The following is a 288,358-nucleotide window of genomic DNA, read 5'->3' as shown; positions in this document are numbered from 1 at the left end:
TTCATCAGCAGCGTGAAAACGGACTAATACACCATGTTAAGAGGAACTAACTCAATACATACTTTGCTGGGATGAAAGAAGACATGCTTTGCAGGAGGGGATGAGGATGCAAGGAAGAGCAGCAGTAAAGGAGAACAGCCGTCAGATTGCTGAGGAAATTATACCAGATTTTATCTCTTTGGTGCTCACTGCCTGCCTCTCTGCAAGAATTCTCGTCATGATACATTTCAGTCTTAACTTTTTTTTTTTTTTTTTTTTTGGTGACAGTGTGAGACTGAGAGTGCTCAGGTAATGGGGTTTTTGGAGAGTCACACTCCTAGTTCGGCCAACATAAAACTAAGAAATAGAGCTCGTATAAGGGTCCTCCTCCCACCCACTTTTAGAACTGCCTCTTCCTATGAATCCAGCTGCCCCCAGTCTTCCAGGAACCTCAGTTTGGGACATTATCTGGTCTTGATCTCTGAGAATTAATGCCTTCCTTGATATGTGCCTCATTCATCTAGGCTGTTTCTTGTTGAAGAACAAGCAATATAGATTAATTGATTTGTGCTACTGAGACAATGAGTTACACCTCCCAAAGTTTTTGCCATTTTGACACTTGGACTTTCAAGACCTTAATTTTTTGCTTCTTGTCTTTCATGCTTCTTACCTGCTTGCCTTTCTTTCTTAATATAGTTTTTGAGCACTTCAGTTGGTGTTATGCATTTAATAGACTCTGAGACACAGACTGCACCTCTCCCCGCACAAATAACGTGGACTATATGCCGCCACATTTGTTTTAAAAATAAATAATTTTGTAAAAATAGGGAAGCATAACATATTTCATTTCTGAGTCCAATCAATCGTCCTCTTACTCATTTGTCAGGAAAGATAAAATCTATTCATCATGTTTGCCTCAATTTAGTATTCTAATAGTGGAATATGTACTTGCTGTAGAGTTGGAGAAATATTTTGATTAGAATAGTTTAGGTGCCCCTCATATTACGTTACTTGACCTACACTTCGGGTTAGTCTATACGTATTTGTCTTCCAGGCATGAGTAAATAAATTTTCCCTGCCCTGTTATCCCCACTTCTGGTAACCTAGAGTAACTCATTTAGTCTATATTCAGATTGATTGCAAACATTCAAAACATGTCTCCTCCCCACCCCTGACCGCCCATCTTAAATGCTATACCAGTAAGTTCTGACGCCTGCATTCAGGTTAGAATGTCCTAACATGCCCATCAGGGCATCATAGCCAAAAGGCTGTTGTTTACTTTTCTCATGTTAATTCTCTGGTTTTATGAAGAACTAGTTCCCCATAGATACATATCTCTGTATAAAGTCATGTTTAAAAAAAATCCCCAGTAAGTTATTCTCCCAGTAGAAATTTTGTGGTTTTAATCTCAGTCAGTTTTCCTTTATTTCATATGTATTATTTTATCCTTATCTTCTAAAGGGAGCATCAAACAAAATAGACCTGTAAGTCACATCAGTATATGACTCATTTCTCCAAAGTTGTCATACTAATTTGATAATACATACTTTCCCACATTAGTATTTGGCTTTCTTTCCTTTATGAAAAGGGAGCTACCTTTATTGTTAACACCTTAAACAGGACTAACTGGTATCTGTTCTCTCTGTTCCCTGGGATTGATGTTGACTCATCAACATAAGCAAAACATAAAATTATAATGCAGAAATGAAGCTAATTCAAACCAAATAAAATAGCAAGTTTATAGTTAATAAAAAGGGTTGGTCAATAATCATATTTAGTAAAATATATTTGCTTAAAATGAATTATATTGATTATTGTTCTACCATATTTCTATCAAGTTCATACCTATATCTCCTGCCCAATAAAACTGAATAATTTTTTTATAAAGAATGTAAAGTTCAACAGTTAACTGTTTACTGTATAGGATTTTCTTTTTTAAAATAATGTATTTGGCTTATTTTTTTCTTTTAAGGTTTTCTTAAGGTTTAAAGGAACAATTAATATTTTATCTCTTTTTTTGTTAACTTCAGTACAAAAATGCAGTTGATGACTTGACAAAAGGGCTGTATCTATGGCTTGAATGTGCAGCCCTTTCATCAAGTCATCAACTATATTTTTGTACTGTTGAATTTCTCCAACAGTGACAAAGGAGAGCATGCTTCCAGCTGGAGCTGAGTCCAAGCACACAGCCATTCCTGCACACACATGCGTGCAAACAGGGAAGCCCAAGTAGGAGAAGAGGAAAGAGGTTGTAGGGATTTGGGAAGAACCTTGATTATTCCCTGGAGGAAAAGACAAATCTACTTCCCTGAAATCACCCTGAAATCTACTTCCACCCTCAGAACTTAAAATGAACTGCATCCTTTTTTTCATCTTCTTTTCTTCTCCAGTGAATATGATCTCCAAACCCTTATTTTTTCTTTGAACTGTAAATTTTCCACTCGTGGACGATGCAACCAACAGATGCAATCTCTGAGAAGATGAAAATTGGGGCCTCTTATTATGAAATTGACCTAGCTGGACTCAGGAAAGCAGGGAAGAAGTCAATGCAGGCATTTAAAATGTAAAGCTTCTGCTGGTTAAATCTATTTATTTTTCTTGTAGGTTGAGTATTTCTTCCCAGTTTTTCCGCTCTGGTGTTTAACAAGCAGGTCAAAATTTCCCATCTTTCCTCCTGGTACTAGTTGAATCCTACATTGCATACTTCATGCATAGTGAAAAGGCATCTAGCAGAAATACACACCCCAACACCACACCACCATTTCATTAAGTGCCCAACAAATTCTGTATTTAGCTTATTTTTTATTGTTATTTTTGCTTTTTCTTAACCCACTGTATATGACTGCAAACGAATTAATAAATTATCCCTCTGGAACTTTTTGGTCTTTTTAAAAATGTTTTCACTATAAAAGGTAAGCTGAAACATTGAGAAATCATTCAAATCAGCATACTTTATAATTCACAGCCACAACTTGGTCAATATTTGTGCTGTAAGTAAGCACTGAAATAATGAAGTATGATGAGAGGCAGTAGTTTTTAATGCAAAGATGCAACGTTATAAATTTAAATGTTCAGAGGGGCCAGGGAGGTGACATAAGAATTGTTGCCACTTTTTCAAGAAAAGTCAAATTTTGCTTTTATAAAAATTTTTAATAAAAATTCCCCTGATTTTTAAATCTCTTAAAATTAATTTTCCAAAGAACACTGCATTCTGCATTGCGTGGGGTAAACAATTCTGTGCAATCTCTGGGTGACCTTTTGTGATTTCTTATGTAATAATTGAGAATGTAGTTTTTGTAGTTAGGCAGCCTGGGGTTCAGGTCATGCAGACTCCTGTGGATCATTGAACAAGTGACTCAACCATAGTGCACTTCATATTCTCACCTGTCACATGGGATAATAATTGCGATTCTCTCACAGGATTTATGAGGGTTAAATGAGGTAATGTGTATATACAGCTTAGCACAGGATGGACACATAGTAAGTATCCAAGTACATTTGGTGATGCTGGTGGAAGTGCATTAGGCAAAAGCTCAATTGATGGGGTTTAAATTTGAAACAGGCAAGGAAATACTGAAATGTCTGAGTATAATTGGAATGAACTAGGTTAGGTTTTCCTGGAGGTTACAAATATACACTATATTTTTATAGTTTTGCATTCGTGATTTAGGGAATTATATCTAGAAATATATCTGTTTTCTACTCCTTTTTCTAAATAGACTCACCATGCTGATTTTCCATGTGATGCCAGCCTCTGGTGGCTGGCTAGCTTGAGGCCCACTGCAACCTGACAGTTGCCTTCTGAAAATTTAGATGTGACCACAGAGCATCAAGAGAGGAGGTGGAAGGGAGAATTTTTCTGTTACTTGTTATGCGTCCTACTTGTTCCAGAAGTTAGTAATTAAAATAACGGCAATGTTCTATTATTTAAGAAGATGAAAAGAGTGGTGTCTTGGTCATTAATATGTCTCAGCATCTAGAACAGTGCTTGCACATAGCAGAATCTCAATAAATATATGTAGAGCGAATAATTGGAAAGTATCTCTTTAATGATGTCACATAAGATTATTAGGTTCTATCCATATTAAACAACTTTAAGTTTTGCAATGGTGAAGGAATAAAAGAAAATATTTGAGATAAGCCCTGTCCACAGTTCAACAATCACACTTTTTTACATGTCTATATATAATATACCCAAAGGTTGTGTCTCCATTGTTTAACCCCTTCGTCACCTCTCAGGAATGGGCACAGAGAAGTTTAGCCTAACTCACTGACAATGAAGGCTCTTCAGATCTACATGAAGTTTGAAATGTTTGTCTAGAACTTTATGATATGGTATCTTTATGCATGTAGGTTTTGGAGTAAATAAAACTTAATGTAACCTATCTTGAAATTTGACATTCTGATTTTAATTATTTAAATGTTTAAATCATTTAACAACAACTTCAATTTGGAAATATAATATTCACTTTTATTGGCACTTCCTGACTACCTCATTCTAACTACAATAATGTCCCCCACACGCTATTACATTTTCTTCCTCAAAATTCACTTGCCATTTTTGTTGCTCATGGATGTAAGTGATTTCGTTGGTTGACTGTTCACATGATCTTAAACATTTAACTGTAATGCACATGTTGTAAGCTATAGAGTGGGCTGGTTATCAAACCCCACTTTGTAAATGGAATGGCTTTTTATATTTGTAACTGGTAGTTTTGCTGTTGTTTTGGGTGTTGATCATCACTGATACTAACGCAGTCTATAGGCATGGTGGCTTTCTACATTGCTGCTTGAATGAATTCAATGTCTGGATGTGCTTTTAAATTCTGAGTAAAGATTTAGCACAGTTCACTCCTTTCCATGCATTTTCCCTGTCACATATTTCTGCTTAATTTGATTGTATTTTGATATGTTTTAATATTTTTGTATACAGTTAGTACACTTCCTCTGTGTAATTTTATTTAGAAGTTTTTTGAGCATTAAACCATTAAGCTAGGATAGATGTCATTTGTTCACACTTTCTTGAGATTTTATTTTCAGCAGAACTTTTCTTAAGACACTTATTACTTCTTTGTTTCTCAGACTATAAATGAAAGGATTTAGTAAGGGAACTACTATTGTAAATAAAATAGCAGCTGGTATATCATTACCTCCTCCTTCAAGCAAATTCGGTCTAATGTATATGAAAAAAATAGATCCATAGAATAATGAAACTGATGAAAAGTGGGATGCACAAGTAGAAAAGGCTTTGGCCCTTCCCTCTTTGGATTTCATTCTGAAAATAGTAAGAAGAATATAGAGATAAGATATTAAGACACTACCTATGGTAAAGACTTGAATTGAACCTGAGAAGATGAGTTGAACCAGCTCATTGATGAAGGGGTCAGCACGGGAGAGTCTATACAAGGGAAGAACATCACAGTAAAAGTGGTTGATGTGATTCGATCCACAGAAAACTAACCTAAATACAAGCCCCACACGAATCATGGAATGCAGGTTTCCAGCTATGAAGGCCCCTGTGGTCATCTGAATGCAGAGTTTCTTGGACATCATGGTGTGGTACTGCAGTGGGTTGCATATGGCCACATAGCGGTCATAGGCCATTGCTGCCAGTAGAAAGCAGTCTGCAGTTTCCACGGTGCAAAGAAAATAAAACTGTACTGCACATTCATAGAGGGAAATCCTTTTGTCCTCAGAAAAGAAGTTCTCTAACATTTTGGGGGTAATGGCACAGGCACAGCAAGAATCCACAAGAGCCAGGTTTCCCAGAAAGAGGTACATTGGTATGTGAAGCCGACGGTGTATAAATATCAGTGCCACCAAACCAATATTCCCCACCACGGTGATCAGATAGATGGCAAAGAACACCACAAACAGAAGAGTCTTCAGCTCAGGGTGATCTGTAAATCCTGTAAGGATAAACTCATTTTTCATGGTATGATTTTCTTCAGCCATTCCTGACTTGTCTGAAAAAAAAACTGTGGGGAAAGAAGGCACTAATTTATAATATGCCGCAGTTATTGAGGCCTCTTTGGCTTAAAGGAAGGAGAACATCTTCTGCAATGTTTCCTCATGTTGCCTGGACTTTGGTGCATGCCCCATTCATGGGGAGAAAGAATTTCCATAAAGGAATTACCTCTTTGGCTAGTGATGAAATATATTTTCAGCACCTTTTAAAATCACTTTAAAACCATTTTAATAGTACCTAATAGTAGTTTTTCAGTCTCTCTGTCCTTCCACCCTCCACTGTCAAGTAGGCCCCAGTGTCTGTCGTTCCATTCTTTCTGTTCATGTGTACTCAGTGTTTAGCTCTTGCTTATAAGTGAGAACATGCAATACCTGGTTTTCTGTTCCTCCATTAGTTTGCTTAAGATAATGGCCTCCAGCTCTGTCCATGTTGCTACAAAGGACATGATCTTGTTCTTTCTTATGGCTGCATAGTATTCCACGCTGTGTATGTACCACATTTTCTTTATCCAGTCAATTGTTGATGGGCATTTAGGTTGATTCCATGTCTCTGCTATTGTGAATATTTCCAGCACATTTTGAGGAAGAAAGACATCAGATTATCCTCACAAAGATGGCTTTTGAGGTCTTGACAGAAAGATCCAGAGAACAACACTTCTCTACATGGGTTAAGTAAAGCTGATCCATAATTTAAATGTCAGCAATTAGTATCAACATTCCCAAAAATTTCAATGAATATATATGTACTGATTAACAATGTTGTTTAAAAGAGTATTTTTATATGCCAATGTTAATAGCAGCATTATTCATAATAGTCAAAAGGTGGAAACAACCCAAATGTCCAAGGATGATGAATAAATAAATGGTGGTATATACATATAATGGAACATTATTCAACCCTAAAAAGGGAAGAAATTCTGACATGTTACAACGTGGATCAACCTTGGAGACATAATGCTAATTGAAGTAAGCCAGTCAAAAAAGGACAAAGATTCTATTATTCCATTTACAGGTACCTAGAGTAGTCAAATTTATAAAGACAGAATATAGAGTGGTGGTTATCAGTGGGAGGTGGGAACAGGGAGCTATTTCTTAATGGTTACAGAGTTTCAGTTTGGGAAGATAAAGTTCTGGATGAGTAGTGGTGATGGCTGTATTAATACAACATTGCAAATGTACTTAATTCTATTGAACTACACTCTTAAATATGGCTAAGATGACAAATTTTATGTATCACAATAAAAAATTTAAATGCCTATTTTCAGTTGTATATTCTTAGTAATTAACTATCTCAAATACGACTGGAGTGTACACTTAAACATAACATGCTTTGGAAGCAGGCTATTTTTAAGGTATTTGTACCCCTCTGGGGTGGGGAGGAAAAGGGATGTGGATGAAGTGGGGAGGAGACAGAGAGATTAGGGGAAATGAGAAAAAATGCCTATAATGGAAACCATCCAGGTTATTTATAATACAATTTATGCATACAATTTAAAATTATTCATGTGTGCATGAAATTTAAATGCCATCAAAAATTAAAGAAAAAGGTTAAAAGTTGACAAATTTATTTATATATGTAAAAAATCATGAATAAAAATTAAGCATCAAACAGAAACTGGGAGACTGGAATAAATAGGATATTGTTTCTCTAGTTGTATTTTAGGAAGGAATCAGTACAAATAATCACTAGAAAATAGGTCAATGGCAGGAACAGAAAAATCTGAAGGAAATGCAATTTTTTACAAATTAAAAATTTTTAACTTCATTACTAATCAGAGAAACATAATTTGAAATAGCTATGAGGCTATATTTATTTTGCCTATTAAAGTGGCAAAATATTTTTAAAAAGAAATGATAATATATAGTGTTATCTAAAATTGGTGCAACTATTGGAAAATAATTTGTAATAAATTAAAGAAACTCTTAAACATTCACATCCTTTGGCCAATAATAATGAATTGACCAGAAAGAAATAATTAGACTCTCCCACAAAGATTGACATAAAATGATGTCCATTGTAATTTCATTCATAATCACAAAAAATTCAAAACACCTAAAAGTGGTGGTATAACCATTTAGTCAGTTATGATGAAATAAATGTGAATCATTCACATGATGGCATATTGTACAATCATTAAAAATGCTGTTTACCTTGAAGATTATTGTAATGATAAAATAGAAATACGTTATGTAAAAAACAAAATAGAAAGTTTTATAAACAAAATAATTGCAATTTCCAAATAAAGGCTTACATATGAAAGTTAAAAAAGTAGCATGACAATACATAAAAATATGACTAGATTTTTCTATGCAATAAAAATTAGAGGTCAATTATTTTTCTGCTTTATATTTTCCTCCATTTCAAATTGTCTGCAATGGCTATTGCTTCAATAATCAGGAAAGAAATTTTTTATTAAGTAAATAAAATGGCATGCTCTTAGGTCTGCAGTGTTTTATAACTTGATTAAGTGCACAATAATCATGGGAATTTAACTAATATTTCCTGCACTTTACAATTCTACTGTGAATAATGTTACAATGGATTCATTAAGCAACGGCCTACTCCACTTTTATGATAATGGCATCACCAGTTATAAATAATAGTAATTTGCTGGCAATCCTGCATCTCAAACTATTCAGGCATAGGTTCACATCATGTGGTAATGCAATCCTAAGGTCACCTCCTCTATGGAAGCAATATCTCTTTGGTGTCAACTTTTACTCTTTCAAATGTCATGTGTTTTCATTGTATTCCTAGATTCTAGGGTGTTCACATTTATTAAAATTTTGGGATATTTTAAAAACTTTCATTATCTACTCATTATATGTACTTATAGACAAAGAGTTCTTACCTATTGGGGAGCATTTTGTTTCAATCTACCTTATTTATCTTTGTTACTTTGGGAATCACGTATTAATTGAGCTGATGGTCATTGGATGCCTGCTTTATGCTACCTACTTGCTTTGAAAGGTTAACTGACCTTCCTAGATATTTCTAGATAGACAGTTTTCTGGATATTCATTGACCACAACTATACTCCAAAGTTTGGGAACAGAGGAAAACCATTTTGGAAAGATATAAAAAGATCTCTTCTTTTTGGTTTCTGTAAGTATTACTAACTTTAAAATCTCAGATTACTTGAAGATGGTGTATATATATATTTTTTAAAAGTTTATTTTTTGAAACAGGGTCTTACTGTGTTGCCCAGGCTGGAGTGCAGAGATACAATCTTGGCTCACTGCAACCTCCCAGGTTCAAGTGATTCTCCTGCCTCTGCCTCCCAAGTATGAAATTACAGGCAAGCGCCACCCTCTTGGCTATTTATTTTTTGTATTTTTAGTAGAGGCAGAGTTTCACCATGTTGGCTAGGCTGGTCTCAAACTCCTGACCTCAAGTGATCCTCCTGCCTCAGCCTACCAAAGTGCTGAGATTACAGGCATGAGCCACTGCACCCGGCTGATGTACCTTTAAGATCAATATTTTTAAAATAACATTTGAAACTTATGTAATTTGAGTAACTTTTTCATTAACTGCCTTGCCCTTGCCAGCTTGAAGTTATATAATATAAAATTTCCTTCAGTTCACCCAGTTGTCCACTGGTCAGATAGAAATAAATTTTGCATTGATATTTTATTTCTCTAAGAATCAAAAAGAAACTAGAACATTCCCCAAAGTTATATCGGGATTTGAAAGTCTGGTTTGAAATTATAGTCCTTACTTATGTAATTTGTTTAATACACAGGAATGCCCAATACAAAAATTTTAAACGCTATTTCATTGTAGAGGTTAATAATTCATTTCATCAAGTTTATAAGAAATAGGACAAACTACATTATTCAAATAAGTTTCAAAGTCTTCATTAACATATTCTGTTATTACTATAAGAGTGTGCTTTTATCTCTTGGTGTAAATTTAGGCTTCTGTTGAATTCAGAAGTGATACAAATGAATGATAGTCATTTGTCTAAAGTTTACACAATAGACTTTGGATTTAAAAAATAATTTAAAGACTTTAAAACATTGAAAAATTAGAGTTTTAAGAAAAAACCTTAAAAACTTAGAGAAAGAAATGTTTCATGTGATTAATATTTCTAGCAAAAATAAGTTTTAAATTCTTTCTCACCTGAATTTTCCCTAGTAAGAGTTTTAAAGGGGCCAGTTGGTTGCCTGATAACAGTTTTTAAAGTAGATCCCACAGTTAAGCTCTATCTTCTTGATCATTTAGAAGAATAGTTTTACAAAGAGGTTGATGCCAATATTTATGTCACCGGTAGAGAATGGTTCAGATATTCGAAATAATTCTAAAGGGATTTAGTTGGCATTGACTTCAGAGCACAGCCTGAGAGACCTAATCCTTTGAACATCAGAGACCTACTAAATTGGAAGAGCACAGTCTGAGAGACGTAATCCTCTGAACATCACAGACCTTACTCCTTTGAGACCTAAAGAGTAAGGCAAATTCCAATTTCTAAACAAATTTTAAGAGCCATGTTTTGGGCACACATTTACCTATGTAACAAACCTGCACGTCCTACATATTTCCTGGAACTTAAAATAAAATTTAAAGAAAACAGAAATGTTTTAATTTTTATTCATTTGAGTTTATACCATTTATCCTTACCACCAATCTGAACATAAGATCCTTAGTGGGAAGAAAAAATTCCCACTGCTGTGGTCAGCCAAGGCTTCATGGAGAACGTAGGAACTGAGCTAGGATTGAGGGCCTGAGAGAGGAGATTGCTTGCTGTGATAAGATGAAAGCGGCACCTTTCCCACCTCTTTTTAATGGCAATATTTAATTTGTAGAATCTCCTTTGACATTTTATTCATAATGTCGCTAACTTTATACCTTAGTTACTAAAATAAACTTTAGAAAATTTCTTCCAAATCCAGAAGCAGCTGCATGAAAGCCTTCTTTCCTCATAATGCCATCCCTCTTTCAGGACTCTCCTATCATTTTGATGTGTTTTTTTGTTTGTATGTTTGTTTCTTTGTCTTTTTTTGACGGAGTTTTGCTCTTGTTGCCCAGGCTAGAGTGCAATGGCGTGATCTCAGCTCACTGCGACATCTGCCTCCCAGGTTCAGGTGATTCTCCTGCCTCAGCTTCCTGAGTAGCTGGGATTACAGGCATGCACCACCACGCCTGGCTAATTTTGTATTTTTAGTAGAGACGGGGTTTCTCCATGTTGGTCAGGCTGGTCTCGAACTCCTGACCTCAGGTGATCTGCCTGCCTCGGCCTCCCAAAGTGCTGGGATTACAGGCATGAGCCACCACGTCTGGCCCATTTATGGTGCTATGACTTCTACTGATTAATTGATTGCCCACCAATTTCAAGTGTCCATTCGTTTAGGAGAGCTCATCAGGATTGACTGGGGGAAAACCTCCACCAAAGGAACAATGGAAGAATGATGAATATAGCTCCTGCCCAGGAAACTATGTAGGGTCAGTGGAAAGATTCCTAGGAGTCAGTGAAAAGAATCATGTAACTCATTTCTTGTTACTCTGATTTTCCTACAAATTTATGAAAATTTTTATGCTTTCTTTGAAATTATGTAAAGTCCTCATATTCAGAACTACAAATCAGCTTACACTTATTGTATCATTTATTCATGCATTCATGCAGTAAATACTACACGGTGCCTACTTGTTACCATCATAATTATAGATTCTGTTCTCATGGAACTTACATTCTAATTGAGGGGAGCAGGCAAGTATATATAAATAAATATATAAAGAATAAAAAAGCAGAAATTACTAAGTGATATGCTGGAGGTAAGATAGGGTGGATGTGATAAAGAATGCCTAGGAGTTACTTTAGATACAATGATTAGAAAACATGTATAGGAAAAGGTGAGCAGTCAAGATGAGACATGAGTAGGAAGAAGTCAGCCATGGCAGATGAACATGGTAGGTTATGGAGGACAGGAAGTCAAAATTCCTCAAGGCAGAAATCACCTATGCAGGGTGGTGGAGCCAAGATGGCCGAATAGGAACAGCTCTGGTCTACAGCTCCCAGAGTGAGTGACGCAGAAGATGGGTGATTTCTGCGTTTCCATCTGAGGTACCAGGTTCATCTCACTAGGAAGTGCCAAACAGTGGGTGCAGGACAGTCGGTGCAGCGCACTGTGCGTGAGCTGAAGCAGGGCAAGGCATTCCCTCACTCAGGAAGCGCAAGGGGTCGGAGTTCCTTTTCCTAGTCAAAGAAAGGGGTAACAGACAGCACCTGGAAAATCGGGTCACTCCCACCCTAATACTGCAATTTTCCAACGGGCTTGGAAAACGGCACACCAGGAGATTGTGTCCCACACCTGGCTGGGAGGGTCCTATGCCCACAGAGTCTCAATGATTGCTAGCACATCAGTCTGAGATCAAACTGCAAGGCAGCAGTGAGGCTGGGGGAGGGGCGCCAGCCATTGCCCAGGCTTGCTTAGGTAAACAAAGCAGCCAGGAAGCTCGAACTGGGTGGAGCCCACCACAGCTCAAGGAGGCCTGCCTGCCTCTGTAGGCTCCACCTCTGGGGGCAGGACACAGACAAACAAAAAGTCAGCAGTAACCTCTGCAGACTTAAATGTCCCTGTCTGACAGCTTTGAAGAGAGTAGTGGTTCTCCCAGCACACAGCTGGAGATCTGAGAATGGGCAGACTGCCTCCTAAAGTGGGACCCTGACCCCCAAGCAGCCTAACTGGGAGGCATGCCGCAGTAGGGACAGACTGACACCTCACTTGGCCGGGTACTCCTCTGAGACAAAACTTCCAAAGGAACGATCAGCCAGCTGAATTTGCGGTTCACGAAAATTCGCTGTTCTGCAGCCACCGCTGCTGACACCCAGTCAAACAGCGTCTGGAGTGGACCTCTAGCAAACTCCGACAGATCTGCAGCTGAGGGTCCTGTCTGGTAGAAGGAAAATTAACAAACAGAAAGGACACCCACACCAAAAACCCATCTGTACATCAACACCATCAAAGACCAAAAGTAGAAAGAACTACAAAGATGGGGAGAAAACAGAGCAGAAAAACTGGAAACTCTAAAAAGCAGCACGCCTCTCCTCCTCCAAAGGAATGCAGTTCCTCACTAGCAATGGAACAAAGCTGGATGGAGAATGACTTTGACTAGTTGAGAGAAGAAGACTTCAGATGATCAAAGTACTCTGAGCTACAGGAGGAAATTCAAACCAATGGCAAAGAAGTTAAAAACTTTGAAAAAAAATTAGACGAATGTTTAACTAAAATAACAAATGCAGAGAAATGCTTAAAGGAGCTGAAGGAGCTGGAAGCCAAGTTTCGAGAACTACATGAAGACTGCAGAAGCCTCAGTAGCTGATGCGATCAACTGGAAGAAAGAGTATCAGTGATGGAAGATGAAATGAATGAAATGAAGCAAGAAGGAAAGTTTAGAGGAAAAAAGAATAAAAAGAAATGAACAAAGCCTACAAGAAATATGGGACTCTGTGAAAAGACCAAACCTACATCTGATTAGTGTACCTGAAAATGACGGGGAGAATGGAACCAAGTTGGAAAACACTCTGCAAGATATTATCCAGGAGAACTTCCCCAATCTAGCAAGGCAGGCCAACATTCAGATTCAGGAAATACAGAGAACGCCACAAAGATACTCCTCGAGAAGGGCAACTCCAAGACACATAATTGTCAGATTCACCAAAGTTGAAATGAAGGAAAAAATGTTAAGGGCAGCCAGAGAGAAAGGTCGGGTTACCCAAAAAGGGAAGCCCATCAGACTAACAGCTGATCTCTTGGCAGAAACTCTACAAGCCAGAAGAGAGTGGGGGTCAATATTCAACATTTTTTTTTTTTTTTTTTTTTTTTGTTATACTGTAGGGTTTTAGGGTACATGTGCACAATGTGCAGGTTTGTTACATATGTATCCATGTGCCATGTTGATTTCCTGCACCCATTAACTCGTCATTTAGCATTAGGTGTATCTCCTAATGCTGTCCCTCCCCCCTCCCCCCACCCCACAACAGTCCCCGGAGCGTGATGTTCCCCTTCCTGTGTCCATGAGTTCTCATTGTTCAATTCCCACCTATGAGTGAGAACATGCGGTGTTTGGTTTTTTGTCCTTGTGATAGTTTACTGAGAATGATGGTTTCCAGTTTCATCCATGTCCCTACAAAGGACACGAACTCATCATTTTTTATGGCTGCATAGTATTCCATGGTGTATATGTGCCACATTTTCTTAATCCAGTCTATCGTTGTTGGACATTTGGGTTGGTTCCAACTCTTTGCTATTGTGAATAGTGCCGCAATAAACATACGTGTGCATGTGTCTTTATAGCAGCATGATTTATAGTCCTTTGGGTATATACCCAGTAATGGGATGGCTGGGTCAAATGGTATTTCTAGTTCGAGATCCCTGAGGAATCACCACACTGACTTCCACAATGGTTGAACTAGTTTACAGTCCCACCAACAGTGTAAAAGTGTTCCTATTTCTCCACATCCTCTCCAGCACCTGTTGTTTCCTGATTTTTTAATGATGGCCATTCTAACTGGTGTGAGATGGTATCTCACTGTGGTTTTGATTTGCATTTCTCTGATGGCCAGTGATGATGAGCATTTCTTCATGTGTTTTTTGGCTGCATAAATGTCTTCTTTTGAGAAGTGTCTGTTCATGTCCTCTGCCCACTTTTTGATGGGGTTGTTTGTTTTTTTCTTGTAAATTTGTTTGAGTTCATTGTAGATTCTGGATATTAGCCCTTTGTCAGCTGAGTAGGTTGCAAAAATTTTCTCCCATTGTGTAGGTTGCCTGTTCACTCTGGTGATAGTTTCTTTTGCTGTGCAGAAGCTCTTTAGTTTAATGAGATCCCATTTGTCGATTTTGGCTTTTGTTGCCATTGCTTTTGGTGTTTTAGACATGAAGTCCTTGCCCACACCTATGTCCTGAATGGTATTGCCTAGGTTTTCTTGTAGGATTTTAATGGTTTTAGGTCTAACATATAAGTCTTTAATCCATCTTGAATTAATTTTTGTATAAGGTGTAAGGAAGGGATCCAGTTGCAGCTTTCTACATATGGCTAGCCAGTTTTCCCAGCACCATTTATTAAATAGGGAATCCTTTCCCCATTTCTTGTTTTTGTCAGGTTTGTCAAAGATCAGATAGTTGTAGCTATGCGGCATCATTTCTGAGGGCTCTGTTCTGTTCCATTGATCTATGTCTCTGTTGTGGTACCAGTACCATGCTGTTTTGGTTACTGTAGCCTTGTAGTATAGTTTAAAGTCAGGTAGCGTGATGCCTCCAGCTTTGTTCTTTTGGCTTAGGATTGACTTGGTGATGCGGGCTCTTTTTTGGTTCCATATGAACTTTAAAGTAGTTTTTTCCAATTCTGTGAAGAAAGTCATTGGTAGCTTGATGGGGATGGCATTGAATCTATAAATTACCTTGGGCAGTATGGTCATTTTCACGATATTGATTCTTCCAACCCATGAGCATGGAATGTTCTTCCATTTGTTTGTATCTTCTTTTATTTCATTGAGCAGTGGTTTGTAGTTCTCCTTGAAGAGGTCTTTCACATCCCTTGTAAGTTGGATTCCTAGGTATTTTATTCTCTTTGAAGCAATTGTGAATGGGAGTTCACTCATGATTTGGCTCTCTGTTTGTCTGTTATTGGTGTACAAGAATGCTTGTGATTTTTGTACATTAATTTTGTATCCTGAGACTTTGCTGAAGTTGCAAATCAGCTTAAGGAGATTTTGGGCTGAGACAATGGGGTTTTCTAGATATACAATCATGTCATCTGCAAACAGGGACAATTTGACTTCCTCTTTTCCTAATTGAATACCCTTTATTTCCTTCTCCTGCCTGATTGCTCTGGCCAGAACTTCCAGCACTATGTTGAATAGGAGCGGTGAGAGAGGGCATCCCTGTCTTGTGCCAGTTTTCAGAGGGAATGCTTCCAGTTTTTGCCCATTCAGTATGATATTGACTGTGGGTTTGTTGTAGATAGCTCTTATTATTTTGAGATACGTCCCATCAATACCTAATTTATTGAGAGTTTTTAGCATGAAGGGTTGTTGAATTTTGTCAAAGGCCTTTTCTGCATCTATTGAGATAATCATGTGGTTTTTGTCTTTGGTTCTGTTTATATGCTGGATTACATTTATTGATTTGCGTATGTTGAACCAGCCTTGCATCCCAGGGATGAAGCCCACTTGATCATGGTGGATAAGCTTTTTGATGTGCTGCTGGATTCGGTTTGCCAGTATTTTATTGAGGATTTTTGCATCAATGTTCATCAAGGATATTGGTCTGAAATTCTCTTTTTTGGTTATGTCTCTGCCAGGTTTTGGTATCAGGACGATGCTGGCTTCGTAAAATGTGTTAGGGAGGATTCCCTCTTTTTCTATCGATTGGAATAGTTTCAGAAGGAACGGTACCAGTTCCTCCTTGTACCTCTGGTAGAATTCAGCTGTGAATCCATCAGGTCCTGGACTCTTTTTGGTTGGTAAGCTATTGATTATTGCCACAAATTCAGAGCCTGTTATTGGTCTATTCAGAGATTCAACTTCTTCCTGGTTTAGTCTTGGGAGGGTGTATTTGTCGAGGAATTTATCCATTTCTTCTAGATTTTCTAGTTTATTTGCATAGAGGTGTTTGTAGTATTCTCTGATGGTAGATTGTATTTCTGTGGGATCGGTGGTGATATCCCCTTTTTCGTTTTTTATTGCATCTATTTGATTCTTCTCTCTTTTCTTCTTTATTAGTTTTGCTAGCGGTCCATCAATTTTGTTGATCTTTTCAAAAAACCAGCTCCTGGATTCATTAATTTTTTGAAGGGTTTTTTGTGTCTCTATTTCCTTCAGTTCTGCTCTGATTTTAGTTATTTCTAGCCTTCTGCTAGCTTTTGAATGTGTTTGCTCTTGCTTTTCTAGTTCTTTTAATTGTGATGTTAGGGTGTCAATTTTGGATCTTTCCTGCTTTCTCTTGTGGGCATTTAGTGCTATAAATTTCCCTCTACACACTGCTTTGAACGTGTCCCAGAGATTCTGGTATGTTGTGTCTTTGTTCTCGTTGGTTTCAAAGAACATCTTTATTTCTGCCTTCATTTCATTATGTACCCAATAGTCATTCAGGAGCAGGTTGTTCAGTTTCCATGTAGTTGAGCGGTTTTGACTGAGTTTCTTAATCCTGAGTTCTAGTTTGATTGCACTGTGGTCTGAGAGACAGTTTGTTATAATCTCTGTTCTTTTACATTTGCTGAGAAGAGCTTTACTTCCAACAATGTGGTCAATTTTGAAATAGGTGTGGTGTGGTGCTGAAAAAAATGTATATTCTGTTGATTTGGGGTGGAGAGTTCTGTAGATGTCTATTAGGTCCACTTTATGTAGAGCCGAGTTCAATTCCTGGATATCCTTGTTAACTTTCTGTCTCGTTGATCTGTCTAATGCTGACAGTGGGGTGTTAAAATCTCCCACCATTATTGTGTGGGAGTTTAAGTCCCCCTGTAGGTCACTGAGGACTTGCTTTATGAATCTGGGTGCTCCTGTGTTGGGTGCATATATATTTAGGATAGTTAGCTCTTCTTGTTGAATTGATCCCTTTACCATTATGTAATGGCCTTCTTTGTCTCTTTTGATCTTTGTTGGTTTAAAGTCTATTTTATCAGAGACTAGGATTGCAACCCCTGCCTTTTTTTGTTTTCCAGTTGCTTGATAGATCTTCCTCCATCCCTTTATTTTGAGTCTATGTGTGTCTCTGCACGTGAGATGGGTTTCCTGAATACAGCACACTGATGGGTCCTGACTCCTTATCCAGTTTGCCAGTCTGTGTCTTTTGATTGGAGCATTTAGCCCATTTACATTTAACGTGAATATTGTTATGTGTGAATCTGATCCTGTCATTATGATGTTAGTTGGTTATTTTGCTCGTTAGTTGCTATAGTTTCTTCCTATCCTCGATGGTCTTTACAGTTTGGCATGTTTTTGCAGGGGCTGGTACCGGTTGTTCCTTTCCATGTTTAGTGCTTCCTTCAGGAGCTCTTTTAGGGCAGGCCTGGTGGTGACAAAATCACTCAGCGTTTGCTTGTCTGTAAAGTATTTTATTTCTCCTTCACTTATGAAGCTTAGTTTGGCGGGATAGGAAATTCTGGGTTGAAAATTCTTTTCTTTAAGAATGTTGAATATCGGCCCCCACTCTCTTCTGGCTTGTAGAGTTTCTGCTGAGAGATCAGCTGTTAGTCTGATGGGCTTCCCTTTGTGGGTAACCCGACCTTTCTCTCTGGCTGCCCTTAACATTTTTTCCTTCATTTCAACTTTGGTGAATCTGACAATTATGTGTCTTGGAGTTGCCCTTCTCGAGGAGTATCTTTGTGGCGTTCTCTGTATTTCCTGAATCTGAATGCTGGCCTGCCTTGCTAGATTGGGGAAGTTCTCCTGGATAATATCTTGCAGAGTGTTTTCCAACTTGGTTCCATTCTCCCCATCATTTTCAGGTACACCAATCAGACGTAGGTTTGGTCTTTTCACATAGTCCCAAATTTCTTGGAGGCTTTGTTCATTTCTTTTTATTTTTTTTTCTCTAAACTTCCCTTCTCTCTTCATTTCATTCATTTCATCTTCTATCAGCAATACCCTTTCTTCCAGTTGATCGCATCTGCTACTGAGGCTTCTGCATTCTTCGCGTAGTTCTCGAAACTTGGCTTTCAGCTCCATCATCTCCTTTAAGCCCTTCTCTCCATTGGTTATTCTAGTTATCCATTCTTCTAATATTTTTTCAAAGTTTTTAACTTCTTTGCTATTGTTTTGAATTTCCTCTCGTAGCTCAGAGTAGTTTGATCGTCTGAAGCCTTCTTCTCTCAACTCATCAAAGTCATCCTCCATCCAGCTTTGTTCCGTTGCTGGTGAGGAACTGCGTTCCTTTGGAGGAGGTGAGGTGCTGTGTTTTTTAGAGTTTCCAGTTTTTTTGGTCTGTTTTTTCCCCATCTTTGTGGTTTTGTCTACTTTTTGTCTTTGATGATGGTGATGTACAGATGGGTTTTTGGTGTGGATGTCCTTTCTGTTTGTTAATTTTCCTTCTACCAGACAAGACCCTCAGCTGCAAGTCTGTTGGAGTTTACTAGAGGTCCACTCCAGACCCTGTTTGGCTGGGTGTCAGCACCGGTGGCTGCAGAACAGCGGATTATCGTGAGACCACAAATTCAGCTGTCTGATAGTTCCTCTGAAAGTTTTGTCTCAGAGGAGTACCCAGTTGAATGAGGTGTCAGTCTGTCCCTACTGGGGGGGTGCCTCCCAGTTAGGCTGCTCAGGGGTGAGGGACCCACTTTAGGAGGCAGTCTGTCCGTTCTCAGATCTCCAGCTGCGTGCTGGGAGAACCACTACTCTCTTCAAAGCTGTCAATCAGACAGGGACATTTAAGGCTGTAGAGGTTCTTGCTGAGTTTTTGGTTGTCTGTGCCCTGCCCCCAGAGGTGGAGCCTACAGAGGCAGGCAGGCCTCCTTGAGCTGTGGTGGGCTCCACCCAGTTCGAGCTTCCTGGCTGCTTTGTTTACCTAAGCAAGCCTGGGCAATGGCGGGCGCCCCTCCCCCTGCCTCGCTGCCGCCTTGCAGCGTGATCTCAGACTGCTGTGCTAGCAATCAGCAAGACTCTGTGGGCATAGGACCCTCCGAGCCAGGTGCGGGACACAATCTCCTAGTGTGCCGTTTTCCAGGCCCGTTGGAAAAGCGCAGTATTAGGGCGGGACTGACCCGATATTCCAGGTGCCGTCTGTTTCCCCTTTCTTTGACTAGGAAAGGGAACTCCCTGACCCCTTGCGCTTCCCGCGTGAGGCAATGCCTCGCCCTGCTTCGGCTCGCGCACAGTGCGCTTCACCGACTGTCCTGCACCCACTGTTAGGCACTCCCTAGTGAGGTGAAACCGGTACCTCAAGCAGAAATGCAGAAATCACCCGTCTTCTGTGTCGCTGGGGCTGGGAGCTGGAGACCGGAGCTGTTCCTATTCGGCCATCTTGGCTCTAGATCCCTAAATTGTTTTATTCATTCACTTAATAACATATTGTGTGCCTACTATGTGTAAAACACAAAACAGTTACTACGATTTATTTTAACAGAGAGGAAATGGAAAGAATTAGGAAAGTGTTCTCCAAAAATATTTCTTTATGATTGTTCTCAGTGTACCTAAAACTTCTTTGTTTTTCATACTGTAAATAAAGAAGTTTGCAGAGGAATTATAATCGTGTAGAACGGAAAATACATTTTATTCCACTGTTAATCTAGGCCAGACCCGGGGCACCCATGCATGAAGAAGACAGTGCTATAGAACAAAGAGACAAAGAGCAGGTGCACATGAGGAAGCTTTTGCTTCTGCCCTTCTCAGAATTCTTTTTCAGTAAGACAAAGAGGACTTGGGTATAGGAAACCATGATGATCATAAAAGCAAAAGCTTGCATAAAAGCAGTGAAAACCACAAAATCACTAATGAGTTAATAAATGGATCAATGTAAGAAATTGTATATTGTATGCTGAAAAAATGGTAAGATTTTTAAAAAATATATATTATTTCTTGAGGGTTATAGAGGAGATTCTAGACAAAAACTAACTAGTCCCGTAGCCTGCCACTCATAAGTATCTTAACATTGAATGTATTACCAATGAAGTGCTTTGAGAGCAAAAGGTACACGGTATATTTTATTCCAAATCTTAGAAAATGAGACTTTGTTTTGGGTTCAAAGTATGTTTTCACTCTTTCAGGAATTTTTTTATCTTTCTATAACAAAACATGATCTGATCTTCTTGGTATTACAAATGGGACTATCACAGTGAAGGTGGAATAAAACATTACAAAAACATCATAGTAGAAAGAATGGCCAGTGTTTTGAATATCTGGATTCAATTTAAATGATAAGCTAAATAGTAAATTTTAAATTTTATTTAAATAGCAAATTAAATGGGGAGAAAGGATTAACCAAATTAATAGGCAATGACTAACTTAAACATAGGTAAGGCAGTGCAGAAAAAGCCTCAAGCTAAAAGTGTATCCATGAGTTTTATAAGCCTGGAAAGTAAATGAAAAGGAAACTAACGAGATCCTGTGGAAACACAGGGTGAAAAAATATGTCTGCCTCATCAATGCATGTCTTTAATGACAAACTTTGCATAATTCCGGACATAAAATATGTTTTACGTATTCAAATCCCTGCCTTGTTGATGTAAAGCAGGAACTACCTACTTATAAAACAGTATGCCTAAGTATACAACCATTCAAGGGAATATTTACAAGTATTAGATTTACAACTCTTAAGGTTTAATGACAAGGCCAGCCAGTAGGTGTTACAACTTGACATATTTTTATTTCTGTTAACTAGTCACCTATTCTGTATAACTGTAGCAAAAGTCTTCACTTCCCAAGTCTGTGCAGGCCTGAAACTCATTTTCTCAAAGCTTCTGCTTTGTTAACTCAAAATTAAGGCACTATAATGGAAAATTTAAAGAAAAGTTTTAGAGTTGGTGAAAAACAACAGTAAAAATACATAGAATGATTGGAATTTTTAATTTTTAAATTTTTTTGTTTCCAAAGGTTTTGAGGAACAGTTGGTGTTTGGTTACATGAATAAGTTATTTAGTGGTGATTTCTGAGATTTTGGTGCACCCATCACACAAGCAGTGTAACCTGTAACCTGTACCCAGTGGGTAGTCTTTTATCCCTCGCCACTACCAACACTTTCCCCCGAGTCCCCAAAGTCCAATGTATCCTTCTTATGCCTTTGTGTCCTTATAGCTTAGCTCCCTCATATGAGTGAGAATATACAATGTTTGGTTTTCCATTCCTGAGTTACTTCACCTAAAATAATAGTTGCAATTCCATCCAGGTTGCTGCAAATGCCATTCTTTCATTCTTTCTTATGGCTGAGTAGTATTTCGTTATATCTATCTATCTATCTCACATTTTCTTTATCCACTTGTTGATTGATGGGCATTTGGGCCGGTTCTACATTTTTGCAACTGCAAATTGTGCTACTATAAACATGCGTGTGCAAGTATCTTTTTCATATAATGGCTTCTTTTCCTCTGGGTAGATACCTAGTAATGGGATTGCTGGATCAAATGGTAGATCTACTTTTAATTAATTTATTTATTTATTTTTTTTGAGATGGAGTCTTGCTCTGTCGCCCAGGCTGGAGTGCCGAGTAGCTGGGACTACAGGCACCCACTACCACACCCGGCTAATTTTTTGTATTTTTAGTAGAGACAGGGTTTCACCATGTTGGCCAGGATGGTCTCGATCTCTTGACCTTGTGATCCACCCTGCTTGACCTCCAAAAGTGCTGAGATTACAGGCATGAGCCACTGCGCCCGGCCTGCTTTTAATTTTTTAAGGAACTTCCACGCTGTTGTCCATAGTGGTTGCATTAGTTTGCATTCCCATCAACAGTGTAAAAGTGTTCTCTTTTCACCACATCCACGCCAACATTAATTTTTTTTTATTTTTTATTTTTTTTATACTTGCAGGAGTGAGGTGGTATCGCATTGTGGTTTTGATTTGCGTTTCCCCGATAATTAATGATGTTGAGCATTTTCTCATATGTATAAAATTCCATCATTTTGGCTGAATAGGAAAGCTCAATCTATTAAAACTTAACTTTCACAAATAAACATAAATTTCATATAATTTTATACAAAATCATAGGGAGGTAATTTGTCTAGAAAATTCTAATTTATCTGGAAAAGCGAATGTGTAAAAGAAAAAAGCCAACATAATTTTTTTTTTTTTTAAAAAAAAAGGATGTTCATGTTCCATGCCAGATATTACAATTTATCAGAAAGTTACTTTAACAATTGAAACCATGTTTAACATCATCAAGGTTCACTGTGGGTATATTCACTAAAATTGGAGTGTCTGTTTATAGACATGGGGAAGGAAAAATAGCAAAGCTGATTAAGAGCACAGACTTTGGAAAAGGCAGTCTTGGTGGCTTTGCTTCTGAGACTTTGGTCAAATAATTTAAAATGTCTAAACCTTGGTTTCCTCACTTGTGAAATAAAGTTAATAATGTGCACTTACGAAGTTGTTGCAAGAATCAAATGAGAGGATGAATGTCAAGCCCTCACCTCTGTACTTGATAGATAGGTAAGGAATCATTAAATGGTGGTGACTTTAATTATTTCTTGGAGTCTCGCTCTGTCTCCCAGGCTGGAGTACAGTGGCGTAATCTCAGCTCACTGCAACCTCGGCTTACTCGGTTCAAGCAATTCCCCTGCCTCAGCCTCCTGAGTAGCTAGGACCACAGGTGTGAGCCACCACTCAAGGCTAATTTTTGTACTTTTAGTAGAGATAGAGTTTCATCATGTTGGCCAGGCTGCTCTCGAACTCCTGACCTCTGGTGATCCACCTGTCTCGGCCTCCCAAAGTGCTGGGACTAGAGGCATGAGCCACTGTGCCCAGCCAGTTATTTCTGTTATTTATTTTAATTATTCACAAGGAAAGCAGCAATGCTCTTTTGTAAGAGAACATATTCTGAGTGAGAAAATCGAGATATGTGCTGTTGATTTGCCAAGTTCTTGACAATAACAACTTAACTCTGTACACAAAATAACTTTTACAACCAACTCAAGCCATCTGCAAATTGTCATGGAGACCAGAAAATAGTGATTTAGGTTAAGCAAATGAGGCACATCTTCTAGAAGGACAAAAACTATAGGTATAGCATGTTTTAAAGAGAAACATTTAACATTTTAATAAAAATAACAGACATCGTGACATTTCACAACTAAACACTCCAGGCTGCATCTTTTCAAAAATGACATTTTCCTTCCTAACCACAGTACCATATTGACATCTGACAAAATTAACAGTATTCTCTCAACACTGTCTTATAACTAGTATATATTCAGATTTCTCCATTTGTTTCTTATCTTTTACAGCATCACATTGCATTTGTTGTCTCTATCAAGACTCTTTTGACCCAGAACAGTCTCATTTCTTTCCTATTCCTTTCCTTTTTTTTATTTTTAATGAAAATGACATTTTGGAGAGATGGGCCAATTGTAAAATTGTCTGGTGAAATGTTTCCCATTCTGGATTAATATGCATTCTTTAACTTGTTTTCCTAATTCCTGTATTTTTCTTTTCCCAGTGAAAGTTATATCCAAAGGCTTGATGAAACATTTTTTAACAATATACTACATAGAAGATGCCATTCCTTCACAGTGCATCGCATCAGGAAGGACATAATGTCTGTCTGTCTCACTAACAATGAGGCTAAATCCCATCCCTGGGTTAGTGCGGTAACAGCTAGATCTTCCTACTGTAATGTTATGGTTTGTCCCTTACATATAGCAAGTAGTTAATTACATTATACTTTGGCACTTTGAGAATATCCAGGTCCCCATCATTTTTTTCTCTCTCTCTGTCTTCCCTCTCACACTCTTCTCTCCTCCCAGTCTCCCTGTTGTTGTAGGTTTATACTTTTTTGGTGTTGTTATCTTGAGAGAACAGACAAAATGTGTGAATATGTGTTCAACTAGACATCTTTAATGCAAAGCTCAAGAACCTTCTCTTTTTTTTTAATTGTACTTTAAGTTCTGGAATACATGTGTAGAACATGCAGGTTTGTTACATAGGTATACGTGTGCCAGGGTGGTGGGAGTGTAAACTAGTTCAACCATTGTGGAAGACAGTGTGGCGATTCCTCAAGGATCTAGAATCAGAAATACCGTTTGACCCATCAATTTTTTAGCTAAGATTTTTAGCATCATTTGATGATCCTTGCCAGAATCAATTATGGCATTGCAGAGTTTAAATGGTAACTTTAAAATTCTATAATGTCTTTTACATTTTTTAGCTGGCATGCCTTAACACAACAAAAAGAGAAAAAATATGGCAAAATGTTTTAAAATTTATCATAAAAAGGAGAAATAGAAATTTAAAACAAATGTCTAAATATTGTTTAGACTTCCTTGACCTTGCCAGAAGTTCACAGCTGCTTCTCCAAGTCCCCCAAAGCTCAACTTCCTTCTTATATGTCATCAAAATGTTAACATAGTATTAAGGAAAGATTATTTGGAATCGCTTAATCCTTCAGCCAACGAATATTTCTTCATGTGTATTATATAGTAGACTGCGGTCTGGAGTCTTCTTTGAAAGAGATGAAGCAATTAAGTTGCAAATTGCTTCAAATTTTATCTGATTTATGATTCCTGTTTCTCATACTTTGTAGAAATTTATTTTTTCATCCTTAACGGTCAAATTATTCCTTACCATAAAAACATTGATTTCAGGCAATGCTACTTTTTGAAGCCTTTCTCCTACAGAAGAATTTTACAGATAAATGTTTTTTACATCTCCTGAGGCTATTTTTAAAAACATATATATATTTCTTTATTAAAAATTATTATAATCTATTTATTGCACTTTTACATTTAACTTTCAACAACATTTATGCATGTAAAATATCTTAGTTTCTCAATAGTATTGGAACTCCTGACGTTTCTCACATTATGATGATATAATGAAAATAATTCTAAAGTGGTCATATTGGCTGAGTGTGACAATGCAGTTTATGACGATGATTCTCCCATTGGCTTGAACATTTGTTGGTTATGTAACTTGGGGAAACTCAGATCTTAACTTGCTCATAAACATAAAAACTTGTGTTTATACATTGATTTGAAAGTACACTCTGTAATGAATTAATACTTTCACATATATTGAATCACATGATTAGCTCAACATACAGATGAGTGCATATTATTATCCCCATTTTACACAGAAGAAATTAAAGCAGTCCCCAGTTAAATTAGAATCAAACACTCACTTTTTTTTGTCTTTTAGCGCTAGCAGTTTTACTGGAGTCTATTGTGGTCTCTTTTAGTTTCAATTGAGATTTAGGTAAAATAACAAGCCTTCAGGTTTGAAATCTTATGTTTTTCTACTTCTCTAGGCTGCCTCTCTTGTAAAGGAAGGAAACATTACCTCTCTTCCATCTTCCCAAAGCTGTTGAAAGGATAAAATCATTCAGATGAACTCCACTTAAAAACCTTGAAATAATATTTAAATATGAGTGAGACTTTCTTATTAAGAAGAAAGAATAATTCAAAATCTAAAGATTAGTACCTACCCCACCTGGTTTATGTTAACTTAAATGAGATAATATTTTAACGTGATACAAATATTGCCAGATAGTTCTCCAGGTGGCTTTGAAACAACCTAGTTCTCTCCCTTTCCTTGCTTGTAGGTCTCATAAATAACTGTAGAAGCGCTGGGTATGCCTCATCCTGAAATAAGGAGGAACCTGCTGGAACAACCTGGGTTCTGTTCCAGTCCCTCCTAGAAACAGGACATCCTTCAAGGATTTGTCCCAGCAATTCATATAATCTCCCAGGATATAAAACCAGGGCGGGCTTCTTTCTAGGGCCTCTCAGCTGTGGTGCAAGCAGGGCATGCACAGACAATACTCCACTCAGTCTGGGAAGCTTTCCTGAGCCTTGGGAGACTGGCTCATCATGAATCCGAGCCTTCTGTGGTCCCTTTATAACTATCTGCAAGTAATAAATTAGCTTCATGGAATTTATAGTATATTTAGGTGTTCTGTCTCACCAGAGTGACAAATTGGTACTCAGTGCACAGGGTAACTCTTCACAAGTGCCTGACATTTATTTATGTGCCTGGAAAATAAATAAATTCTCCACCCATTCTAAGGTTATGATATGCATCAATCTTACATCAATGCATTTAAAACAACTAACACTATGTGTTTCATTTATCAACCATGTATTTATTTAAGCATCTGCCATATGCCAGGCCCTGTCCTAGGCTCTGTGGTTTCATACCTATTCAACTCACTATCACTGGTAATTACTAGGAAGAGTAATAGCCTTGTTAAACTGTCATAAAGTAATTCACTGGGTCTTCATTTTTAAAAATAGTAGGCATGAGAGATTTTATTTTCCAAGATATGGCTGCAACAATATGTTCTATCTTACATGCTCCTTAGCAATGTGGCCTTCTCACTCCCCCATTAAAAGGGGAAGTTTAAATCCCCTCCCCTTAAATTTAGTCTGAGCTTAATGACTTGCTTTACCAATGGAATGCAGCCAAAGTTATTTGGTGGGACTTCCACAGTTAGGTCTTCCACTTCTGCTTCAGTCTCTTGATGCTAACACTTAGATTCAAATTTGCATACTTTGAGAAACTCAGAATACATGAAGAGGTAACATACAGGCACTCTAGTCTAAGCCCAAGTTGAGCTACTGGATAATAGCTACTACCAGCCATATGAGTAAGCCATCTTGACCTCTAGCCCAGGAGCCGCCTAAGATGACTGTAGCTCCAGGAAAAGCCTGACTTCAACAGCACGCTACACAGCTATGTCAACCCAAAGAAATATGAGATACAAAAGTAAATTGTCTTTTAAGCTCTAAATGTTGGTGTATCTTGCTACATAGTAAGACGTAGCTGGAACAATGTATCAAGTTGTTCTTTTCAATGAAACATTATAATCAATATATGGGAGGAAAGGAGAAGGAAAGGAAAGGAAGGTATCATTTTATGAGGTCAACTGAATTATTTTAGGCCTTTTTGTTGGATTTGCTAATAAAATTGGCAAATATATAATTCTTAGTAATAAGAAAAAATAAAATATATCAATTACCAGAAAATGGTTATTCATGTCCTGAATAAATAAAAGTCAGTCTTCATTTCAGGTTTTAATCAGTCTTCTAGAATTTGAAGTCTCTGGGGGACACAGAGGACGTGGACGTGAAGTCCTAGGCATCAGAAGAGTCTGAAAAAAGATACTTTCAGATAATTTTAGAGTTGTGCAAAGTATAGCATGCCTTTCTGGAATGCCTTGAAGAAGATAAACACGAATGTGAGGATGAAAAAAAAAACTTGAATAATACAAGAACAGAGCAATGCCCATCTGAATGGTCAAAAAGTCCTGAAATATAAAAGATTAATATTTGAGAAATTAAGGAGGAAGGAGGGGAGGAAGAGAATAGAAGAAGCAAGAGAGGAGGAAGGTAGAAGTTTGTGTAAATGCAAACTATCATGGACGGAAGAATGGGTAGGTTAAGAGCAAAATTTATATGGGATGGTCATAAGAATATTTTAAGGAATATGTCTTGGGGGCATAGGGGTGGATCAGGCTGCTCTATAAGAGGAATCATGTAGCCATTCATCTACTCAGAGGTCAATGGAAACCAGATTCATTCTTTGGCTTTTTTATTTTTAGCAATATCTGGAAGAAAAAAATGCTATAAGCTGAATATATTCATGAGAGGATAAGGTCGACCAAGAGTAAATCAAGCTATTTTATAGAAAATCATTTGTAAATGTAGATTTTTTTGTCATAGTAGTGTTGCCTGTTTTTGTAAATGAAACTTTATAGTAGGTGTTTGTGGCTGGCTTATTAGACTCTGTATAATGTTTTTGAGATTTATCCATGTCATTGTGTACCATTAGTTTAATGAATTTACTATCATGCTGTAGTCCATTTTGTGAAAACACCACAGTTTGTCCACACTCCTGATGATGGGCATTTGGGTTGTTTCCAGTATTTGGTTATTTTGAATAATATAAGTATGAATTTGTCTTTCAGTGGACATATGCCCTCATTTCCCTGGGTTTTTTACCTAAGAGAGAGCAATTGCTATTTCACGGGATAAACAGAGTCAGTAGCATAACTAGCTTATTTGACAGATGTAGTTGATGATTTGCTAACAACTCCTCTATATCACAAAAATATCCTCAGTAATAATCACAAAATAAAATAAAACAAATAATGATCAGGAAAAGAGTGCAAACAATGAAAATTTTCATTTATTGGACTTCATATTATGCTACTAAATTTTTTTAATTACAGTATAAACACGAAAAAAGCAACAGATTAATTCCTTTACTTACATTTTTTACAGAAAACTAATACATTTACATTTTGATCTGTCACAGTGATAATTAATATTAATTTCTGTTTTCATGTCTCACTTTTGCCAATTTGTCAGTGATTTTCCCAAAACGTATCTTCTTTATGTATTGATACACAATAGATGCCATAACGAGGTTCAATAGTTTAACTTATAGTTGATTGAAGAACTAAAATATACACTTTCCAAACAAAAACATTACACCTTGCAATTTGCATTCTAGTTTGCAGTTGTAAATTTTAAATGCAAATAACATTTCAAGTTATCCTATACAATGACAATATCAAAGTAACTCGAATTCTATTTACCTCTATAATCAATGTGCTACCATTATTTTTACTTCAACACCTAAATGTAGGAATATGTAATACCAATGGTTTTGGAGACACAGAAATGCAACCAAAATAATTCCAAACTGTTATGGATTCACTCTTAAAAGGAGTTCATATAGCTGAATTCATATGGGACTAGAGCAAACGTAAAGCTGGGAGTTCTCTGAATAAACTTCTAAATAGAATGTAATGTTTACTATGTTTATGCAATAAAACATTCAAAATTGAAAAACATATGAGTAATACTCAATAGGAAGTGTAGCAATGTTTTACAACTTAAACTAACAAAACACTTTTTTAGGGAAGGGTATTTTATTACTGACATTTTTTAATTGCTGGAAATTGATGATTATAAAAATCAGGACTACTTTCGATCAATTTTATTATTCTTTTAAAATTTCCCATGAATAATGACTCCTCCTTATTGCTACCACATAAGAGAGATCAATTCCACAATCCAGCCTTTAGTATATCACTGCACGAAGTTTAACTTTAGACAATACTAAAGAAATTTATTTTTCTGTCATAAAAGATGATAACATCTGTTACCTTTAGCCACTGGGCCCCAAATGAAGATGCACATCAAATAATAAAACTCCCAGTTTTCTTGCCACAGGAAAGAAAAGAGGGCTCCAGGAAATTGGGAAATTAGAGGGAGATCTCAGAGAGGGAGGAGATTGGGAAAGCAACCCCATTAAGTTGTTTATGAATTCCTGGCTCACCTCCAATCTTTGTGTGCATGGATCGGATCTTAAACCTTCAGAACTGAATTAAGAGACAAACTATCACCCAGATGCCACAATGGCCACTGGGTAGCCATTCTAATAGGTATGAGGTAATATCTCACTGCAGTTTTAATTTGCATTTTCCTGATGATTATGATGTTGAGCATTGTTTTATATACCTGTTGGCTATTTGTATGGCTTCTTTTGAGGAATATCTATTCAAATCCTTGGCCCATTTTTTTTATTGGGTTAACTGGGTTGGCAGGGGAGTTCCCAATTTGAATTAGGATAATTGACTGTTGACTGGGTTATTTGTTCTGTTGTTACTGAGTTGTGTGAGTTTCCTACATATTTTGGACATTAACCTCCAACCTTATCATATATATGGTTTGAAAATATTTCCTCCCATTCAGTAAGTTGCCTTTTTACTCTGTTGATTGTTCACTGTACAGAGGTTTTTAGTTTGATGCAATCCCACCTGTCCACTTTTGCTTTTGTTGCCTTTGCCTTTGGGGTCATATTCAAAAATCCTTGCCAAGACCAATGTAAAGATTTTCTCCTATGTTTTCTTCTAAGAGCTTTATGATTTTGGGTCTCATGTTTAAATATGTAATCCATTTTGAGTTTATTTTGTGTATGATGTGTGATAAAGGTCTAATTTCATTCTTCTGTTTGTGGATATCCAGTTTTTCCAATCCTACTCATTGAACAGACCATTCTTTCCCCATTATGTGTTTGTGTCGCCCTGTGGAAGATCAGTTAATCATATATGTATGGATCTATTTCTAGCTCTCTGTTCTGTTCCGTTGGTGTATATGTCTGTTTTATGTCAGTAATATACTGTCTTAATTACTATAGCTTTGTAGTATATTTTGAAATCAGGAAGTGTGATGCCTCCAGCTTTGTTCTTGCTCAGGATAGCTTTGGGGCCTTTGGTAGATTCATATGAATTTTAAAATGCTTTTCTATTTCTGTAAAGAATGCCACTGAGATTTTGATAGGGATTGCACTGAATGTGTAGAATCCTTTGGAAAATATGGACATTTTCACAATATAAATTCTTCCCATCCAAGGTCATAGGATGTCTCTTCATTTATCTGTTTCTTCTTTAATTTCCTTCATCAGTGCTTTATAATTTTCAGATTTAGTCTTCATTGGTTTTATGTATGTGTTTTCATTTTAATTAAGAATGCTCATTAGTATTTCTTATATGGCAGGTCTAATGGTGATAAATTCTCTCATTTTTTTCTCAAAGATTTTATCTCTCCTTCATTTTTACACAATAATTTTTCTGGGAATGGTATTTTTGGTTACCAGTATGTTTTTTTTTTCTTTCAGTACTACAAATATGTCATCTCACTCTCTCCAGGACTGCAAGGTTTCTGCTGAGAAATCCGCTAGTGTTATCACAGGGTTTTTTTATATAGGATGAGTTGCTTCCCTTAAAAGTCTCTTTGTCCTTAACTTTTGACAATTTTATTACAGGGTATTTCAGTATGTTCTCTTTTAAGTTGAACCTATTTGGAAACATTTGGGATTCTTGAATCTGGATTCACAATTTCCAAATCTTCCCCAAATTAGGAAGGTTTTAGTCATTATTTTTTAAATTAGCTTTCTTCTCCCTTTTTCTCTCTGTTTTCCTTAAAATTCCATAATGCATTTATTGGTTTCCTTGATGGTATTCCATAAATCCCATAGGCTTTTTTCGCCCTTTTTCATTATTTTTCTGTTTTCTTCTCTGAGTGGATAATTTTAAATGATCTCTCTTTGAATTTGCAGATTCTTTTGCTTAACTGTCTGTTGTTGAAACTCTCTTTTGCATTTTTCTTTCCACTCATTGTATTCTTTAGCTCCAGAACTGCTCTTTGGTTCTTTTTAATGATTTTCTTCTCTTTGTTCAACTTCTCATTTTTTTCATATATTATTTTCCTGATTTCACTAAGTTACCAATCTGTTATTTTGTAGCTTGCTGAGCTTGTTTAAAACTATTATTTTTAATTCTTTATCAGGAAATTTGTAGATCTTCATTTCTTAGGGATTCATTAGTGGATTTTTTTGTATTCCTTTAATGTTACCATGTTTTCTTGATTTTTCCAGTTCTTTTTGTAGCCTTGCTTTGATGTCTGTGTATTTGAAGGAGGAGTTACCTCTTCCAGACCTTACAGATAGGCCTCAGTTGGGAAAGATCTTCACCACAGGTAGGTACAAGGGTGCTGGTCAGATGGGGTGCAGCAGCTTCTACTCTAAGGTGGCACATGGTGCGTTGGTATGGACTTCTGGCAGCTGCATCAGCTGAGGTCAGTGTCAGCAAATACTATGGGGGCACTTGATGGCAAAATTTGTGGGTGTCCATGGCAGCAGCAATAGTTGCTTAGGCCCTTCTGCTCTCCATTTCTCCCACAGATGGAGTCTCATCTGAGACTGGGCATCCAGGGGATGGGCATATTTCTCAATGCTGCCAGGGGCCAGAAAGTAGGTGCATGCATAGCAGTGGCAGCACTGGAGCCCAGGGAGATGTAATATTAGAGACAAAAAGGTCTAGTGGCAATGGAAATACAAAGAGCAGGAAAATTCAAAAGAAGATCTGAAGCAAAAAACAAAGAAAAGATTTTGAAAAGGAGTAATTAGAGATGACTCAAAATTTTAATCTTGGAAAACAGGGACCTTATTGGCAATCTTAATGAAACTCATAACATTGGAAGATTATACTACATTAATAAAGATGAATGAGATTGACAGCTGACATTAATTTTGTCAATTATGGTATTTTCAATGTACCAGACATTGTGCTAAACATACAGTCTCATAAATTCTGACTTTAATCTTAAAAGATAGGTCCTAGTATTATTCCTCTTAACTATATATAAAGTAACTGACTCAATGAAAAATCTTAGGTCATTTTCAATGTTCAAACAACTGGTAAATGGAAGAATAGATGTTTGTACCCACAAAATCTGACACCAAATATCCCAATAAAGATGATCACTATTGTCTCTTCTTAACCACTGTTTTATTTCTTCCTCAGGGATCTCAAAAGTCACCTACATACATGTGCTTAATGAATACAGAAGAGGAAATTGAAGTCCAGGAAGTTTAAGAAGCTTTTTAAAAATCACACAGTAAGTACCATATCCAGTCCCAGAGCCATGTGCCCTAGTGCTTTATTTAGTGCCCTTTAGAAACTTTACTCATAACAGGTAGTTCATTCTAATAGAAAGCTTATTTTTCTACAATATTCACCCCTGTCTCTTAGCGTTCCCACAAATAAAATGCTGTTCTTAGGTGTAGGTAAAAAGTGAAATCTTAAAAATAAATTAGTGTTCAATCAGAGAAATCAATAAACCTCATTAGTCAATTATTCAAGGTAAATAATTGCATTTTCCTTGATAACGGGGTGTGTGGGTTTTTTGTCTGAATCATTTGGTATTATATCATTAATCTTTTCAGTTCATTCTGCCAGTATTGGTAAGTGAAAATTATTCATTACAAGAGCTGAATAGTATTTACCAATACTACACAAGAAGGTTTTCCTCTCATAAGGAGGCAAATTGGAGACAATAGCTTAATTTGGATGAGAATGTGTATCCTATGCTTCCATCTAGTGGTGGTCTTGAGCTATTACACGATGATGAAGACCGCTTTGCTTTAGTATCATCCAGCCTGTAAAACAGAGCAAGATTCTTCAGTGTCCTCACTCCTATCACAGCTGATTCTGTATGCCAGGAAGGATGTGATACGAGAATGAAACAAGGGTCGTGGGAGGAACGATGGTCTACTGGGTATGAAAAAGCGACGATCTACTGGTTATCTGTTAATTCTGGGAACCGTAGAGGAAACAGGATTTCTGAGAGCAAGGTTTTTTGGAAGGATAGCAAATGCCCCCTACTGGCTGCTCTAGGCATGCCCAGTTATATTTCCAATGCATCAAAGCAAAAGTTATGCGCAATTTGATGATGGGGACAAACTCAGAGAAATGCGTTGTTAGGTGATTTCCTCATTGTGCAAACATTGTAGAGTATACTTACACAGACCTCTATGGTCTAGCCTGCTGCACACCTATGCTATGTGATACTATTCCTAGGCTACAAACCTGTGCAGCACGTTATTATGCCAAATACTACAGGCAATTGTAACACAAGGGTACGTATTTGTGTATCTAAACATATATAAACATAGACAAAATAGAAAAGGTTCAGTTAAAATGAAGTATAAAAGATGAACTGTATAGGGCACTTACCATGAATGGAGTTAACAGGACTGAAAGTTGTTCTGGGTGAGTCAGTGAGTTGTTCTGGGTGAGTGAATGTGAAAGTCCGAGACATGACTGTACATACTGTCAACTGTACACTTAGGCTATACTAAATTTATACAGAATATTTTTCTTTCTTCAATAATAAATTAACCTTAGCTTATTGGATAACTACAGTCATACATGTGGTCCATCACTGACCAAAACGTCGTTGTGCAACACGTGACTGTAAATATGAAAACCAAATCAGTTGATCACTTAACCGTTCTAGTCCTAGCTTCCTCAGCATAAAAGAGAGCAGGAGAGACATTCAATGTAGTCTAAATGATTTGTTCCAAAAGTCTTTCCCTATCAAGATTTTATGACTCTACAATTTGCAACTCAAGATATTTTGCCTAGATGACATCCTGCAGACACATTGGGAAATTTCTAGAAGCTTGGAATTTGTTGTTGTTGTTGTTGTTGTTGTCAGCTCCAGTCTAAATAAGACCTTAGCTTTTCTTTTGTTTTCCCTTTGTAGGCAAAATAATGGCTACATATCCCAAGATTGGCGACACAGCCATCCTTTCCAAATTTTCTCTTTATGTCCCTGCCAAAGGAATAAAAACTGGCTGACTGACATCATCAGAGTGGAAGAAGAGTAAACAGGAGGCAATTTATGCAACGGAGAGCTGAAACTATTATGAAATTCTCCAGTGACCCTGTGATTCATTTTGTTTCCTGGTAGTCACCACTTTCTAGTTTTGACAGATGTGCTTTTCTGCTTTTTTTTTTTCTTTTTTCTTAAGAAGCTTACTGAGCTTGCAAAGGAAAGCTCTAAAGGAACAAGGTTAAGGAGCTAACTCAGCATCAACAAAGACAGATGCCTTCTTGTAATTGAACTAAAACCCTTAGACTTTCTGTAAGTCAGCTCTCTCTAGTGTAAGCCATTACCTTATTTTTATTTTTATGCCGACCATTTCCCACTTAAAATTCATCATCAAAAAACGAAATTCGTTTATTTCTTCCTTAATGTTTATAGCGATATAGATAGTCTATCAAACATTATTCACTAAAGAGGTCAGACAGATTCTCATCATGATTCATCCCTGCAATGCAGAAGGAGACACCAGGGCATCCTAACATAATTTAAGTGACAGTGAGGAGGCATATGATCTGACAGATATTTCTGAAAAATAAGTGCCCCAAATAGCTCCACTGAGTCCTGTAAAGAGGACATCTTCTATTCTAGTGCTTCATTCCTTCAGATCAAAGACTACTTCATGAAGTACCCTCTTCAATCTTGCTTATTCTTTGTCAGCTACCAATATTTCATTGCGCACGTAAAAGTTTAGCCATCATCAAAGGTTGTCTCAAGATGATAGGACACAGAATTTTGGTAAGGAGAATGTGCAAAGCACCGATTTACCTATAAATGAGAATCTCACCGATTTACCTGTGAATGAGAACTGGCTGTCATGGAGGAGTACTATTTTGGGAGAATGTAAGTATCGTGGTTTTGTTTTGTTTCGTTTTGTTTTGTTTTAAAATGGGATCTGAGATCAAATAAGTTTGAGAGACACAGAATTCAGCAGAACAAAGCAGGCTTTTTTTTTTTTTCAACTGAAGCCTTGAATGTGTTAATATTCATTCATTACTTAAGAAATATGTACTAATACCAACTATACTTCAAAGATAGTTATAAGTGTTTGGGATGCCTCAGGGAACAAAACAAAGAGCACTTCCTTGCAGAGCTTACATTCTAGCCAGATTAGACAGATTATGAACAATAAACATAACGTAAATTATATAAGACATGCTAAGCAGGATGAAAGGTAGATTGGTAACACAGGTTGTAAGAGGAAAGAAAGAATACAGTATTTTTAAAAAGAGTAGTCAGGGTATACTTCATTCAATAGATGACATTTTAGCAAACATTTGAATTTGTTAAGTGAGTTAGCCATATAGATATCCAGATGAACAATATGTCAGGCAAGGGTGACAACCAGTGCAAAGGCCCTGGGGTAAGACTGTGACCCCTAACAGAGTAATAAAATGTATAATGTTTCCCAAACTCATTTAGTACATAACAGTTTTTCACAAAACATCTTCAGTGTAACCAAGAAGTACTTTGGGAAATGTTAGTGTAGATATTGCTTACTAAGTGAAGAGGGGACCAGGTAATAGAGAGTGCTAGGGCCGAGGGGTTGGTGCCCTGGATCTCACAAGAGCACTGAGATGGAACACACTGAAACAAACTTTGACCACAGTGCAGTCTTCCAACAACCAAAGTGACAGTAGCTTAAGATGAGCAATTTTTCTTACGTTTCTTCCACTGGCTCTTCAGAGAAGGCTTACTGGCTCAGAAATACCTGAAGAAAATGCTTCATTGTTTCTAAACATTACAGAAATTAAAATTACAATACCGATTGAATCACATAACATTTAAAAGTCTGATAATACCAATGTTAAAAAATATTTTAAGAAATAAGAACTCTCATTCACTGCTAGTGGGGAAGCAAATTGGTACAAGCACTTTGATGAGCAATCTGACTGTGCTCAGTAAATTTGAAGGTGTGAAAATTATTCGGCCTAGCCATTTTACTTCTAGGTATTACCCTAAAGAAACATTTACACATGTGTACAAGAAAATATTTATAAAAATTTATTGCAGGATTGTTTATAATAGAAAAATAAGAAACAATGCCCATTAACAAAAATACAAATAAATGCGATGTTATGTATCCATACTGAAGTACCATATAGCAGTTAAAATGAATTAACTAGAGGCACATTTATCAACATAATAAATCCCTAAGCATAATGTTGAAAGAAAAAGTAGCTTTTAGTAGTAAAAGTAGAATATGACACCATTTATATAAAGTTTTAAAGCATGCAAAAGTTTGCACATTATTTATAGATACATACATATACAATAATAATATAACTGCATATGATTATAAACAGTAAATCGAGCCTAAGAAGAGAAGCAAGGATTTATTACATCACTGTATATTTGTAATATTTTATATTAAAAATATATTTTAAAGAGGAAAGACAGGCTTAAGAAACATAGGAGAAGGTTTTAATGCATGGGCTAAAAGAAGACATAACCCAAACTAAAAGAAATAAGTATGATTAGGCAATTACACAGAATAGTAGGTGTCAAGGACACAAATCGATCTGAGGACATTTAAGAATTTCTCTCACAACACTGTATTCTAGTCCTAGTAAAAAGGTCAACTGTTGCTGTGTTGCTCACCTTGTGCTATTCCAGTTGAAGATTAATTTCAATGACATGACCATTTATTTGTGCTTTGCATATGTGAAGTAGAAATATTTTCTTAAATATTTTCTCTAAGTATGCAAAGCACCTTTAGGAGAGTGTGTGACCATAATTTAACAGTGACAGTGTGTGCTTTGCACACCGACCAGGATTAAGTTCATTTTTATTAACTGGGCTGCTTGCTATTAAATAAACCTTAAATTAAACCGCTTTTGTTATCAATGAAATAAACCATCACCTGAAAATATGATTATTTACCTTAAAAAATATAATTTTATTTTGTGTTTGTGCTAAGGCAGTCTGTATGCATTTGGGGAGGAAAAGATTCTTTCTGGATTAAAAGGAACCATAAGATAATGGAAAAGGTCTTCAAATGTGTAATTAAGATTAAATTAATCATCTTTTTTTCTCAATAAGCATATTATTTTGCTGAGTCACTAAGTACATTTAAATGACATTGCATTGGATTAAGAGGATTAATGCTTAACCTTGCTTCTTTGTTTGCCTAGGACTGCAGCCGAGGGTTTATTGAGTATGGATTGAGCATCACACTAAAAACCTTCCCCAGAAAAAGGGACCAAAGGATGTAAACTGAAAATTTTAAAAATCTGCTTTGTTTTCCTCAAATTGCTGAAGATCCAGATAGATATTTGCCTGTAAGTGATGTGAATCAATTTAATCTGCTAAAACAAAGTGCAGCATTGAAGACAATGTCTTTCTTTTTCCCCTAATGCATTTTCCCTGGCATGCTGTTTATTTTTTAAAAGACACATGAAGAAGAAATCGTGATCACAGTATTGGTTGCGTCCACCTGCATCCTTTTTGTTTTTTTTTGGAAGAGATGGTCCTGGCTTTCCAGTTAGTCTCCTTCACCTACGTCTGGATCATATTGATACCAAATGTTTGTGCTGCTTCTAACATCAAGATGACACACCAGCGGTGCTCCTCTTCAATGAAACAAACCTGGTAAGCTGCCCGTAGTGCAGTCCATGGACTTACTGCCCATTCTCTCAACAGTTGCCTCAGACCTACAGGAAACCGAGAAACATATCTTTAATGGTAGCGCATCTTTGTAACCATGTCTGTCTCTAGAGATGGCATTCATGCATCATCATAAATCACCTCTGTTTGACATCTGAAAGAGCAATATCTTGGAATTTGCCGACATTTGTAAATTTATTTATGCTTATTTTGGAGAAAACAGTCAAAGGTTCATGTAAGGATCCTCTTTCAGAGAATGTATTTCTTCAACTAGTAATACATTTATTACTAATATATTAAATACTTGTTTAATGTTTCTTCAGATTTATTTTGAGTAGAAATTAGTCTAAGCACCAACTTCATTTAATGTTAAGTATTTGTAGGGTATATAGTTTCATGGATTGATGAAATAGTATCAAAAGGCATTAAAGCCATTTGTCTTTCAAGAATAATTTTCATACGTTTGACAAATCCTGAATATCAACACATCATCATTATTATCTTCCCATCAATAATCAGGAGCATGTTTGGATGTGCTGGTAAGGGAGATAACTATCTGTGAGAGTGACCTGTTTATACACCAATTTGCCTAGGGCTTTATAGGTTTTAGTACTAAAAATGCCAGGAATCCCTTCAGCCCCAGGCATAGTGGAATGATTTGTCACCCTACTACCCACATACCTTTAATAATCAAATAATGTCTTTGAGAAAGAGTTCTCCTTTCACCAAGCACCATATTTCCAAAAAGACCCAAAAGGAGAAATTGAGGAATGAAGATAAGAGTATCATTTGGTCAACACTGGCAGCCAATGGGGTGACAGATGTTTAAGCTAGATTGCTCTCACATCCTGAATATGTATTATGCATTCACTGTAAGATCAGGAAAGAGAACATAAAATTTTGATAAATATCTTCTGAAGTCTTAGGTTTAATGACCAAAACCAAAAGAGGTGTGTTACTAGATTACTGATTCCTGCTGTACGATTAAAAATCAGGGACTACCTCTCACACTTTCCTTCCACGCTTCTGCTCCCAGACCCAGACCTGAGATGATATGAAGTTCCATTTAACCACTTTCCCAGTCTTCGTCATAGCAACTAGCTAAGGAAATATTTGGGAAATGTAAGAGTGTACCACCAGACTCTATTTTTGTTTCAGATAGCTTATTACGTTTTATAGTATGTTTTACCTAATTTAAAAAATCAATGGACACTGCTTAAAATATTACCTGTCATCCAAAGAGTAGACTTGTACAGTCTGGTGGATGTTTAGATGAGGAGAAAAGAGATGATTATAGTAGCTAATTCATCACACCAACCCACTATCAGTGGCAGAGTTGCTACAGAAAAAATCTACCATGTATATTTTTTAGGTGACATTTAAAGAAAAAGAGAAGAACACTGGTTCTTTGTGGTGAGGTAGAAATTTTTTCTGATGTTAAATGCCTCATTTTTAGATCCTGTGTAAAGGAAAAGAAGAATTTTAGAGCCTACGCGAAAGCAGACTTCCCCCACAGGAAACGCCAGGACTTCGGCCATGTGGGGCCCATCATATTTGTTGTCACTTCTATATTCCTAAATGAAGTGCTCCTTTGAGTCACAAGCCAGAATGGGATTCATTAAAATTTATATCTGCTTCTTTTGTTCTTCAAAGGAAAACCCTTCAGGGCACTGGAGATTGCATAAACCATCACACTGGTCCAGAAGTAGCCACTTAGAATGAAACCCAGGCATTTTCCCTGAGTGAGCAGAGTAGTACAGCCAGCCAATTTCTGAGCTGTCACTCAAGCACTCTGTCATGCAGATTTTAGGGCATTTCACCAAAATACAGTAATTACTGTAATAGAGTCATTTTTAGAGTAAGAGGCCCAGGAGTCTTCCTACCTTAGTATGTGAATAGATACTGTGAGGTTCTTTGCCCAACACCCAACCTGATTATCAGCCAATAATTAAGTAGTGAATTAATTAATTAATAATCCACTCTTCTATAATGCAAAAGAATGAATACAGTGAACATGAAAGGAAGACATGACCTTTGAAAATTATAAGGGGGATTTATATATGCATTGTTTGGGGCCAGTTTTTATACAATAAGGCTCTTAAATGTTTTGCTTTTAGTTGTTTTCATTCAGAATATAACCTCACTTTTTAATCCAGAGACTCCCTTCTTTCAAAATCTAAAGACTTTAAAAAAATATTTATTCAAAGATACCTTTTGTTTCCTAAAAACAAAGTAGGGAGAGGTGTGAATAAAGTAAGTTATGGCAGGTGGGAAATGTTCACCTTTTACCTAGAGAAGACATTTTGCTCCAGGATGATGCAAAGAGGATTAAGCAAATAGACTCACTGAATATATATTCATTCTTTCAACAATTATATTGAGTGGTATTTACATGCAAGTGCTGAGTTGGGGCCAAAAATACTATAAGAGCAATGTATTGACTCTGGCCTTGAAAAGCAGAGTGCTGGAGTCTGCTCAGACTGGCTTGCAACAGCCAATCATTTTCAGGAAATTTATCAGCTGGCTGTTAAAAGGTATTAAAAATTAAATTATTAAAATTAAATTTTATTGATTTAATTTTTAAATTAATTTAATAAATTATTATTAAAATTAAATTATATAAGCCTGCAATTAAATTAAATACTTTCTAAAATGAAGGTAGCAAATACTTAAAACTCACCACTTCCTAATGATTTCTCCACATTTTATTATCATCTGTTGCTCTTGAGGTTATTTAGGTCTATTATAACTGTATGGTAGAAATACTACAATATGCTATGCTATGCTATGCTATGCTATACTATACTATACTATACTATACATGTGCTAGACACATCTCTGCCATGCATGTTGTTGGTAGCCTGAAATCAGCCATGGTGGAAGTATTTACACCGTGGAAATAAAACACTACTATAAACTGGGGCTTTTTTTCCTAAAGAGTCACTTGTTAAATATTACCCTGAACCTAATGTAAAAGCCAGTAGGTTCTCAGGCATGGCACAGCCAATGCTACTGCAAACAAGACAGAAGAGAGTGGCAGAGACTACAACTACAAGATATACGCTCCTCTGAGGGAAAATGGCTGGTCAGGTTCAGCCTTCACTTGTTTTTGTTTGTTTTTTAATTTTTAACTTTTTTTTTCGGAAACAAGGTCTTGTTCTGTTGCCCAGGCTGGAGTGTGGTGGTGCAATCATAGTTCACTATAACCTCAAACACCTGTGCTCAAGTGGTCCTCCCACCTCAACCTCCCGAGTAGCTGGGACAACAGGCATGTGCCAGTACACCTGGCTAATTTTTATTTTTTTTGTTTTTGGTAGAGATTGGGTCTCTCTATGTTGCCCAGGCTGGACTCAAACTCCTGGCCTCAAATGATCCTCCAGCCTTGGCCTCCCAAAGTGCCGGGATTATAGGCATGAGCCACCGTGCCCACAGCCTTCTCTTGTTGTAAGAGAACCTCAGCCTTGTGTGGCCAGATTTTCTGATTTTTTTCAAAAGAAGCAAAAAATCCAGGCTTTTCTCTGAATTTTTCCAAGTTAATGTACCATGTGAACTATTTTTTAAAAATGTCTGCAGACTAGCTGCTAATCTGGTCTAATTTCCTCATTTCACAGATGAGGAAACTGAGGCCTCCTCACTGAGCTTGTGATCTGACAGAGACCCAAGTGTGATGTGGGAACTGTTGTGTTTCAAGTGGAGCATTCTCTCTGGCTGGCTTTTCCACAGAAATGTTCATCTGTCTAGATTTTTTCCTTTACAAGAGACAGGCTGTTGATAAAGTCAGGTATGTATTTCCAGAGTTCAGAAGTTAGGAGTTCAATCAGAGCCATAAGATTCACTACATCTAATGTACCACTTTTTCTCTAAGACATTTCAAAAACATCCGGGGCCTGGAAATAAACATTGGATCAAGATTTATGAAGGTTTTCTTCGTGATGAAATATTGGACCAATTGATTTTCCCACTATTTTACCTTATTCCTTGGATTTGCATCTGTGTATGTAGCCTAATAGAACATTTTTGCTTCATTTTGTATTTTTCTAAAGAAAAATAATAAGCCTACAAAAAGTTTTTAAAATTTCACCTACATTATTTGGAACAGTTAGCTGAGCTTCAGTGTGCACTGGTTCACAGTAAAGCTTGACTGAGAAAAACGTCCATGTTATCAAGAGGCCGTGCTTCTAGAATGACAAGGAGAATGGAGTGATAAGGTGGAGAGCTTTAACCAGATTCTTATTTAGAAAGGATTCTAAATGGCAAGTCCAATTTTTTCTAGATAATTTATGATACAAATAACAATAGCAATAATGGATTTTTATGTGGGAAAAGATACCTAGAATCCAGTTATGCTTTGTTTTTCCAAGTTCACGTCTAATCCTTATTCATGAAACTACATAATTTTTCCATGTTTAAAATCATACCGTAGAAACCATTTTGTATTTTCTTCACTTAAGCATTTCTCACATTGCTTCATAGACACCATAATGGTATTTTTAATCACTCCATATTATTAAATTGAATTAAAGGACAAGAACTACCTCCTTTGTTTCTGAACATTTATTTTCAAGTTTGCACTATTATAAGTAACAGCAATAAATGTTTTCACACATTTCATTTTTTCCTTTACCAAGAAAATTATAGTTTTTCTGGAATTGAATAATTGAGTAAAGCACATGAAATATTTTTATAGTTCTTGAGATGAATTTCTAGGGGAGTTTACCAATATTTATACTCCCACCTGCAAAATGAAAAAGGATTTCATCATATCGTTTTTTTTTTTTTTTTTCCCAAGACGGGGTCTCACTCTGTCATCCAGGCTGGAGTGCAGTGGCATGATCTTGGCTCACTGCCACCTCTGCCTCCCAGGTTCAAGTGATTCTCCTGCCTCGGCCTCCTGAGTAGATGAAATTACAGGCTCCCACCACCACACCTGGCTAATTTTTGTATTTTTAGTAGAGATGGGGTTTTACCATGTTGGCCAGTCTGGTCTCGAACTCCTGACCTCAAGTGATCCACCCACCTTTGCCTCCCAAAGTGCTGGGATTACAGGTGTGAGCCATCACACCTGGCCTCATCATATCCTTCACAGCATAGGGCACTAACATTATTTTTTGTCTTTTGCTAATTTAATAGATATAAAATGACAGTTATGGCTTCAATTGGTATCACACTCTTGACCCCCTCAATTAAATACTTTTAAATTTACTTATTAATTATGTCCTCCCTTGGGTAAATAGTCTCTTCATGTCAGACCTAGTTCTTTTCAAGTTCTGATTCTAGTTAACTCATCAAATATATAGGCCTCCAGGCTCTAGGGAAAGCAGTTTTATAAGGCAGCCAACCGAGTGTGTGTGACTCAAGTCAGATGATTTTTTATCATTCCACTTATAAAACTCCAATGCCGCAGAATGAGTTAGGTGCATTTCCTTTTCCTCAATCGGTTCTAGTTTTTAATCCTTTGACTACTATGTCCTCCTCAAAGACCCTCTTAGTCCCCCTGAGACTACTCAGAATCTAGGCTTTCCCTCCTCCCAGACCTCTACTTTCTTTGTCACACAATTACAGTAGAGTTTCTGACACTGAGAAGAGGGAGCATAGAAATATGTTTTCTTTGTGTGACCCAGGAAGGAAAAGGCCCTAATTCAAAGAGAAAAACCACACCTATTACCAAGACTCACGCCTACTGTTTCTCAGTCTTCATAATACTTTGTGGGAAAGGACAAAGATTAGGAATGCCAGTGAGAGACTCTCCCATGAACTGAGATTTCTTTGCCTGATCCCGTCAGGACTCAGACTCCTAGAAGATCCTCTCCTCAGACAGAAGAAATCCAAAACTTCTTCTCAGTAGCTGCTAAACTGAAATAATTTTTTTCTAGAATGGGGGAGGGGGAGAAGACACAAAGGGATTTAAAGTGATCTGTGTATAGAATGAGACTAGAACACTCTGAGCTAAATCTGATGCTCCATTATATAGTGATCCTTTATTAAGCAAATTTCCTTGTGTCTCCTTGGTTTTATTTCATCCTTAATTTTATTAACCTTCCTATGTATGCATCAGAGGCCTTCAAACCAGGGTGCCTATCCCCCTGGGGTACAATGTATTATACCTCTAAGGGTAGATGCGAGGTATCTGAGGGGCATGTAGACATGAGTAGTTTTAAAACCGTTTTTGGATCTTTAACTTCCCTCTGACCTATTTCTTAAAACGGATCAACTCACCACCTGCAGTATCCTTTATTACCTCCTTTTAATGATTACTCTGTCCCACCTGGCAATATACAGGCATCCCTCTCCCTCTTCTTGAATCCTACAAGTATTGCCCCAGCGTGTAAAAAGTTCCTGGGTACAAAGAGATCATTACAAATATTGTTGTTGAGATAGTGGATGACGCTACAGAAGACATCCTTTTCTTAATGGCAATTCTCTATTTTTTGCTTTTAACAAAATTGAAGGAAGAACCTAATTAGTTAGGTTATGAATCATTAAAATAATTGTTGAAGATAAATTCTACAGTGTGAGTTTTGAAAAACAAGTAAGGAGTTTAAATAATTAAGTTACATTGTTAAAAGAATACTGAAACAAAATTTCTTCAAATTCCATGTACTTCCACATATATGAACAAACTTTCTCAATATTTCCATCTATAAAGATTAAAAAATAAGAACAGAATTAATGCAAAAACAGAGTTTTATTCCAGCAATGAGTAATACCCATTTGCTGATACATAGAATAATTGGGGAAAGTGAATCATCAGTTCATTAATAAATACACTTTTAATAAAATTTTATTCTTAATTTTAATAAGTATCAATATTTATACAAATTATGTTTTATTCCACTTGTAATTGTCATAGAAAATAAAAAAGTTAATTTCTATGTTTACACATTTTTCTTACAAAGATACATGATGGAGTGATAAAATTATATGAAGTAAATAAAATGGAGATAGAAGTTTTTTTAAAAAAAGATATAAAATTTCTGATTTTTAAAAAGCTTGCTCAGGTATATTTAAATGCATAATGTGTATATTTAGATTTATTGGATACACTTAAAGGAACAATATGTTTTATTTGAAATCATCAATATTTGAGTAATTTCAAAATTTATGATGAAGAAATGTAAATGTCTATTTAAATATGTGTGAGGGGAATATATACATTTTCAAAATTCTTTAAAATGGTATTTAAGCAACAGATCCTTTTTGGGAAATAGAAGGTACAAAAAATACAAAAAAAGGCAAAAGTAGATAAATATGGAACATCTCATCGTGCACCTGAAGAGCCCTCAAGTTAGAACAGGTGCACGTGCTTTCACACGCTGCCAAGAGAGCATTTCACAGTGGGCTCTGTCTTTAGCATTCGTGGGATTCTTAATTAAGATTTATCCTTTTCAATCTCATGGAGAGGTATGCTTCTGAGCAGACACATTAGTGACATGCCATTTAGCTGTATTAAAAGATTATTACCAAAGGGGTTTACAAATTTTCATGAGTTTTCACTCACAGTTACATTTCCATTTTTCTTAAAATAGTAACAGGTAGTTAGCTTTTATTAAATGTCTACTATTTTCTAGGCCAGTAGATCTCTTGAGAAATTGTTATACATGCAAATTCTCATACCCCAAACCTATTGAATCAGAAGCTCTGAGCATAGAGCCCAAATACAGCATAATTTGGATGTATGCCAATGAAGATAATGTTTACTTTGGCTTGGTGACTTGAACATAGTAGGCATTTAATAAAAGCTAGCTGCTATTTTTTTAATAAATAGTTCATTCTAGCTCCTTGAAAGAACTTTTCTAGTTGATTCTAGCTCCTTGGAAAAACTAGTTGTATGTGTTCAATTATTCATAGGACATAATGGCTTAACATGTTTAAAATAAAACTCATTGCCTTCTACCAAAAACAGATTTATTTTCCCAACTTCTGCATTTCTATCAATAATAAACTATACATCTGTAAACCTCCGATGGTTTCAGCCAGAAACTTCCCTATTGAAAGACCACACTGGGTGATCTCAGGTGCCCGTAAGATGTATTCCTTTTAGCAGCTGCTCCAGATTCTGAAATTCTCCCCATCAAAGTCACTTTATTGTGTAAGAAAGTTCACCTACCTGTCTTATATTAAAGTTCACATTGGTTTCCGATGTGAATTAATATTTTGTATTAATACAAAAGCGTATCAGCTATTCAGAATGACTAGGATCCACTTAGTAGAGCCCTCAGGGTCTTGCGTTATTACTCCTGCTGCCCACGATGATGACGATGATGATGATGATGATGCTGATGATGATGATGCTGACGATGATGATGATGATGATGATGATGCTGCTGCTGCTGCTGATGATGATGATGATGCTGATGATGCTGATGATGATGCTGATGATGATGATGATGATGCTGATGCTGATGATGATGATGATGATGATGATGCTGATGATGCTGATGATGATGCTGATGATGATGATGCTGATGATGATGATGATGCTGATGATGCTGATGATGATGATGCTGATGATGATGCTGATGATGCTGATGATGATGATGATGCTGATGATGATGATGATGATGACGATGCTGATGCTGATGATGATGATGATGCTGATGATGATGCTGATGATGATGATGATGCTGATGATGATGATGATGATGATGCTGATGATGATGATGATGATGATGATGCTGATGATGATGATGATGCTGATGATGATGATGCTGATGATGATGATGATGATGATGATGCTGCTGATGATGATGATGATGATGCTGATGATGCTGATGATGATGATGATGATGCTGATGATGATGATGCTGATGATGATGATGATGATGCTGATGATGATGATGATGATGATGATGCTGATGATGATGATGATGATGATGATGCTGATGATGATGATGATGATGCTGATGATGATGATGATGATGATGCTGATGATGCTGATGATGATGATGATGATGCTGATGATGCTGATGATGATGATGCTGATGATGATGATGATGATGCTGATGATGATGATGATGATGCTGATGATGCTGATGATGATGATGCTGATGATGATGCTGATGATGATGCTGATGATGCTGATGATGATGATGATGATGATGCTGCTGCTGCTGATGATGATGATGATGATGATGCTGATGATGATGATGATGATGACAGCCACCTTTTTCTGGAAGGAGGTGCTGAGTGAGGTCTCCGGCTGAAGGCTGCTGCAAGTTGCTCACAAAGGAGCTATGCTACAACAGACATTTCCCCTCCACACCCACAGTATCGCTGAGAAGTAGGTGTCACAGGGCAGAAAACAAATCAGGGAGGTCCAGCAACCTGCTCAAGCTCACAGACACAGGGAGAGACAGGGCCTTATTCCCAGTCAGGACACATAGGACCAAGAGGCTACTGCTCACTTTCCTTTGCCCTAGAGAACTGTAGGTAAAAACAGACATCACCTACTTCACAATTTGACCTGGCTTCAGCTCTAAATATTGCCATCCCTCAGGCTCTGGAACCCCCGAAGGGAATTCTGCCCGGTGCGCTCTCAGCCTGCACCCTGTATTTTCTGCTCCTTTTGTCTTTGTAAAACACTGCCTTCATCTGTTTACTATCTTCCGGTCCTTTTATTTTCCCACTGTCTTAGTGCAGAGATTGTTCAGCCCCAGTGACCCCAAGGATCACCTAGGTAGCTTGTTCAGGTGCAGATTACTAAGTCCTGCTTCCTAGGAGACTGATTTAGTTGATCTGGGACAGGAGTCCATGACTCTGAGTTTTGATCACCTCCACTCAGATAATTGGGATTTTCCAGGTCTAAAAACCATATTCTGAGAAACAATACAAGTTTGTGCATTAAATCCAAACTGAGTTTGTCACTTAAGGTGCTCCAAAATTTGGTTTACCTTATTTGCTCCACACTTATATAATAAAGAACAAATGTTGACAGCTCTTTGGCTTAATATGAACTGAGAAAATGAGCTTTTATGTATGTATTTCAGAACATGCTATGTTGAGCACAGATGGCTAACCTAAATCAAAATATCCAGAAGCATATGTATCTCAAAAGTTTTTTTTCCCTTTGGGGGAACAGCAAACAAGAAACTAGAATGAGGAAAGATGACAGTACCAAAGTGCGGCCTCAGAAATATGAGCAACTTCTCCATATAGAGGACAACGATTTTGCAATAAGACCTGGATTTGGAGGTGAGTATTATCCTCTCAAAATTCATTTCAAAACCCATTGTACTGTCAAAATGGAGGTGAAAATGCAAGTAAAGTTCATCAGTTTAAAACAAAAAAAAAGAAGGCTTTTACAATCACCTTCTCTTTAATGAGAACAGTTGATGAGTTATCCATTTTTAATTGTCCAAAAAACTCATTTGCCTACTATGCACACTGTAGTAAATAGTATGTGTTCCATAAATAGAGAATGGATATATGTTGCCTATACACCAACTTATTTTCTAACTAAAATCCTTAAATTGGATACATGTTATTTATAAAATCTTATTGAATATTCTTATGAGCTAGAATGCCACGTTTTGGGGGAAGAACTAGTATGGCAAATGCCATGGCTCCCTCTGAACGTACTCTGCTGAATTCTCTTTTAAAAACGGTTTATCACTTCTAGAAATTAAGATTGATCCAGTGTTAGAATACTCCTTAATGTACTATCTTATTCCATCTTCACAGTGATCCTATGAAATAGGCACTATCATGATAGTTAATATTGCAATATGAAAACTGGGTCTTAAGAGAGGTTAAGAGGTTTGCCCAAGGCCATGAAAACAGAAAGTGATAGAGGTGAGTTGCGATGGCAGGTAAAGAAGATGAAAATTCATATTACAGGTACATAATTGGAACAAAGACTTTCTTCTCCTTAGACTACTTAATGTACACATAGTTGCATCACTGAGGGTACCAAGTTTTCCAACAATACACAGGGTATGGTGAAATCATCAGGTTAAACTCTCTGGCTTACAGCTAAATCCATCCTGATTCTTCTTTCATTGACGGAGCCTTCCACTTCCACAATTCCTGAAGTGACAACTTTTGAGAATCCTAGAGATGTGGAGGTGAGGGAAGTATGGATGAGGGTGAGAAGAAAGATCCTCTGGCAGTAGAACGGATACAGCCTTCTGATGAATACGAATACCACAAGTGTTCAGGGCGGGGGATACTCTTCTCATGATGTGGTTATGACCAAGGGATGGACAATAGGCATGTAGGTACCGCAGAGAACTAATTTATTAACAGACAAAACCGCAGAGAACAAATTTATTAACAGACAAAACACAAACTTATGTTAAATATTCTTACGTTGAGGATTGAGTTTTTTTGGGGGGGTGGTTGTTTGTTTTTTCAATTTCCTGAAATCCATTTGGTTCCAGTTCTTTTTTTTTTTTTTTTTTTTGAGACGGAGTCTCACTCTGTCACCCAGGCTGGAGTGCTGGAGTGCAGTGGCGCTATCTCAGCTCACTGCATCCTCCACCTCCCGGATTCAAGTGATTCTCCAGCCTCAGCCTCCCAAGTAGCTAGGATTACAGGCACGTGCCACCAGGCCAAGCTAATTTTTGCATGTTTTAGTAGAGACAGGGTTTCACCCTGTTGGCCAGGTTGTTCTCAAACTCCTGACTTCAGGTGACCCACCCACCTCGGCCTCCCAGAGCACTGGGATTACAGGTGTAAGCCACCACACCTGGCCAATTCTAAGGGTCTAACCTTGATTTCACCACATTTGTGACTCAGACTTTGGTGAGCATCAGAATCACCTGGGGGTTCTGAAGGCACAGCTTACTGGGTTCCACCCCCAGAGTCTCTGACGCACTAGATCTGGGTGGGGCCAACTATTTGCGTTTATAACAAATTCCTGGGTAATGCTGCTGGTGTGAGAATCACAACTTGAAAGCCACTGTATTAGGCGATCAGCATCAGATGAAATCATGGTGAGTTTAATTTTTTGTTTTGCAGAGCTTTTTTCACACTTATTGAATCATAATTTAAGATTTCAGGAGCCTTGAGATTAAGCAGGTTTAGAAATGTGTCTCTTTTTTTTTCTTCTGAGACTCTATTTCTTTTTTTTACTTTTCTTCACTACTTCTCTTATGTATCTTCCTTATGACCGTTCTCAATAGACTGTGTTTCCCCAACCAAATTTTCCCAAAGTTTATATAATAGGCTCTACAACTACTATGCAGATATTCTGTACCTTGGTCCCTGTGATTCTATAAAAGCTCTTTGAAATATTTCCTCTACCACCATGTAACAAGCAGGATCTTCAGTCGATAAATTTGCCTGGCCATGGATTTTCGGCCACCAGGGGGCGCCAGTCGCACAGGAATGGCTTGAAACTGGCCACTCCGGAGCCACAGTTGAAAGCTCTACCTGATGTACTCTTTTCAACACGAATTCAAAAACCTGCCCTAATTCACGTCAGGTTAGATTCCTCAATTAAACTCGCTCCTATCCTAGAGGAAAGGGGTTTTATGGAGATTATTTGAGGCCAAGTAAAGGTAGAAAGATTGAGAGAAAAATGGCTATCCTTGAATGTAGACCTTGAACCAAGCGGTCTAGAGAGGCTTTGACACTCAAAGTGGTCCGTGGACCAGCTGCAGAATCACCTGGGAGTTAGAAATGCAGATGCACGGGCCCCATCTCAGGATTCTAAATAAAACTCTGCAGTGATTCCCCTAAACCTTAGTTTGAGAAGCACTTCTGTAGATGACGAAGTCAACTCTCCTCTTTTATCTTAAAACATGTGTGCCTTCATTCTCCGTCCATAACTCGTCCTCCCCCACTCCAGAAAAACATGAAATTGACCTGAAATTTCCACTCTGCCTGATCTGTTAGAGATATATTTTAAGATTTTTTAAAAATGAAAATGCATTTTTTTAAAAAATACTTTCTTTCCCGAGGCGACTTTATGGGATTATTAAAAATGCAATTGAAATGTGCTACTTAGTGGCAGGTGGCAAATAATCCCATGATTAAGAAATTTTTCTGACAATCATAGACTGGGGTGAAATGGTGTCCAAATGGCTTGTGTGTTTAGTCAGTTTGAGCAGAAAAATCCATAAATTCAGTCCGAAGTGTCAGTCTGGTAGCTCTGTGAAATACACTCCTTAACCTTCTCTTACCTGTCTTGGTCAGAACAGCTTCTTATACCAGTGACCCATTTCTCTGTTCTCATGGCTGCCTTCCTTGGGGAAATCAGACTGCAGAATATAAAAGACAAGCTTTAATTTATCTTCTTTCTTTATGCTTGTCCACAACACAAACACACGCACATACTTCTTCCCTCTTGAGCTAAATGTAACTTCAGCACTTTTCTTGCCTTAATGTGTTTTCCTAATTAGCTTTAACATTAAAACCAGCTGCTACTGCAGTGTTTTTTTACTTTTATAAAGCATTAGAAGATTAATTGACTCATTATGTGGAAACAGGAGGATATAAATTTAGGGGAGCTTTTTGTTTAACTTGGGTTATAAATTGCAGCTCATTTTCTTTATTTATGTTTTCCCCACCTTTTACGCCTCCCATAACTAAGGGCTTTTTTGTTTTAGTTTTATAGATGATAATTTCTTTGTTTCTTCAAAGTGAAATCATTTCAGTATTCAGATACTGGCTACAGAGTCAAGACAAAAGCTAAAGTTATAAAAGCTGCTTGCACAGTCTTTGCTTGTCAAAGGAGAGGACTATACTGGGAGTCAGAAGGATCTGGCTACTTTCCTATCATTAACTAACTTTGGGTTTCAGGCACGTGTTGTAACCTGTCTGAGTATGCACTCCCTCGTGTCAAGTGGAGCTAAAATCAGCTCTCTCTAGCTAACAAAGCGGCTATAATTAAAAGATTAGATGATATATTATATAATGAACTTTAAATGCATTATACAAATCAGATGTATAACTTTTATTTAGCCCTCATTATTCCAGCCTGCATAAAAACCAAATAGATGCTATGTCTTTCCATATACAAAAAGGATTATAAATGTGTGTGCTACTACCTAGTTAGTGATCCTGAGAAATCGACACCATCATCATAATGGTTAATATTTATTTAATTTTCACTATATTTCAAATGCTTTAGGTACTGAATTAATAAAATTATCTAAAAATTATTATTTACACTGTTACATTTATTACTGATCCAATAGATAGATAACACGTAAGTTGGTTTTAATACATCTGAATGGGGTTAGGCTAAGGACTTGACAAGCTTCCTTTTACATAATCACAGCAACCCTATAAAGTGGGTCCCGTATATTCTGTTTTACAGATTACATGAGGAGTTGAGGTATTTACAGAAGTTTGGCACTAACTGGGGTTTATATGGCTACAAATTCCATGGGTTTTAATCCATATGCTTTATTGCCACCTTCTATCTGTGACTCAGCTCCTTCTTTGTAAAAAGAATGATCTTTGGAGCTTTTATCCGGCTCCCAAACTCTGATTCTGCATTTTGGCTTTACATGCTGCTCACTCTCTACTCTATCCTCAAGAATGCTAGAGCGTAATACAGTTCCTCAAACCCATGAATAAGGTGCAGTGGGACATGGAGCTCAAACCAGGTAGAAATGACGGCCTGACGCAGTGGCTCACGCCTGTAATCTCAGCACTTTGGGAGGCTGAAGCAGGCGGATCATTCAAGATCAGGAGTTCGAGAACAGCCTGACCAACATGGTGAAACCCCCGTCTCTACTAAAAATACAAAAAAAAAAAAAAATTAGCCAGGGGTGGTAGCACATGCCTGTAATCCCAGCTCCTCAGGAGGCTGAGGCCAGAGAATCGCTTGAACCCAGGAGGTGGAGGTTGCTGTGAGCCGAGATTATACCATTGCACTCCAGCCTGAGTGAGACTCCATCTCAAAAAAAAAAAAAAAAAAAAAGAAAGAAAGAGAGAAAAAAGAAATGAGGCCAGACGGCACCCGAGGGCATACATTTTCCTTGCAAACAGAAGAGCTTATCCCCACCAGAACCGGTATAAATCTGGAGGACGGAAGGAAGAAATCAAAGGTATTTCAAGAAACCCATTCCTAACAGACAAGCTATGTTTTAACCCCAATCTCAGATCAGCCTGCAAACAACCCTTAGGCTCCAGTGCTTGGGCAGCAGTGGCATGAATAGGTCCTTGGAGGGTAGTTTTACAAGACTGTCCCCAGGCTTGTAGAGACAGTTGTCAGCAACTAGGATCTATTTATAAACCATGAGGTACTAACTGCAAGTTGTTCTCTGATTTAAAAAAAAAAAAAAAAAAGTCATGAGAAGCACTGTATCTTTTTCTTTTTCTTTGTTTTTTGTGAAGATTGGACTCATTATCTAAATATGCGTAGGGCTGGGAGTAGCGGCTTACATTCCTAAGGGGCAGGTTTATATTTTTGCTTAATTGCAATAGTGATAACATTGATTGTGTGCCATTTATTGACTACAAATTAAGTTCAGTAACTGTACTATGTCTAGTCCTCAAATGAGTCTCCAAGGTGAGTATTACTAGACAAATTTTATAAATCAGGTAAACTGAGCTTAGAGACGTTACTTACTCTCATGCACATAACAATTGTGGAGCTGGTTTCAAACTCTAGTCTAAGTGACTTTAATGCTAGAGCTTCATTTGGGACATTCTGCCGCTCCTCCAAGACCTTTCCAAATTTTTTCTTCCCTTGGAGTTTTGGAATTATTGGGAAGATTTACTCAATCTAAAATACCAGGTAGAGCCATGGCAAAGATATTTTCATGAATTGTTATTTTGATTATTCTACTAATTCAAGAAAAAAGGCACAGACACATAAAAAAGCACCAGAGCCGAACCCTACGAAGGAATAATAGTGAGATGTTCCCAAGTTAATGCTTAATCAAAATCACCATTAAACACTAAGAATTGTCATAATTTGGCCAGGTGCAGTGATTCATGCCTGTAATCCCAGCAATTTAGGAGGCCGAGGCAGGCAGATCACCTGAGGTCAGGAGTTTGAGACCAGCCTAGCCAACGTGGTGAACAAAATGAGCTGGGCGTGGTGGCACATGCCTCTAATCCCAGCTACTCAGGAGGCTGAGGCATGAGAATTGCTTGAACCCAGGAGGCAGAGGTTGCAGTGAGCCAAGATCGTGCCACTGCCCTCCAGCCTCGGCGACAGAATGAAACTCTGTCTCAAAAAAAAAAAAAAGTCACAATTAGTGTTATAGGGTATATAGTAATTGATCCAATATGTCAGGAAGAAGATGGTAGTTAAGATGTAACTGAGGTATTCCAGAAGCCTGAAGCAGGAATATATTTGCATGCCATCCCTGTGCCTGGCCAACTGAAACCCTTGAAAGTAAAAAAATGACACCGAGGGCATGGATTTGAGGATCCAAAAAAGGGAATTTGTTAATGAAGTGAAGGTGACATCAGTTAATTCCTGGGGCAGTCACAGAAAAGATACAGGACTGGCAAGACATACCTTGGGTTTCTATAGTATTATGCATTTAAAGGGCTGTCGAATTATGGCACGCCTGTCCCATGTAGCACATCCAGGCATTATGTAGCCTCAGCCTCATTAAGGAAGCTTTTCAGGCTTGACTCCTCTAAATCTTTCTTTGTTTCTTTTATCTTCTTTTCTTTTGTTTTCCTTTCTTTTTTCTTTTTCTTTTTCCTTTTTTTTTTTTTTTTTTTTTTTTTTTGAGAAAGAGTCTACCTCTGTTACCCAGACTGGAGTGCAGTGGCACCATCTCAACTCACTGCAGCCCCTGCCTCCTGCATTCAAGCAATTCTCCTGCCTCAGCCTTCTGAGTAGCTGGGATTACAGGCACATACCATCACGCCCGGCTAATTTTTGTATTTTTAGTAGAGATGGGGTTTCACCATGTTGGTGAAGCTGGTCTCAAACTCCTGTCCTCAAGTGATCTGTCCACCTCGGCCTGCCAAAGTGCTGGGATAACAGGCGTGAGCCACCACACCCGGCCTAAATCTTTGAATCTCGATTAAAACAACCAGCTTGGATCCATTTAGGCAGGATTTATATTTTCTCAACCATAATTGAAAACATTTTTTAAAACTCAGGACTATATAGACAATAAGGTTTGAGAATGGCTTACGTGGAAATAGAACATATGAAAGACTATATATATAAATATATAAATTATTTTAACACATATGTACATAAAATTTCCATTGCAAAACTAGATGTTTCTGACATCAATTTCGCCTCACACTGGGAGTGGTGAAATCATTTGTTAGGTGTAACTAGGAAAGGTCAGTCTAGTCTGGATTCTCTTGGTTGTCATTCAGATTTTCTGGGCCCATGAACCTGATTCTGGGAGACTCAACTGTACAAGTGTAAGCAGTGCTCTGTCTGAAATTGCTCCAATTCTACTCTCAGTATTTTCTCATTAAATGGATTTCTAAGGATATTTGCTTCTTCCCAAATGCAGCCTGTGGTTGCTGCTGATCTGCAAAGGGACACTTCTGAATCTGATCTGTGGTGTCCCTGTGTGGCATTGCACTTTTAGTCTCAATAAAATTTTCTCTGTGTTCCTCTACACCAACCACAGCACAAATGGAAAAGGCTGATGTTTTTGACAGCAGAGAAAAGGTCCCAACGTTGCCCATGTCAAGGATTCTATGACACTCCCTGACTATGAGATATGACCATTACCATATAGAGTACGTAATTCTACATACTCTCAAGACATGTTTTCAAAACAGTTTTCCTTTTTAAATCACTAGTAGGTAAAAAGAATAAAAAATTAAAAAAAAAAAAACTGGAGACACCACTTTTATACTAGAGGAGGAAACTATTGACATGATCCCAAGCAAATGAGTAATGATTATTGGAATACCATTTATTTACACATGTGCCTTTATTATAATAATTGAGCATATAATAACTGATTCAATAATGGAGAAATGTGTTGTTTAAAAAAACTTTAAAAGTAATTCAGTTGCTGTCCAAGAGCGTTAATCTCTCTGTTTTGAATGGTTTTAAAATGATTATAATGCATTCCTCAGCATATTAACCATTCTTCTTTCTGAAGGGTCCCCAGTGCCAGTAGGTATAGATGTCCATGTTGAAAGCATTGACAGCATTTCAGAGACTAACATGGTAAGTTTCTTCATGGGATATTGCTCTTTTTCTGAAAAGACAGAAACGCGGCAGTGTCAAAATCACTAGTATTTTAATAAATCATTTTAATTATGTATGTTATTTATGTCTCCTACTTTCCTTAATCATAGGCTCATGATTGCTGTGCTCTCTTCTATCCACTTCATTCTAATCTTGATTACAATTCTCATTCCTTTTCTACTCTTCTATTTTCCTTCTAACGGATTTCTAGTGGTGGAACACTGTAGAACATCATGATATATTTACCTATGTAGCAAGAACTGGGAACAATTGTATAAACAGAAGGATGACCAAACTATATGTGCGATATGAAATCCGAATCATGGGTCCTTGCCTGTAAAATAATAAACAGTTGAACCAGCATTGATGGACTGCTTTCAAATATGTCAAATGATATTAATTTTGCTTATCTGTAGACAACCAGTAGCAGAGGACAAAGAATTTTTTTAATTTCATGGGACTAAAAATTTAATTAAAAATTTGTCTACTCCCTTATATTTTTCTAGAAATCTAAAAAAGACTGCCATTATTTAATTTTGCAATGAAACATCTGTATTTTCCTAGAGCATTATTCACTCTATGAAATATCCATAAAACTTGAAACCGATCCCTTATCTTCAAGCTTCCTGTTAGCCTTTTTCTGTCTTTTATGACATTTCGCATGCCTTGCTTTCCTGTTTCTTCTTCCCGTCGCTTAACCACTTTGGCTACTTTTATGTTTTAATATTATCAACCGTAATTTTCCATTTTATTTTCTCTATTCCCAATTTAGGACCACCTTCCTTGTTTACATAATTACCAGAGACATGTTTCATTTAAGCGATTTTACGTTTTTCAAGATTTTTGCTCTAAGAAAGAATAGTTAATATCATTGCTAGCTTATACATACGAGTACCTACATATTTGTTTTCAGATATATTTCCTTTTTAGTCACTCTTGATCTATTAATTTGTTAATATAGTTTCAGAGTTTGGTTGAGCCCCCTTCAGTTTTTTTTTCTATCCCAAATAAAGAGTGCCTTTATAGCTTCAAATTTTCAATGCCTGTTTCCTTGTTGTCTTAGTCTGTTTGTGTTACAATAAAGGAATACCTGAGGCTGGGCAGTTTATAAAGAAAAGAGGTTTGCTTGGCTTATGGTTCCGCAGGCCATACAAGAAGCATGACACCGCCATCTGCTCCTGGTGAGGGCCTCAGGAAGCTTCTACTCACAGTGGAAGGTGAACAGAAGCAGGCATCACATGGCAAGAGAAGGAGGAATGGGGGTGGGGGAGGTACTAGGTTCTTTCAACAACCAGCTCCAGGTGGCAGGGGTGAGGAAGGGAGAAGACTGTCATGGGAAATAATTGAGAACTCATTCATTACTAAGAAGATAGCTCCAAGCTATTCCCGAAGGATCTGCCCCCAAGACCTAAATACCTCCTGATACGGTTTGGCTCTGTGTCCCCACCCAAATCTCATCTTGACATGTTGCGGGAGGGACCTTGTGGGAGGTGATTGGATCATGGGGGCGGTTTTCCCCATGCTGTTCTTGTGATAGTGAGAGAGTTCTCATGAGACCTGATTGAAAGTGGCAGTTTCCCCTGCACATGTTCTCTCTCTGTCCTGCTGCCTTGTGAAGAAGGTGCTTTCTTCCCCTTTGCCTTCTGCCATGGTTGTAAGTTTCGTGAGGCCTCCCCAGCCATGCAGAACTGTGAGTAAATTAAACCTCTTTTCTTTATAAATTACCCAGTCTCAGGTAGTTCTTTATAGCAGTGTGAAAATGGACTAATACACCTCCCATCAAGCCCCATCTCCAACACTGGGTATCAAATTTCAACACAATATTTGGAGGGAACAAACATCCAAACTCTATCACGTGTTCTTACCCAATGGCTATGTGTCTTTATATTTAAATTGCTTTTTCCATCTCATTTCTTTCTCCTCAGTTGCTATCTTTTCCGTCATCCTCTTTAGATGGGGCTCTTTCATTTTCTGTCAATACTACACCAACTTCAGGTGTTAATGATAAAGGCCCTAACTGGTACCTACTAGTAAGATGCAGCTTATGAATATGTTTTGGTTTGGTTTCAATTTTGTATTTGGTTTGAATTTTAGTTTTTTCTCTCCATTCTACCCAAAGTACTAAACAATTTAATGTTTGGGCCAGGAGCAGTGGCTCATGCCTGTGATCCCAGCACTTTGGGAGGCCGAGGTGGGCAGATCATTTGAGGTCGGGGTTCAAGACCAGTCTGGCCAACATGAGGAAGCCCTGTTTCTACTGAAAATACAAAAAAATTAGCTGGGTGTGATGGCACATCCCTGTAGTCCCAGCTACTCAGTAGGTTGAGGCAGGAAAATAACTTGAACCTGGGAGGTGGAGGTTGTAGTGAACCAAGATCACACCACTGCAATTAATCCTGGGTGTCAGAGTGAGACTCTGTCTCAAAAAAAAAAACAAAAAGTTTGAATGCTTTCAGATGGGGCCTGTGCCCTCCAGTTTGTCCTGGAACCCGAGCCTTGCTTTTCTCTAGATTCAGCCTACTTCTTTCTTTAAAGTTGCCCACCTGATCCTTGGAGTCATTTGAGATGACAGCTCTTATCCAGATGCTTATTGTCCTTTATTTTCTACTTTAAACATGGCAGTCTGGTTTTCTGTTTGTTTTTTAATAAAACCAAGGAGTAGCTCTTCCATGAACTGGGAAAAGTTAAATTATTTTCTTTTCAAACTCCATTTTCCATCTGAAAAGATTTAGTTTGTTGTTTATCCAATCTACTCATTTGATGGCCATTTTTATGTATGTGAATCCTTGAATTTCTTTCCGTTTTCTGGAATATTTTACATGTGTGTTCTTATAAAACTTTCAAAAGTTGCTTTTATATATGCTTTAGAATAAGTATTGTTGATACATAAACTGTAGCTTATATAGTGATTTTCAGAGTGTTAAAATTTAAAATTTAGATTCTGTGTATTATTTTTGTAATAATGCAAATAGTGCAATTAAAGATAAAAAGAGAGAGACAAAGTGAACAAACAGGGATCTGTTGAGGGAGGGACCTAGAAAATATCAGTCACTAAAATCAAATAATCTTTTCATCTATATCCTTAATTCACATTTTTATTTATAGTGATTCCTCCAAATCACTAAAAGAAAAGTTCAGGACACATAAAAATTCTAGAAAGGTCTAAACAAAATCTTCTATGACCCATTACACCTTGTTTCAGTCTGTAAACTCTTCAGCTAATGGTCTGCCTCATCTTTATCATTATCTAATTCAATATTTATTTCAGTTCAATGTAAGTCTTAAATATTCATTTGCCGTTCTCCTGCAGAAGGGAATAGCACTCAGGACTCACTACTCAAAAAAGATCGGTTTAGAAGCTTTTGCCCCTTTCTTACCCAAAGGCAGCTCTTTTACTGATACTTCCCCAAGCCTGTTGTGCTCTGAGAACAAGCTTTTATTTCCCCTTTCCTGGCATATTATCCAAGTCATTTCTGGATGGCATATTATCCAAGTCATTTCTGAATGATACTTCCCCAAGCCTGTTGTGCTCTGAACAAGCTTTTATTTCCCCTCTCCTGGCATATTATCCAAGTCATTTCTGAATGACCCAGTTTGCATCTAAAGTCCTTATTGTTTCTAACCAGCAGCACCCAGAACTGGACATCATCTTTACCTCCTGAATAAGGTTAGCTGTGCTAGTCCGTATCAGATAAAACTGGACTGGGTTCACATGCCCAGTTTGAAAATGCTTTCTGATTGTCAGTGATTCACTCTTCCCCCTAGTGTTGGTTTTTTTGTTGGTTTGTTTATTGGTTTTTGCTTCTCATTTATCATCTTTCTACTCTCTCGTCCACCCTAACTTCACTTTCGATCCATTTAAGTTTTGCCTCGCCCTCCTGCCAGAATGCTGTTTGGCCTGCTCCTGATAGCGCCAGCGTGTAGTGACTTGCTATATCACAGACATGCACCAACATCTGCTATTTGGCTGCATAAACTCAGTGTTTGCCTAGTGAACTTCAGATCAGACTGAGCATCTAATTCTAAATATATGCTTATTAAGGCACTCTGTGCAGTAACCCACAAAATTCCTTGTATTATGTTAGTGAAGGAACCATTCTGTTTATTTGCCCTCACCCTAATTCAAAATTACACATGGCTAATGTTCCTAGATTAATCCAGAGCCATAAATCAGTATAGCTCTATTCTGAACCTAGGACAAACTAGCTCATAATTAATTGGTGACTCATTCAGAGTTTACTGAAATGTATCCTTTGTTTGTATAATAAATGCCAAAGTTCTATGATATGCACTGGTTCAAGAAAAATTTGATTATCGTTGGAAAAAAAGATAGTAAGAAGTATGCAATTGTGAAATAGTAAGAAGTAAGCAATTGCGAAATAGTAAGAAGTAAGAAATTGTAATTGTCCAACGGCCAATAATTTGGATGAAGCTGGGGGAGTTTCTATTCAAACAACCAAATATTTGGAACATCTGAGAGCCAAACAAAACTCAAATTATTAAGTAAATAAATGATTTTTTCTAATATAATGCTAGTACAGTTTTTTCCTCTCATCAATACATTCTTACAATGTAAGAATAAACATTAACAATTCAAATCCCTGAGCCATACTGAATCAGAATCTCTGGGAACTAGCTTCTGGGAAATGTGCCATTTCAACAAACTTCAGAAGTTAATCTTTGCACACTAAACTTTGAGAACTACCATTTCACAATATGCTTTCTGTCTCTCAAGCTGAGGATGATTCTGTCTCTGTCCCAGGACTTCTGACAACTTGCTTTACACGAATAGCTCTAGTAAACACTGCATCCACATTTTTGTGGGACTATAGTTTATTCGATTTGGGAAAACTTCTTTAACAAAAATAACATGAGTATCAATATAAAATCAGTTTTAAAAGTGATTTAGAATAAAAAAGAAAGTCACAATAAAATAATGGACAATAAAATAGTAAAGTTTCAGGTTCCTTTCTTCTGAAATCTCTTTGGGTTATTTACCAGAATGCTTACACAGAAATGCTTCCCATTTATAACCTGGTTCCCCTTCCCCAACTTGAATATTCTATTATAACTCCCAGAAATCCTCAACATTCACTGGGTTCCATGTGAAGGAGAAGCTCAAAGCATAACCTCCTTAGCTTCATCCTAGATCTACCTGAAACTACAATATTAACCATTCACTTAAAAGTCATTAACACCATAGGAATGAGTCCTGGGACTAATAGTGTTGAGTGGTCATCCTGAACCATATTCCTACTGGCTGTTTTGGTCTCTTTTTCTCTCTGTCTAGGACTTTACAATGACTTTTTATCTCAGGCATTACTGGAAAGACGAGAGGCTCTCCTTTCCTAGCACAGCAAACAAAAGCATGACATTTGATCATAGATTGACCAGAAAGATCTGGGTGCCTGATATCTTTTTCGTCCACTCAAAAAGATCCTTCATCCATGATACAACTATGGAGAATATCATGCTGCGTGTACACCCTGATGGAAACGTCCTCCTAAGTCTCAGGTAAGGAAAGCTGCCTATCGCCTTTGGCTTCCTTGTACTGCAGCCGTATGCACCAAAGCTGATGATGCTCATTTCAGATGAAACTCACAATGTTGCTGTCTGTTTAATGATGCTGGAGATTGGGACACAAGCATAAGATGTGATTTTCCCCTGGTTCTAACATCCAGATTTTAAAAAACGATTTTCTATTCTAACTATACCCACTCTGGGTATATGTCAGTTGGACAAATAGAATGGAGCTGAATTATGGAAATCCTAAAATCTGGCACACAATATTATAGGTAAACAAGCCTGTTTTCCTCCTCACCAACTCCATCCCACCCCTGCACCCCACCAAGCAGTTTTGGAACCTTGGATTCGCTAAATAACTTTTCTTAATTGTCTCCTTCATTTTTCATGGGAAGGCATGGCTATCATTCAAGCTAACACTAATTTGCTTTCTTTTTCTGTTCTTTTAAATTGTGCATTCCAACAGTTTGCTATAACAGCCCTCCCTTTTTAATGTTCCATATTTTCTTTTAGTCAAATGAGTTCTGTGCATATTGAGTGGCTTATCATGGATAATTCTAAAAACGTTTGGTAAACCCAAGCAACTCAGCTTTTTTTAATGTCCTACAAACCTTAGAAAAATTCTCAAGTAGGGTGAAAAAATGATGCCCCGAAAGATATCCATGTCCTAATTCCTGGAAACTGTGAAGCTTATCATATATGACCAAAAAAAGAAAAAGAAAGAATCCTTGCAGACATGATTAAGTTAAGGATCTTGAAATAGGGAAGAAATTATCTGGATTACCTGGTTGGGACTTAAATGCACTCATAAGTATCCTTATAATAGAAAGGTAGAGGAAAATTTCATGCATACAAAAGAAGAGGAGGCAATGTGGTCATAAGTCAAGGAATGTTGGAAGCCACCAGAAGCTATAGGACACAAGGGTTTTCCCCTAGAGCTGCTAAGAGTGAAGGGCCTTTATGACACTTTGATTTCAGCTCCATGACACTGATTTCAGAGTTCTGGCCTCCAAATCTGTGAGAGAATAAATTTCTGTTGCATTAAACCACCAAATTTGTAGTAATTTGTTACAGCAGCAGTAGGAAACTCATACAGATTATTTTTGCTTGTTAAAAATACCTTACCCACTTCAGCACAGAGCTGTTGCCAGGCATTTTATAAGTGCTGTCAATGTTTTTTAAAATGCAATTAAAGGAAAATATCACTTTCGATGGTTTTTTGGGGGGGGGCTTGGGGGGAGGAACAGGGCCTCACTGTGTCACCCAGGCTGGGGTGCAGTGGCACAATCTCAGCTCACTGCAGACTCTGCCTTCTGGGTTCAAGTGATTCTCCTGCCTCAGCCTTCTGAATAGCTGGGATCACAGGTGCCTGCCACCACGCCCAGCTAATTTTTGTATTTTTAGTAGAGACAAGGTTTCACCATGTTTGCCAGGCTGGCCTCGAACTCCTGACCTCAAATGATCTGCCCACCTTGGCCTCCCAAAGTACTGGCGTTACAGGCGTGAGCCATGGTGCCTGGCCTCAATAGGACTTTTAAGTCAGGAGTAGCATAGGACTCATACGTACTGGAGTCAAGCCTCAGCAGGAATCAGGAGCAGAACGGCACTATCTGGACAAAGAATCAATTGTTTTAAATTAATTTTGGTGGGGGGAGGTCCAGTAAATAATTAACTCAGTGGATTTTACTTACCCTGCACATTCCAGGAAATATCTGGCCCTTGCCAGGCTCTTGCAGGGTAACCTCTAACCCCTTGGAATATCCTAACTGATGAGAGTATCTTTGTTTACTTTGGGGCTGGGGGCCGAGCCAGATAGTTTCTGCTAACAGTGTGATTTACAGTGGAGACTTTGAGCCACTAGATATCAGCTTGACCTCTGAAGGGGCTGGAGACTAAGGTCAGCCATGTGGGTGGTCAGTCATTACTATGTGGCTACTCTCAGTTGAAAGTGTAGATACCAAGGCTTGGGTGAGCTTCCTTAGTTGATAATGTCCACAGGGTGTTGTCACCTATCATTGCTGAGAGAATTAAGCACCATCCACATAACTCCATTAGGAGAAGACAACTGGAAATGTGTTCCTGGTCTCTCCTGGACTCTGCCCTGTGCCCCTTTTCTACTGTTGATTTTCATCTGTTTCCTTTCATTATAACATAGGTAACCAAGAGTACAACAGCTTTGCTGGGTTCTGCGAGTCATTCTAGTGAATCACTGACCCTGAGAGTGGTCTTGGAGATCCTCTAACACAGGAGGAACTCAAAATTGTTGTCAGCACAGCTCTTCCAGCCAACAGCAGAGCCAATCCCAGCCCAGAGCCAGATCCCCTGGTTCCCGCTTGGTTCTGACACTACCTAGCCACCTAGCCTCCTTGGTCATTAAGTCACTCACATGTACTATGAAGGAAATGGACTGAAAGACCTCAGAGGGTCCTTTCTAGGTTTAAAGTACTAGGAATACACCAAAATGAATCCTTGGCTTGATGTTTTGTTGCAAGACTATTGACGGTAGAATTAACCCACAGAAGATAAAATGTCCCTACTCCTATTGTTAACTCAAGGGCACCACAGGTAGGAGCATCTGTTGCCTTTGTTTTTTGCAAACCTGCTCAGGGGCCTTTTATGAACCTCTGATCTGCTACTGTGGATACCAAAGTTTCTACTTTGAGGCAAGATCATAGTACAGCAGCCTCTGCCTGAAGCCAGGAAAATCTAGGAGGATATAAAATTTGAAAAAACAATTCTCATCAGTATGCAAGCCTTTTGGCTTAATAGTACCTGAATTATGCATTGTGCACCTAGATCTATAACTAAGAATGCTCCAGGCTTTTCACTCACTACTGGAAAGAGAATATCCTCGGGTAAACTTGCTTTGTGAAGGAAACCTTTAACTTTAGGTTTTTATTGCCACCATTCCAAGCCTTTGTTACTACAGACTATTTATGTGTGGATCTTCCAGAAAGCAAAAAATATTTAAATCTACTTAAAAGTCTTCTCAGTTTGAAGAGTGTTTTTCTAGAGACATCAGAGCCAGAATACACAGAGGAGGCTGATCAGGAAATGGTGAACTCAGAAGCAGGTATGAGAGCTGAATTCACTCACTGACTCTGTGTCTTAAGAAAATCATCTACCCTCCTGAGTTTGCTTCCTTGCATGTGATTTGGACAGAAGATAATACTGCCTGTTTTGCATTATTCTTGAAAGACACACAGAACCGGCAAACAGTAAGAAAGCTTCAATGTTGCGTGCTCATTTGGCCAGATGGTTAAATGATCTGCAGTTTTCTTTTTCTCATTCTTTTTATAGGATAACGGTTTCAGCCATGTGCTTTATGGATTTCAGCAGGTTTCCTCTTGACACTCAAAATTGTTCTCTTGAACTGGAAAGCTGTAAGTCTCACTTCCTGGTGGAGTGAGTACACATCATTTGAACACACCATCACATACTTACATGTAAATAAGCATGCTCTTAACAGGCATTTTAAAATACTGATATATTTATCCAAAACCGAAACAATTGTGGGTTCTTTTTTTTTTTTTTTTTTTGGTTTCTGTTTTTTATGAAGGTTGATGGCAGTTTGTCTGTTAAAGGAGAAGGTTCAGGGGAAAAGTGTTTTGATAATTGCATATTCTTCAGTTTCCACAATAAAGGAACAGCTCCCTAAAAAGGTCTATTCTTGCTAATGTTGTTACATAGACTGACACAGACTTTCCACATTTGGAAAGCTCTGGAATTCATGTTCCCAGACGAATCACAATCTTCCATTAAGTAGACTTGGATTCCCTAGAAAAATCTAACTCTAGACATAGACCCCCTAATCAAAGCCCCATCACAGGGCATCTGAGCTGTCAATCACTTTTACCAATCAGCTATTTTTGATGGAAGATCTTAAAAGCTGACTGCAATTTTTGAAAATGTGTCTAAAATGCTGGGAATCTCACCAGATGTCTACTCCACAGATGCTCTGCCCCAAATCTGTTAGAAATTTTCCATACCACTATTTGACTTTAGAAAATTTCTTGTAAGATTGGCCCATTTTGGAATTTCATCCAAGGAAACTAAAAACAAATGGGGACTAACAGCCTGGAGTCAGGCCTGTGACAGTGAGGGGATGCTATGGTGTCACTCTGAGGCCTGGCTTAATACTCTAAGAGAATGCACACAAATATGGGAGCAGCTATCTGGGGAGTTTCAATTCATTGTGTGGGCACAAGATCCACACTATACTACTCATCAGGGTCTAACTTTTAGAGATTCTTTTTCCTCCTCCTAAAAGTGTGTGTATGATCAGTCCATTGGCAAACATGTTTTTATCACCTAATATGTACATGTCATTGGACTAGGCACTAAGGATACAGAGCCACGTAAGACGTGGTTATAGAACTCATTGAGCTTACGAGAGCTTATTCCACTTACAGGACTGATATTTTCATGTTTTAGATGCCTACAATGAGGACGACCTAATGCTCTACTGGAAACACGGAAACAAGTCCTTAAATACTGAAGAGCATATGTCCCTTTCTCAGTTCTTCATTGAAGACTTCAGTGCATCTAGTGGATTAGCTTTCTATAGCAGCACAGGTATGGCATTTTACATGGGTGATTCATCAGCATTTATTGGACATCTACTGTTTGCAAAGCACCACAACATGTGAAAAGACTGGAATCCAAGCGAGTGTCCCCTTTGGCCAGCACCATCATTCCTCTCCTTTTACAGGGAGCAAGCTCCACCCTTCCATACATCCTTTCTTTCCTACTCATGCAGCCACCTCTAACTAGATGCCTTGCTTCCATTCTTGACTTCTCCAGTCTCAATACAGCAGACAGAGTAATCTCTTTGGAACATAAAGTTCACAATTCTTTCCTGTTCTAAACTTTCCAATGTCTTTCCATCACATTTTCAACAGATTGAAGTTTCTCAGCATGATCAGTCTCCCGCCTAATGTGGGACTTACCCACTCCCTCTGCCCCTCACCACCTGCTACTTTCCCGACACTGGCCTTTTTGCTTGCCCACCTCATTCCATCTGCAGGACCTCTGCTTGGCCTTCTCCTCCCTCTTCCTGGAGTGCTCTCCCCCAATATTCTCATGCCCTTCTCCCTCATTTCAGTCAGAGCTTTGTTCAAATAGCTTCTCAAACAGTGCTTTCCTAACCAAACCAACCCTGTGTAAAACAGGCTTCCCTTCTCACCGTTCCCTATCTCTGTCATCACAGCACTTACCATCATCTGAACTATGCATTTATTCGACTGCTTTGTTGTGTGAGTGCCTCGCCAGAAAAAGGGCGGGGAATCTGTCTGCCTTGCTCGCCATTTCTTCTGCAGCACCTGGAATGTGCTTGGCACATGATAGATGCTCAATAAAAATCAGCTGAATGAATCCAGCCATAAAGTGCATCATTGCCCCAAACAGAAAACCCATCCAAAATTGGGCCTATGTAGTACTCTTTACTATGACAGATATATTTCTGAATTGACAACTTTTATCCAAGACACCTTTTAAAGTTATATATGATCCCCATTGACTAAAGTTGGAAGCAGCCTCCTTCGGTTCCCCTCTACCCTCCTCGCCCTCCACTATCATTCCTCTTCTGGATATTAATATTCTGGGTCATTTTAGGCTGAATCCATATAAAATGCCACTTCAGATTCAATGCAGCCATGCTTAGGCCAGCCAGAAATTGTGCCAACAGCTGTCCCTGAGTTTCAGAGCTGTCCTGGCTAGAATGCTTCACCTACTCTGCCTTGATAGTGGTGTCTTTTCTCCTCAAAGATTCTCCACTCTGTTCTTAGATGTTGGAGAGTAGTTATCAAGTTTTTATCTAAAACCTGCAGCTTTAAGAGAGAAGTAGAAGTTGACATTGCAGAGAAGTTAAACGATTCTCTAGGAACAACAGCTATTTATCTATTTAGACCCTGAAGAAATTCTCTATTTCACTCCATTATTTGTCTACATTGCTTAGGATTCAGCAAATGATGCTCTCAATTTTAATCATGTTTATTGCCTTTTCTGATTATGTAAGTAACCCATATTTATTTGTTTTGATCACTGATATATCCCTGGCTCATAGTAGATGCTCAAAGGCTAATTATTGAATGAATGAATAAATGTTAGATAATTTGGAGAGACCTCAGAAAAATTTAAAGGAATATCTCTTTGTAATCCTACCTCATAGAGATAAACTATATTATTATTTTGATATATTTTTCTGCTCCTCCTTCTTCTCCTCCTTTTCTCACTTTGTCTTTCTCTATATGAATAAATATAGGCATATATTTATCAAGATTTTTAATGTTCTTAGTTAATCCTAAATTAAATTAATATTTAAATAAAAGAATGTATGCAATGAACCATGGTATATGTGAAGTATAATTTATAGGATGTGTTTTCATTTTACTATGCTAAAATGAAAAATAACTTTGGCATATGATAAATTGTAAATAGATATTTGCAATGTTTAATGCTAATATAATGTAATATATATGAAGCATAGAAATCCAAAAGAATTTTCTCCTGCACAGAACATATACAAAATATACAATAATAACAATGGCAGTTCTTTAGCTTTTGAAGCACAACTATCCATTAGCGTATATCCAACCATCCTCCTAACAAGAAGTTAAATTTCACTTCAAAATTCTAACTTTACCACTAAATCATTCCATTTGCTCTACCATAATTTTATCTGTGCTTGTCACACTTTGTGAGCCCTACCAGGCAGCTCCAACACTAGTTGATTTTTATCTTTTTCTGGTTATGTTTTAGAATCTCTCTAAAGCCAGGAAAATACTGGCGTGGAAAAACTTACTGCTTACAAAGATGCTTGCATTTTAAAATGAACTTACAAATCTTTAACATTCAAACGTAGTTACATTTTTAAGAAATATCATTTTGGTTCCTAAGAAAAATGAAAAAAAGAATAGAATTAGGTTCAAATGTACATGCTTTCTGTAACATGAGATGGAGAGTTATCCATAATACATTAGTATTCTTTAAAAGCAAGTTATGGAAGAATATGTTTTAAAAATCCTGTATTTGTTATTGAAGAATGTGTTTATACATATTTATGAGTGTTTATATACATATGTGTGCATATCGTGTGTGTGTGTGTGTGTTAAAAGCCTAGAAAGATTAACAATAGATACCTCTGAGAAGTAGGTACAAATTGGGGAGATTTTCAACACTTGTATTTTTTAATTTGTTACAATATACCCATTTTTTTAATGACAGGCATTGGTAGGAAAAATGCAGAAGGGAGGCATTTTGGAAGTTGTATTCAAATATCAAATTAATAATCATATCTGGGTTCATTTAACCATCCCTTAGTTAGGTTTCGGAAAGATTACATTTAGAAACTTATTTTAGTTCATGAGCATGTGATAGCTCTGCCTCACATTATCCACGAGTCATTAAACATAATCTTCTGACAAACTCAAGTGTCTTTTTCAGACTAGTTTCCTGTTTAAATATTTTAGCTTCCTCAAAAATAATTTTTGATTTGTTTTCTTCACTCCTATCCTTACAATTACCAGCCACAACTACAACTCCCAGGTGTATAGAAAAACTATACATCTGACTCTGGCTATAAGAGCCAGAAATGTAGTTATAGGACCTTAGTTTCCATTTTATAGCTGAACAACAGGGTTTTTTTTTTTTTCTTGGCCTTCACCACTACCATTGCCACCGTTCAAAAATCACCACGACCTGGCAATATTAACAAGCAGATGAGGGCTTCTGCCTCCTGATCCCTTTCCCAAAATCCTCAAAATCATGCACTATAAATTTACAAAGAAAAAAGAAATGACTCCTGCCCATAAGGGATGCATTGAATAATTATTCTTTATCATAGCATAATCTAGTGGCTAAATGTGTAAGTAGTAGAAACAGATTGCCTAAGTTCAAACCGTGTCTCTATCATTTATTAGCAATGTGACCTTGGACAAGTTGCTTAATCTCTCTAACCCTTAACTTTCTCACCTTTAAATGGGTTTCGTAATACTCTCTACATCATAGGGTTGTGAGGATACATGATGTCATATAGTTAAGTACCTTAGAATGTTATCTGCCATATAGTAGAGGCTCAATAAATATTAGTTAGCAGTTGGCATCATCTCCCTGTTTTCATCCACATTATCTTGATCCTTTTCATAGAGAGTATTAAGGCCTACTTTCAAAGGGCCATTGAAGGTGACTGTCTCTAGGTATAAAAACCTTCTTTATTCTTGTCTTGGGACTGACTCCCCAAATACTGGCCCAATCCTCCATTTCCCTGGGTGCCAACTCTCTAGCCTTTTTCTCTCTTTTATTAACTCCTCTTCTTTCTACTGTATGGCAAACTGATGGAGGCAGATGTATCCGTCCCCATCCAAAATTTAGTTCAGATGCCAAAACTGATGATGCCATACACATGACAAAAGGGTATCAAGTGATTTATTACTCACATAATGAGGCTTTCTAGAGAGAGATGGGCAGGCTCCCAAGCAGGTCTGAAATGAAAAATGGCTTGAGAGAACAGGAAGGGGCTACTGGCTTGGGTTTTTATGGTAGCTAGGGGGTGCAGCTAGGGTGAAGGCTGCCTGTCGTAGGACAAGATGCATGGTTAGAACTTTTCACAGGTGCCAAAAAAGGGAGACCTAGGCTTTTTATTAACTTGCTCAGATGTAGGGCAGAAGGAGAAGTTGGGCTTCAGAGCTTTTAGCAGTCAAACATCAAAAATAGAATCAGACTCTTTATTGTACTACCCAAAATGAAGGCTCCACAACGTTCCAAGGCAGCACCACCTTTCCTGATAGGGAAATGGACTCCCCATGACCTGCAGGTTCAACTAAAATACCAGCCCTAGGCTAAAACCACAAGACAGAGCCGCCGTTTTACTTCCTGGTTACTCCACCCCGCCCCCACCCCAACAAAAAAAAAAAAAAAAAAAAAGGACAACTGTTCTTCAGAAAATTATGAATAAAGAAAGGATGCAGTTAACTAATTTTAGTTCAAGTTAATAATGAACAGAAAACTATATACATTAATACTGTCTTTCTTTTGAATTTCTTTCACAGGTTTTCTTATTTCTTTTAACCTCACAGTAGTTATATAAAGTTGTAAGATCAGAGAGCTGTTATTGTACTCCACAGCCATCACTGAAACTCTCAGTGGTACACAGTAATAAATTGGGGCTGTGATATGGGTGATACAAGACAATGAGAAGCTTAAAAATAATTTATATTTTAACTTTATAATGTACTATGTGATGTATATTTTATTACTCCTGGTAATAAAATTGTTTGGTATTCCTGAACATATATAAACTGACTGTTAGAAGCTCAGAACTAGGTAAGGAAGTAAAAGATAATGAGTATTTAATTGAGGATAGGATTTTACGAGTAGAGTCTGCCAGCTCAGTGTGGGTTGGCCAGGTGTATTTCTTAGGCCCAATGCCTAAGTACTTAAGTGATCGATCTAATAGGTTTGCCATCTTGAGTTTCTAAGAAATTACTGCTGAGACTAGCAGAAGGGCTTTCCAACTCTGCAATACCTATGATTTTTATTTTATAACTTTTGACCTATAGTCCCTGTGTTTTGAATAATGTTATTTGAAAATAAACAGCATTTATCATAGAAAAAATAATCTTGCTACTTATTCACAAAAGATGTATTTCCATGTTTCCTCATGTATTGCCTTATTTTAGTAAAGATTTAACAAGATTAGCACATAGTTATTGTGAAATAAAGCAAGGTAATATAAATTAGAAATGTATGAGAAAAAAAGAAAAACAAGGATAAGGTATTATATATATCCTGGTATGTGGTCATTAAAGAATGGTGCTCAGAGAAGTCCTGTAGATGTCTGAAAATTTGGCTTTAAACTTCCTTGTAGTCAATGGGAGAGGTAAACCTGAACAAAATGTGTGTGTGGATGTGACCACAAATGGTGCTTTTAATTAGCACAATTACTATTACCAACCTGAGTTTATATAATTTCAATAAGAAGCAAAGAAACATCAGTTGGTTACTTTTTTGCAGATTCATCATACACAAATTATGGTATTCGTGAGACTTTAAAATTATAAAACTAGCTTATGGATGCTGTTTTCTTTCTCCTTTGAATCCCCAGCTGTCTCCATCTCAGGTCAAAATCCAATGACTTAGTACCTACTGTGAATCTTTTCATTCAGATAAATGTTTCTTTTCATTTGTTATAGCTAATAAATGGTTTATTGGCTCTTTTATGCCATTATTAGTCATGTATTGAAGAATTTCCCTCTTGCAGAAACGCCACAATACAATGTATTGTGGAGAAAGATCTTTAGAGGCCATCCCACAAAATATAACCACTATTCATCCCTGAACTGCGGGTTTGGAAGTTAAAGGGGATCTTTGAGTCAAATAATCAAGCAGATTGCAGTTCAGGTGGTTGAACAAACATTGATGAAGTGCCAGGCCCAACTAAATGGAGATGAGTAAGTCAAATTCTGTGTCCCCAAGAGCTTGGAGTCTAAAGAAGCAGGTCATTTCACTAAGTGCAGTGTTTCTAAGGGAAAGCTTGCTCTAATGAAAACTTTGGCTTTTTTCCATAGGTTGGTACAATAGGCTTTTCATCAACTTTGTGCTAAGGAGGCATGTTTTCTTCTTTGTGCTGCAAACCTATTTCCCAGCCATATTGATGGTGATGCTTTCATGGGTTTCATTTTGGATTGACCGAAGAGCTGTTGCTGCAAGAGTTTCCCTGGGTAAATCTTTCCCCATCTTTATAAAATGTTAACATGGGAGAAAGTTCAAGGGAGGTAAATAAAATGGGTCATACATGGAGGGGAAAAGAGAGTGGTGGTTTAGTAGGGATAGTCAGAGATGAACATCCAGGTTGCAGTATCGATCTTGACATCCTCAAGGGCAAATTGTAATTGAGTTCTTTCCTTGGGAACCCGAATGTTAGGGATGAAGTCTTTGCTGAATGATCTGCATTTGGGTGATAGTAAAGAAAGAGGGTGAAATTATGAAGCATAAACAGCGTCACTTTTAAAGCTTATCTCTTTTCTTTTTTAAGGAAACCTCCCCATGCATTATACGAGTCCATTTAGCTTTTCAGGACAAACCCTTACATCACAGAAAGTAAAACCTTCAAACTAATTCACACTATACTGTTAGTGTATTAAAAACAAATTACCTTGGCGGGTTAACAAGAACGTGGAGGGGATGCTTGAATTTGAAAATATGAATACTGATTAGAAATTAGGACTTAACTAAAAGGCCAAAATCAGAATCAACCCCAGTGGAATTTCAGGTACAGTGGCATATTAGTTGGCAAGAGATTTTAGGTGGAGAGACGTTGCCAGCCTCATTAAGTCACTACACAGGGGTGATTATCTACACCATCTAACATACTATATGCCTCTGTCACACACACTGATTTATGGGAACCATTTCAGACCCACTTAGCAGTTATTGAGATCTTAGAAATTAGAAGATACCAAGCTAAGCACTTAGATGACATGTTACTTAATGAGAACCCAAGAGATAATCCCACTTGCCTTTTTTGATGGTCAGGGCAGATCCCCCTCATTTTATCTGATTCTGTTCTTTCATTTGTAGTGCTCTATCTAGACAGAAGATTGTTATTATTATAATAATTGTTACAATTATGGTAATTATCACACAATTCATTCCAGAAAGGGTGGTTTGTAAGTTAATGTTCACAAATTATATGCATACTTCAAAAGATCATTTGAAAGACATAAATTATTAATATTAACAATTTGCTCACCTCCTTTCCCTATTAAAATATTCAATCTACAACCATTTGAGACTTAAATATCTTCAAGGAAAAAATACCATCTGAATAAGTAATTAAATTATTTGAACTGTTTCTTCACATCAGAGCATGTGCCCTAACCTCAGTACTGCAGTGTGGCAGCATAGACCCAAATACAAGACCAAGGGCACATTTCCAGCCCTCAAGACACAATGAGAAAAGCAATCAGTCTATAAAGATTTATGAACATGATTTTCAATCAGATTTCTGCAGTTGACTGCTCTGCTCTTATAGTGTGAAAATGACAGCAATAAGAGCTACTTCCGTGGAAGGGTGGAGTGAATTGGGAACACTAAAACACTTTTAAGACACCCTTGAAATTCTCTGCTTCTTGCAACCACATCTGATCCCTTAGGGTTAGGAAATTGCTATGCAGATTTATGTAAAATGCATGCAAATCAGAAGTGTCCCTCTCCCACTTTTTAAAAACATTATTTTAATAAGAGAACAGTAGTATTCCTATAAAACTGCTACCATCTCAGGCTTTTGCTTCCTGCGACCCTCACTTTTTTTTCAAAGATGCTTTGCCCTCTTCTTCCCTAGCTCTTTGCAAATGCTTAGCTGCCCAATTCTCTGGAAGGTCCCTATGAATACCTATTCATCTGTCCCACTTACCTTTTCTCTTCTGCCTCCTTCCTTCACCTTCTCCACAGCATTTGACATTATTAGGCATCCTCTCCAAATCTAGGACCAACTTTAGTGGTCAAGAGTTCCAGCCTCATCTTCCTCATCTGCAAAATGAAATTATTCATACTACCTCCTAAAGCTCACTATGAGAATTAAATGGGAGAATTAATTAATTTAATCATGTCAACTGCCTAGCTTGATGCCGGGCCCATAGTGTTGGATAAAACCAACTACACACACAATGCATTAGTTTTCAATACTCTCTGCCAGTCTAGTTTTTTTCTCCTCCTGAAGACTTTTTTTTTCCTTTTCTCTTTCCTGCTTTTTCTTCCACTGCTTAAGTATGAGTAACTCCCTCCCAAGGATCTGCTCACTTTTGACTCTTATCAAATGGAACAAACTTTTTAATTCCAACTACTGTCCCTACATAAGCATGTTCCATTTGGGTACTTTTAGTTGTATGCTGGACTTCACCTTCAGGTACTACAAACATTCAGACTGTTTAGAACCAAGTCTTTCCTTGGGAACCCAGACTTCAGGGATGAAGGATGTGCCAACAGACCTGTAGCTGGATGATAGTAAGGAAAGAGAGTGAAAGTATGAAGCATAAATAGCCTCACTTTTAAATCTTATCTTTTCCCTTTCTAGGTATTCTCCCATGCATTACCCAAGCTCATTGAGCTTTTCGTGACAAACCCTTACATCACGGAAAAAAAGAACCTTCAAACTACTTCACATGATACTGTTGGTGTCTTAATAATAACTTACTTTAATGGGTTAGCAGGGAAGCCACTTATTCTCTTCACTTTCCTCATTCTGTTCGGGGCCTCCCAGTTTGTTGAGCCTTTCATATCTGAAACCTCAATTTCCTTCTTAATCTTTGGCAGTGATTCTCAAACTATGGCCTTAGGACCCATTTACATTCTTAAAAATTAACGAGGACCCTAGAGAGCTTTTGTTGCTGTGGATCGTGTCTATCATTATTAGCCATATTAGATGTTAAAATAGAATTTGAGGCCGGGCGCAGTGGCTCATGCTTGTAATCCCAGCACTTTGGGAGGCCGAGGCGGGTGGATCACGAGGTCAGAAGATCGAGACCACGGTGAAACCCCGTCTCTACTAAAAATAAAAAAAAAAATAAAAAAAAAATTAGCCGGGCGTGGTGGCGGGCACCTGTAGTCCCAGCTACTCGGAGAGGCTGAAGCAGGAGAATGGCGTGAACCCGGGAGGCAGAGCTTGCAGTGAGCCGACATTGCGCCACTGCACTCCAGCCTGGGCGACAGAGTGAGACCCCGTCTCAAAAAAAAAAAAAAAAAAAAATAGAATTTGAAAATATGTATTAATTCACTTAAAACTAGGAATAATCAACTCATTACAAGTTAACATGGTAACATTGTATGAAGCATAATTCTTTTTTCTAAAACAAAAACATTTAGTCAGAAGAGTGGCATTTTTAAACATTTTTGCAAATATTTAATGTCTATCTTTATAGAGGGCAGCTGGATTCTTATCTCTGTTTCTTCATTCAGTCTATTGCACTAGGTTTTGGTTGAAATATAGGGAGAAATCTGACTTCATCAGATACGTAGTTTGAAAAGGGAGCACTATTTTAATAGTCTTTCCAGATAATTGTAGATAGCCTCCCTTCACATTACACCAAAACTCAGCAAGTGATAGTTCCTTAAAGTTTAATTGCAATGTGCTATCTGAAACCATGTCAACAAATATTTTCTACTCTGTTAGATTACAATCCATTGGTCTATCTTATACTTTGAATAGATTTTTCACTGATGCATTGGTCATTTGGAAAATATTGGTTCACTGAGTTACACAGATCTTCCAAATGTTTACATAATTCATTATACTGGTTTGGATCACAATCTCAAAAGACACAATACCAAATGCCATAATCCTGAATGTCGAAATCCTGAAAGATCAAAATCCCTAAAGTCTAAATCCCTCAAGTCTAAAATCTCAAAAATCACAATCACAGGATAATTACATCATGTTAGGCCAGTTACTATGCACTATCTTCATGCAATTGCCTATAACCTATCGCTGTAATACACTGTTTCATATAAGAAATTTTCTTTTTAGTTTTTGGTCTGTTTTTCTTAAGTTTTTTTCTTTTTTTTTACTATTTTAAATTGTCAGAATTATAATATAATTTGCTATGCTATGTATTTCATCTTTGCATCATTTCTAGTAGCGGAGATATAAATAAGTTAGACTGTTAGTTCTAATTTGTATTATGCATTTTTGCAATTTAGCTCCATGAAACTGCATTATCATATTAACTTTTTGTGTAAGTATTGTGCGTGTATGTAAAAATGTTGAAACTTTCTCAATAAATGAAGACATGTCCTTTTTGTCCATCTGCATTTGTGAAAGAGAAAATTTCATGAGATCTCAGCTCTTTGGGTGACTGTATATGTGGTGGTGACCATCATGGTTTTTGATCGATCCTCAAAAGACTTAGGTTGTTCATCATGGTGTTTCAGATGACCACAGTTATAAAGCTGGGTGCCCACAATGACCCACCATAGTGATATGCATTTATATGTTTCCCTTTTGACCTATTTCTCTATCAGTATGGTTCATCTGCTCATAACTGTTATGCCTGTGCAACTGTTGTTAGTATACCTGAGTGTTTATGCTTACAGAAACACGTGCGTTATTATTGCCTCGTTTTACTGTGTAAAGTGGCTTATGAAGTGTTATGTCTTTTTTTATGTTTCTTAAATAAATTACCTTTTTAAAGTATAAATAGCTTTTAAATTTTTCAGAATTACTTTTAGAACAATATTTCCAGGATTTTGATCTTTCAAGATTGTGATTTTTAGTATTTTAGACTTTAGAGATTTTGATCTTTTGAGATTTCAACATTTGGGATTATGGAATCTGGAATTGTGTCCTTCGGCATTATGACTGGCTCCTCCTCCCCATCTGTCTTTCTCTGTCAAAATCCTGCCATCTCTACATGGCTGAAAGCCTTCAGTGATGACTCCAAGCACACATGGTCTCTCTCATCTTTGAACACGTGGCACTTTCTGTATCTCCTAAGTAGCTTACTTCCTCTATTTCATGTTTTGCTGTGGGACAGGAGTGGCTTATCTTTTGACCTCTATTAGAATGTGAGCTCCTTAAGCACTAGGATCACTATTACCATTTTGTTGTTGTTGTTGTTGTTCCTTCAGTGAGTAGCACAGTGTCCTCCTGCACATAGTTCATGTTCAGTACGTAGTTGTTAAGTTGCCAGTGTTTAAACCACCATATTTTTAGTTGCTAACTGGAAATGATAAAGGATGATTCATTTGCTGGTGAAGACCCTCCAACATTTGCCATGTTTCAGGTAAAAAAAAATAGAGGGTGCATAGCATAGAAGTATCCGCTGTGATTAGGCAATTCTCATAAGAGATAATAGCTACCATAACTTGGAATGTGTGATGGGTCAAAAATACGATTATGTGTCTCCATTCAATTTGGTGTGGAGACAGTGTGAGACAATTATAAAGTTGTTCAAGGATATTTAAATATTATACTTTCTCCTCTCATTTCCACTTTCCTCCTTCTTTCTTTGCCTCCATCATTCTTGCTTGATCCCTCTACATGAGGTATGCCATTGTCTACAGAATGAATTAAGTAATGGGCTCCTTTACTGGAAAACAGATATGGCACAAGAAGACAACCAAAGTTTTCAGACTTGTAGTCACTCTCAGAGAAAAAAAACATCTCCTAACAGGGGATATGCCATATGCTTGGAAAAGTGAATACTTAGGCAACTGGATAAGAGCAGTTCATTTAACCATCACAGAGATTGTGAGAATTTCTAATGACAGTTATTTGTACTCTTGCACCACCTTCATGAGAAAATGGTTGTCAGTTTCTGGTCATAGAGCAATGTTGGAATGTCAAGCCACCTTCCTTTCCTTCATATCATGTAATATTTTCTTTCTGCCTAGGGCTATATGAAAAATATTTTCACTCACTTGAAGGTGAATATAAACACCCCTTCCCTTCAAAAGAACTACCTGCAACACAGTTACTGAGGGGGTGAAGAAACTCAGTGGTTTCATAAGTGATGCCTGTCTTCCCTACTGCTATCATACCAGTCAACAAAACTCTCCACCATGCATGGCTAAAAACAGCCAATGAAACTGAAAGATTAATAATTCCCCCCAGAATAAAGGGTTCTTAAGACCCCATGCATGTCTTTAAAAGTTAATATGGTGAGGCTGCAAGAGCCCAGGGGAATTGAATCAAAGGGTCAGACTAAATATTTTCTCATAACACTTTCCTAACTATGCATAGCAACATCAGTAGTGGGGAAGATAATTTTCTAATCCAAACACATGACCTTCCTTTGACTAAATGGTCGCTTCATATAATTCAAAACTCCTTTATTGGGATGTTAACTTTAATGGGTTTGGAAGGAATACTATTTGTCAAGATTAATGTATTTTTGAGGGGTGGCGCAAGACATAATAAGTGTATTTAATGTAGCTATAATACTCCTGACTTCAAGTTCTATTGCTTTAGGAATTTACATCTCAGGTTTGTCATCATTCACTCCCCCTACCCAACAATCCCTCCTCTCCACTCTAATTCTTTTTTTTTATTGCTTATATTAAAGAAGGAAAATTTAGAATGCTGGTTTTAAAATAAATAAGGCTATCGTAAATTAGTTGGATTAAGCACCCTTTTAAAGAAAATGATTAATAGTTTATTGCTTTCTGGCAAATATAGATAGCTGAATTCCTTTTTATTTGCCCAGTAGTTATCAGTTTCAAATACATGATGAGATCAATCAGGCATATACGTTTGTGTGTTTGTTCAAAATCCTAATTTTGTCCACTAAGCTCCATATTACTGCACATTGAAAAAAAATTAAGTTCTATCTTTTATATCTTAAAAAACCAATAAGAGAAGATATTAAAAATTTTTTAGCTGGGCGTGGTGGCTCATGCCTGTAATCCCAGCATTTTGGGAGGCCAAGGCAGGCAGATCACCTGAGGTTGGGAGTTCAAGACCAGCCTAATCAACATGGAGAAACCCCCTCTCTACTAAAAATACAAAATTATCCCAGGTGGTGGCACATACCTCCAGCTACTCAGGAGGCTGAGGCAGGAGAATCGCTTGAACCCAGGAGGCGGAGGTTGCGGTGAGCTGAGATCGTGCCACTGCACTCCAGCCTGGGGGACAAGAGCAAAACTCCATCTCAAAAAAAAAAAAAAAAAAAAAAAAAAAATTCGAACTAACGAGGTTAGCACCTAAGTGGGAATATTAGTTCATGATTCCTTCACTTTCTACCAGTGAAATCTTGAACAGAGTAAGACATTGGCATACTGAAAATGTCAGTATGGCACAGTAAAGGCACAGTGTCTTCTTTGTGCCTCTTGGCATAATTCTGCACTCTGAACAGAATTTGCACTCTGCTCTGACAAAATATGGGGTAATCCCTTAGCCACTCGCAGCTCCTATTTCTTTTCTGTTATGTGTGGCTAATTATTTACCTAGATATGTGGTAGGTAAATATTTGATAAAAGCAAGCAGGTTTTATTTAATAATCTTGGCTTCAGCTATACCTGTAATGTTAATAAAAATTCCATGCTTAATAAAATTCCACGCTTCATATTCATTCTTTGCTTCATGTTTATGTAGCAGGTATGTTTTAGAGCCAGGGAATACGGACAGCACCCTCTGATATGCAGATCGTTGATAGTACCATTGTTGGGGGAAACCTGGGACTTGATGAGACAGTGGCCTGTGTTCAATGTTAAGAGCTGGAATAGCATTTAGGTTTCGTATTCTGGAGTTCAAATCAATGTGAAGGTGAGATTCCAAGTCCTCCTATGGTACTGTCAAATTGCCAAGTTGTGTTGATCTTGATCATACAAACTGAAAACTTTATTTGAAATAGAATGGCTCTATAGAATTGTCATTGTGTTTGATACGGGGCTCTCTCAGATGAGAGCCTAACAGAATTATTACAGAAAGGATAGAAAGGTGTTGGTGAAAGCAGTCCACATGCTGTGGCTGTACATTTAGGAGTAAATCACAGTGCTCTTCCTGCTGTTTGAGACTCTGTCTGTTGACATTACAATGTCCTCACAACTTATAAAAATCATTAAGGATTCCATTTGCACCTCCCTGGTGGGAAATTAAGAAATAAAACCATGCCAGCCAGTGTACATTTCAAATATTTACATAGTATACTTTCTCTCCAGGCGGTACTCTTGCAATATCCCTCTGAGAAATTAGTGTAGACATCGAATGGCCCTCCTCCTGGCCAGCATTTTATTAAGGAAATCTCAGAGTCACTTCTTTCTCCATTTTCCCCCAGAACCTTGATCTTCTTACCTCTGATGTTCATGCCAGAGAACAAAGAAGTAAAAGGAAGAGGGGAAAAAAGGAAAAGGAAGAGGGAAGGCAGCAGAAAGGGAGAAGAAAGGAAGAGAAGGAAAGGGAAGAGGGGGAGGGAAGGGAGGAGAAAGGAGGGGAATGGGGGAGAGAGTGGAAGGGGAAAAATGACTGGAATGTAGTTGTTGCTCGGTAGGTGTTTACAATGAACTGAACCCCTACTTGCACACTTATACTCAGAATCAGTGGAACTGTACTTTCATTAACAATCGACAAAGAGAATAACAATGGCTTTTTAAGTATTTTCTGTGAAAGGATAATATAGAGAATAGCAATCCTGAATGCTACTAAAGATCTTTCAAGAAGAAATAAGCTCCCCGGAAGCATGAAATATTAAACGTAGACATAAAGACGGGTTATAAATAGTAAAAATTGTGAAAGAATGGGAAAGGTTAGAGGAAATGATTTTAGAATTTTTTTTTAATTGAATACATGTTTACCTTTCTGGCATGCTTAGAAGAGGCCCATCTGAGGGTGAAAAACAGAAATGTCAGACTCTGGTTTCTGTGAAGGCTTTAAATGAGGGAAGGAAACCTTCTGGACAATAGGGTGAGGGCAAGAAAAAGAGACAGAAAAATCCAATGAGAGTGTTTGTTTAGGCTCAAGATATATACTTGGTCAACATGCACACACCTTCCCTCCTCTTGGATCACCAGGTTGGTATTGTTCTAGAAATGCATCCCCTGGTGTGATTCAGCGCCAGATCCTGGAAATGAATGGCTATATCACTGAGCTTGCCACTATTCTCAAATGGCAGGAATCACCACAGTGCTGACCATGTCCACAATCATCACTGCTGTGAGCGCCTCCATGCCCCAGGTGTCCTACCTCAAGGCTGTGGATGTGTACCTGTGGGTCAGCTCCCTCTTTGTGTTCCTGTCAGTCATTGAGTATGCAGCTGTGAACTACCTCACCACAGTGGAAGAGCGGAAACAATTCAAGAAGACAGGAAAGGTACAGACTTGCTTTGACTATCAGATCCCTTGGGGAATGTGGAAAAGACTACCCTTATCTATTGCCCTCTCTTAACAGTGTCGTAAGCCTTTGTATTAAGTCCATATGCTTGTCAAGAGGCAAGTTGACAGTATGGTGACAATTTAACATTGAACCTTACCCTCTGCTCTGTGCTGGCTGTTTTCTTATCCTCACACACCTTCATCAGGAGTTTTCGTGTGTGCAAAATTTCTCTCAATATGCTCCTTTCCCCCAACTGTACTCTTTGAATAAAAGGGGTTGACATACAAACCACATTCTTTCAAATGGATGATGATGATAATAATAATAGCTAACACTTAATGGGGGTTTATTATATATTGGCATCATACCAACCATGTAACATATTATGTCGGTTAACTCTCATAGTAAGGTCAGTATTTTATGGCTCTCATTTCACAGAGGTGAAATAAGTGCAGCTGGGTGGTAACTTGGCCAAGGTCACACAGCTGAAGAGGAACCAGGCTTTGCTTCTGGGTCTTCTTGACTTCAAAGGCTGTGTGTGCGCTCTCAACCAATAAATGATGTGTTTCTCTCCATCGAGAGCCAGCATTTTTATATCTCTTCTCGTCACTCGGGAGAGTGGTAGAGCATAAAGGGAGGTTCTTCCCCCCACAGTATCCTAGGAATGAGGAGCCTTCTGGGCTCTAAATGTTATCCATGTTTTTTGTGACATTGTTTAATAAATGTGGATAGATTGCTCTCTACCTGCTTCATTTCACAGAGGATTTGGGCACCAGTTTCCGGCTTTTACAAGAACTTACATTAGATATTGTACTTCAGAAACTTAACTGATAAGAGTCATTCGTTTTTAGTCTACACTTCAGAGAATAAACACACATATGCACACATACATATGTGCATATAGTATATATGTATACATATACATCCTATATAGAGAATATCTATACACATATGCCCATAACTTCAATGAAATCTATTCACATTGGTTTTTTTTACATGAGCATTTATATGCAACCAAACATTATTTAATATTTTTTCTACTTCTGAGAGCATCTCATACTTTCAGGGTGTTTTTATATCCTCTTCTCACACCGAACCTTCATGTCAGCCCCCAGTATAGATCTTGCAGAGATAATTGTCTCTATTTTATAAATGAAGAAGCAGAGTTCTAGTGAAATGAAGTGATTTGCCAACAGAACCGCAGTTGCAATTTAGATCTGGAATGCTCACTTCATCCTTTGATTTTACATCCTTTGAGTCAAAGCTCTAATAAGAGCTGATTTTGTTTTCTTGCAGATGCTTTCATTTCTTTGCTAGCAGCATGTGACTATGTTTGCCTGCCACTTACATACCCACAGTGAGTGCTATGCAGGTGTAAGGAAACCAGGAGCTGTTAGAGTAGTATGTGGCAGTGGTGTGTAGGCATCACCTGGGTCCTCGTTAAACTCTAATTCAGGAGGTTTGGGGTGGGACCTGAGACTATGAATTTCTAATAAGCTCTAGGTGATTGGTCTATTACCCATACTGAATAGCAATGATTTGGATAGTCTGTGAAGTGAAAGGTGACAGGAAAAATGTGTAAGGAAGGAAAGAATTTTCTTCGTGTTTTATTTTGTTTTTATACGAGGAGTGGCTAACACAAGAAATAGGCACTGAAGTACTTTTGGCTCACTTCCATCTAGTCCTTTGACTCAAAAATATCTACAATTCCGTGCCCCTACCTGCCACACAACATATGTTCACACTGCCTGATTGTTTTATAGTCGTTGATATTATACACAATCTTTTTGTGTACCACTATGCAGAACTTCTTTTCAGGTAATAAGCATCCTCCATTTTAAAAATTATTTTTCACTTTTTAATTGTAAAATTACTATAACTTAGATTTTACGATCTGAATTGTTTTTAAGTGTGCAGTTCAGTTGTGTTAAGTATATTCACATTGTGGTGCAACCCATCTCCAGAGCTCTTTCATCTTGCAAAACTGAAGCTCTATACCCATCAAACAGCAACTTCTCATATTCCCCTCCCCCCAGGCCCTGGAAATCACCATTCTAAGCATCGTCAGTTATCTCAAATAAATGCAATTATCTCAAAGGAATGTCCTACTTGCCATTCATATCTTTGTGGGACAAAATGAAGAAATGATTGAAGTCAGAAGAAGTGATGGCCGGCCAGGCACAGTGGCTCACGCCTGTAATCCCAGCACTTTGGGAGGCCGAGGCAGGTGGATTTCTTGAGGTCAGGAATTCCAGACCAGCCTGGCCAACATATGAAACCCCATGTCTACTAAAAATACAAAAATTAGCTGGGCATGTGGTGGGCACCTGAAATCCCAGCTACTCAGGAGGCTCAAGCAAGATAATTGCTTGAACCTGGGAGGCTGAGGTTGCAGTGAGCTGTGATTGCACCACTGCTCTCCAGCCTGGACAACAGATTAAGACTCCGCCTAAAAAAAAAAAAAAAGAAGAAGTCTTGATGGCAAACCAAATCCACCACATCCTAGCTTTGTGTTCCAGGTTAAGTCTCCTAAACCCCTTCTGTGCTTCCACAATGGTGTCATTTCTTCCCCATTTACTTCACAGGGCTGTTATGATGATCAAGTGATATAGTAAAAGGGCCTAAAACCTTTGCAAATATAAAGTGCTATACAAATGAAAGTTCTTATTGTGAGTAGTGCCCAGAACACCTGCCCTGAGGGAATAGGAGTATTACTAGGAAGAGTGGGAACAAATGCAATAGGATGAGATGCCTTGGAAGAAATAGGATGCAATGGGAGGGGCCGGGTAGAAGAAATGTCTGTGGGTTTGGGGGCTAATAGATGACACCTCTCTATATACATGGAGTTGGAAGCCAGTATTAGAGAGAGAGTCAGTTGTGGGGGCCAGATATATGGATATAACAACATCACCTTCGTTATTGGTAAAGCAGTTTGGAGAATGTTGCTTAGATCTGTGAGCAGGAGGGCTCACTAATATTTCATCACTAGCTTAAATGTACTCACTGTCTTGGTCACTGGCAAAACAAGAATGTTCAGGCCTATCCCTGGAAGGACAGTATCTTTTTACTTCATTTCAGAGAAGAGACCTGGACATCAATGCAGACACCAGATGGAGGACTCAAAAGGGACTGAGCCAAACATGCCAGTTTCTTCTCCCAGATCGCTACAGTAGAGTGACCAAGGGACGATGAGAAAGGGCCTCACTATGGAGTTCCTCTCTATGAAAACAAATCAGGCAAAACTTGTTTTCATCACCCCCCTACCACCATTACTACTACCATCCACCACCCACAACCATCATCCACCACCCAGAATCATTCACCCTCTACACCATCCACCAACACCACCACCCACCACCCACCACCACCACTCACCACCCATCACTTACCACCCACTACCACCATCTACCCCAACCACCATCCAACACCACCACACACCACCCACTTACCCACTGAGCACCACTTACTACCAACCACCACTCACCACCTACCACCACACCATCCCCCACATCCACCATCACCATCACAACCACCCAACACCATCATCAACCACTGTTCGCCACCATGCACCACCACCATCCACCAACACCACCACCATCCACTAACATTACTAACCACCACCCACCACCATCAACCACCTCTACATCCTACTATCACCCACCACTATTATCCAACACCACCATCTACCACCATCACCCACCATCTACCAATAACATCACCAACACCATCCACCACCATCACCATCACTCACCACCCACCACCACTACCATATACCCGCACCACCATGCACCACCTACCAACACCACCAACCATGACCACTGCCAACTACCACCCCCACCACCACCTACCACCACAACCATCCCTACTCACTACCTCTACCCCACTCACCATCCACCACCACTACCACCATTCACCACCTGCCACCCCACTCACCATCATCCATCACCATCCACCACCACCATCCACCACTACCACCATTCACCACCTACCACCCCACTCACCATCATCCATCACCATCCACCACCACCACTTACCGCCACCCACCATGACCACCATCCACCACTACCAAACACCACCATCATGAGCACCATCTACCATCACCACCAGACACCAATACCTACCACCACCATTCACCAACAGTCCCACCACCACATACCATCACCACTCACCACCATAACCACCACCACCCAACTCCACCCACCATCTATCACCCACCACCACCATTCACCACCACCACCACCCACCACCCACCACCACCATTCACCACCTCCATCACCTACCACCACCATCCATCTCACATTATTACTATCCACCACCACACACCACTACCACCCAGTACCATCATGTTCATATACATATTCCAACCACCTCTCTCCCCAAGATACTCAGAACTGGAAGAACAGCAGGTCTATGGAAAATATATCCCTGGTGTTGACCATTGCTTGGAAAGAGGAAAAATAGCTATTTTCTTTCTTGGCTGGGTGCAGTAGCTCATACCTGTGATCCCAGCACTTTAGGAGGCCAAGGCAGAAGGATTGCCTAAGCTCAGGAGTTCAAGACAAGCTTCAGCAACATAACAGGACCTCATCTCTACTAAAAACAAAATACAATACTGTCTCTGGGGATGTATCTATTATGCGTCCGTCTGCAGGGGGTGCCCGACAGTGATGGTACCTTCACAGACATATTATTCTTCGGGTCCCAAGGTTTGGCTTTCATGCTTTCCATTGCCCCAGCATGGCAGGGCACTCCAAGCCACTTCAAGCCCCATCCGGGGTGGAACTGGTGTCGGGGGATCCTTGGATGAATCGTATGCCCTGATGTTGGTGTTGCCTCACTCCTCTGAGCTCTTCTTTCTGATCAAGCCCTGCTTAAAGTTAAATAAAAGAGAATGAGTGAAAAAAAAATTAGCCTAGTGTAGTGATGTGTGTCTATAGTCCCAGCTACTAAGGAGGCGGAGGTGGGAATGATCATTTGAGCCCAGGAGGTCAAGGCTGCAGTGAGCTGTAATCATACCACTGCACTCCAGCCTAGATGATAGAGTGAGAACCTGTCTCAATAAATAAAAAAATAAATAAATTTTAATTTAAAAGTTAAAAAAAAAAGGGATAACATAACTCAAGCATGGGTCCTTGATTAGTTCACTGACTGCACAAAATAGTCTTCATGTCTTTTGAATTCAGTAAAATATTAGGTTTTTAAATTACTATTAATCAGAGACATGTTTTGGCAGAATTTATTCTGCAGCCTCCAATTTGAATTCTGAATAATTTCATCCAGTAGTAGCCTCTCTCTATTTGTTCATTTTTGAACTTCCCTATGAATCAAGAAGTGATTTTGTTTTCTCCAAGAGCAATTAGTAACAGCTGCTTTGTAGACACTGCTCTAAACTAGTGAGAACCACTATATGAAGAACCACTTAGTGAGAACCACTAAGTAAAACCTTAAAGAAAATTGTAGTTTTGATTCAATCAGGCACTGGAGCCAGAAAGCATTGATAATTTGCTCCTTCAGAAAAATAAACCAATTTTATGTTGTTTAATTGGTCTATGTTAGGATCATTTATAGGTGCTCTGAAGCAAAAATGGGAAGGCCTGGCTAATTTGCATTTGAATGGAGCAGCTAAAGTCTTTTCCTATCCCATCCCCAATTGAAGCATAAATGGATCACCAGATGACATGGTTTTAGTTTTGGACCAAAAAATATATATATACTGAGGATACTGCTATATTTTCTATAAAGAGAAAAAATAAGCTGAAAAACGAATCCAATTGGCCCATCTTGCTGTTCTGATAAATCACATTTAACTTTATTAACATTATTTACTATAATTCCTATTTGTAAAACCATATTCAAGACCTACTTTAAAAAAAGTTTTTTTGACAGATTTCTAGGATGTACAATATTGATGCAGTTCAAGCCATGGCCTTCGATGGTTGTTACCATGACAGCGAGATTGACATGGACCAGACTTCCCTCTCTCTAAACTCAGAAGACTTCATGAGAAGAAAATCGATATGCAGCCCCAGCACTGATTCATCTCGGATAAAGAGAAGAAAATCCCTAGAAGGACATGTTGGTAGAATCATTCTGGAAAACAACCATGTCATTGACACCTATTCTAGGATTTTATTCCCCATTGTGTATATTTTATTTAATTTGTTTTACTGGGGTGTATATGTATGAAGGGGAATTTCAAATGTATACAACTTTAAAGCCAGATGATGTTTGAAAACAAAACTCTTGAATATGAGTTGGACAGTCCTAGATGGAACTGGGAAAGTGCGAGTCACCTCTCCTGCCCTAATGAAAATTTGAAAGCTGACTGATTTACATCTAAGAAAGAATTTGGGTCCTAGAAAAGTTTGACTCCATAAATAAGAGTCATAGGCATGTGTATTATGGGAAAAACAGGTTTCCATCGGGAAGGGCATTATAACTACTTCATCTGAACCCTCCTTCTTTCTTAATGAAATGTTCTTTATTTAACTAGGGAAGAAAGCTGGACTATAACAGTAATTCAAAGATATTTTGTTTCTTAGTGCCAGCCAAGTGCCTAGTTATCTACCAGAGCTCAACCGTCCTAGGCAAGAACATCCACATAGAGGTGGTATCATCTGCCCTCACACAGCTGAGAATCCTATGAAGGATCTCCAATCTCCTTCTCCAGTCAAGTATTTATTCTTATTTAAATATTGTTTCAGGCCAGGTGTGGTGGCTCATGCCTGTTATTCCAGCACTTTGGGAGGCGGAGGTGGGCAGATCATTTGAGGTCAGGAGTTCAAGACCCGCCTGCCCAACATGGTGAAACCCCGTCTCTACTAAAAATACAAAAATTAGTGGGCATGGTGGCACATGCCTGTAGTCTGTGCTACTCGGGAGGCTGAGGCAGGAGAATCACTTGAACGTGGGAGGCAGAGGTTGCAGTGAGCTGAGATTGAGCCACTGCACTCTAGCCTGGGCAACAGAGCAAGACATCATCTCAAAAAATAAATAAAATAAATAAGTATATATAAATAAAAAATATTGTTTCATATATTTATGAGCGTAAGTGGAGAGGGGAAGCTAAACTTCCACTCATTCTTCTCATTCTAATGTTAAATTAATACATCAGTCATCAATAATAACCTTGCATTTTGTAGATCATGTATTGTTTTCACAGCTTTTCAGAGGTTTTTAATTAATCACTTTGTTCAACAAATGTTTATTGACCACCTACGTGTGCCAGGCACTTTACTAAGTGTTATGTACCGAAAAAATGAATATGAAATAGCATTCCTGCCTTCTCTAAGTGCATAGCCAACAGGAGCAGTGAACTGGAGCTATAAAGCATGTGATGAATGTTAAAATAGAGGTATGTACACTGTCTGGTGTGAGTTCTGAAAGGGGGATACCAAAGAAAGGAAAAGAACATCTCCAAAGGGATGTGGACTCTCAATTTATAAACAACTGGAGATGCTTCCAGGTATTGTATTGAGTGAAAAAACTGAATGAAATGTATTTATCCCATATTAATCCTTAATATCTTTGGTTGAACCAAGTAAACCAGGTCAAGTGGGTATTAAATACATTTTTGTTAAGTAGGAAAACCTCCTATGATCAGTGTTCATTTTGCAGATCGGCAGTGTGCATGCTTTTGTTTTGAGTATTTTCTGAACAAGATTCAACTTAAAGAAAAGTCCTTGGCAGGAAATATGAAATATTCCGATACCGATTTTGATTGCTGGGATTGAATTAAGAGAAACAAATTAAATGGTGTATTACTTTCAGTGTAATTCCTTTTATTTCACCATAAAGTAAATCAAAATGATTTGAATTATTTTTTCACCAGGTGAAGAGACAAAAACTTTCTGCTTTTTAAACCAATAACATTGGTTTTGATTCTCTGTTGTGAATCACAGAGGGTTCTAGAAAAGTATCTTCCTCCTGGGTACAAAATATTAAAAGGAAAATTATTTTTCTATTATGAATTCCCTCACAGGCAGGCTAACTCTGGGATACTTCATTCTATTTTCTTAATACAACTTTTCCAATTCTTTTGAAAATTCCCAAGGATTATATTTTTATAGGATACTTTCCAAAATTGAGCTAATATAATGTATTAAAACCTTTCTCCATTTCATTGTAGATAAACCATAAATAAACTTTAAAAAAACTATTTATTTAATGGGCTTTAAGCTTGATTTAATAGTAGTATTTTGGTAGGATTATATTTTCAAAATATAGCAGAGATTAATATTCTAGATGGCCAGGAATTTGTAGCTATTATTTGGCCTAGCACTACAATTGTATTACATTTCTGATTTTGACAAAACCAGATGTTTAAAAAGGGACAAACATACAAATGAACAGAATAAATCTACACTGTTCTCTTCATCCAATACGCAGCTTCTTTGGGCTTTTCTGTTTTTTTCATATACTTTGAAGCATAACATTCAATATGTCGAATGCGTCCCCTGGGCATATTCATTTCCCTGTTTTGAATCAAACGCATCACTGAATACATTTGGCAATCTAGTCTAGGAGAATGGGTCTCTATCACACCCACACACTGGCATTCCTCTGGAGGAGCATTAATGCACATTTGTTAGCCAATCAAATATAACTTTTGTTAATGGCTAGCAATACAGGCATTGTATTCTTCAGTAATGTACATCTAACACCGAGAAAGAAAATATGTTTACTGCTTAAGGGAATTATTAGAGTATTTGGAATGAGCTCCTAGGAGTTTTGCCAGTTTTCTTCTCTTGAGATTGGTGGCTTGTGAAGACTGTGAAGAGAAGGCTGTTCTCATTAGCTTCATTTCTCCTCGGGAGCAACAAGATTTCTGTTCGGTTCTTACTCCAAGAAGAATGAAATCACAGTTTACCTGAAAAATATGAGAGTGAAGACAGCATATAAGAGTTACCTCATTTTGATTTTCACTTCATTTATTCGTCACAATCCTGAACAGACTGCGCATGATTGTTCACTGAGGGATAAGCCTGGATAAAATGCAAGGATTTCAGAAAATAAGCTGCTTTCTACGATTAAGAAGAAGCCAGCTAGCTCTGTAAATGGCCTAAATATAGAAATGGGCTATTTTATAGGAACTACTTCGGAAAACCTATGAAATAATACATTTTTAACTTAGTTTTACTGTCTCTGTTCTGGTTAGAAAATAAAGCTTCATTATTAGAAAATTTTAAATACCAACTGGCAAAAAAAAAAACAAAACATCTACCCAGAATTAAACAGTTCACATTTTAATGTACATTCTTAGAGGTTTTCTGTACATAATTTACATTTTTTCAAATGGAGCACTTCTGTAAACACTTGTGTTTATGAATCTAAGCACTTATATCAAGCACTGTCTGCTGGGGATACAGTAACAAAAGATGGACATTACTCCTCCCCTTATTGAACTTACATTGTGTTGGGGGAAGTGTCTATTTGTAGCCAAATTTTCTTCTCTGTATTATAAACAACTTCTCATGTCTTGTTTCCTGAAAAACTGATTTCTATATGCTGCAGAGCTGTCCACTGAATGGGTGCACCATAGTTTACTTAACCCATCTCATCCTGTAGGACATTATTGTCATTTCCTATTGTATGCTATTACAAATGGGTTGCAACTAACAATATAAAGAACACTTAGAAGTAAAATTATTTTTGATACAAATGAAATGTCTAGCCATATTCAAATTTCTGCACTTATTTCCTTTAGAAGAATCCCTGTTTGGAACTAGAACCTGCCATGTCAGACTCACTCATGGGTCTGCCTAGAAGCTCTGAGGTGTAGATTACTGTAATCGAAGAACCTTTCAAATTTTTAGTTCATTTTTCCCCATGAAGCAGAGCCTTCTTATATATATCTGCTGGCATTCCCTTTTCATAATGGAAGTTTCTGCATTGTCTAAAATACTTACATTAAAGCAGTCCTATGTATTGAAAACCTGCTTCTTTCCATGACTGCTATCACCGCTGCAAGGCTTTGCCATCTTTCTAAGTAAGAGAGTAACTGAGATTGCAAATATTTGCATATCAATTGCTACAAAATCATAGCTAGTCTGTGACTACATTGTCTTAATCCTTGCAGGTGAGTTAATCTTCATAACTAAGGTCTATTGTTCCTTATTGTGCCACTTACAAGCCTGTTCAAATCAGACACACACACGCACACACACACACACCTCCTTGTACATACAATTTTTTTTAACATGGAGATGAATGAGAGAAAGAATTACATCTATTTATATCTATTTCTATAACCATTATTATGATCAACATTTCAATGAGAGTAAACAACACCCTCAAAGAAGCAAGAAAAAGAAGTGACGTGAAAACTGCTATTTCAACATCAATTTTGTACTGGTGCTGCTGTTATTTCTTGGCAAGGCCTTAGGCAAAGCAGTCAATGTTATACTCCAACTACCTCATTTATGGAATGGAGCCACCTAGTCTTTCTCTGTAAAGACTGCTTTAAAAAACTGTATCACACGATAGTGTCTTGCTTTTCCAACTGCAAATTTTTTCTTTCCTGAATTTAACAAATAACTTAAACATAATTTTTTTTCTCTTTTAAAGAAACCATGGAAAACAAATGCACTGGACATTTAAGAAGATTTTTTTTCCAGTTTATTGCAATAGAAAGGGCATGTATTAATGAGAAACATCTCAAAGAAAAGGAAGGAGGTCAAGCGCTTCAAAGAGCCAGGTATGCCAGTGAGTCACATTCACTGGGGAAGGGTAGAGGTGGGTCTGATCTTGGAATATGTGAGAGCGGAGTGGTCATTTCTCAGAACACAAAATGTGGCGGGGATTTCCAGACCTTTCATACTTTCCAGGAACACACAGGCTCAGATGAAGTTCAGCATCGTCAGAACAACATTGTCAGTTGTTCCTTCCTTTCAATCCCCTGCTGAATCATAATGCTATTTTTGGTCAATGATGGGCCAGGTGTAAAAAAGAGATTTCACAAAGTCACTGAGAAAAAAATTGCAATAGTTTTATTTTTAATATATTGGTATTTAGTTTGTTGTAGGAAAGACTGAACTACATTTTATTATCAGTTAGGTTATTTGAAGGATTTGCTATTACTCTCAATTCTAGGATCAGTACAATTCATTATAGAAACTTATTTTCTGCAAGAGTGTTTCAAAGGTTTTCTACAAAACTGTGGTGCCAGCTGACCACTCCTTACCTTAGACAATTAAAAATAGGTGAGATTTTAATGTCATTAGCAACTCTTTTGAAACACATTTTGTATTGCGAAATAAGACTTTCTGAAGTTTGAGGTACAAGCCAGTGTCCTTTAAAAGTGACATATATGTTCCAATATTTCCAAAATTAGCTAACTCAACAACGGATCCTAAGTAAGGAAGGAAGTACTTACACTTACATATTTTTTTTTACTTCATCAGAGAACATTAAGGCAGGTGTTTCAAGTATTTTGCACTTCAAAGAAGTGTTATAAACACAAACCCACACATCAAATAAATTTTTGGAGCAATCGCACTGCCCAAAGTAACTTAAAATATATATTTTAAATTAGGTTGTATCTCGGGTAAGGTCATATCTAAATTAAATCATGAATCAATGGGAAGATAGCCTTGGGACCAGCTAAATTGCTTTTAAATAAATATGCAGTTCAGGTAGACAGAAGAGAATGAGAATGTTTTGTGAAAAGGAACTTTAATAACTGAATATGATTTCTAAAGATAATATGAATTAGAAGTAGGTAAGAAAAATAAGGCAAAAGAAAGACAAGGACAGAAGTTTAAAATGTGGTTGCTCTGCAAAATGATGTCCTTGAAGTCCCATAGCCTGTATCTTCAGGGCAGATTTGAATCTGAAAATAGAATAAACTGTATTTGATTATTTGGAATACTATCCTGGTCTATATTAATCAGATGATTATTGCTCATTTGTATGAAAGATAATGTGCCTCTGTGCAATAAAAGCAATTAATTGCATGTTGGTCATCAAATTGCATGTTGGCTATCAATACAACATACCATCTTGACAAAACTAATCAGCCCATTTCAAATTACTCAAGTTACTTGAATTACTTGATTCTATCATGATATTATCATTTATGCCTTTTATGTAATGGGTTTTACTGATGGAATTCCTGGTGAGTTCTAATTTGTTAATGTGGGCTATACATTTATTATATTGCTGAACCATGTTTTATCGAAATAACCTGAACTTGTAGTAGGTACAGACAGAAAATGGCTTTATTTTTCACCAATTGCTATCAAACATGCTCTATTGGCTATTCTTTCTCTGCCTCTTGCTGACATCTCAGGCTGATCTCACAGCTTTTGGGATATCATGAGTTATGTATAAAGCTTTGTCTGATTTTAATGTGTTTTCCCTACCCCCACCCCCCAACTAATTCAGGCCTTAACCCTGAACTGAGGAGACTGTCCTAGGAATAAGGAATAAGGTAGAATCTGCTCTTTAATACATACCTCTCCCCCATCCTTCATTCCACCGGGTTTGGAGTAGGGAATGGATGGAGAGGATTAGGGAAAGGACTGGCAGAAGTCTCTTTACTTGATGATATGTACTTTAGCTCTCTTGATTTGTTGCCATTCTCTGGGTGGCAGGCATGGCTGAGTAAGCAGTTCACCAGGAGCCTCACCCTTGGGGTTTAATGCTTTGGAGTCACCATCTTGAAATTCATAATAATCTAATCTTTGAATTCGTTTTGTGAATGAAGTCTGAAGGAAGAAGGGAGGAAACTGCATGTACCTGGGTGTGGCACATGCAGTTCTGCCACTGTCCCGCCTTGTGGGATGGTTCTGGACCTCTCTTTCCCAACCCCCTCTCCTGTGAGGCCCAATGGCCTGCTGCTCGCTGCCCCAGCTAGAGGCCTAGACACAGATGCAGAGAAGGCTGGGATGGGGTGCACTTTCCATAGCAGTTGGAGCTGGTACTGGTGGCAGCCAACTCTGCCCTGGGCTGTCAGCGCTGCAGTGTGTTTGGAGAGCAACCAGGCTGGAGCAAGCCCCTTGCCCACTCCCTATCCAAGTAATTAGCGTGTCCTGGCTGGGAGGTTGCCATCTGTTGGTGTTCACCCATCTGCTGAGCGTTGGGGAGATTGATGTCCCCATCCCTGGCCAGGCACAGCAGTATTGAGCTAGTGGCTAGCAGGAGGCAGATCGCGGCAGCCTGTGGCCACGTGCTCCTGCGCACACGTGGGGACTAAACTAAAAATAAAATGCTAAGCCCCTTCCTGACTGAAAGAACTCCCTGTGGAGAAAGGGACCCCAGAAAATCCTTAAAATTGAGTTCATGTCCATGATGGAACCAGGGGGTCAGAAAAGCCTCATTCTATGCCCCTCCCTTTTATGGTTTCGACACAACTGACCTGAAAGTATGGCAAAATAGAGATTTTAAGACTGACAGAGCAGACTCTGTGGCAATAAGATATCAAATTATAAACAGGTCCGAAGGCCATGCCACGCAATGGTTAAGTCACTCACCCCTGCACTTAAAGAAAAATAAACTGTGTTCTAACTGCCACAAGGTTTTTATTTTTCTCTAGCAGCTGAACAAGTACTGGCCTTGAGAGAAGCAACATTAAAACAATTGTAGCTTAGCACTGGACACTAACTAACTGACCTCCTATTCTACCAGCCGTAACTTCAGCTTTGATTGGACAAGAGATTGATTTCAGTAACTTTCTCCTGATAAGAAAACCACCAACCATAGACTAGTTCTGACCGGTTTACAGAGGTTATGTACTTGCCTGGCTTTGCATCCTAAAAACACCTCTTGACGTATAGAGCCTAATTGCAATATATTTAAATGTTAAGTTTCCACCTCAAAGTGAACATGGGTCATATGTTATTAAATACACGCATATTTGTTCAATATGCAAGTGTCAGGACCACCTTCATGAATATTCATAGCTCTTCCCATAACCTGCTGGGCATGTAGGTTTAGCCAACTGGTTAAGCATTAAAGTCCTACCCCCATCCCCGCTCCTTCGAAAGTGCCTCTCCCTGGTCTTGGCCAGAAGCATGCCTCCCAGCCTGAGGGATGGGCACCTTGCAGGGTATAATCCTTTACGGGAAATAAAGTCTCCTTTCCTTTCCAATTTTATAATTTTTTTTCTTAATTTAGCAGCACCCAATGGCCCTGCAGGGCCCTGGGTGCCTGTGAATGTTGGCACTCACCTTCCTGCACCAGGGTAGAGCATGGCACCTAGTAGCAAATAAAAGTTACCACCCTGATAGTAAAGAAAGAGAGACAAAAGAAGGGAATGGTTTTATATTTTAGTACCTTTAATGGCACTCTTTTGAAAATGGGCTCTATATTTTCATTTTGCAACAAGTCCCACAAATTACGTAGCTGGCCCTGGTGACAGCTATTCAAATGTTGAAGCTTTCAAGGGATGCAGGGTGTGAGATAAAGTAACAAATGTCTGCTTCTGGCCAGCCACATAGCCCTTGCTGTGAAAAAGCAATGTTCGCTCATTCTGCCTGTCAGCCTACCTTCAGAAACCCCTGACTCAGTGACAAGCGCAGCCCTCTGGAAGAATGCCTTGAGGATGATAAGCAGAAAGAACCGAGCACAGATTCCCACATCTCTTGCCTGAATCACTGCATTTTTAGAAAAGATAATTTCAATGATCCTAGCTTTTGCCTCTTCCTGTCCATAAGATAACATCTGACAGGATTAATAATTATACCTCTGTGATCTGTAACCAGATGTACTCTTGCATCCAAACTTTGATGAGATTTTGCTCTAATGTAACTTCTGCATACATTTGATGTAACTTCTGAACATGCACAGAACCTCCACCACCTAATGTATAAGTTATAGGTGGAAACACTGCTTTGGAACAGTCTAACAGAACTCTGAAAGGCTCTCTCTGGTTGCAATTGTCAGTAAGACTCTGAATGAAATTAATTTAATTCTTTGAAAGTCTAGCTTTTTCTTTAGTTGACAAGGAGAAGGTTGATTTGGAGGTGAGACTGGGTTTATTGAAATTAACCTTGAGATCTCTGACAGACTGCCTAAGACCCTGTGTCTCTTTTCCTGTCTGGGCCAATGGACCCCACTGCTTCCTGGTCCACTATGCCACTCTCTTTGTCACCTTCCAGGTGGTCCAAGCCTAACCACTTTCCACAGCAACCACTCAGCCCAGAAGATGCTCAATGGTCCTTGATGTGACGATCTGTGTGAGACTAGGCTGCTCCCACACCGCCCTTTTGCCTCAGAGTGCTATGATGAGGTCACCAGCCAACTCCTTCAGGATATTCCAGGTGAGAAGCAGCCTCCACATTTCCAGGGCCATGTCTCCGGGGTGCAAGAACTTTCCAACCCCAGTAGGATCTTACCTGACAGCGGGCTCAGAGCAGACCAGCAGATCCTATAGCTCAGTAAGCATTGAGTCAGATACCCTCCCACAGAGAACCCAAGCCTCCCTGCCTAGGTTCTAGAGTCCCTGTCACTTGGCTTAGGGGAGGAAGGGACATGCTATAGAAATTTCAACTAGGCTGAAAATCTACGATTCCCCAAACTCCCTACTTCCACAAATTTCCCCTAACTTTCCTTCTCTTTATATAGCCTGAATGTGAGTGATGGTCACAGGACCGTCATGGGCCTTTTCAGTAAGCCCTATAGGGCAATGTCTAGCATCTTCTCTTGAGAATATATTTAAATGTGCTGTTTAACTGCAGTATAGTGTGAGATTAAAAGCTGGGGTAGAAGGTACCCCCAGGAGAAATTTGGTAATGTCTAGATAAATTTAGGGTGTTTCAATTAGGGGTGGAAGAACAACCAGCATTTGGTGGGTACAGGCCAGGGATGCTGTGAAACATCCTGCAATGCATGGGACAGTCTCCCACACAAAGAATTACAGACCAAAATGTCAACATTACCAAGGCTAAGAAACCCTGCTCTAAAGTCAGGTGGCATCCGTTAAAATCTTGGTTCTATTTCCTATTACTCTGTGACCTTTGGCTAATAACTTAGTTTCCTAGTTCCTCAGTTTCCTCACATGTAAAACTTGGAGAGTTATAGTATCTTCCTTTTAGATCTTTGTGTATATTAATAAGTTTATGTACTCAGTTTTTTAAAAGGGCCTGGAAAATGGAAAGTGTTAAGTATTGAACAAATAAAAAATAGTAATATTGTTTCCAGTTTGGGGGATTCAACTGAAATTTCAAGTCAAAATCCCACAGAGGTTATTTCACCAAAGGTTAGACCTCTAGGTTTATAAATAACATTTGTCTGTAATTTTCTTTTTCAGTTATTTTCATTTTCTATATTCAGAAACAGTTTATATGAGGTATATTTTTCTCTTCCTTGAAAGTTTTAAAAAACTTCATTAACAGACCCATCAGTACCCGACTAGTACCACCTTAGTTGGTCATTTTTAGGTCATTATGATATTTTAAAGGAAAATAAGTAAACTAATGTTGCATCATAATATTGGGGGTTCCTGACCCATATATACATTCTGTTAGTCTTGTAGGAAACATTTTCAACAGGAGCTTGTTTACCTTTTAGCAAAGCAACCCAAAGAGTATGAGCAGAAAGCACCTCTGCAGGAGTATACATTTTTATAAGAATCATGGGCAAGTCAATTTCAAGCTTTATGATAACATGTTAAGTAAGCAAACATCTCTGTAAGGAAAAGTCATTGAAAAATCCTGAGGCATATTTTCACCTGCAAGTGCTGGGTTGTTGGAGAAAGGAGGTCTGCAGAATCATTTAAGAAAAGTCATGCAGCCTAACACCAACTTTCCTATAGGCACAGGCTGTGAAAGAAATTGGACTCTAAGCAAGAAAAGAAAATAGGAATGCTTACCCAATTCAATTTTGTAAACACTGAGTAACTACTCTGTGAAGAACTCTGTTGCAGTTCTCAGAATTAAAGAAGCACATTTCTTGCTCCCAAGGAGTTTAAACCCTAGTTATATAAATATGCAAAATATAATTCCAAACGGTGATGGTATGCTTGTTATCAAGTTAAATATGTTGAGTTCCATGAGCTGTACCATAACTAGTACAGTCTTGAAAGACCTCGGCCTGGGTCATTCTTAAACAAATTTGACTTTTCTGAAGGTACTAAGACACCAAGATTATCCCATGGTGATATGACATCAACTTGAAGGTGCCCTGCTTGACGAATTTGTAAATTAAGTGAAGTATGCACGTATAAAAGGCCCAACTGCATTTAATTCATTCTATGGAATCATGTTCAAGATGTCATATGGGATTTAACAGTAATGCCTCCCACGCTGAATAGCATTTTACAGTTTTAAAACTCTTGCTTACTCCATCTCACCTGAAACTCACAGCATCTTTCTGAGTTAGGTGAAATTAACCACTTTTGGAGAGACATAAACAGAGGTCCAAAGAATATTACTTGACAGGCAGTATGGGTGCTATGGTCTGAATGTTTGTCCCCACCTCGGATTCATATACTGAAACAGAATCACCAATGTGATTGGAAGGTGGGGCTTTTGGGAGTAGATTATGTCATGAGGGTAAAGCCTTATAAATGGGATTATAAAGAGGACCCACGGAATTGCCTTGCCACTTCTACCATGTGAGGATGCAGCTAGAAGGTGTCCGCTACGAACCAGAGAACAAGCCTCCAAAACTGTGAGAAGTCCATTTTTGTTGCTTATAAGCCACCCAGTCTTAGGTATTTTCTTATAGTAGCCCAAATGAAAAAAATGGACTATCAAATGATGTATTTTTGAGCAAGTTCCTTAACCTTGATGTGTCTGTTTCCTTATATTAAAAAGTTAGCCCAATATAGTGGTATAAATATTAAAGTCATATACAAGAAAGACATGGTTTAGATATTTTCTGGACCAAAGTGAATACAAACACATAGGGGGCAGTACTCACATAGTTTAAAGCAATGTGTGTTTCCTGGAATCGTACAACACAGTAGCATTATAAAATAAAGCTTTAAAACAAAAATACAAATATTAATCATTTTATAAGTTCTTCAATGTTCATAGACTGGATGGTAATTCCAATCAGACTGATTTTTCTTCTAATGCCCTTTGAAAATTGGAGCACAGACCCTTAAGCTTATGGAATTTGAGTGCCAATAGGGATATCACAGTACATCTGGTGCAATCTTACTTTATAAATGAGGAAAGTGAATGTTAGAAAAAAGAGTTTTCCAAATTCATATACCTGGCCCCTCCAGAGTTAGATCTAATAACCATAAAAAGTACATTTACACACTACCATTTTTAGATTTTTTTGCACCCAGCATCATTGTGACTGGAGGTGGGAGTAGGACAGGGATGCACTTTTGCAGCCTGATGCCCAGGCTGGACAGGTGCAGAGCCACAGTGAGGTGGCTAAAAACCAAAAGCTCTACAGGAAGAAGAGCCTAGGAGACCACAGAAGAGGAAGACAAACTTGGCTCTAAAAAGAGTCTTTTAATAAAGCAACCCAAAGGGTGTGAACGTCAAGCACCTCTGCAGAAATGTAACTTATTTTACAAGGCTCATGGACAAGTCTTTTTCAGGGTTTATGGCCGAGACATGAAGGGAATTCTCTCCTTTCTCCTGTCTCCTTGGCATCTTGTTCCCCAGATCCAGAGGAGGAGTGCTAGTCTGTTGATTAGAAATCTGGAGGCTTCTAAAGTCTTTTCCGGACAGATCTTGAGAGCTGCCATCTACAGCATTGTTTTCATGAGAAAATTAATTACAGAAACAAAATAACTGACTTTTAAATGAACCTACGGTGGGGACTGGATAGCAGTCTGCATCTTGTCCTCTGGAAGAACTTTTCCAAAAAAAAAAAAAAAATACTAGAAACAATACATTTAGGAAGGCCATATATTCTAGAAGCCTCCCAGGCAAGGTTGCAGACCACCCTCCACTCTCATCCCACGCCACCCTTACTTCCTTACCTCCTCTTCCTCCTCTCAGGCAAGGTTGCAAGCCATTCTCCACTCCCATCCCATCCCACCACACCCTTACTTCCTCCCCTCCCTCCTTCCCTCCCTCCCCCTTCCTTCCTCCCTCCCTCTCCCCACTTCCTTCTTTCCTTCCTTTAGACGGAATTTCGCTCTTGTCACCCAAGCACAAACTAACTTTCTTTCTCTTTTTCTTTTCCGAAACAGAGTTTTGCTCTTGTTGCCCAAGCTGGAGTGCAGTGGTGCAATCTCAGCTCACTGCAACCCCGCCTTCCTGGTTCAAGCAATTCTCCTGCCTCAGCCTCCTCAGTAGCTGGGATTACAGGCAGGCACCACCACGCTTGGGTAATTTTTTTGTATTTTTGTTAGAGACGGGGTTTCACCATGTTGGCCAGGGTGGTCTTGAACTCCTGACCTCAGGTGATCCACCGGCGTCAGCCTCCCAAAGTCCTGGGATTACAGGCGTGAGCCACTGCACCTGGCCCCTCCTCCTTTTCTTCACAGGAATGATGGGCACTGTTGAGGTCTGAAGATGGAACTATCATGACTTTTTTGCTTGCTATGCTAAGAAATCAGAATTATAATGAAAAAAATCAGAGAGAACATACTCATAGACTAATTTTGCATTAAAGGAACTCCTACCCAAGACGTACGATCTCTCCCTGCAGAGCTGACTTCAATATGTACTTTTGTTCTGTTAGACATCCTAGGGCCATTTTATATGCTGAGAAAATGGTATTTTGTGTTGACATTATAACTTTTTTCTACAACAGTACTGCTTTTCCAAGTGGTGGATGTGTAAGAATTTACCTTTATCTGAATCCTGGGAATGGCAATATTATTCTATATTATCTTGAGTAGATGTCTTGCAGTCAAAATAAAGAGCAAAGTACATTACCAATATATCAACTAGAGATTTTTGTTGTTGACTATTTTTTTTTACCCTGTAAGGGCTAAATTTGATGTTGCCCTCGAGTTTTTCCAACTGGAACCTGCCAGGAAGCTTACTAGTTATACGAGTATTAGTAAAACGTGAAAAAGACCAGCAGTTGACTGACAGGTTTGGCTCTAATCTTGTTTCTGCATCTTCCTAGCTGTGTGATCTTGTGCAAGTTAGTTAAACTCTCCTGACTCAGTTTCCTCAACTGTAAAATGGAGGTAATTGCAAGGTTGTGGTGAGGATGAAGTGAGGAGTATTTGAAACACCTAGCATGGTGCCTTATAGCCAGGAAGAACTCAAGACTTGCTATTTTTGTTAGTTTTAGACAAATATTAGACAAGGGTGTACTTTGTTCCCATTTGCTCATGTGCCACTTGACCATTAGAAGCAGCCACTGGTCTCAGTCACCATGTCGACTTCCTCTGGGTCCTCTGGCTGTTTACAGAGCAAAGAAAGGCACAGGCCCGCCACCGATTTCCCTGCGCACTCATTTGTGCCTGCTGACCGGACCCAGATGTTCCAAAGCAGGGAGTGTTAGGCTGAAAGGACTCAGATAACTGCATTTCTTCTTTGTTTCTATAGCCACAGTGGCAACGAATTTCCAGTATCTTTTAAAACTAGGATTGATTCTCTCTCCCGGAGCGAGATGATATAAATGACACTCGGCTTGTACAAATCAGCATTGTGTAGCCACACAGCCCAAAAGAAAGCCATGGGAGAACCCGGACCACCAACTCCCCAAACTTGCACAGCTGGTATTCCTCTTCAGGCCTGATTCTCTATTCATAAAAGGAACGGAGTTGCACCAAAACGCTCCCCCATATCAACGCTCCCCCATATCCTCTCCTCCCGCCCCAAGTTAAAAGAAAAAAAAGGAGAGCCGGGTGGGTGGCTCACACCTATAATCCAGCACTTTGGGAGGCCGAGGCAGGAGGATCGCTTGAGCCCGGGAGGTGGAGGCTGCAGTGAGCCAAGATCGCACCACTGCACTCCAGCCTGGGCGAGAGTGAGACCTTGCCTCACATACCAAAAAAAAAAAAAAAAAAAGGAAAAATAAACCGGCCATTTATTTCCTTCCATACGGACTAAAGAAACGCCCGGGTGTGAACACGGAACACAGCCGGGTAGCCAGGCCCTGGGGCTTCCACCACTTGCGGGCCGGCGTGGCGGGGCGGGGCGGGGGCTGGAGCACCGCCCGGAGCGTGCCCACGCTGCCCCGCCTCCAGCCGCTGCGCCGCAGCGCAGTGGGTTCGCGGCCGCGCGCAACAGGCCGTGCCAGGTGAGTGGGGCGCTCTCGCGGGCAGCCCAACGCCGGGGCAGGCCGGGTAGTGCCCGATCCCGCGGGGCGCGCGCTGCTGCTTTAGGCACCCGGCCTCGGGTACGGGTCTGGGAGACCTGTCGGTCGGCGAGAAGCCTCGGTGGCCGGCGCTGTGGTTGCGGGACCTGGGACGCGCGCCCAGACGTCCCACCTTCCCGGAGACCGGGGCAGGGTGGGTGCGGCCCGGGTCTAGGGGTAGGGTCGCAGAAGCTTTGGGCACAGAGAGTCGCACACGTGGCCTGCTAATGGTCGCGACACCAGTGAAGAGCGCACGGAAAGTTTGGAGGCTTAGCAAGGAGGGTGGTGCTGGCCTCCGCCGGGTGGTGGCAGAACTGCCTGTGCAAGCACGGCCTCCACGTGGGCTGCGCCGCCGGGCGTCAGGTCGGGCCTAAGAGACACGCTCTACAGCTGTGAAATCTGAAGTTCAGGTGTGTCGGGAGAAGAGCAGCTGCATTACATCATATGCTTCCAATTCATTTACCAGCAAATAATTCCACAACGATTGGCCGACAGCTGGGTTGTCCAACAGGTTACTGAGACCAGGTTATTCACTGTTTTCAGGAAGGATAGACTGGGAGGAAGAGGATCTGATTTCCCCACTCGTTAGCTGTAAATCTGGTGCCTCGGGTTTCATGTCACTGGGCTCATCTTTGTGCGGAGGAACCTGATTTACTCAGCTGCTTCTGCTGGTACTGGTTTTTGCCTCCTGGACATCAAGCTTTGTAACCTCATGGTCACCAAAATACACTGAGGTATAGTCCGTTTCCTCTCTAAAATCAAACTAAGAAGATAACTGCTGATCACTCCTTTAGGTCAATAGGAGAACCAGTTTTCCCTCTGGATTGATTAACATATCTCTGAGCTAAAAAGAAATGTTTTAGATCAGTCTGGGCAACCTTGTTACCAGCAATATATAATTTCTGACAGCCATGTGTTTAACTGAGCTGCGTTTGACTGTTGTCCTCCATTAGTGGACCTAAAATTCATCTAGAGAACGTATTATGTTAATGCAGATTCTGGGCCCCAGCCATCAGAAGTGGCAATCCAGTGGGCTTGATAAGGGACCCAGAAATTTGCATACTAACAACCTTGCTGGTGACTCTGAACTACATTCTGTAAAACTGCCCAGGGGATGTGGAAACTCATACTTCCCTCCCCGATTTAGTAATAGCTGCTGATGTCTAAAGTGCCTTTTAGCTTTTACGATACTGTTGAATCCTGAAGTGACAGCTACAATCAGAAAAATAATCCCCTCTGCACAAGCCATCTGTTTTTTTCTGTAACTGTTTTGTGTAAGGCCTTTGTGGTTTGTCTCCAAAATTGTATACAGACAAAAGATGAAAATGTGAAAAATTCAGCAAACATTTCTTGAGGACCTCCTATGTACCACGCCGTGCTTGTTTCCGGGGATATACAAATCCTTTCCTTCAAGAGCTTCCTCACGTCTTCATGTCCTTGAATATTCTAGAAAAGGAGGTTAGGATACCTTTAAAATATAGTGACTCTCTATCTGTTGCCTATAGTATGGTTGTCAACATTGATTTTCTTATAGGGTTTATCTGTGGGGTAGTCACCAAAGTATGAACTGTGAATCTTTTAGTCTTTTTACATTTAATGCTTATAGTCAACTCAAATGGAAAACAATTGCTCTTCAAAAACTTTTCTGTGATTTTATAGAAATATTTACTCCTACTGGGGTGGTCTCTGAGGCTTATGGGCAAGATTGTGTTGGCTGTACTATTCTAGACAAAGCATTGTCTTCTTTAATTACTACAGTATTGGATTCTAAGATATGTGTTTTACTTTTTGCTGTTTCCGAAATTGTGATATGTACCTTAAGACTTTTATATGTTTAATGTGGTAGGATGCTTCATCTATTCTCCCCTCTGCTCTAGAAAGCTGTTAAGAGGAATGGTTGTCTTACAGTCTGAGTAGTGTGAGAATCAGAGAAATAGTGTATTTGCCCAGAAACCTCTAAGCTTAGGCTCCAATTAACTGAGCCTCAAGTCATTTCAACATGAACATAGAGAAACAAATGATGTAACTTTTGGCAGTATGGGTAGTGAAATTTATATTCTAAGGAAAGCATTTGTTATACAGTATTGGGGTTTGTTAGTGATTGTAGATGGGAAAGATTCTTTTAAGTGATTTTATTTTGGCTTAAGTGTTTTGCATTCTTTGATTAGCCACACTTTCTGGTGAATGTGCTTATACTGTATTCATATATTATGCTTAAAAAAAAACAAGCTTTTCGTTTGCATCTTCCTGCTGCTCTCTCCCCTTAAATTTTAAACTGACCAATTTTGAAAGATAAGAGATATGTGGCTGAATATAAAATTGGTCTATAGGGTGCCTTTAGTAATACAAACCTAATAAACCAATCTAAGTTTTTAAAAATTAAATGTGAGCAATGTACTGTGGTCCCCAAGGCCATCCTTAGTTCAGCAATTTGCTAGGAGGACTCGGCTGATTTATTCCAGGGAAAGGATACCAAGCACAGTCAGCAAAGGGGAGAGGCACATGGGTGAAGTTCTGGGGAGACCAAGTGCAAGGCTCCGAGGGTCTTCGAGCGGCCACACTGGCTGTGTTCAGTTGCTCCAGCAACTAGTTGTGTCAGCACTTGTGAAATGTTGCCAACCTGGGAAGCTTGTTAGAGACTCAGTGTCCAGGGCTTTTACTGGGGGCTGGTCACTTAGGCCACCCCTGCCTGGCACATACCAACGTTTCCAGACTCCCAGAGGAAAGCAGGTGTTGGTATAAACTGTAATGATTGTACATTTTAGGCATGGTCAGCCACTCCTATCAGTTAATGGTGGTGGAAACTCTCCCAAAATCTTAAGTTCTCAGACGTCGGCCACAAGCTGCACTTTCAAGGGATAGCAGTCAGGCCCGCTATGGAACCTCTTCTGCATAAGCAGTACACCTTCCCGAATCCATTTTTGTATCTCTTTGTATTTCTACATCACTTGAGACTTCCATGTACTAGCAATGCTCTGCCTTCCTGAAGCCTTAATTCTTTCCTTGAGAATTCAAGCTGGTCTGTTTCACTTAAAGGAAACATTTTCAGAAAATGTGTCTTACTGACCACATATCCTAAACACTAAAGTTTATTTTTTTTTCTAAGCTTCAAGCTTTACCCCTCTCCTGTAGTATGAATTTGTATTAGTTTTCCACCATGTCCTGTGTTTCCTTATCAAAAGCACCTGGTCTTTTGAAGGACCTGAGCTGTTTAGAGGGTTTTATATTTTGACATTTCCTTTCTTGCTTTGTTCAGTTTACATCTGGGTTTCATTCTAAAGGTTCTTTTATAAGTTGCAACACATCACACAGTGCAACACATCGTTCCAGGATGCCTGGGAAGTATCCCAGGCCAGAACATTAATTCCACTTAGTCTACAGTGTAGCTGAAATACTGCTTAGTTATAATGACAAAAGAACAGCAAACAGTATTCTTGCAATTCTGATAACTCACCAAAGTAGGAAACTGTACCATTTATAAATAACAAGTCCTTGAGAAATTTTGGTTTCTATAAGCACAGTGGTTCTTAACCTCGTCGGGAGATAGGGACTCCTTTAAGAATCTGTTGAAAGTGATGGAGTCCCTTCCCAGAGGGAAAGGACTTTTAGAACTTTGCAGTCTCAGGAAATTTAAATAATTTGAATTACAGTTCTTGGAAACAGATGAGGGAGACCTGCCCTCTAAGTATCAATAGCTGTGGTTTGGAGGCAGTTCTGAAGGAGCTTTGCAGGGCTGGGCTGTGTGGCTTCTACTACTCAGCAGTGTCAGCAGCCTCTTAGAAATGCAGAATCTCAGGCCCCACCTTGGAGCTAGTGAATCATACCCTACATGTTATTGAGATGCTCAGGCGATCTGTGTGCACATTACAGTTGGCGAAGTGCTGTGTTAGGGGTTAATGATATTGATATTATTTAAAATCTTCAGTTAAAAAGTTATAGTTTTTTCAAGACTTTAGATATAACTGCTTTCAGCCTTCGCTTTTCAGCCTTTAGGGGCTTTATTTCCTTAAACGAAGGGGAGTTTCTGATAAAAGTGGCAGTTTTCAGGAATAAGCTCAGAGTTGGAAGTGAGCAGGTTCAGGTGGTTAGTGGAGACAGGAAAAGGCTGTGGCCTGCTCCGGCCACCAGGGGACACCGCAGGTCCAGGGCGCATTGATTGACCTGCGCAACACTTGGGGTGCTGCTGCGGTGAGGAGCACCTGGCAGTGGGCGGCTGTTAGTTGTTCTCTAGTCAAATGTTTGTAATTCAGAGTACATCTAATTAGATGTGGGCCCTGATGCTGATGTGAGCCAAATCCAAGATATTTGACTTTGCTGTGTCAGTGGCCACAGGCTAAACCTATCTGCAGGAACTGCTGAGACAGTTGAATAGGTTTCTTTGGGGTAATTATACTGCCTAATAAATAATGCCATGACATAGTGCTTGTGTAAAAGAAAAACACGTTCTTCTTTAGATGAATATGTCATCTGAGTGGTGGTTGAGGCTGAATCATATCTTAGAAGAAATGGCATTGGCTTGAGGCTGTCTGCTATCCTGGGGGAAGTAGCTTTGACCTATGAAGAGTTCTCATTTAGGTGCAATAGTCATTCAGTTGTGTGTGCGCGCGATCCACTAACACCAGTGCTGGCACACCTTGTAAACCTAACCACGTGTGTTTTGTTCTTTTGGTAGGTTTGCATTTCGTTACTGCTTTGTCTCGAAGACAGAACGATGCCAAAGAAAGCAAAGCCTGCAGGGAGTGGGAAGGAAGAGGGGCCGGTTCCCTGCAAGCAGATGAAGGTAGAAGCAGCTGGGGGGCCTTCAGCTTTAAACTTTGACAGTCCCAGTAGTCTCTTTGAAAGTTTAATCTCGCCCATCAAGACAGAGACTTTTTTCAAGGAGTTCTGGGAGCAGAAGCCCCTTCTCATTCAGAGAGATGACCCGGCACTGGCCACATACTATGGGTCCCTGTTCAAGCTAACAGATCTGAAGGGTCTGTGCAGCCGGGGGATGTACTATGGAAGAGATGTGAATGTCTGCCGGTGTGTCAATGGGAAGAAGAAGGTTTTAAATAAAGATGGCAAAGCACACTTTCTTCAGCTGAGAAAAGATTTCGATCAGAAAAGGGCGACGATTCAGTTTCACCAACCTCAGAGATTTAAGGTAACCAGTTTCCCCATTGCAGAATCCTCATACATTTTAAAGTACTAACATTGGCCACATATCAGCTCAAGGGTGAATACGTGGTTTGATGATGGTTAGCCTCTTGCCAGTTTGAGAAGGGGTAGCACCTCTTTGGTCTAAATGCATTCTAACTAGGATTAAGATTATGTGTTATGTTTGGTTGGACTGTTAGAAACTCCAACAACTCAGGGTAGACATTGTTGGGTATCATTGAGCTGCAAAACTAATTATACTGCAAGTTTATAAAGTTATTAAAGTGGCACTACAGCTGCAGGAGTATGTTCTGTGAGCCAGTTTGTTTTTCTATATGATAGACATTTCTATTTGGTTTGTCACATCACTGTAATTTAAGGCACGACAGCATCAAGGTGATCATTTTTTCCCGAAGTTGCCTCCCTTTACTGCCTGCATCTAAATAGAGGCTTCAGAGCCATGACCAGATCACATGCTAGATGCAAGTTCAATAAAGAGACTTCACCCTTAGTAACACCCGAATGGGTGACATTGAGGTACCTGGAACTGCTCCTGGTAAGGCTTAATAGGTGGAGGAAATCTTTGCTTTGCAAATGCAGAGGACTGGCAAATTTTTAAATTTTTTTCTATATCAGGGATTGACATTTGGGAAATAATTTGCCTCCTCTATGCTCGGTTTCTACATTTATAAAATGCAGATTTAGTATGAGCTAATTTGTTTTCCTCAAGGTTTGAGATCTGTATCTCATCTCATGACAGATGGTCCAGAATAGGTGAGGGGTTGTTCTGAATTTTAGATAAACTTTTATCCCCATTCAGAAACCCCCTTCTGTGACCCTTCATTAAATCAAAACAGCAACATGGGAGGAGAAAGAGAGGGGTTTGTGAGGTTCCATGTCAAGAGGAATGGATTCTGGCTTTATTGATGGCTTCTGGGGCTCTGTTGTCAGTTACCAATAGTGTTTCCAGTGATTTAACTTGAGGTGGCTTGTTATATCCCACTGGGCTTCATCTGGTGAATGCCCTTCCCTTTCTTTCTTGTCTAAAAGATCTTGAACCTATTCATACTCTGTATGAAGTATGAGCGCTCTTAGATTTTTCAAGACAAGTCCTGATTCCAGCTATTCCATCTCAAGCTATCACACAAAGTTGAAATGTCCCTGAAATGCTAACCTTGTGGCCTACGCGCTCAAAAAGAATTTACAAATCATTTGTCAGACCAAGTTATGATTTGAATTCAGAAAATATGGACACCATCAATAAAAAGCTTCTCGCTGAGCTAGTCCTTGGCTAGAAGTAGCACTTTTAAGAGTGGTGTTTAGAAACCTGAGCACGCTAAACATAAATGAATTCAGTGAATTTGATTACATGTACTTTGGTCATAGACCAGCAGAGAGATGATATTTGGCATATGTGTGGTATCCACTGTGGCTGTCATTTCTCTACTTTAGAATCATCCCCCGCAGGGCTTTTCTCTACTCATCCACTTGAGTGCTGCACATTCCTCATCTGGGATTCCAGTGTCCAAGAACCTGTTTCTTTTGCCTTGTTGACTAGGCTCTGGCTGAGTTTATTAAAGCAGGAAGGATGAGCTTTCTCAGCCCAAATTCAGCCCTCAGGCCAGATTAGGATGTGCCTTTTTTTTTTTTTTTTTTTTTTTTTTTTGAGACAGAGTCTTTCTCTGTTGCCCAGGCTGGAGTGCAGTGGCACGATTTCGGCTCACTGCAACCTCCGCCTCCTGGGTTCAAGTGATCCTTCTGCCTCAGCCCCCCTAGTAGCTGGGATTACAGGCACACACCACCATGCCTGGCTAATTTTTGTGTTTTCAGTACAGACGGGGTTTCGCCATGTTGGCCAGGCTGGTCTCGAACTTCTGCCCTCAGGTGATCTACCCGCCTCAGCCTCCCAAAGTGCTGGGATTACAGGTGTGAGCCACTGTGCTGAGCATTTTTTTTTTTTTTTTTTTAATCTCTTTGTATCACCAGTACTGGAGAGACCTATAAGCCATAGGAGCTCACCCTCTTACACTAGAGTCTGGATTCTAAGTACTATATTGTGAGGTGGTTTGGCATTGTGTGTGTTTCTTTAGTAATGGGCATATTAACGTCAGAATAGAGAAAGTCTAGAAGCAGTTTATCCCTGGCCAGGTTGAGAGACTGTTAGAGTGAACATGCAGCCCTTTGTTTATTGGGTCTCAGACTGTGCAAAGCTTATTAGTATAGTTAGTTTAAAAACGAGTAAGGAGGTAACCAGGGAGCCATAATAAGTTATTTGCACTTGCTTTCAGTAATCCATATATTAAAAGTCCTGGTGAGAGGAATTATCACAATTATTTGCATTTTGCTTAGCAGGCTAGAGTTTACCAAGTAATTTCATATATTTTAACTTTTGAACTTTCTAACAGGCATTTGAAATAGGGCAGCTTTTGTTCCTTTCTTTCTTTCTTTCTTTCTTTCTTTCTTTCTTTCTTTCTTTCTTTCTTTCTTTCTTTCTTTCTTTCTCTTCCTTTCCTTTCCTTTCCTTTTTCTTTCCTTTCCTTTTTCTTTCTTTCTTTCGAGACAGTGTCTTGCCCTGTTGCCCAGGCTGGAGTGCAATGGCGCAATCTCGGCTCACTACAACCTCCGCCTCCCGGGTTCAAGCAATTCTCCTGCCTCAGCCTCCTGAGTAGCTGGGACTACAGGTGCATGCCACCATGCCTGGCTAATTTTTGTATTCTTTTTTAGTAGAGATGGGGTTTCACCAGGTTGGCGAGGCTGGCCTTGAACTCCTGACCTTGTGATCCACCTGCCTCGGCCTCCCAAAATGCTGGGATTACAGGCATGAGCCACTGTACCCGGCAGTGGACTCCATTTTCTATGTGAAAAAACTGGAGTTCACAGATGCGACCTTTCCATAACTATTCCAAGCCAATAAAGGTTTCTGACTCCAAATTTAAGGCATTTTCCTACCATACTTTGAAAGATGTATTGAAATTTAGTAGCGCTTTTTATATGTTTGCTTTTGCCTTTCTTTAGGCATATACGTGGGCTTCTATTTTAGCCATGGCATTGAGTTTTGATTCTGACGGGTAGGTCAGTGGAGAGAGGAGGTCACAGCCAGCCAGGAGAGAGACTTCCGCCTTCTCCCTTTCACTGTTCTAGGTCCTCCTTGGGCTCGCCGGATATCGAGTCCTGTGGTAAAGGAGAAGACAAGTTTCAGGAGCCTTGTTTGTGCTTGAGTCAATGTTAGTAAAGCAATATCGCTTGTATACTGCTTTGCAATTTAAATAGGATTTGTGATAAGTTGTTTTATGCTGTTCGCCAGTGTTTGAGTGGGAGTGATAATATCTTTATCTTAAACAACTGAAGTCACCTTGCTTGTAATTAGAACTTGAACCGAGGTGGTTTAACTTCAGATCTCTTCTAGTAGGCCACGGTTGGCAGATTCAGAGGCTAAAGGTCCAGATGAAATAGAAAAATTGTGCCATTGATAGCATCTTCAGTAACCTTTAAGAAGAAAAGAGACATATTCATTAGTTACCCTGATAGTTGGGTCGGGAACCATAAAATCACCTATACAGTCCTGAAAGACCTCTCATACCATCAGAGAGAGAAACAGAGAGAGAGAAGCCCTGGTTTCCTAGTGGTTCCAGTTACTATATAAAAATAATTACAGAACCAGGTCCTGCTGGCCTTTCCCTGAAATAGATTAGGCCCTTTTGGAGCTCTGTGAACTCTTTGGAGCTATTCAGATGACATTGAATTATTTTTTCTGTGTTAAGTAGAAACTCTGAGATCTATAGAGAAGCCAAGTGGTCTGTATAAAGATGTCCTTGGCTAAATCCATGGCTCACGTCTGTGATCCCAGCACTTTGGGAGGCCAGAGCAGGAGGATAACTTGAATCCAAGAGTTTGACAACAGCCTGGGCAACAAAGTGAGACCACCATCTCTAGAAAAAAAAGAGAAAAAAATTAGCTGGGCATGGTAGCATGCACCTGCAGTCCCAGCTACTTGGGAGGTTGAGATGGGAGGATCATTTAAGCCTGGGATGTAGAGGCTGCAGTGAACTGTGATTGTGATCACACCACTGCACTTCAGCCTGGGTGACAGAGCAAGACCGTGTCTTAAAAAAGTCTTTTTTCATATTGACCCAGTTCTTCCCAGTTCTTTCTCACTTGATATTTTTAATACAGTGGATTCTTTTTCACTCCTGTGGTAGAAGGGACTCCCAAGTTGTGGTCATTGGTTTGCTCAGCAGATATTTAAATATGTTGTCATGCAGTCTGTGTGCCAGGCACTGTACATTCATATGTTTAAAACTGCAGTCTCTTTAGTGTCCTTTGTGATTTGTCTTTTCTTAAATTATCTGAAAGGTATGGACTTTGGAGTCACGCTTCCTGAATTTGAATCCTGGCTCCATCGTTTACTAGTTGCATGTTCTCATGCCTCAGTTTCCTCATCTGTAAACTGAAGATAATGATAGTACCCTCTTTATGAGGCAGGGTTATTGTGAGGGTTGCATAATTAATATTTGTAAAGCACTTGGAGAAAGTGCCTGGCACATAGGAAGTGCTAATATCTACATGGCCTAATTGTCCCCTCATCTCTTCTCACCAGCCTTGGTAAAATCAGACTTCCTTCTCATGGGAATATATGGCCCATCGCTAGGCCCCTAAGTCTGATGTCTGCTCTGAAGAGTTGATAGTGGAGAGAGGGAACATTACCCAGCCTGTTATTCCTTCTCTGTCTGTACCTTCTTCCTATGTTATCATTTCTGTTCCCATTGCTTTGAATATCCATTTTGTGTAGGCAATTCCCAAGTGTAATTCTTCAGTCCTTAGTTTCTGCCAGAACTTCAGACCGACTTAAAGACATCTCCATGTGGGGGGGGTCTTAGCATCCCAAACTTAACATTCCTAATATAAAACTCTTTCTTTTTGTACTGAAAACTTGTTTTTTAGTAAGTTTTTCCCATCTCATTACATGGAAAGGGGAACCGATTGCCCAAGTCAAAAACCCAAGAGTGTTTTTTTAACTCCTCTCCTTTACATTGAGTCTGTCAGCAAGTCCTGTCTGTGCTGCTTCTGGAGTGCACCCCACTCTTCTACCTCCCTCCTTGCCTTTCTTACCACCCCAGTCACTTCTCGCTTGAGCTGCTGCCTGAGAAGCTTCCTCACTGGTCTCTCTGACTTCCACTCTTTTCTACAGTGCATTCTTCACACAATAACCAGGGTGAGCTTTCAAAAATGTAAACTGGATTGTGTCCTTCCCTGCTTAAAAGCCTTCTGGACTCCCAATTGCCCACCTTGTCAGTCTTCCCTTTTTCTGTTCACATCTGTTACATGGTGTTTCAGCACTGGAATGGAAGATTTTTGAGACCGTGGGTATTGGCTGTATCATTGCATAATTCCCAGTATCTGGTGTATAATAGTTGTGTAGTAAAGACTTCCTAAGTGAACAAGAACATGCTCTTACTCTTATTTCTAATACATTTTTCACTCCCCCCCACCCCCGACCCTTTCTTTTTTCCTTTTTTGTAAAGGGTGAGCTTTGGAGGATCCAGGAGAAGCTGGAATGTTACTTTGGCTCCTTGGTTGGCTCGAATGTGTACATAACTCCCGCAGGATCTCAGGGCCTGCCGCCCCATTATGATGATGTCGAGGTAAGAGATGGAGAAAATTCCCCCATGTTGGGAAGAATGAGTTGTTGAGAGCCGGGTTTAGTAGAGTTGTCAGGGTGAGTTCACATTATTCTCTAAGGTGCTTAGGTCTGTATTCGCTCTTTCTGTGCAGTGTCTGGAGATACCAATTTCATCAAAATGTTGGGCCAAAGTAAATCCCACTAAACTGGTTTCCTGCTCTGTCTCAAAGGGACAGCTTGTTTCCAATCTTACTAATTTAAAGAGCCACACATTCCTCTGAAACATGTATTTATTGAATTTATCTACAGAAAGGTGTGCTTGGCTTTTCCTGTAATTTCACAAAGCAAGGTCTTTAATAAGATGAGGTCACAAATAATCCTTCGTCTGCTTTCATTTTGTTCTTTTTCAGTAGCTGCCAAAAATATGTATATATTTTCCATTTGTGAAAATCTTGGGGCAGCTTGAATGAGGGTCATGGTTTCACTTAAGCATTGGCATCTTGACAAGTGTTGATTTCACTCTGATGTGGCTTCCAAAAAAATTTAACTCTTTGGCTTATGTATTCCATAGTTTTATTTTTGTCCTAATATAAGGTGTAAACATAGAGTTATTGGTAAAAAGTCCCCTTTTTCTCCTTTGATAGCAATTTGACATCAATACATTTTCACAAAATGTTATTTTTAATATTTTTAATAGAATATCTTTGACTGAATAAAGAATAAAAAACTCGAAGTTTTCCTGTCTGCCCAGGCCCTTTCAACATTCAGGATTTAGACATTCAGCAGTATCTGAAGCTTGGCTTTTCCATCAGAGATTATGGGCTTTCAGCTGTCTGATAGAAGATTTAAAGGAATGAGATAGTGGGATATAAAGAACTCAGCGAGTCTCTAAGAAAGTGAAAAGAATGAATATCCAGTGTCAGGATTCACGATTCCCTGTTTTTAAAAATAAAACCCTGTAGTGGCAACTTTTGTTTAACTGTGGAATGACATGCATTTCTCATCTTTCATTTTTATTTTTTATTGGAAACTTGTACACTTGACCCTTGTGCAGTGTGGGGGTTAGTGGTGCCAACACCTTGTGCAGTCAAAAATCTGCTTGTAACTTTTGACTCCCCTAAAACTTAACTACTAGTAGCCTACCATTGCCTAGATATCTTACTGATAGCATAAATTGGTTAATACTTATTTTGTATATGTGTTATATACTTTATTCTTCAATAAAGGAATCTGGAGAAAAGTTATTAAGAAAATTATAAGAAAGAGAAAAGTATTTTTAGTATTGTATTTATCAATACCGTAAGTTTACGTCATTTGTTTACAAGTTGAATCGTCCATCTGAAATGGTGGGTAGCCACAGCTGCAGGCCTTGATCTACAATACACATCAAGCAATTGAACTTTTTCTTGTAATGTTACGACTTTTTTCTGTTTCTCGGGAGTACTTGCAGTAGCAGTAGTGGCACATTGTATGGTCCCATGGTGTTATTCAAGGCTTAAGGTGTTGCACTAAACATGATGAAAAATACACAATAACTGTTGAGAGATCACTTTTTACTGTGATACACAATTCACTGGAGAGAGGAACTGCTCATGTGGAGATAATTAGCATTGCACTTGAGCTCGTGGCAATAGCAACAGGAGGTAGCACAAATTTTATTACAGTAGTACAATATGTACTAAAGTTAATTTTATTCAGCTATTCCATAGTGCATCTTTAAGTTTGTTTACATGTCTTGACTGCAAATGGTGGTCTAGAAGTATTTGTATGGGTCAGTTTTGTTAAATTTTAACCTTTTGTAATAGATTTGTGAATATTTTATGGTAGTAGATGATAGACTAGTATCTACATATGTTTTTATATTTGATGCATTTATGACATTCTTAATTCTTTTGATATTTTTCATGTTTTTCAAATTGTTGCAAATCTCCCCCAAATTTTCCAGTATCTTTATTGAAAAAAATCAGCATATAAGTGGACCTGTATGGTTCATCCCCATGCTGTTAGGCCAGGCATGGTGGCTCACGCCTGTAATCACTTTGGGAGGCCGAGGTGAGAGGATTGCTTAAAGCCAGGAGTTCAAGACCATCCTGGGCAACAAAGTGACACCCCATCTCTACAAAAAAGATAAATTAGCTGAGAACTGTGGTGTATGCCAGCTTCCCAACTATGCAGGAAGCTAGGGCAAGAGGATCATTGGAGCCCAGGAGTTTGAGAGGCTGCAGTGAACTGTAATTGTGACACTGCACTCCAGCCTGGCCAGCAGAGTGAGACTGTCTCTAACAAATAAATAAATCAAAAAACCTGTGTTGTTCAAGGTTCTCCTATATATTCGTCTAAGCCCTTAGAGGGCTAATATTCCAGAAGCACTTTGTGTGTGAGTTGTCAGGAAGCTCTCTGATGCTCCTGGGCCTTGTCGGTCTCTAGGTTTTCATCCTGCAGCTGGAGGGAGAGAAACACTGGCGCCTCTACCACCCCACTGTGCCCCTGGCACGAGAGTACAGCGTGGAGGCCGAGGAACGGATCGGCAGGCCGGTGCATGAGTTTCTGCTGAAGGTGTGTGATGACCATTGTGGGCACCTCACTGTTAGAGCCATCGTGGTTTCCTCTGTTCCTAAGACAAGTTCAGGCTCAAGGGTTAGAGTTCGTGTGACGGTCCCCATGGGAATATATCCCTGGGTTTCAGGGCAGGCTGGTTCTCATTGCCATCAGCCAGCACATGGAATTTCTGAAGGAGTCTTGGTGGTTTGCACTTGGAGAAGTGGGTTAAGGATGTATTAAGTTCATTTCCCAAATAACCTGTTTTCATGTACAGTTCAAGTTCAACAGGAAGAAAGAGAATTCAGTGAACCACTGACTCCTGTAGAGGAAACATGGAAGCTCTGGCCTTGGGCAGCTTCTCCACATCTAAGAAGATGGTTGGCACAGGGCTGGAAGTTGCTTAGGCAGAACGTAGCCAGGGATCCCTTAGTTTTTTTTGTTGTTGTTGCTAAAATTCCAGTGTGACTCATTTTCATCCTGGTTATATGGCAGACTATCTCTGTACCCCCTGCATACAGTTACCAGAACAGTAGTAATCAGGAAAGTTCTTGAGGATTCCTTCTCTGGGGATTCAGGTGGCTTAATCATGTGCAGGTTCCTTGGCATCTTGCTGCTGAGAAAATCTGTCTTTGAGCAGTTAACATCGATGGGAACATAGCCAATCCCCAGCAGGAGAGGTTGTTGAGGAAAAGAACGTTAGATGGATAGGAGTAGTTCCATAACTCAACTTTATACTCTTTCTTAAAACATGTAACTTAATTTCTTTTAGCAATAAAACAATAGTTGTTTTAAACCATTCCAAAGATTCTACCAACCTGACACATTTGCATATACTTATTTTCTTGTCTCTCGAAGTTATAATTAGTCTGTTTCTTACTCAATGCCTTGTGTGTTTCTTAATTTCAAAATCCTTACCTACCTCCCAGTAACTAAGGGAGACAATCTTGCTTTTTAGGATGGGTGCCTATATTATAGGAGACTTAAATAAATAAACAACAGTAAAGGTAACCTTACTGGTTTTTTTTTATGCTTTCAGTCAGTGGTCATCAAACTGTGGCCCATGGGCCAGAAAATCTGGCCTGCTGCCTGTTTTTGTAAATAGTTTATTGGAACACAGCCACACCCATTCCTTAATGTACTGTGTTTACACTACACCAGCAGAGCGGACTAGTTGCCACAGAGATCACATGGCCCGCAAACCGAAAATATGTACTGTCTTTCCATTTGGCTCTTCACAGAGTTTGCCAGCTTCTGCTTTTGTTGCACCATGTTTACATAGATTCATGGTTGGCTGTCTTTAAGACTAAGCCATCTATAGTCTCGGAGGTCAGGGCTGAGTTACTCAGGCCGATGACCTGGCTACTTGCTCTGCCCGAGAAGGTCAGGCTTCATAGTGGCCTTTAAGTGTAAAGGGTATGGATTCTTTGTATTGTTGCCATGCCCATTAAACAGTCAACACAGAGTCCATTAGGAGATGCACTGAGTCTCCTGGACGGAGAAAGACCATGTTGTGCAGTATTGTTCAAGTGTGTATGTGTATGTGCATGTGATTTTATTTTATTTATTTATTTATTTATTTATTTATTTATTTATTTTAGACAGAGTCTCGCCCTGTCACCCAGGCTGGAGGGCAATGGTGTGATTTCAGCTCACTGCAACCTCCGCCTCCCGGGTTCAGGCGATTCTCCTGCCTCAGCCTCCCGAGTAGCTGGGATTACAGGTGCCTACCACTACGCCCAGCTAATTTTTTGTATCTTTAGTAGAGACAGGGTTTCACCATGTTGGTGAGGCTGGTCTCGAACTTCTGACCTTGTGATCCACCTGCCTCGGCCTCCCAAAGTGCTGGGATTACAGGCGTGAGCCACTGCGCCCGGCCCACATTTGAGCTTTTAACCAGTGGGCCTCTTCAGGCGAAACCTTGTGTCAATGCCCAAAGATGAAATAGAGAGGCTTAGTGGCTGTGGTTGAAGGATGGGCATGGGAGGGTGACAGTGGGGGTCTTGGAGCCCTTATCCACTTCTTTCCCCTACACCAGTGGCAGCCCATGCAGTTCATCTGCAGACCCAGACTCCCAAGATGAGATCACCCCTGTGATGGAAACACCACTCTGTGGCTTAGGGATCTGACAGATCTGATTTTGAATTCAGCTGCTGTCACTTATTAGCTGTACGTCCTTGGTCAAGTTATTCATCCAAGTCCCAGTTTTCCCTTTATTAAAACGGAGATCACAATATTTACCTTGCAGGCTATGAGGATTGAAAAATACTATTTTGCTGCCTCCTTTACAATAAATCTTCAGTTGGGGTGCGGTGGCTCACACCTGTAATCCCAGCACTTTGGGAGGCCGAGGCAGGTGGATCACCTGAGGTCAGGAGTTCGAGACCAGCCTGACCAACATGGAGAAACCCCATCTCTACTGAAAATACAAAATTAGCTGGGCATGGTGGCTCATGCCTGTAATCCCAGCTACTCAAGAGGCTGAGGCAGGAGAATCACTTGAACCCAGGAGATGGAGGTTGCAGTGACCGAGATCACACCATTGCACTCCAGCTTGGGCAACGAGAACGAAACTCCATCTCAAAAAAAAAAAAAAATCTTTAGAGGCAATATCTGTATGTCTGTCTTAGTTTTTCTGTTGCTTCTTGTCAAATTGCCACAAACTCAATGGTTTAAAACAACATAAATTCATTATCTTATGCTTCTGGAGGTCAGGAGACTAAAAGAGGTCTCACTAGGGTTGCCGTACTGCATTCCTTCAGGAGGCTGTAGGGGAGAATGTTTACTTACCTTTTCCAGCCAGGAGGGTGGGGCAAGTGTGTATGAAATGAATGAAATATAGTCATGTGCCACTTGACATTTTAGTCAACAACAGACTGTGTATGTGACAGTTGTCCCATAAGGTTATAATGAAGCTGAAAAATTCCTATCACCTAGTGTTATTGTAGCCATTGTAAAATGTTGTAGTGCTACGCATTACTCACGTGTTTGTGGTGATGCTGGTCTAAACAACCCTACTTCTTTGCTAGTCACATAAAAGCGTACAGTTGGGCCCTGAGCTCTCCCATTCACTTACCATCACTGACGGGCTCACCCAGAGTAACTTCCAGTCCTGTGTAGATGTACCATTTCTTATTGTCTATACTGTATTTTTACTTGTCCATGTTTAGATATATTTAAGTACACAAACACCATTGTGTTACAGTTTTCTACAGTACTCAGTGCAGTCACATGCTGGATAGGTTTGGAGCCTAGGAGCAGTAGGCTGTACCATGTAATGTAGGTAGTACACTATACTACCTAGATTTGTAAGTACACTTTGATGTTTGCACAGTGACAAACCACTTTTCTCAGAACATAACCCCATTGTTAAGTGACGTGTGACTGTATACGTGAGAGTCTCACCCAGGCTGGCACAGAGACACTCAGTAAATGATAGTTATAATTATCAGTAAAGCATTTACTTGAAGTACTGTCAGTTTATTGTCATTCAGGGAAAATTTGCAACTAAGGTAGCTTATGAATATATATCATGATATATTCCTCTTGCTTTGAGGAGAATCTTAATTTTTTTTTTAAAGCTGGTATTTCTTGAGCTCTTCCTCCAGGGCTCATGGTCTTAACCATTGCACCAGACTGCCTCTTGTAGTTGCAGAGAGATGATGAGATGCCCTCAAGATTCCCTCTTTTCTCCATAGGTAGCTGCTATATGGAATATTTTGGCTTGAGTGGGATTAGGAAGGAGGTAGCTCAGGGCAGGAGTAATTTGGGGAGAATGTTTTGGTCCACTCACTTGGAGTAGGGTAGAAGAGGCTCAGCTGCCCAAGAAAATGATGAATTTTTGATTACATCTTATTTTTTAGTTCAAATAAGGATTGTATAGTTTTTCAGTTCATCCCAACATTCACTGAGCCTGTGTTGGGTGCTAGGTGCTTTGCTAGGGTAAGCTCTGGGAAAGACAAGATGGTAAGATACAGACCCTGCACCTAGAAATACTAAAAAATTATCAGGAAGTGGGGGACTGGCAGATAAAATCATGTAATCCAATCACATGCCCATCATTGCCCTAAGAGCTTGGAAGCAGCATCTCTAATCCTCAGAATAATCCTATAAGGTTTGGGGCTATTAACCTTCATTTTACAGATAAAGAAATTGAGGCTTTGGGCAGGTAAGTTGCCAGATCATCAGCCAGTAAGTGGCTGTATCTGTGTGACTCTAAATTAAAGCTCCTACTCTTAACCACTGAAGCATGCAAGAGGGAGGAAGCAGGCTTCCCAGGCACAGGATGTTACCTTCCTTGATCCCTGCATCAGGGCAGGGTAGTCTCGGGTGAGTCTAGTCTCAGCTTGAGAATGAAAAAATAGTGACTTCAGGCACCGAGAGCCTCTCGTGGATCGTGGTTAACAGTGACAGGCTCACGGACACAGAGAAACTAGACTAGCTTCACACGACATGAGCCCAGCATATAGACTGTGCCCTGAGGTTGTGGTTTCTGGAATGGAGAACTGAGACTCAAAGCCCATATTTATCTCCCTGAAATAAAGAGGACTGAGAAGGAATACTTATTAACTTCTCTCCCCTTTCCTATTCCTTCCTTTAGCCGGGTGATTTGTTGTACTTTCCCAGAGGAACCATTCATCAAGTGGACACTCCTGCGGGGCTGGCCCACTCGACTCACGTGACCATCAGCACCTACCAGAACAAGTAAACACTGCCTCCCAGCTGGGCATGCTAGGACAGCTCTGAGTCCTGCAGCAGCCACGTTCACGAGGGACATGAGGGAGTTGGCCCCTACCTCCTATGCAAACCCCAGGGTTTCTGTCCTTTGCTGACTTCCGCATTCCTTCGATGTCCCATGTATATGACTGGTCCCTCTGGACTTGCTCCTGGGGACATCATGAACCTGACTCTATGTAGGACGTGGGGCGTTACCCAAATAAAGAGTCCTATAGTTTGGAAAGAAAGAGACTAGCTGTGGGTACATCACTGTGTTAGTGATGCCAGGCTGGGCTCGTACTCTTGCTCTTTTTTTTTTAATATGATAAAATATATAGAACACAAAATATACCATTTTAAACCATTTTAAAGCATAGTTTGACATTAATTACATTCACACTCTTGTGCAACCATCACCACTATTCATTTCTAAAACATGTTTATTCCAACAGAAACTCTGTACCCATTGAAATCTCTTGGTCTCTTTGAGGGTTTCTCCTTTAACAGTCCATGAAGTTAAAGTAGGACAGGCAGTCTGGAACAGCAGGAACTAAAGTGCGTGTGCTGACAGCAGTTCCAATTAAAATCATATTCATTTCAGCTAGTACCTCCTCACTGGGTGGCATTGCTGTGTGAGTTATAACCAAAAAGCAGCAACCTTGCTGGTCCAAATCATATTTAAAAATACTAATCATGGCCAGGCGTGGTGGCTTACTCCTGTAATCCCAGCCCTTTGGGAGGCTGAGGCGGGTGGATCGCTTGAGGTCAGAAGTTTGAGACCAGCCTGGCCAACATGGTGAAACCCCGTCTCTACTAAAAAAAAAAAAATACAAATATTAGCCAGGTGTGGTGGTGTGCACCTGTAATCCCAGCTACTCTGGAGGTTGAGGCAGGAGAATCACTTGAACACAGGAGGTGGAGGTTGCAGTGAGCCAAATCACGCCATTGCACTACAGCCTGGGCGACAAAGCGAGACTCTGTCTCAGGAAAAAAAAAAAAAAAATACTAGTCATGAGTTAATGTGTTAAACAAATATGTACTAGACATCGTGTTTGTTGCTGGGAATTCAAGAATTTTATTGAAGGGGTTTTGAGAGAGCTTATACTTTGGAAGTGGTTGTAGGAGAAGAGATGGTGTGATAAATTCTATTGTAGGTTTGTGGAGGAGACTCTTGGAGCATAGAGGAATGCATTTAGCTAAGTAGGGGCATTAGAGAAGCCTTCAGAAATGACACCAATGCTGAGTGAGTCTTAAAGGATGAGTAAGTAGGGGTGGGTCAGCAGATCAGAGTAGGAGAGGACATTCTATGTCCGAGGGACGGCAAGTCACCTCCTACCTTCAAGGCCAGAACTTGGAAAACAAGTTAGTAAGCATACCTCTGCTTCTTCATCAGACTTTTCAGTGTGAATTTCACCTCTACATTTAAAAGACTTACTGGAGGAATTAGCTGAGGCCTGGCCCTAGTTTAGTGCTATCTTTCCCACAAGTAGAAGGCCCAAGCTTGTATTAGGCTTTCATTTTGAAAAATGCCCTCATCACTGTGGCTAGGTAGGTTCCTTGCATCTTAAGGGACAAAGTCGCCAAAGCCAGCTCAAGAAGTGCAGGGTCACTTGAGGGAGTGAGTCCTAGAAACTATAGAAAGGCCAGGCTACAGAGAGACTGGAATCAGAAGTCCATTCTGGATTCAGAGCAGTTCTGGACCTCAGAGTTTGGCCCTTTGAATATCCATGCATCTGCTGGTGTCCCATCATTAATGTTTCTCAGGTACTCCCTTTCTGTAATTCTCTTTTCCATTTCTCTTGCTGCTACCAACTGGTTTTCTAGCGACTGGTGTTTTCTCCCTTCTGTTCCTTCTTCAGCTTCTGTTTACTCATAACATTAGGCCATCACCAGTTGCTGCTCTGACCTCTCTCTATCTCATTGACCCTATTAGCTTTTGCTTTTGCTAAGGACCTGACTCACTTTCTGTTTCCCAATCCCAGGAGTGAAGAACTGGCCGGCTGCCCCTGGGTCCTATTCATTTCTTCTCCTTTCAGCCTGGGCTGGGAAGAACTTCCTAAGTTACAGAAGTTGCCTGCTTAGGGTTGTGGGTGGGTACCATGATCAATGTGTCCAGGCTGGATTTTGACCTGTGTCTTGGTCAGTGATGCTGGAGCTAGAATGAGAAGATGTGACTTGAGGGCCATTGCTCCCCAGAAATGATCCTGTGTTTTGAGCCTAATGCTCCTTCAGGTACCATGTAAAGGTGAATATTTGGGGCCTCTTCCTAACACCTCTCAAGGTAGCATTGTTGGAGTGTTTGGGGGTCTGCCGCATGTTGTTGATTTGGTTGTTTTACCAAAGTGAACCCTTCAAGAGATATTCCTAAATTGTAGGAAGTCCCAATATCTATTCTGACTCTTAGAAGAGCACTATTTAACTTCTACTAAATTCCTCCATGAGCTGTTGCTGTATGACTTCCACCTACATAACCCTGCAAAGGAAGCACATACTTTATGGTGCTGAGAGATCTGCATGTGCCCTCCAGGTTGAGACTCAATAAAAGATGCAGGGTTGGATATAACATTAAGTCACAAAGCAATGAGGCTGCCAGGTAGTAGATGTCCCAGGAAAAGTGTCTCTCGTGGCTTTTGTCCTCCTTTGCAACTTTTCTGGGAGGGAAGCGTAACAGTGTTAATTTTGCTTACTGAGTGAGAAGTAAGTCATACTGTGAATTTCCATTTTCCACTAGCCGGCAATTTGAAATCTGCTGGTGACACAGGAAAATTTTAAATAGCTAAGAAATGTTTAAAGAGAGCATCCCCACAGAGTGCGTTTCTTACACCGGCACACACTTAGGAATGAGCCAATTCCAGATACCCCAGAGAAAGCAAAGGTAATTGAATAGGGATGTTTGTCCCTAGATGTTATTTTTAGTCACTGGCTTCTATCCCCTGGTAAAACCACTGCTAGACATAATTGTTTTGGAATTATTGATGGTAGATATTTTATTCAGGAGTAGCATCCCTTGTAAGTGACAAGGAAAATGGAACATACAACTGTTCAAATAATTACACAATCCAGAGATCTTGCTGTTACCCCAAATTTCTGTTGTATTTATTGCACATAAAATTTGGTTTTAGATCCTATAATGACTGTTTAAATTTCCTACAAATCTCCCCTTATAGACACTTTTGTTAAGAATTTGGTCCGTTGAACTTCCTGTTTCATGAAAGTCTGTGGTTTTCTGAGAGCTTTTAAGGGAAATCAGTATTGAAGCCTAGCTTCCCACTTTTAACTTTGCAAGTGAGTGGAATGGGGAGGGAGGAAACAGGGTGGTTGATGAAGGTCTTAGATTTCCATGCTGAGTCACGTCCAATTAATGGAACTCAAAATGCCTGGACAGGGAAGCCATAATCCAATTTGTAGCTTTTGGCTTTACTAGCAATAAGTATTTCATGTATATTTCGTATGCACTCACTGTTTTGGCTTTTTTTTTTCCCCCTTGGTGCATATCCTAGTTCATGGGGAGATTTCCTTTTGGATACCATCTCGGGGCTTGTATTTGATACTGCAAAGGAAGACGTGGAGTTACGGGCCGGCATACCCCGGCAGCTGCTCCTGGTAAGGAGTAAAGGCAGGTAGGAATGAAGGATGGTAGCTGTAGCCCAGGCCAGCTGAAGTCCTACCTTAAGGACCCCACGATACTTCTTCCCACAGGAGCCAGGCTTGTCTACTGTGCTGCACTGCTGAGCTGTGTGACTTGCAGAATGAGTGGAGTGCCGTGTGTTATGTGGTGATCCAAAGAACTGTGATGTACAGACAGCTCTGTATTTCACAGTGGCAGTAGCAGGCAGTGTGAAAATGTTGGTTGAGTAAATGAATAGTATGGCCAGGAGAACTGTAGATTTAGCACACATCAGATTACTAGTTAAGAGAAACTCACTGTACTGGAGATCCTGGCCTCGGTGTATTCATTGGCTGCCTGTTCTTTTATTACATTTTGAAACAAGAGTGTTATTTGATTAGTTTTGAGATGAGTGGATTAGAGCCGAGTTGAGCAAAGGTTGCTTTCTCTGAAGCATTCATCTTAGGACAGTGACCTGCTTTCCAAAAGGCAGAACTCAGACTGTACCATATTTCCAAGGATCTCTATTTCTAGGCAAAATTCTGAAAATTTTTTGCAAACAATAGGCAGCGTAGAATTAAGTGTTTATAAGGAAATGATGAGATGTCATTCTCAGGGGCTCAGGTTGTCCCTTCCCCTTTGGAATGACATGGATTAATGTCTATACCAGGTGGCTGGCAGTTTTGCAGTCTACTGCGGAGACTGAGCTGGGCAGTAAGTTCTGCTGGCATCTGGGCCAGGACTCACTTCTGTGTTCCTAGCAGGTGGAATCCACAACTGTTGCAACAAGACGATTAAGTGGCTTCCTGAGGACACTTGCGGACCGGCTGGAGGGCACCAAAGAACTGCTTTCCTCAGACATGAAGAAGGATTTTATTATGCACAGACTCCCCCCTTACTCTGCGGGAGATGGGACAGAGCTGTCAACACCAGGTGGAGCTTGCTGTTTTCTTCTGGGTGGTCAGAGGCTAATGCAGGATGTTTGCGGTTTTTCTGAGTAGGCTCCTTTTTGAACAGATGGAAAGTATGAAGTGCTTTCGTGTTAATGTGGACCTACATCCATCCTTAGTGTATACAGCCAGACGAGATGTGCTGCACTCAACCTTTAGCAACCTGTATCTTAGAAGTCATTTGGAAAGAACTTGTATCCCAGCCTGATGGGAAATAAGAGCCCTGTTCTTTTGGTTGAGAAATATGTATATTTATAGGTACTCTGGTATTCATAGTCTTCAGGAAGTTTTAAAAATTTGAACATCGAAATAATCTTGTTGGAGTTAAGTCAGGGATGGGTTGTCTTTGTGTTGCTTAAAGGAATGCCTGAGGCTGGGTAATTTATATAGAAAAGAAGTTTATTTGGCTCATGGTCTGCAGGCTGTACAAGAAGCATGTTGATGGTATCTGCATTTGGAGAAAACCTCAGGCTACTCACAGTGGAAGGGGAAAGGGAGTCGGCATTTGCAGAACACATGGTGAGAGAGGAAGCAAAAGCGAGGAGAAATGCCAGGCTCTTTTTAACACCAGCTGTCATGGGAACTAACGGAACAAGAACTCACCGCCCCCAACCCCGGGGAATTAATCTATTCATGAGGGATCTGCTCCCTGCAGTGTGACCCAAACACCTCCCCTTAGGCTGCACCTCCACACTGGGGATCAAATTTGAACATGAGATTTGGATAGGACAAACATCCAAATCATAGCATGGGTAAAATGGTTACCATCAGCCAGTGAGATTCAAGAAATGTCCAAGATTATCATCAACCTTCTCCAAGGTGCAGGTGCCTAATTTATGACAGATTTAGGCTGCAAATGAGATAACATACTTCTGGATGGATGATGTCATTGATGACTTCCAGATGGATGATGTCAATATCCTATAGCAAAGACCACCATGAACATACTCCTGAATTCAGACAAAATTGGATTTATTGACTTGTTGCTGTGGGAAGACCAACACACCATTGGGGACCGCAGGGCATCTCAGTAAAAGGGTGTTAGAAAAGATTTATAGGACTCAGGTGTAAGTTAGGTGATTCTGGAGAGGGTTCAAGGAAGCAGGGCTTTGCTCTGGATTGGATGCTGTCAGGAAATGGAAGGGATTCTATGATTAAGTCTCCTGAATGTTATCTGGTAGGCAGGAGGAATGTATGAGGCTGAAGTTATCAATGGTAAAGCAGAAGTGGTCACTCATTAGCCAGAGTACGGGGATGTTTGGTCAGTGTTGTGGTTTGGAATATGTTCTTGCCTTGCCTGAGTTCAGACATGAGTATGTATGGAGTGGTGGTGTTTTGTCTTGACCTATCATGGTCACAGAGTGATCTCTGATGTTAGCATTCTGTGGAATTGCCCGTGTTCAACAGGAGAACACCAAGACCTAGCTGTGAGTGCCAGGCCAGCTTTTTGGCTGCTGTTCTTTCTCAGCGTTGAGTGAAAAGAGTATTTTTTACTAACTCTTATAAAACTCTTAATTATGACCAAGAGAGAACCACTGAGATAGATAATCTATGAGGCCCCTTCCAACACTGATTCTATATACATTTTTATCATAGTCTTTGGAGGAAGCTAAGAATTTGTTTTTGATTGTATCTATTCCAAATAGCAAATGTTTTCCAAGCACATGGTTTACTCTTTAGCAGAACAGTTTGCTTATGCACCAGCTTATGGCCCAGACTACTTCAGTGTTTTCCTTATCTTAGCCATTATATTCAATAAAGTGATGATCCCTCATGACTCCTTCCCCACGCAGATGACCCTGTAAGGCTAGTCTGTTTTTATTGGGTATTGTTCCACTAAGTTAAATCCAATTTGGAAAAAAAATTTTTTTTCTGTGGACTTTGTTAGATAGCTTTTATAGGATATTATGCTTGACTTACATAGACTGAATAATTGACCAGGGTCACACACCTAATAATTGGTGGTGGAGTAGTGCAATTTTGAACTCAGGTAGTACTTCCAGAGTCCACGTGTTGAGCAAGAAGCTTGTAGAGGACAGGAACTGGAGGAGTGAGTGTTCTGTGCAGAAAGCACCACAGCCTTATGTGCTATGATAGCCACTGTACTTCGATGGTATTATTTTTGTCTATTTATTGTACTTATAAACTTACGTTGTTATTTATCTAATTCTATGTCTGTCTTCACTGTAAGAATGAGCTCCATAATGATGTGAACCATAATATCAGTACAATGTTGGGGTAAGCAAATTCTTCAGTTGGAGTGTATGCCATGTTTGGATTCACCTGTAAATTGTTACTAAATATGTTTCCTATGTGTATGTGTAAGCAAGTTTGAATCTGCCTGTTGCCTTTTTTGAAGGGCGGCTTTCTCTCTTTGGGGTTTTCTAGGTGGAAAGTTACCGAGGTTGGACAGTGTAGTGAGACTGCAGTTTAAAGACCACATTGTCCTCACAGTACTGCCAGATCAGGATCAATCTGTGAGTATCCAAGAGGGAGGAGATTTCCTCTCTTCTCAGGGTGTTTTTCACCAAAGGCCTCAGGTTATCAGATTAACCACTGGTCTCTGCCTTTCTCCTTTGGGAATCCACCTGCATTCAGTTTAATGCCACTTCTTCAGATCAGATGATGACCAAATCTCACAGTTTCAATTCCATATTTTCCCGCCCTCATCCTCACAGAACCTTCCTTCATTCCCTTTATGTGGTGATTAATGTCCAGTCTTTGCTTCCCATTCTACTTCAGGCCTTGCTGTTCTTGGACAGCCGCAGACCTCATTCCTGAGTTTCCCAGCCCCAGTCCTCCACACTGTGCAGATCTGTCTATGTGGTTTTGTGGATATTGCATCTCCTTAAACTCCATCCTGTAGATTATGGAGAACAAAGTCTATATTCTGTAACTTTGCTTCCTGCCCAGTGATTCCCCAAACTGGCTAACTGATCATGGAGTCAGTTGGAAAGCTTTTCAAAATTATAAATTCCTGAGTTTCATCTGGTCTTGGAGCCTTTGGATTTATGTTTTCATAGAGTTCCCTGTACAGTCCTAAGGACCTTGGAACAATCTCATACCATATGGCTTCACCCCATTCCTCCTAATCAGCTCTCTGAGGAGCTCTCCCATGAATGGTCAAGGGGGATGAGAGGGGCACTCAACATGTCTCAACCAAATTGTTCCAGCCGTCAGGGCCAGACTTGGTATATATATATATCTATATATCTCCTCAAAAGTACACATTCCTACATCCCTAAGAAAAAAAATAGTGATTCTGATAACCAGTCAGTTTGAGACATTGTACGCTAGGCTAAGATTTTTTTGCACTTATCTAAGAGGTGACAAAGAATGACTAAAGGCTCTGGAAGAGATGATAAACTGCACTGTGTAACATGGGGAGTGAAGGGAGATAGGGACCATTTGGGAGGGTACTGTAATTGAAATGGAGTTTGTTATAGATCACACAGCTGGTATTTCTCAGGAGTTAATGACTTCATGATGTTCATAAATTGTCAGTTTATACCTAGGAATGTCAGATTTTTTTGATTCAAAAAAGACAGTGCAGGTATGATAAAAAAAAACTGAGCATTTCATTGATAAGTTGATACATAAATCATTGCTTTTTCATTAAATCCTGAAGATGCTCTTCCAGGTAGCACTCCAGCTGTTTTATCTTTAACAACTTAGAATAACCTGTGGTGACTAATGAAGTATAGACATTGTGTGGTTGCAGACACCTATCACTTTTTGCCAAAAGGATTTTTTACAGTATTCAGTAAATTTCACTTGAGCACCAAGGCTTTTAAGATTTTTCTTGGTGTTGACCTATTGGAAAATCTTCCTAGTACTGACACCCTCAGTGTTGTGTTGTTGATGGCCTAATGCATTTATTTTTTTCCCAAAGGATGAAGCTCAAGAAAAGATGGTGTATGTCTATCATTCCTTAAAGAACAGGAGAGAGACACACATGATGGGAAATGAGGAGGAAACAGAGGTTTGTTCCAGCTGAAAACAAATGCCTATCCTGTGACTTGGATGGTGGTTGGGAAGAATTAATTATTTTTGATTTATAGATAATATGCTTTTTATGGCTGCATTGTGGACTTACCATTTTGCACTACTCACAGAGCTCCTGCATGGGGATGATTAAGTCAGACATTTGATACATGCACACCAGTTTTAAAACATACTAGCTGGGACCTGTAGCCTTATAGGAATGGTATAATGTAAAGCATTTCAAATAACTAATATCACTTACTACATAAATTAGGATGCCTTTTATATAGAAGTTGGCATCTTTTATGTTATCTAATTGTAGTATATCTAAACTACTCATGAATAGTATCAAAAATAATGATGTACTGAGAATAAATTTACAGGAAAGTGCTACTTCAATGACGTAAGTAGTATACATATATATTTTGACTAATTAATTTATCCTTTTTCAGTCTCATGGACTTCGCTTTCCTTTGTCACATTTGGATGCACTGAAGCAAATTTGGAACAGTCCAGCTATTTCTGTCAAGGACCTGAAACTTACTACAGATGAGGAAAAGGAAAGCCTGGTATTATCCCTCTGGACAGAATGTTTAATTCAAGTAGTCTAGTGCCTTTGCAGAATCAAATGCCTACTATTTTATATGCACATATTAAAAGAAAAGCAGCAAAGAAAGACTTGAGCCAAGGAGCGGATGAAATCAAGTTTCCTTACCTGCATATCTACTAACATGAGACCTCCCTGTTACAGGTGGTCAGTTGGCCAGATGTACTAACGGGCACATGAAAGAAAGAACAGCAAATTACCAAGTGTCTCAGAAAATGACAAAACCATATTTTGACAAGTTTATTTAATCCAGTGTGGTAGAAAAGGCACAATTCCAATGTATCATTTAGAATTGAATGTCATTGACCTGGCTTTATTCCTTGGAAGAAACAACTTCTTTAAAGAGCTTCTTTGGCTCTAGAAAAATTTCAAACAATTAAAATAAGAAAAAATTGGTTTTTTACAGTGAAAATATACATACCTTTGTGTGTAGACAAGCCCATGCCCATTAAAATAAAGTTATCCTGTAACATAAATTTTATTAATTAAATAATACTGCCCCACAGATGAGAGGCACGCAACACCTATGGACAAAAGGGAGTTACAGAGGCTGCTTAAAAGATGGAGAAAAGCCTGAGATTGAAGGAGGAAAAAACCCAGTATTTAAAGTCTATAAAAAATACTCAAAATAGTGGGCCTTCGAGTTTAAAACAGTCATTGTTATTTTACATTCTAAAGTGCATATAGGTTGATATTTTTTTAAATATCATTGGAGAATTTAATCTTTATAAAAATAGAGCATTTTTTCTGCTTTCTGGCAAAAGTTGGGGATAAAAGGAAAAGTTGTCTTAATGTAAGTTTGACTCCAATTCAGCAGGAAAAAAGGCTTGTGAATTGTGCAGTAAAAGGTGGTAATGACTACTGGAAGCTAAGTCAAAGGTGATTTCCTACCTGATTTTACTTAAATAAAAGTTACTTACAATGGGAGTGAAAAACTGAGGTTTCTGTTATTTAGTAGAGAAATCAACTCCACATTTACTTAAAAAGATGGTAAGGTCAAGGTTCAAATGCTACTGTGTTTTAATTTGGACATTGAAATTTCTCTTGAGGCAAAAAAAAAGAATTCATGCCTCTCCTTAAATCTAGGATGAAGTGTCAACATGGAGACAGGTAACCACAGTTGTAGAGTCTTGTCACCTAAAGGGATGTCTTGGTTAACATGTAACAGTGCAAGTTTGGCCATAGGTTATTTGTACTTCTTTTTTAGTTTGAAGGACTGAGGAAACAAGAGCCACAGAAAATCCTTCTTGTGCCTTATTCCTAACAAAGCTGAGGTCCCTGCCTGGGGTTAGTTACAAGTATAAATACTTAGGAGGCGCGTTCGTTATAAAAGCCTCAGTATAGAAACAAAGTTTATCTAGGAAAGTTTAGTATATTTTCAGATGTTGCTAAAAAATTACTCATCTGTTTGTTTGTTTGCAAAAGTATGACTTGACCTATAGCAATGTTTCTTTATGCTTTGTACTCATACAAGCATCTAGGTAGGATATTAATAAATAATACAGGATAATAGCATCACTAGTGTCCAATAACAGGCCATCAGGAATAGGATTCACATTTGGTGGCTAGGAGAGAAAATAAACACTTTAGGAAACTTGCTTACCACAGCTGGAGATCAGGAATAGAACCTTTCCCAGACATCATAATATTTTCTTTATAGGAACACTGAGTAATGGCAAGAATATTTTGAGCTTTTCCATGGTTAAGAGCGATAGTCTCAGAGGCTGGAGAAAATGTTCATTCTGTTCAGTGATCCAGGAGCGTGAGGACAGCAGCTTCCTTTCGACGTCCACAAGACAATGACAGATGTGAGTTTCCCTCTTCGCTCTTTCTAGGGATGTTGATTCTCTCACAATATTTCAATGTCCCATTTCTGTGTTTCTTCTCCCTCCAGGGGCTGATTTACAATTATGTGAGTCTTGTCACCATAATTTCCTCCTAAAATAGAAATTCCAAAAGAAAAGATTATTTGTTCAGGCAGGTGCTTAGCAATTTCACAATTTTCACAAGCTTCTGTTCAGCTCACCATTTCGGTGGATGAATGTGTCATTTACAAAGAAGTCTGAAATGGGAAGCTGAGTTTGAACAGGCTTAGCCATTATTCACCTCAAATTGGACCTTATTATGACTCAAACTGAAATACTAAAAGGTATAATACATGATTGTATAAGCAGCGTGCCTTAACAATGCGATTCTTTAGAACAAAGTGCTCTGAGAGAACTCTGGCTGAATGTCAGGTACTGTGTTTTTGTTTCTACACCAACAAAACTATGACCAAACCAATTAAAGCAACAGCCATGAATAATATTGGCCCTGACCTTGCTGAATTCAAAAACAAGGTTAATTGATACCTACCGTAAATTCTAGCTGAGGGTTTTTAAGGACCATGGCAATTCCTGGAAAAAAGCTAGAGATGTTTCTAAGAAACAGATGACATTCATTTTATGGTTTATGGCGCTTCAAATTTAGAACTGTTCTGAGTTGGGTTCATGTAGCAAATGAAAGTTTTACAACTGTACTAATGGACAAAAACCCTAAGCTTTGTTGTTTGGCTTTTTCTGCTAATTGTTTTGTTTGTAAAACTGCCTATCTTAACTTTTCTTCAAGCATAATTTTAAATGACTTAACATTTCTCTTATACATAAGGATGTCCTTTACCCAAAATGAGGAAATTTGGAACTGAAACTAATATCCAGGGACACAACATTGGGTATCATCAAAGGCCCACCTTTAACATCAAGGACAAGTTGATCACTGAGATAAGAGCTGATAGTTCCATTTTTATTCAGTCTCCATTTCTGCCTGAATTGCCCATGTTCAGTCCATAGAGCTACTTTAGCTCCAGGTGTGTCCCGGCCACCAATCACATCAAGACATGTATCATTGGCCTAAAAGGGTTAAGAAATGATTAATTGGCAGTAGTATGTTTGCTAAAGTAAGTTGAATTAGGTCCCTTTTATCTTAGGTAAACAAATCATAGACATGAAGTGTGTGTGTGTCTTATCTAAAAAAATACTATATAGTATAATTTCAGTAAGCCTTTTTTAATGTCTTCTTTATGGCTGTGGGTAGGAGATGGTACAGAAATAAACCAACTGAAATAGAGGTACTTGTTTTTAATAGGATGTCTACATCTGACAACAGATGTTCAATAAAGATTTGCTGAATTGGAATTAAATGTTAAATCCCTGTTTGCTTAAAATGTATTATGTTGAGCTTGGTTTTCTTATGAAAACATTGCATGATGGGCTAAAGATATCCAGACAATAATTACTTTTAAATGTTTTTCATTTTTGAAGCATGGGAAAAAGTAGATAATCCATTGGTGATACAATAAAACACAGTTTGAATGTTTTTAAACTAGTGTTCTATTCCCAATACATTAAACATAACGGAAGGGTCATAGAAAAGAACCCTAAATTTTATTTTCTAAGCTTCTTCCAATAACAGCTTTCTTCTTCTACTTCTTCTTCTTCTTTGTATACTTTGAAAATGAAAGGGTTTCAACATATTTAGAATCATAGAGACGGCTGATTTTACCTGGGCCATCAAGTAAGGAACATCTTACAAAAGCACATTGTCCAACTTAGATCTGGTGACTTATACCATTGGTTGTAAAAAATCACTTAGGTATATCCATAGTATGTGATAACCTTTGTGTTTACTTAAAAATTGAAACTGGATTTTCTAGATCAAAAAATTAAGTCAATTTTATATAAATGTTTTAGTAATATATGGCAGTATTTTTATAATCAACACCTGTTTCTAAGAAGTTGCATTGTTTTATCATGCCAGTTGATTTGACAAGATTCTAGTTTTCAAAACAAAAAACTGAGAGCAGAAAGTGGCGTACTGTATCAGTGGGATTGCTTACCTTGGATTTAAAGAGTCCTCGGCAGTAGTGCCAGATCTGAGTATTCTTTCCACTATAGGGAGAAATGCACACAGATGTTGCCCTGGTGTCTGCTAGATTTCCAGTGACTGTCAGATATTCATCCTGGGCACGGTTCTTTATTCTGATGTACACTGCAGGCTATGACAGGAGAAACAGCCATTTAGAAATAAACTTTTGAATCTGGAAATGAATCCTTCCAGAGGAGGAAAGCTGGGAGGGAAAGTGAGAGGTAACTATCTTAGTTATATCAGTTTCACTCTTATTCCCTTTAGTAAATTTGCATAAATTAATATGGTAAATCCTTAGGCCATGGAGCACAAAGCTTAAATTGTACAGTCTCTATTACACTTTGTGAAAAGTGCCCTTTTGAACAGCATAAAGTAAAAGTTTCTTCCACTAGAATTCCATGTGGCGAGGAGTGGGGTGGTAAAGAATAGGGACTTGATGAGTTTCATTCAATAGTGTGTCCCAGCTGTGCTGAGGGAGGAGGGGAGTTAGTTAGAATAAGGGTAAGGTATTACCTGCAAGGATTTTCTAACAACTTCAGAAAGACAAGTAATCAGACATACTGTGGAGCTATGACTAAATGCCGTAAGTTGGCCCTGGGAGGTCTTGAAAAACCCAGATAGCTGAGGGCACTAGTAGCTGTGATTATTTGTTTATGTAAGACCTTTATTTCTTCAAAAGTAGAGACCATGTATGTTTAATGACTATACTTAGGTACTCAAAAATTGTGTAACAAAGGACTTCGTCCCCTTGGCCTGGAAGTGTTAAGATACAAACAAAAAAGTTTTAAAATATTAAACCTGGGACTTGCCTCTAAGGAGAATAGCTAATATTTATTGAACACGTAGTATGTGTAAGCAGCGTGCTAAATGCATTCTGTGCCATTATGTTATTTGTCAGAATAACCACAAAAACCTATTAAGAAAGTACAAGTTTTACAAGTACAAGTACAAGAAAGTACTAGTTTTACAAATAAGGTGAACACAGATGTAAAGAAGCCAGGTTCCTCTTAACCAGGATGCTCTCAGACCTATGTTGAAATGTACTAGTTGCTCTTAGGCACAGGGAATAAGAGACAAATTCCAAAGGTGGCAGTGTAAGACAATGAAAGGGCAGGGCACATAATTGAAGCACAATAGAAGCCATTATTTCAGCCCTATGACTTAGGCCTCCAGCCTTAATGTAATAAGATACATGACACCCAACATCCCCACCTTTGGTTCATCTCATTGCCATCCCAATTAGAACCCTGGCTGAGTAATAACAAATGGTCTCTTAAGAGAGCACTTTCATGCTAAGAAACATAAGTGCTTAGGTAAATGCAATAGGTCATATGGTAAGAGAACCAATGAACAGTCTACTATTTTTGAAACTTGATAGATCAACGTGAAGCCAACTGAATTTTGGTAATTAAGCCTTCCTAAGGAAATGCACATTCTCAGCACTTAAGCCAATAGAAGGACAAATTATCTGGCCATTTAAAGCAGGCGAACAAGATCTCTACTTGGCAAAATGTTTTAAATGTTTCAAATCCCTACTTCTAACATTAACAATGCAACAGTAGTGTACTTAAATGTCTATAATTCAGCCTGATCTCCCGCTGCAATTATTAATTCTTGAGGCTTCAGTATATCTTTATTACATTTTCATTACCTTGTACATATAAGAAAACAGGCGTGACCTTCACAGATGACAGAGTTCCAATTACTTTAGGACCAAACATCACAGTTTTAATCAATTAACTCAGGCAAGGTACTAATTACCCTTATTACACATTTGTAGTCTGACTGCTCTGTAATTATACTTAAAAACACTGATATACATTGTAAGTACCTTAGTGACTTCCTAATTCCCAGCCTCAAAGAGGATCACATTTTAATTAGTCCTGAATTTCTAAACAAGAATATGAACCAAAGCAATACCAACAGCCTTACCACAAATTTAAATGTGACCCACAAACTACTATTTTAGAAACTCAGAATTCCTTTGTTGGATTTCAAAACTGTGACCTAAATAAAAGGAAAAATAATCTATTAAAATATTATTTTGAAATTAAATGTTTAATCAGAATAGGAATCAGGTAGCTCCTAAAGCAATGAAAGAAAATAACATACTATTCTTGTTAAAAAAAAAACTTCCTTGTAAAAGTAGAGGTGGCTGTTCTATCCTTTACCAGAGAATCTTGAACAATAGGCAGGGACATCCTTCTTCCCCAACAAGGAACCACCATTAAAAAATGAGGAACATATTTTCAGTGTTGAACTTGGCTACTAAAGTCTCCAACAACAGAGGGTCAGCATTATTATGTAGTTAGTAAAAGCTAAACTGAATTCCTATCTCTACTTTGCTTTTTCTGATGGCTTTTCAGTGGGCTTACTCCCTGTTCCACATGATAGGAGTGGGGAATAAGCAAGATGTAAAAGGTCATGAGATCATCTACCACACACTCTGTGCCAGGAAAGCCACTAATGTTTCAGTATCCCTCAAAAGAGCATCTCAAGGGACATTGTGAATAATAATAATAAAATACTTTCAAAATAAGTATTACCATAGCAATATGAGCCACAGCCATATCAGACTGTTCATATACATTATCTTATTCAACCGTCACAGCAATGAGATGTAAGCAATGTGATCAGTGCTTCACCAGTGAGAAACCTGAGGTGCCAAGAAATGAAGTGACTCACCAAGCTGCACTGCTTACAGATGGCAGAGCCAGGATTTGAATCAACAGAACTCATGAGTGGTGGGATGGGCATGGTGTGTGTGCATGTGTGCATGTGAAGAGGGTGAGAGAAGACCAATTAGGTTAATATTTTATTGGCTACCATTTATTTAACACTTAAGTAAGGGTTAAATAAGTGTCAGGTCAGAACATCAGAGCCTCAGCATTTAGATCCACTAGGCTATATTCAGCTCAGTGCCTGAAATAGGTGGTACTAAGTGCTGATCTTAGGCTGATTGATAGAAAGTAGAGTGGTTGCTTAACACAGATTTTAAAGCATAGTAGATTTGGGTCCAAATCCTGGTTCTGACACTTGATGTGCTTTTATTGTCACAGGTAGGAATCATTATCCTCATTTTCCAGTTGGAGCCTTATTCTCTCAGAGCCTTATTATTCCAACTAGAAAATGGGGGTAATAATTCCTACCTCAAAGGACTGTTGTTGGAATCAAGCAAGAAAGTGTTCTAAAGAGATTAGAGAGAGGTACTAACGCTATATCCACGGGCCGTCACACCCCGGGCAGTTTCACTTGGGTTTTCCACCTTCCATGAAACCTCCCCATTACTCCTACACATGTTGATACTTCCTTTCTCTGAACCAGGGACTGCCTGTGGCTTTTGGATAATTATTGCATTGTTTTGCATTTTATGTTACTGCTTTGAGTTGGACATGTTTTACCCAACAAAAATGTAAGCTTTAATAACATTGGCAGAAATCACATCTATCTTTATATTTTCCATTATACTTTGCATAATATCATTGATCCATCCACTGATATATTCATTCCTTCATTAAACAAATAGTTCCTCAGCTCCTACAATATTCCAGACATTGTTTCAGGCACTAGGGGTAGAGCAATGAGCAAAACATGCACAGCCCTTGACTTCACAGGGTTTTCTATAGAGTAGGAGAGACCCCGATCCAACCATAACGCTAGGGTTATAAACTGCATACAGTGTTTTTGTAGAAAAAGAAACCCCAGGTCTTTTATGATCTACTGTAGATTGGGAGAGAAGGTGGGGGAGGCATTCTTGAGGACCTGCCACTTAAGTAGAATTTACAGGGATGACTAGTCAAATAAAGAATGAGGGAAGAACACTACACAGAGGGTGCAGCCCATGTTAAAAGTCTTAGTGGGAAAGCACTCTGTACTTTGATGCCTGTGACACAACCATGTGAGAGACGAGGTTGGAGAAGCATGGTGGGGTAGGGGGTAGATTGTATTCCAAGTGCAGTGGGAAGCTTTTGAACAGAAGACTGACAAGCAGTAGGTGTGCAATAAATACTTATTTTAATTAAATTGCCAGGATCCATCCTGAGTATTATGTAAGTAGGGAGGGGAATATCTAAATGCTTAGAAATTAAAACTAGTACAGTATCAAAGTTCATTCCTGTTACCAAGGTTTGCCACAGAACTTACAATATCTTAGTTTTCCATGAAAAGTGAACATGGCCAATGAGGCTTTGGACTGAAAACTGAAATCCAATGTTGACTTTAGATACAATCTTACAAATTGGTTAAAATGTACAAGATATCCGCATCCTAATTCACTCCCCCTACTATGTAGATGGCAAACTAAATTAAATGATCATTATTTCAGACGCTGTGGTTTATGACATTTCTACCACAAAAGCAAGCTATTTGGAATCTTATGGTTCTTTTCTCCTTACCTGCTTCATAGGACGGAGGGAACCAATTGTTTTCCATCTGCTGAATGCTGTCCAGTTTGGGATCTCATTAGGCCTGAGTAGGATTTGTCTTCCCAAGAAATTGGATCCTTCATAAGCTATCCATCTATGAGAACAAGAAAGAAAAAAGTAGTGTACTTCAAAACAAAACACCAACCCTCATCAAAAGTATCTGCACTTTGCCTTATAGGGTTCATAAACTTCTAGGTTTGCAGACTTTTAAAATTGCAATTTTTTCCTAACAAAAAATCAGGGAGGTATAGGAGAAAACCCACTGGCCTAGACTCAGAAGATTTGGGTTCCAGTTACAATGCTGGTTTCCTTTCTTCCAAAATGAATGCAAGGTTTCCTCCATCTCTGAAATCCTATATTCCTTTGATAACATTGTCATAGCATTATAACATTTAAAGGCAGACCATAACCTCCTATTAACCAGCAGAAAATCACACTTCTGCCCCCACTGTCACCATCACATGTCCTTCAGGGCCTCTAAGTGTGGCTCCAGTGAACTCTCCAGACATATCTTCTTCCACTCCTCCCTCCACAGCTTCCCCAAAGCCACCAAGACTTCTTAGAATTGTTCACAGAAGTTCTCCATCACCCTCTTCAAGGCCCAGCTCCTTTGGGAATCCTCCCCCAAACCCTTGCCTTCAACACTAGCAGCATTAAAATGTGTAAAAGTACACTGGAGTCTCAAGTCTGGAGTCTGGAGTCTCAAGACTTATTTAATGGAACACAGTCATGCCCATTGCTTTAAGGATTGGCTATGGCTGCTCTTGCACTACCATAGCAACTTCAGTAGTTATGACACAGACAGATGATCCACAAACTGAAAAGACTATCTGGCCCTTTATAGAAAAAGTCTGCCGAGCACCACTTCAGGTGATTACTAGGCTTGATGACTAAAGAGAATGTGCTGGAGTCACTAAGAGCACCTGAAATTCTCAGCAGGACTCAAGGTCAGTGTACACAGTGCTTTAAGAAAGTGTGTGGAGGATGAGATGGCTGCCTTGCTTTATTTTGATAAAGCACCTGGAATTGTGGCAGGGGTTGTCCTGGCTTACAACAAGGGAGGTAAAGCCTTGTGGATGCGGCAAAAAGCACCAGCAGCAGGCAAGGCAGTCTGCTTATCAGATGGACCAGAGCTCAGGAACAGGGTCACCCAGGGCTTAGGACACAAGCTACAGAGGGTTGCTTGTGCTGCTATGGCAGCAACTTCAGCCCCTCGATTTTCCAGAGTAAAAACTTATAAAACTCACAAAGTGCAATATTCCTTAGGGACTTGTACTTCAGGTAATGCAGGAAAAGATATCAACTTGTGCTTAAGTTGTGGGGAGAAGGGAAGAGCTGAGGAAAACTTGATGTATTAACAGCTATGAAAAGCTTGGGTAGGGATGACTGACTCAACCTGACCACCACTAAGAAAAGTCCTCCCTGCTCCCCACAACCAAGATCAGACTTGGCCAAATTATGGAGAGATGAACGAGATGGATGGCCCATTGACCCCTCCTTCCTACACAAATCTAATCAGCCAGACTGGTGCAGAGGCAGGTCAGCATGACCACAGACAGGCTTAGCTGCCTCTCCCGCTGCAGATTCTTTAAACAGTCAGGGAAATTTCAGTTATAAAATCTAGGTAAGATTTTAGGAAAATGTACCTAATTATATATTGATTTAAATGAATTCCACAGTTGGAAAACTGTGTGGGATGGTGCATTTAAGCATGGTTGTCATCATCACAGATCAAAGATGTGGCATAGCATGGGGATTAAAACAAACCCAACTTGTCATTAAGGGAAGCTGGCTGTACATTAAGTAGTATTCTGTAACCTAGGAAAATCCTTAGGCAGCCTTCACTGTTCCTTACTCCATGTTCCAATTCTCTTAAAGAGAATTTGGAACAGTGAGAGTAGGTGGCTAATAAGCCAAAGAGAAGAAATAAGAATGTCAAGATAAAATGGCACCAGTGTTCCAGAAAAAAATGAAATAAAGTGAGAAATTTTCAGAAGTGAGTCAAGTATCAATTTCACTCAGAAATGGAAAGAAGTGTATTAAAATGTTGTGAAAGACCTATATCACAGGGATGTAAAATTTAGTTAATTGGTAAATAATATATTGGAATCTTATGCTTAGAATAAATCAATTTGTTTGAATAAACATCAAACCATTTAAAATGTTTTGCAGAAGAAAATTTAAGCTATTATACATGTGTATAATATAAAAGCCATTTATTGTAATAGTTTGCTTAATTTTCAACTCCACTTATCTTATTGGCTTTCTCTTTATCCCCAGATATTTAAACCAGCAACAGTTGATTATCACAGAATTTCAAACCCATAGAAAAACTTTTAAAGCCATTTTTTTATTAACCGTCAAGAGCTATGTGTGTTTTTTTAGTTGACTTTTGCTACCAGAACACTAACAGTGCAGAACACTGACACTCCTACTAAGCAGGAGTAGGGGCTGGTTTATATGTCAGACTCTTCAGAAATGGCTTCAGAGGCAGATTTTCCAGGAAGTAAATAGAGCTTCAACTTCAAGGCCCCTCACTTGCAGGCTTCTCACCATTTCTGTCCTAAATATTCACATTCATATCTAATATTTCTATCATAATTTTAATTTTTTTCTTAAAGACAGCTTTCTAATTTGTAAAAGCACAGGCCCCTGGGTCTACCCTGACTGACTGATAACCTAAATGAACAACAATACTGGTAGGCAGGCTAGGCCAACCAGTGTAGTCCACTGGCAAGTGAGTACCCTGGAGGGAACTGCTCTAGAATACACAGCTATTAAATCAAAAAACAACACCACACTTGGTCTTGCCAGCAGTCACTTGCCTTAAGCAGGAAATTGTCTTAACCAAAGTTGCTGGGATATTGAAATTTCTTCTGAAAAGAAAGTTCAACTGGGTAAAGTCATCTGATTGACCTACTCTATGACACATGCTGTGACCATATGGTAGCCCTTCTCTTCCAAAGGGCTCTACCTCAAGACCACTTGAATGCATACTACTACACAGTGGACTTGGTTTGCAACTGTGCAACTCTGTCTTAAAATAGTAACTGAACCAGACCAAGCCTTTCTCCCATACTTACAGTCCACTTTTTACCCACACAGACTGGGTGTAGAAGTGCAGGTCCTTGTTCAGAACAGAGTTCACAGCCTCTTCTAGATGTAACTCTCTTCCCTCACAATGCTCCAGCGCAAAAAGGCTGATGGAGGGTTCTTCAAAAACCTATTAGCAGAAAAAGAAAGCATCACCATAGGAGTGGCCATATGTCAGTGACATCCCAGTCTGAACACAGAGTACCCTGGATCCATTGTATTCTTAAATGCATGGAGTTTACTGTTTTACTCCCTAAGGTTGCTATAGTCAAAACTGCACTGGAAAGATTAGATTTATTAATAATTTTTATTCACTTTTTTGTAAATTAAAATTCAAGTTATCAGAAAAGCAATCAATCTCATAATAAAAACAGCCATAATAAAGAGACCCATGATTCCAAATCACAGATTAAGGTCTTGTGGTACTGTAATATGGACCATAATTAGTCCTGCCAATGCTTTTAGCTGGTAACAGAATAAATATGGAATGGAATGGCACCCTCATTTCTAGGAGGTCACAGGAGCAGTCACTAGGAATGTAAGACTTTGTGGTGGTAAGCTCTTAAAAATATTCCTAGGAGGAAGAATAAAGGCATTTTTAATTAAGAAAAAAAGCTGAAATGCACAAGCATGGTGGTGATTTCTGCGTTAAAAGTATTTCTTCAACCCATCATGTCAGACAAGAATAGACTCAATATTGCTTTTTCATTCATTAATGTATGCAAGACACCATGTTAAGAGACTTTTGGGGGGATGACAAAACAAGGCACCATCTATCCTTGTGTCTGGGGAATTACTAACAAATAGCTAAATTAAAACTGCACAGATATTGTAATGTAATCCAGCGCAGAAAAAGATATGCTGTGTCAGAGTCCTCAGTAGAAAGCTAGATTATTTTTAGCAGAAGGGAGCAGGAATCAAGCTTCATGGATGTGGTGGCTTGTGAGCTCAGTCTCAAAGGATGCAGTGGATCTGGAAAGAAGACAGTGATCAGAGGGAAAACACTCTGTGCAAAGCAAGGCAAGAGAAACACATGGGACATGTTGGGGGTACGGCAAGTCAGCCCAACAGCAAACAGCGGCAAGTGCTCCCACGGTTTGTTATGGTGCACTGCACTGCTTGCTTCTCCTCCCACACTGACAGGACAGAGACAGATCTATTCCCAGTGGAAAGTCCTTGAAGGCTTCTGAACTAAGGACTATGAGTGGGCTGAAGCAACTGCAACTCGGTACTTAAGAAGCAAAGCATTGGCAGCAGGGGCAGTGGAGGGTCAAAGAACAGTAAATGAACAGGCAGAAAATAACAGGCTTTCACAGTGACCCTCACAAGGGACCTGCTTATACTTGCATAAGAGAAGGATGACTTACGAAAGAGTTTTTCTTTGCAGCAGTGTTTGGAACAGTGAAGGGTGGGGAATGATTTAAATGCCCATCAGGAGAGGACTGGTTACATAAATTATGGTTCATACACAGAAGAATCATATACTGCTGTAAAAAAGAATGAGGAGCTCTTTATGAAAGATCAAGATATATTCTTTAGAAATAAACACAAAGGATGGTATGAAAAGCATATTTCATATACTACCATTTGCAGAGAAGGAAAATTTCTGTGCACATACATATATATGCGTTTGTACACACATTAAAATTTTTCTAAAAAATAAAATCTGGTAACCATGGCTGCCTGTTGGGAAGACTGCATAAGAGAAGATAAAGGGCACAAGTGGGAGCAAAGTTTTTCACTAAGTGCCTTTTGGTATATTTTGACTTTTGAACCACGGGAATATTTATTTTAAATTGGTATTATTAAATTAAGTTGGTAATTATTACACGTTTGCATTGTGTATATGTATTTTTTAATGGCCTTCAGGAAATCTGTCTGACAACAGCATGAGTGAAGAATAGAGAGAATGGAAGTAACGGCACCAGTACTGGTGCAATATATGAGGTCAGAGAAAAATAGACCCAGACTTAAAACAGGAGTTAGAGGGAAGGTTAGGAGTAAGGGATGGCCAGGAAGACTATTAATATCACAGTGATAAAACAGACATGCTAGCTAAGGCAAACAAATGGAATCAGTAAGTGAGGAAAAATGTGAAAAGTCACGGCTTGGGACATGCTGGTATAATCTGTCATATATAAAGAAATCGAGAGGAAAGCATGCCCAGATGTCTTAATGTTGAGATAGAGGCAGGATAATCTTAACAGAGTTGTCCAACATACACTGGACCTTTTGATCTTGAGTTCCAGGAAAAGACCAGGTTTAGAGACGTTGGGTTTGGGAATTCTCAGAATCTGGGTAATAACTAGAGCTATGGATAAGAAAATGGAAATGCAAGGAAACTAGAACTGCACTGACATACACAGGTGGGCGATGATGAAACATGGGAGGTGGAAGTGACTGAACAAATGAATCAGGAGAAGACAGCCAAAACAGAACCCCTTTACACTGTAGAAGTGAAGGAGGAAGAGAATTATAAGGAAGACTTGCCCCATGGCGTCAAATTCTTTCCATGTCCAGGAAGAAGGTGACTGAGATAAGGCTGTTTGGGTTTGACAATCAGAAGGCAGCTAGTAACCCTATGAGTGCTGTTTCAGCACCATATCAGAAATGAAGTTAAAATCTAGGTTGTAAGGGCTGAAGAGTAAGTGCTGAGAAGCTGTGCAGGCTATAATAGGTGTACAGACTATTAGAAAAATTTGATGAAGAGCAGGAGGGAAACGGGGTAGTGGCCTATGGGCATGCTTTGTAGAAGGTGGTAATGGAATAGAGAGAAGCTGAACACTGCAAGGCAAAAAGGATGTTCCAGGGAAGGAGGGAGAGGTACAATCCATTGCCTCCCATCAGTTCATGAGGAAAAAGATCACTTTGGAAAGGATGAACTCCAACTCTGAAATAAAAGGAAAGATAGAAAAAGGATGCCAACCCCACGAGCCATACCATTTGACCCAGCCATCCCATTACTGGGTATATACCCAAAGGACTATAAATCATGCTGCTATAAAGACACATGCACACGTATGTTTATTGTGGCACTATTCACAATAGCAAAGAGTTGGAACCAACCCAAATGTCCAACAACAATAGACTGGATTAAGAAAATGTGGCACATATACACCATGGAATACTATGCAGCCATAAAAAATGATGAGTTCATGTCCTTTGTAGGGACATGGATGAAACTGGAAAACATCATTTTCAGTAAACTATCGCAAGGACAAAAAACCAAACACTGCATGTTCTCACTCATAGGTGGGAATTGAACAATGAGAACTCATGGACACAGGAAGGGGAACATCACACTCCGGGGACTGTTGTGGGGTGGGGGGAGGGGGAGGGACAGCATTAGGAGATATACCTAATGCTAAATGACGAGTTAATGGGTGCAGCAAACCAACATGGCACATGGATAAATATGTAACAAACCTGCACATTGTGCACATGTACCCTAAAACCTAAAGTATAATAATAAAAAATAAAAATAAAAATAAAAAATAAAGATCAGAGCAGAAATAAATCAAATTGAGACCAAAAAAATACAAAAGATCAATGAAATGAAAAGTTGGTTTTCTTGAAAAGATAAATATGAATTTAATGAAATTAATGAATTTTAATGAATTTAAATAATACATGGTATAGAATTCAAAAAAAAATAAAAAGGATGCTAAGAAATTTCCATTTAAAATCTGGAAATGTGTGAATAAATTTCTTTACATTATGTGGCCAACACTGTCTGCTGATCAAGGAAAGTTTAAAGCATCTTCCAGAAGAAGTTCTTGCAGTGATAGAAATGTATCTGGACTCTCCAATATGGCAGCCACTAGCCACATGTGGCTTGTGTGATCAAGGGATTTAATTAATTTAAATAACCACAGGTGGCTAGTGCTATGGTGTTGGACAGTACAGATTTAGGGGTTAGAGGATACTGGCAAAGAATGTAACAATTGCTGTGTGCAGTGAGACCATAAGCTAAGATGGACAGGCTACCTAGGAGCATTGATTTTCCCTCAGTAGACACCACTGACTGCACCAGGAATAAAAACTCATCTCTAATCACTGAGTTATCGAGTGGCCACAGGCAAGGTTAGGCACCTCTTCTGCTATCTGCAAAATAAATTGGAAGCATCCCAACAGTTTATAAAATAAACCGAAAGTAAGCAGACAATAAAAATCCACAGCCCTGACTATATTGGTGGATTTTTTTCAACATCTTCACTCTCCAGATTTTTAGAAAGTATTCCACTTTACCTTTTTACACACATCTACTTGTTGAGTTACTGATTAGTGAGGAAGAGCAGATGGCAAGGAGCCTGGCCAGTGCTCCAAGTCAACAATCAGCAGCACTCTCCCCAGAGAAGAGCTTGCTGGGGAAAGAGCAACAGACATCTACATCAAAGGCATTTACTGGTTACATGAGGTTAACTGTTTTATATCCCAGATGGGGAAAAAATCTAAAAGCCTATTATGAGAAAGTAATTTAAATACTAAGCATTATTCTAAGAAAAATTGACCTGTGTACATTTTTCCTCTTCCTTTTGCAGAATGCCTACAAAGATATTTTTCAAAAGGCTGGTATTGTCACTGAGATGCCATTAAATTCAATCCCTTGATTCTATCAATTCTACCTCTAGAAATGTATCTCAAGAAAAGATAAAAAGCTTGATGGAGGGAACCAAATATGTGTAAACATCTATGTTTTTAAAAATAACGATGCAGGGATATTGAGAAAAAATTGTACAAGATGACAGAAAATATTTGAAACATTTTAACAGCTTATATAAATTAGTAAGAGTACTCTTAAGAAACCTACTGGACAAATGGGCAAAGAAGGTAAGCCAATAGCATTAACCAAAGAAGAGAGACAGCTAATAAACCAGTGTGGAAAAATATCCCACCTCTCGTAAACAACAACAGTAGGATATCATTATGTGGTCCAACTACCAAATTTTACATTTGAGAACATCTACTGTTTTGAAGCTTTGATTTTTTTCTACTTTAAATTATTTTAATTTAAATATTTAATTTATAAGTATACTTGAATTATAAATGTATTTAAAGGTTAGGAAGATTAGGAAAGTCAACACAGTGCTAACCTGGGCAGAATGATGGGGGGTGGTTAATAATCTTTTGGAAATAAAGGGTACTGAAGAACAATTAATATTTTAAAATCATATTTTTCTGATACATTTCCCTAACATGAAAATAGGAATAGAGATTAACTATTAATAATCTTTAAAACTGAAGATGACACAGTAATCTGAACTTTCCAAGCATAAAAAAATATATTTGATTACAGTTTGAGCTCTGCAAATGTCTTGGCCTTAGTCCATGTTAACTTAGAAGCTGGCCAACCATTTGTGGCTAAAAGCTCTTCTTAGATGTCAGCAGTTAACAGGACATTCCTGCCGGATTAAGTCTAAATCATGCAAAGAGGATACAGTTTCTCAAAGGAAGATGTAGTCGTCAAAGAAAAAGAATACTCGACCAAATTGTATAAATGCAAATTTCAACACAAAAAAAGACAAAAATCATTGTTCCTCCTCATCCCATCAACTAAAATAATAATTTAAATAATTTAAGTGACAATAACAGTAGAAACATACATAGCACTTACTATGTGCTGGGAATTATTGTTCTAAGTTATATACCTATATCTGTATCTATCCATAGATATATATGTGCAATACCTTATTCATTGTTCTGAAATCCAAAAAGCTTTAAAATCAAATTTTTTTTCCTAGTCAACAAAACTCTACCTGAATAAATTGAAGTCTATTTATAATATTACCCAATTTGTGTAGCTGTGCATAAATTTCACTATAGGAATAGAAATATGTTTAATTAGGGGTGCAGTCCAGAACCCTGCTGGGTGTGTTTCCTTTAAATCCCAAAATACATTCAGTTTAGGTATTGTAGAACTGTATATTTTCATTTTTTTTCTATCAACTTTTATTTTCTGTTCTGGGCTATATGTGCAGGGTTGTTACATGGATAAATTGCATGTCACAGGGGTTTCATGCATAGATTATTTCATCACCAGGTAATGAGCATAGTATCCAATAGGTGGTATTTCGATCTTCACCCTCCTCCCACCCTCTCTCCTCAAGCGGGCCCTGGTGTTTAGTGTTCCCTTCATAGTGTCCATGTGTATTTAATGTTTATCTTCTACTTATAATTGAAAACATTACATATTTGGTTTTCTGTTCTTGTGTTAATAAGCTTCAGATAATGGCCTCCAGCGGCATCCATGTGGCTGCAAAGAACATGATATTCTGCTTTTTTTATGGCTGCGCGGTATTCCGTGGTGGCTATGTACCACATTTTCTTTATCCAGTCCAACGTTGATGGGTACCTAGGTTGATTCCATGTCTTTGCTATTGTGAATAGTGCTGCCCTGAATATACGTGTGCATGTTCAATTTTTGTTTTTGTTGTAATTCCTTTTGGAGGCTTCCTTATAAAATCTTTGCCAGGGCCCATGTCCAGAATGGTATTTCCTAGGTTTTCCTCTAGGGTTTTTTACAGTTTTAGGTTTTACATTTTAGTCTTTAATCCATCTTGAGTTGTTTTTTTTGCAAATGGTGAAAGCAAGGGGTTCAGTTTCAATATTACGCATATGGCTAGCCAATTATTCCAGCACCATTTACTGCATAGGGAGTCCTTTCCCTACTGTTTATTCTTGTCAGCTTTGTCAAGGATCAAATTTTTGTAGGTGTGAGGCTTTATTTCTGAGTTCTCTAACCTTTTCCATTGGCATTTGGGTCTGTTTTTGTACCAGTATCATGCTGTTTTGGTTACTGTAGCCTTGTAATATAGTTTGAAATCAGGTGGCGCGATGCCTCCAGCTTTGTTCTTTTTGCTTAGGATTGCCTTGGCTATGTGGGCTCTTTTTTGGTTCCCATGTGAATTTTAGAACAGCTTTTTTCTAATTCTGTGAAAAAATGTTGGTACTTTGGTAGGAACAGTATTGAATCTGTAAATAGCTTTGGGCAGTATGGCCATTTTAATGACATTGATTCTTCCTATCCATGAGCATGGAGTGTTTCCCTTTGTGTTGTCTCTGAGTTCTCTCAGCAGTGTTCTATAATTTTCATTGTAGAGATCTTTCACCTCCCTGGTGAGCTGTATACCTAGATATTTTATTCTTTGCGTTTATTGTGAATGGAACTGCATTCTTGATTTGGCTCTCAGCTTGGACGTTACTGGTGTATAGAAATGCTACTGATTTTTCTACACTGATTTTGTATCCTGAAATATTACTGAAGTTAATTATCAAATCTAGGATCCTCTGGGCAGAGACTATGGGGCTAAGTATAGAATCATATCATTTGTGAAGAGAGATAGCTTGACTCTCTCTCTTTTTTTTTTTTTTTTTTTTTTTTGAGACGGAGTCTCGCTCTGTCACCCAGGCTGGAGTGCAGTGGCGCGATCTCGGCTCACTGCAAGCTCCGCCTCCTGGGTTCACGCCATTCTCCTGCCTCAGCCTCTCCAAGTAGCTGGGACTACAGGCGCCCGCCACCACGCCCGGCTAATTTTTTGTATTTTTTTTTTAGTAGAGACGGGGTTTCACCGTGGTCTCGATCTCCTGACCTCGTGATCCGCCCGCCTCGGCCTCCCAAAGTGCTGGGATTACAAGCGTGAGCCACCGCGCCCGGCCGACTCTCTCTTTTTCTATTTGGATGCCTTTTATTTCTTTCTCTTGTGGGCTTGTTCTGGCTAGGACTTCCAGTGCTATGAACAGCAGAGGTAAGAGTGGTCATCCTTCCCCTGTTTCAGTTTTCAAGGGTATGCTTCCAGCTTTTACTCATTCAGTATGATGCTGGCAATGGGCTTGTCATATATGTCTCTTATTATTTTGTGATATGTTCCTTCAATGCCTAGTTTGTTTTTAGCATGAAGGGATGTTGAATTATATTGAAAGCCTTTTCTGCATCTATTGAGACAATTATGTGGATTCTGTTTTTAGTGCTGTTTATGTAATAAATCACATTTATTGATTTGTATATATTGAACCAACTTTACATCCCAGGAATAAAGCCTGCTGGATTGTGGTAGATTAACTTTTTGATGTCCTGCTGATTTCAGTTTGCCAGTACTTTGTTGAGGATTTTTGCATCTTTGTTCATCAGGCATATGGGCCTGAAGTTTTGTTTCTCCGTGTGTTTCTGTCAGGTTTTGGTATTAGAATGATGCTGGCCTCATAGAATAAGTGGTCAGAAACACACCCAGGGTCACTCAGCTAACAGTTATTAATGGTAGCGTCAGGACTTGAACCAAGAAGGTCTCTAAGACACTCAAACCAAACTCTTCACCGGTAAATTATAATCCTTCTCACAGAGCCTCTCTCATTTGGTTTAGAAAGTCAGTTTCAATATGGATTTACCTTTCTTACTGATCTTTGTTTTCTTCTTATTTAAAAAATTTATGATATATTTTAAAAAAGAGTAACATAGATGACCATGTACCTAAAACCTAGAAGTATTACATTTTAATTTTACTATATTTGTATCAAATTTAAAAAATAAATAAAACATAGCAAATACAGATGAATTTAAACTCCCACCGCCCCCAGAGGTGACCACTATGCTCAAGTTGTAAATCTTTTCAGCTCATGTTTTTCTGTTTCTATTAATGGTTATACATCTTTTGTTTTTAAAATTTACAGAAAATGTATTCTACTGTAACATCTTTAGTAGCCTGCTTTCCTTGCCTACTGTGTTTGAAATTTGACTCTTCATACATGTAGCTCTCCAATTCATTGTAACTACTATATTTCATTCCCTTATAGGAATGTGTGGTTATTTGTTTCATCCATCATAGGTGCAAGAGACATCCTTATTCCCCCCACCATTGTAATTAACACTTCTTCCACTAGTTATATATGAATAATCTTACTTCCCTGCAACTAAGCCAAACCTTAGTATTTTCAGATTTCAAAATGCCTGTAGCTAGAGTAAGCTAATGTTACTCATAATTGTTTTAATTTGTATTTCCTTGATCACTAGTGAGGGTTAACATCCTTTGGATGTCCTGAGCCATTTTTCCCTCTTCTATAAACTGCCTATTTATATCCTCTGTTGGTTTTTGAAGTGGATTTTTCTGAATTGGTTTGAAAGAGCTCTTCTAATTATTTTATTCATTTATTTGTTTGTAGAGACAGGGACCAGCCATGTCCAGGGTCTTCTGGACTCAAGCAGTCCTCCCAGGTCAGCCTCCCAAAGCACTGGAATTACAGATGTGAGCCACCGCACCCAGCTAAGAGCTCTTCTTATATTCGGTACACTAAACCTTTGTAGGTTATATGGACTGCAAATATATTCTGTGGCTTGCTGTGGCAGTCTGAATAATTAATCCCTGTCTCCTCTCCCTAGCCCACAAATGTTCACATCCTAATTCTTAGAACCTGTGAATATGGTGAATATGTTACCTAATATGGTCAAGAGGCACTTTACAGATATTAGTAATTAAGGACCTTGAGATGGGCACAATCATCTGGATTACTCAGGTAAGCCCAATGTAGCCACCAGGGTCCCTGTAAGAGGAAGGTAAGAGGGTCAGAGATAGCAGATAAAGAGCACAGACTGGAGTGATGCACTTTGAAGATGAAAGAAGGTCATGAGTTAAGGAATGCTGGTGGCCTCTAGAAGCTAGAAAAGGTAAGGAAATGGGTTCTTCCCTAGAGCTTCCCAGATGAAATGACTGCCAACACCTTAATTTTACCACAGTAAGACCAACTTCGGACTTCTAACTTGTGGAACTGCAAGACTGTAAATATCTGTCATCTTAAGCTACTAAGTTTACAGTAATTTGTTACATCAGCAATAGGAAACTAATACATTTGCTTTTCACCTTTTTCTTATTCATTTGTGCTTTTTCTGTTTGAAGAAATCCATCCTACTCCAGTATCATCAGGGTAGATTCCTATATTTTCTTCTAAGTTGTAAAGTTTGCTTTTCACATTTAGGTTGTTATTAATCCATCTGGAACTTATTTTTGTGTTTGGAGTAAAGTAGGATTCTAACTATCTTTTTCCATGGAATGGGTCAGTTGTCTCAACACCATTTATTTAACAGTTCATCGTAGGTCCATTGGAATGCTGTTATCTTCCAAATTCCATTACTATATAGGTCAGTTTCCATGCTACCCTATTCCCGTCCCATTTGTCTCTTTGTACTGATTCCCACTAATTATTACTGCTGTATAAAGAAATATATATTTGGTAGGATAAGTGACCCTACATGTGGTTCTTAAAAATTATCTTGGCGATTTTGGACCCATTAGCTTTTCCAAATTAATCATCGGATAAGCTTGCCATGTTTTACTCCCCACCTCTACCCCCCAAAAGGAGAGAACACTGTGTTTTGCCTGAAACAGTTTTAATTTGGGGAAGACCATATCTTTACAATATTGAGTCTTTGTACCTATAAAAGATTGTATCTCTCCAATGTTTACTTCCTTCAAGAGTTTTTATAAAATTCCTAGGAAAAAAACTTATTGCCTTGTGTTAGATTTATTTCTAAGTACCCTTAATTGCTATGGTTTAATGGCTATTTATCTTATATTCTGCAACTTTTAAATATGTGCTTTAGCCCTAATAATTTATCATTTACACCGTAGATGGTCTTGCCAGTTTTGTTTTTTCCTTTTTTGTTTTAATCTTATTTTATTTTTTAAATTTTTTTTTATTAGATAGAACTTCAGAATACTGAATAGTACTGGTAATAGGGAGACCTTTGCCTTCTGCCTGAATTTAAAGAGAGCTGTTTCAGATATCTCATTGGGAAGTGTGATGTTTACTGTAAGTTTTTGTTGGCCTGCATTTTCAAAATGTGCATAATAGTTAATACCATTAACTGTATATATAGGTTCAGCTAAAAAGTTTAATTGTAACCAAATTCTTCTACACTTTTATTATTATTATTATACTTTAAGTTCTAGGGTACATGTGCACAATGTGCAGGTTTGTTACATATGTATACATGTGTCATGCTGGTGTGCTGCACCCATTAACTCGTCATTTACATTAAGTATTCCTCCTAATGCTATCCCTCCTGACTCCCCCAACCCCATGACAGGCCCTGATGTGTGATGTTCCCTGCCCTGTGTCCAAGTGTTCTCATTGTTCAGTTCCCACCTATGAGTGAGAACATTTCTGTCCTTGCGATAGTTTGCTCAAAATGATGGTTTCCAGCTTCATCCATGTCTCTACAAAGGACATGAACTCATTCTTTTTTATGGCTGCATAGTATTCTACAGTATATATGTGCCACATTTTCTTAATCCAGTCTATCATTGATGGACATTTGGCTTGGTTCCAGGTCTTTGCTATTGTGAATAGTGCTGCAATAAACATACATGCACATGTGTCTTTATAGTAGCGTGATTTATAATCCTTTGGGTATATACCCAGTAATGAGATTGCTGGGTAAAATAGTGTTTCTAGTTCTAGATCCTTGAGGAATTGCCACACTGTCTTCCACAATGGTTGAACTAGTTTACAGTCCCACCAACAGTGTAAAAGTGTTCCTATTTCTCCACATCCTCTCCAGCACCTGTTGTTTCTTGACTTTTTAATGATCGTCATTCTAACTGCTATGAGATGATATCTCACTGTGGTTTTGATTTGCATTTCTCTGATGGCCAGTGATGATGAGCATTTTTTCATTTGTCTATTGGCTGCATAAATGTCTTCTTTTGAGAAGTGTCTGTTCATATGCTTCGCCCACTTTTTGATGGGGTTGTTTGATTTTTTCCTGTAATTTGTTTAAGTTCTTTGTAGATTCTGGATATTATCCCTTTTTCAGATGGGTAGATTGCAAAAATTTTCTCCCATTCTGTAGGTTGCCTGTTCACTCTGATGGTAGTTTCTTTTGCTGTGCAGAAGCTCTTTAGTTTAATTAGATCCCATTTGTCAGTTTTGGCTTTTGTTGCCATTACTTTTGGTGTTTTAGACATGAAGTCCTTGCGCATGCCTATGTCCTGAATGATATTGCCTAGGTTTTCTTCTAGGGTTTTTATGGTTTTAGGTCTAACATTTAAGTCTTTAATTCATCTTGAATTAATTTTTGTCTTCTACACTTTATAAACCCATTCCTTCCTTTCATTCTGAGGCTGGATTTATAGTCTCCCTCTATTTGTAGCTGTGCCTTTTATTCAGTATCCTTCCACAGAATGAATCATTGTCTTGCCAATTCTTATTCTACCTCTTAAGATCATTTATGTCATCACAGTCTTAATTTCATCTGAAGTTTTTCTACAGCCTCTTGTTATAATGTTTCTTTGGTTTTCCCTCCTTGGAGCTGCCAGGGCTCGATTATTACTTCAAAGGCAGCTCGATTATTACTTCCGAGGCCCCAGTGGAGAAATTAGAGAAGCAACCAGCTAACTACTGCTCCCATGGAAATATAATAAAGCAGGTTACCCCACACACTCCTGGTCCAGTGCTTAAATGTTTTATACAATAGTCTGAAAGTCTCAGTTAACTCCATCTTAGATCAATCAACAGGTTCTCATGTATCTTGCTCCTGTCTGTATATGCTATTATTCTTTTAATACCCAGTCTGACTTTAAAGCATTTCATCAATAGCTAGCAGCTGGAAATGACTGTTTTTTTAACTTAGGTTCCCCACCATCCCCCAACTTCTAAAGCTATTATTATATTGTAAATGAGTAAGACACAAACCTATAGTAAGTCCAAAGTACAACCCCTCTTATGGAATGAGCTCTGAAGTAGGAGAATGAACTTTATACAACTACTGCCTATATATTTTTAGGCATGAATGAATAAGTTTATTTAGTCAGCTTATTACATAATGAACTCTTGATATTTTTATAGCATTGTGCTAAGTAGACGGGACATAAGGGTGATAGAATTCAAAGCTACAATAAATATAAATCATCCCCTCAATGGCTTTACAGTTTCAGCAAGTGTGATGAAAAGGAGAAAGTGAAAAGCATCTTGAGATGCAGAGAAAGAATATTTAGGGCAACAAAAGTCACTTTCAGAAATGAGGATCATTGAAACCTTCCTAGAATTGAGGTCCTTTAAATTAGATCTCAAAGAATTTAGAGAGGGGAAAGAAAAACTTCATTCTATGTTTCCACATAAAAACACAAAATAGAGAATGTTTAAGGAAGGTATTGGGAGCGGGGAGGGAAAGCTTGTAAACAGGATACATGAAAACGAGTGAGCAATAATATTGGAAAAGTAGGACCTGATGTCAGGGTCTGGGCTTTATGGGAAGGTTACATGCTCAATGCTGCAAATAAGAAGAACTGAAAAAGAAAGAGGCCAAAGGAAGAAAATTAGTTACGTACCCATCACAACAGTTTTAGAAAGACAGAATGAGGCTCTAAACTTAGTCATGGCAATGGAAAGGAGATAAGAGGAGAAGCTTAAGACATATCATGGGGCTGGGTGTGATGGCTCACACCTGTAATCCCAGCACTTTGGGAGGCTGAGGTGGGCAGATCCTTTGAGGTCAGGAGTTTGAGAACAGCCTGGCCAACATGGTGAAACCGCGTCTCTACTAAAAATACAAAAATTAGCTGGGAGTGGTGGCACGTGCCTGTAATCTCAGCTACTTGGGAGGCTGAGGCATGAGAATTCCTTGAATTTGGGAGGCGGAGGTTGCAGTGAGCCAAGATTGTGCCATTGCACTCCAGCCTAGGTGACAGAGCCAGACTCCATCTAAAAAAAGTGGGGGAGGGGAGTAATGATGATTGCTTTCAACAGAAACAGGGCAGAAAAGAAGAACAAGTCTATGAAGGAAAATGGGATGCTGGCAAAACATGCTGAAGACCCATGTGCAATCTGGGAATGAAGCTCAGGGAATAACTGAGTACTGCTTACTCTAGATATCTGCGAATCATCTACATTGATGGAGGCAAGAGCTGATGTTATGATAATGAAAATTTCTAAGTACAGGAGAGGAAAGGCCAAGAATAGGTATCTGAGAAACATCTACACTTGAGAGGCCAAGAGTAAGATAACATTTAGATTTGATGAGTTTGTTATGCCATCTAATTCTTTTTTAATTCATATTCAGTACTTAGCACAGTATTTAGTAAAGAGCAGGTGTTCAATATTTTAGATTTAATAAATATAAAATGCATCTTCAGCAATGGTGTTATTGTGCAGCATTTGTGATATTTATATAAAGAATTCAGCTGGATGGTGCAGTGGTTTGCACCTGTAATCCCAGCACTTTGGGAGGCTGAGGCAGGTGTATCCCTTGAGCCCAGGAGTTTGAGACCAGCCTGGGCAACACAGTGAAACCCCATCTCAACCAAAAAAAACACAAAAACTAGCCAGACATGGTGGTGCACACCTGTAGTCCCAGCTACTTCGGAGGCTGAGATGGGAGAAAGAATTCAGCCACCTTAAATATTTTTCTTTGATCAAAGCAAAACAGAATACCTTTAAACTTTCTTCTACAAAATTACTAATCAGATGTGTTTTTCATTCATGGAACTCTACACCAATGCCCCAAGTATCATCTTAGGCCTTTTTTAAAATCATTTTATTGTCCTTTTCCACCCAGTATGATTACTCCTAAATATAGAAGGCTTTGGTTCCAGCCCCCTACAAAACACTTAAACTTTCTTAGGCATGATATTCACTCTTTTTCATCTTAAAAGGTCCTCCTGTAATCACTGTTAAGCAGTCAAGCCATTACCAAACCAAGGCTACTGAAAAACTTAAAGAGAAGACAACAGAAACCCATTCACCATGTTTTGAGATAGATATTTAGGCCTATTATTAGTCATGTAATTTTTCCAGATATATAATTATATCTCTGTGAAAAGCCTGATGAAAACCCTGCATTTTAGTTCACTTTCGTAATTCTAGGCCACTTAATTTGTTATTATTTTTCCCAGATGCTTACATAGAGCTGTCTTAGTATGATTAAATTAAATTTCCCTATATTAAATTACCTGATGATTTTAGAATTCTACATGAATTTTGAAAGAGAACTGGGGACCATATTCTGAGGCAGACTTTTCTACTTGTCTACCATATACTCCATTTGACAGCCACCAAACCACCTCCAGACTGTCACTAAAAATTAATCTCAAGTTTTTAAAAGGAAGTTAGCTCTGCTACAGTGGTAGAGATAAATTATTAAAATTTCACCTCCTTTCATTGTCTTCAAAATCTAGTAACAGAGAACACCTCTATGAGTTTATACATCTCTGGTAGATTGTATTATTGTTTGAATATACTTTGTCAACTTTATCCCTGCCCGGGTGAGAGTCTATTCCCCTGCCCCATTTATGTCAGGCTTGGTCTTATGACTTGCTTTTGGAAACAGAATGTGAGTGGACAAAATGATGTGTGCATGGGCAAAGTGAATCTGAAGAGAAGCTTCAAATGTGACTCTGTGATTGTGACCTTGCTCCCTCTTTGCCCTGTCATGAAAATAGTCATGTCCCCAATTGGAGGTGCTCCCATTAGCCTGGTCCCAATGCAAAGCATATATCAAAAGTGTATCTAAAGCCAACTAACAAGCCTGAAGTGGAGGCCATGCAACTGTCTTGCCATTTTGAGACAAAATATGAAAATGAAATGAACATTTGCTTCAAACCACTATGATTCTGGAGACTGTTGTGAAAGCTAATACATGATATTATTCCTTCTGACCTTGTGAATCCTAAAGCCAGATAAATTCTTTTTCTCATCTAATTAGAAATATGACCAGGATGCTTATTTGCAATAGAACTGGAGGCTGTCCATGATTTGAAAATATCTGTTCTAACAGTTTCTTTACAGAAGAATTAACTGAGATACAGATAAATTAAGAGATTTGCTTAGGTCATATTCATTAGAAGCAGAACTATGAACTACGCTCCTAGCTCCATTCACTATAAAATGACTGCAACACTTTGACAGATGCCCATATCTGTCAATGGCCCTCTAGAATGTAACCTTCACCTGTACCAACAGAAGTTAGCCTGGAGCAAACTGTCATTTTCAAAATATACTTATCTTCTATGAAGATGAAGTCTTAAGACTCCTCAATATTATACCATTATGACACTTAAGCACCAAGCCATCGCATGTCTGGGAATACCAACTGCAGGCAACATCCCTAGAATTCTGCAGTTTTAACTAACAAAAGCAAAAGCAAAGGATTACTTCATACTTACATAATGTCAACTTAATTACACAGAAACATTTCCTAGAATGAATCCAGAATTACACTGGATTGTGGCATAGGCAGCAGTATTAGGAAATCTATGAAAAAAGGCATATCAATTCCTAAGTACGAAGATAGTGGGGAGAATCACAGAAAGAATCAGAATGAATCAGAGAAGCAGAATAGGTAGTGTATCTAGCACTGTCCAGGGAAATGAGGCAGAATCTGGAGGGTGTGAGCAACTGGGACCTAGAGAGTGAAAGGACTCTCTTTTAGGAGGAACATTAGCCTGCAGGCTAATCTCAAGATATCTACCTTATTTTACCCAAATCTTATGCTCAACAAATAACCTCCTGATGACTAATTCAGTTTCCCTTGTTCTTCCAGAGAGGGGGAAAAAATGCCCAGGACAGAATTTTCGAGCATTCCAGTCACTAGAATCCACTTATTACAAAATACTAAATTGACCTTCTGGTTAACATATCAATCTCCCTAGGTCTGATCCACTAGGGTTTGGGACCCCTGCTGAGGTGTCTTCATGGTCAATTTGCAGATCTTTGTAGGATATCCAAACTCCCTCATGCTCCTCCCACAAACCTGCTGCTGTAACACATCTTCACGAAAGATGTTTTAAATATTTTCAGTATATTATGAATGGCATTAAGATAACTAACATGCTACCCTTACATAAACTGAATATACTCTTTAGCCAATTCTTGAAGTGAAAAGTCTATAGATTTCAAGTCCTTCCCAATAGGCACCTTCACTTATGCTGCCTGGATAAAAACTAGGACCAAAAACAGGACCAAAACTAGGGACATGCAACTCCACATGACAACTTACATGAAAACATCTCTGTTTATTTTCATCCCAAATTTTTCATTTTATACTTCATGAATCTAAAGGAATTATAACCCTTCAAAGGAAAATAGTAACACTAATTTTGACCCTGCTTCTAAAATGCCCTCCCTAGAAATTTTGTTGGTTTAGTTCACTGAATTAAGAGTTGTACAAAAACCTTTCAGGATAGTACTTTCAAATTTAGACCTCTATCCTTTGCTTTTAGAGTTAACACCAAATAAGTATCTGTCTGCTGATTTGGCCACTAAAAATTGTTTTAAAAATTGCTTTCCAGTAAACATGGACTACCTTCCAATGTCTTTTCCAGCATTATCAAAGACTGCAGAGACTTGCCAGACCACATTCTTTTTTTTTTAAACCAGTTTTCCTCCAACAGACAAGAAATATTAGTAGCCACTTATTCTTTCCACGTTGGTGTCTACAGAGCCATTGAGAGAGACCAAGAACACTATTTATATTCTTGTTCTCAGCCAAGATTCTATAATTAGTCTGATACCAAGAATACTCTATCCAGGAATGCCTTGTGAAATAGGATTACATTGCTTAGGTTGAGATCAAAGATCCTGAGTATGGCTATTATCCTTGGAGTCAGCTCTGACAGAAAGGTTTGAGTCACTGCTACTATTATGTAGAGTTTCTAATCAGCTCTGTGTAAAACTGAAGCTTTGACCAAACATATCCCCAAGGAATTGTCATAACTAGGTATCTTGAAAGTATCCCAGATCCTCACTACCTCCTCTGCACAGATCCTATTGACTAGGGGCCCAGAATTGATGTCCTGGAGTTGTGATCCCATTTATCTCACATTTGAAATTCTAAATAAATGTGGTAAAAAGGAAAACCTACTTACTCTATAAATATGGGCCTCCAAGGTGACCCAGATCATTCTACACACACCAGACAGAAAGGCCCTGGTTCCCAAAAACAGGTTTGAATTTAGTATCTGTGGTGGCCCATGCCTTAAAGTAACATAGTTAACCTTAGTAGCAGACAAACTGTCATGTGACTTACCTAGTAGAATAATAAAGTGGTCAGGTTATTTTTATACTTAAGCAGCTATAAGAATAACAACCAGTGTACTAATAGCTAACATTTAAATGAGAACTCACCATATGCTGTACACTTTACAAGCATCATCTCATTTAATATCCCAATGGCCTTGTAAGTACTATTGTTATTATATTTTTATTTTTATTTTTACAGATAGGAAAACCAAGTAACTTTGCCAATGTCACTCAAATTGATTAAAGTATCAAACTGGGAGTTAAGTTGAGGCCTACATCATTCTAGTTCTTGAGTTTTACACCTCTGCTTTTTTAAAAAAAATTTTGGTTGGATTTCATGAATGAACTTGTTTTACAATTGACAAATGAATTATTCATATTTTTCAGATTTTTATATTTCTCCTTGTATCATTTCTTCCAACTTCACATTATCATTGATGGTAATTAAACTGGACAAGAAAAAGAGTCTTACAAATATGCATTTTGCAAAGTACTTACATAGTCAATGGGCTTGAGAGATTTGACTTTAGATGCTGGGCAACCGCAGGAAGTAAGGTCAGCATAGAGGCCTTCTTCTAACACACAGTGATTAACAAACATGTCTTCTTGGTAATAGAGGAGCCAGCTAAAAGCCAAACAGTAAGACATTCAATCAAATTGCATTCATTTGGCAGTATAGGCCCATTATCATGCTGTGGGAACTGGGGTAGGGGTAGGGCATAGAAAGTGGTGCAGAGCACCACCACACCAGCTTTAAAAAAGCAAAAAACACAACAGCTACCACTATCATTCCTCAACTGCTTATGATGTGCCAGGCATTAGGCTAGGCACTTTACATATACTATTTCATGGTGTCCTTAATAATTCTATGAGTTAGGAACATCCTCATTTTTATAGGCAGCAAAAGTAATGATTAGAAAGGTAAGGTGATTTTCCCATGGTTCCTCAAACTACTCATTGGTAGAGATGAAATTTGAAATAAGACGATATGCGCTTTAAGCTAAAGACATTCTTTTTATTTAGTACCTTCAAGTATAGCACTCTGGGATTAGATTAGGGTGATTATTAAGTACCTGAACAGATTATAAATTCTTTTTGGAAAAAATTAAAAATGTTTGTATTCAGTTTAGATGAGTATAGAAGACAGATTTTTTTTTTTTTAAATCACACAAGAGTATATAAAACTTGTCACCTACAAATCTGACAACTAATGGAAAATTTTAAAAAGAAAAAAACCCCTTAGAATCTTCAGTAGTGAGTTATCTTCAATACAGTATTCATCAAAAGATTGCTAAACACGTATCCTTTTGAAAAGAAGGAGCCCAAGGGAAAAATTAAATGGCTGTTACTAATTTAGTTTTGGTGCGGTTAAGTTCTAGCCCTGTATTTTAAGATCACCAGAACTGCACTCTTGCTAGACCAGTTTAACTTTGGATAACCATAGAAATGCTGTGTGACATTATAATTTACTGTCATGTCTTCTACTGTAATAAGCATTTCATAATCAACACTTATCAAAGGTTTCTAGTGTGCCAGGCATAAAGCTAGTGCATTATTTTATTTAGTCCTTGTAAGAAACCTTTGAGGTAGGTACCATTATTACCCCTTCTTTACACATGAGGAAGCTGAGGTTCAGAGAGATGACTCATTTTGCCTAAAGTCATATAGCTAGAAAATGGTGGAACTGGGCTCAAATCCAGGTCTCTCACACATTCCAGGTGCTTACACAATGGCCATAGTTGTATTCTTTTATCCTGCTGTTGTATATTTCCTACATGAAGAGACATGTGTGACTAGTTTGTCCTAGAATTCAGTGTCAAGAAAAATACATTTTCCTCCAGAAAAACTTCAATGCTTCTCATTAACAGACAATGATCCTAAATCTTGTAAAATATTTTCTTTTATCTTAGTGGAGAAGGAACGCAGAGCCAAATAATAGTAACAAAATTATTTCAGGTCCTTGGTGTGTGTGTGTGTGTGTGTGTGTATGTGTGTGTGTATTTCTTCTTAGAGTTGCAGATCTCTATTTAACTTATACTGCCCTACTTTACGTGTTTTAATGTAAAACTGTCATTTCCTTTTCAGAGGTAAGTATATAAACAAAAACAAAAACAAGGAGGCTCAAGGCAGAACAGCTATAGGAAAACAGGAGAAGGAAAGGACTGCTTGATTTAGGGTTAATCAAGAAGGTGAACAGAAATAATGGAGTAGACTGAACCTTAAAGGATATATCTGAATTATTATTAATCAGGGGTCACAAACTTATATACCTGCAGGAGATCACACAGGTAATGCAGATGAGTAGTGTACCAGGTGGAAAAAAATTGGGAATGGTGGTGATTATGGTATGCTGGAAAGCACATATGCAATCTACTCACTCCAGCTAATTACTGACAAAGGCAAAAGCTTTCTCCAAGTCGTAAAATCTGATTTTTAAAGAGAAGGTGGAAAACAGCTTCTTCTGAAAAATATCCTAAACATAAATATTAATACAATTTTTTAACTTAGTGTATAGGCCAAACAAACGACACCTGCTGGCTAGATCTACCAGAGACCTGAACCTTTGGTATGAAACAGGCGTCAGCAAACTACAGCATGTGGGCCAAATCTGCCCCACTGCTTGTTTTCAAACAGCTTATAAGCTAAGACTGGTTTTCACATTTTCAGAGGCCTTAAAAATTTAAAAGAAGACTATTTCATGACATGTAAATGTTACATACAATTAAAATGTCAATGTCCATAAATAATGTTTCATTGGAACGCAGCTGTGCCTATTGGTTTGTGTATTGTGTATGGCTGCTTTTGTGCTACGTCTAATAGCAGTGTTGAGAGTAGCTGGGACAGAGCCTGTGGAACCCACAAAGTCAAAAATATTCACTATCTGATTCTTTATAGTTAAAGTTTGCTGACCCCTGGTACAGAGGGTATGGAGGAAAGCAAATGTTAGAAGAGAGGAGAATAGGATGGGAAATGGATAGGGAAAGGAGGCTAGTTGATGGTAAGGTCAGGAAAAGAAAGAGCTTGAACTTGATTGGACTGGTACTAGAAAATGGCTGAGAATTTAAAGCATTAGTAAAAATATTAAACTGGATTTTGGGACACATAATTGGACTGTGATTTGTTTGGGGTAAACACTAGAAATAAGATGACACTGAAGCAGGGGGTAATTAAAAGACTGAAGTTTTTCAAGTGAAAAATAGAAGGCCCAGGTCTCTAATGATTCAAGGGAGAAAGGAGGAAAACTGACACACCTAGGATATTTTAAAAGAAGAAAAGAGAGACTTTGATAGGTTATTAGGTAGATGTTTGATACACAGAGATGACAATGAACTGTACAGTTAAAAATAGTTAAAATGGTAAATTTTATGTTACGTATATTTTATCACAATAAAAAAATTTGTAGAATATATTTTAGCCGTGGGAATCACATGTAGTTTCATATACATGTGAAAAATATACAGTATATTGTTGCCATTGGAAGAATATCAGATTCAGAGATGAGAAAAAAAAAGACCAAAGGAATCATGGGTCTGAAATTTGGTATGTGATCTTGGAAAACCTTAACTCTGAACCTGGTTTCTGCATCTGTGAAATGGGGATGATGAATACTTTGTTAAAAGGTTAAAAAAATTAGGATTAATATGTCTTACTTGAATAAAAACACCAGGTATTTTTATAGCATTCTACTATGTGAGACGGTAAATATACAATATAAACATTCAAAATATTTGGGAAATAATCTAAGATCACAGTGAGAGACAAAAATCAAAATGTTCCCTAAGTTGGTTAATCAGCATTCTGTTTTTCTGTATTCCATCACAGCTCAAAATACAAATTAAGCAAAATTAATATAGACCAGTTAGCAGGTAAAATGCCTGTTGAAGATAAATTTTAAAGATTCACTGTGCATGCAAAAAATATATCTCTGTAAATTTAAAAATATTAGTTATTAAATAACAGCAGAAAACACTAAGTAAGCACACTTACCAACCTCGAAGAACTTTAAAAGAACATGGCATGAGTGAAGTCAAATCAGAAGTTTCTTCTGTAAAATCTATACATTCACCTTGGAACCCTGGTTTGCTGAATGCTTTGAGCTACAAGAACAACACCACAACAGTTAAATAGAAAAAAAAAATGGTCTTAGGTGATCACAAGCAAATAAAAACCTTTAATTTCATGAATTTATAAAATGCAGCAAAATATCAGACTCATGTTTTATTATCAATGAATTCATGTTAGGGATAATGATATGCTCCTTAAACTTGCTTTCTTACATGTTTTCAGGAATGGAATGGCACTGTTTGTTTACCACTTTCTTGCCTCTCTTCCGCCAAATTGTGGGAAGAGAGGCCTAGAAAACAATTCTACCTATAAGAGTACATCAGAGTCCTTCCTCCACTAATATGTGGTCCTTTATTCTCTCAAACAATCATTATGCCCTATGTTGAGACGAGATGTATAAAATAAGAAGCAATTTAGTGCTAAACATGAAAGAGGCTTAGACTAGTATGAGGCTACATGGTATGCTGCGTCTCTCCCTAGCTCTTCCTGATCCACAGTTAATATAAGAAGAGAAGAGCACGAGTGCATGCCCATAAGCAAGCACTAAGAGTGCCCAGGAGGGCACAGGAGCAGATGGCAGAGGAGATAATGATGATGGGATTAGTGGAAGATTTATGGCAAAGAAAGAAAGATATCTGTGTCATGTATTTCAGCTTACAGGCTTCGGTTTTCTGATAAGAATACCTTAAATGTGCAGCTTACAGTTATATACATTTCTACTTTAGTCAATTTTGTTGAGAAAAATCCATGAAATCTCAACTATAATTCCCTTTAGACCAGATATATAATAATCTGCAACTCTAGTAGCCTTGAATCTACAATAGGAATGAAAAAAATTAAAGAGCCCATAAAAATTTCATAATACACTGGAGACTTGGAACAACATGGCCCACAGGTCCACCCTGCACTTACAGGCCTGCACTAGGGCACAGAACATCATAACAAACCATCTGCTCGTGCTGTCATCGAGGATAAGGCTTTTCTGAGCAGCTAATGTTCACCTCCCTCGTCTTCCCAAAGGCCTTTTCTTACAAGAATTGTTTCTTGGTTATCTCATTCTGCTCTGACCTTACTTAATCTGTTATCAAAGATCAGTCAAAATTAGGGAGGTGAGAAAACTACTTCCCCATATCATCTGTGGCTTGCACAACACCACTTCCTACTGTGAAACCACACTGTATTTGGAGCATTAAAACATCAAGGGACTTCTTGCCTTAAGGAGATATGATCCAGCAAGTTTCTGTTGTAGTCCTTCTAGCAGATATAGAGGATAGCAAAGAAATGAAGTCCAAACCAAGACATACTTAGGTTTTTTAACTTAAAGATGTATAAAATGTGAGGCTCAAATGCAAATCACTTTTAACCTCCAAAAAATGCAGAGAAATTTCTCCTGCATAGAAATATCTTAATAAAAATAAAAGCCACATGAGAAGAGAGACATGTTGTCTTGTTCACTAACTACATTCCCTGTTTGTTAATTAGTTGTATACTGCTGAGTTGAAGATTTATACTTCAACATTTTCACAATAAAGCCATGAAACATCAAATCCTGGACTACTGATACTGTCAGTGAAGCATATTTCAGATGGTATATATAGTAGCCACCTCTAGTTTTTTGTCTCAGTCTTCATACCCAGAAAAATCAATTAAAATTCATATACACATGCAGAAATAATGTTATAAAGTATCTCTTGATTTGATGGGTCAAAATAGTCTTTGTACAAATGTTAAAAACTGGGTTAAATGCTTATCTGAGTTTACCAGATGAGATATGGTATATGATTCACCCAGAATTAGACCAATTCTACAAAAATGTGCCTTATTTTGATCACCTTATCCATCCTCAAAATAGAACAATTCTCATAATAATGTTCTGAGGATTGTCCATACAGAAACCAACTCTGAGCTTACTGATTATAATAATTAACTTGTGGTTTCTACTGTTGGTGAAATTAAGGACAGAGCCTTGGAGAAATTCAGTCCTTGGAAAAACTAGCTGGATAAATGACCATGTTGGCTTCCTTTACAGAACAATGGATAACAAATATACAAAACAACTCAGGTTGCTTAAAACTGAGGCAAATTGACAAATAAGAGATGAGTGTTTTCCAAACTACACCCATCCTTCTGTGCCTTGTTGGTATGGCTCAATCCCTAACAGCTCCCCAACTGGAAATGGAAGCAAAGGAAAAAAAGTATCCCTCTGGTTTGCTTTTCACATGTATTATTGTATTTCTTTCTTAGAACTACCATTTGAGCGGAAATTATCTACACTATATTATGAAGATTTTACAGAAATTCTTTTTGCTACATAATTTTCATTTATAATATATACTAACAATATGTGGTAATTTAATATGACAAACTAAAAATGCAATGAACTACTGACAAAACACAGAAGCTGTGCTCACTTATTCTACAATATCAGCATTATTTTTAGTGTAATTTTAGTTACTCCAATACTAAAATGATTTCTATGAGAAACTTTCTTCCCTGTCTAAATAAGACTTTCTCTAGCCCTTTGAGCCTCCCTCATAGAAATATGTTGATTATTAAGGAAAAGTCTTGTTTCCATTCCTCTATTACATCACATCTTTCTCATATTGTAGTGTTATATATTTCTCATATTGGTTATATATTCTACAATGATTTCATTTCCCTTATTAATCATAAAGGCTTTCTTTACTGAAATAATTCTTCCTAAGTATTTCTGTGATTTGACTCCTATAAAAATGATCTGGTTAAAGTGCCACAAAGAAGTGTTTTCTCTTTACTGCTTATGAATCTTACTGTATTTGCCTAAAGCTGTCATTTTCCAATCCCCCATATGTGAAAACAGTAGCAACAATTATTACAGATCCTGTGATCACTTTAAAATTCAGTGAGGCTAAATTATTCAATATAAGAAAATACCTAGTTGCTTTTCTTGGTGAGAATCATGCATAAAATGGAAAGGGGCTCAATGTTTAAATAAATCCAAACATTTAATTATATCTGGAAATGGACTTTAAAAAGATTCTAGAAACAAAATGTACTTGGCTGAGTCAAAGGGGAGAACTGGTTAGAATTTCTAGAGAATGATGCCTAACTACAACCTCCTCTGAAAACTAAATTCACTGTTATAAGATTTAATCTAGTGCTAGATTTCAGATATTTAGGACTTGGTGTAAGAAAGATAATGACGACATGCAGATAATACATATTCTGTTTAGTTTTTGTTTGGGGGAAAAATTTTAAAAATGTCACTTGCTAATGGTGAAGAATTCTATAGTAATCCTGTATATTTTCTTGAGTTGCTAATTAGACATACTGACCAAGCTTCAGTCTTCAGGAAAAAAAAATCTTCTCAATAAAAGGTGGTGTTCTCTGCATGTTCTCACTCATAAGTGGGATTTGAACATTGAGAACATATGGGCACAGAGAAGGGAACAACACACACCAGGGCTTGCTGGGAAGTGACGGGTGAGGGGAGGGACCTTAGAGGACTGGTCAACAGGTCCAGCAAACCACCATGGCACACATACACCTATATAACAAACCTGCACGTTCTGTACATGTATCCTGCTTTTTTTTTTTCAGAAGAAATAAAGACAAAAAATTAAAGCAAAATAAAACTTTCCTAATCCCAAAACAAAAAATAAATAAAATTTAAAAATAAAAGGTGATGTTCCATCAATATCTCAAATAAGCCATATCTCATCATAATGTTTCCAGAACAGTCAGCAACAATATTTTTAATCACCATAACACTCATAATGTATATTAATCCCTATACACATACATTTTCTGGCTTTTCCCCTCTTAGGTTGCTTGAGGTTCACCTTAAAATCACCAGCATAAAAAAATTCCCTCTCTGACTTGGGCTCTGAAATGAAACTTCCTCCTTATTCCTCAGGGAAAATTAGTACCCCATCTGAACACAGCACCTGTATTGCCAATCTGACTGTTGTAACTACTGCCTGTTGAAGAGAAAATACTTTCTAGTTATTGAACGGAATCAGCATGTCGGCCAAGATCTGTTTGTTTAAGTAAGTATAAACAAGAAGAATGTCTGAAAATTTGGTCCACAGAAAATAACAAGACGTTTGATACTGGGTAAACCAAGAATGTTTTGTTCATGTGTTACCAAATATCCAGCTATCATATACCTGTCAGAAATGCTTATTTCACAAGCATTAAGTTATATCACAATAACTTAGCCATACCCAGAAAAATGAAGTGGAGCTGATTTCACTGGGCGTTTTCTGCTGCTTCCTCTCTTCAAGTTAGACTGGAAATACTATCAAGAAAATCCTCCCAGCAATCTGCCCCAAACAAGGAAGTCCATAAAAAAAGAACAAGGAGGTAGGAGCAGGAGAAACAGAGATTTAAAAAAAATGAGGCTTTTTATCTGTACTTAGAACTCAAAAAATGTGCAGTTTGAAATAACTTCTCTTTCTTCTATCTACTCATGTTATTTTGATTCATGTGAAAAAATACTTTAAAAATCCACAGTTGGGAGTTTTCAAAATTTCAAAATAAAAATCTGGCAGGAAGTGTCTCTAAATACAACAACTCAATTATATTCAGAAAGGAAACGTTCCCAATAGGCCTGAGCTAATCAGAAAATAATAAAACCCGAAAGCATTGTGAATGGAAATATGGTAAAACTAAGCTGGTCTGAAATAAACACTGACATGAATATGAAAAACATACACATTCAGAGAAAAACACTGAGCATTATGTAAAGGCAGCAAATGCCAAACATTTAAAAGTAATTACTATATTTGGTTTTTGACAACAATTTTTCTGAATTTGTAATTTAAAATAAAACGAAGAAATGTCTCTCACCCCCTCTTCCTTCTATATTTGTACTGCTCGTATCATGATTATGTCTTTCTTTGATGGAAAACTCTGAACATGTGGTTTTGTCAAGTGTGGTCCATACTAGAAATGTCTTTTGCTACTTCTAGTTGTGTGTATGGCACTTAGTTAAATTCTGAATCTCAGATTTATTATCTATAAATGGGAGTAATACTGACCTTATGGACTTATTAGAAGTGTTAAATAGGCAAAATTTCTAGCCCTCAATAGAAAATAAACAAATGTTGGGCTCCAAAGTATTGTCCAGTCCCCTTCAAACCATTAATACAGTAGAAATGAGTATAGGGTTTCAAGTTCACTAGCTCAGAAATATTTGATTATAGGTATTAGAAATACATGTACATAATAACCATGCCAAGACAGTGACTTCTCCATGGTAAGTTTGCTCTTCCAGAGATAAATATAATATTCTATGAAGAATGTGACACTGAAGAAAGAATGGACGATGGGAAAGAAAGAGTGCCAGAAGTTCAAAATGACCCTAAAGTGGTCAGAGCTACAGCTCGGTCAGGAGAAAACAAAAGGAAGTGTGACAAACCCAGTCTAATACAACCACTGACAAAGATGTGAATTCTTCTGCTCATAGGTACCAAATGCAATGTAATCTGCTCTGCCAGAGAGACACATAAAAGTTATCTGCAAAAAAGAGAAAGATTTGAGAGAAAGGGTATAAATGCTTTTAGTAAACAATGTAACAATTACAAGAATATTTTTAAACATACCAAATGCGGAGGTTCATTTATCCCAAGTGGTTCCTGAAAAACATATTAAAACATTTTCAAAATTGTAATCACATAATCTTAGTTGTCTTTTTGAAAATTTTGAAAACATCCTTTGAAAAAAAATTTTTTTTTCTTTTTTTTTTTTTTTTCTTTTCTGAGACAGAGTATTCCTCTGTTGTCCAGGCTGGGGTACAATGGCACAGTCTCAGCTCACTGCACCCTTGATCTTCAGGGCTCAAGCAATCCTCCCAACTCAGCCTCCCAAGTAGCTGGGACTACAGTCAAGTGCCACCACGCCCAGTTAATTTTGCTTATTTTTTGTAGAGACAAGGTCTCACTGTGTTACTCAGGCTGGTCTCGAACTACTAGGCTTTACCTTGCTCTCCCAAAGTGCTAGGATTGCAGCCCTGTGCCACTGCACCCAGCTTGAAAAAATTTTTTCATGGTTTGAGCTATTTATGACACTCTTTGAACTGGCTATGGCTCTCAAATAACCTACTGAATTCTCTTATAATAATTTTAGTATTTATAACTAATTCATATTAAGTAATATTGTAGGTGGAAGAAAAATATGGCCTAGTGCCCATTACAAAGAAGGAGTGTGAATTTCTGAACATTATCTCATGGGCACTCTTATTGTTCTGTAGGGTTTATTATCCAAACTGGCCACACTATTCTACAACTTCATGAATTTGCACACAAGAAGATTATTCCTTCTTTGTGAAATGCCCTTTCTGCCTAGAAAAATTGCTTTTATCCTTTAAACTATCACTCAATTCACCAACACATCCTATTCTGTGGCAAGGTCTTCAATTCCCCAGGCACTGATTGTTACCTTTCCCTGCTCCCCTGCACTGCGTACACACTTCATTTTCTCACTAATCATACTATCATTAATTGTCCATACATCTATCTCCCCTGGGAGAGAGAACCATCAGGACAGTCTTATTCAATTCTTATCTCCAGTGATTAGCAGAGTGTCCAACACATTAGAGACACTAAATAAATGCTGTTAAGTGAATGAACTGATCAAATTACAAAGCCATCTCATTCATGCGTTAATATGTACTACTGTCTATTGAGTCTATAGAAATTCAACTGATATTGTGTTTTCTTTCTATATACACACATGACATCATTCAACAACTCCACTTTTAAAAGCGTTTTCCACCTGCTCCTGAATGACTACTGGGTACATAACGAAATGAAGGCAGAGATAAAGATGTTCTTCGAAATCAACGAGAACAAAGACACAACATACCAGAATCTCTGGGACACATTCAAAGCAGTGTGTAGAGGGAAATTTACAGCACTAAATGCCCACAAGAGAAAGCAGGAAAGATCCAAAATTGACACGCTAACATCACAATTAAAAGAACTAGAAAAGCAAGAGCAAACACATTCAAAAGCTAGCAGAAGGCAAGAAATAACTAAAATCAGCAGAACTGAAGGAAATAGAGACATAAAAAACCCTTCAAAAAATTAATGAATCCAAGAGCTGGTTTTTTGAAACGATCAACAAAATTGATAGACTGCTAGCAAGACTAATAAAGAAGAAAAGAGAGAAGAATCAAATAGATGCAATAAAAAATGAAAAAGGGGATATCACCACCGATCCCACAGAAATACAATCTACTATCAGAGAATACTACAAACACCTCCATGCAAATAAACTGGAAAATCTAGAAGAAATGGATAAATTCCTTGACAAATACACCCTCCCAAGACTAAACCAGGAAGAAGTTGAATCTCTGAATAGACTAATAACAGGCTCTGAAATTGTGGCAACAATCAATAGCTTACCAACCAAAAAGAGTCCAGGACCTGATGGATTCACAGCCGAATTCTACCAGAGGTACAAGGAAGAACTGGTACCATTCCTTCTGAAACTATTCCAATTGATAGAAAAAGAGGGAATCCTCTCTAACACATTTTATGAGGCCAGCATCATCCTGATACCAAAGCCTGGCAGAGACACAACCAAAAAAGAGAATTTCAGACCAATATCCTTGATGAACATTGATGCAAAAATCCTCAATAAAATACTGGCAAACCGAATCCAGCAGCACATCAAAAAGCTTATCCACCATGATCAAGTGGGCTTCATCCCTGGGATGCAAGGCTGGTTCAACATACACAAATCAATAAATGTAATCCAGCATATAAACAGAACCAAAGACAAAAACCACATGATTATCTCAATAGATGCAGAAAAGGCCTTTGACAAAATTCAACAACCCTTCATGCTAAAAACTCTCCATAAATTAGGTATTGATGGGACGTATCTCAAAATAATAAGAGCTATCTATGACAAACCCACAGCCAATATCATACTGAATGGGCAAAAACTGGAAACATTCCCTTTGAAAACTGGCACAAGACAGGGATGCCCTCTCTCACCACTCCTATTCAACATAGTGCTGGAAGTTCTGGCCAGGGCAATCAGGCAGGAGAAGGAAATAAAGGGTATTCAATTAGGAAAAGTGGAAGTCAAATTGTCCCTGTTTGCAGATGACATGATTGTATATCTAGAAAACCCCATTGTCTCAGCCCAAAATCTCCTTAAGCTGATTAGCAACTTCAGCAAAGTCTCAGGATACAAAATCAATGTACAAAAATCACAAGCATTCTTGTACACCAATCACAGACAAACAGAGAGCCAAATCATGAGTGAACTCCCATTCACAATTGCTTCAAAGAGAATAAAATACCTAGGAATCCAACTTACAAGGGATGTGAAGGACCTCTTCAAGGAGAACTACAAACCACTGCTCAATGAAATAAAAGAGGATACAAACAAATGGAAGAACATTCCATGCTCATGGGTAGGAAGAATCAATATCGTGAAAATGGCCATACTGCCCAAGGTAATTTATAGATTCAATGCCATCCCCATCAAGCTACCAATGACTTTCTTCATAGAATTGGAAAAAACTACTTTAAAGTTCATATGGAACCAAAAAAGAGCCCGCATCGCCAAGTCAATCCTAAGCCAAAAGAACAAAGCTGGAGGCATCACACTTCCTGACTTCAAACTATACTACAAGGCTACAGTAACCAAAACAGCATGGTACTGGTACCAAAACAGAGACATAGATCAATGGAACAGAACAGAGCCCTCAGAAATAATGTCACATATCTACAACTATCTGATCTTTGACAAACCTGACAAAAACAAGAATGGGGAAAGGATTCCCTATTTAATACATGGTGCTGGGAAAACTGGCTAGCCATATGTAGAAAGCTGAAACTGGATCCCTTCCTTAAACCTTATAGAAAAATTAACTCAAGATGGATTAAAGACTTACATGTTAGACCTAAAACCATAAAAACCCTAGAAGAAAACCTAGGCAATACCATTCAGGACATAGGCATGGACAAGGACTTCATGTCTAAAACACCAAAAGCAATGGCAATAAAAGCCAAAATTGACAAGTGAGATCTAATTAAACTAAAGAGCTTCTGCATAGCAAAAGAAACCACCATCAGAGTGAACAGGCAACCTACAAAATGGGAGAAAATTTTTGCAACCTACTCATCTGACAAAGGGCTAATATCCAGAATCTACAATGAACTCAAACAAATTTACAAGAAAAGAACAAACAACCCCATCAAAAAGTGGGCGACGGACATGAACAGACACTTCTCAAAAGAAGACATTTATGCAGCCAAAAAACACGTGAAAAAATGCTCATCATCACTGGCCATCAGAGAAATGCAAATCAAAACCACAATGAGATGCCATCTCACACCAGTTAGAATGTCCATCATTAAAAAGTCAGGAAACAACAGGCGCTGGAGAGGATGTGGAGAACTAGGAACACTTTTACACTGTTGGGACTGTAAACTAGTTCAACCATTGTGGAAGTCAGTGTGGCGATTCCTCAGGGATCTAGAACTAGAAATACCATTTGACCCAGCCATCCCATTACTGGGTATATACCCAAAGGACTATAAATCATGCTGCTATAAAGACACATGCACACGTATGTTTATTGCGGCACTATTCACAATAGCAAAGAGTTGGAACCAACCCAAATGTCCAACAACGATAGACTGGATTAAGCAAATGTGGCACATATACACCATGGAATACTATGTAGCCATAAAAAATGATGAGTTCATGTCCTTTGTAGGGACATGGATGAAACTGGAAACCATCATTCTCAGCAAACTATCGCAAGGACAAAAAACCAAGCATGTTCTCACTCATAGGTGGGAATTGAACAATGAGAACACATGGACACAGGAAGGGGAACATCACACACCGGGGACTGTTGTGGGATAGGGGGAGGGGGGAGGTACAGCATTAGGAGATATGCCTAATGCTAAATGACGAGTTAAGGAGTGCAGCACACCAACATGGCACATGGATACATATGTAACAAACCTGCACATTGTGCACATGTACCCTAAAACTTAAAGTATAATAATAATTTTTTAAAAAAGTGTTTTCCACATATTAAATTGCATACTATTACATGACGCAGCATTGGCTATATTCATACTTCGCTCACCAGTTGGATTGGTCGTATCGACATGATTATATTATTTGATCCTCCCCAGTCAAAAAAGCATTTGTATTTCCCTTTTTCTAAAATGTATTGCTCTCCACAGAAGAACTTTTGCTGGTAGGCAACCCATCTAATAGGGAAAAAAGAAAAAACAAAAAAATAAAAACAAGTGATATACAATTGGGCAAACAACAATTTTAAATACCAAATACTCTCTCAAGGTTCTTAGAGGAGGAGGCAACTTACACTCCACTTTTAACATGAATGGATCTTGTTTTACTGCCAAAGCCAATTTCTTCCAAATCAGAAATTTCCTGATTTGTAATGTCAATAAACTTCTCGCTTTCTAGGTCAGATTCAAATAGTGTGACAGAAGATTCTATAAAATTCTAAAAGGAGAAAGAAGAAAGTTTAGGAAAACATACATATTCTGTTTTATGGACTGCTATTATCTTAGCAAAATATCACATACTGATGGGGTAATTTTTATACAAGTAACTCCAGGAAGAATTTTAGATGGCCCTGAAAACAATTTTATAGCTATTACTTCCATATAGTTTAAAGGAAAAAATCAGCCTGAATTTACTTTAATTGGGAAGATATTACATTTTTGTATAAATAGAAAGTAGTCAACAGTAAACTGCTGAGACTTAGGGGCTATCACAAGCAACACTAACTGCAAAGGAAACTAGTCTCACTTGTGCCTAAGGAACAAAAACTATATGAAACAAAAGTAAATAGTGTACTATGGCAACGTGTGACAGGATTTTATGAGCTTAAATGTAATAGGAAAAATATAATTTGCTTAACAAAAAATGCTCATTAAAAAATGAAAATGATAGGACATTTAAAAAATGTATAGTGAGTCAACACATTTAAAACAAAGATAGAAAATCTCTATGACTCAAGTAGATAAACTGGCAAAAGACAAAGACAGCTCACAAAAGAGAAAATAACAAATATGCAAATGTCTAATTTCATTAGTAAATTAAAGAAATTCAAACTAAAACAATTAGATAAAACTTTTTTTTTTTTTTTTTTTTTTGAGAAGGAGTTTCACTCTTGTTGCCCAGGCTGGAGTTCAGTGGTGTGGTGGTGTGATCTCGGCTCACTGCAACCTCTGCCTCCCAGGTTCCCGCCATTCTCTGCCTCAGCCTCCAGAGTAGCTGGGACTACAGGCGTCTGCCACCACGCCCAGCTAATTTTTTGTATTTTTAGTAGAGATAGGGTTTCACCGTGTTAGCCAGGATGGTCTCGATCTCCTGACCTCGTGATCCGCCCGCCTCAGCCTCCCAAAGTGCTGGGATTACAGGCATGAGCCACCGCACCCGGCCGTTTTTTTTTTTTAAATAATACATAAGTAAAAATACCCTTCAAACAATACCTTCTCTTCTGTTCTCCTTAGATTTTTTAAAAATTAAAATATTAACTAATATTTAGCTCATAGCTAAAGATGTTATTATAATCCTCATAATAATCTTAACATTTATCAAGAACTTACTAACGGCTTTATATGCATATTTGTACTAATCTTCACAAAAAACTATGAATTGGAGACTCTTATGATTCCTATCTTAGAGATACAGAAACTGATTGTCTAAGAGGTTAAGTACTATGCCCAAGTGTAGACCTGTGATTTGAGGGCAAGTCTGTCTTACTTTGGAGCCCATGTGATATTATCCATTTTCTATTGCTCCAAAATGCTTAACCTTAAAAAGTACCTTAACAATAAAACACTGGATTTCATTCAAAGACTTACTAGCATTTCATTTGTAGCTATAAATATAGGGTCACATTATAGACCAATATACATGTATAATAAATACATGACTTTCAGACACTTTATCATTTATGTTTAAATTCACTAAAATATTTTCAGATGAAATACATATCTACATGTATTTAGATAATATAAAATATATATGTGCATATTGTGAAAATGCTTTAAAAACTTGCTTATCAAATTATACTTAGAAAAACTGTATATTCCCCAGACATAGCATTATTATTGGAAAGGAGTTCTTAAAGTTCTTGTAGTTGTGACAGCCCTCTATGAGTTAATAGGTAGAGTTGATGTGAGACATTGTTGCCCCATACAGAGGCTCAGATGTCTCCAGTGTGGGGAATAGTGAAGCACTGCTTTTAAGATCTCCATTGAAGTAATATAAAATACACTAGAGGACAGATAGAAGAGCTGCATAATACAATACAGTTTTCAAATGTCCTGGCTCCAGTATATGGAACACTCTGGATCTACAAAGGTCAAATACCAGACATGTTCCTTAGGGATAATGTGATCTGTGTCATGGAGTGCTTTGGAGAGGACAACCAGAAATGTGTTCCTAATTCCAAGTGAGTCATTCAAATACACTGGAATTGATTTATTTTTTATTTTTTATTTTTTAAGGAGAGGACCAAAAGGAATATAGCAGTATTTAGGCTCCAGGGACTAGGGAATATTTATTCGTTGACTTCCTCAATAACACTTTCTTGGTGTCCTTGTTTTTCCTTAGTTCTATACTAGATAAATTTTATATTTGCTTTTGTTGCGATTTTCAGACTTTATGCCTCTTTTCAGATCTTTGACATCGAGTTGGTATGCAGCGGAGACCATTGTTTCTCCTAAATTAATGGATACATAAGATCTCCACCAATGTCTCATATCACATTGCCCTCTGGAGATTGTAATGCAGGGACTCAGCTGAGAGATTTTATGGAATTTAAAAGTAATCAAATTACTGATCCTTAAGACTTATCTTTGGGCCTGAAGCAATTGCTCAGTAGTGTTCTCTTAGTAGTAGGGAGTACTGTACCTGAGATTCTACTAACTTATGCAAGTGCTTTAAAATATAAAATGGAATAGAGTTTTTAAGGTTGTCCCATCATTGTTCCTTATTCTCGAGCAGAAGAGCTACATTTAAATCTAGGTGACTTTGGCAGTTACTTAATTGTGTAGAAAAGCAGCGATGGTAGTAATCTAGTAATCTCATAGGGACTTTATTCTGTTAGTGTGTTAAAAACTCTTGATTATATTTAATATTCCATCAAGTAACAGATGAAGTAAAAGGCTTATTAAACCATTTTTTGGACATACTTACATTGTTTACAATTTTTCACTATTGTAAATAATGCATTTTTGCATATAAGTTTCTCACCACTTAGTTCCCTTAGGAGACTTTTCTTAATTCAAAAAGGAATTACAGGGTCAGAGAGTGTGAACAGTTTCTTTTAAAACTATTTTTTAAGTCATTTTCTAAAATAGATGTTTAATCTTGTTTCCATCAGCAATATATTTTGACAAAACGGAACTTTTAGATCTTTGTTTCCAACTCATTTGGTACAGTCACCAGAAAGATCTTTCTAAGCCATTAATGAAATCATGCTTACTAAGCCTAAAATCCATCAACAGTTCATGGTCAACTCAAGGAAAAAAAAAAAAAAAATCTGAACTCCTCAATATGGCCCTTCATTATCTGGCTTTAGATTCATCTTTCCAAAGTTCTCCCTAACATCCCGACTTAACCACATTTCCCTAAACATGGCAAAATTTCACTTACATGAGGGTTTCTCAATCTCAGCACTATTAATATTTGGGACCCTATAATTCTTTGTTGTTGGGGGCTGTCCTTCACATTGTAGGGGTTTGGCAGCAACCGTTGCCTCTACCCTGTAGATGTCAGTAGCACCACTACTCCAGATATGACAATCCAAAATGTCTCCAGACACTGCCAAAGGCCCCCTAAGGGGTAAAATCACCCCCAGCTGAGAATCAATGGGTTATAACCTTGACTTTAGACATTAACGTGTTAATCTCTTGCTAAACAGGCACATACCTTTTTCCTTCACCCTGTTCTAGAACTTTTTCACTTGGTTAACTCTTTTTTGAACTTGAAATTTCAGCCAGCTGTCATCTTTTCCATGAAGCCCTCTCTATTCAAATGGGGATAACTGACCAACTGACCTTTTTCTGGGGACCCTGAGTACATTGTATTAATACAATCATAGCCAAGCAATACCAAACATTTATATAAGTGCTGTCTTCCTTACCAGACTGCCTGCTGTGTAAATGTGGGGGCTGAGTCTGGCCACTCCTGGCATCTAACAAAGAAGGTACTCAAAAAATGATTATGGAAATAATGGGTGAAAAGTTAAAAAAAATTCCATAATAATCATGGCAGTTAAGAAAAATAGGCAAGTTGCATAAGCAGTTGAGGTTAATGCTCTTGGGTGTTAGAAATATTTTATAATCTCATGTTCTATCAGGAGTCATGTCCAATGTTTGTGAACAGATTTTTTAAAAGGTAGAAAATTAAGGATAAGGAAGCTAACTCACAGCTTGTAAGTACCGGAAAGACAAGATAGGGCCACTTAATGCACCACAAGCATTACTGTCTTCAAAGTCTCCTTCTTCAAGCAGAAACTGCTGGCCTTTAAAATGTTCTTTTTCGTAGGCAACCCACCTAGAAATACAGGGGACACCCAAATGACCCATTAATAAAACTGTAGTCAAGAAAGCAAAACAGAGACAATCAAGATAAAGCTCATAGTGGTTCATCTCCATATTGTAAAAAGCAACACATTAGTTTTGTTTCATTTATAAAGATAGACAAATGGTGTGTGCTTCATAGATCAATAATTTTTATAATTTGGAGGCTTTTCCCAACAAAAGGTTAATTATAGAACTGCAACAGAGCAATGCTTTTTAAATGTTTGTGGTGTGATTTGATACTACAGCACAAGGTGGTCAGAGAATAACGTGTCAAGTAAATATAATACAAAGTGCATATAGCCAATGAGAAAGGATACAAATTTACATAGAGACCCAAAGATAGTCATTTTTATTTTACTAATTAAGCCATTCTGGAATGACAAAATGACTTTTACATGAAACATTTATTCAGGGTTTAAATAAAGTGAATATGTCACCAGGCTTCAGTTCTAAAACAAAATACAAGATCGCTTATCAAAGAGGAACCAAGAAATTCGACTGAGCTGTTATTAGCCTCAGGGCCCTACATGTATATAAGGACATCTGTAAATACTTACAGGTGGGAAATGTTGGTCCCACTACTTTCTTGACTTCTAATCTAAAACTATCAGTACAAGATACTGATAAATGCCATGAGTTATTAAGCTCCTCCATAAAACTTACCTTTTTATAAACTAATCCACAGTCTCTAATGCAATGTGGGCATAGATGGCTCATAAAACAAGTTGGCCTTCTCAAATCTGCCCTTAGCCACACTGCGCAGTTAGGCTGAGATACCCTCCAATAGTGCAGATTCCAAGGATAACTATTTCTGAGCTCCAGGGTTGGGAACTTTGAAATTCAGGAGCTTGACAAAATAAAGCCTAGGAGGGCTGCCTACTACTGCTTTTTCTTTCTTCACCCCTACTGTGGTTGTGAAGATATAGAAAATATTCCAAATAATTGTTTTCGTAGGGCACAAAATAGCAGCTATTAATTGTTACTCCCTCTCCCCTTTCTGTAAGTATAGGTATGACGGTGGGGCAGAGGGTCCACATGAATTGGAATAAACCTATAAACCTATTTATACATCTCAGTATATCTGTAATATGTAAATGAACCAACATTATTTTATTCTTAAACAATTACATGAAAATAAATTTCACAAAACAACTTTTAAATTCTAAGCTTTATTTTACGTAAGTGTGGCTACTCAAAACATGCTTTTATTTATATCTGAATGGGAAAAGAAATAAAAGGTATAAAAGACCTTAAAGGATCGATTAAGATTCGCAAATTTATGACAGTCCACTAATCATGTACTCAGTTTTTCTTAGTAGACTAAGTTTTGATTAAGATTCAATTTATATATCCATCTGGTATATTTAAAGATAGGTATTATCTGAGAAAAGTTAAGAAACATTAGTTTTACTTTCCACAGATTCCTCAAGATGGTACAGGGATGGAGTCCATGCTACCTACAGATACAATTAAACAACAAAACCAAAAAATGGTAGAAGTTGTGAAAAAATAATAAGCTATTCCTCTTTAAATGGGGACATCACATCTTTCTCTTGCAGTTGTGATAGACAAATGAAAGTCTGTATCCTGCATTACAAGTCATGTTTACTTAGGATTTTTACAAAATAGCTATTTAAAAAAAAACTTGGAGAATAACAATGCACATCACACAGAATTTTAGCAGATAATTTTCTATGCAGCAGAAAATTGGTTTTAACCTAAGTCAATCTAGTTAATAGGAAAAACATTTAGATCTCAAAGTGAGGAAAAGGCAAAAATATTTTATAGCAGGGTTAACAAGAAACATGTATGTTCACAAACCAGACAATATTACAAATAAACACACTAAAAATGTGTTTATCCAAACCATATTTGTTCTTCAAGACCCAAATAAATTTTTTAAATTGAAGGACAAGGAAGTAATTAATATGTCAGATTAATAATTGATATAGTCTACATATCCAGCATATATAATCTCTTACATTTTTATTTTGACTAGTATTGCTATTACTTAATTTACTGCCAGAAATTGCAAAGTCTAGTTCTCTAAATATAGACCCTTGAGTGATCTTAAACAATTCACTTAACTTCTGTGAATAAAATATTTTAGTAGCATCTTTTACTAGAGTAGCTATTAGCAAAATTATATGATGTTACTGCAAATACCAAGAGATACTGATACTTAAAACAAACTAACGTTCCAAAATAAGCAGTGTATCAACAGAGAGACAATAGAATGTTTCTAGAGGGATTCCAGCATTGGGTTGACAATGACAAATAAACAATGAGGATAGTTTCTTCTTCACTGTTTCACCTACCAGGATACAAATATAAAGGTACATCCCAGGCCCATCATAGATTTGGGGGGGCTTCTGCCCCAGGAACTGCTGACTAAGACTGCGATGGTAGCAATGGGTTTATATCCAGGGGTTCCTAGAGAGCTTCCTCAAAAGCAGTTCAGAGCCCGGGGGGCAACTAATGTCAAAAATCCTTGACTTTGGAAACACACAACCCAGATCCTTTTTTAACAAGGGAAGGCTCACTGGCAAGGTCCTTGGTACATAAGTCAAGTATGATCAACAGAATAGTGGATAGAAACTGGGGCTCTCATTCACGTTCATAACTTGTGAAAACCTAATTTTATCTTGCAATTCTTATAGTCTATCCTGTGTTCAGAAATACAATGTGTTGCAGTTTTAGAAACTATTTTCTACATTTAATATATCTCAAAATCTTTAATACAAACAAGAGTCCACAGAAAACCACAAGTAACTAATATTTTTTACTTTCTATATTACAGAAGGAATGTATATTTTTAGATTAAAAACAAATCATTTTTGCTTTGCTTAGCACATTTTTGTGCTGACCTTCAAAAACAGACTACTAGTGTAAATATTAAAAATATGATACTCACACTCCACCAATGACACGAATTGATCCAATTCTGTGAAAATCTCCATCATTTTTCAAAAAATTAGGAACAGAATCTATATGTTCACTAAACTCTTTAGCCTGTCCATGGAAGTGAGGTTTTTCATAAATAATAACCTGAAAAATTATTTAACATGTTTATATTTTAGTATAGATACATATTTACTTAAGTGACACCAAAGACCACAAAATGTACAGGGACTACTATTTTTTTTAATTAATATGAGGAGATTTCAAAAAGTTCATGGAAAAGGTGTATTACAAAAAACTATGCAGGGATTGCAAAATTTTTTGCACCAAAATCAACTCCTACTAACTTGTTATAACACATCTGAACAGGATCTAGTTCGAGGTACTAAGAAGAACAAAACAGTAGTTTGAAAAAAGCCCCTATCTGAGCAACACAAATTTTGCTAAAAATGATGCAAGAATAAACAAATTTATGGTGAAGCTTGGGTAAAAGAATGGTGAAATCACTGATGATTTACAAAACGTTTATGGAGACAATACCCCAAGGAAATCAGCAGTTTACACATAGGTAACTCATTTAAGAAGGGACGATATGATGTTGAAGATGAAGCAAGAATCGGCAGACCATCTGCGTCAATTTAAAAGGAAAAAATTCTTCTTGTTTGCACCCTAATTGAAAAGCACTGATGATTAACCACAGAAACAATAGCCAACACCACAGATACCTCAGTTGGTTCAGCTTGCACAATTTCGACTCAAAAATTAAAGCTGAACAAACATTTCATTCTGTAGGTACCAAGACCGTTATGCTCTGATCAGCTGCAGATAAGAGCAGAGCCTTCAACTGAAAATTTAAACAAATGGGATAAAGATCCTGAAGCATTTCTTCAAAGAATTATAACAGGAGATGAAACATGGCTTTACCTGTATGATCCTGAAAACATAGCACAATCAAAGCAATGGCTACCAAAAGGTGGAAGTGATCCAGTCAAAGCAAAAGCAGGCCAGTTAATGGCAAGTGTCGTGGCAACAGTATTTTGGGATGTTCAAGGCATTTTGCTTGTTGGTTTTCTGCATGGCCAAAGAACAACATCTGTTTATTATGAAAGTGTTTTGAAAAAGTTAGCCAAAGCTTTAGCAGAAAAACACCCAGGGAAGCTTCACCAGAAAGTCATTCTCTACCACGGCAATGCTCCCATTCATTTTTCTCCTCAAACAAGGGCAATTTCCCAAGAGTTTCCATGAGAAATCATTAGGCATCCACCTTATGCTCCTGAATTGCCTCCTTCTGGCTTCTTTTTTTCCCCAATCTTAACGAAAACTCTAAAGGGAACCCATTTTCCTTCAGCTAATAACATAAAAAAGACTGCATTGACATAGTTAATTTGCAAGACCATCAGTTCTTTAGGGATGGACTAAATAGCTGGTATGACTGCTTATGAAAGTGTCTTGACAGTGATGAAGCTTATGATGAAAAATAAGGTCTATAGTTATTTTTATATTTTAATTCCATTTTTTCCATGAACTTTTTGAAGTCCCCTCATGTATACTTACAGTATAGCACAATGTTGGATATTCACAAAGAATATGTGAGTCTTTATCATCATAAGGGTAAAATATCTTATTTAATAATAAGTTTCTCTCATATTACAATAATATACTTGAGTGTGATTACATTGTTTTGGTCACCCAAATACTAGGATCATCTCATAGGGTAAACTGCCTTATAACTAACTGATTCTTGAATTATCTTTATAAGTATATCCTTGTGTTCAGAATTTAACATAGACCTTCCTTCTACTTACTGAATTTCCCCTAAAGAACTCTCTTGAGATTCCAGGGTAAAACAATAAATTATCTATTGACTTTTAAAAATACATACTGTTTCTTACAACGCTAACTGCTTCTATGGCCTACTATTCATTGAGAAGAAACAGACATGCAAATTCTAGAATTTAAATACAAAACTTCCTAAAAAATAAATTATTGAAAAATATTATTTCTAAAGATTGGATATTTGATTTAAATTGAGGGGATGCAATACGTATTGTCAGAAACAAATTTCTGGCATTTACTTCAAATTTGGATTGGAATAGTATTTCACCTTTACTATTTTGCTGTCTTTTTACTTCTCAAATACCAGCTGCATTAAGTATGAGGAAGTGATAACAGCATTTACCCACATTCTCTCACTTGGTCCTATTTGTGGGTAATGGAATAATTTGTGCACAAGTGTCAACTCAATATCTTGCCAAATAAACCCCATGCTTAAAAACACTAAATCAAAAAGGTTATAGCTTCCTTATGACTAAAAACTGATAATATTAGGGAAACAATACATAGTACTGATCCTGCACTTTTCCATGTTAGGTTTGCACAGGGTACTATATTTGAAATGACAAAGCTTCATTTGGGTTTAATACATTATTACATATGCTGACCACATTCAAACTCAGTAAGAAATACAAATTTTTGATGGGAAAGCCACAAATTAATATCAAACAACTTATAAATTGTGATTACCAATCCATTCATATACACCTACAACCTGTCAAACTGCAAATGTCCAAGGAAGATCCAGCCTGTCACAACTGAAGTCCTGATTGACCAGACTAGGAGACTGAGAGAGAAGGCATTCAGACAGCATCACAGCTAATTGTACATTTTTTACATCTTGACTGCAAATAGAATCACGTAGGACTCTTTGGAAATTGTTGACCATGGCCCAAACTAATATAGTATCTCTGGGAGTGCAGCCCAGGCTCAGGCATTTTTAAAAATTCCAATATGTATAATTCCAACAGTCAAAGTATATTAGATACACTCAGATACAGAAGTTTTAAAAGACTCCATCTACGTGGCTGAGAGAATGGAAGTCAGTTCCATAAATTACAAAGTCCAGAAATGGGAGAGTTGAAGGAGTTGTGTCTTGTTTTAGAGAAGAGGAAGACAAATGAATCTCTGCTTCCATACCTGCCCCTGGAGGTGCTGTAACCTAATTACAAGCAGGCCTGTTTGCATCTTTTATCGCTGTACTGGTTTGCCTTCTCTCTCCCTCTAAACATACTTTGTAATTCTGTTTCCTCCTTTCTTTCCCTGAATTTGCTTGATCCTGGCACCACTGCCACCCGTTTTCATTGCCTCGCCTCTACTCTTCCCTTTGGATACTCGTACTTACAAACTGCCATCTATCTGGTAAGAGCTACCTACACTTCCTTTTGATCAGCCTTGATCACCTTCCTGAGCATCACTCCCAAATGCCTGCTAGATATCTCCACTTTAATAACTAGCTGCTAGCTCAAGTCCTCTCCCTCAAAACAAAAATCAAACCTATCACCTTTCCACCCTGTAGCAGAAATGTAGTGAGTCTGACTGATTTATTGGTACAGAACCTCCATCTTTGCAGACTGATCCCACTCTCCATTCACAGCCATAGGGTGGGCCTTCATCAAACATTTTGTGCATTCACTTCTCACCTCCCCAAAATCCATCAGCTAAGTATAATCATATGTGGAGGTACTTTTTATTCCAATGATTCAAAATTATTGGAATAAATACTAATCCTGAGACTCTTTAGCCTGCTACAAAAATCAGTTCAAAACTTACCTTTAAGTTCATGGGCATTTCCACTTTCAGTCCACCCTTAAGATGACAAGACAGTTTAATATTAGGTAAATATTTAAAATATTTGAATGTAATATCTGAAAGTGATATATGTAGGTTACATAGAAATCGAATCAGTGAAGATTACACACCAGTCAAATTTAAATTGTGCTAAATTTTAAACTTTAAGTTCGGAACTCTATAGTAGCCAAAACCAAGTTATAGTGTTCCTCGTCAATGTAGATGGGGCAAGAAATCTTCTGGGGACTGTTGTGGGGTGGGGGGAGGGGGAGGGACAGCATTAGGAGATATACCTAATGCTAAATGACGAGTTAATGGGTGCAGCAAAACAACATGGCACATGGATACATATGTAACAAACCTGCACATTGTGCACATGTACCCTAAAACCTAAAGTATAATAATAAAAAAAAAAAAACAAAAAAAAGGATACACTTTCCAGATTACAACTACTATGAGGAAGGAAACTGAGCTTTTGTCCTTGAGTACATATGACCAATTAAGATTTAATCCCACTTCAGAGTGTCCCAAAAAGAAAAGTGGTATTGCTAGTAAACTTAGAAATCTCATTCAGCAGAGTAGATTTCTTAGCCAGCTAATCCAAAGGTCTTCCCTACAATTATTTGGGCTTTCTAAATTAGAGCACTGAGCTAACCACACTAACCTTTCCAAGTTCTACCTACACTTTTTATCGCATGCACTGTCTTTGTGACCTCAAAGTTGTACAGCATAAAAAGCAACTGTTTCCTTACAAAAACCCCAATTCTGTAGTTTTTTTGTTTCAAGTGCTACTCCACATTGTGATATTTCTTAAAATGTTTTAGTTTGTCCTCGTGGCTATGTTTTTAAAGGGCATGGACTAACCAAAAATGGTTTATCACATAGCCAATGTTTAACTGAACAGTTTGCCACTCAAGTAAATGTTTGTAACAAAAAATAAATACTGTAAATACTGAAGGCACTACAGTACAATAGTTTGCCAATTCAGTAGTACAAATATTCACTTGAGATTGAGATGCATGAGCAACCATCACGGTTATTTAATTTTGGATTCATGGGTACTTGGGAAAAGGAATGCTTCTTTTCAAATTTGCTTACCATTTGAAGCGGATGTAATGATTTCATTTCTGCTGTAGAAATCTCAAAGAGTCCATGGTCTTCTTCCAGAACTGTAGCTTGTCCCTTAAAATTAATATCTGGGTAGGCAAGCCAACTATATAAAAATAGATAGTTTAAGTTAAAGTATAATAGTACTGCTTTAGTCTGGTTCTGTAAGTAAAAAGAGCTACCAAAATAAAAAAACAAAATCCTCCATCACGGAATTACCCTAGTAAAACACACTCAAAGTGAGAGCCAGACATTATATAACGATAATAGTTACCATGTTATTTACATTCACACATTGTCCATCCTATAATAAGCTATCTGTCCTATAATAAGTCTAATATGTTTTCCAATCATTAGGCATTACTTTTATTTTTCCGATACCTAAAACATGTGGCACCTTTAATTCAAGTGGGAAATAATTAGAAAATCAAAACCAATTTCACTATATTCCATTCTTTTTTAAACTGGAACAATCAGAGGTAGGGATTCCACAAGGTGTTTTACATTTTGAGCCACATTTTTAGAATCAATATCAGTTCTATTGGCTGCCTAAGGAACAGTATTTGCAATCGGATTCCCAAAAGACCCATCTTCCAGCTAAGCTTGATAATTACAGACATTCCTCATGGATACGGCCAATTACTGGCCTACCCAAGAGTTGTTTTTTGTTTTTGTTGTTTTTTCTTGAGACTGAATTTTGCTCTTGTTGCCCAGGCTGGAGTGCAATGGTGTGATCTCAGCTCACCACAACCCCTGCCTTCTGGATTCAAGCAATTCTCCTGCCTCAGCCTCTCGAGTAGCTGAGATTACAGGCATGTGCCACCATGCCCAGCTAATTTTTTTGTATTTTTTTAGTAGAGATGGGGTTTCTCCATGTTGGTCAGGCTGGTCTCGAACTCCTGACCTCAGGTGATCCACCCGCCTTGGCCTCCCAAAGTGCTAGGATTACAGGCATGAGCCACCACACATGGCAGGCCTGCCCATGAGTTCTAATTCACATGTGGGGGAGACAAAAGAGTTGTCCTACAGTGACTCCAAAATTGTATACCAACCATCATCAGAGTAAACAAAAACAGTGAGGGAGCAGAGGGTTTCATGTTGAGCCAGATATCCACAGGGTTTGGAGTCAAGTCAATCTGGGAATGAACTAAGACTAAACTTAGACCCATACTCCTAACAGATACCTCTAGAACCAGAGAGGCCTAGTATCAAATCCATGCTTACCAGCTAGTAGCCTGGGACAAATCACTCATATATAATATGAGAGTAACACCATCTGCCTTTCAGGAACAGAGGAGTTATAAACAAAAAAGCCATATGTGCCTGATACCACAGAGGCAGTCAGTGACTATTAGAACTTAGACACTCTAGAAATAGTTCAGGTTCCAAAATTTTAGGCCAGGGACATGCTTTTATTTCTCAATCACAGAATTTGTTGGATGAAAAGACAGTAGATCCATATATCAAAAACTACATCTCAGAATTCTATACCTGCTCCTGTGCGTCATATATCAAAGCTCTAATTAGATCAAAAGAATCTTTTAACCCCTGCAGTCTTTCTTGGGTGACTGAGAGTATAAACATTAGCTAGAAACTTTAGAAATATGTATGTCCTCTACTGAAATATGAAAGTGGTGGCCATCAATCACTATAATAAAAAGGAACTGATACGTACACTCCTGACTTCACAGTGAAGGACATAGATTTGGAGATATTCAGTTCTTCCAAATTGGGGACTGCTCTCTGTATGTAGACAGGACAACAGGCTGGGTCAGATTGTGGTAAAAGCTCTATCTCTGGAATGCTGCAGTCCTGAAAAAAAAATAATTTGGATTTGAAATCAACTAGAGTCACACAGTCTAGTCTTCTCAATGTCCTGGACATACAGTTACACTGTTCTCATTATCGAGTTGAATTTCTTCACAAAGAAAACATAAAGGAAATATTGTTTCTCCTCACCCTTTTTTTTTTTTTTAAATAAGTTTTTCTAAAAAGTTGTTAATGACATGAAAATTATAAATTTTATGGAAAAATTATTGTCCCAGTGTTTCTGCTTTGTTTTTTAAAGATTCATTTCATTAAGCAATGCTTAGAGTTACCAAATTGCGTTCAGATTTCAGAGTTACCAAACTATTTGAGTGCCAAATATCTGTAAGCCTTCCTTCTTAGCAGTATAATAAAACCACAAGGGAGGAAGAGAGTTAAATAAAAGCTGATCTCATCGGGGATATAAAAAACAAGTAGAGAAGCAGTACCCTCTTCAGTGTTTATCTAATTTACATTGACAAAAGAAATAGTCATTAGAGGTGAGGGTAAAGGAAATCTGTTTTCCTCCCTGTAGGACTCCATTTCCTAGTGCAGTAGGTTTGAAGAAGAAAAGCATTATGAAATTGACCCTTTACTCCATCACAGTCTTAAAAAATTATGCACCCATTGTCCTGTGAGACCTTCCTTAAAAATTTCCCTCATACATATCTCTTCTTACATATTTCCACTGTCACAGCCCTTGGTTAGGCCCAAACTTTGATTACAGGCCTACTTACAATCACTAGTCAAGCACTAGCTACTACTCTTTAGACAGCTGAACTTGTTAGAACATCACTTTCCTCAAGAAACTCATTGGCTTCAGACCCAAGCACATCAAATTCATGTTTCTGTTTGTCTTTCTATAATAGGGTACCAAACTAGTGATCCACACTAACCCTACAACTCTGCAATCATATTGGTCTTCATGCTATCTGCACTTCCACTGCAGCCTCTGTAGGCTTTGCAGATGTTTCCCCTATCTCAACTAAAGAAATAATTCTTTATATTCTTACTTACAAAAATCTCTTCTAATAGTCAAGTTCTAACTCAACAAAAGACCTCATCCCTTCTTAGGGAATCAAAATTACAATTATTTTTTCCCTTCTCTGAAATTACAGATACACTTGTCTTAACACACTATCTCAATACTCATGAGTATTTAATGATAGAACTCAATACAACTCAAGTTTTAGTAATTATCCCCTATGACACTGTGAAATTCAAATGCATATGCTTTAATAAAATAGGTAAATGTAATAACAGAGGTGGCATTTATAAGAGACTGAACAATTCTATTTAAGTTTTGCAATTCTAAAAGTATAATATTCTGATTTTTCAACTTTTCCCCAAACTGAATTCCCATTCTTATTAATATACAAAAGCAAGTTTCTACATCTCATTTTCAGAAAATTGGTTCTAAAATGCAAAATACTAAAGAAGCATAATCTAAAATATCCTTTAAAGTATAAAAGTATACTTCGTTCTAAAGTTTCATTTCAAAAATACGCAGAAATGTTTAGAACAGTCACCTGTCAATCCTCAAGGCTCTTTTGTATGCTATTAATAATAGAGTTCTAGTAACATTATTTCAAATACTTCCATATTAATGTCCCCCCACGGATCTGAGTTACAGTAACAAAATGCATAACTAACTGTCTCACACAAACAAATTTCCTCTGCATTGTGTTGTACAAACAATGTTTGGGTGGTGTACTCTAAAAGGGAAAAGCTAAGAAGCATTCAAGTCTACACAACACAGATGGAAACAGTATAATAGCAAAAGTGTAATCACTAAAAAATGAAAATAAAAATGAGAAGGCATATGTTTAAACCTAATTTTTGCTCTAGTTGATTGAAAAATATTTCACTGTTAAGTTCTATCTTCATGGTGGCTATTCACAGAAATAGCATGCTTTGCAAAACATATGTATAATCCTTGATGGACAAAGAAAGGCAAACACCAGCAACTGAAGGGCACTTTAAAGTAACCTAGAAACAATAAACAATTTAAGTTTATATGACTTCCTTGTATACTTTCATAGTCCTGCTATACTTTGCAAATATATTAGTGAAATTTGCAAACTTATACTATTACGGCAATTAGTAAGAATGCAGACAGTTTTATAGTTATAGTTAACAAAATCACAGTTAACAAACTCAGTAAGAAAATATATTTGTCTCTACCTTACATAAGATACCTCAGTCCTGGATCTAACAACAGATCTTACCATAAGAAAGATGTCATATCTTTAAAAAAAAAACTTAAATACACAGTAAACATAGTAATTGGCAATATTCATTTATTCTAATTTTATAAACGAAAGCACTTGAATCAAGATTCACCACACTACTACCTTCACCCCCAATTATTTTCCCTGGGGACAAAGACAACCCTTAACTGGAATCTACAATTACTGATTACTGAGGGTATTCGCTATACCTGTCAATCCTCAAGGCTCTTTTCTATGCTATTAATAATAGAGTTTTAGTAACATTATTTCAAATATTTCCATATTAATGTCCCCCCAGGGATCTGAGTTACAGTAACAAAATACGTAACTAACTGTCTCACACAAACAAATTTCCTCTGCATTGTGTTGTACAAACAATGTTCGGGTGGTGTCCTCTAAAATGAAGACATCATGAAATAACTATCTTTAAAGGACATTAAAGTCTTGACTACACCAATGTAACAACTAATATAAAGATGATTCAACAAGATAAAGTTGGCATAGAATAGGGAGAAGTGAATCCGTCTTGGAAACCACCACCATGAAAGTGAAGCATCGATAGGCAGAATTTTGACAACATTGGAAAAAGGAAGCAGATTGATGCCTAATTATTACTTTGTAAAATATTTAAACAAGGCTTATGCCTCTTCCATTCAATGCTCAATAATTTTATTTTCCTTCCTCACTAAAAGTTGTTAATCTGTTTAAGATACACGAACACTGCAACTAAAAAAAAAATGATTCCGAGAACAAACACTGGAAGAAAAAGTACAAGCCTGATTTACTCTTTCTTATAATATATTCTAAGCAAATGGTGGACGTGCAAATATCCATTCAAATATCTATGCTCACCAGATTAAATCTGTTTGATTTTATTGTTTGATTTTAGGGGGAGGTGAGAGAGGTGGCTGTTTGCCATATATTACTTGTTTTTTCCCAGTAGGCCTTGGCATAGTGCCTGATTTCACAAAGAAAGCACAAAACCACAAGTGATATAAATCTTAGAAGAGTCCAGTTATGAACTAACTAGTCATTTTTTCAAGGAATTTCTAGTTGAGTTAATCGAGTGAGCACTCAAATGGTTATCTGCAGAACTGAACTGACTGCAGTTAAATCTTTCAATGAAAATGGACGTTGCTCTCTCCACTTCAGCCATCTTAATCTCCTTGCAGTACACTAGGCCACCAAAGCTCACCTCTGTATCTGACAAATGTGGCTCTGCCAGGAACTCCCTAATATCTCCCAGACTGCTTAACTCCTGTTAGTCCTTGCAACATTCCAAAGAGGTGCCACCTCCTCCAGGTGACACACGTCTTCCCAAAGGTGAATTATTTCTTCTGTGTGCCCAGAGGGCCCTGGAGAATGCTTCTCACATCATATAATCATGTGACTCAGCTGCTCTCCCCGAGTCTTTAAGCAACCTGAAGTAAGGAACCATATCTCACTTGTATTTCTATTCCCTGTGCACACCACAGTATTGGCTCAAAAGCAGACACAAATATTGTTAAATATAGGTTTGCCTACAGTTTTGCAGACAGTATTGATTCACATAAAATACATGCAGACACCTTTATAACTTGAGTTTTTCTGTAGGCTATATTTAATTTCTCTGAATGCTACAGACCACTGTCAAGAGTTTAATAACAATCCAAGTCATCATGATAGTGTTCATCTCAATTTATACTTTTTATGTATATAAATGAAATCTCCATAACTTGAAAACTACATATATCCATTACTGTCACATGAGTAACTGTATTGTATCACATATTATGAAGGAAATCTTAAGAATACATGTGAGGAGAATTCTGTCCTTATCTGAGATGTCCTTATCACTAATTAACTCCTCCTCTATACTACCACAGAACTTCTTACAAAATATTTTATTATACTGGAAGACCCTTCTCATCTTAGTATTAATATTTTCTAAGCAGAAAAATACCTTCCCTTCCTATTCCAATCCTCCCTTATTTCCCCTAACACACACACATGCATGCACACACATGTCTGTACTAAGTAGTACCAATCTACACTAGAAAAAGATATACCTGGAAATCAATAAGGAATCTCTAAGATTCCTGAATAGTATTCTTCTAATTAGGAACAGTGTGTACTAATTAGGAGTATTCTGTAATATTATGCTGCTATTATTATTATGAGACAGAGTCTTGCTCTGTCACCCAGGCTGGAGTGCAGTGGCATGATCTCAGCTCACTGCAACCTCTGCCCTCCAGGTTCAAGTGATTCTCCTGCTTCAGCCTCCTGGGAAGCTGGGATTACAGCTGCCCACCATCATATCTGGTTAATTTTTGCATTTTTAGTAGGGACAGGGTTTCACCATGTTGGCCAGTCTGGTCTCGAACTCCTGACCTCAAGTGATCCACCCACCTCAGCCTCCCAAAGTGCTGGGATTACAGGTGTGAACCACAGTGCCCAGCCAATACTATACTATTATATACTACTAGGAGTATTACAGTAGGAGTAGTAGTATACTATTATAGTATAGCGTACAGTATAGTATTATAGTATAGTGTATAGTATACTAAGAGGAGAATACTATTCCTATTAGCATATTTTAATAGCAATAGTATAATCCTATAAAAATATATATAGTACATCATGTAACATTTTATATGTTCATTTATTATTATTTTTTGAGACTGAATCTCACTCTGTCGCCCAGGCTGGAGTGCAGTGGGGCAATCTTGATTAATTGCAACCTCTGTGTCCTGGGTTCAAGTGATTCTTGTGCCTCAGTCTCCAGAGAAGCTGGGATTACAGACTTGCACCACCACGCCTGGCTAATTTTTGTATTTTTAGTAGAGATAGGGTTTCACCATGTTGGCCAGGATGGTCTCAAACTCCCAATCTTAGGTCATCTGCCCACCTCAGCCTCCCAAAGTGCTGGGATTACAGGCTTGAGCCACCACGCCCGGCCCATGTAACATTTTATAAACTAGATTACCTCTGGTTAATATTTTTAATTGCCATTCACTCTATACGCATAAATTCAAAAGATTATCAATACGATAATGAAGATTAATAACAGCACAAAAATTAGCAATGATTTGTAAACATTGCCAGGCCATAGCACAGGTTTACTATAAGACAAATAAAATCAAATAAAAGGGGGGTGGAGCCAAGATGGCCAAATAGGAACAGCTCCAGTCTATAGCTCCCAGCTTGAGCGACACAGAAGACGGGTGATTTCTGCATTTCTGTTTGAGGTACCGGGTTCATCTCATTAGGGAGTGCCAAACAGTGGGTGTAGGACAGTCGGTGCAGCGCACTGTGCACGAGCCGAAGCAGGGCGAGGCATTGCCTCACTCGGGAAGCACAAGGGGTCAGGGAGTTCCCTTTCCTAGTCAAAGAAAGGGGTAACAGACTGCACCTGGAAAATCGGGTCAGTCCCATCCTAATACTGCACTTTTCCAACGGCCTTGGAAAACGGCACACCAGGAGATTGTGTCCCGCACCTGGCTCAGAGGGTCCTATGCCCACGGAGTCTCGCTGATTGCTAACACAGCAGTCTGAGATCAAACTGCAAGGCGGCAGCGAGGCTGGGGGAGGGGCGCCCGCCATTGCCCAGGATTGCTTAGGTAAACAAAGCAGCCAGGAAGCTTGAACTGGGTGGAGCCCACCACAGCTCAAGGAGGCCTGCCTGCCTCTGTAGGCTCCACCTCTGGGGGCAGGGCACAGACAAACAAAAATTCAGCAGGAACTTCTGCAGACTTAAAGGTCCCTGTCTGACAGCTTTGAAGAGAGTAGTGGTTCTCCCAGCACGCAGCTGGAGATCTGAGAATGGACAGACTGCCTCCTAAAGTGGGTCCCTGACCCCCGAGCAGCCTAACTGGGAGGCACCCCCCAGTAGGGACAGACTGACACCTCACTCGGCCAGGTACTCCTCTGAGACAAAACTTCCAGAGGAACTATCAGACAGCTGAATTTGTGGTCTCACGAAAATCCGCTGTTCTGCAGCCACCACTGCTGACACCCAGCCAAACAGCGTCTGGAGTGGACCTCTAGCAAACTCCAACAGACCTGCAGCTGAGGGTCCTGTCTGGTAGAAGGAAAACTAACAAACAGAAAGGACATCCACACCAAAAACCCATCTGTATATCACCATCATCAAAGACCAAAAGTAGATAAAACCACAAAGATGGGGAAAAAACAGAACAGAAAAACTGGAAACTCTAAAAAGCAGAGCACCTCTCCTCCTCCAAAGGAATGCAGTTCCTCACCAGCAACGGAACAAAGCTGGACGGAGTATGACTTTGACGAGTTGAGAGAAGAAGGCTTCAGATGATCAAACTCCTCCGAGCTATGAGAGGAAATTCAAAACAATAGCAAAGAAGTTAAAAACTTTGAAAAAAAATTAGACGAATGGATAACTAGAATAACCAATGGAGAGAAGGGCTTAAAGGAGCTGATGGAGCTGAAAGCCAAGTTTCAAGAACTACGCAAAGATTGCAGAAGCCTTGGTAGCCAATGCGATCAACTGGAAGAAAGGGTATCAGTGATGGAAGATGAAATGAATGAAATGAAGCGAGAAGGGAAGTTTAGAGAAAAAAGAATAAAAAGAAATGAACAAAGCCTCCAAGAAATTTGGGACTATGTGAAAAGACCAAACCTACGTCTGATTGGTGTACCTGAAAATGATGGGGAGAATGGAACCAAGTTGGAAAACACTCTGCAAGATACTATCCAGGAGAATTTCCCTAATCTAGCAAGGCAGGCCAACATTCAGATTCACGAAATACAGAGAACGCTACAAAGATACTCCTCGAGAAGAGCAACTCCAAGACACATAATTGTCAGATTCATCAAAGTTGAAATGAAGGAAAAAATATTAAGAGCAGCCAGAGAGAAAGGTCGGGTTACCCACAAAGGGAAGCCCATCAGACTAACAGGTGATCTCTCGGCAGAAACTCTACAAGCCAGAAGAGAGTGGGGGCTGATATTCAACATTCTTAAAAAAAGAATTTTCAAACCAGAATTTCATATCCAGCCAAACTAAGCTTCATAGGTGAAGGAGAAATAAAATACTTTACAGACAAGCAAATGCTGACTGATTTTGTCACCACCAGGCCTGCCCTAAAAGAGCTCCTGAAGGAAGCACTAAACATGGAAAGGAACAACCGGTACCAGCCACTGCAAAAACATGCCAAATTGTAAAGACCATCGAGGCTAGGAAGAAACTGCATCAACTAACAAGCAAAATAACCAATTAACATCATAATGACAGGATCAAATTCACACATAACAATATTAACTTTAAATGTAAATGGGCCAAATGCTCCAATTAAAAGACATAGACTGGCAAACTGGATAAGGAGTCAAGACCCATCAGTGTGCTGTATTCAGGAAACCCATCTCACGTGCAGAGACACACATAGACTCAAAATAAAGGGATGGAGGAAGATCTATCAAGCAAATGGAAAACAAAAAAAGGCAGGGGTTGCAATCCTAGTCTCTGATAAAATAGACTTTAAACCAACAAAGATCAAATGAGACAAAGAAGGCCATTACATAATGGTAAAGGGATCAATTCAACAAGAAGAACTAACTATCCTAAATATATATGCACCCGACACAGGAGCACCCAGATTCATAAACCAAGTCCTGAGTGACCTACAAAGGGACTTAAATTCCCACACAATAATAATGGGAGATTTTAACACCCCACTGTCGACACTAGACAGATCAACGAGACAGAAAGTTAACAAGGATATCCAGGAATTGAACCCAGCTCTGCACAAAGTGGACCTAATAGACATCTACAGAACTCTCCACCAAAAAATCAACAGAATATACATTTTTTTCAGCACCACACCACACCTATTCCAAAACTGACCACATAGTTGGAAGTAAAGCTCTCCTCAGCAAATGTAAAAGAACAGAAATTATAACAAACTGTCTCTCAGACCACAGTGCAATCAAACTAGAACTCAGGATTAAGAAACTCACTCAAAACCGCTCAACTATATGGAAACTGAACAACCTGCTCCTCAATGACTACTGCATACCTAATGAAATGAAGGCAGAAATGAAGATGTTCTTTGAAACCAATGAGAACAAAGACACAACATACCAGAATCTCTGGGACACATTCAAAGCAGTGTGTAGAGGGAAATTTATAGCACTAAATGCCCACAGGAGAAAGCAGGAAAGATCCAAAATTGACACTCTAACATCACCATTAAAAGAACAAGAAAAGCAAGAGCAAACACATTCAAAAGCTAGCAGAAGGCTAGAAATAACTAAAATCAGAGCAGAACTCAAGGAAATAGAGACACAAAAAGCCCTTCAAAAAATTAATGAATCCAGGAGCTGGTTTTTTGAAAAGATCAACAAAATTGATAGACTGCTAGCAAGACTAATAAAGAAGAAAAGAGAGAAGAATCAAATAGATGCAATAAAAAATGAAAAAGGGGATATCACCACTGATCCCACAGAAATACAATCTACTATCAGAGAATACTACAAACACCTCCATGCAAATAAACCAGAAAATCTAGAAGAAATGGATAAATTCCTTGACAAATACACTCTCTCAAGACTAAACCAGGAAGAAGTTGAATCTCTGAATAGACCAATAACAGACTCTGAAATTGTGGCAATAATCAATAGCTTACCAACCAAAAAGAGTCCAGGACCTGATGGATTCACAGCCGAATTCAACCAAAGGTACAAAGAGGAACTGGTACCATTCCTTCTGAAACTATTCTAATTGATAGAAAAAGAGGGAATCCTCCCTAACATATTTTATGAGGCCAGCATTGTCCTGATACCAAAGCCTGGCAGAGACATAACCAAAACAGAGAATTTCAGACCAATATCCTTGATGAACATTGATGCAAAAATCCTCAATAAAATACTGGCAAACCGAATCCAGCAGCACATCAAAAAGCTTATACACCATGATCAAGTGGGCTTCATCCCTGGGATGCAAGGCTGGTTCAACATACGCAAATCAATAAATGTAATCCAGCATATAAGCAGAACCAAAGACAAAAACCACATGATTATCTCAATAGATGCAGAAAAGGCCTTTGAAAAAATTCAACAACCCTTCATGCTAAAAACTCTCCATAAATTAGGTATTGATGGGACGTATCTCAAAATAATAAGAGCTATCTATGACAAACCCACAGCCAATATCATACTGAATGGGCAAAAACTGGAAGCATTCCCTGTGAAAACTGGCACAAGACAGGGATGCCCTCTCTCACCACTCCTATTCAACATAGTGCTGGCAGTTCTGGCCAGAGCAATCAGGCAGGAGAAGGAAATAAAGGGTATTCAATTAGGAAAAGAGGAAGTCAAATTGTCCCTGTTTGCAGATGACATGATTGTATATCTAGAAAACCCCATCGTCTCAGCCCAAAATCTCCTTAAGCTGATTAGCAACTTCAGCAAAGTCTCAGGATACAAAATCAATGTACAAAAATCACAAGCATTCTTGTACACCAATCACAGACAAACAGAGAGCCAAATCATGAGTGAACTCCCATTCACAATTGCTTCAAAGAGAATAAAATACCTAGGAATCCAACTTACAAGGGATGTGAAGGACCTCAAGGAGAACTACAAACCACTGCTCAATGAAATAAAAGAGGATACAAACAAATGGAAGAACATTCCATGCTCATGGGTAGGAAGAATCAATATCGTGAAAATGGCCATACTGCCCAAGGTAATTTATAGATTCAATGCCATCCCCATCAAGCTACCAATGACTTTCTTCACAGAATTGGAAAAAACCACTTTAAAGTTCATATGGAACCAAAAAAGAGCCTGCATCGCCAAGTCAATCCTAAGCCAAAAGAACAAAGCTGGAGGCATCACGCTTCCTGATTTCAAACTATACTACAAGGCTACAGTAACCAAAACAGCATGGTACTGGTCCCAAAACAGAGACATAGATCAATGGAACAGAACAGAGCCCTCAGAAATAACGTCACATATCTACAACTATCTGATCTTTGACAAACCTGACAAAAACAAGAAATGGGGAAAGGATTCCCTATTTAATAAATGGTGCTGGGAAAACTGGCTAGCCATATGTAGAAAGCTGAAACTGGATCTCTTCCTTACACCTTATACAAAAATTAACTCAAGATGGATTAAAGACTTACATGTTAGACCTAAAACCATAAAAACCCTAGAAGAAAACCTAGGCAATACCATTCAGGACATAGGCGTGGGCAAGGACTTCATGTCTAAAACACCAAAAGCAATGGCAACAAAAGCCAAAGTTGACAAATGGGATCTAATTAAACTAAAGAGCTTCTGCACAGCAAAAGAAACTACCATCAGAGTGAACAGGCAACCTACAGAATGGGAGAAAATTTTTGCAACCTACTCATATGACAAAGGGCTAATATCCAGAATCTACAATGAACTCAAACAAATTTACAAGAAAAAAAAAACAAGCCCATCAAAAAGTGGGCGAAGGACCTGAACAGACACTTCTCAAAAGAAGATATTTATGCAGCCAAAAAACACATGAAAAAATGCTCATCATCACTGGCCATCAGAGAAATGCAAATCAAAACCACAATGAAATACCATCTCACACCAGTTAGAATGGCCATCATTAAAAAGTCAGGAAACAACAGGCGCTGGAGAGGATGTGGAGAACTAGGAACACTTTTACACTGTTGGTGGGACTGTAAACCAGTTCAACCATTGTGGAAGTTGGTGTGGCAATTCCTCAGGGATCTAGAACTAGAAATACCATTTGACCCAGCCATCCCATTACTGGGTATATACCCAAAGGACTATAAATCATGCTGCTATAAAGACACATGCACACGTATGTTTATTGCGGCACTATTCACAATGGCAAACACTTGGAACGAACCCAAATGTCCAACAACGATAGACTGGATTAAGCAAATGTGGCACATATACACCATGGAATACTATGCAGCCATAAAAAATGATGAGTTCATGTCCTTTGTAGGGACATGGATGAAACTGGAAACCATCATTCTCAGTAAACTATCGCAAGGACAAAAAACCAAACACCACATGTTTTCACTCATAGGTGGGAATTGAACAATGAGAACTCATGGACACAGGAAGGGAAACATCACACTCTGGGGACTGTTGTGGGGTGGGGGTAGGGGGGAGGGACAGCATTAGGAGATATACCTAATGCTAAATGACGAGTTAATGGGTGCAGCAAACCAACACAGCACATGGATACATATGTAACAAACCTGCACATTGTGCACATGTACCCTAAAACCTAAAGTATAATAATAAAATTTTTAAAAAATCATATAAAAAATAGAAAAATCTACAGTTGTTACCTTCAAGACACGTTTGAGAGAACCCAATATAGAGTTTCTTTGTGGATGCCTTCTGTTCTGAAGAATCCAGTCACGATTTAACACCTTTTCCCCTTCTTCTAGCACACATTTCTGACCTTGGAAATGTGGTTTCTCATATAAAATCCAGCTAAACAAAGAGAAATGCAATGATGAGTTATATTTAATTTTCTAAGAAATGAGGCATATAAGTCACAGACCATTTTGTCTACTTAAATTTTTTAAGCTGGGATATCTTCCACTATTAGCATATAACCCTATTTTTTGAAACAATGATATGTGCTAATTTAAGTACAGGTGAATAGTAAAGAAAAAATAAAAGTGCATATACCTTGGAAATAAAAATGCTTTCTGAACATAGTACCACTATATATTTCTATGTCTATATTTATGTATGTATGCTCTTTATAGATGTGGTCTATACGAAACTATACAGTTGCATAAAAAACAATAGTGCAACAATTCCAAATTATACTTCTAATTTTCTTGTTGCTGAATAACACAGGACACATGACCCATTTTATTATATGAAGACGAGACTACACCATGTGATTTAAGACATGAATGCTGACCTGGGTAGCCTAAACACTGGACAGATAAATTCTGGCTCCAGCATGTCCATGGGTCATGGTCCATAATAAATAGACGGAGTTGCCCCTCATTTTTAGGCCATACAAAGATTCCTTCACTTCTTGAGCAAGTCAGCTATACAAACAACTTTAACTATGTGGCCTTCACATTCCTCAGCATCCCACAAATTCTGAACTCATTTTCAAAGCTATGCTTCATTCAACTGAAGCATTCACCCAAACTTGCCAAATCTATTCTGCTAATAATGCAGTTACAGAATGGTATTGATTGTATAGATTAGGTCTTGAGACTTACTGGCTTAAGCACTAAAAACATTGCATTTTATGCCATAGTAAATAAAGAGAACTAAGTTATAACACACTAATAATAATGTTTCAAAATCTTCTGTCGAAAAGTAGAGGAAGGAGAATATGACTTCAATAAAAAATAGAAAAAAAGCATTAACAGCAAGAAGACACATTTAAGAAAATATGCTATAAAATTTTAAGAGACTTCTTACCAGCCCCTTACAACTTTTATTAGAACTCCATTTGGAAAAGACCATGACGTAGCATCAGGAATATTACAGTAGACTTCTTGTTTATATTTACTTTCATGGAGATCATAGATAACCATCTGCAACACAGTAAATAGCAGTAAGTAGTTACAATAACTAATTTTTAGAATGTATTTTAAATTCTAAAATGTCCTAGAACATAGAAATAAATATCCTAAATATACAAAAGTAAATGTTACTTTAGCTGTTAAATCCTTGAATAAAATCATTTTCTAAGTCACTTATATTAAATTCCTCAAGCCTGAAAGTTACGTAATATTTAACCTTTATCTTAGTTTGAGAAAGTTATCCTTACCTTCCCAGGTCTTGGGTTACATCTCAGAGTTTGTTTGTCAACATTCTGAAATAATAAAAGTGGAAAAGTAAGCTTTAAGTAACATCGGTGAAAAGATGCATAATTCATTTTCTTAGCAGTCATGTATCCAATTTATCACATATTTAGTTAGTGATCATTATGAGCAAGGTGCTTCTCTAGATACAAGTGATATAAATACAAATATATAGGAAATTAACACACTGTCTCTTGCCCTCAAGAAGTACATAGCTTAGTCTTAGAATGGGTAAACAGATGATCATATTTGCATAGCTCTTCTAAGCCGGGGGACTAAGTTACATTCACAGGTAAAATACAAGGAAAACACTAGGTTATGGAAATGGCACCAGCATGGAGGTGAGGGCATACAGAAGTTCAAAGAGGCTTTTCTGAGGAAGTGGTACTGAGGGATCTTGAAAAACAATACTTCAATGAGTGGAAAATGTGGCAGGTTGTGATGGGATAGTGAATAAAGAAATTCTAGGAAGAGAACCATCCTGGGGAAAAGTGTACTGGTAGGAAACACAGAGTGTGCACCCAGAGTGTGGGGAGACAAGGTTGACAAAACAGAACTTGGGGGCCTTATAATGCAGAGTTAAGAGGTGCCACTTGATTTGGTAGGCAGTGGAGAACCATGAAAGAAATATTTCTTCAAATCCTATCATTTCTTTTAAAATGATTTTGCTTTGCAAGGTTTTGGTTGGTCTTTGAGTATTACTATTTGCCATGAAGATTGTTTGAGGTAAAGATACAGGCCTTGGACATCCTGTATCTTTATCTTGAAAGTACCATGATCTTGGAAATGCCAGAAAGGAAAGTCCCATATTTAATAAGCATTCTACATTAAATATTTAAATATTTCTAAATCAAAGAAAACTGTAATTGAATTTAAAACATTTTCCAGCTATAATGCTTTCAGTTCTTTTGTTTGATTTAGGTTGCTCACTGCCCCGCATTGCATGAACAACAACATGAGTTGTTGTAGTGAGAGGCTGCTGTCAAACACTTAAAAATTTTACTTAACAGAAAGATTTTTCATGAAACTAATAAGCTAAATGCAAAGTGACAATTTTCCCACATACAGTACCTTGAGAAATTTGGAATGTTGTCACTTAATTTAGTTTGAAAAATATTAGCAAAAGACTTCAAAATAACCTTGCTTCAGTATTATGCTTTTTAAAGTCTGACCAAGCAATTTTTTTCTAAGTAGTCCAGCTAAAATACATGAGTTACAATATATTTCAACCAAAGAATAAATCTGATATTTTTATGAAACAAACTTTATACAACTTCTACAACCTCAAAACATTGATTTTCTTTTTTGTTTTGTTTGTTTGAGATGGAGTCTCACTCTGTCGCCCAGATTGGAATGCACTGGTGCAATCTTGGCTCACGGCAACCTCTGCCTCCTGGGTTCAAGCCATTCTCTGCCTCAGCCTCCCCAGTAGCTAGGATTACAGGCGCCCACCACCATGCCCGGCTAATTTTTTTTTTATTTTTAGTAGAGACAAGGTTTCACCATCTTGGCCAGGCTGGTCTTGAACTCCTGACCTCATGATCCACTTGCCTCGGCCTCCCAAAGTGCCAGGATTACAGGCGTGAGCCACCATGCTTGGCCAAAACATTGACTTTTCTTAATAAGGCTTTAGATAATTTCATGACCCAAAGCTTTAATAATTATTATTAATATAATAAACAAAATAACTTACCTCTATAAATGGGCTCAATCTGCCTGGGTTGTCTTGAACACGGAAATACTTTGACACTGGTTCCTGAAAAATTCCACCAAATCTGGCTCCTTTTTCTGAGGAATGACTTTGGGAAGTCTGCAGATACTGATGATATACACTCTTTAAAGAAGAATGTAGTTTGGAAGTAAGGTCAGATTTCTGGAGAAATGAGGTGTTTTCTGGCCACAGACCAACTTGCAGATTGGAGGTAGTAGGTTCATTTGGCATCACATATGAATTCTTAGAAATTCCAATGCTTTCCTGGTCATCAGGGTAAAATGTGATGGAAGGATCTGGCAACTGGAAGGTAACATGCTCTCCGCTTCCAGCTCTCAGATCTCCTTTATGCAATACTGCTGCCTCCTCCTCTTCTTCCTCATCAGCTGCCTCTCTGTCATCTTCATCAAAATTCATCTTTAAACGCTCTGACACTGACTGGAGAAGGGATAAAACAGAAGAGGACTGGTTTTCACTCTCTCTTGATTTCCTGGGGCCATGGTGACCAGGTGAAACCTCACTGGATAGAATGTCCTCCTGTGAGCTGTCATCCTCATAAATGGGAGACAACGCTAAAGGATAAATTTTGTACCTTTTGGCCTCCACTGATAAGAACATTTCTGAACTATCACTATCAAATGTCTCACCTAATTTAGTACCTTTTTCAAAGTGATGGACAAGGTCAGTTCTACTCTCAGACCTTTCACATGCCAGAACAGGCATGCTGTCAGGGGACGTATCACGAAATAAGACAGACCGTGTTTGTCTTGCTTCTGCGGAAGCATACTTGTCCTCCTCTTGAAGGGGCTCTTCGTATAATATAGTAAAGGAAGAATTTTCTTGTTCATCTTGAGAAACAAAAGCTAAATTATATCCTTTTTCACCACTATAATCTGTCTCTCTCCTCTTGTCATATATTGCAGTAAGAGACATTCTTTTGTCTAGTCTTACTGTGGTATCCCCAGGTTGAAAATCTGGCATTGCTGGGGCTGGGTAGCCCTCATAATCCTTACTTAATGTAGGGGATTCATATCCCCTGAAATGTGTAGGAAGTCTATTTTCATGTGTTATCAAGCCTTCCTTTAGTTCAGTAGGCTCTTCCTTTGTTTCTTCAACACTCCCTTCAGCATACTCTTGTGGTGTTTTACTTTCAAATGCAGGAGGCATGGCCTCCACTTGTTTAATGGTCAATCCTAGTCCTGTTCCATGTATTTTCTCAATGTCCACCACTGTGGGTAACCCTTTGTGTTTCCCAATATTCTCACCACAATCTTCTGGGGATATTTTTTCCATTTCTATCACAGAAGGTATGGACACAGTTGCTCCAATAGTCTCTTTAACGTCTCTCTTGCATGCTTTTTCCATTTCTAAGGGGGCAGGTGCTGCCTCGTGTGCTTCCTTCGCTTTTAACACACACGGTACTATTTCAGTATTCTTAATGACCCCTTCAGCAGTCTTTTGGTAAGTAGCTTCCATTTTCAACATAGACCCCTCAGTGTTCCTGGTAGAACCTTCGGCATTTTTTTGGTAAGTACTTACTACCTCTAATGCAATGGGCATCACCTCAGTTTTGCCACTATTTCTTTCAGTATCCTTTGGGTAAGTATTTTCCATTTCTAACCTCACAGGCATCACTTCAGCCTTTCCAATATCCCCTTCAGCATCCTTTTGGTAAGCATTTTCCACGGCTAATGTAATAGGTATCATTTCAGCCTTTTCACTAATCCCTTCACCATCTTTTCGGTAGATATTTTCCTCTTCTGACAAGAGTATCGCCCCAGTCTTGCCAATATCCCCTTCAGCATGCGTTTGGTAAATATTTTCCCTGTCTATTGTAACAGGTGTCATCTCAGTCTTTACAATATCCCCTTCAGCATCCTTTTGGTGGATATTTTTCACTTCTGGCATAATAGGTATCACCTCAATTTTGCCAATATCCCCTTCAGTATCCTTCATCTTGTACGCTTTTTCCATTCCTAAAATGACAGGTGATCTCTCAGTTTTTTCAATACAGCTCTCGGCATCCATTTGGTATACTTCTCCCATTTTAAAAACATTAGCTTTTGGCTCAGTTTTCATGACATTCAATTCAGCATCCATTTTATGTATTCTTCCCATTTCTATCATAGGAGGAACTGCCTCATATTTCAGAATATTCAATTCAGCATCCTTTTTGTTTGTTTTCCCCATTTCTAACATGGAAGGTGTAAGTTCAATTTTCCCTATATTTATTTCATTATCCTTCTTGTATACTTTCCCTACTTCTGACATTGCAAGAGGTGTGTTTTTACTGTGTCCTGGCAAGTTTTTTTCAGATCTACATACAAGGCTATCAGACAAACTGCTTTTAGATGTACCAGGTGCATGGATGTCATCATTCACAAGTGGAGGCCATTTGAAATTTAATACAAGAGTTCTTCTATCCTCTGTCTCAGTTTTGTTATTATCCACATTCTCCATTTCCATTGTCTCATTACAGTCCTCACTGCAAAATAAATGTGTTTTTACCCTATCATCTAACAGTTTATGTGACATGTCTTCAGCTAGTAAAACCGTATCTGATTCCTGCAAATTTATACTATCAGACAGTTCAGATCCATTTCCAGAAAATGGGGATTTTTGGTAGAGAACAATTTCTCCTCCCTTAATTGACTCTGTGCCACTAGCTAAGTTACTTACGGAGAAGAATTTACTTAATACTTTATTTTCACTAATTTGTGTGCTTTGACTTACTGGCTGTTCCGAAACCAAGAACTCTCTAACTACATCATGTGGCTTAACACTATCGCTGTTCAGAATTTTTGAAGTATTAGCCTGAAGTTCAGAATCCTCAGTATCTTCAAAAGCATCATTTCTCAATTTTTCTTGGGCTACATAAATAATCTCATTGACTAATTCCCTAGCTTTATCTTCTAACAAACAAGACACATTCATACTATCAGGATCAACAAGAAGACTCTTCTCACCAACTGCTGGTGAAACACAGGGCTTCTCTTTGACTTCTGACATGTTTTCCGTTCCCTGCTCTTCCAAACCCTCTGTCTGTTGTATTTCTGTTAGTGTCACTTCCGATGGGTTTTTCTCAGAGATGTCTTCTTTCAGGGTACCCAGATTCATTATACCTTCTATGGATATATGCTCCTGGCAGGTACTCACTGTGTGTTTGAATTTTAGTTCTTCCCTGACAGAATTAAAAATCTCACCAATCAATGTATCGGCTTTTTTGAGTAAACTACTTTCGAGGTCCAAAAGTCGGTCATGTGCTCTTCTCCTGGCTTCTATGTGCTCAGCAGAGGCTTCAGAACACTGTTGGCCTGAGCTGTTAACTGACGCTACAGGCCCAGCAACTGCTCCAGTCTCTGCTTCCATAGGATTGTCAAATTGGGCAGCAGCTGGGAAATCAGTGGAGATCTTCCCAGTATAAATCCCAAAATGTTCCTGAAATGGGGTTACTTCTGTCCCAATTGAGATAGACGTTTCAAATTCCAAATAAGAGGTGTTAGGGTATAACAGGTTAGTTACGGAGGTACCTTCATGTGTGAGATCTTTGGTAACTTGTATAGAATCCAAATTATTTTGGGGCTTATGTGAATTTATTATCATGCTAACTTCTTCAGGGTAACTAGAGGAAGATGACACACTATCAATACCACCATTTAAAAAATGGATGTTCTCTTTCTTTCTGTAAGATGAGGATTTCTTTTCTGATTTCAGCACAGAAGGTACATTAAGGAAGCTTGAGTCTTCAGATGCAGAAATTTTTTTTTCCAAACTGGAAACAGAATCCAGAAAAGGTGAATTTACTTTTGTGCTGCCAGTTTCTTGGAATTTAGGGGAAATATTAGTTAAGCTGAGTTCTGCCATTTCTGAGTGACCAGAAATCTTTTTAGTCCTACAAATATCCAAAGATTGATGAATCATACAAGCGTTAGCTTCACAATTCTGCGCCATTTGCCTACTGATTTTTTCATCATGAATAGGTGGTAAAATCCCAGATATAATACTTTTAAGAAGAGCAGGAGGAGAGCCTAAGGCATCTACCTCTGGTTCTGGTTTATCCTCATATTTGGAGGCAGCAGGAGAAAGCTCAGCTTGGCAATTCTCTTTAAGGCCAGCATCTGAACATTTCTCTCCTATCTCATTACGATTAATTGATTGAAAACTTTTGCCCTGTTCAACTACTAGAAAGGTTAATTCTGATAAAATAGGCTTTTCTGGAACATGGGTAATTTTCAATGGAAAAGAAGACATTTTATCCTGAGAAATGCTTCTGGGCTCCACTTGTGAAAGAGATACTTTGGACAAGGATATAGTTTTTCCTCTTCCAGAATATGACTCCACAAGAACATTGTTCTGACCATCAATTTCAGCTTTTGATACAATGTTAGCAGTTTTGGCTTCCAAGGAAAGAGAATCAGACTTCTCTATTATGCTCATATTTGCTTTAGTGTTTGAAGACACTAACTCTACTCTATTAGGATCTTGAGATAAAATGGAACTGCAATCCTTAGAGAGGTTTCCAGAGTCAAAGCTCAATAGCTCCATCCCAGTTAAGTGAGGGCCACTGGCTTCAGAACCTGGAAGAACCTGGCATTTTTCACTATTAGAAAGAACTTCCTTGGATTCAAAAATTGGAGATGTATATTCAAGGCAAAAGGAAGGAGGAGGACTCTTCCTGCCTGCAGCCTCAACATGGTTTTTCACATTTTCTTCTTTACACTTACTAGGCTGATAGGAAATACCAACAATGTTGACATTCCCAGTTTCAATGGGCACAGGAGAACCCTCATTCATTAAATCAGGAATATCCAACTTGCTCAGCATCCCAACTCCAGAAGCAAAGGTAGGAGGTGAAATATTGAAATTTTGTTTTTTACAGTCAAGGCTAAGAGATGTTTTAGCATCAGGTGATACTTTAGCTTGTTGAGGACTCTGAGAGTCAAGAGGAGTTTCTGAAATGTGACTTCTATTAAGTTCAAATTTCAACTCAGATGCATTTTCATTTCCGAAGCGTGCTACAACTGCTGATTCACTGATGTAATTTAAAGAGGCCAGGTCTTTTTTATTCATTCTAATATGAGGAATTTTATCATGTGACCTAAAATCAAGCTTTTTGGCTTTGGTTTCAAAGTGGTGGTCAGTATCTTTGGGTAATGACTCAATTTTATCTTCTGGAGCTTTTACATGACTTGAAGCTATGGATTCACCAGCTGAGGCACTTTCTGTTTCTTGCCTGATTTCTCTAACAGCCACATTTTTCTGAGAGTCTTGGGCAGACAATCTCTTTCCTTCATTTACAAATTCTGTATCAGTCACAGCATGTCTCTGAAGAGCAATGACATTGGTGTGAGTGGCAGCTTGCTTTGATGAGTTATCTATGGTTTGCTTGTCAGAACACTCACTCTCTGGCAACTGCAGATCTTTATGCCTAATTGATTTATTTGGACTTGGCAAATTTGTACTTTGCTGTTCAGTAGTGTCACTCCCATCAGATTTACTACAAGAGAAATCAGAAATAGCAGGGCCCTGAGGCTCAACAAGCTCCTCTCTTTGCACCAATGTCCTATTACTCATCACAGTGCTGTTTTCTTTTGTCGTATTTTCTGTTGTAGTTACTCTCTGAAAATCTGGGCTGCAAGGGACTTTGCGATGGTTACTTCCTGTGAACAATGCTGAACATACCAAATTTCTGTTAGTCTGAGAAACCGGTTCACAACTTAAATGGTGCTGTGAGTCAGATTCTCCATTGTAGCTGGAGTTAGTCACAGAAGAAGGGGATGACCGATTTCTCTCAATACTCCCCCAAGCATTTTTATTTAAAAGATTATTGGAAGAGGCAATATTCTGCAGTTCTGGGTTATTTGTCAAAGAATTTTCTTTGTTGAAACTTGTTTTGCTACAATCAGAGTCTTCTAATGGGCCTTCAAGTAGATTTCCTTTCATAGATGAGTCTGTACTAGCTGATAGCAACAGTGGCAGTATCCCAGCCTCAATCTCACTTCCAGGGTCAATGTGTCTGTTTGTACTAGAGTCAGAACTTTCATTTTCTCTGTCCAAGGTATTCACAGTTGCCAAGCCCGTCTGTTGCTTTAAATATTTCCTAATGTGTCTTGGGCCTCGATATGTTGCATATGTTACTGAAGGCTTCTCTGGTTTACCACCGATTTGTCTGTAAAAAGAAAGCATGAGAGTATCAGGAAATATAATTAATAATACTTAATACTAATCCCAGCAACTGTGGTAAAAGTACATCTTTTAAAAACCACTTCCCTTAATATGTACCAATTTGGGGAGTAAATCCTAGAATGCTTTAAACTTATCTTTATTAAAAATAATAAAAATTTAACAAGCAGCACCTGAATGTCAATGCAGCATGAAGAATGTTTGACCTCCTTAGAATTACTCCTTCTTACCTGATTACATACATACCTCTGACTGTGGTTAACAGAATATGAGTCCAAGCCTTGGGTCCTAGTTCTAATCTCAAAGGAATGTCTGATTCTAAGTAACCAGATTGACTTTGGGCCTCATATTACTACAAGTTTAGGGATACATCACTGATTTCTCCACCACATTAAAGCATCATAATGACCTTCTATTCCTTTACTCTTAGATGTGAATTTGAACAGCAACGTTTAGCACATACGTTGGAAGTGTTTTAAACAAAAACAGATGGCAAGATGTCTAGCCCACAGTAAGCACTCAGTATGTATTTGTTAACTCAATAAATGACAATTAACTCAATAAATGACAAAACTGCATTAAAATTCTCTGTGTTCAGTTCTTCAAATATTCATTTAGTATAGTGAGTATTAAACTGCTTGGGGAAATGCAAAAATCAAAAAAGATGTCTAGAGTAAGTATAGAAAACTAACCCAGTATAAAGATCCTGATGCTCTCAGCACCCAATTTCCTTTGGAGAATCTACCCCTACGAGATCTCACATCATGCCATAGTATCTTGTAGCCAATTATACACGTCATTCTCTGCCCTTTAATGCCAGCATCAGAAGGAAACTATAATGCCCTCTAAGACTCAGCACACAAATAATTTCCACTGCAAACCTATCCCTCTACTACTAGGATGGACAGTTAGTCTTTGATCTCTGGGTGCATAGGGCACAACATTTGTCACATTAAATCACAAAGATCTATGCACTTATTTATTTTCCCCACTAGCCTGGTGGCTATTTGAGGGAAGGTACTGTGTCCTAATCATCTTTCTGTTTTTAAGTGCCCCACACAAGATTTGGCAAATTGTATATGCTTAATACCTTCTCATGAATTAATGAATAAGTAAAGCAATGATGCTTACTGCTAAGTAATCTATTTCCAAAGAATGTCTTAATTCTTATATGTGATAATCAAAATGTTTTAAATTTTGAACTCTAATTACCTTTCAATTTCCTGACTATAAAAAATAGCATGCACTCATATGTTCATCACAGCAATATCCACAATAGCAAAAACATGAAATCAAGCTAGATGTCCATCAATGGTGGATTGGATAAAGAAAATGTGGTACATATATGCCATTGAATACTATGCAGCAATAAAAAAGAAGAAAATCGTGTCCTTTGCAACAACATGAATGTAGTGGAGGCCATTATCCTAAGTGAATTAACACAGGAAAACCAAATACTACATGTTCTCACATATAAGTGGAAGGTAAACGTTGAGTACACATGGACCCAAAGAAGGGAACAATAAACACTGGGGCCTAATTGAGTGGGGAGGATGGGAAGAGGGTGAGGACTAAAATACTACCTGTCAGGTACTATGCCCATTACCTGGGTGACGAAATAATCTGTACACCAAACCCTCACAAGAAGCAATTTCTCTCCATGTAACAAACTTGCATATGCACCCCAACTCTAAAATAAAAGTTGAAATTATTTTTTAAAAATCAGTATGGTAGAAAAATCTGATATGTGTTCTACTTGATTTTTTTCTGATTAAACATATGATTAACCAAACCAAACCATTCATGTGAAATACACATGAATGATTTAGAAATTCAGTTATCAGTATTCCAATACCTAAAAAATACATTTTATTGCCAACTTTAAAGCAGTTACATTAAGAATTCTAGACAAAGAAAAAGTATATTTCCTTTGACATGTAAAAACTTCACCAACTATGTCTCTTAAATACTTCTTAAATTTTAGCTGAAATAATTCATTTCAACCTATATATCTCCTGGCCCCTTAAAATACTAATGCACCAGTATTGTAAAAAATTGTTAGTTATATTCATTTATTTTTACTGTCCATTATAAAGCACTAAAGGAGATGCATAAAGAAAAGCTTTGTGTTGCAAAAATGGTTTTAGTTGCTGCATGAATTTCAGGCTAGATCAAGGACTGTTATGAAACAAAGTCAAAACTTGGATAAGATACCATTATTTGACATTTGGGTCTTTCCTTTTTGGTATTTTTTAAAAATCTAATCCTTATGAAGACAGAGCCCAATGTATTGTTTGTTTTTTTTTGTTTGTTTGTTTTTTGTTTTCTTTTTCCCTCCCCCTCCCCCCACCCCACAACAGTCCCCGGAATGTGATGTTCCCCTTCCTGTGTCCATGAGTTCTCATTGTTCAATTCCCACCTATGAGTGAGAACATGCGGTGTTTGGTTTTTTGTCCTTGCGACAGTTTACTGAGAATGATGTTTTCCAGTTTCATCCATGTCCCTACAAAGGACACGAACTCATCATTTTTTATGGCTGATAGGCGTGGGCAAGGACTTCATGTCTAAAACACCAAAAGCAATGGCAACAAAAGCCAAAATTGACAAATGGGATCTAATTAAACTAAAGAGCTTCTGCACAGCAAAAGAAACCACCATCAGAGTGAACAGGCAGCCTCCAGAATGGGAGAAAATGTTTGCAATCTACTCATCTGACAAAGGGCTAATATCCAGAATCTACAATGAACTCAAATTTACAAGAAAAAAATGAACGACCCCATTAAAAAGTGGGCGAAGGATATGAACAGGCACTTCTCAAAAGAAAGACATTTATGGAGCCAAAAAACACATGAAAAAATGCTCATTATCACTGGCCATCAGAGAAATACAAATCAAAACCACAGTGAGATACCATCTCATACCAGTTAGAATGGCCATCATTAAAAAGTCAGGAAACAACAGGTGCTGGAGAGGATGTGGAGAAATAGGAACACTTTTACACTGTTGGTGGGATTGTAAACTAGTTCAACCATTGTGGACGTCAGTGTGGCGATTCCTCAGGGATCTAGAACTAGAAATACCATTTGACCCAGCAATCCCATTACTGGGTATATACTCAAAGGATTATAAATCATGCTGCTATAAAGACACATGCACACATATGTTTACTGCAGCACTATTCACAATAGCAAAGACTTGGAACCAAGCCAAATGTCCAACAATGATAGACTGGATTAAGAAAATGTGGCACATATACACCATGGAATACTATGCAGCCATAAAAAATGATGCGTTCATGCCCTTTGTAGGGACATGGATGAAGCTGGAAACCATCATTCTCAGCAAACTATCACAAGGACAAAAAACAAAACACCGCATGTTCTCACTCATAGGTGGGAATCGAGCAATGAGAACACATGGACACAGGAAGGGGAACATCACACGCCGGGGACTGTTGTGGGGTGGGGGTAGAGGGGAGGGATAGCATTAGGAGATATACCTAATGCTAAATGATGAGTTAATGGGTGCAGCACAGCAACATGGCACATGTATACATATGTAACAAACCTGCACGTCGTGCACATGTACCCTAAAACTTAAAGTATAATAATAATAAAAAAAATGCATCTGATAAAGGTCTCATATCTAGAATGTATAACTCACATCAACAAGCATCTTTGCTTTCTGGTGGTTCAATGTACACAAACTTTGTTTCATGCCCTCAGATCATTTAAATTATCGTGGTTTCCTACAATAATTCAGGCTATGTGTATAAGATGTAAATGAAACAAAAATGAATTTTGTGTTTAGGCTCAGGTCCCATCCCCAAGATTTCTCATTATGTCTATGCAAACATCCCCCTAAAAAATCTAAAATCTGAAAAAATATCAAAAATCTAAAATGCTTCTGGTCCCAAGCATTTTAGATAAGGGATACTCAATTTCTAATAACTTGTCTAAATTCTGAAAGCTATATTAATGGTAATAAGGAAAATTATGTTTGATAGTATAGTAATGGGCATCTGTTACACAGTATAGGATATTTTATTACCTTGTTTAAGCTATTAACCCTTTTTAATAAACCTTGATTCATTTTTTTTAAGTGGAAGCATTTGTCCATGAGAAAGGCGATGAAAAAATTTAAGTTAATTCGTTCCTCCTTATATAAAAAAATTGAAATGTTTATATGTGACACTGAAATCTCCTAGTAATTTCAAAAGTATAAGCTCTTATTAATTTATATGTAATAATTGTACATATTTATGGCATACAGAGTGGTATTTTGATACAGGTATACAATGTGTAATGATCAATTCAGAGAAATTAGCATATCCATCACAAGCATTTATCATTTGTGTTGTGAACATTTAGAGTCCTCTCTGCTAGCTGTTTGAAAATACATGATCAATTATTGTTAACTACAGTCATCCTACAGTACTACAGAACATGAGAACTTATTCCTCCTATGTAGACCTAGTTGTAATTTTATATCCATTAATCATCCTCTCCCTGTAAGCTCTTTATTTTAAATAACATTTTATATTTGAGATATTCTCATGATCATGAATAAAAAACTTAAATATATCATTGCTTTTAATAATTCATATCACAGAGCCAAAATAACTTTAAAATAAAATACAGATTCTGAAAATTATCATTAATAGTAAAGAATTCTCTACACATATTGGCCAGGCACAGTGGCTCACACCTATAATCCCAGCACTTTGGGAGGCCGAGGTGGGCGGATCCCGAAGTCAGGAGATTGAGACCACCCTGGCTAGCATAATGAAACCCTGTCTCTACTAAAAATGCAAAAAATTAGCCAGGCATGGTGGCGGGCGCCTGTGGTCCCAGCTGCTCAGGAGGCTGAGGCAGAAGAATGGCGTGAGAACCTCCGCCTCCCGGGTTCAAGCAATCCTCCTGCCTCAGCCTCCCAAGTAGCTGAGATCACAGGCATGCACCACCACACCAGGCAAATTTTGTATTTTTAGTAGAGACGGGGTTTTTCCATGTTGGTCAGGCTGGTCTCGAACTCTCGACCTCAGGTGATCCACCTGCCTCAGCCTCCCAAAGTGCTGAGATTAGAGGTATGAGTCACTGCGCCTGGCCTAAATTATAATTCTTAGGCATATTGACAGCTGTCAGGAGGAAGTTGCTGAAACTGTAATTCTAAGCCTGGTAAACTGTGGGATTTTCAAAGCTAGGCCTGAAGGAAGCCGGCATCTCAGTCAAACTGGTAGTCAGGTGGTTTTTTCCTTTCCTCCTAAATCAAGAACCACCATTCTTTGTTAAGGAGATTTTGGAGAATTGCCTTAAGCAATTATTCTATTTACAAGGAATTATTCTACTAACAAGTTATTATTTAGTAACCACAAATAAGAGGAAAAGTATCCTCTCTCTTTTTAATCAACTAGTACCAAAGAAAAAAATCTGACCTAACTAATCAAAATCAAAGGAGAAAAAGTACAAACTTCCCATTCTACCCAATTCCTATAACAACCTCAAAATTATCACCATTTTAAATTACTTTAAAATGCTAGATATCAAATGCGAGCAAGCAAAACAATCATCTAAAGAGGTTGTTAGAATATTGCTGGGCCCCATTCCTGCAGAGATTCTGCTCCAGTGGATCTGATCAGATAATGTGCATTTCTAATGAGGTCCCAGGTGATGCTGCTGCTGCTGCTCTAAGGACCACACTTTGAATAGTACTGCTTTAGACGATCATATTCCCATATTATGGATGCAGGACAATTGAGCCACTTTTCTGCTGTTGGACACTGGTTTCCAAATATATGTTCCTATAGTGTTTGAATGAACACCTTTGTACATTATCAGAAATAACCTACAAACTTAAGGTTCTTGATATATATTGCCAATTGAATTTCTAAAAAATGCTACTAATTTGGACTCCACTCTTAGCAGGGTATATGAGTGCCAGCCTTACCAACACTGACTCACTCAGGGTATTATCATTTATTATTATTGTTATCAATTTAAAAGGGGAAAAACTCTCATTTTAGTTTGCATTTCCTTGATAATGAAAATAAACTTTTTTTAACTTATTTATTAACAGATTAGACTTCTTTTATTTGAAAGATTTGTTTATATTGTTTGCCTTTTCTATTGGTGAGTTGGTGTCTAAATTGCTTATCAAAGCATTCTCTATCATTTTTTCTGTATAATTTTCTCATTTTCCACTTAAATTTATTATTGCTTATGTTATTTGACATAAGAGTTTGAAAATTGGGAGTAAGTTTTAATCTACTGATCTCTTTATTGATACCTTCCATTGCTATTATGCTTAGAAAGTCATTTCTCACCAAAATAAAAATGTACAAATGCTGCTTTTGACTTATTGTTTTTAACATTTGTTACTCTATCTTAATTTACTTTAGTACAAAGATGAGGAACACATAATGCCATCATATTCTAGGGTTCAAGTTACATATAAGAGAGTCTATTTCTAGGCTGTCTACTCTGTTTGATTTAAATGTCTAGCAAATATTACATCAGTATGACACTGTTTCAAATACCACAGCTGGATCAATATATTTTAACATCAGGTAGAACAAGCCCCACAACATTATTCTTGATGGACAAACTCTAATCTAATTTTCACAGAGCTGTAAGAGAGGTCTGTGCCTATATCACAAGTTTACTATGAGGAATTAACTGAAAGCACCTACATAAAGACACCTGGAAACTATAAAGAACTGTATAACTATAAGGTAGTGCTTATATGTGACTATAACATTATTGATGGCTTCTTCAAATAATAAATTCTCCAGCAGAGGTAAAAGTAAAATCAATAAAACGGAACCTTACTAGTTACAAATGAATACTTTTATGTCACACAAAATATCGAATGGACTCAACAATGTTATAAACATTCCTTAATTACAAAATATTCCTTCTAGCTCATTTCAGAGTAAAAGGAAAAACAAGTGGGTGTGTGTTTGTTAATCAAACAATGAAGAAAGTGGTGGTAAAATGTTCCTTCAATTCAAGCAATATTTTAGTTTCTTGGAGCTGTGTAAAGGTTCATAAAGCTGGTTTCATGAATAGAGTCCATTTAATTGCTTTTCTTAACTGCTTTAATTAAATTTTACAGAACAAAGATATTGACAGAATAAGAATACAAACCTAAGGACCATTTTCCCCAAAAATGCACATATTGAATACATTGCCTGTCCTGACACAGGAAGAATTCAAGCAACAGAAAACATTACCATGCAGGGAAAAAATAAATCTTTTACTAAGACAAATTTAGCAAGCCCTAGATTACATGTATGGTTCTCTGCACCATGATTGATTACTTGTATGGTACAGAGAATCATACAACTTTTTACTCAGTAGTAGGGACACTACAGAATATCTTTTGCAATCCCACCAATTACTAGGATTAAAACTAAAGCTCAAAAGCTAGATCCAAAAAGCTCAATTTTTTTGGTTCAATTAAATTTTAAACTTACTTCAGCAAATTAGTGGTTTCTTGTTCACTGTCTTGTGTTGTATCCAAAGAAAAAGCATCTGAGAGTTCCGATGAGTTGGAGTCTTGTCCTTCTGTTGGATGTGTCTGGGTTCTTAGGGAGCCACTGAAAATCTCTCTCTCCCTTTTAATCCCGTCCTCATGATGGTCACTGGGATTTTGTAAATCTTTCTCAGTTTTATCCTGGTCATCTTTGAAAGAAGACTGCTTAGCTTCACCTAGAGATGATTTTCCCGAGATATTGAATAAGTTACCAAGAAACTGAAAAAAGCTTTCTTTTGGCTGTCTGTCACTTTCTCCTATTTTGGTATCTGAAGTGGAACTGGAAAGATCATATGCCTTTTTGGGATCTTCCTGCACTGGAAGAGTGACTGGCTTCTCAGCATGGTTCCTTTTGTCCTCACTTTGGCGAATCTTTGAAAACAAAATAGACAATAATAAGCATCATTATTTAAATAATGAAACAGACTGATAAGCTAGTATAAAACAGACTCTGTGTAGACACCAGGGATACATTTGTGAATAAGACTAATGGCTTCTGTTCCTTTGGGCAGTTCACAATCTACTGAAGAGCACGGTAAGCATGACCTTTAAAAAGCTATATGGTAAATGTCATGAGGGGAGAAGTACTGCACACATGGGAACCCAGAGCACGAGCAACTAGTCCAGACTTGGTAGAAGTGAGAGCACAGAAGGTAACTTGGGGGATGCTTCCTAGAGGAAGTACACTCTTTGAAGGGGACAGAAAAAGTGACTATGTGATGCTCATGCATGTGTGTGTGTGTTTAGTGAGGTGTCAGCTCCTAAGGGAGTTTAATATGACTGGAGGTTAGGGTACGAAAATGACAAGAGTGAGAGGTAAATATGGAGAGAGACGTAAAGAGAGCACAGTAAACTTTACGTGTATCTAAATTTAGCCTTTATTATTACAGAGATAAGGGAGAGTATTGGAGAGTATTTCAAATTCTTGGCACTTGAGATAATAACACCTCAACAGACCTCATTATTTCAGCATTGTGTTACCCCATAAAGCTGGCACAATATGAAGCATTACTCAAGAAGATGAGGAAAAGACAGTAAATGGTACTGCAGTTCAGAGAAAGAGCCCACTTGTGACCCCTTCCTGGTAAAACAGGAAGTCCTGATACATAATGTTAATTCAAACCATGGATAGCATTGGGCATTCTTGAAGACAAACACTTGCAGAAGTCCATTTTGCCTGCTCATGGTTAAGTTACTGGTAAAGCAAACTCACATTAATGCATACTATGTGTGAGGAAAAACTGAGCTGCTATATCAAAAAGTATGTTGGCATTCCACTTCATGCTATTTCCAGATTCTAAAAAGCTTTAGGCCCATGAGCCAACTCACCCTGCCTTCCAAACATGCTCATTCACACAATTGTAAAAAGAATGCCCATCCTACAGTCTCTGTCACCTGTTATGCTCACTAGCCCGTATAAAAGGAAAGCTCGAGTGTGAGTCAGAAAACGATCAGGACACGAAGGCAAAACCACCTTAGGGCACTTTAGGTTCACGTGACAATGTTTTATAAGAATCTGATCTTCAAGAAGGCAAGAACATCATAATTATAATGTCATTTTTTCACCTTATTCCATGTCTTGATCTAAGTTCAAATTAGTATAAAGGAGTATTTCACTAACCTCTAAAAAAGATTTAGCATATGAAAGGTTGAGAAAATGTTTAGAACCTATTAACTCAGCAAACTGATTGCAAGCAAACAATATTTTTAAATTTGTTCCCACAGGTGTCAAAGGGGATTTCTGAGTAAGTACATGGCAATTTTTGATGTGTTAGGATTTAATACGTCTTGTGAGCCTCTACATTTAGAATGTCAACAGCCTTCTAGAGATACTACACATCTCACCTTTCACCAGTTTCAACTACAATTTCATTCCACTTGTCTCCACCTCACCCGTCCAACCTTCTGCTCATTCTGAGAGCTGGCACTGTAAGTCACCTGTGCCCTCTCCTCATATAAACAGCATAAACAACCTCTCAGTTTGGCAGTAGAAGATATGCTAATTGACATTTTGAAAATGGTCATTTATATGAAAGATAGACATTTCTTGTTAACAATTTGGTTTACTGTAATTTTTAGCCACAATATTTCTCCCCAGGTCAAAAAGAACACTGGAACATGAAAAGAACAGAATTAATTCTTTTCTATAAGTAGTATGAAGTGGCTGCTCATCCTATGTCGCCACTTGAAGAAAGCAAACTATAGGGTGCTCATTAAAATATCATAAATATCCTTAAAATGCTTTAGAAATTTGCAAAAGAGTCTTATATAATCTGGGCAATTATTTAAAAGAAGAAAAATGAACAAGATGAACACTTTTAACATCATTAAAATCTCAAAACAGTAATTTTTGTCAAAATTGTATTTATCTCCCTATTATTTTTACTTGCTCATTCCTTTCAAAGCGTTAACAGGTTGCTTTCCAAATGAGGAAGATACATTTTGTGAAACTAATGAAAGACTTTACATTTAACCTTTTTAAAGTAGTAAATAATTTTTTTAAAAAATCACTTGTTTCTCCTTCCCCTTAACTGTCTGCTTCTTTGTTATTCCAGAATCCCTATAAGTTTACTAAAGAGTATTTTTAGTTCCCTTAAATGTTTTAGTTGCTTAATTTTTCCCTCATAATCTTACGAGAAATGCGTAATCGTAATTAAAACACCTTCAACAACAAAAAGTTTCTGAATTTAGAAACAAAAATCTAGCAGGAAAAATACACTGCTATTCAAAGTAAACACCTGCAATAAATTATGTATTTATAGAATTAAAATTTTAAGATAGATCTAAAGCAGTTGTTCTTCACCCTCAACCTGGACAAGTTCAGCCTGCCTACAGGCCCTCATTATGTGGGCCCTACATCTGTCTGCCAGCAGGACTGTCTACCATTGTAGCAATGAATGAGTAGAATGAAGCACTCAGGACTCAGGCAAACATTAACAAAATGTTCATTCTAGTTGCTCTCCAAGATTTTGGTATTATGTGTATACTATATGAATGTTACTGATGAAGGCATATGTATCTTTGGAATTTTCAATGTTTGTCCCTCATGTTCAATACGTTGTAATGCGGTACTCTTAGTACAGATGCATTTCTCTATCTACTCTCTTTGGTATGTTGGGGCCCAACACAACAAAATACAGGAAAGCATTATGTATACTGATTAATAAGATTTAGCTGAGGTATTCAAGGAGCTTACAAGCTAGGAACATACTCATCATTACATTAATATCACTGTAGGGGGCTTACAAGAGATATGTACACAATAGAAGACACAATTAATGAGTGGGGATGTACAGAAACCTTCTTTGCATAGAAGATAACATTTGAGCTTAATTTGAAGAGTGTTAAGAGTATTCTAGACACAAGCCATAGTATGCACAAAGACACAGAAGTTTGAAATATGTTTACTATGGCAGGGATATGGCTGATGAAGATTGGAGCACAGAAGATAAAGAGTTTGATAAGATGACCAGTTAGAAGTGGTGGGTGAGGAATAATATAGCCACAGATAACTGAGTTCTCTAAATTAGACAACAATTTGAGTAGGTAAGCCAAAAAAATGGACGTGGAAAATAGAAAAGGAGGTGAGAATTAGGGCTCTGGGTAGGAGGCAGGTAGGGCAACAAACTATTTAGTTGTCAAATGTGAAATTTTTGGTCCCTTGTGATACACAAGTTGAGATGTCTGATAAACAGAGGCACAATTTAAGAATGTAGTTTGGCAATATACAATGTGCTCAGGAAAAAAAGAGGAAACAACAAAAGATCCCTATGGAAAAAAAAAAGATTAAGAGGCAAAAACAACGAAAAGAAGAAACCAGTGAAAGAGATAGAGGAGGTCAAAACCAGACCAAGTTAGACTCTACAGAATACCAGAGATCTCCGAAGAAACAAAGAACACTTCAAAAGGCAGACAGGAGTCAAGAATGTCAAATGCCACTGTGAGCTCAAGAAAGATGAGGACTATCTTCCTCACTGGTCTTCAGAAACATCAGGCACACACCCACCTTAGGAATTTTCCCTTTACTCTTCTCTCTACTTAGAATGTTCATCCCCCAGATACCTATATGACTCACTCTCTCTCACCTCCTTCAGACCTTTCCTTGAAAACCATATCACCAATGAAAATTCTCTCAGCATGATCTAAAATAGCAGACCCCTCCACTGTAAAACTACCTATCCTCCTTCTGTTTTATTTTTCTTCTTGTACTTACTATTATAGTAAATACACACACAACACACACCTACAACATTTAATATGTATTTCCTCCTTTAGGATGTAACATCCACAAGGCCAACGATGTTTGTCTATTTTATTCACTGCAGTATCTCTACCACCTTGAAACATGCCTGATAATAAGAGGTGCTCAAATGTTTGTCAGAGTAATAAATGAAGAAATGGAAAAGCCTTAAGAATGCAGGAGAAATAGTCGTAACAGTTCAAGAATTCATGTGTTCAGTCCAAAACCTGAGCTGATAAACAGTGAGTAGCTAACAAGGAAATAGGAATAGTCATAAGTAGACGGGAAACCTTTTCAGAGATTTTTAACTAGAAGGAAAGACAAAATACATTTTAAGTTCCAGGACAGAACTTACTGTTTTGCGAATCAGCTCTACACTTGTTGGAAAGGGAGTGACTATGGTATAAAGAGATGGATGACAGGTTCCAGACGGAAAGGAAGGAGGTGATGATATGAAGAGAACAATATAATTTCTAATACTTATAATAAAGACAAAGTATTAGCATTGGAGGGAAGGACATTTTCTCTGCCAAGTAAAGTGGCAAGGAGAGTGGCTAAAGCCTTATAAATTCCGTAAGTGAAAAGACAATACGGTCCAACAAATGGCTCTGACCTCAGTAAAGTGAAAGGAGAGAAAAGCTGAAGGAGAGACAAAAAGGTGAAACTAGGATTTGGGCTCTCAAAATTTAGAGAACTTGAAACAATGTTTCTGGGGAATGCAGCCCCAAATGAACAGGCTAAAACTAGGTAAACAAAAAAGCAGTTAGGTTCAATGTAAACTTTAAAGTGTTGATTCATTCAATAAATAATCAACAAGATACTATTCTAGGCATTTAGAGGCAATCGTGAAAAATGTACCAAAATCCTGGCTTTCATGGTACCTACATTCTAGTGATGTCTGAACTTTTTTGCAGGTCTAATTAGCATTATTTTGTCACCTCCTTAAGCAGCCTGTAGCATGTGGTGGGTGCTGTGGCACCTGGTATAGTAAACAAGATCAGCATGTAGACAATGTTGCCCCGCCCCCTTGAGCAGTGAAACTGCTAAGCATCACATGTGCACCCTCACCACAGGGCCCAAAAACAGGCTGCCAGGAGCCCGACACTACCAGTGACTGTGCCCCTTTCATCAGTGGAGCTGAATGGCATACACACACCACTCAGAAACTGGGAACAGGACTGTTAGGTGACTACTGTCACTGATGACACTGCCCCCAGCAAAACCAAAGCCATATCACTGCTCTCACAGACCCACATAATCTAGGCCACTGAAGCACTCACAGATGTTGATGACAGCCAAAAAGAAATCACATTGTGACTATACTACTGTGCCTACCTAGAACCAAATCCAAAGCCAGACACCATGTATCACATCTGTAAGAAAAAAATCCCTACAAAAGCTACTCCATAAAATTGAAGGAGGTACTTATTCCACCAGATGCATAAGTAACAATGTAGGAGCACAAGAAACATGAAAAAGCAAGAAATGTAACACAAAGAAATACAATAATTCTCCAGTAACAGACAACCAAGAAAAGAAAATCTATGAAATGCCTAAAAAGGAATTCACAATAATGATCTTAAGTAAATTCAGTAAGATACAAAAAAATACAGATAGACAATTCAATAAAATCAGAAAAACTATTTATGATATGAATGATAAAGTCAACAAGATAGGTGTCATAAAAAAGAAAAAAGAAATGTTGAAGCTGAAAAAATTCAGTGAATAAACTATACAATGGAAAGCATCAGTAATAGATTAGATGAAGCAGAAAAAACTTCTGAGCTTGAAGAAAGGCTTTTTTAAATGATCCAATCAGAAAATAAAAAGGAATAAGGAAAGCGCAGGAGGAAAAGAGATGGGAAAAGGCACAGAAAACCTATTTAATGAAATAATAGCTAAAAACTTTCTAAGTCTTGGAAGACTATAGACATCTAGATCCAGGAAGCTCAGAAGTCCCCAAATAGATTCAACCTCAAAAGGTCCTTTCTGAGGCACATATAGTCATACAAAAGTCAACAAATTTTCTAAAAACAAATATTTCTAAAAATAGAGAAAAATGTCAAGTCTCATACAAAGGAATCTTCATCAGAATAACAGCATATATCTTAGCAGAAACCTTACTGGCAAGAAAAGAATAGAATGATATATTCAAGTTGCTGAAAGAAAAAAAAAAAACTCAACTAAAAACATACCCAGCAAAGCTATCCCTCAGAAATGAAGGAAAAATAAAGTCCCTTCCAGACAAACAAAAACTGAGAAAATTCATCACCACTAGATAGACTTTAAAGAAATGCTTAAGGGTGTCCCACATTTGGAAGCAAAACATTATCTACTATCATAAAACTACAGAAGTATAAAGCTCACTGATAGAGAAGATACATAACTGAGATAAAGTAATCAAACCTTATCATGATAGAAAACCACCAAAGATAAACCATAAGAAAGGAACAATGTATATAAAAGAAATGATCAGAAAATAATTTAAAAAATGACAAGAGTAAGTCCTTATTTATCAATAATAACCATAAATATAAATGGTTAAATTCCCCAATGAAAAGATATAGATTAGCTGAATGGATAAACAAACAGGACTCAACTATATGCTACCTACAAGAAACTCACTTCACATATAGAGACACGCACAGAATGAAAGTAAATGGATGGAAAAAGATATTCCATACAAATGGAAGCCAAAAACAGACTACAAGTCAAAAACTGCAAAAAGAGACAAAGAAGGCCATTATATAAGGATAAAGGGACCCATTCAACAAGACGATGTAACAACTGTAAATATACATGCACTCAAGACAGGAACAAATACAAAGATATACAAAGTTATATACAAAGCAAATAGTATTAGATCCAATGGGATAGACCCCAATATAATAATAGCTGGGAACTTCAAAATCCCACTCTCAAATTTGGACATATCTAGACCAAAAAAAAAAAAACAAACTTAAGGAAATCGCAGATTAAATTTCACTATAGACCTAACATTTATACAACATTTCATCTAATAGCTACAGAATACACATTTTTCTCATCAGCAAATGGAATATTCTTCAGAACACACCATATTTCAGGCCACAAATTAAGTCTCAACATATTTTTTAAAAAATCAAAATCATACAAAGTATTTTTTCTGACCACAATGGAATAAAACTAGAAATCAATAACAAAAGAAATTTTGGAAACTGTACAAACACATGGAAATTAAACAACATGCTCCTGAGTGACTGATGAAAAAAGAAGAAAATTAAAACATTTGTTTCGACAAATGAAAGTAGGAACACAACATACAAAAACCTATAGGATACAGCAAAAGCAGAAGAAGAAGGAAACTGACAGCAACAAACATCAACATAAAAAAATTATTTCAAATAAACAACCTAACAGTACACCTCAAGAAACTAGCAAAGCAAGAACAAGCCAACCCCCAAATTAGAAGAAAACAATAATCAGAGCAGAAATAAATGACATTCAGACTAAAGTATAATATAAAAGAGCAATGAAACATAAAGTCGGTTTTTTATAAAAACAAAATTAATAAACCATTAGGTAGACTAAGAAAAAAGAAAAGACCCAAGTAAAATCAGAATTGAAAAAGGAGACATGATGACTGATACCACCATAAAACAAAGGCTCACCAGAAATTTTTATGAATAATGATACACCAACAAATAAAAAAAAAACCTAGGGGAAATGAATACATTCCTGGATGTTGCGGGAAGTCAGGGACCCCAAACGGAGGGACTGGCTGAAGCCATGGCAGAAGAAGGTGGATTGTGAAGATTTCATGGACATTTATTAGTTCCCCAAATTAATACTTTTATAATTTCTTATGCCTGTCTTTATTGCAATCTCTAAACATAAATTGTAAAGATTTCATGGACACTTATCACTTCCCCAATCAACACCCTTGTGATTTCCTATGCCTGTCTTTACTTTAATCTCTTAATCCTGTCAGCTGATGAGGATGTATGTCGCCTCAGGACCATGTGATAATTGCATTAACTGCACAAATTGTAGAGCATGTGTGTTTAAACAATATGAAATCTGGGCACCTTGAAAAAAGAACAGGATAACAGCAATTGTTCAGGGAATAAGAGAAATAACCTTAAACTCTGACCGCCAGTGAGCTGGGCAGAACAGAGCCGTATTTCTCTTCTTTCAAAAGTAAATGGGAGAAATATCGCTGAATTCTTTTTCTCAGCAAGGAACATCCCTGGTAAAGAGAATACGCACCTGGGGGTATAGGCCTATAAACGGCCCCCCTAGGTGTGCCCATCTCTTATGGTCGAGGCTGTAGGGGTGAAATAGACCCCAGTCTCCCATAGCGCTCCCAGGCTTATTAGGAAGAGGAAAGTCCCACCTAATAAATTTTTGATCAGACCGGCTGCTTTCAAAACCCTGTCTCCTGATAAGATGTTGTCAATGACAATGGTGCCCGAAACTTCATTAGCAATTTTAATTTTGCCCCGGTCCTGTGGTCCTGTGATCTCACCCTGCCTCCACTTGCCTTGTGATATTCTATTACCTTGTGAAGTACTTAATGTCTGTGACCCACACCTATTTGCACACTCCCTCCCCTTTTGAAAATCCCTAATAAAAACTTGCTGGTTTTTGCGGCTTGTGGGGCATCACGGAACCTACCGACATGTGATGTCTCCCCTGGACGCCCAGCTTTAAAATTTCTCTCTTTTGTACTCTGTCCGTTTATTTTTCAAGCTGGCCAATGCTTAAGGAAAATAGAAAAGAAACTACGTTGACTATTGGGGCAGGTTTCCCGATACCTGGACTTATATAATCTACCAAAATTGAAGCAAGAAGAAACAGAAAACCTGAACAGACCAATAACTAGTACCAAGGTTGAATAAGTAATAAAAAGTCTCCCAACAAAGAAAAGTCCAAGACCACACAGCCTCACTGCTGAATTCTACTAAACTGTTAAAGAACACCAATTATTCTCAAACTATTTCGAAAAATTGAAGGAGATAGAATTCTTCAAAAATTCATCATGCAAGGCCATCATTACCCTGATAACAAAATCAGACATGGACACACAAACACACACAAAAGAAAACTACAGGCCATTATCCTAGAATAACAAGATGCAAAAATCTTCTATAAAATACTAGCAAAATAAATCCAACAGCACATAAAAAAGATTATATACCATAATTAAGTGGAATTTATTCCAATGATGCAAAGACAATTCAACATATACAACACAATAAACATCACATCAACAGAACAGAGGATAAAAACCTTTTGATCATCTGAAACAGAAAAACGTTTAATAAAATTTAATATCCCTTCTTGATAAAAACTCTCAACAAATAGGTATATAAGGAATGTACCTCAATGAAATAAAGGCCATATATGACAAATCCACAGGTAACATCATAGTAAATGTTGAAAAGTTAAAAGCTTTTCCGCTAAGATCTGGAACAAGATAAGGATGCCACTCCTACTACTCTTATCCAATATAGTACTGGAAGTCCTGGCCACAGCAATCAAACAAGAGAAAGAAATTAAGGGTCCAAATTCGTAATGAGGAAGTCAAACTGTCACTGTTGGCTGATGATATGATCGTGTTTCTAGAGAACCCTGAAGACTCATCCAAAAAGCTTCTACATCTGATACATGAATTCAGTAAAATTCCAGGATAAAAAAAATCAATGTATATAGATCAGGAGCACTGCTATACTCCAACAACGACCAAGCTGAGAAACAAATCAAGAACTCAAACCATTTTACAACAGCTGCAAAAAAAAAAAAAAAAAAATACTTAGGAGTATACCTAACAAAGGAGGTGAAAGATCTCTACAAAGAAAACTACAAAACACTGCTGAAAGAAATCATCAATGACACAAACAAATGGAAACACATCCCATGCTCATGGATGGGTAGAATTAATATTGTGAAAACGACCATACTGCCAAAAGTAATCTACAGATTCAATGCAATTCCTATCAAAATACCATCATCATTCTTTATAGAACTAGAAAAAACAATCCTAAAATTCATATGGAACAAAAAAGAGCCCACATAGCCAAAGCATAGCCAAAGCAAGACTAAGCAAAAAACAAACAACAACAACAACAAAAATCTCGAGGCATCACTTTACTTGACTTCAAACTACACTACAAGGCTATAGTTACCAAAACAGCATGGTACTGGTATAAGATAGGCATGTTGACCAAAGGAACAGAATAGAGAACCCAGAAATAAAGCTAAATACAGCCAACTGATCTTCAACAAAGCATACAAAAATAAAGTGGGGGAAAGGACAGCCTATTCAACAAATTGTGCTGGGATAATTGGCAAGCCACATGTCAAAGAATGAAACTGGATCCTCATCTCTCACCTTATACAAAAATCAACTCAAGATGGATCAAAGACTTAAATCTAAGATCTGAAACCATAATAATTCTAGAAGATAACATCCATAAAACTCTTCCAGACATTGACTTAGGCAGAGAGTTCATCACTAAGAACCCAAAAGCAAATCTAACAAAAACATGTGAAAAAATGCTCAACATCACTAATTATCAGGGAAATGCAAATCAAAACCACAATTGTGATACCACAATTTTGATACCACGATATTTAGGTATGGCAAAAAATGACCATAATTAAAAAATCAAAAAATTATAGATGTTGACATGGATGCAGTGAAAGGAGAACACTTTTACACTGCTGGTGGGACTGTAAACTAGTACAATCATTATGGAAAATAGTATGGAGATTCCTTAAACAACTAAAAGTAGATCTACCATTTTATCCAGCAATCCCACAACTAGGTATCTACCCAGAGGAAAAGAAGTCATTATATGAAAAAGTCACCTGCATTCACAAGTTTATAGCAGCACAATTTGCAATTGCAAAAATATGGAACCAGCCTAAATGCCCATCAACCGAGTGGATAAAGAAAACGTGTGTGTGTGTCTGTGTGTATACATATACCGTGGAATACTACTCAGCCATAAAAAGGAATGAAATAATGGCATTTGCAGCAATATGGATGGAGTTGGAGACCATTATTCTAAGTGAAATAACTCAGGAATGGAAAACCAAACATCGTATGTTCTCGTTTATAAGTGAAAGCTAAGCTGAGAGGATGCAAAGGCATAAGAATGATAATAATGGACTCTGGGGACTTGGGGGGAATGAGGGATAAAAGACTACACATTGAGTACAGTGTACACTGCTTGGGTGATGGATATGCCAAAATCTCAGAAATCACCACTAAAGAACTTATCCATATAACCAAACACCACCTGTGCTACCAAACTATTAAAATAATTTGAAGAAATAAAAATGGGCAATTAATCTGAATAGATATTTAGCAAAGATGACATACAAATAGTCAACAAGTACATGAAAAATGATCAACATTGCTAATTATCCAGGAAATGCACTTCAAAACCACAATGAGATATCACACCCCAGTTAGAATGGCTATTATCACAAAGACAAAAAGTAACAAATGCTGGTGAGTATGCAGAGAAAAGGGAACTGTTACACTGTTGGTGGGAATATAAACTGGTACAATCATTATGGAAAACAGTATCGAGGTTGCTCCAAAAACCAAAAATAAACTACTACAGGATCCGGCAATCCCACTTCTAAATATACATCTAAAGAAAAGGAAATCAGTATGTCAAAGAGATATCTGCACACCCATGTTTATTGCAGCACTATTTACAACAGCCAAGTATGGAATTAATCTAAGTTCCATCAACAGACAAATGGAAAAAGAATATGTGGTTTATGTACACACAATGAAATACTATTCAGCCATAAAAAAGAATGAAACTTCATCATTTGCAGCAATGTGATGATCCTGGAGGACGTTATATCAAATGTCAGAGAAAGAAATACTGCATGGTCTCACTCACATATGGAAGCTAAAATATTTGGTCTCGTAGAGGTAGAATGGTGGTTACTAGAGGTTGGCAAGGGTAGAGGAGAGGGGGATAAAAAGAGGTTGGTTAATGGATACAAAATTAAAGCTAGATAGAAGGAATAAATTCTAGAGTTCTATAGCACTTTAGGGTAATTACAGTTAACAATTATTTATTGTGTATTTTCAAATAGCTAAAAGAAAAAAATTGAGTGTTCCTAGGAAATGATACATGTTTGAGGTTATGGACATATTAATTACCCTGATTTGGTAATTACACATTATATATGTGTATCAAAATATCACTCAGTACAGCATGGATATGTACGATTATCTGTCAATTTTTATGTGTCAAATTTTTCAAAGCATCTGAGTAGAAAACACGGAATGGCCAGGTAATTCTTCCTTTACTGTCTCTAGCACCTGGCTTGATCCTCCTTTTTACCACAGGCTTTGACTTCATTGTGCATAACCAGTACAACCCTTTAGACCACCCTCCCCACCCCACCTGGGTTCCTTGGTACTCTCAACTCCAATGCCCTCCACTTCCACTCCCCACTTCCCTGCCCCTTTGGCTAACCCTCGCCTTTGTCCTGACCCATAACTGCACTGCTTCAGACTCTGCATCTCAGGCATTCCCTAGTGTTCACACCTGCTCATCTTTCCGTCTCCCTTACCCAATTGTCCTAGGTGTACCAATCACACCAGTTCTCCTACCTCATCACAGCTTCTGTCCTGGTTCTTACTCTGTCCCTTTCAGTTCCAAAAAATGTTCCTACCTTCTCTATCCAGATCTCAGATATGGCCAATTACCTCAAAGCTTCTTTCTTTTGTTCCTTGGTCAACCCTATCCAGAAAACTCCAGATTTCTCTTTTCCAAATAGGTGACTGAGTCTCACCTAAAAAATCTGCAGGGATATGCAGAGCTATACAGATTCAGGGTGCCAATCATTCATGATTTACAGCCTCAGCTCAAAACTGGTCTGCAACCTTTCCCCATTTTTCACAGCAGCTATTTCAAACCTTTCTCGCATCCTTTTAGCCATTCCCTCAACTATCCCATTCACTCGCTCAGAAGAGTATCAGAAAGAGTATTTCAGAAGAGCTCAGAAAGCCTTGTTTTTTCAGAGAGACACTCTCTCACAGTCCTGACTCCACCTCTTTTCTACCTGCATCACAGCAGCCACAGCAGCAACAGCAGCAGCAGCATCCAGCCCACTTCCTTCACTGGCCCCTCCAATAAAAGGAGAAAGAATTCCACCTCCCAAAGCTAATTCCTTCAGCAGGGCACCAGTTCATAATCCTTGGTGTCCCTCAGGAACCTCAGTTGCTGATCTGGCCCTTCTGTGAGCTTCTACCATTCAAAAGTATATCCAGAGACAGCCTTCTCCTCTGTCCTCATTACTAACCTCCTTACAAAGGAGTTACCAACCCTCCCTGTTTCTTTTCCTTTACTCCCAATCACTTCCTAAGTCCCAACAATTGGGCTGCCTCCCCAATAATCCTAACCATGACCTTTCAGGGACACCACTCTAATGACTAATCACTCCAATGGACTGTTCTTCTGTCCTGATCTTACACGATGTGTCTGCAGAATGTGAGACTGAATCTCTTCCTGAAAACCATTCTTCCTCTAGATTCCATGGCATCACTCTGAGGTTTCCCTTCTTACTCTCTGAATACTCTTCTCCATCTCTTTCACATTCACTTCTTGTAGCCATCCCTCATGTAGCATGCTCCTCCAATTTCCAGCCTATATCAGCTTTTCCTTCATGCTCTTATGAAATCTCTTGCCCACAGACTCAAATATTCACATGGTGATCCTCAGATTTGTATCCCCAGCTCAGACTCCTAAACTACCAACCAGACATCTATTTCCATACCTGGATGCTTCACTGGACCTCAAACTCAAAACATTCCAAACTGAACTTGGCCATGCTATGTCTCCCTTCTTCCTTCTTCTATAAAGTTTAAAATTCCCACTTGTTAAAGTCAGAGAAAACATCAGGACACCATCACCATAACGTCGCCCCTAGAATAGTGTTATCGGTGGCCTAACCGGATTTGTTGCTTCCACATCTGTTATCCCCCATGATGTTCTCCAGACAAAAACCACAGCAATCTTCTAGAAGCCAAATATGATCATTCTTAAATCCCTCCAATGGCTGAGCATTGCCATCAGGAGAAAATCCAAGCCCCCCGGCACTGCCTTCAAGGTCTTGGTGGATATAACCCCCATGGCTTTCTCCAGTTTCATCTCTTACCACTCACAATGCTTTCAATGCCTACTGTCTTCACAGGCATTACTATTCACTATCTCCTCCTTCCTCTCTCCCTCCCTACCTTTCTTTCTCTCACACTACTGTATATCTTTGCAGAATGCTATTCCCACTGCTGGGACTTATCCTTTGCTCTCTTTGCCTAGAAAATTCCTTCTACAATTCAAGTTTTTCAGGATGGAAATTACATTTATGTTCTTCCAGTGTATATCCCTAACAGCCTATGTCTTCCTTGACACCACAGGGTGTAGGCAAACAATAATCTTACATACTTCCATCATGAGTAGGACTATTACTGAAGTTGTTAATGGTAACTAAAATTTGGCATTCATAAACTAAAACCCACTCCTCATTAAATAATTCTAGTTAATGTTCTACTAAGACATCTGGCTGCCACATATTACTTGGAAATTTTGCCAAAAGTTGAAATTCCACCACCAATACTTGAAATTCACAATTTTGAGAAAAATTACTTTATCGGTTTATTATTGCTATTTTGAGTTATAGCTTAAATGATGCTAAAATCTTTTTTTTTTTTTTGAGACAGAGTCTCGCTCTGTCACCCAGGCTGGAGTGCAGTGGTACAATCTCAGCTCACCAAAACCTCCACCTCCTGGATTCAAGCCATTCTTCTGCCTCAGCCTCCCAAGTAAATGGGATTACAGGCGCACGCCCACCGCGCCCAGCTAATTTTTGTATTTTTAACAGAGACAGGGTTTCACCATGTTGGCCAGGCTGGTCTCCATTTCCTGATCTCAAGTGATTCACCCGCCTCAGCCTCCCAAAGTGCTGGGATTACAGGCTGATGCTAAAATCTTAAATCAAAATCAGTACCCTTATAAAGGATTTCGTTGTGGTGGGTTGTCTGATTAACTCCTTAGTGAGTACTGATACATATTCATGTCAATATTTTTCAATAAATGGATTTTACAACTACATTTGTAAAGATGAACTGTTTATACTCCTATTGTTAAAGTAATTTTGCTTCAAAGATAACATTAGATCATTATTACAGAGTTATTCTTTTCACTAGAAAATGACAACAGGCAAGGTAGGTAGGCAACTACCTTGCCTGAATGCAGCTGGTTATAGTTTAAAACAATAAGCTATTTGCAACTTTTATATCATCACACATCAGTGTTATGATCAGTTCTAGGACGTAATTAACAACATTACTAAGATTATTTTAAAAGCTAAAATTTTACCTTCTAAAAATGTTCTGGCATAGAATTAAAGTTATATCTGGGGTGTTACTTTCACTGTTTTCAAATCCATATAATTTTTGATAAAGAGATGTAGTTATATGTACTATTAAAATAAGTGCCCTTAACCACAGGTGACCCAAAACAGTTACCTCTCATATGTATCAGAGAAAAAATATGGGTGAAATTGCTGATCTAAATAAGAAAAGTATGAGTTATACAGTATCAATGGGTATGCGTATGAAGGAAGGGCTGTTGATGGGCCTTAGTTCAATGGGAAGGGAGATAAAATACTAGATTCATTCCCAGGTGTCAAGATTGGGTAGTGTGGTGGTACTTCCAGAAATAGCAGGAAGCTAAAATAAAATGAGTTCAACTTTGAGTATGTCAAACTTTATACTCAGAGACATCTGAGAGGAGAGGTCCATGAAATAGCAGGCTTTATCACCCTGAAGCTCAGGATACATGCTGGACTAAAGGAACATATATGAGCTAGTCACTGGCCAAGATGCAGGCAGCAATCAAATCAACCAGGGCAGGTATACAAAGAGAGAAGAGAAAGGAACAAGAAAAGGCAAGGCAGGAAAACCATTCCCTCCTGTTATGATGTAAGTATTTCAGCAAAAGCACTAGGCCCAAATAATAAATGCTTTTGATTCTCTGAGAGCTTTCTGGCACTCACGCTCATTTTCCAGAATCAGTATCTGACACCTGTAAAGGCAAATTTTCTCACAAAAATCTAGAGTACATACATGATCCTTCATATTCAGTTTCCATCATACCACAATGTAGGAACATTCCAGGTATACCATAGTTGAAGTGGCTGCAAATCAAACCAGATACCTTACAACACAATCAATTCAATAACTACAAGATGTCAAGTCCTCAGACTACCATCAGCCACAATGATAGGCTTAAGCTCTGGCAGTCCATTTGGTCAATTGGACAGCACAGTAACACACAGCGCATTTTCCATTCCGGGCACTCCAGTAGCACTCACTTTTTTTTTTAGAAGCAATCAAGAGGCAAGATTTTGACTTCCAGCTGAAGTTGAATATGGTGTGCCTTCTTGTATATACCTTCTTCTCAAACATTATGCAGAATCAATATTTCAAATATCTGCCTTCTGTACTATTCACCCAGAATAAATCACCACTATTTTCAAGCAAAGATTCACAATATTTCTAAGTTTTAGCCAGACTTTATACGGCAAGAAGGCAATCATTTTACCAAGTACCTACTCTGTATCAGGCATTGTACAGTACTTAACATGTTATCTCAGTTAATTCTAAAACACCTCTATGAAATAAGGACCCGCCCTACTACAGATCAATAAACCAGGATTCAGAGAGGTTAAATAAATTTCCCGAAGTTACCAAGCCACCACCTGGAAGATCTAGGATTTAAGTCCAGGCATATCTGGTTACAAAGATTGTGTTCTTTCCATCATTACACATGTAATTTCAAAACTGTTCCAAGGAGGTGCCAGGAATGGCAGGGGCAGACAACAGAAGTGTGAAGCTTCAGGCAAATCATTCCCACCATCAACAGGGAAAACTGTGCTGTAATCTACGTATATACGGGGTTGCAAGTACAATTACGGTTGGGGTGGGAGCACTCTTATGCTTGAAAAAGAGACGTATAAAAATCTGTACGTTAAACTGACATGATACTGCTGCAACTATATGCATTGCTGAGAAAAAAAAGACAGCATGCACCGGGAGCAATGGTGTATGCCTGACTGTAGTCCCAGCTACTCAGGAGACTGAGGTGAGCGAATTGCTTGAGCTCAGGAGTTTGAGGCCAGCCAGACATAGCAAGGCCTGTCTGTTAGAAAACAAACAGGCTGGGCACAGTGGCCCATGCCTGCAATCCCAGCACTTTGGGAGGCTGAGGCAGGCGGATCACGAGGACAGAAGACCGAGACCATCCTGGCTAACACGGTGAAACCTTGTCTCTACTAAAAATACAAAAAATTAGCCGAGCGTGGTGGCACGTGCTTGTAGTCCCAGCTACTCGGGAGAGTGAGGCAGGAGAATCGCTTGAACCCGGGAGGTGAAGGTTTCAGTAAGCCGAGATCGCGCCACTGCACTCACTCCGGCCTGGGTGACACAGCGAGACTCCGTCTCAAAAAAACAACAACAAACAAACAAAGATAGCAAGATAGCCATACATACTTTAAAAATTGGTTCAGTAATTAATTTCCCTCTAACCAAGACAACATTTAACACATTTAAATTTGACTACCATTTTACTCTCACTGAGAAAGAGTTGAAAACCTAATAAGGAAAGAGGAGCTACATAAAATCAAAATATGAACAGATGCAAATATTTAAAATATTCATCTTACTACCTAAGTCTATATTCTGAATATGGGCATTAATGTAAAGAACAATTAGTGATCATTCTTCCATAGTGAAATAGTCTTGAGCTACAATTCTTCCATTTCTACATGTCAATTATTAAACAGTGGCAACAAAAAATGTGGTTCTTTGTAATAAGTGATTTACTTATTAGAAATAAGGGTTATGTGTCATAAATATCTGATATTGATACGCAATAAGTTGATACTTATTAATTTCATTTTATTTACAAGAATATCACAGGCATACACCAAATACTTCCTCTTAAAAGATGCTAAATCCTCCACCAAAGTTGTATGATTAGTCATGAGCACCACTTCTAAAATGGGACCAGTGGTAGATTTTATATAAGGCAGATGCCAAGCTATGGAGAATATGCATAATAATCATCGATGTATTGAGGCCTGGGTTGGAGAATCTATAACCTGTGGTCCAGATATAATAATCTTATTTAGCTCATGGTTCATTTCTGGAAAAAGACTTACTGCCATTGTTCTTTTTATGTTTTAATAGGATTTCTTTTTGATAAACGAAGTTTATGAATATAGCTTAAAAATTCAGTACACGAATAGGAAGAATCATGGTACATAACTGCCTCTGAATTCTCTTGCCTCTGTTCATTACCAGTGGGAGTTGTGTCAAGTGACTTAATTTGAGATTCGCTTTTTTCAACTACATACAAAGGGATACAAACTCTGTTTAACACTGTGGATAGAATATACACATTGATTTTTTCCTTTTGAACAAAATACTCTAAAATGACAGCAAAAGGGTGTTTTTATTGCTGTTGTTTTTAGTTATAAGTACAAAGACAGGAAGAGAACAGACATAACTGGTGATACAGTTTGGATGTTTGTCCCCTCACACTGAAATATAATCCCTGATGTTGGAGATGGGGCCTGGTGGGAGGTGTCTGGGTCATGGGGGCAGAACCCTCAAGGATGGCTTTGTGCTATCCTTGCAATAATGAGTGAGTTCTCGTGAGATCTGGTTGTTTAGAAGTGTGTGGCAGCTTTCCCCTCTCTCTTGCTCCTGCTCTTGCTATGTGACATGTCTGCTCCTTCTTTGTCTTCTGCTATGATTTCCACCAGAAGCTGAGCAGATGTTGGTGCCATGCTTTCTGTAAAGCCTGCAGAACTGTGAGCCAATGAAACCTCTTTTCTTTATAAATTACCCAGTCTCAGGTATTTCTTTATAGCAATGCAAAAACAGCCGAATATAGCAGGCAAGAAATTTCAGAAAAGGTTTAGAAGGCAAAAGCAGACAGAGGCAGAGGAAGCTTCTACCTAAGTGACTGCAAAAAGGGACTCTGAACCTAACAATCATCCCATAGGCCAATCTGAAATGACTTAGGATTTGAAGACACCAGGAACCACTTAAGGCAATGTCAGACATGGGATTCAAACTAAGTTTGTTTGAAAATCTTCAAATAGAGAAGTTGAGCCCAAGGGCTCTTCCTTCACCCAAACACTAAGATAATCCTCCCTACTTTCCACCACTAACACTCCCAAGAAAAAATAAAAAGAAAAAAACTGAAAAAACATCTCCAAAGATATTAAGGCTTTCAGAGAAACTGAATTTGAGATCAAAAGGACATCCACAGGGAAATGTCTGGAACATTCATAATCAAGTCTGGAGCTCTAGATGGATGTCAGGAAAAGACACAGGAGCCAAAAGATGACACCAAAAATTTGGAAGATATTACTTCAGAGGACTGACACTGAGGAGAACTGAAGATTTTGAGAAACATCTTCACGAAAAAGTATTTAGCCAAAAGAAATCAGTGCTGGAAACTGAAGGAAGTAACCAGAGGTAGGGATGGGACCAAGAAAGGACAATATCACAGAAGCAAAGATAAACCAAAGAACATTTCTAAAAAGGAGAGAAAGACTTGAATAAAAGGTGTTTCAACTGGTTAAACAGAATGAGAACTAGGGAAAGGTTAATGAATGTGGTCAGCAAAAGGTCACTGGTGAACACGAATGTAACTGGTTTCATGGAATAGCTTTCATTCAATCAGCGACTACATACTGAGCATCTATGACACGTGTGCCAGACACAGTACCAGGCTTCCCATGTCAGAGGGAACTAAAAGAGAAAAAGGAGTCAGAGCAGAAAGCAGTAAGAACTGAACAATGCTTAAGACAGACTTTCATAAGGAATTTTGAGGTAAAAGGTAGGAGTAAAGTAGAATAACAGACCAAAAGGAAAGGAAACCAGACTCACAAAAATAAAACAAAAACATTGTTTTTAATTTTATATATTTAAAGAGAAACACAGAGATCTGATGCAAATCAGAAGCCAGTGAAGATGGAGGCATAGTAGTAGTCAAGGCAAGGGCCAAGGAAAGGCAGTAAAGTAAGGACACCAATACCACTGCACATGTTGTAGTCAAGGTAGGGGCTTGAGGGAGAAAGGGATATTCATCTGACATAGGTAGAAGAGAGCAGGGCATAACACAAAGTAGATGTGAATGAAGCAAGAGTTTAAGGCTACAAGACAATGATCGAATGTGGACTGAATTTCCGGAAGCATCTCCAGCTAGATATAAAAACCTTATTAACATAAAATACATATTCCAGTAGAAAAATAGATGTAAATGTTAGAAGTAGCCACCGATGTTAGTAAAACAGCAAAATTTGTGTAGCATGTAAGTGGTATTTTAAGAATCAAAAATTTAATGATGTCCAAAGTTAATATAAAATATAATCTCTAATTGTTTAAAAATACAATTAATTTTTGTAGTTCAAACTTGTCTTGCAACCAACAATCTTTGACATCATCAGTGGGTATCTCCAGGTCAAACACAAAAAGAAGACTATATAAGGTTATGTTTACATAAATCTGTTATGGTTCTGATCAACTGGGAAATGCTGCACATTTTTTCTCTTATCACAGAAAGCATTATAAAATTTAGGTTACATTACCAAAATACATATTTGTTATGATGCCTGGTAGCAGCAGTCCCTGAACAACTGGGTCTGTGTGGCTAGGTTGAAGAAATCCTACCAGTAGGTTCCAGAAGGTTTTTTAAAAAGTTACATGAGCCAAAATGCACAGGATACCCCAGAAAAAGTGCCACGGTATCCTTTCTATTACGGATAACTGAAGTTTCTGTATATAAGTAAATTTATAAGCTTCAAATCACAAGAGAAACAGTTTCATGACTGCATGGTATTTACTTAGGGGCTTAGATGCCAAAACGAAATTATCCTCAGCACTCAAAATAAGTTAATAATGGATAGAAAAGTTAAGAATGGATAGAAGAGATTGTTAGCATAGAGGCCCAGCTATTCTATTTGCCAAATATATTTACTGAATCCACAAAGATGTAACTTTCAGAGCCTTTGCAGGTGGAAAACAGCACTACTGGAAATAAGGGGCTGAATTTATCCAAGTTTGGAGACTGAAGATTTATTTAGGTGAAAGTATAGCTAAAATAAACCAGCAGGTATAGGCTAAATGGGGAAAGAAGCAGAGACTGAGAAGAAAAGGGAGCAACGAAAGCAGGAAGGTTTGGTAAAGGTCAAGGGTGAGTACAGAGGCAACAAGGGATTAAGAGATGGAACGACAAAAGCTGATAACCAAAGAAACTTGGAAGTTTGAGATCTCAGAAGTAACAGCCTTCCTATGAAACAACACAAGGGCAAGTTTCATTTATAGCATTAGAAGTAAAAGTCTTGAGTAGGGCAACTCAAGGCATGTAAAAACTGAAAAATCAGCAGCAGCTATAGAGCCCATACAATGGTAAACCAGCAGGCTGCCTAACAATTGATTGCAGAAGAGAAGTTAAGTGAGATACATGATAAAACCACCAGGAGGAGGATTTAGTAGCCAGACTCACAAAGGAGTGAAGAAAGGAAAGCAAGGTGATCTTCATTTTTTCCTTTCAATAAATATTTTTTTATTATAATGGAGAAGGCAGAAATAAAGAATTAAAACAACTTTGTCTTTATAATGTGTAATATACTTGGGCATTATATAGTTTTTTTAAATATTAAAAAGTGCCCATATCAGTAATGAAGAATTGAAATAACTTTTCAGTCTTTCTACTGGCCAAGCTAATTCATTCTGAAATCCCCAGAAGGTTCAAATTTTCTCCTTGACTGTCACAAATCATATGAAAAGAAAGCAACTGGGACCAAAAGCCATGATTGTGGGATAGCTACCAAAATGTGATCACATACCTAGAAACTGGAAACTTCAAATTTCTAGAAAATCACTTACGAATAAAAAAGAGAGATCAAAAGGTTTAGTGATTTTCAAGGATTTTCAACTACTCACGGAGAATCCCCTATGTAGGTGTGCAGCTTATCTACTTTTTGTGCTTGTCCTCCTAGAGAAGCCAAGAATGACATGCAAGCTAACCAAACACACCTAACACAGAGCAATGATATGTAGAAACAGATTATTAACTTCTACCCTCCAAAAGCACTATTACTTTGCAACATTTCAGAAAACTCAGAAATCCCAGAACTTCCTAGGAAAAAGAGACCATGGAGGTCATGTGATCTGACTTACAGATTAGCAAACAAAGACACAAAGAAGTTAAATGCCTCAGCTGAAGATCACACAGTTGGGTTAGTGGCAAAGCCAAGAACACCACTCTGTATACTCCCTTCTCAGAGCCTTTCCCCATCTGTCCAGACTCCCATCCCACCTCCCGATGCAAGTGTCCGACAAAGCTGGGCTGGATTTCCACAAAAAGTAATTATACAGTGTTCTTTTTGAAATGTAAAATAAGATGACAGAATCTAAAAGAATTAACAGCAATTTAAGATATTTGCTTGATATAAAATAATATTAATTTAAAACTATACCTTTACTGCTTCTGATGAAAGTACATTTTCCTTTTTCTGACTTGTGCTCATGGCCTCAGTTTCAACACTGAAAAATAAAAACCACAGTTTCTTTTGAAATTAAAAGAAAATGATGAAACTAAATGTTTTCTGTATTTAAACCCAAACTGAAAGGTCCTTTATCTGCAATGCCCAAAGATTGATACACCATGTTATACCAAGGATATATTGATTTGAATCTCTAAACTCAAAAAATGCATTCAAAAATGTTCATCTAGGCTTCAGATATTTGTGTGAACTCATTGTGCCTCATATTTTCTTACACAGATAATCAATATCACAGTAATGATATATCTGAACAAAAGAGCACCTGTGTATTACTTTCATAACACTGGCAAGTGCTAGCACTCTAAGATATTATTTATGTGAAGGTTCCCCATAGCCAGATCTTTTCTTAATGCCCATGCTGGGTGTTATTTGGAACAGAATGCATTTCTATCCAGCAAATCACTATAAACATATAGATCCATCTAGTGAATTCTGGGAATACGCAAAAACAGATGTAGGTTTATCTAGCCCCAAACGTGTTCCAGGTGGCACCTTAAAATCTGATTTCCCAAATAGTTACTTCTAACTGTCTTTAGTCTGGAATACCTCCTCAGATGCCTTTTGGGATGTCATTATAAACTACTTTCCCAAGACACATTTAAGATTTTTTTTTCTTTTTTAGAGATGGTCTTGTTCTGTTGCCCAAGCTGGAGTGCAGTGGTGCAATCATAGCTCACTGTAGCCTCCTGGGCTCAAGCAATCCTCCTGGCTCATCCTCCTAAGTATCTAAGACTACAGGTGCATGCTACCATGCCCAGTTATTTCATTTTTTGTAGAGACAGGGGTCTCAACTATGTTGCCTAGGCTGGTCTTGAACTCCTGGCCTTAAGTGATCTCTAACCTTGGCCTTCCAAAGTGCTGGGATTACAGGCATGAGTCACTACGCCCAGATTCCAGATCTAAATATTTATATCTCTGTTCAAACATTATCCTGTTTTCATACTTTCATAATACTAGATAAATTAAGTAGCTTCACTCTAAAGATTATTGACTCTCTACCATATGCCAAGGATTGTGCTTAGCCTTAAGGATGTAAAAATGAGTGCGTCAGGTTCTTTGCAAAACTCAGCCTAGTTGGAGAGACTAATACATAAACCTTAACAATACAGTTTCATAAGAGTTATAACTGTTAAATGAACAAAATGCTACGAAGCATAAAAGAAATAAGGAACAACCAATTCTGCCTACTCAGTAAAGTACCCTCAGAGGAGGTGCAAAAGCAGGTGGTAATAGAGAATCGGGCATTTTCTGAAAACCAAGTTTTATTTGTTTGCTTTTAATATAAGTCTGGAGCACAGAGCTTGCGAAGGACAGAGGTAATCCTCCAAGGGATGAGGCTGAGACCACAAATCAGTGAATACCAGACTATGAAGACCAGGCCTGACCCGTTATGAAATTTGACCTTTGTCCTACATGCAGTGGGAAGCCTTCAAGGAGGGGACAAGCATAAGCAGGAGGATGACTGAGAGTGGGCCAGATGTCGAATAGTGGTCACTGGTGGTGGAAGGCCCGGAGAGGAGGAAGTATCAATAGCTCAGATCAAATAAAGGCTGTCCCAAAGCAGATCAGATGGAAAGAGAGGACACGATTTATGCCATTTAGATTTTCTATCCATAAAAGTCTATGTTATTACGCACAGTATCCAAGAAACAAATGGTCATGGTCAAAAAATGGAAACAAAAAATAAATCATGAACACCTGGAAAATACAATGGATTAAAATGTCATTAAGTCCAAGACTCCATGCAGAAACACATGGACCAGATACTGCTAAACAGATCCTTAAAGCTTCTAAATGTCAATAGAAAAAGTGTATATATATGAGCTGTGTGTTAAACACATAAAAAATTCTGTGGGATAATTCAGGAACAAAATCAGGAATAAAACAATAGAAAATACCGTACAATACAGAATTGTAACCCGTACATATGTATAAAATAAGAATGCCTCACAATTGCTTCTTTAAAAGTGAATAAGTTCTTATCTCTTTTTTTCTATTTTACTAGTCTTTATCTTTTGCCACAAGGCTGTTTACAATTCAGTTGTTTTTTTTAAAGTAAACGTGAATTGATTTTGGTCTATTTAAGCTCAAATTAACAAAAACAAACTGGCAAATACATGTAAAAAGATCATGTTATAAAGATTTGGGGTATAATTAAGAATAATGCTGACCTTGACAAGTGAATTCTCTAACTACAATCTATTTTGAATGATCTACCTAAAAACTACCTAAACATACAACATCTAATTTTAGTCTCCTAGTTCATGCTTCAAGATCCCTGAAATTCTGCTTTATTTGGTGTGTTTACAGGGTTTTCTATAAACATACTGCCTAAGACTGTAAATGAAAACGGTAAGTTTCTTTTCTAATATAAAAGCTCTCCAGAAAATGCAGCTAAGTTCATGAGATTACGGCACAACTCAGTCTTTTCAAATAGCTGTAATTACTTCCAAGTACAAATTACAAACACACACACAAATTCCAGAAAAACACAGCAGTAAATCAGCATGTAAGTATTGAGCAAACAATGGAAGAATTTAAGTTAAAATCAACAAAAGAAATATCACTTGATATTTCTTAAAATTCTCACTTAACATCCTTAAAGTTGCATGATTCTTATTGCTAAACCAAAATTTTAAAATGTGTTGAGTTTTAAAGCAAACAACATATTTTAAAATTTTGGTTGACTGATAAAAATCATTGCTTTTATTAAAATTTCAACACTTTTCTACATGAAACATTCTTAGCGTGGATAACATTATTCATGCCCTAGCTCCTGATACAACTGTTACCCAGAACCACTTGACATTACTAGAATACACCAAAGTTTACACACCTACAAATCACTTTATTCTGCTGCTTGCAACATCCTTCCCCACCCTAATCAACTCTAAATCCTTTACAGCTTAGTTCTGGTTTTACTTGTATTTTTTGTGCTCTCACTGCATGCAGCAATACCTCCCACATATTTGCCACTCTTTATCATTAACAGCTAGTTGTCCATCTTCCCAACGAGAATATAAACTTATTAATTCAGAAGATGTATCATTCATTTCTATATCCCAGAGCCTGGCATCCCTCCTGGCACCACGAACACACTCAAATAGTATTTGTTAGACGAATTTTAAAAAATAATCTACAACCAGGCCAGGTGCAGTGTGGCCTGTAATCCCAATACTTTGGGAGGCCAAGGCAAGCAGATGGCTTAAGATTAAGAGTTTGAGACCAGACTGGGCAACATGGCAACCTTGTCTCAACAAAAAAAAAAAAAAAAAAAAAAAACCAAGGTCTGGGCATGGTAGTGCACGTTTGTAGTCCCAGCTATTCAGGACGCCACTGTACTCCACCTGGGTGATAGAGTGAGACCCTGTCTCAAAAAAAAAAAAATTCTATAACCATATTTCCATTTGTGCCTGCTTACCTTCATCAGAAAACACTGTTACATTGGGAACAATATAATTATAACATCAGTCTTTTTTTCTTAAGGAGGTAGCATATAAGTCTCTTGAAAGAATATGCCAGCCATTCCTATCCTACAACATACTTCTCTAAAACCATTAAGTAGGGAGTGGAGCTGGTAGGAAAAAATTACTCAACAAGAACAAGGTCATTTTCAGTTGATTTAAAAATAAAACAAAACATACAAAAATGAGAACACAGTAGCTACACATACTCAAAAACAGTGAATACTCAGATGTCTGCTTAGTACAAATATAAAATAAAATTAAAATAAAATAAAAAGGACTCAAAAGGCTTAGGGTGATATTTTCAGTCTCTTAAAAAATAAATACCAAAGAAAGAGAACCATGTTCACCTCAAGCTTCATGAGAGACCAGTCTGTTCGTATTGTTTGCTCACAATTTAACCCCCTTTGGGACCCAGGGTATTTCAATTAGGAATATTTTTAGAAAGCACACATTTTATTCATGGCAGGGGGTGAAGAGCAGAATTCAAAATCACATGTACGCACATATAAAACCACCTTACATTTCTAAATAGCCTCATCTTAGCTAACAGAACTTTAAGAATCAATCTTTCAAAACAGCTCAAATATGAAGGTCAATGAAAAATAAAAGTTCCTCATTTTTTAAGCAACTTTATTTGGACCACGGCTGAAAATGAATCCAACATATAGCCATTTAGCCTTTGTGTGACTCTGTGCCAGACAAAATATTTTCCATAGGCAATGCAAAAAAAGGATCACTTTAATCTTCTAAATTTCCAATAATTTACATAAAGGACAGCTCCTAACCTGTCACTTAAGAGATATTATTTTCTTAAAATTAAATTATAACAAGATTCCCTAACCAACAGCAGATAAGCAGTGGAAAACTAGGCCCAAGAACTCACCCACCCACTCAACAAACTAGCAGTGCACACATGTGTCAGGCACTGTTCTTGGTGCTGGGGGTTGCACAATGTACAAACCAGACAAGGTCCTTGCCCTCATTCTTTCAGAACTCATGTCTATATGCATCAGAATCACCTGAGGCATCTATGTTTCTCAAACAGATTTCTGGGCCTGACTGTCAAGGCATCCAACTGGAACAGGGCCCAGGAATCTACATTTTGAGCTACAACTCACCCTTTACCCCAGGTTGTTCTAATGCAGGTGGCCCTCTGACCCCATTCTTGATAAACAATGGTCTGAGAGCCTCTCTATCTTTAGCTGACATCAACAACTGATAGCTGTAGAGGGAAGAGAAAAATCTGACCAGGAGAATCTCCACTTATTATTTAAAGATGTTAAGTGTGGCTAAAGATTAGGTAACAATTATTTAGAAAACACTACCCATTTTCCAACACTGCCGTTCAGCAAAGCTCCTCAATCCAGAAAAGAGGTGTTGCCCTAATGAGCACATACAGCACTGAAAGTACAGGGTGGGACCTGGAAGGAAAAAAATCCCCTTTCTTCAGTCCATACCACAGACTGGAGCACAAGGGGAGCTTCCGGGCCTCTTTCAGAGTCAATTTCTCATGAGGTAAGAAAGCACCTTCTTGGATGGCCACAGGACAGACTCACAGAAACAAAGGGTACACTCAGTGGAGAGGGGTGAGACACAGTAAGGGAGAGTAAAGCTCTCCTCCCCTCCTGTAATGCACCTGTCGGGCACCTCCTCCTCCTATGCCTTTCTCTCATACATAACCGTGACTGCATCAGGAAAATCTGGAAATGGTAAAGACTTGATACAGCTTCCATAAGCATCTTTTGGAGGCTTGCCTACTTCTCTATGGATGCCAGAGTCTATGAATTCTTGCCATTTTGAGAGAGGAAGCAATCTTTGGTGCTAATGCCATCACTGGCAGCAATTCACAGCACCCCCAAATATGAGGTCACTTAACATAAAGTATTCCCTAATTTGGGAATGCCCTTACATCCAAACAGCACACCCCAACCCTCTGTCCACAGGGACATTTCTCCACTTCCAGGGCCGATTTACCTTCTGTCCTTTGTTTCCAACCCCGCTCAAAACTGATGCCGCCTGAAATTATCCTCCCACGTGAGATTTTCACTTCTACTACATGAGGTGTGGTCTACAGTAGAAGAATCAGCAATACTGTTGAGAACAGGGAAAAAGAATCAGGGCAAATCTCCCCATTATTTTATCTTCCCCAACTACTGTAAAACTTTGCTGGTTCCAGAAGCCTGATCCACTCACCGGCACCTCCCCTTCTACCTCAGCTTCATTAGGCCTTTCCTTCCTGGTATGTTCCTCCTCACCACAGAGCCCACCTGACCCAACTCCTGTGATGAAGTCCTAAAAGTAGCCAGAATCTATCCTTCCCTTAAAATGTGATCAAATAATACCCCAGTCTTCCAGGTGAGACTTTCCCTTGGACTAAATGAAAAATAATGCAGAACGAGACGAGATCTTTACCTATCCACTCCCTCTCCCACTGTCATAAGTAGTAAAATGCTTTGCAACAACTCAGAATGAACTTTTGTCTGTTTCAGAGACAGCACCTTGAGGACAAAATGCACTTCAGTCAAAATGAACGTTTTTGGATCTGATTTTACAACTATGTAAATTAAAAAGGTTCAGACCAGCTGATATGAGATCTCTGTCAGATCTAAAATCCCACATTGCTGTGTTCTACAACAGAAGAATGGGTGGGAAAAAAAACAGGTAGACCAACCTTGAGGCATTTCTGGTAAAAGATGAGAAAGACTATGGCCAAGAAACCAACTTAGATCAAAACTAGTATGAGGGCATTATAACAAAGAGGCAGAAATGTCTACCGTCCCTTATTTTAAAATTACTGAGGTTCGCTCTGGGCCTGCCCTCTATTCCCTCAAATTCCACCTCTCAGCCCTCCTTTAGGTCCTTAAATACAGCAAGGACTTCATCCTCACACCCTCCCAAAGGGTCTGCTCAAGCCATGGGATCTACATTACCCTTGGGATATTTTTCTTACAAACATAGCCTCACGTGACAAGTTCTATAATTTTCTTTGTTCAAAGCTATACTGCAGATACATTATGGATTAAATTGACTTTTGTGCACTGGCCTGGAGTCCCATCCAGCAGGTCCAATGCTACGGGGAAAAAGATAGAGTTTCACACCAATGATTTCCAAACCACCATCTGGAAAACTGTCCATTCACAAATGGTGTCTGCTAGTAGTAGAGTGGTACTTGTATTTTTTTAATGGCTATTAACAGAATATAAAACAGGTGGTTATGGCACTATTTCTGGGCTTCAAATTAAAAGGTAACTAAAAGCTGCAATTTTAAGGCACTCAAACAGTATGTATTTTAGCCCAAACATCTGGCAGTTGAATGATTTCAAAACTCTAGAGAAAAATCAGAAGGAGAGAGGAAAGGTAGGCATGATTATGAGGCTCTGTTGCTTCACAGTCTGAGACTTCTGACACTCCTTTTCTCTATAATGTCAGTCCTATCCTATAATTTATGTATTCTACCTTGAGGCTGCCTTATTTCCTGTTCCCCAACTCACGCCCCCAAAATAAGACCCATAATTACAGTTAAATCACAGCCTGCAGAGTGAGAATCTCAGTATGTCTGAGGTGTGCCTGAGCTGTCTACCACATTTGTTGTGAATGACTGCTCCATTCTCCCTAAGTTCTCCGTCCACCTCATAACCTTCAGATTCTGAATGTTTGACTCACCCCCCCCGCCCAAGATTCAATACCCTGAATCTCTCGCTGTGATGTGAACTCACAATAGTATTTTAGCTGCTTTCTAAAATGGAGCATTCATTCACATATCATTCAACAAATTGTCCTGAGGACAGCGCACTGGAGACCCAAGACTGTGCCCTCGCAGAGCTCCCCAGAATCTGACCTTGGCTGACCTCCCCTCCAACTGAAATCCTTCCTCCTCTGTAAATTTTTCCAGACACAGATAAACAGGTAATATATGTGTGAATATAAAAACACATTTACACACACATATAAACACATGCCCAGTGATACTTTCCAAAAGTAAACTCATCATTTCAACTCCTTACTATGAACTGACACCATGTCACTAACACCCACTCCTCCTCTAATTCTGTGTCTCTGTCCACACTGGCATCTGTGCCACATGATTGTGCCCCAGGACCTTCTAAGTGAATGTTCCTTCTGCCCAGAAAGTTCTTTCCTCAGACTTGCTCATGCCCCACTCCCCGATATCATCTGGGTCTTTGCTCAAATGCTACCCAATAGAGACCTTTCATGACCACCCTACCTAGACTCACCACTTCCATTATGCCCCATTCCCTCCCCATTTTATTTTTACTTCAAAGCATATTATATATTAACCTATATATTTTCTGCCCTCCCCATTAGAATACAACCCTATGTAAGTATAGACACATTTAGATATGCAAACAAGATTCTGAAAAGTGATGACACGACTAAGTTGTTCTAACAATTAGATTTTAAATTATTTTTACAACATATAAATATATGCATTATTGTCAGAAAGGTTAGAACACTATTGTTAAGTAAAAAAAAATTCAAGTTCCAAACTCTTGAAGAAGAACTTTTACTTTTAAAAATATTTAGACATAAAGACGTATTTAGACACACCCATAGGGAATCATTTGAAAGAATGATATACGTTTCTGAGTGGGTAGGGTTATGAGTGTGCTTTTGCTTTTTGGTCCTCTTATAATTTTATACCTGTTTTGTAAAAGCAAATATTACTATCAAAAAGAGAAAAAATACAAAGTAGCATAGTTGATGAAAAAGAAAGCAAAAACAAGTGAGTGCAAAAAATGCAAGCAATCAAATAACAAAATACGAATACTGCAAATATTACCTAATGTTAATTCCTTTCCATCATAATATATGCGACATTGCCAAAAACTTTTTATTTGCCTGCTTAGAACAATGAAACACCATTATCACAGTTCACATTTTCAGCTTTTACTGATAAAAAGCACAATGCCATCCTCCCATCCTGTGAATGCTCCTTTGTGCTTTGACAAGACAATAAAAGGCAAGAGAGTTTACATCTCACCTAATTTGTCCCCAGTTATTAAAACATCAAATTCAAAATATTTCATTCTTTGTCATAAGAAGCATGGTAGTTACAAGAAATTTATGATCTGCCACTGAGGTAGAAACCACTTTTGTATACATTTTGATATGAAAGGTAAAAATTTCTAACATATCTTCTAAAAATTACATAAAACAAGTATTGGTGAGACCACCCAAATACCATTTTCATGTCACTTCTGACATTGCCATTTGTATTGTTTGTCATAAAGAACATATAAAATATTTTTCCTTAACTGTTTTCTATAACTATACTAGGGTCCATCTTGGAATTCTGCCTATTACAATGGGTTAGATTTTTGTGCCAACACCTTACGTGAAATCAGCACTTATAAAGCATATCTGATTTTATAAGTATGCAAGTGCTGTGGTTTGGATGTCTGTCCACTCCAAAGCTCATGTTGAAATTCAACCCCCAGTGTTGGAGGTGGGGCCTAATAGGAGGTGTTTGGGTCATGGGGGTGAATCCCTTAGGAATAGATTAATGCCCTCCCTGGAGTGGTGGTGAGTGATTTTTCACTCTGTTAGTTCCAGGAAAACTGGCTGTTAAAAAGAACCTGGCACCTCCTGACCCCTTGTTTCCTTTCTTCCCAAGTGATTCCTGTACCTTCCACCATGAGTGGAAGCAGCTTGACACCCTCATCAGATGCAGATGCCCAATCTTAACATTCTAGCCATCAGAATCGTGAGCCAAATAAATCCCTTTTCTTTATAAACTACCCACCCTCGGGTATTCCTTTATAGCACACAACACAGACTATGACAGCGAAAAACCTCTGTTTTGTAATCTTTTACCAATTTTTTTTATTATTATTCTTTTAAGTTCTGGGATACATGTCCAGAACGTGCAGGTTTGTTACATAGGTGGTGTACACGTGCCATGGTGGTTTGCTGCACCCATCAACCTGTCATCTACATTACGTATTTCTCCTAATGCTATCCCTCCCCTAGACACCCCCCGACAACCCGACAACAGGTCGGGTGTGATGTTCCCCTCCCTGTGTCCATGTGTTCTCACTGTTCAACTCCCACTTATGAGTAAGAACATGTGGTGTTTGGTTTCCTGTTCTTGTGATAGTTTGCTGAGAACAATGGTTTCTAGCTTCATTCATGTCCCTGCAAAGAACATGAACTCTTTTTTTTTTTTTTTTTTTTTTTTTTTTTACTGTTACGTTTTACGTTTCACAAATTTATTTAGCAAACATTTATTTCCAAACCTCGTTGTTTTGTTAGATAGATATAGATAGATAGATAGATAGATAGATAGACAGATAGATGACAGAAAGAGAGATAGATGGGTAGAATTTACCAAACAATATGTTACCACCATAAGATATTGCTTTTATTGTTGTACATTTTCCTATTTTTATTTGTATATGTCCCTATTTCCCGTGAGTTTTTTTTTTTTTTTTTTTTTATTATACTTTAGGGTTTTAGGGTACATGTGCACAATGTGCAGGTTTGTTACATATGTATCCATGTGCCATGTTGATTTCCTGCACCCATTAACTCGTCATTTAGCATTAGGTGTATCTCCTAATGCTGTCCCTCCCCCCTCCCCCCACCCCACAACAGTCCCCGGAGCGTGATGTTCCCCTTCCTGTGTCCATGAGTTCTCATTGTTCAATTCCCACCTATGAGTGAGAACATGCGGTGTTTGGTTTTTTGTCCTTGCGATAGTTTACTGAGAATGATGTTTTCCAGTTTCATCCATGTCCCTACAAAGGACACGAACTCATCATTTTTTATGGATGCATAGTATTCCATGGTGTATATGTGCCACATTTTCTTAATCCAGTCTATCGTTGTTGGACATTTGGGTTGGTTCCAACTCTTTGCTATTGTGAATAGTGCCGCAATAAACATACGTGTGCATGTGTCTTTATAGCAGCATGATTTATAGTCCTTTGGGTATATACCCAGTAATGGGATGGCTGGGTCAAACGGTATTTCTAGTTCTAGATCCCTGAGGAATCGCCACACTGACTTCCACAATGGTTGAACTAGTTTACAGTCCCACCAACAGTGTAAAAGTGTTCCTATTTCTCCACATCCTCTCCAGCACCTGTTGTTTCCTGATTTTTTAATGATGGCCATTCTAACTGGTGTGAGATGGTATCTCACTGTGGTTTTGATTTGCATTTCTCTGATGGCCAGTGATGAGGAGCATTTCTTCATGTGTTTTTTGGCTGCATAAATGTCTTCTTTTGAGAAGTGTCTGTTCATGTCCTCTGCCCACTTTTTGATGGGGTTGTTTGTTTTTTTCTTGTAAATTTGTTTGAGTTCATTGTAGATTCTGGATATTAGCCCTTTGTCAGATGAGTAGGTTGCAAAAATTTTCTCCCATTGTGTAGGTTGCCTGTTCACTCTGATGATAGTTTCTTTTGCTGTGCAGAAGCTCTTTAGTTTAATGAGATCCCATTTGTCGATTTTGGCTTTTGTTGCCATTGCTTTTGGTGTTTTAGACATGAAGTCCTTGCCCACGCCTATGTCCTGAATGGTATTGCCTAGGTTTTCTTGTAGGATTTTAATGGTTTTAGGTCTAACATATAAGTCTTTAATCCATCTTGAATTAATTTTTGTATAAGGTGTAAGGAAGGGATCCAGTTGCAGCTTTCTACATATGGCTAGCCAGTTTTCCCAGCACCATTTATTAAATAGGGAATCCTTTCCCCATTTCTTGTTTTTCTCAGGTTTGTCAAAGATCAGATAGTTGTAGATATGCGGCATCATTTCTGAGGGCTCTGTTCTGTTCCATTGATCTATGTCTCTGTTGTGGTACCAGTACCATGCTGTTTTGGTTACTGTAGCCTTGTAGTATAGTTTAAAGTCAGGTAGCGTGATGCCTCCAGCTTTGTTCTTTTGGCTTAGGATTGACTTGGCGATGCGGGCTCTTTTTTGGTTCCATATGAACTTTAAAGTAGTTTTTTCCAATTCTGTGAAGAAAGTCATTGGTAGCTTGATGGGGATGGCATTGAATCTATAAATTACCTTGGGCAGTATGGCCATTTTCACGATATTGATTCTTCCAACCCATGAGCATGGAATGTTCTTCCATTTGTTTGTATCCTCTTTTATTTCATTGAGCAGTGGTTTGTAGTTCTCCTTGAAGAGGTCCTTCACATCCCTTGTAAGTTGGATTCCTAGGTATTTTATTCTCTTTGAAGCAATTGTGAATGGGAGTTCACTCATGATTTGGCTCTCTGTTTGTCTGTTATTGGTGTACAAGAATGCTTGTGATTTTTGTACATTAATTTTGTATCCTGAGACTTTGCTGAAGTTGCTAATCAGCTTAAGGAGATTTCGGGCTGAGACAATGGGGTTTTCTAGATATACAATCATGTCATCTGCAAACAGGGACAATTTGACTTCCTCTTTTCCTAATTGAATACCCTTTATTTCCTTCTCCTGCCTGATTGCTCTGGCCAGAACTTCCAGCACTATGTTGAATAGGAGCGGTGAGAGAGGGCATCCCTGTCTTGTGCCAGTTTTCAGAGGGAATGCTTCCAGTTTTTGCCCATTCAGTATGATATTGGCTGTGGGTTTGTTGTAGATAGCTCTTATTATTTTGAGATACGTCCCATCAATACCTAATTTATTGAGAGTTTTTAGCATGAAGGGTTGTTGAATTTTGTCAAAGGCCTTTTCTGCATCTATTGAGATAATCATGTGGTTTTTGTCTTTGGTTCTGTTTATATGCTGGATTACATTTATTGATTTGCGTATGTTGAACCAGCCTTGCATCCCAGGGATGAAGCCCACTTGATCATGGTGGATAAGCTTTTTGATGTGCTGCTGGATTCGGTTTGCCAGTATTTTATTGAGGATTTTTGCATCAATGTTCATCAAGGATATTGGTCTGAAATTCTCTTTTTTGGTTATGTCTCTGCCAGGTTTTGGTATCAGGACGATGCTGGCTTCGTAAAATGTGTTAGGGAGGATTCCCTCTTTTTCTATCGATTGGAATAGTTTCAGAAGGAATGGTACCAGTTCCTCCTTGTACCTCTGGTAGAATTCAGCTGTGAATCCATCAGGTCCTGGACTCTTTTTGGTTGGTAAGCTATTGATTATTGCCACAATTTCAGAACCTGTTATTGGTCTATTCAGAGATTCAACTTCTTCCTGGTTTAGTCTTGGGAGGGTGTATTTGTCGAGGAATTTATCCATTTCTTCTAGATTTTCTAGTTTATTTGCATAGAGGTGTTTGTAGTATTCTCTGATGGTAGATTGTATTTCTGTGGGATCGGTGGTGATATCCCCTTTTTCGTTTTTTATTGCATCTATTTGATTCTTCTCTCTTTTCTTCTTTATTAGTCTTGCTAGCGGTCCATCAATTTTGTTGATCTTTTCAAAAAACCAGCTCCTGGATTCATTAATTTTTTGAAGGGTTTTTTGTGTCTCTATTTCCTTGAGTTCTGCTCTGATTTTAGTTATTTCTAGCCTTCTGCTAGCTTTTGAATGTGTTTGCTCTTGCTTTTCTAGTTCTTTTAATTGTGATGTTAGGGTGTCAATTTTGGATCTTTCCTGCTTTCTCTTGTGGGCATTTAGTGCTATAAATTTCCCTCTACACACTGCTTTGAACGTGTCCCAGAGATTCTGGTATGTTGTGTCTTTGTTCTCGTTGGTTTCAAAGAACATCTTTATTTCTGCCTTCATTTCATTATGTACCCAATAGTCATTCAGGAGCAGGTTGTTCAGTTTCCATGTAGTTGAGCGGTTTTGACTGAGTTTCTTAATCCTGAGTTCTAGTTTGATTGCACTGTGGTCTGAGAGACAGTTTGTTATAATCTCTGTTCTTTTACATTTGCTGAGAAGAGCTTTACTTCCAACTATGTGGTCAATTTTGGAATAGGTGTGGTGTGGTGCTGAAAAAAATGTATATTCTGTTGATTTGGGGTGGAGAGTTCTGTAGATGTCTATTAGGTCCACTTTATGTAGAGCTGAGTTCAATTCCTGGATATCCTTGTTAACTTTCTGTCTCGTTGATCTGTCTAATGCTGACAGTGGGGTGTTAAAATCTCCCATTATTATTGTGTGGGAGTTTAAGTCCCTTTGTAGGTCACTGAGGACTTGCTTTATGAATCTGGGTGCTCCTGTGTTGGGTGCATATATATTTAGGATAGTTAGCTCTTCTTGTTGAATTGATCCCTTTACCATTATGTAATGGCCTTCTTTGTCTCTTTTGATCTTTGTTGGTTTAAAGTCTATTTTATCAGAGACTAGGATTGCAACCCCTGCCTTTTTTTGTTTTCCAGTTGCTTGATAGATCTTCCTCCATCCCTTTATTTTGAGTCTATGTGTGTCTCTGCACGTGAGATGGGTTTCCTGAATACAGCACACTGATGGGTCCTGACTCCTTATCCAGTTTGCCAGTCTGTGTCTTTTGATTGGAGCATTTAGCCCATTTACATTTAACGTGAATATTGTTATGTGTGAATCTGATCCTGTCATTATATTAGTTGGTTATTTTGCTTGTTAGTTGCTATAGTTTCTTCCTAGCCTCGATGGTCTTTACAATTTGGCATGTTTTTGCAGTGGCTGGTACCGGTTGTTCCTTTCCATGTTTAGTGCTTCCTTCAGGAGCTCTTTTAGGGCAGGCCTGGTGGTGACAAAATCACTCAGCGTTTGCTTGTCTGTAAAGTATTTTATTTCTCCTTCACTTATGAAGCTTAGTTTGGCGGGATAGGAAATTCTGGGTTGAAAATTCTTTTCTTTAAGAATGTTGAATATCGGCCCCCACTCTCTTCTGGCTTGTAGAGTTTCTGCTGAGAGATCAGCTGTTAGTCTGATGGGCTTCCCTTTGTGGGTAACCCGACCTTTCTCTCTAGCTGCCCTTAACATTTTTTCCTTCATTTCAACTTTGGTGAATCTGACAATTATGTGTCTTGGAGTTGCCCTTCTCGAGGAGTATCTTTGTGGCGTTCTCTGTATTTCCTGAATCTGAATGCTGGCCTGCCTTGCTAGATTGGGGAAGTTCTCCTGGATAATATCTTGCAGAGTGTTTTCCAACTTGGTTCCATTCTCCCCATCACTTTCAGGTACACCAATCAGACGTAGGTTTGGTCTTTTCACATAGTCCCAAATTTCTTGGAGGCTTTGTTCATTTCTTTTTATTCTTTTTTCTCTAAACTTCCCTTCTCTCTTCATTTCATTCATTTCATCTTCTATTAGCGATACCCTTTCTTCCAGTTGATCGCATCTGCTACTGAGGCTTCTGCATTCTTCGCGTAGTTCTCGAAACTTGGCTTTCAGCTCCATCATCTCCTTTAAGCCCTTCTCTCCATTGGTTATTCTAGTTATCCATTCTTCTAATATTTTTTCAAAGTTTTTAACTTCTTTGCTATTGTTTTGAATTTCCTCTCGTAGCTCAGAGTAGTTTGATTGTCTGAAGCCTTCTTCTCTCAACTCATCAAAGTCATCCTCCATCCAGCTTTGTTCCGTTGCTGGTGAGGAACTGCGTTCCTTTGGAGGAGGAGAGGTGCTCTGTTTTTTAGAGTTTCCAGTTTTTTTGGTCTGTTTTTTCCCCATCTTTGTGGTTTTGTCTACTTTTTGTCTTCGATGATGGTGATGTACAGATGGGTTTTTGGTGTGGATGTCCTTTCTGTTTGTTAATTTTCCTTCTACCAGACAAGACCCTCAGCTGCAGGTCTGTTGGAGTTTACTAGAGGTCCACTCCAGACCCTGTTTGGCTGTGTGTCAGCACCGGTGGCTGCAGAACAGCGGATTTTCGTGAGACCACAAATTCAGCTGTCTGATAGTTCCTCTGAAAGTTTTGTCTCAGAGGAGTACCCGGTTGAATGAGGTGTCAGTCTGTCCCTACTGGGGGGGTGCCTCCCAGTTAGGCTGCTCAGGGGTGAGGGACCCACTTTAGGAGGCAGTCTGTCTGTTCTCAGATCTCCAGCTGCGTGCTGGGAGAACCACTACTCTCTTCAAAGCTGTCAGTCAGACAGGGACATTTAAGGCTGTGGAGGTTCTCGCTGAGTTTTTGGTTGTCTGTGCCCTGCCCCCAGAGGTGGAGCCTACAGAGGCAGGCAGGCCTCCTTGAGCTGTGGTGGGCTCCACCCAGTTCGAGCTTCCTGGCTGCTTTGTTTACCTAAGCAAGCCTGGGCAATGGCGGGCGCCCCTCCCCCAGCCTCGTTGCCGCCTTGCAGCGTGATCTCAGACTGCTGTGCTAGCAATCAGCGAGACTCCGTGGGCATAGGACCCTCCGAGCCAGGTGCGGGACACAATCTCCTAGTGTGCCGTTTTCCAGGCCCGTTGGAAAAGCGCAGTATTAGGATGGGACTGACCCGATATTCCAGGTGCCGTCTGTTTCCCCTTTCTTTGACTAGGAAAGGGAACTCTCTGACCCCTTGCGCTTCCCGAGTGAGGCAATGACTCGCCCTGCTTCGGCTCGCGCACAGTGCGCTTCACCGACTGTCCTAAACCCACTGTTAGGCACTCCCTAGTGAGATGAAACCGGTACCTCAAGCAGAAATGCAGAAATCACCCGTCTTCTGTGTCGCTGGGGCTGGGAGCTGGAGACCGGAGCTGTTCCTATTCGGCCATCTTGGCTCCACCCCCCGAACTCATCTTTTTTATAGCTGCATAGTATTCCATGGTGTATATGTGCCACATTTTCTTTAACCAGTCTATCACTGATGGGCATTTGGGTTGGTTCCAAGTCTTTGCTATTGTGTACAGTGCTGCAATAAACATATGTGTGCATGTGTCTTTATAGTAGAATGATTTATAATCCTTTGGGTATATACCCAGTAATGGGATTGCTGGGTCAAATGGTATTTCTGGTTCTAGGTCCTTGAGGAATCGCCACACTGCCTTCCACAATGGTTAAGCTAATTTACACTCCCACCAACATTGTAAAAGCATTCCTATTTCTCCACATCCTCTCCAGTATCTCATTTCCTGATGTTTTAATGATCACCATTCTAACATGTGAGATGGTATCTCACTGTGGTTTTGCTTTGCATTTCTCTAATGACCAGTGATGATGAGCTTTTCTTCATATGTTCATTGGCCGCATGTCTTCTTTTGAGAAGTGTCTGTTCATATCCTTTGCGCACTTTTTGATGGGGTTGTTTTCTTCTTGTAAATTTGTTTGAGTTCTTTATAGATTCTGGATATTAGCCCTTTGTCAGATGGATAGATTGCAAAAATTTTCTCCCATCCTGTAGGTTGCCTGTTCACTCTGATGATAGTTTCCTTTGTTGTACAGAAGCTCTTTAGTTTAATTAGATCCCATTTGTCAATTTTGGCTTTTGTTGCCATTGCTTTTGGTGTTTTAGTCAGGAAATCTTTGTCCATGCCTATGTCCTGAATGGTATTGCTTAGGTTTTCTTCTAGGGTTTTTATGGTTTTAGGTCTTACATTTAAGTCTTTAATCCATCTTGAGTTAATTTTTGTACACAGTGTAAGGAAGTGGTCCAGTTTCAGTTTTCTGCGTATGGCTAGCCAGTTTTCCCAAAACCATTTATTAAATAGGGAATCCTTTCCCCATTGCTTGTTTTTGTCAGGTTTGTGAATGATCAGATGGTTGTAGATGTGTGGCATTATTTATGAGGCCTCTGTTCTGTTCCATTAGTCTATATATCTGTTTTGGTGCCAGTACCATGCTGTTTTGGTTACTGTAGCCTTCTAATATAGTTTGAAGTCAGGTAGCATGATGCCTCCAGCTTTGTTCTTTCTGCTTAGGATTGTCTTGGCTATACGGGCTCTTTTTTTTTTTTTTTGGTTCCACATGAAATTTAGTTTTTTTCTAATTCTGTGAAGAAAGTCAATGGTAGCTTGATGGCGATAGCATTGAATCTATAAATTACTTTGGTCAGTATGGCCATTTTCACCAATTCTTCCTATCCATGAGCAAGCAATTATTTCCTCATAGCCATCATTGAGACGTTAGGTTATGGAGTTCAATTTATACTCAAAGAAGTAAAAAGTTTGGCAACAATGATAATTGCAAAGATTTTCTAGCAAAACAATATAGGTGAACACATGTTTAACTCTGTCCCACGGAAATGATGGTAAAGCAATTAATAAGAGGAAATAAGCTACCGGTTAAAAAAAAAAAAGACAAAGAATAATAGCATTCAGGACAGATGAGATTTTTGAAGGACAGAAAAACAGGCAGAAATATAATTCAGAATAAATAAAACTTTTATCATTTCTTTGTGTTGGGAACATTTCAAATCTTATCTTCTAGCTATTTTACAGTATACTATTGTTAATGCTAACCACCCCCACGCTAACAGTGAAGTGCTAAGCTGAAGTGATATCCTAAAAACCCTGATTTGATCATTACACATTGCATGAATGTAACAAAATATCACATATACTCACTTCATAAACAGTACAATAATTATGTATCAATAATTCTTTTACAAAAAAGAATAGATAAAAACTCAGAATCCCATACCCCAAAATATGGCACTTTGACATGCTGAACTGAGCAGCCTCAAGGTCTCTCTGAACCCCACCTTCATCTTTTGTCTTTGATCCTCTGTCTCTCCCAAAGCACAGAATGAAGTCCCGTTCTCTGAAGTTCTCTTATCTGCTTAAAGTTTGGACACATCAAAGAAGAAAACAATTACCTCTAGTCCCTTCCCTAGTTTTCATTAAGTGAACTCATGTTACCAGAAGAAAGACTGAAATCTGTCATAACATCTCAACAGACTTTTGTCATAAACCACTGTCCGTTCCGTGGGCCCAACAGACTTTGTCCCAGGCCTTTGTTATGTTCTTCAAGCCCAATGAGTTCCCATAAAAATCACTTACTATTCCCCTAAAATCATCCACTTCCCTCTCTCCTAAGAGGTGGGGTATATAAGCATCTGTACCCTACTAGGATATTTGGTAATCAATTTTTTCCCCCACATGCTAATAAATTTCGATGTCATTTCTCCTATTAATCTGCCTCTTGTCAGTTGATTTCTTAGTGAACTCACATCCCTAAATTATAACATTTGGCAGGAGCCTAGCAATTTTTAAAAAGAGAAGCCTCCAGACTCTGGAATACCAAGAATAAAAGTATAGAAAGCAGAGACCACACACAGGGAGCTTCAGCCAAACTCTCCATTCTAAATCGTTAAGATATAAGCCTCCCAAGTGAAAGAGCTTGCCAACTGTCCAGCAAAATGAATTTAAAAGGCACTGTGCAAGGTTCATTACTGTGCATTTGTAGAGTCTACATTGAAAAGAGATTTAAAAATTCACAAAGAAAAAATGAATCACAAAAATAGGTCCAGAAATCATACTAGCCTCAGATTTCTCAACAATCCAGAATTAAAGAGAAGACTAATACAGAAATGTCTTCAGAAATCTGAGTGCAAGTAATTTTGAGTCTATAAGTTTATACCCAAACTATCATTTACTAGAGCAGAAAAATGTATTTTCAGAAGTGCAAAGACTAAAAAAAATTATCTAACATGAACCCTTTCTTGTTAGATATATGCCAACAAAAGGAGGAGTTAACCAAGAAAGAGGAATACTTGAGGTCCAAAAATAGGTGGTCTTACATAGGGCTGAGTAGTAGAGAGATCAATGCAGCAAGCTTGGGAACTACTAGGTGATACAAATTACAGGAAGACACAGAGACCAAGAGAAAGGTCTTGGAAGTCATGGGGTAAACTGGTAGATGTTATTTAATGATGTAGAAAAAAGCACTGAAAAGTGGTTTTATAAATGTATTTGTGCATCCTAGAAGTAGCAGCAATATGCAAATGAAAAACAAGGTAATTTACTCCATGAAAAACAAAATATCACACTAAGAAAGCAACCATAGTACAGCACTTGGCTTAGCAGAAAACAACAGCTAAATATTCATAGAAATCTACAGGCTTATTTAATCTTCCAATTATAATGATTATTTTGGCTGGATAAGTAATGAGATGTGGAAGCATATAAAATAGCTAAGTGCTCATCTACCATAATCAGAAGTCAATATATATTGTCCAAAGTTTATAAATCAAGAACAGAAAAACATTACTTAGACACATGTTCCAGGAGAAACAGCTTAAATGAGATTTAAAAAAAAAACAAAAGTTTCCTCTGAGAGCCTCAAAAATGGGCTCACATCCGTTAAATGCTCCTACAGTCCCCTACGTGTTACCTTGGTACTTATTTCAAGAAAGAAAGATTTGGGCAATGTCTGCCTTCCCCACAAAACTGCATGAGTGCTTTAAGGCAAAGACAATGCTGCACCTTGTTAACTGCTGGATTCCCAGGACCTAGATTGGTGCTTGACACAGGAACACTAAATTAATTCTTTTTAAACACAGGTGAAGCTTTCAAATCAAATAACCAAAATGTTAGGATCACATGGAAGAATTAACTAAAGCATTTTCATATGTGACTTTTCCAATAAAATATAAATCTTTCTAATTTATAAGGCATATCAATTTTGTACACATCTAATAGCCCATGGAGTTTTGGCTGGTATGCTAAAGCTGAGAGAGACCTTAGAGATGAAAACCAACTCCCTTGATTTATCACTAAAGACTCTGAGGTTAATAACCTGTCCTGGGTCATACTGGAGAGGTCAAGGTGGATGACAGGTGAACACGTAAAAATGAGTTATGTTGATATATTTGTGGCTGCAAGTGTCAACTCCACCCAGTTTCACATTAGAGATTAATAATATAGAAAAGCCTCACTCCTACTTGTACAAAGTGTCAAAATATCAAATTACTCTGCATTACAAAAATTACTTCTATTTATTTATATCCTTAACTGAAACTTTTCTCAGTTGAATAAGTTAATGTAGTGCATTCTCTCTTTGGAGGATTTTTGCCAACTCAGGATCATACATTCTCTTGTTTTCTTTTTTTTTCCTTCTTTTAGCCACAGATATTCGCCAGATTTTAATCCAATCTTTTTCTTATTTTATGAAATAGCTAATTCACATAATTTTTAAGTGTACAAAGGCATAAGACAGTCTTTCTCCTGCCTTTCATCCCTTCACTCAGTTCCCCATACCCCCAAAATAAGTTATGCAACACTAGTAACAGATTTATTTCATATCCCCTTCTTTTGTATACACAAATGGGGCATACTATACACAATTAGTTGTAGCTTAAGTTTTTTTTTTTTTTTTTTTGAGATGGAGTTTCACTCTTGTTGCCCAGGCTGGAGCGCAATGGTGCAATCTTGGCTCACTGCAACCTCCGCCTCCCAGGTTCAAGCGATTCTCCTGCCTCAGCCTCAGGAGTAGCTGGAATTACAGGCAAGCATCACCACACCCAGCTAATTTTTTTGTGTTTTAGTAGGGATGGGATTTCACCATGTTGGTCAGGCTGGTCTCAAATGCCTGACATCAGGTGATCCACCCGCCTCAGCCTCCCAAAGTGCTGGGATTACAGGCATGAGCCACCACGCCTGGCCTTTTTTTTTTTTTTTTAACTTAATGTATCTTGGAGATATTTCCTTAACAGTACATAAAAAGCTTTCCTATTCTTTTTGGTAGCTGCATCATATTTCACTATATGGATGTACTATGATTTATCAGTCCACAATTGATGGCATTCTACTCTATTTTTCTTTTGCTATTAAAACAATGCTGCAATGACTAACTTCTATAGGCAACTTTTGGCCCATTTGCAAACTACACGTTCAGTGGAATTCCCTGAAATCAGAAATGCTGGGTATGTGAATCTGCAATATTGATAGGTCCTGTCAAATTTCTCTCCAAAGTGGTGTATCAATTTACACTCCCACTAGTAGTGTATAAGAGTTCCAGCTTCCCCACATCAAACTGGAGTTTTGCTTATCAAATAGGTAGAATATGGTATCTTGCTATAGTTTCCATCTGAAACTCTCTTTTGAAGGAGACTGACCCTTTCTTTGTATTTAAATATAAATCTATAATCTGCATAAATGTATGCATTTATTTTCCTCTCCCAACTCTCAGGAGTATAATTCTTGATTGTCCATAGCCCTGACCCAGTCCATCTGGGAAGATGTCCAGCTGCATGCCATTGTCTTTTACTGCCATTCCAAACCAGTTTCTAAGGGCAGCCTTCTTTTACGAGTCTTCCCAAGTTAAGCAGAGGAAGCTGTCACATAATGCTGTAAGCTTTGAATTCAGGAAGGAAAACTTGACTCTTGACTCTACTACCAATATTGTGAGACTTTTGATTACCTACTGAACCTCTTGAAGCCTTAAATTATATATTGTAAAAGGGAGTAAAGATACCTCTCTCATATGCTTGCTCTGAGGATTAAGTGAATTGATATTTTTAAAGTTCCAAGCTCAGGGCTTAATAAAGGGTATTAAGGGTACCCTTAATAAAGGGTAGGGCCTTAATAAAGGTTAGTTTTTGTTATCACTAATTGATTAGGAAAAAAGAAAACAAACACACACTTGGTTAAGCTGTTGTTTCAGTGCTTTAGCATACTTCCAATTAAAAACTTCTGGGAGTAAGTAAAACATTCAGGGACAGTCCTGCTGGATGGACTGGCACCATTACTTGGCCAGGTACAACTGCCAAATAAACACTAAGAATGACTTATTACTAGTTGAAAAACTTCGATTTGTTCTCTCACAGCATCAACCTTCCCGGTGTTTCTAAGTGCCTACTTGAAGGTTGGGGAGGGTACCACCCCTAGCTGAATGTTACTAACAAGTCCTTTAATGCTCCAATCAACAGTCACTCCTCACCTGAACTAAGGGGATACAAAGATGAAGACAAAGCCCCTGACCTTGGGTCTAGCAATCCTGTGTCAATTTCTTTCCATCAAAAAAAAAGCACTGCCACTTTTTTGGAATGTTGATTCCCAAAGGGATGCACTTTTCTGCCTCTATCCAGGACTTGCAAAGCCTGAAGGGTCAAGGAGGAGAGCAAGAGGAACCAAGGGGCAGCACTTCCATTCACCTTGATGGTGCAGTTACTATCATGTTTCCCCAACTATGCTGGCTTGGCAAAGGAATCTAACCAAACCATGCTCGGAGAAAAGTTAATAATGTGAGAACATATTTTGAAAGCCCAATTAAAGTTCTCATACAACGTGTAACATTCATGAAACATTAAGTATGCTCTGAACGAAACAAATCACACTCCAAAGACATGTTTGGTTTATACTGAGTTCATATTAAGAACAGAGATGTACACTTTTATCTCCTCCATTAATTTGTGAATTCTATGAAGGCATATTTGGTCATTCATTTATGGTTATATCCACATTGCTTTGCACCATATGGGACACAAAGCAGCCACTCTAACTTATGGATTGAACAGACTCAAAGTAAGTATTACCTCCTTAACTTTTACTTCATGCTGATTCCTTCTTTTCAGCATATAGCCTAGATTATTTTCCTTAATTTTACAACCACCTACAGTTTGTTGCTATCATTTTATTTAATAATTGGTAACTAACATTTCTTATATCTGGTCTTTGGTATATTTCATCAGAACTTTGGATAGAAAATATTTTGTCTTGAGGGAATATTTTCTCTTATTTTACAAAACTTGCTATTACCCTTTTTACATATTTTCCACTGTGATGAGTAAAAAATTTAAAAATGTTACAACTGTCAATAAAGTTAGAAGTTCTGATTATATAAACTTACTGAAGGTCAATTTGTGGTACCCTTGCAACTTTAACACTTTCAGAGCATACAATTGAGTCCATTTCCAAGGAATGTTCGCAGCAAAAAACAGAATTCCCAAATTAGCCATCTGGTAGACACCTTATTGAACCCAAGAGATGGAAATCACTTGAAAAAGGTAGACTTTTGATACCCTACAACAGGCTATATTTCAACTCTGCTGCCAAGAGTAGGTTTTTGCTTTGAATTAACCTAGAGGAGCAGAGGGGGACAAGATTCTGACAAAATACACACCCCTAAAGACTTCTGGAATTCTCTCATCATCTTCACTACTGAAGGCATGAACTGCTGATGTGACACAGGTATCTCCTATCCAACTAACTAGTTACCAATTATTTTTAGTGCTTCAAATAAATACAAATGCAATCATCATGACAATTTAGAAAACAAAGCTTCCTTTCCTCACACAACTGATGCTGTGGTCAACACTGGTAGTTTAACCTGAAGGCCAATAGCTATCCCATGCTGGTCATCAGAAGTACTACTGACATTTCTGACAGTACAGAGCACCTCCTACACCACAGCTCATTAGCATCCTGGCCGCACCCATTCAACACTCCCAGCCAGTGACAAGCAAAAACAACCTTCCCGGTGTTTCTAAGTGCCTACTTGAAGGTTGGGGAGGGTACCACCCCTAGCTGAATGTTACTAACAAGTGCTTTAATACTCCAATCAACAGAGTCACTCCTCACCTGAACTAAGGGGACACAAAGATGAAGACACAGCCCCTGACCTTGGACTTAGCAATCCTGTCTCACCTTCTTTCCATCAATGACACTGTATTTGGTCAAAGTAACAGCCAAAAGGAATATATCTGAAACGGGCCACAGTGTCACCCATTCTAGAACGAAGTAAGGAACAATTCAATTGCCTGACATATTCAAATATGTTTTGAAGGAACAGAGTTCAGAAGGGTGGTGGACAGGATGGTGTCAAAAAAGGAACCAGAGCTTTAGAGTCCATTAGAGAGACCTAAGTTCAAATGTCACTTCTCACCTCCTCTCACGATTTAGGGTAAATCACTCTCCACTGGGAGTGGTATCACTCTCCCTCCCACCCACCTGGGTGGAGGAGTTTTCAGTTATCCCAATGACCAGAGGATGCTACTGGCAATTAGTGTGTGGAATCATGGATACCAAACATCTTGCAAAGGACAAAAGGGTCCAGTTCAAAGAATTGTTCCATTCAAAACGCCCATAGCATTCATCACTGAGCACTCTCCCAAACTCAGTTTCTTCAATTGTCAGATGGTAATAAGTGGACCAACCTTTCATGCTGAATGTGAGATTTACATGATAATGTTGCAAGTAAAAGTACCCAGCCCAAGAGTAAGTGCACAGTCAGCCCTTGATAAATACTGTTCTCACCTTACCATCTCTCTTCACAGTTACAAACATTGCACAGAACTCATTTTAAACAGGTCCATCATGCATGATACAGCCAAGAAACAAAGTTGAGCAATCATTTCTTGAAGCAGATAAAATAAGGCAGGAATTCCTCCAAGTTTCATATTTCAGCAATATTTGTATAACAGGCTTTTGAAAAAATTCTCTGAGCCTTAAATCTAGAGCCAAACATTTTGTCTAGGGACCTTTATAACCCAGTTCCAACCTAAATTTCTTACTGCTCCTTTCACTCTGTCCCATTAATGTATATAGCCCCTAACAGATCATAAACCCCTTGCAGGCCTTTGCTCAGTCTGGAATACCTTTTCCCAGAATACCTGTTCCCTATTCTCTCTTTTCCTAAGTTCTCTTTGTATAGAAACATCACCAATTCCTTGAAGACCCAGTTAAAATAATCCCTACCAGGAAGCACTTCCTGGTCTCCCCTATCACTTCTAATGAGTCCATTCCTTGTATGCTTATAAACTGGGCTTAACACTGCACCAGTGATTCTCAAACTGGGATCCACAGAACTCTGGGAGTTTTTGAGTTTCCTATGAAAACTTCAATTGCAGTTTTCCTTTTTATATCATCTAAAATAAATTAATATAAGCATTTCCTGGAAATGGTCAACCACCTAATATGAGTACTATCAAGCAATTTGAGTGCCTACGCCTAAGTTGGGATATACAATAGTGTTGATGCTAATAGGCCTTCTTTAATTGTGACAAAGAATACATAATGAAGTGTTCTCACCAACTGAAGCCCACATAAATCACAGCACACCACAAAAACAAAGATCTTCCTATGGTTCAAAACAGTAAAATATTGGAAGACCTGTATCAAGGCATGGCAACTCCCCAAAGACCTGGTGTTTGTCCCAGTATGCATTTTGTGAGTAGGCAAAAAAACAGTTTCAGGATGTTGTAAATTCGACTTTTACGGGTCTCATAATTATGTTTTAGTTTATTTTTTAATTTTGTACTTAAGAAACTGTTAAGGAATTCTGTTCTTACGGAACTTATGTCTTGTTTTATATTTGTACATTACATTTAAAAATTCATGCAAATCAACACTGGGATGCAAAAAAGAGACTTCAAAACACAGGTTTTAGAGAATGCATTTCATTTCAAGTACATCAAAAAGCCAGGATGCAGACAATAATCTTTATTACATGTTCAGAGTTGTAGGCACATCTGATACATGTTCTCTGACTGAAAAGTAGTTACGTGACTTTCAGTAAATTTCCTTAACCCTGTTTTTTACAGTAAGATGGGGATATTGATAATATAGGTTTGGTCAAAGGTCATGTTTAATAATATTATTTAAAGTACTTTGTAAACTGTAAAGTGCCAGACATATGATAGGGATTCATGTTAATGTTTTCAAGCAGTCTTCCCAGCTTCTTACAGCTCCTAGAAAAAGAACCCTTTTTCTCACTCTTTATGTCCCTACCACACCAACCCCGTTTGTCTGTTGCACTGACTCCTCTTCATCTAAAATCACCACTACAGAAGGTATACCCAGCTCTCATAATGACAAAAGTTTTTATGCCCACAAAGAGAAATAGCCAAAATACTCTTTCATTTTGAAATAAGATCACAGTGACAAATTGCAATTCTGTTTCCAATCTTCTTAAATCAGGGTGTTGTGTTACTGGGACATTCAGTACTATAAAGCGGTTCCATTTGTTTTATTAAACTTTCAATAAAGGCTTTGTGTTTGTTTATGCCCTTGAAAGATTTAAGCTCATTTAAAACAGTAAAACACCCACACAAAGGGTCATCTGCTATCCCCCTAACATCTGGCAAGTTCCAAAAAAGATGAGAACAAAATTAGCGTTGATATAAGCACAATTAAAATCTTCACTGTTGAAAAGCCACAGTTTGTGCCAATCTGGAGATGATGAGAATAGAGAAGTGGTAGGTGAACAAGGAACTAGTTTCTAGAGTGGTCAGCTCCAGTCAGTAAAGAAATTAGAATTCAGAAGTGCCTTAAAAAGCCAAAATAGGGCAGAGAGGCAAGTGGGATTTCAGGCCATTACTGACATGACCCTGAAGTTGACCTGCTTACTCCTTTCTAACACTGACTCTCAAGTTCCCAACTCTGCTGCGCCTACTTAGGATTTCCTTGCAGACTGCGTTCATATTCTCCAAGACTGTTAGTGTTGTTACGGCGGTAGCAGGCACCACAGGCTGTCTGCCCACACCAGCAGAACTAGCTGACACCCTGGATGAGATCTGTCAGACTTCAAAACTATTTTTAACTACTGTGTAACTTTGAATTTTAAACTCTCAACAGTCAGAGCAATAATAACTGAAACGTCCCAGGAGAATAACCACTCAATTATCGTAGGAGCTTTCTTGGAAACATGTGGCATGTTATTAACAGACGGTCATAATGAAAATGTTTCACAAGCGGGGAAACCGAGGAATACACAAACGACTAAAATCACCTCACAAAATCTGAATGCTAGTGGAACTGGCTCACTCTCAGTTCTCTTTCCTATCCATTTTTTTTTTTTTTTAAAGCCCACCAGGAAATCTTGAGTCCGAAGTAAACACGGCTTTCTGGAGTGTGTCCTTCCAATGACAATGGTCATTCTAGTGCAATCTCGGGAGAAGATAGTGTAAGCCTCTCATAAGTTTAAGAAAGCGAGCTGCATTTTACTTAACCCCTCTTTCTTCAGGGGGGAGGAAAAGACTCAGAAACAGGCATTTAAATGAGGCATGTCTAAAAATTTTTGATTTTTGAACATGGGAAAGTGAAGGAAAGATACAAATATTGCAGAGAAAGGGTACCCTTTGATTACTGAAACCAAGACAGCTGGAAACCTGATTTCCAGAATCTGGGAACTTGAGGCAGACGTTTCTAGGAGAGATGAGAAATAAAGAAGGGTGGCGTCATTTACGTGTCCAGTCCATTTTGGTGAAAGTCTTGGGAACGCATTATCACAATTCCTTTTAAAAATCATTTTGAGAAAACTTAAATAAGATGGCAAAAATACCAGCTGAGGGGGTGACGCCCCAAAGCTTTACCTTTACCACTGTTGCCCCGATCTCCTCCCACACAAGTGGTGCTGGGATCGCGCCCTCAATTCCCCTGGCTGACGGCTCCGCTCGGCTCACAAGTGTTTCCCATTACTGCAGGCGGGACGCCGGGGTAGTCGCTTTTGCCACAGAACTTGGAGAGTAGAGCGTGTGTGGAACGGGAACCCAATCACGTCCGGGCAGGGGAAGGTGGGAAAGGAAGAGCGCGGAGCCAGGCGGGGATCGGGGGATATGCGTCCGGCTGCCGGGCAAGAACTTCACCCCGATTTAACCTGCAGAGGAGTGGCGAGTGGTGCGGCACGGGAACGGGGCAAGGAGGAGGAAACTTTAGCAATGGAGGAAGGAGAACAGAAAGTGGCGACCGAACTGCAGCCTGGCCCAAGAGCGGCCGGCTGCCGGCGGTCAGGCCGGGAGCCTTCATCCTGCGAGTACGCGCAGGGCCCCCCCGCGACCCCCTTCCGCGACTCCCACCTGGCAGCGGACCGGCCTGGAGCGGGAGGCTGGCTCGTCCCCGGCCTCTCCTCCTCTTCCTCTTCCTTGTCCCGGGAAGGACTTCGGGGAGCGAAGAACCGGGAGAAGCTGTGCCAGGGGGCGCTGCCCCTTCTCCGGCCGCTGGACATTTCCCGAGGGGGCCGCTGGCCCGGGGCTGTCTGCAGGGAACGGCCTAGGTGTTGCCTGGTTCCCGGAGCCCGACCGGGCGCCGCGGGATGCGGCGAGGGCAGACCGACTCGACGCGAGCTGCCAGCGCGGCTCAGTCTCTCGCGGACAGGAGAAGTGCGGACGCGACGCGCTCTTCGCGCGGCAGCTCCTCACGCTGCTGCGGCTGCTCCTCCTCCCGCCCTCGCCCGGCACGGCCCGCCCCACCCCGAGGAGGAGCCAGTGGCCGCGGCACCGCCCTGAGCCGGGCGCAGCCGCCACCGCCGGGGCGCGACGTGGTCCCCCGAAGGCTCCGGCCTGAGAGCCTGAGGGGGGTCTCCCAGCGTGGGACGCTAGGCTCGGGCTTCCCGCTCAAACAAGTTCAGGCTGCAGCCTGTTGGGCTTTGCCTTCAATTACTTTCTGTGACCGTTGTGTTTTCTATCCTACAGTCAGAGCACAGAAACAGTTTTCTTCAGGCTTTTGAAAGAGGTTTATGAACTAAAGTTTGTGAAAACACTTGGCAAACTGCAGTACCGGGGCGCCCCGGACTTGCTGGGAGCTAAGAAACAGCTACCGCAAAGACAGCTCCAGCCCTGAGGGCGAAAGTCGCGTTAGCCCAGAACCGGGCGGCGGGAGGGAGAAGGGGGTATCTGTCAGGCGGTCACCACCTCCCGGCGTGTTCTGCTGGCTTTCTGTGGTGTGACTTTTCCTAACCGCGCTGTGCTTCAGACTTTTCACACTCCACGCTACGTACTTCCCTGCGAACTCTTTCAAAAACGGCACTGATGAAAAAGTATTATTTCAAGCTTGTCAATGCTGAAACATATTTTGCAGTCGTTACACAGATGCCACTGAAATCTGGGAACCAAAGGGTCCTTAAGACTTGTTTTAAGTCTAAGTACAGTGGTACGGATTTTTCTTGGTTTTTCATACCCTAGCAGCTAGTACAGGAGATACTGAGAGGCCCATTCACCCCAGGTGTTTTGTTTTTGTTTGAAGGCGAGCTGCCCCTGGAGTAGAAATCAAGGAAGTGATATGGCTTTTGTTCATTAAAAAATGTATACAAGTAAATGAGATAAAAATGAAATGTCCACAGCAGAGGGGAACCTTGGAGTAATCTCCCTTCTGGCTTTCGGTTGCTGGAGGAGAAGGTTGCGCAAGAGAAGATTGCATACCTATAAGCCCCAAGTCCTTTCAGCACCTGCTGGAGGCTATTGAGCCTCCCTGCCTCCCCCACACTGCCTCCCAGAAGCCCTCCAGCTCCTACTAATTGTGATAGAGCCAAGGCACTCACTCTCATTTGTTGTGGCAGGATTGAACCCATTAAAGTTCAGTCAGCCTGATTTCCATCAATCGGGTTCATCTCAGTCTCTATCCCTCAAGATTAATCCTTTTTTACTCTTTGGTAAATTTTTCCTACTTCTCTGTGAGCCTAGTCTGAGAAAATAGAAAAAGACTAAGATAATAGACTAGAATAAGACAAGTAAAGTTCCCAATTCTAGCTTTATTATTTTATAAGAGAATCTCCATTGAAGACCCACTTACCAAAAAGCCCAGAGTAATAAAGCAAACTGTTTCTTCCAGCTAAAAGGCCGAAATGATAATTTGTCTTCCCAGTGTATTATTGAATGACTATCATATTTGTCCCCAACTTGTTCTGTGATCAAACCAGGCCCCAGTGCCTACCCAGAGGGTACTTCATTCTGGAAGTTTTTCTTGGGATAAAAATGGGTGGGAGTCAGTAGGATTTAATTAGTGAATTATGGTTTTAACTAATAATATATCTAACAATACTCTGATCTCCACTCGCTAGCACAGCAAAGCACTTAAGTGAATGGGAAATACAAATAATGCCATGCTTACACTAAGACAAATTGCGTCTATGACAAAATAGCTTAAAGTCATAAAACAATGACCGTTGAATTTTCCTTCATTTGCTTTCTGAGCACTTATTAGTTTTCTATATGTCCTACATTGTTATAACCTGAACTCATATGAACAAATTTCTAAATACTAAATTCTAAGATCGCATTAGGAAGCCTGTAAAAATGTCAAATTTTAGAGCTGTAAGGATCTTAGAGATACTAATTTAGCACAGTGTCATTAATTCATCCACCCAGTTATTCCCCGACGTTTAGTGAGTGCCTGCAGTAGAAGCACATCTACAGTGAAGCTGATGAGGCTCAAGCTTCTTGGCTGCCTGCTGGCACAGTCTCTTCCAGTGTGAACTCAGCAATGTGATCCATGGCCAGTTTTATAAAATTTACAAAAGTAAATATTTTAATGTGATTAAGACCACAATCTCTTTTTTTTTTTTCCACTTAGATGTCCACTTAGATTTTCTTTTCCACTTAGAGCTATCAAGAACATTTGGGAATCTGCTAGGGAATTTCAGTTGGGAATATATTGAGTTTGGACTTAGTGGAATATATTTATGTGGTTTTCAGCCTCTCCAAAGTATAGTTATTTCTTAAATTCCAATTTGTCTGTAGTGCAGCTCACCAAGTATTACACCCAAGATGCAGAGCCAGAGGACATATATTCTGTGGTCTCTGACACTGAAGATATGTGGGTAATAGAGGTGAGACAAGATTTGAAAGGTAAAGCAGCATCAGCTGTCATGTGGAAAATTATTCCAGGCATCAGAAGACAAAGTTTCAACAGAAAGAATTACCTCCAATTGATGTAATTTCTCTCATAGCAATAATATGTTCAGTAATGCAGTATATATAATTTTTTTTTGAGACAGAGTCTCGCGCTGTCACCTCGGCTGGGGTGCAGTGGTGCAATTTCGACTCGCTAAAACCTCAGCCTCCTGGGTTCAAGCAATTCTCCTGTCTCAGCCTCCCGAGTGGCTGGGACTACAGGCGCCCACCACCATGCCCAGCTAATTTTTGTATTTTTAGTAGAGACGGGGTTTCACCATATTTGTCAGGCTGGTCTTGAACTCCTGATCTCAGTAATCCACCTGCCTCAGCCACCCAAAATAATTTTTATAACTGTAAACACAAAACATTTTTTCTTGTTGATGTAAACCATGTAAAATAGAATTTATCAGAATTCTTGTTTGTAGGGTACAAACCTGTAGCAGTACCACAAGCTTTGTGTGTGTGTGTGTGTGTGTGTGTATAGTATTGCATGTTTACACAGCCTTTCTATCAATAATAAGAGAAATAGAACTAGAGGAAAGATTGCATTATCTTTTCATTATTATGGAAAATAATATTACTAAATTATTGTCATATGAAAGGCTATTGAAGAGTACACTGCCAAAAATATAGGAAAAAAGTGATATAGAGTTGTGCAAGGCATTTAGTAAGAAAACAAATTGTTTTTCTAGTCAACCTTTTAAAATTGGTAATTTGCATGGTTTATGTTTCCATTCAATATATTCATTTTTGTATTTAATTTTCTTTTAAATCCTTTTTCTTTAAAGAGGACCCTCCAAATTGTAAAAACTTCAGATCCCACAAAATCTGCATATGTCCTCTAGTGCATACTATGTGTCAGATACATGCTCATTCTTAGACATAGAGATACAGTGATAGATAAGACCAAATGCTTAACATCAAGGAACAAGTTTAATTGGGCAAGATGAGCAAATGGGGTAAGATGGGAAACATAGGACGGATCCCCAACTTAATCTGAAGGGTTCCTGGAAGGCTCGCTAGAGGAGATAACAGTCAATATGCTCTCTTCTTCTCTGCCTCCTTTTAGCACCTGATTTCCACCTATAATACTGTAATTCAATAACTTGTGTGATATATGAGAAATCCTGAAGTTCATCACACTGTAACTGAATTGCCATTCCCACAACATAAGTACTGTTCTCAAAGGTATGAGAATAGAATGAAAGTGTTGATCCTTGAAGCATTTAAACTGCAAGAGTAGTTTAGTAATGCTAAGCTTTTTTGTTCTGAAAAGTCCACCAGGGAATAAACTTCTGTATGTATCTTAGAGCACAGTATTTACTGTGTGGCAGGTGGCCCAGGAATATTAAGACAGCTGTCAACATCAAGGAAAGCACCAGCCCATGAAAAACCAAGCAGATGGATTGGGGCACTTCACTAGCTGCCTCCTAGAATAATAGCTGTGCGTGGCCAAATGAGGCAGTGTCACGCTGCCCAGGGCAGCAAAAAGCTATTACTGAATATAAGCACTCAATTAGGAGGTGGGATGGAGGGAATATCCTGTCTTTTCCTTTGTTTATATGCTCAAATTTTCATTAAGAACTCCCACAGCAAATAAAAAAGGGGAAAAATGATGTTAGCATTTCTCATTGTTACTTTCTAATTATCATGGTTTGTAACAGGGGGAAATGCCTGTCTTGCTGCTTCAATGAGAACAGATGGTAAAATTTTTAAGTAATTGGTTATTCCAACTTCTATGAGATGCATGATGTTTTATTGTATTGTTTGTCTGGTTTTTGTGTGCAGAACATGTGGAGATTGAGATCTTTCGAACACACATCTTTTAATGCTTAAATTAAGTAAAATGTGTTAGTCTGACCTAAATTACATTTACACTTTTCTCCCTTTGATATGATGATACTTCAAAGCGAAATTAGTCCTTTACAAAAATATAACATTAACATTAAAAATTAAATATATAGCTTTCAAACAGCACAAAATTTGCTAATATTGAAACGTACTTTTAAAAATGTATAAATAGGGGTAGCATGTCTTTGACAAACACTGATTATAACATGTGTTCCAAAATAGTTGTTCACACCAATTCAGTGTGATGTGTCTTTTATCTAAGTCAAATGCTATCTAAAATATAAGGTCATATGTAAGATATTAAGTTTTATTAATGGAGCTTCATAAGCATGATGTAGATAATGGCTCAGAATAATAATTTACTATTAGATGAGAAATTCATCCTCTATATTCTGTTTTCCCAAAATATTTCATCTGACTTCATAAACTCTGCACTGTAATATGCACTTCTGATATACAATTTTAAAAGTATTCCATAAAGAACAATTATTTATAAATTTCTAGACCGCATTATATTAGTGTTAATTGTAAGTTTTGTTTCTTAGGGCTTTATGAAACAAAGCTTTGGAGCAAAACAATAAAACAAAAAAAAAATGGCTGTGAATTGGCTTCCTTTTTATCTTATTGTGACGTTTTATAGTATACATGTCCCAGAAGCTAGAGCTTTCTTACTATGGATACTTTGTTCTCAGTTTGGTTTCTTGCAAATGGTTTAAAAACAAGGCATAGTGGCAGCTGCTTTTGTGAGCAAATGTTTTGATTAGGGAGAGAAAGCAGTTGGAAATGCTACATGCTGTCATATAAAATGAACCAGTTTTCACATGGGAACTTTACCTAATCTAAAATTGAGATTAACATTATTTCCTGTACATGAATTTTCTTTGCATAGAATAAAATAGAAATCTATTCACTTTGATTATAATTTGGAGTGATGAAATGATGAATATAGTGCTGAATATAAACTTGACATATCTATGGAAATCTTGCTCCATTCTGAAAGAAAATATCATTAACAAACTTCCAGAAAAATTTATTTTAAAATATTGCTAAAGGTAGTAGCAAAAAAAAATCCATATGGAGCTTATAAAACCAAATGTTACTATAGATGACATAATTTTTTACTTCTTAAAAGTGGGGCAAGTACATTTCTCAATGACCCCACTTTCATTTTGAAAGACCTGTAAAAAATTATTTAAAGTATAACTTAACTGGATTTTTAAATAATGAACAAAAGAACCAGACAGCAATGTTTTAATTAGTTTATCCTACCAATTGAATTCCTTCCTCACCTCTTCTAGTCAGCTTTTCACTGGTAAAGGAAAAAAAGAGTTACCTATGAAAAGAGGTAAACAGAAGACAAGAAGTTAGGTTTCCTTCTTTGTTTTGCCATGACCTCTGGAAATTTTATGAATGAGACTGCAGATACTAAAATGTGTTTTATTTGTCCTTTTGTTTTTGTTTTGTTTTGTTTTTGGTTTAGAGATGGGCTGTCTTCTGCGCAGGCTAAAGTGCAGTGTGATCTTAGCTCACTGCTGCATTGTAGCCTCGACTTCCTGGGATCAAGTGATCCTCTCACCTTAGCCTCCCAAGCTGAGATTACTGGCACAAGCCACCTTGCCTAGCTATATGTCTATATATATATATATATATATATATATATATCTCAACATGAAAAGATATAACTATTATTTAATGTACTTAGTCACATTTTCACAATTATTTCTCACTTTGAAAATTACTGGAGGCCAGGCATAGTGTCTCACACCTGTAATCCCAGTACTTTGGAAGGCAGAGGCAGGAGGATCACTTGAGCCTAGGAGTTTGGGACCAGCCTAAGCAACATAGTAAGACCTCATCTCTACTAAAAAGAAAAAGAAAAACATTAGCCAGGTGTGGTAACAAGCACCTATAGTCCCAGCTCTTTGGGAGGCTGAGATGGCAGGATTGCTTAAGCCCAGGATGTTGAGGTTGCAATGAGTCATGATCATGCCACTGCACTCCAGCCTGGGTGACAGAGCAAGAACCTGTCTCAAAAAAAAAAAAAAAAGACCAAAAAAGTTACTGGAAAGGATGTTGAGTACTTGACTTGAAAAGGACAGTAATTTCTATCCAAGCCCCTGTTATGATGGGGTTTGATTAGTCACTGCAGAAGCACTCTGTTTAGCAAAGAACAAACAGCAAAAGGAATGATATTTTTATAAGCATTCAATAGAAATATTTTTACTGAAATATCAAAGTAAAAAGATAATTCTCAATTGATTTCATATTAAGAACCATTCTTAAGTTTTCATTCATTTCTATGTCCTATCTTCTATTTCATTTTTCTTCTTTTCAGTTCCCCAAATAAGCTCTTCTAAGTAGTCAGTTTCTATATAAGTCATTTGGTCTACTTCTCATACAGGTAAATGTATTGACATACTGCTTTTATTATTGAATACAGAAGACAATTAACGAACAAATTGTTTTTATGAACCACGCAGTTGGTATTAACTTTAAGTAATGCCAAAAACTGGAATGATGTTTCACCTCCATCTGGCTCAACAGAAACTCCGCTTCAAATGATCAATTATATACATCATCCAATGAAAGAGCTGACCATACTACAATATAAAATCCGTCTCTGTAAAATTATCAGCCACAATGCAGTCTGAGGGAAATAAACTTAATGAGTTCTGCCATTTTCATTCCAGTACTTCCCACCATGTAAGTGTATTCTATAGGTAAATTTGACCTCTGTAATTGAAGTAAAACCCAGTCTAGTTTAGAATAGGATATATCTTTAAAAAATTAATTCATTTTAGGGGGCTACATGTGCAGGTTTGCTACATGGCAATATTGCATGATGCTGAGGATGTACCTTTAAATAAAATGTAGCAAATAGCTACAGGCAGAACACTTGCCTAGCGGCTCAGGAAGGTAGTCAGAGAAATAACAAATACATACATACATATTTTCTGAAAAGTCTACTAATCACTCTACATTTCAGAAAAGTCTATAAGTCATTCTACGTTTCAAGGAAAAAAAAAACAAGAAAAAGAAAACTTCTAAAATAAAGATCTAGGTAGAATCTAATCATTGACCCTGAATTTATTTCTTTTGTGTTAGCTGCTTTGAACTTGATTAGGGAAGTTTGTGGGAGGAATATATATTGAGAAACAACAACAACAACAAAAACCCCCAATATTCCATCTACAAGGTTATTCTGTAGCCATCCACCCATCCAATAATGTTTGTTTATTCAATACTTCCAGGCCATGTATTTGGAAATTGAAATACCCACTGTGATCTCCCCTCAAGAAGAGCAATTTCAGGCCAGGTTCAGTGGCTTACGCCTGTAATCCCAGCACTTTGGGAGGCAGAAGCGAGTGGATTACCTGAGGTCAGGAGTTTGAGACCACTTTGGTCAACATGGCGAAACCCGTCTCATCTCTACTAAAAATACAAAAATTAGCCAGGTGTGGAGGCAGGCACCTGTAATCCCAGCTACTCAGAAGGCTGAGGCAGGAGAATTGTTTGAACCTGGGAGGTAGAGGTGGCAGTGAGCTGAGATCAAACCATTGCAATCCAGCCTAGGCGACAGAGGGAGAGGGAGGGGAGGAAGATCAATTTCAAAGAAAGAAACATACAACTCAGCAACAGTTATAAGATTACAAAACAGTGTGATAAATATGAACAAGCATGTCTCCTTTCATAGCACTTTATTGTGCTTTGCAGATAGTGTGCTTTTTACAAACTGAAAGTTTGTGGCAACCTCATATTGAGCAAGTCTATCAGCCCCATTTTTCCAACAGCATGTGCTGATTTCCTGTCTCTGTGACACATTTTGGAGATTCTTGTAATAATTCAAACTTATTATAATAATTCATCATTATTATATCTGTTATGGTGATCTGGAACAGAGGTCTTTGATATTACAGTTGTAATTGTTTTGGGGCGCCATAAACCACATCTGTATAACGTAGTGAACCTAATCGATAAATATATGTGTTCTGACTACTCCATGGACCTACCGTTACCCTGTCTCTCTCCTTCTCCTTGGTCTTTCACCTTGGGCCTTCCTATTCCCTGAGACACAACAATATTGAAATTAGACCAGTTAATAACCCTGCAATGGCCTCTAAGGTTTCAAGTAAAAGAAACACTTGCGTATCTCTCACTTTAAATCAAAAGCTAGAAATGATTAAGCTTAGTGAGGAAAACATGTCAAAAGCTAAAACAGGTCAAATGCTAGGCCTTCTGTGCATAACAGTGTTAGCCATGTTGTGAATGCAAGGACAAACTTGAGGGAAATTAAAAGTGTTACTCCAGTGACTACGTAAATGAAAAGAAAGTGAAACAACCTTATTGCTGATACGGAAGAAGTTTTAATAGTCTTGATAGAAGCCACAACATCCCCTTAGGCCAAATCCTAATTCTGGGCAAAGCCCTCTCTTCAATTCTATGATGGCTAAGAGAGATAAGCTGGAAAAGAAAAGTTGGAAGCTAGTAGAGGTTGGTTCATGAGGTTTACATAAAGAAGCCATCTCGGTAACATCATATTGGAAGGTGAAGCAGCAAATGCTGATGTAGAAGCTGCAGCAAGTTGTCAGAAAATCTAGCAAAGATCATCAATGAAGGTGGCTACACTAACAACAGATTCTTAATGCAGATGAAACAGCCCTATATTGGAAGAAGATGCCATCCAGGACTTTTGTTACTGAGAGGAGAAGTTAATGTCCAGCTTCAAAGTCTCAAAGGATGGGCTGATTCTCAGGGACTAATCAAGCTGGTGACTTTAAGTGGATGCCAATGCTCATTTGCCATTCCAAAAATATTAGGGCCTTTAAAAATTGTGTTAAATCTACTCAGCTTGTGCTCTAGAAATGGAACAACAAAGCCTGGATAACAACACATTTGTTTTACAGCATGGTTTACCGAATATTTCAAGCCCATTGTTGACACCTACTGCTCAGGAAAAAAAAAAAAAAATTCCTTTCAGAATTAGTCACTCATGAGCTCTGATGGAGATGTACAAGGAGATGAATGTTGTTTACATGCCTGCTAATACAACACCTATTGTGCAGCCCATGGGTCAAGTAGTAACTTCAACTTTCTAGTCTTATTTTTTTAGAAATACATTTTATAAGGCTAGAGCTGCCATAGATAGTGATTCTTCTGAGGGATCCAGGCAATGTCCATTGAAAATCTTCTGGAAAGGATTCCAGATGCCATTAAGAACATTCATGAGGCTGGGCGCAGTGGCTCACATCTGTAATACCAGCACTTTGGGAGGCCGAGGCGGGCAGATCACGAGGACAGGAGATTGAGACCATCCTGGCCAACATGGTGAAACCCCGTCTCTACTTAAAAAAAAAAAAATACAGATATTAGCTGTGAGTGGTGGTGCACGCCTGTTGTCCTAGCCACTCAGGAGACTGAGGCAGAAGAATCACTTGAACCCAGGAGGTGGAGGTTGCAGTGAGCTGAGATCGCGCCACTGTACTCCAGCCTGGCGACAGAGCGAGACTCCGTCTCGAAAAAAGAAAACAAAAAACAAAACAAACAACAAAAAAATTCATGATTCCTGTGAGAAGGCCAAAGTATCAACATTAACAGGAGTTTGGAAGAGATTGATTCCAGTCCTCACGGATGACATTGACAGGTTCAAGACTTCAGTGGAGGATGTAGCTGCAGATGTGCTGGAAATAGTAAGAGAACTAGAATTAGACACAGACCTTGAAGGCGTGACTAAGTGGTTACAATCTCATGTGAAAACTTGAATGGATGAGGAGTTGCTCCTGATGAGCAAAGAAAGTAGGTACTTACTAATAACCGTGTATCTAATTTAGGACTAAAATCAGGTGTATGCAAGAATCAAAACAATCTGACAGCTGTGTGGCATTCTGGTGTGAATTGCTTTTCTCATAGCTAAAAGTTGTTAGGTTGAAAGTATTACTATTATGAAATCCTGAAAGGAACTTGGTCCATCTTTATTATTAAGAGTTAAAGTGTTTATTTTAATTGGTAGCAGTACTGTATTTTCTAATATATCTACAACTTCACTCTTGGTAAAGATGCTGTGAACATTGTTGAAATGACAACAAAGGATTTCAAATATTGCATACACTTAGTTGTTAAAGTAGGGGCACAGTTTGAGAGGATTGACTCCAGTTTTGAAAGAAGTTCTACTGTGGGTGAAATGCTGTTAAACAGCATCACATACTACAGGGAAATATTTTGTGAAAAGAAGAGTCAGTCAATGTGGCAAACTTTGTTGTTGTCTTCTTTTAAGAAATTGCCACAGCCACCTCACCCTTTCGCAACCACCACCCTGACCAGTCAGCAGCCATCAACATGAAGGCAAGATCTTCTACTATTATAGCAAAAAGATTACAGTTAGCTGATGTCTCAGATATAATTAACATTTTTAAGCAATAAAGTCTTTTAAAATTAAGACATGTACCTCATGGTTTTAGACATAATGCTATTGCATAGTTAGTATACTATAGTATAAACATAATTTTTGAATGCACTAGGAAGCCAAAAAGTTTATGTGACTTGCTTTACTGCTATATTCATTTTATTGTGCTGGTCAGGAACTGAACCTGTAATATCTCTGAAGTTATTCCTATACTGGGAAAAGGGAGGAAGAAGTGTCGAATCATATGATTTGGGCAGGCTGTGCCTGGGGTCCTGGACGGATTTCACAAATCACAGCTCTAGAAGCATGGATGGAAAACTTGCAACCAGAACCCAGTTGAAACACTATTTAACAGATTTTGAATCTATTGAAACGTTTATATTAGGAATATTACACTAGTCAAAAAGCAGTATAAAAGATCAGGAGTGCAATAGTAGGCCAAAAAAAGATAATTTTTGCTTGCTGTCTGATTTGGTGAGGAAATATGGCAGTGAATGAGTGCTACTACATTGTGAATCATCAAATACTATGTGTAATACAAGAACATTCAAGGGCTTTGGAATGTTAATATGAAACTACCTTTAAGTGAACTCTTTGCTACATTATCTTGACCTTCTTTAAAATAATTGCATAATTAAAAAGTAAATGACAATGATAAGGTATGAGAACTAGGCAGATGGAGAAACTGCTGCGCTGATCCTAATGTGACCTACATAATTTAATTTATAGCTGCCAATTATTGCCTGAGACAGGTTAGACGAGTAAATCAAGCTGGAGAAGTCTTACTAATAACCATGTATCTAATTTAGAACTAAAATCAAGTGTATACAAGAATCAAAACAATCTGACAGCTGTGTGGCATTCTTACATGAACTGCTTTTCTCATAGCTATTACCTGGAATTCACTCAAAAGTTGGCAGGTTGGAAGCATTACTATTATGAAATCCCAAAAGGCACTTGGTCCATCTTTATTATTAAGAGTTAACGTGTTTATTTTAATTGGTAGCAGTACTGTATTTTCTAATATATCTACAACTTTCAATAATTAATTTATATAATAAGTATACTTACATTTCCCATATTGGTTGCAATTATCAATCTATTCAGGCAGTTTATTTTTATGAGTGATACCATTTCAGGCATTCTTTTTTGAACATACTCATCTACCTTTGATTCTAATTCTTCAATATGTAAAATTCCATTTTCTCTATATTGTTATTTCATATAAAATTTTTTTCTAAATATTTTAATTTTGAAAGTATTTCAAACTTATTGAAAAATCACAAGAATAGTATTAAGAACCTCTTTTTATTTCCTGAATCATTTGAAATTATGTTGTCAAAATGATGCCCCGAATACTTTGATGTGTAACTCTTACAAACATGACCATTTTCCTAAAATCCTAACTGCAATTCAACTCTCAAAATCAAGAAATTAATGTTGACATATTCTACCACCTTATCTGCAGACTCCATTTAAGTTTTGACAATTATCTCATTAATGTTCTTTTTGGCAAAGTGATCCAGTCTAGAATCACATACCACATTTAGTTTTTATGTCGCTTTGTCTCTTTTACTCAGTAAAAATTCCTCAGTCTTTCCTCGACTTTCATGACTGGGACATTTCTTACTCTTATAGGCCACATTTTGGTGGAAGCAGGATATTTTTATTTGGAAATGTCTGATGTTTTCTTATGGTTAGATTCAAGCTGTACATTCTTGGCAATATCCTAAAAGTAATGCTGTGTTCTCATTGTGTCAGGTAGTACATAATTCTCTCTTTTTCTTTCTTTTCTTTCTCTTTCTTCTTTCTTTTTCTTTTTCTCTCCCTTCCTTCCTTTCACCCACCTTCCTTATTTCCTTCCTTCCTCCCTCCTTCCTTCCTCCCTCCCTCCCTCCTTCCTTCCTTCCATCCTTCTTCCTTTTCTTTCTATAATGCTCTGCTCTCATTGTGTCAGGTGGTACATGATCTTCCTTCTTCCCTCCCTCGCTCCCTCTCTTCCCTCCCTCCCTCCCTCCCTTCCTTCCTTCCTTCTTTCCTTCCTTCCCCTTCTTTTTCTTTCTTTCTGCCAGCGTCTCACTCTATTGCACAGGCTGAAGTGCAGTGGTGTGATCTCTGCTTACTGTACTTTAGACCTCCCAGGCTCAAGCGATGCTCTCACGTCAGCCCCTGAGTAGCTGGCACTATAGGCATGCACCACGCAGCCCACTAATTTTTGGAATCTTTGTAGAAATGGAGTCTATGTTTCCCAGGCTGGCCTCAAACTCCTAGGCTCAAGTGATCCTCCTGCTTTAACCTCCCAAAGTGTTGGGATTACGGGCGTCTGCCACCACATCAAGCTAAGGTACGTGATTTCAATTTGTCCCATCATAGACGATGTTAACTTGGATCACTTGATTAAGGTGATGTCTGCAAGCTCCCTTAATTGTAAGCTAGCTATTTTTTTCCTCTCTGTAATTAGTATTTTGTGGGGAAATAATTTGAAGCTATATAAATATCCCATTCCTTGACATTTCATTATTATTTTTAGCATCCATTGATGTTTCTAGACTGAATAAATTATTACAATTATTGCCAAATGGTGATTTTCTCATTCCAACATTCTTTCTACATTTATTCGTAGGTATTCTGTTATCTCCCCATTAGTCATTTATTCACTTATTTATATCATATAGATATATAAATTCATATTTCATTCAATGAGTTATATAGTCCGTTACTATCTTTATTCATTTTGATGTTCAAAATGTCGCAGGTATAGCCAGTTAATGCCCCTTCGAACTGTCTTTGTGTCCTTTTGCTATGTCCACAACACTATTTGAGCATTTTTTAACTTTCCGGAAAAACAAAATGTTCCAGGCTCATTCTGTATTTTTTCTGCTCCATTATGAAAGTAGCCATTTTCCCAAAGAGCCCTACTTCTTTTTAGTGGAGAATATAAACAAGATACCTACATGTGGGTGCCAGGTGTTCTCATTGCTGTTGGAGTCACTGCTCCTAGGCGCATACACAGGTATATACACACAAACAGCATCTCTATCTATCTGTATCTCTTTCTACCCATTGAAATTCATGAGCTCATACCGATACCTCCAACTGTAATACAACAATCCTTCTAGTTTTCTTTCCACACCTGTAACTCTCTTCTCCTACACTCTGGAGGATGACTCCCATTATTTTCAATATATTATTAGATTATTTCCTTGCTAAATGTTACTAATCACCTGTTACTACCACCACGTCCCTGGACGTCTGGTGTAGAAGCCCTCTTTACCCTTCTCAAGCTCCAACATCCCATGCCAGGCAATGTGCATGCCTTTGTCATCCAAAGGGGGTTCCAACAACTGGTGCTAGGCTGCTCCTGCTGCTCTATTATCACCTCCCTACAAAGATGCGTAACTTGGTTGGCGCCACATACCATTTTGCATTCTCCACCAGCATTGTGTGAGAATTCCAATGATTTCATGTTCTTGCCAACACAAGGTATTACCTGTTTTAAAAACTGAAGCTATTTTAGTAGCTGTATAATGGTAACAAATCATAGTTTTTATTAGCATCTCCCTCATGACTAATGATGTTAAGCATCTTTTCCTGTGAGTATTGATTGACCATATTCTTTTGTGAGGTATCTACTCAAGTGGTTTGCTCATTTTTTTTTGTTGTTGGCTTCTTCCTATTGATATACAATAGGTCTTTATATATTATACAAGTTCTTTGTCAGATATATATATTGTGGATTTTTTTCCTGTTATGTAGCTTGTTTTCCATTTTTAAAAATTGGACTGTTTGTCTTATACTTTGAAAGAAGTTGTAGTTGTTGGGTGTAGTGTTCTACAAATATGAGTTGGGTCTATTTGGCTGACTGATTCAGATCATATATGTCTACTGTTTTTTTTTTTTTGTCTAGTTATTTTATCAATTGCTCAGGAAGAGGTATTTAGATCTCCTACTGTAATTGTGAATTGTTTATTTCTCCCTTTATCTGTCAATTCCTGCTTTATGTATTCTGAAACTTTGTTACTGGATGCACACACGTCTGTGATGAATCATAATAAAATGTCTTTATCTCAGTTAATTCTTTTTGTTTTGAAGTCTATTTTATCTTACTAATATATGCACTCAAACCTTCTTATACTTACTGCTTCTGTAATCTTTTTTAATACATTTACTTAAAACAGGCCTGCATCTTTATATATTAAATGCATTTCTTGTAGAGAGCAGATAGTTGAGTTATGCTTTTTAAAAATTCATTCTGCTTATTTCTGATTTTAATTGGAGAATTTAATCCAATTAAATTTATTCCAAGTATTGATATAATGGTATTAAGGACTGTTTCTTCCTTCTGTGTTTTGTTCCTTTGTCCCCCCTTTCCTTCTTATGTGGATTAATTGAATATTTCTTAAATTCTATTTTAATGTATTGGCTTTTTAATATTTCTTTTCCATATTTTTAAATAGTTGCTCTAGGGAATACAATATGCATCTTTATACTGTCTATTAGAGTTAATATTGTATCAATTCTTGTAAAATGTAGAAGTTTTACAACTGTTTGGGTCCTTTGTCACCCTCACCATCCTTTTTTATTACAGTCATATGTTATTTGTATGAAATCTACATACATTATTAGCCCCACACGAATATGTTATTCTTTTACTTAAACATTCACATGTATTTTATGGGTATTTTTTAAAAAGCCTTTTACATTTACCCATATATTTCTCATTTCGTTACTTCTTGAAAATTAGACTTTTCCTTTGGTGTAATTTCCCTCCACCCTGCAGAATTTTTTCTTAGTTTCATATCTTAGAATTCTGGATTAACTTTCTTATTTTTCTTTCAACACTTTAAAAGATACTGTACTACTGAATTTGGCATAGTTTCTAATAAAAATTGACTTTTTCGTATCAGTTTGTATAGAAACTTATTTGTATCACTTTTACTCTGTAAATAAGGTTTTCTTTCCTCTGGAGGTTTTTGATACTTTCTTTGGTTTTCAGCAATTAGCTTTGCCATATATAAGTTTATTTGTTTTGTATTTACTCTATTTGGGGGTTTATGAGCTTTTAAAATCTATAAATTGTGCCTATCATCTAATCTAGAATGTTTTCAGCTATTATTATTTCTTCATAAATTTACTCTGCTCCATTCTTTCTTTCCTATCCCTGTGAGCCTCCAATTGCATATATTAAGAAAACTTTTTCTATTATCTCACAGGACCCTTAGGGAATGGCTAGTTTGTAGAGCAGTCAGAACATGCACATTTATCAATTAAGTTTGCAGTTTTGTATGGGTGAGTTTCATGGCACCCCAAAATAATTACAATAGTAAAGACCACTGATCACAGATCATCATAATAAATATAATAATAATAATAATAAAGTTTTAAATATTGTGGGAATTAGCAAAATGTGATAGAGATACAATGTGAGCAAAAGGTGTTGGAAAAATGATGTTGATAGACTTGCTCAACACAGGGTTGTCACAAACCTTGAATGTGTAAAAAACAGGGTATCTGTGAAGCACAATCAAGTGATGCTCCATTAAATGAGGTGTGCACTATTATTTTTTCTGATTGCAGTTCATTAGTATACTATCTTAATATATGACTATACATTAATATAAATTTAGCCCCTTTGAAAAACAACTTAAAGTAGGGCTAAAGAAAAAAATACAAAATCATGAGTTAACTGAATATAAAAATTTCCTTAGAATAAGACACTCTTAGCATTATAACTTTTCATTCTGTCATGAAATAATCTCATGCAGGCATTTTTCTCAGTTTGTTTCTGGGAGGTAGAATATATTAAGATTGAAGACAGAAATTTAAATAAATACAAAACTGATGTGATTAAGTTAGATACAGAGTACTATATAATCTTTAAGACAAATTTAGGTCTTCTTTGAGGTGACAGTAATTCGAATGTTATATCAAAAGGAAATATAATTGTAGGCTCAATAAATATAGTCGCTGCTTGCATACTTATTCTACTTTAGGGAAAGCCTTATTCATATAAAGACTAAGAAGCTGCTCACTTAGTATGATTTGGTTGCTACTGGTATCAATGGAGGCTTCCACCTCAGGATTTTCCTGATCTCTCTCAAGAAACAGTCATAGTCTATTTGTACCCATTCTTCTCATAGACAATTGAGTATCTCTGTTATATCTAAAGTTCTTATTAAAAGAAAAATACTGCCTCTTGTCTTTATATAGATTCACACTTCATTTTAATCAGCAAACATATCAGTAATATTTTTTCCGAAGTCCTGCGTTAGATATATTCTGTATTAGAAAAGACAAACTTTAACATTAACAAGATACCATGTAAATATAGGCTCTTAAAAATCTTTTTATTTGTTCTTAAAAAGTCTTGTGCTGCTATGCATAAATAAAATGAAATTATTCACAGTATGGGGGTTTTACAATGTGAAAAGCAATAAGTGATATTTTATGAAACTATAAACTCACTGAATTAGAGTATTTAAGATAATAATAACCTAGCATCTAAAAATGCACTAAAACACTATCAAATGTATAATAAAGTTCCCAGAAATGGCAAGAGGTAAGAGCTGATACATCATATTTAAGAATTACACAAAACAACATATTTTTAAAAACCCCTAAAACTTGGTAAGAATAGTATACTTGCAAGACATAACTATAAATCTGCCTAAGAAAGTCCCAGGGAAGAGTTAGTGATCACCAAAGTGTGAGCTTGCTATGACTTTAGGAAGGTGCATGCATCCTGATACACATACACACACACCCACACACACCCCACAGAGCCTAAGAGTGTGAATGTGAAACTGGCTTTAACTCCAACAGTAATGATTACATTTAATTGGAGGACACATAAATCAATTTTAGTAATATAACATTGATACTTCATAAATTATTTGGAAGAATTTATAAACTTTTCAGAGAGATTATAAGAGACAGACCAAATTCTGAGCCTAGTCCTTTGTGGACATGTTATTTGTTTAGGTAAATGGCAAAGGTTTAGAACACTGATGCATGATCATGAAATGTTTGTAATGAAGTAAACATTCTTAGCTATACTTGTCACGTAACTCAAAAATACAAATATCTACAAATTGAATTATAAAAATGTTTCTACTGCAAGGAAGTTTAAATTTTTCCCGATCTGTTCACAGATTAACAGGAAAAAAGGCATACAAGTTTATTTTGTGCAGTCATGTTCACAGGAGTCACACAAAAATATAAAAACTCAAAGAAATGGCCATACGGAGTTTTTATACCATCCTGAGGCTACAGAAAGAATAGCTAGAAGCTTCACCCAAAACAGTTTATGGTGGCAAGACAGGTTATGGGAGTGGGGAAGAGGAGGCTTGGCTAGCAAAGATCGTCTGGTTATATAGATGAAACCTCACAGATAGCAGAATCTCAGTTAAAGGTGTCAGACTCTCAGTTAATCTTTCCTTGATCCAGACATGGGAGGGCCTCAGAGAAAGCCTGGCTGCATCAGTGCAGATTTTCTCTACAGTAGAAAATCTTTCCCACAAAAGACAGCTTTGTAGGACTACTTGTGTTTGCAGGCCCTCTGCATAGCTTTCTCAAAATACACCAAATAAGTATATTTTGGCATGAAATATTTTTGTTTCCTTCACTATATTCTAACATATACATTTCAAGACTATCAACAGTAGCTATCGTTTACCTCGAAATATTGGTAAAAATCATCAGGGAATCTGAAAGTCCAAGCCAGAGGCTTGGGGACAATTTTTATGTGTGATTATACTTTTAAAAGTTAACATATTTGATGCTTCATAATCTGCCTTATCTCTTGCCACCCATTTAAAGAAAAGGAAGAACAAAAACCAGAAGGCCAAGACTTAATACTTTTCATTCTTAATGGGAAATTAAAGGAATTTCAAACAGCATTGCTTTTCAGCCATTTGCACCTAATTTTTCATTTTTAACACAATTATTTAAGAAGGAAATAATTTCAAATTGTTCTATTGCACTTTAGAATGTTTAGCTTTGCTTGAAGCTATGTAAAACGTAAGAACACAGATTCTGGAGCCAGATCTTGTAGACTCAAAATCTGGTTTCTTCCATGTATTTGCAATATGCTATCTCTTACTTCACTTTATCATCTATTACAGGGGTCAACAAACTTTTTATGTAAAAGGCATCAGACAGTATACGTTTTAGGCTTTACAGGACACATATAGTCTCTGTTGCTTTTTTTTTTTTTTTTTTTTTTTTTTTTGAGACAGAGTCTCAGTCTGTCGCCCAGGCTGGAATGCAGTAGTGCAATCTTGGCTCACTGCAACCTCCACCTCTTGGGTTCAAGTGATTCTCATGCCTCAGCCTCCTGAGTAGCTGGGACCACAGGCACATGCCACCACACCTGTCTAATTTTTGCATTTTTAGTAGAGATTAGGTTTCCCCATGTTGGCCAGGCTGGTCTCGAACGCCTGTCCTCAAGTAATCCACCTGCTTCAGCCTCCCAAAGGCCGATTACCTGCTGGGATTACAGGGATGAGCCACCATGCCTGGCCTAACAACTCTTTAAAAATATAAAATACTTCAAACTATACTACAAGGCTATAGTAACCAAAACAGCATGGTACTGGTATCAAAACAGAGACGCAGACCAATGGAACAGAACAGAGCCCTCAGAAATAATGCCACATATCTACAACCAGCTCATCTTTGACAAACCTGACAAAAACAAGAAATGGGGAAAGGATTCCCTATTTAATAAATGGTGCTGGGAAAACTGGCTAGCAATATGTAGAAAGCTGAAACTGGATCCCTTCCTTACACCTTACACAAAAATTAATTCAAGATGGATTAAAGACTTACATGTTAGACCTAAAACCATAAAAACTCTAGAAGAAAACCTAGGCAATACCATTCAGGACATAGGCATGGGCAAGGACTTCATGTCAAAAACACCAAAAGCAATGGCAACAAAAGCCAAAATTGACAAATGGGATCTAATTAAACTAAAGAGCTCCTACACAGCAAAAGAAACTACCATCAGAGTGAACAAGCAACGTACAGAATGGGAGAAAATTTTTGCAATCTACTCATCTGACAAAGGGCTAATATCCAGAATCTACAATGAACTCAAACAAATTTACAAGAAAAAAACAAACAACCCCATCACAAAGTGGGTGAAGGATATTAACAGACACTTCTCAAAAGAAGATATTTATGCAGCCAACAGACACATGAAAAAATGCTCATCATCACTGGTCATCAGAGAAATGCAAATCAAAACCACAATGAGATAACCATCTCACACCAGTTAGAATGGCCATCATTAAAAAGTCAGGAAACAACAGGTGCTGGAGAGGATGTGGAGAAATAGGAACACTTTTACACTGTTGGTGGGACTGTAATCTAGTTCAACCATTGTGGAAGACAGTGTGGCGATTCCTCAAGGATCTAGAACTTGAAATAACATTTGACCCAGCCATCCCATTACTGGGTATATACCCAAAGGATTATAAATCATGCCGCTATAAAGACACATGCTCAGGTATGTTTATTGTGGCACTATTCACAATAGCAAAGACTTGGAACCAAGCCAAATGTCCATCAATGATAGACTGGATTAAGAACATGTGGCACATATACACCATGGAATACTATGCAGCCATAAAAAGGATGAGTTCATGTCCTTTGTAGGGACATGGATGAAGCTGGAAACCATCATTCTTAGCAAACTATTGCAAAGACAAAAAACCAAGCACCGCATGTTCTCACTCATAGGTGAGAATTGAACAATGAGAACATTTGGGCACAGGAAGGGGAACATCACACACCGGGGACTGTCATGGGGTGGGGGGAGGGGGGAGGGATAGCATTAGGAGATATACCTAATGTAAATGATGAGTTAATGGGTGCAGCACACCAACATGGCACATGTATACATATGTAACAAACCTGCACGTTGTACACATGTACCCTAGAACTTAAAGTATAATAATTTTAAAAAAATGTAAAATAAACATTAAAGGCAGTACAAAATCGGGTTAGCAGTTTACTGACACTTGATCTATATAATAGAGATAATACTTACCTCCCAGGGTTCTTATGACAATTAAATGAATATATGTAAAGTGCTTACAAAGTGTGGGCACATTGTAAAAGCTATAAGATGTTTATAGTTACTACTATATTTCTAATCAAATTTTATTTTCAAAATATCTAGTATTCCTGGATGACTTTTAGCATTACTTGGTGATTTGAAATTTGGAGACAGATTTTATCTGTCTTTCTTGGTTTATTCTAAATTGCCAGAAAAGCAGTTT

The 288,358-nt window shown here is 38.2% G+C and overlaps 4 protein-coding genes across 19 annotated transcripts; 2 read left to right on the top strand and 2 right to left on the bottom strand.

The window, feature by feature from the left end:
• Positions 1–4,983: 4,983 nt before the first annotated feature.
• LOC129471554 (olfactory receptor 5K2) lies at positions 4,984–5,934 on the bottom strand. Its single transcript, XM_055260279.2, has one exon. The coding sequence runs from the start codon at positions 5,932–5,934 to the stop codon at positions 4,984–4,986; it is 951 nt and encodes a 316-aa protein (XP_055116254.2).
• Positions 5,935–32,012: 26,078 nt separating this feature from the next.
• On the top strand, positions 32,013–88,204 carry GABRR3 (gamma-aminobutyric acid type A receptor subunit rho3). Of its 2 annotated transcripts, XM_063630495.1 has the most exons (13): positions 32,013–32,074; positions 32,902–32,995; positions 34,646–35,608; positions 37,900–38,046; positions 38,158–38,356; positions 48,450–48,562; positions 56,368–56,435; positions 61,747–61,970; positions 65,280–65,362; positions 66,414–66,554; positions 72,545–72,697; positions 81,581–81,777; positions 87,667–88,204. In XM_063630495.1, the coding sequence occupies exons 5-13, from the start codon at positions 38,232–38,234 to the stop codon at positions 87,964–87,966; spliced, it is 1,404 nt and encodes a 467-aa protein (XP_063486565.1). In that variant the 5' UTR covers positions 32,013–32,074; positions 32,902–32,995; positions 34,646–35,608; positions 37,900–38,046; positions 38,158–38,231; the 3' UTR covers positions 87,967–88,204. The 2 variants fall into 2 exon arrangements, with proteins under 2 accessions (XP_063486565.1, XP_055115614.1); XM_055259639.2 differs by lacking the exons at positions 32,013–32,074; positions 32,902–32,995; positions 34,646–35,608; positions 37,900–38,046 and adding exons at positions 41,983–42,152; positions 49,052–49,162 and having other exon boundaries at positions 38,216–38,356.
• Positions 88,205–102,796: 14,592 nt separating this feature from the next.
• On the top strand, positions 102,797–131,041 carry RIOX2 (ribosomal oxygenase 2). Of its 13 annotated transcripts, none has more exons than XM_063630566.1 (12): positions 102,831–102,891; positions 103,492–103,682; positions 104,261–104,406; positions 107,621–108,091; positions 113,607–113,726; positions 116,132–116,260; positions 120,843–120,946; positions 124,459–124,561; positions 125,327–125,498; positions 127,904–127,992; positions 129,408–129,497; positions 129,952–131,041. In XM_063630566.1, exons 3-12 carry the CDS (start codon positions 104,380–104,382, stop codon positions 130,108–130,110), a joined length of 1,464 nt encoding a protein of 487 aa, XP_063486636.1. In that variant the 5' UTR covers positions 102,831–102,891; positions 103,492–103,682; positions 104,261–104,379; the 3' UTR covers positions 130,111–131,041. The 13 variants fall into 13 exon arrangements, with proteins under 13 accessions (XP_055115884.1, XP_055115887.1, XP_063486636.1 ...); XM_063630571.1 differs by having other exon boundaries at positions 102,851–102,891; positions 125,330–125,498; XM_063630569.1 differs by having other exon boundaries at positions 102,884–103,358; positions 125,330–125,498.
• CRYBG3 (crystallin beta-gamma domain containing 3) lies at positions 130,315–267,351 on the bottom strand. Of its 3 annotated transcripts, none has more exons than XM_055259902.2 (22): positions 267,008–267,351; positions 238,909–238,975; positions 216,034–216,464; positions 202,359–208,545; positions 200,632–200,676; positions 200,280–200,395; positions 199,172–199,319; positions 187,490–187,626; positions 185,806–185,920; positions 184,690–184,725; positions 181,097–181,230; positions 178,027–178,153; positions 173,940–174,082; positions 173,697–173,823; positions 169,180–169,212; positions 163,517–163,626; positions 160,028–160,154; positions 141,517–141,656; positions 138,404–138,527; positions 133,981–134,139; positions 132,835–132,994; positions 130,315–132,044 (listed from the first exon to the last, which is right to left on the bottom strand). In XM_055259902.2, exons 1-22 carry the CDS (start codon positions 267,154–267,156, stop codon positions 131,956–131,958), a joined length of 8,904 nt encoding a protein of 2,967 aa, XP_055115877.2. In that variant the 5' UTR covers positions 267,157–267,351; the 3' UTR covers positions 130,315–131,955. The 3 variants fall into 3 exon arrangements, with proteins under 3 accessions (XP_055115877.2, XP_055115878.2, XP_055115879.2); XM_055259903.2 differs by lacking the exon at positions 267,008–267,351 and adding an exon at positions 266,525–266,583; XM_055259904.2 differs by lacking the exon at positions 238,909–238,975 and having other exon boundaries at positions 267,008–267,145.
• Positions 267,352–288,358: the final 21,007 nt, after the last annotated feature.

The sequence above is a fragment of the Symphalangus syndactylus genome, chromosome 21 (genome assembly GCF_028878055.3).
Source record: "Symphalangus syndactylus isolate Jambi chromosome 21, NHGRI_mSymSyn1-v2.1_pri, whole genome shotgun sequence".
In the NCBI taxonomy this organism is placed as follows: Eukaryota; Metazoa; Chordata; class Mammalia; order Primates; family Hylobatidae; genus Symphalangus; species Symphalangus syndactylus.
Note: the sequence above shows the minus strand (reverse complement) of the source record. Positions and strands in the feature narration are given on the sequence as shown.

What these genes read in the sequence shown, in the direction of transcription:
- LOC129471554 (XM_055260279.2), bottom strand. Translation starts at nt 5,934, where the DNA reads ATGGCTGAAGAAAATCATACCATGAAAAATGAGTTTATCCTTACAGGA.
- GABRR3 (XM_063630495.1), top strand. Translation starts at nt 38,232, where the DNA reads ATGGTCCTGGCTTTCCAGTTAGTCTCCTTCACCTACGTCTGGATCATA. An exon ending in TCTTCAATGAAACAAACCTG is followed by an intron (nt 38,357 to 48,449) that starts GTAAGCTGCCCG and finishes TTGGGGGAACAG; the next exon opens with CAAACAAGAAACTAGAATGA. An exon ending in AGCTTTCTATAGCAGCACAG is followed by an intron (nt 66,555 to 72,544) that starts GTATGGCATTTT and finishes TTTTTTCCATAG; the next exon opens with GTTGGTACAATAGGCTTTTC.
- RIOX2 (XM_063630566.1), top strand. Translation starts at nt 104,380, where the DNA reads ATGTCCTTGAATATTCTAGAAAAGGAG. An exon ending in ACCAACCTCAGAGATTTAAG is followed by an intron (nt 108,092 to 113,606) that starts GTAACCAGTTTC and finishes TTTTTTGTAAAG; the next exon opens with GGTGAGCTTTGGAGGATCCA. An exon ending in ATCAGCACCTACCAGAACAA is followed by an intron (nt 120,947 to 124,458) that starts GTAAACACTGCC and finishes TGCATATCCTAG; the next exon opens with TTCATGGGGAGATTTCCTTT.
- CRYBG3 (XM_055259902.2), bottom strand. Translation starts at nt 267,156, where the DNA reads ATGTCCAGCGGCCGGAGAAGGGGCAGCGCCCCCTGGCACAGCTTCTCC. An exon ending in ATAAAAGTTGTAAGGGGCTG is followed by an intron (nt 199,320 to 200,279) that starts GTAAGAAGTCTC and finishes CTCTTTGTTTAG; the next exon opens with CTGGATTTTATATGAGAAAC. An exon ending in CGATACGACCAATCCAACTG is followed by an intron (nt 169,213 to 173,696) that starts GTGAGCGAAGTA and finishes TATGTTTTTCAG; the next exon opens with GAACCACTTGGGATAAATGA.